Consider the following 278,666-nt stretch of genomic DNA (forward strand, 5'->3'; position numbering starts at 1 on the left):
AGTCTGTCACTTTAATATCAAAAGCAAGTAAATGGCAGGTCTGGAATCAGCAACATCAGATTTTTATTGCAGCAGCCTGTCCCTGATCTAATCCAGATGTTGTGCACAGACCCAATCAACAGGCAATTTACATTGCCACACCTTCTTCAGATACAGTTGGAAAACCATAGAGGGAATTTGGGGGCAGTGCTATTTATATACAGGATGGAACAAAAGGAGTAGTGCCCTTTTCCCCTCCTCCATTGCAGCTGATTTGGAGTACACTATTTGACCAATAGGATGCACTATTGGACCTGGTTCTTGGAAATGAGGTGGGCCAAATAGATCAAGTGTCAGTGGGGGAACATTTAGGAGACAGTGATCATTGTATCATAAGGTTTAGGATGATGGTAGAAAAGGATAATCTGCAATCCAGAGTAAGAATAATTAACTGGGGGGAGCCAAATTCACTAGGGCAAGAACAGAGCTGGGCCAGATAGACTGGAACCAAAGGATGGCAGGAAATACTGTAGCTAAACAATGGGCTACCTTTAAAGAAGAGATGGTTTGGGCACAGCCAAGTTATATTCCCTCAGAAGGGAAAGGTAGGGCAAACAAATTCAGAGCTCCCTGGATGAAAAAGGAGATAGAAATTAAGATAAAGAAGAAAAAGTGTGCTTATGACAGGTGCCAGGTAGAAAATGCAACTGAGAGCCAAGTGGAATACAGAAGGTTCAGAGGGGAGGTGAAGAAGCAAATAAGAGAAGCGAAGAGGGACTGTGAGAAAAGACTGGCAGCCAACATAAAGGGGAATCTCAAAGTCTTCTATTGGCACACAAATAGCAAGAGGGTGGTAAAAGTAGGAGTAGGGCTGATTAGGGACCAAAAAGGGGATTTACACATGGAGGCAGGGGGAATGGCTGAGGTGTTAAATGAATACTTTGCATCTGTCTTTACCAAGGGAGCAGATGCTACCGAGGCCAGGGTGATAGAGGAGGAAACTCTGTTACTGGAGGGGTTCAAAATTGATAAGGAGGAAGTGTTGGTTAAACTGTCGGTACTTAAAGTTGACAAGGCACCAGGACCGGGTGAGATGCATCCAAGAAAATTGAAGGAGATAATAGTGGAAATTGCAGGGGCACTGGCCATAATCTTTCAGCCTTCCCTAGACTCAGGGGAGGTGCCAGAGGACTGGAGAATTACAAACATTACATCCTTGTTCAAATAAGTTTGTAAGGATAAGCCCAGCAACTATATACCTGTCAGTTTAACTTCAGTGGTGGGGAATTGTTCAGGACAGAATTAGTAATCACATGGAAAAATGTGCTCTGATTAGTAAGAGCCAGCATAGATTTCTAAAGGGGTAATTGTATTTAACTAACTTGCTGGATTTTTTGAAGAGGTAACAGAGAGGGTAGATAAGGGTAATGCTGTTGATGTGACGTACATGGGCTTTCAAAAGGCGTTAGGTACAGTGCCACACTAACAGACTTGTGAGAAAAGTTATAGCTCATGGAATAAAAGGGACAGCAGCAACATGGATACAAAATTGGCTGAGTAATAGGAAACAGAGGGTAATGGTCAATGGATATTTTTTGGGCTGGAGGAAGGTTTGTAGTGGAGTTCCCCGGGGTCAATATTGGGACCCTTGCTTTTCTTGATATATATTAATGATCTATATCTTGGTGTGCAGGAGACAATTTCAAAGTTTTTGGATGATACGATACTTGGAAGCATTGTAGGCTGTGAGGAGGACAGTGTAGAACTTCAAAAAAACATAGATAAGTGGAGATAAAATGGAGTGGGCAGATAGATGGCAGATGAAGTTCAATGCGGAGAAGTGTGAGGTGATGCATTTTGGTAGGAAGAACATGGAGAGACCATAAGGGGTACAATTCTTAAGAGGGTGCAGGAGCAGAGGAACCTGGGTGTACATGTGCATAGATAATTGAAGGTGGCAGGGTAAGTGGGAAGGGCAGTTAATAAAGCATACAGTATCCTGGGCTTTTTTAATAGGGTCATAGAGTACAAGAGCAAGGAGGTTATGCTGAACTCGTTAGGCCTCAGCTGGAGTATTGTGTACAGTTCTGGACACCACACTATAGGAAGGATGTGAACATATTGGAGAGAATGCATAAAAGGTTAACAAGGATGGTCCCAGGGATGAGAATCTTGAGTTATGAAGATAGATTGGAGAGGTTGGGCTTGTTCTCTTTGGAGAGGAGAGGCTAAGAGGAGATTTGATAGAGCATTCAAAATCATGAGGGAGTTGGACAGAGTAGTAGATAGGGAGAAACCGTTCCTGCTCATAAAAGGATCGAGAACAAGAGGGCACTGATTTAAAGGCCAGAAACTTACCTGTGTTGGGCAGGCCGGGCAAGAGTGGGCGGGGCCGGGTGTGGAGCTGATCGCGGGCCGCCATTTAACTTGAGCTGCCTCAGGGACATTAAGTACATATTGAAATTTTTTAATAAAAGAAGGAGACAAATTATTTAGACATGTCCCCTCTTGTGACAGTGTCACATGAGCTGGGACATGTTTGTCAATTTAGCAAAATTTATTTATTGATTTTATTAAATCTTCAGGAAACCTCATCCTGCCCGTGGATGAGGTTTCCTGAAAAACGCGAAGGCCACTTGGGCTCTTCGCCTGCCCGCCAACCTTAAGTTTGGACGGGCAGCGCTTTTAATAGCTAAATCACTTTCCTAATGGCCATAATAGGCCTTTGACAATCCACCTAATGAAATATCTAAATGACGCGCGATGACGTCAGGATGCACGCCCGACAGCAATATTCTGGCCAAAGTGATTTGCAAAAGAAGCAAATGTGATGTGAGAAAGAACTTTTTCACTCAGCAAGTGGTTCGAGTCTGGAATGCATTGCCTGGAAGTGTGGTGGAGGCAGGTTCAATCGAGGTATTCAAGAGGGCATTGGATGATTATTTGATTAAACACAATGGGCAAGATTTTTACCTCCTCGGGCGGGTGTGGTGGACGGGCCCGGGAGCGGTCGCGAAACCAACCACCGCCCACAACCGGGCCCCAACTGCGATTCCCTGCTGGCTAGCCAATTAACGGGGGAGGATGGTGAGCGTGGAAGTTTGTGCATCTGCGCGGGTGTGCGCATTGAAACCTCCCTGAAGGCACAGAACTGCATCAGGGAGCTGAAGAATTTTAAGAACAGAAGTAAAAAATTTAAAAATGCTAAAAACATGTTCTCTCATGTGACTCTGTCACATGAGCAAGAACATGTTACAAATGAGATTTAAACATTTTTCTTTTATTTTTAATTCCTGCTGGAAAACTCATCCTGCCCGTGGATGAGATTTCGTAATAAGTCCAGAGGCCGACTGGCCGATTCGCCTGCCCGCCAACCGTAAGGTTGGATGGGCAGCAAAAAAAGTGCATTACTTTAAAGCTTTAATAGGCCTGTTAATTGTCGGCGGGTGCAATGCCGAGTCCCGCATGCGCCCGCCGACTTAAATATCACACGAGTGCGCGATGATGTCGGGATCCTCACCCAAAGTCATCGTGCGTCATTTTACGCTCGAGTGGGTCGGGCGCGTGCCTGCCCGCCCAGTGAAAAATTCTGGCCAATGTGTAATGGCACGGGGAATCGGCAGGAGAATTGCACTAAGTTATAATGCTCATTCAGAGAGTTGGTGCAGACACTCTGGGCCGTAACAACTCTGTGATTCTGCACTGTAACAACTCTGTGATTCTGCACTGTAACAACTCTGTGATTCTGCACTGTAACAACTCTGTGATTCTGCACTGTAACAACTCTGTGATTCTGCACTGGAACAACTCTGTGATTCTGCACTGTAATAACTCTGTGATTCTGCACTGTAACAACTCTGTGATTCTGCACTGTAACAACTCTGTGATTCTGCACTGTAACAACTCTGTGATTCTGCACTGTAACAACTCTGTGATTCTGTGCTTCTGTGAATAGGTTAGAGAAAAAAACTGCCCTTAGGTTTTCTTGAGGGTAGGTGTAATGTTGGAAGGCTTATGGCAACATAGATAGGTGGGATTTTATATTTTAGGTTAGCTCCAGTTAAGCAACGATGGCAAACGATTAGTTCTTTCATTGAAAGGATGGCAGGTATCTCAGTTAACTCGCACAGCTGTTTGTGGAGTCTGTCTGTTGAAGTTCCATCTGGACTCCTTAATGCATGCAAGTACATTTTATAGTGAGGGGTTGAACTTTCAATCAAACTACTTTGGATATTAGACTCTGGAAGATGGGAGAATTGATGGTAATTTTCTCTAAATACCATGGGAGAAACTTCTTCAAGTTGCCTCCTGACTCCCCAGTTCTTGAGTTTTGTGAAATATGTTCTCCAGTTCCCAGCTGGGACCATGATCCTGCTGTGGTTATTCCCTGAACAAGATATTGATCAGGGTAATAATACTTAAGCACTTGAAGCCTTTGCCTCAGAGATTCATTGTGCTCTCACTTTGCTCCCCCTCTGTTCAAACATGACAGAATAACCCAATTATTTGTTGGTAGTCAGTTGTTCCAAATATCTTGATTTATAATGAATTTAAGATTTAGTCTTTTTTTTTCCTTTTATTCAAATGTCAGAAAGGAAACAGTTTAAAAACTGAAACGAGAAATTAGACATTTGTAAGGAATGGTAGCAAATTGAAGATTAATAATATTACAATAAATAAAACAATATTATTCAGAGCACAAAGAGAAATCACAGGGATTATTTTAGTTAAGAACCATGAATCTCCTTTAAAGGACAAAATGAAAATTTTTTAAAATGTGAGATTAGGAAATGACAGATGTGCTCCATGAATTATTCACACCAATATTCACAATGAAGACTGTGGGTAAATTCCAGGCCCAGTAAAATTAGCTTGAGTTTCGGCCATCTGTAGAGACCCAGTAAATATATGATCTGAAAAACTGGAAGTTTTACGTCTTTATAGAGCAACTGTATGAGATGAGAAATATCTCAGAATCATCAAAGAAATGAGTGACAATATAAATCAGACAGTAGTGAATCTTTTTACTGGTCAGAAATACTGGTCAACACATCCAGGCTCAAAGCTAGTGAATGCAATCCCAATATTATGGAATTATAGACCAGCTGGTCGAACATAGGTGCTGAGGAAAGTACTTGAGAAAATGATGGCAGGATAGTGTGAACATTGATCTGCATTTCTATCTTTTGCAGGTCAAACTAATATACATTTCCAGCTCAGATAGTTTCAAATTGTGGAATGAATGTCTCAGAGTTTTTGTGAAGCTGACTAAATGAATTCTAGCTGACATTCTATCATTAATATCCCGCTGGGAAGTCGAATCATTCTCACCAGAAGGTCTTTTGAACGGGGATCATAATAACATCGAGGCCAGGTAATAGTTATCAAAAATTAGATGGATCTTATCTTGTCTTGCAATTACATTGGACTTTTTTGCATGAGTAGCTATGTTGCACCCAATTTACTTAAGGTGCAGTTTTCTTGAATTTTCAGAAGTTGTGTGCCAAAGTTCCACAGCTGAGGCTTTTAGACAATTTGAGGGTTTGTGGAACGGGCAGCATATTTTCTATTACTTCTGGTGATATAAGAATTGATGACTCCAAGTTATTAGTTTTAAATTGATTGTTTTCGCGGAACAAATAACAGATGCTCTAAGGAACAGCAAATAGGATTAAATGTGGATGAATTTAAGGTCATGCACTTGATACATTCTGATTTAAGATCCTGAGGGGTCTTGACAGGGTGGATGTGGAAAGGATGTTTCCCCTTGTGGGAGAATCTAGAACTAGGGGTCATTATTTAAAAATGAGGGGTCACCCATTTAAGACAGAGATGAGGAGAATTTTTTTCTCTCAGAGGGTCATGAGTCTTTGGAACTCTCTTCCTCAAAAGGCAGTGGAAGCAGAGTTTTTAAATATTTTTAAGGCAGAGATAGGTAGATTCCTGATAAGCAAGGGGTGAAAGGTTATCGGGGGTAGGCAGGACTGTGGAGTTGAGGTTACAATCAGACCAGCCATGATCTTATTGAATGGAGGAGCCGGCTCAAGGGTCAGGGTAGCTTAATCCTACTCCTAGTTCATATGTACATATGTATGTTTTGATAATACATTGGGCCTATTTTAAAGAAATTGGGTCCAACTATTGACCATTTAGTAAAAGCATCCAATCAATGGAGATGAAATTGTTAGCTTTAGTAAAATAGTTTGCTTTGTGTAGTTATGTTGGTGTTTTTCAGCAAATTATGAGTGAGAGACAATGAGATTGTTATCAACAAAACTAATCAATTCATCTCAAAAATCCTCCATGTGCTTGATATGCTGAGAAAAGAAATATTTTAGCCCTGCGTAACTCATTGATGAGGCTAATTCTGGCAGAGACTTGATGGGCTGAATGGCCACTTTCTGCAGTGTACTATCCTATGAGTCTATAACTTGGAATATTTGGCAACCTTGAATTTTCATTTGATTCCATTTTGGGATCAGAGATAAATTTCTTAAAGGTTTATCTGTGATTATTCAGCAACCAAAGAATATTAAAGCGATTAAGAGTCCTACCTATGCCATTGCAAATTTTTGGAAAGACTTGGCAAAAAAGTTGAATTGGCTTTTTAAAATTTCCTATGATCTTAGGCACTGTACAAGTTTTATTGTTTTGTGCCCATAGGCGATAGGTACACTGTACATCCTGGCACAAATTCACTTAGGGTGGAATTTTCCATTCTGGAGACTAAGTCCAGTGGCAGGTGGGAAAGTCGGCGTGATTCCCGCTGAGAGGTGGGGCAGGTGAACATGCTCAATCTTCCATTTTTCGGCTCATTAATTATGCACCTGCGAGGAGCTTAGCGAATCTCATGGCAGGGCAGGCAGGAAGTCACCCGCCCTGCTGTGACCTCATGGGGTCAAAGGTCCTGGTGCGATATTTAAAGAGCACCCAGACACGCATTCACTCAATGCAGGCCAGGAGCTCTGCGCTACTCCTCCAGCGCCCTTGCAGCCGCAGCTCATACTAATGAAGCTCGAAGATGTGAACAACCGCATCCCAGGACATACAAAGGCTTCTCCGGTGTTGCCTTTCACTCGTCTCTAGATGAGAGACCATAAGACCATAAGGCTTAGGAGCAGAAGTAGGCTATTTGGCCTATCGAGTCTGCTCTGCCATTCAATGTGATTATGGCTGATTTGATAACCCTCAACTCCACTTTCCTGCCTTTTCCCCATAACCCTTGATTCCCTTACTGATTAAAAATCTGTCTATCTCAGCCTTGAATATACTTAATGACCCAGCCTCTACAGCCCTCTGCAGTAAAGAATTCCACAGATTGACTAGCTTCTGAGAGAAGAAATTCCTCCTCATATCTGTTTTAAATGGGCGCCCCTTACTCTGAGATTATGCCCTCTGGTCCTAGACTCTCCCACAAGGGGACACAGCCTCTCAGCATCTACCCTGTCAAGCTCCTTAAGAACTTTATATGTTTCAATAAGGTCACCTCTCATTGTTCTAACTCCAATGAGTACAGGCACAACCTATTCAACCTCCCCTCATAAGAAAATCTCTCCATACCTGGGATCAACCTAGTGAACCTTCTCTGGACTGCCTCCAATGCCAGTATATCTTTCCTTAGATAAGGGGACCGAAATTGTTCACAGTATTCTAGGTGTGGTCTAACTAGTGCCTTGTATAGCTTTAGCAAGACTTCCCTATTTTTATACTCCATTCCCTTTGAAATAAAAGCCAACATTCCATATGTCTTCCCTATTACCTGTTGAACATGTATGTTAGCTTTTTGGGATTCAAGCACAAAGACTCCCAAATCCCTCTGTGCTGCAGCTTCTGCAGTCTTTCTCCACCTAAATAATATTCAGCTCCTCTATTCTTCCTGCCAAAATGCATACCCTAACATTTTCCCACATTATATTCCATCTGCCAAGTTTTTGCCCACTCACTTAACCTGTCTATATCCCCCTGTGACATCCTCACCACTTGCCTTCTCACCTATTTTTGTATCATCTGCAAACTTGGCGATAGTACATTCACTTCCCTCATCTAAGTCATTAATATATATTGTAAATAATTGAGGCCCCAACACTGATCCCTGTGGCACTCCACTAGCTACAGGTTGCCATCCCTAAAATGCCCCCCTTATCCCAACTCTCTGTCTTCTATTAATTAGCCAGTCCTCTATATATGGTAATATACTACCCCCAACACCAAGTAGCGTTATGTGCGGTACCTTATCTAATGCCTTTTGGCAATCCAAATATATTACGTCTGCTGGTTCCCCTTTATCTATCCTGCTTGTTACCTCCTCAAAGAATTCTAATCAATTTGTTAGGCATAATTCCTCCTTCATGAAACCATGCTGACTCTGCTTGATTAGATTATGTATTTCTAAATGCTCTGCTATTACATCCTTTATAATAGACTCCAACATTTTCCCAATGACAGATGTTAAGCTAACTGGCCTACAGTTACCCGTTTTTTGACTCCCTCCCTTTTTGAATAAGGGTGTTACACTGGCTGTTCTCCAATCCTCTGGGACTTTTCCAGAATTTAAGGATTCTTGGAAGATTACAACCAGTGCATCCACTATCTCTGTAGCTCTTCCTTTAATACCCTAGGATACAACCCATCAGGACCAGGGGATTTATTGGCCCTTAGCCACATTAGTTTCCTAGTAATTTTTCTCTAGTGGTATTTATTGTATTTATTTCCTCCTCCCGCTTTTGCCCCTTGATTATTTATTATTTTTGGAATGCTATTAGTATCTTCTACCATGAAGACTGAAGCAAAGTAGTTATTCAACTCCTCTGCCATTTCCTGGTTCCCCATTATTTTTTCCCATTATCCAGCGATAAACCCATGGACAGGCCAATGCTTACCGTTGCAGCGTTCCATGTTCACCAGCCTCTTGACCTTATAGAAGCCTCACTGCCTCTTGCTGCTCAGGCCCTTGCTCCTGCTGGCCCTGTGCCAGATGGTGATGGGCCCCCATTCTCCACATCTGGATGAGAGCCATTACCAAGGCAGGCTTGCCTGCTGCTTGCATCATCGATGCTTCAGTGGATATGTGAAGAATTGAAGTGATAATTAAGTAAGCGTGTCCTTTAAAGGTTTACCTCTGTCGCAATGCCATCAGGTAAGTGCTAAGCCCTTCACCTAGCCTCTGTCTAGATATGGCATACCTACCCCACCCCTGGTAAAGGACACCCTGGAGGACCAGAGGTGGGTGTCCCTCCTGTACATACATGACTGTTTATGGAGACATTGCTCTTTGACCAGGGTGATGAGAGCCATGCGTAAGAAGCCTCATGCGGACACTTTTCCACTTGTCTCCTCTATCCTCAAGACTCTATAAAGAGACCATTGCACTGGCAGCATAGAAAGACTAACCACATGATCCCTTGTCAGCCGTGACCATTCACCCAGGGAGGTGGAGGTTTGGAGTCACAGGTTAGCTACCCTCCACCTCCCTCCCTCCCTTCATCCCTGCCTCTGACTGCAGCCGATGGCAAAGTGCACAGAATGAACGGCAGTTCCACACCTTGCTGGGGTCTCGATGTTCTAAGACCCATGAGTTGGGAATAAACCTGCTGCAACGTGGGCTTCACCATAAAGGGGAGAACACAAGTGAGCATCTTTGACACCCAGTTGCCTCATGATTATTAAGGTGTCCCTTTAGTCGGCCACGTGTTGGCCTTGAAATCTGCCACCCGAAAAGACCCTCCTCCCACCTCGAGGGATCTCACTGACTAAGTAACAGTGTGGTTGAGGTGAGTTTGGAACAATGCTGCACGTCACCTTTCAAACTCACTCCACCAGCTCCTACCCTCCCCCTGTCACCCACCAACTTCCCCCAACACCGTAGATCCAACCAATAACACCATCCCTCTCCCCTCTGTCACCCTTGAACCTGTTACCCTGGACCCTATCACGATCTTCCTCCACATGCCTTTCCTCCCATCAGAACTGACACCTGTTACCATCCCCATGCCCAACCCTATTCCTGCCCTCTCCCATTATCCGAGTCTTGTCTCCCTTAGTGGCCCACCCGATGAGACCTTCACCTACCAAACACTCAACCTGGACCTGCTACCCTACTGCATCCACTCCCCACTCTGACTGTGACTGTTCCCTCCTATCTCCAGCACCGAGTTCTCCCTCCAGGACCCCACCATCGACACCACCGACCCCGCCCTCTAAGACACATCCCCCTCTCTCCTCCTTGGATATTCTCACTACACTCTCCCCTGGACATTCTCCCCCCACCACTGCTGGCTTCCCCTGACATTGCCCCCCTTCCCCGGACACTCTCCCCACCCTTCCCCCGTAAGCCTGCCTCCTCTGTCCAGCCTTCGCTCTGTCGGAGATTAATAACACCAAGGCATCATTTCATACGTAGAAACCCCATTTATTATTTCTGCAAAAGGGAGAACAATACAACGAGAGCTATTGTACCGTCTCAAAGCAGAATACACAAACACTTGCTTAAAAGCATTTTACAACCGATCAGTAAATTTTGCACATCTTAATCCGCTTATTTGCATACGTTAACTGACCAATCCACGTTTTAGTTAATTTCCGTTCCCACCACAACAGGTGTGGTGCCTACACACTTGCTTATCACAACTTTGATTACATTCAGTCTGAGAAAGAACAACATGGAATGTCTCAGGGCTCATCCTACAACAGTGGTCAGACAAGATGGTATTGTTCTTCAAGGTTGCAGTATTTTTCTCTTAGGTCTAAGCATTTAATTCAATTTTTCCATTAACTCCTTTAGTACTAAGTGGATTCCCTATTTGTCTAGGCCGCCACACTTCCCCCCTTTTGTCCTACACGGACAATCCACCACCCTTAGACAATCCACCACCTTTAGCCAAGTTCTATGTATCCTAGCCACCGGGCTTCATCCTCAGAGGGGTCTTGATCCCTGAGGAGAGGGAGGGAATAGATAGCTGGCTTGAATCAGCAAGGTAGGCACAGGGACCCAATGGCAGCTCAACCACCCAGGTGCTACCCTTGGTATAATTTCTCCTGACGCATAGCCAGGCCTCCCCCTTAACAACCACAAAGGTGGGTTCCCATCTCCAGATGGGTGCTTGATGGATGAGAGCCTCTGTATTACCTAGGGACTATGCGGAGTCTGAGGGGAAAGCCAGAAAATGCATCTCAGAGGAGGATGGGTTAACAGGAAAATGAGTACAAATCCAACATTTAGTCCGATTAACTTGCGAGGCTATGGCCTGCATTCATTGAACCGTAGAATTGGTAGGTCATGCCCCCACAAGGACCACGCAAGACAGGATCCAAATCAGAGTCAGCGTTCTGACAGCTCAGTTAAAGTTCTTGTACAAGCACTTCCGTCCGAGGTCAGCGATACGTGGATCGACAAGGGACGTCCTTCAATCTTCACGGCCGTATGGGTGGTGAGCAGGACTTGGAAAGGCCCCTCCATTCGAGGTTCCAAACAGTTCTTTCTCCTGAAGGTCTTTACCAGGACTAGGTGCCCGGGCTGGTATTGATGGCAATCTTCAATGGTGGGCTTTTTCTGAGCTTCTACTACCTGTATATGCAAGCTTTTGAGAGAATTAGTGAGTGCTATACAGTATGTAATCATTCCCTCATCCGTAGCATGGATGTCCATTTCCCTAGCAGACAAAGGTGGGGCCACTGGGAGGCGCATAGGACGTCCCATTACAACTTCATAAGGAGAGAGGGAGGTGGTACAGTTAGGGTGAGAGCGCATAGTCATGAGCGCCAAGGGTAGAGCTTCAGGCCATTTCAAACCGGTTTCTTCACATAATTTAGCTAGTTTGTTTTTCAGAATGCCATTTTGTCTTTCCACTGTCCCAGTAGGCTGGGGGTGGTATGAGCAGGAAAGGTGATGGTTGCATTGTAAGGCTTTTAACAGTTCCTTTATCACTTTAGGGGTAAAATGAGGCCCATTATCGCTCGATAAAATCTCTGGTCTCCCTAATCTGGATTTGTATTCACGCAACAACAATTTTACAACAATAATAGCATCAAACCGTCGGGTGGGATATGCCTCCAACCATCGCAAGAACAAACATACTATAACTAAAACATAATTATATCCCATACATTTAGGCATTTGCATAAAGTCCATTTGTAGGTGTACAAACGGGCCCCATGGCTGGGGTCCCATACCAGCAGTCACTGTGGGCATCTTGCCTGGGTTATGTCATTGACATAGGTATGACAGGTATTACTAATACAATGCCTATTGGCATATTACTATTCACTATACATTCAACATTCATTCTATATACACATGTTAAACCTCTGAGCTGGCAACCGGTCAAGTCACGATTCTTGTGTTGTGAGAGATTCAATAAATGCTCATTAGTTACCTATAAAGGGACTACCCCTTCTTTAATCTGTCTTAAATTTTCTCGGGCTTGTTCCAGTGCCCAAGATCCATAGGTTCTGCATACATCATTTCTGCTCACTTCGTCTGAAATATCTTTCCCTATTTCAATTAATTTATTGATAGTCCCCGCATGACTTTCGAGCACGGTAGCCAGGCTTTGGATTAACCAATGATATCCCTATATTGAATGTCGTAGCAGCATCATTTATCAGGCTGCGATTAACGCGATTCCCTCCCAAGCCTGATCACAGCTCGCCATTGAACTGAACTGCTTCAGTCATCAACTGGCACGTCACAGTTTGTACATTATGTCCTCTTTCCCTAACTCTTTCTCCTACTTGCCTCATACCATTTTACACATGCAACAGCTACCATCTTGTCTTGCTCAGGTTGCCGGGAGAGACTTTAAAATAAATAAAATATTCTCACAACAGTTTTAAAAACAGAAATCAGGTATTGACATGTTTTGCTTCCATATCTTCTTCTCAAACATTTTATTGTCTCAAAAGTAACCCACTAAATTGTGCCTGACCCATTTCTTTCAGAATTATCCCAGATTCATTAACTAGGCCAAAAATTGGATTTCTGCCAAACTTTGTCAAGGTCTTGAGCTTCATATTTTGGGAACAGATTTTACAAATACAAAAGCTTGCAGCATTTGAATTAGTGCCAATGTTGTCAAACCTTTTAAAATGAAAATTCCCTTTTGAGAACTTTATCAAGAACCAAACCTCAAATTTTTAAACCTTGTAAGAACTGTAATTTACACTATCAAAATTAAAACAACCTCTTTTTCATGTGTAATGATTTGTATCGAAGTTATAATTTCCGTATGTTTATCGACACATTCTTTATCTTAGATAGCATCCTCGTTATTCAAAGTAACCTGTTAATTTACATCTCAAGATTGTCACAAATTCAAATTCCAGTGCTTTTGGAAAGCAGATTTCCTTTAATATTTAATTCATCTCTTCATAAGATACCCCTTTTTATCCATTGGAACCACCTAGACCGTGTGTTTATGTCTTTTGGTTTTCCTAGAATCCTTCTGAATTTCAAGTAATTTTTTTTCCTCAGAATTTTAGAATATGAACTCGTATGTATTAATCCCAATCAGCTTGGAAGCTGATGATGAGGGTTATTCCCTACTAGTCTGCAAGGGGGTGGTACAAGGGTTGGTTCATCTCAAACAAAGGCAAGCTCTGTTTTATCTTTACACTACCTTCAAATTACGATTTTTGCCAGAAATCTCAACTCAAACCTTATACTCAAAACTTTGGAATGTTTGAATAAACTTTTCCTTTAATCTAATATGGGGTTTTTGACTCTAAAGTGCTCAACTACACTCACAAAAGACAATTCAGGGAAGAAAACACATGAAAGCTCACATACAAATGCTTCATTGCACACAGACAAACACATAGATAAAGGTATGTATCAATACTCCTATAATATTGAACTTAACTCTAAACGAAGCTTCAAGTAGCAGTGAAGGAAATAAAGGGATCTTGAAGGCTCCACCTACAGGGACCTTCAAACTGACGAAAGCTCACATTTTCTCTGCTGTTGCTTGTCAATTGCTCATTAACCCCCGAGGGTTACCCTCTCTCTCTTTCTCTCTCTCTCTTCAGCACAAACAGCTCTTGTAACTTAGATCAGTTCATTTTTTTTAAGTTACAGAAAATTCAGTAGTGGACTATCTACCTCCCTTAAAACATATTATAAGCACTCAATTCTGTCCCGATTAAAAGTTCCATCTGGTGGGAAGCTCTCTCCTTTACCTTGAGTCCATTTAACCCAATCAGAAACATATTGGACAATTTCAGGACCGTAATGGACATACATATAAGCATTTCGGGTTCCCTTCAAAGGGGGAACCTGGGGTTTCTTTGATGCCATATTTCCCATTTTTATTTAATAATATACACAAAAATACACACAGAAACTAAATCTTCAACTCCAGGGGACTCGAACCCCTGGGTATACTACTACTACTTTTCAACTCCAGGGGACTCGAACCCCTGGATATATTACTACTACTTTTCAACTCCAGGGGACTCGAACCCCTGGGTATACTACCACTACTTTTCAACTCCGGAGACTCGAACCCTTAGTACACTAAATTACTGGCCAGACTAATCTCCTAAATACTTAAATAGATGACTTACCCTAAGAGTCAGCCACAGGCAGGCGAAGGCAGATCGCAGGTCAACGAACCCCAGAAGCCCAAATGGGGCTGCCGCGGACTGAGGAGTCCTTGAACCATGAGGTCCTAATGCTGGCGCTCCGTGACTCAGCCCTAGGGGTTAGTTATCTCGGTGGAGTCTCCAGAAACTGTCGAAGATTAATAACACCAAGGCATCATTTCGTACGTAGAAACCCCATTTATTATTTCTGCACAAGGGAGAACAATGCAACGAGAGCTATTGTACCATCTCAAAGCAGAATACACAAACACTTGCTTAAAAGCATTTTACAACCAATCAGTAAATTTTGCACATCTGAATCCGCTTATTTGCATACGTTAACTGACCAATCCATGTTTTAGTTAATTTCCATTCCCACCACAACAGGTGCGGTGCCTACGCACTTGGTTATCACAACTTTGATTACATTCGGCCTGAGAAAGAATAACATGGAATGTCTCAGGGCTCATCCTACAACAGTGGTCAGACAAGATGGTATTGTTCTTCAAGGTTGCAGTATTTTTCTCTTAGGCCTAGGCATTTAATTCAATTTCTCCATTAATCCTTTTAGTACTAAGTGGGTTCCCTATTTGTCTAGACCATCACAGCTCCACCCTCCCACCCTACCCTTCCAGCCTTTGCCTGCTTCCCTTGTCCAGCCTTGGCGCAGTGTTTGCTAACGACACTTTGAGTGAGGTTATACGAGATCCCCAAGAAGGAGAAAGCAACATCTACAGACCGCAAAGTTGTGGTTGAGGTGAAGCTCACCAGGTCTGTGCTACTTATATACAGTCGTAAAACTGAACGTTCTAAATTCTCACTGGTGGAGAACTTAATTTGGAGGGCAAATTTAATTCTGGTAAGTTGGCCTTTTAATGAGTATGCATGAGATGCTAATGCATGCAATTGGGGTTCCTGACATTGTTCGTTGGGAAGCTCAACTCACCTTTAACCCACCTTGAAAGTTTGGAGAACAAAACTCAAACAGTTTATCCTGCATCAGGAAACAGATTTTTTACCTCCCACCAAATTAAGTGCTCCTGCCACCGTTCCCACAGCTGGTGGGACTAGAAAATTCGGCCCTTAGACTAGAACAACAGACACTTGGATAACAAATTAGAGAGGTTATATTTTAATTTACCTGATCTGCCAGTGAGAAGAGGCAGGATACTGGTGAGGTGCAGGCAATCTAGAAGCCCTCTGTCTCAAGAGGGAAGCAAACAAACCTTCCAGACTGATGTTGACTCAGTGACTTTTCCTGAAAATAGTTCAAAAGGGTATCAATTAAATGGATCATTCAGATACAAAGACATAGGTTGTCTCAAACTCTCAAGGTTTGAAAGCCAGAACACAGGATGAATAACCGACCTAACCACCCACCTTATTTAGAAAAGGACTTTTGGACTTGAAAAAGGTGACATGTTGCGGCAGCCATATTTCTTGTTTGCTTTTAAAAACTGTAAGAAGCTGTTCTACAGACAGAGTTCCTTCAGAAAGCCATAGAACCAGCTGCAAGTCATCCAAGCAGCCAAGGTAATAAACAGCAATACCTCAAAAGTGGGAGGACACCCCCACAATCTGTTCCAATCTTGCGTTCACCTGAGCAACAGCCTCCTGGAAATTGGACTACAAGAAGTCTTGCAGTTTATTGAGAATCCTCTGCTTAACAAGACCTTTACTTCAACTAAAGCATCAACTCATCTACGAAACTACAGGCCTGCCATGAAAGAGACTGAGACAATAATAAATTGTAATTGTATTGCTGTATTTTTGTGATTGTGATAGCTTGAGTCAATTGAGTGAGATGCCACATTTTAAACATCCAGGGCAAGTGTGTGATAATAAATAGCCTTCTTATTGCTGCTGAGATTATTTAAATTGGGGCAATCACTCTGAGGGTAAGAAAATACGCACTTTTTACATATAAACATATTGATCACAGGCAATAAAAAGGAACATATAAATTCTTTCCATAACACTATCTAGATGAATGCATTAAGATAGAATGATAACCTTCTTTGTCCGTAATAATTGCCTTGTGACCTGACATAGTCCAGACATACACAAATTTTAAATATTGCTGTGATTGTGGGCCTGATAAGAGCTCCCTTGCAGATCAGCATTCACATCGTGAGATCTTCAATCAGTGGGATAATATTGCATCAGCACAGATTGAGAGACAGATAGCAAAACAGCTATTAGGGACCCATATTGTTTATACAGAGCTGGCAACATCCACCAAAAAGACAGTTATGAGGAAAACTTGGCTCTCAAAAGAAGACAGAGAAAGTGATTTATTGACCACGGGGTCCAGACTATGGGCACATGAGGGAAAAGCACAGATAGTGATCATAAAAAGCGTGATGGGCCATGAGGCCAAAAAGCATGAGTTACACTTGATCACGTTCAGTATTATAACAAACAACATTAATCTAAATAAAAACAGAAAATGCTGGAAAAACTCAGCAGGTCTGGCAGCATCTGTGAAGAGAAAAACAGTTAATGTTTCCAGTCCAATACCACTCTCCTTTGGAACCCCAGAGTTAGCTCTGTTTCTCTCACCACAGATGCTGCCAGACAAAGAACAAAGAAAAGTACAGCACAGGAACAGGCCCTTCGGCCCTCCAAGCCTGCGCCGATCATATTGCCCGTCAACTAAAACATTTTGCACTTCCGGGGTCCGTATCCCTCTATTCCCATCCTATTCATGTATTTGTCAAGCTGCCTCTTAAACACCACTATCGTACCTGCTTCCACCACCTCCTCTGGCAGTGAATTACAGACACTCACTACCCTCTGCATAAAAAACCTGCCCCGCACATCTCCTCTATAGTTTTCTCCTCTCACCTTAAATCTATGTCCCCTAGTAATTGACTCTTCCACCCTGGGAAAAAGCTTCTGACTATCTACTCTGTCCATGCCACTCATAATTTTGTAAACTTCTATCAAGTCGCCCCTCAATCTCCGTCGCTCTAGTGAGAACAATCCAAGTTTCTCCAACCTCTCCTCATAGCTAATAACCTCCAGACCAGGCAGCATCCTGGTAAACCTCCTCTGCACCCTCTCCAACGCCTCCATATCCTTCCGGTAATGTGGCGACCAGAATTGCACGCAATATTCCAAGTGTGGCCTAACCAAGGTTCTATACAGCTGCAGCATTACTTCACAGCTTTTATACTCAATACCCCTGCCAATGAAGGCAAGCATGCCATATGCCTTCCTGACTACCTTATCCACCTGCATTGCCACTTTCAGTGACCTGTGGACCTGTACACCCAGATCCCTCTGCCCGTCAATGCACTTAAGTGTTCTGCCATTTACTGTATAATTTCTGCCTGTATTAGACCTTCCAAAATGCATTACCTCGCATTTGTCCGGATTAAACTCCATCTGCCATTTCTCCGCCCAAGTCTCCAACCGATCTATATCCCGTTGTATCCTTTGACAATCCTCTTCACTATCTGCAACTCCTCCAACCTTAGTGTCGTCTGCAAACTTACTAATTAGCCCAGTTACATTTTCCTCCAAATCATTTATGTATACCACAAACAGCAAAGGTCCCAGCACTGATCCCTGCGGAACTCCACTAGTCACCGCTCTCCATTCAGAAAAGCACCCTTCCACTGCTACCCTCTGTCTTCTATGACCAAGCCAATTCTGTACCCATCTTACCAGCTCACCTCTGATCCCATGCGACTTTACCTTCTGTACTAGTCTGCCATGAGGGACCTTGTCAAAGGCCTTACTGAAATCCATGTATATAACATCCACTGCCCTTCCATCGTCGATCATCTTTGTCACTTCCTCGAAAAACTCGATCAAGTTAGTGAGACATGACCTCCCCTTCACAAAACCATGCTGCCTCTCACTAATACGCCCATTTGCTTCCAAATGGTAGTAAATCCTGTCACGAAGAATCTTCTCCAATAATTTCCCTACCACTGACGTAAGGCTCACCAGCCTGTAATTTCCTGGATTATCCCTGCTACCCTTCTTAAACAATGGAACAACATTGGCCATTCTCCAGTCCTCTGGGACCTCACCCGTAGCCAGTGAGGATGCAAAGATTTCTGTCAAGGCCCCAGCAATCTCCTCCCTTGCCTCCCTCAGTACTCTGGGTAGATCCCATCTGGCCCAGGGGACTTATCCACCTTAATATTCTTCAAGACACATAAAACCTCCTCTTTTTTGATCTCAACATGATCCAGGCTATCTACACACTCTTCCCTAGACAAATCGACCGCTAAGTCCTTCTCTTTGGTGAATACTGATGAGAAGTATTCATTTAGTATCTCTCCCATTTCTCCCGGCTCCACACACAGATTCCCACCTCTGTCCCTGAGTGGGCCTACCCTTTCCCTGGCTATGCTCTTGCTTTTTACATATGTAAAAACGGCCTTGGGATTTTCCTTAATCCTGGTTGCCAGTGACTTTTCATGACCCCTTTTAGCCCTCCTGACTCCTTGCTTAAGTTTCTTCCTACTTTCTTCATATTCTCCATGGGCTTCATCTGTTCCCTTTTAGCCTTCTAGCCCTTATGAATTCTTCCCTTTTCTCTTTGACTAATCTCGCAATATCCTTCATTATCCAAGGTTCCTGAAACTTGCCATGCTTATCCTTCACCCTAGCAGGAACATGCCGGTCCTGAATTCTTATCAACTGACGTTTGAAAGCCCCCCACATGTCAGTTGTTGATTTGCCCTCAAACATCTGCCTCCAGTCTAGATTCCTCAGTTCCTGCCTAATATTGTTATAATTAGCCTTCCCCCAATTAAGCACCTTAACCTGAGGACTCCTGTTATCCTTATCCACCAGTACCTTAAAACTTACTGAATTATGGTCACTTTTCCCGAAATGCTCCCCTACTGAAACTTCGACCACCTAGCTGGGTTCATTCCCTAATACCAGGTCCAGTATTGCCTCTTCCCTAGTTGGACTATCTACATATTGTCTCAGGAAGCCCCCCTGGATGCACCTTACAAATTCTGCACCAACCAAACCCCTAGCACTAAGTGATCCACAGTCAATATAGGGAAAGTTAAAATCACCCACCACAACAACCCTATTGCTTTTACATCTTTCCAAAATCTGCCTACATAACTGTTCCTCAATCTCCCGCCGGCAATTGAGCGGCCTATAGTAAACCCCCAACATTGTGACTGCACCCTTCCTATTCCGGAGCTCTACCCATATTGCCTCACTGCATGAGCCCACCGAGGTGACCTCCTGTCATACAGCTGTGATATTCCCCTTAACCAGCAGTGCAACTCCCCCACCTCTTCTACATCCCTCTCTATCCTGCCTGAAACATCTAAATCCTGGAACGTTTATCTGCCAATCCTGTCCCTCCTTCAACCAAGTCTCTGTAATAGTAATAACATCATAGTCCCAAGTACTAATCCAAGCTCTAAGCTCATCTGCCTTGCCTGTTATACTTCTCGCATTGAAACAAATGCATTTCAGACCTCCAGTCCCACTGTGATCTGTAATTTCTCCCTGCCTGCCCTTCCTCTTAGTCCTACTGGCCATATTCACTGGATTCCCAGTCATTTATTTCACCTGCTGACCCATTGCTCTGGTTCCCCCTGCCATTCTAGTTTAAACCCTCCTGAGTGACACTAGCAAACCTTGCAGCCAGGATATTGGTGCCCCTCCAGTTTAGATGCAACCCGTCCTTCTTGTACAGGTCCCACCTGCCCCGGAAGAGATCCCACTGATCCAGATATCGGAAACCCTCCCTCCTACACCATCTCTTCAGCTGCACTATCTTCCTATTTCTAGCCTCCCTGGCATGTGGCACAGGGAGTAATCCTGAGATTACAACCCTAGAGGTCCTGTTTTTTAACTTTCTGCCTAATTCCCTGAACTCCCGCTGCAGGACCTCGTCACTCTTCCTGCCTATGTCGTTAGTACCAATGCGTACCACGACCTCTGACTGTTCTCCCTCCCCCTTCAGAATGTCCCGTACCCGATCAGAGACATCCTGGACCCTGGCACCAGGGAGGCAACATACCATCCTGGTGTCTCTTTCACGACCACAGAAGTGCCTATCTGAGCCCCTGACTATAGAGTCCCCTATGACAATTGCTCTTCTGTGCTTTGACACCCCCTGCTGAACAACAGAGACAGCCGTGGTGCCACTGTTCTGGCTACTGCTGTTGTTTTCCCCTGATAGGCCATCCCCCCCAACAGTATCCAAAATGGTATACCTGTTAGAGGGGGGGACAGCTACAGGGGGTTTCTGCACTGACTGCCTGCCCCTTCTAAGCAGTCACCCATCTATCTGTCTGTACCTTGGGTGTGACCATGTCTCCAAAACTCCTGTCTATGACGCTTTCTGCCACCTGAATGCTCCTAAGTGCATCCAACTGCTGCTCCAACCGATCCATGCGGTCTGTGAGGAGCTGCTGAGTTTTCCAGCATTTTCTGTTTTTATTTCAGATTTTCAGCATCCACAGTGTTTTGCTTTCATTATAACGTTAAAATAAATATTGCTGTGATTGTGGGCCTGATAAGAGCTCCCCTGCAGATCAGCATTCACATCGTGAGATCTTCAACCAGTGGGATAATATTGCATCACCACCGATTGAGAGACAGATAGCAAAACAGCTATTAGGGACACAAATTGTTCATACAGAGCTGGCAACATCCACTAAAAAGACGGTCACGGGGAAAACTTGGCTCTGGAAAGAAGACAGAGAAATCGATTTATTTATTAATTTTTTTTTATTGTCAAGGAACCAGGCTGCTGTCTGCGTCATTCCCCTTTAAATCGGCTTGTCTTTGCTTGAGGAGCCGGAACTCCGCCTGGCCTTGAGATCGCCCAGTGGCGAAAAAGGTAGAGCCGCAGGAGCAAGGAGCAGGAAGGGGCTGCAAGTTATCGGGGCTGAAACACTGGATCTCGCCTCAGAACACATTGGCGGCCGCAAGCTCGACTCTTCGCCATGGTCTCCTGGATGATCTCCCGCCTGGTGGTGTGAGTATCGGAGCATTTTGCTCATCATAATATTGTCAGAGTGAACAATCTGTCTGCATCAGTCCGGCTCATTCATCGCAGCATTTTACATTTTACCATTGCCCCTCCACCCTCCTCCCCAAGGAGATATTCTTGCTAAATGCCTTTGCAGGAATGAATCAAAATGGACATTTTTATTTTGCAAGGTGCAGCGTTGCCTGTCGAGGGCTTGGCACAGGAGCGAAAGAAGGATGCAAAATGAAAATATTTTCAGCCTTGATTCGCTTTTCCTTGACTCTTATTTAGAATTCTTAATGTGCAGCACCTTTGGGTTTTGAGATGATTTGGGAAGTATGCCAGGGGAATCGGGTTTATTTAATTGCTTCTTGCAGTCAGCTGGAAATGTGGATGTGGGGTTATTTCCCTGGTCCTCGGCTCCATGGTCGCCAGTGATGGGAGCTGGCTGCACTGCTGCTGTCGCTCGCCGTTTGTCGTACTGCGATGGACATTTCCATAAATTCCTGCAGGCTTTCGCAGCCGGGCGCTGCTGCTGCCCATCAGGGCGGGGACATGAGGGTACGGGCTGGATTCCGGGGCGGTGTGGGGGCAGGCAAGGGGAGTGGGCTGCGGTGTGGAGGGGGTGGGTGGAGCGGTGATGGGGCTGAGAAAGGACTGGACTTGGGGCAGTGATGGGGCTGAAAGGACTTTGTTTGGGTTGCAGTGTGCATTGGGAAGGGCGGTGAAGACTGTGAAAGGGGCAGAGGGAGTGAGGGGACAGGGCAGGGATAGAGTTGGGCTGGAGCGCTGAGTGTGCTGTACTAGGTGGTGATGAGAGGACAGCAAAATGATTGGGTTTTGTGAGATTGATGAGGAAGGGGGTGAGCAGTGGAAGAGTCGGTGAGATGGCTCAGGCTGTGGCAGTGAGGGAAGAGCTGGCTCTGCGATGGACAGGGCTGGGACGGACTCTACCTGGACCGTGGCCAGGGTGGAAAGACATTGAGCAGCCAGGGCAGTTCAGGGATGAGGCTGGGACACTGAGAGGGTGGAGCTCCAGGTAGGCAATGATAGGGGTGGGCAGTGAGAGAAGGACATAAGGACTGGGGAAGTAAGGACGTGCAGTGGTGAGGTTGGGGGAGGGGCATTCTGTCAATGACACTAACATGGTAATTGGAGAGCTGGGTTGGTGCTGAAATTGTGGGAAGGAATTGAGAGGGCTCAGTTCTGGCGTGTTTCTTTCTGGAATCATCTTGCTTGCTGTCCAGTATTCACAGCTAATATCTCTAAATTGTTTGGTCTGCTCTGTCTCAGTGCAGATGTGGGGCTGGATGAATGTTGGCCAGATATAGGTAAAGGGCAGTGATGTGGATATGGATTGGATTTGGGTTTCGAGCAATGTTGTCTGAAGATGGGTGATATCCAGTTGCTGAGCAGGATTGTGCACACCTGGATATAGGGTAATGCTGTGCAAATGTAGGTCAGATCTGTGCTTGAGGCAGATCTGTCAGTCCAAGAGGTATGAGGCAGGGATGTCAATGTCATTTAGTCCTGGAACAGTGCTGTGAATGCCAATGAGTTATGGATGTGAGAACGTGATTAGAGTGCTCTGTGATGCTTCTTCATGCAATAAATGTTACCTTGGTGTGTTCTACTTTCCTCTGTAAAGCAAGATACCAATTGAAAAGAGAATTATTCTAAAGTGAAGGTTATTGATTATCATAATATGAAGGCTGGAATAATAGAACAAATTATATGTGTCCTGACTTTAAATCTGATTGTATTCTGCCTTCTGGCAGCAGAAATGATAATTTAAAATGCACACAGTCTTTTTTCCCTTCTGTAGAACAACAAGGTTAAATGAAGGGGAACATCCAGAATTGAGGACATTGAAGTATTGTATTTTGGCAGTGGATCTGCCATTAAGAGAATCAATTGGAATATTATGGACAAAGTTGTTGGCAGAAAGAGTCACACACTGCATTTACGAAGGGCATTGATAATTTATGTAAGTGGGCAAAACTGGCACATAGAGTTCAATATGGGTAGGTGTGAGGTCGTCCACTTTGGTCCTAAGAAAAACATATTCTCAATGATGCAAAACAAGGAGCTGTGGAAGAGGAATGAAGAGATTTAGATGTCCACATACACAAATCATTAAAAGCTAGTTCCTAAATATAAAAAAATCATAAAGGCTATTGCCTTTTATCTCAGAGGGGCTGACAATAAATGGTCAGACTCAATCTGGAGTACTACATCCAGCTTTAGACACCAAACCTCAGGAAATGTCTATTGGCTTTGGAGAGGACACTGCAGATTCATGAGAAGCATATTGTGGCTTAAAAACCTGCCTTAAATTCTCTTGACTTTCTAAGGTTGAGAACTGATTTAATTATGGTGTTTAAAAGGATAAAGGGATTTGATTGGCCACAATCTAAAATTAGAGCTTGGCCACCCACAAATGAAACCAGGGAACATTTATTCACGCAAAGGATGGTGGAAATCCGGAGCTCCTCCAAAAGGCTGTGAAGACTAGGACAATCGGAATTTCAGGCCTGAGATTGATGGATTTTGTTGGTGGCTGTGTCTTTAGCTGCTTAGGCCCCAAGCTCTGGAATTTCACCCCTAGACCTCTGCACACTTCTTCCTTTCTTTAAGACACTCCTTAAAATTGACCTCTTTAACCAAGCTTTAGGTCATCTGCCCTAATATCTCCTTTTGGTGTCATATTTTGTTCTATAATGCACCTGTGAGAAGTCTTGGGATATTTTATTATGCTAAAGTGCTATATAAATACAAGTTGTTGTTGCTGTAAGAATATCAAGAGTTAGGGAGCAAAGGCCAAGAAATGGAATTGAAGTACCATGATCCCAATAGAACGCTGGAATAAGATTTGAGGGCTGAATAGCCTACTCCTGGTCCTTTGTTCTGATTTCTAAGTCTTTTGGAATGCAGCAAACTAGAGTAACTTACTGCTTTGCAACAAAACGCTACTTTGAAATGTTATCTTGGGATCAGACATATTTGTAGAAGCAAACTGGATAAAAAAGACATTGGGTGGAATTTTCCGCTCCCGTTGGCATTGGGCGTGTTTGATAGTGTGAGTGGACAATATGGCGAGAAGGCCAAAACTTGTTTTTACGCCGTTGTGAAACCAGTTTGCTATTGTCCACTCCACCCATCAATGGTGGGCCGCGTTTCCTGCCGCCACACGTCAGGTAAAACGTCCTTTTCCCGCCCGCTACTTCACTTGCTGCAAATGTGGGACGGTTCTGCCCTTTCTCTTGCCTGGTTATTAGATGGAATTTCAGTTTGGAGTATTAACATGTCCTGGGTAAGGAGGCAATTGATAAACACCTGCTGGTCAATTATTCAGTGCATGGTAAGCTCCATTCTTTCTTTGACCTAGATTGATTGTAGTTTTGTCCTCAGGACCTCTTGGTGTACTGTTATGTCTAGAAACTTAACTGGACCAGCTTTACAAAACTGTGATTACAAGAACAGGTCAGAGACTGGGAAATCTGTGGTGAGTCATTCACTTCCTGACTCCCCAAAGCCTTTTCAGCATATACAAGGCACATGTCAGGAATGTGATGAAATACTCTCCAATTGCTCGATGAGTGCAGCTCTAGCAACACTCAAGAAGCTCAGTACCATCCAGGACAAAGCACCCTGCTTGTTTGTCACCCGATCCATCACCTTAAAAATTGACTTCCTCCACCACTGGTACGCAATGGCAGCAGTGTGTACCATCTACAAGATGCACTGCAGCATCTCTCTAAGGCTCCTACAACAACACCTTCCAAACCCACAATCTCTACCACCTGAAAGGATCAGGGCAGCAGGCACATGTGAACACCACCACCTGGAAATTCCCCTCCAAGTTATGTATCATTCCTGATTGGAAATGTATCACCGTTCCCTCACGGTCGCTGGTCAAAATACTGGAACTCTCTTCCTAACAGCGCCACCTCACAGCAACACGATACGGACTGCAGCAGTCCAAGAAAGTGGCTTACCACCACCTTCTCAAGGGCAGTTAGGGATGGGCAATAAAGGCTGGCCTTGCCTTCAACACTCATATCCAAGAATGAATTTTAAAAAAGCACCGAGTCTCTTCAGTGACTTTGTTTTGAGTAAGTCCAATGTGTCAACATGCAAGTTATCACCTGCAAACTAAATTAAATGGGAAAGTCAATAAAAGTCTGTTTCAGAGCAGAGACTTGCAGTTCATAGGGCTACATAACAAATAAATTCTAGAAAGTCTAATCCTTTCTAATACTGATTATATATTTTAAACATAGTGGTGTTAGTTTTTTACTGCTCCTGAGTATTACCTTGTATATAATTCTTATGTCAACCTGTTCAGACTAAAGCTAGCTACAGTTTGTACTGCCATTCGGAGATATAGTAGAACATGATAGACAAGCCATTTGATCTCCTGGTAGCTGAATTCACAATAAAAGAGTAACTGTGATTCCTAGGCACAATATCTCAGAAACAACCTACATAAAAGGGTACACATTTCCCTTCATAAGAAACTGAGTCTCCTTTATGTAAACTGTTCTTGTTGTAAAAGCATTGAGAAAAAATGTTGGTGTTGGGGGAAAGCTGGAAACGTAACCACTGATGGCAGCTAAAGTGGGATAAATATCACTTGCGGATCCAAAATAGGATGTTTTAAGTAAATTACCAGAACAAACAGCAGCTACTATGAGCACAAGAAGCCAGAAAAACATGCACAGAGTTGGAATTGGCTTACCTACCACTGCAAAAAGCTAAAATACATGAATGAGCCATATAGGAGGAAGAGGAATGAAAAGGAAGGAAAGCAGTATCAGTGGCAGCACAGGAAGTCAGTGAAAGAACGAGATGGAGAAAGAGGAGAAACACATTGGGCCACTCTTGAATTGACAGAGAGGCCTAATATCTATAGTATAATGAGTGCAATTCCACTGGTGCAGCTTGTAATTTTGTTCAAATAACTTCATAAAATCTAACTTTATTAAAAATTCTGAGGGGCATGACTGACCTTGGAGAGCATTTGAATAGTTTTTAAATTCTTATTGAGGAGTGGGGAGGAAATAGAGATGTATGAGCATAGCAGGCAGGCATAGTCACTTTCTGATAAAGTTCTTGCAGTTTTTTCACAAGTAGAACCTGGACAATATTCAGGCTTCAGCTGACAAGTGATAAGTGACATTCGCACCACACAAATGCCAGACAATGACCATCTCCACCAAGAGAGAATCTAACCATCTCCCCTTGACGTTCAATAGCATTACCATTGCTGAATCCCCCACCATCAACATTCTGGGGGTCACCATTGACCAGAAACTTAACTGGATCAGCCATATAAATACTGTGGCTACAACAGTCAATCAGAGGCTGGGAATTCTGCGTAAGTAACTCACCTCCTGACTCCACAAAGCCTGTCCACCATCTACAAGACACAAGTCAGGAGTGTGATGGAATACTCCCCACTTGCCTAGATGAGTGTGACTCCATGACACAAAATTAGGTGGGAGTGTAATTTCTGAAGAGGATACAAGGAGGCTTCAAGCAGACTTGGACAGGCTAAGCGAATGGACAATAACATGGCAGATGGAATATAATGTGCATACTGTGAAGTTATCCATTTTGGTGGAAAAAACAGAATGGCAGAATATTTCGTAATGGTGAGAGGTGGGAGTGTTGGCATCCAAAGGGACATGGTTATCCTTGTTCATGAGTCATTAAAAGCTAGCATGCAGGTGCAACAAGAAATGAGGAAGGCAAATGGTATGTTGGCCTTCATTGCAAGAGAATTTGAGTACAGGAGTAAAGATGTCTTGCTGTAATTGTATAGAACCTTGGTGAGACTACGCCTCGAATATTGTGTACAATTTTGGTCTCCTTATCTAAGGAAGGATATACTTGCCATTGAGGGAGTACAAAGGACGTACACCAGCCTCATCCTGGGGGTGGCTGGATTGCCTTATGAAGAGAGATTGAGGAAATTGGGCCTGTATTCTCTAGGGTTTCAAAGAATGAGAGGTGATCTCATTAAAACTTAAAGACTTCTTACAGGGTGTGACAGGGTGGATGTAGATCAGGTGTTTCCCTCGTTTGGTGTGTCTACAATGAGGGGACACAGTCTCAGAATAAGGGGCAGGCCATTTAGGACTGAGATGAGGCAGAATTTCTTCACTCAGAGAGTGGTGAATCTTTGGAATTCTTTAACCCATAGGGCAGTGGAAGCTTGATCATTGAGCATGTTCAAGACAGAAATCAATAGATTTCTGGAGACTAATGACATCAAGGGATATGGAGATAGTGCGGGAAATTGGCGTTGAGGTAGATGATCAGCCATTATCTAACTGAATGGTGGAGCAGCTTTGACAGGCTGAATGACCTACTCTTGTTCCTATGTTCCAAAGAAGCTTGACACCTTCCAAGACAAAGCAGCCAGCTTGATAAGCAGCCTGCTTGATCACACCCCATTCACCACCATAAACATTCACTCCCTTCACCACAGGTGCACAGGTGGCAGCTGTGTGTACCATATCGAAGATACACTGCAGCAACTCATCAAGCCTCCTTCGACAGGACCTTAAAAACCCATGATCTGTACCACCTGGAAGGACAAGGGCAGCAGGTGCATGGGAAGGGCACCACCTGCAAGTTCCCCCCCCCCCCCAAGCCACAGACCATCCTGACTTAGAACGATATTGCTGTTCCTTCAGTGTCACAGGATCAAAAACCTGGAACTCCCTCCCAAACAGCACTTTGGGTGTATCTATGCCAGATGGACTGTAGTGATTCAAGAAAGTGGATCACTATCACCTTCTCAAGGACAATTAGCGATGAGCAACAAATGCTGGTCTTGCCAGTGACACTCACATCCCATCAGTTTTTTTTAAAAAATCAATGTATTGTGCAATGTACAGGTGTAAAGTTAACAGGAAGCACACATGTATGATTAGAGTATTGTGGACAGCAAAAAGGATGTAATTGCCATTGTGGTTTAGAGGGTAAGAATGTAAAAAATTATGAGCTGTGCGAGTTTGTAAGGGATAATTTTCTGGAGTTTATTCTTGAAGTTGGAGCAGCTCATGATTTTGTGGCCTGAAAAATGCTGGCAAAGCAAAGTCTCATGCAGATTTACTGGTGGGCAATTCACTGAACTAGATGAACAATTGATACCCGAAGACTGTGCAGGCCAAAAGATCAGGACGGAAATTCAAGTGACATCAAAAATGTTGTAAGTATTAAGTGCTCTGAAGAAGAGGGATATTCAACTCAAAATGTTAACCCTGTTTCCCTCTCCGCAGATGCCGCCAGACCTGCTGAGTATTTCCAGCCCTTTCTGTTTTTATTTCAGATCTCCAGCATCTGCAGTACTTTGCTTTTGTCAAAAGTGTTATACAGTGGACTGAGATACAAAGTGGATAAAATTTATGCTAACATCAGAGTGTCATGCTGATTGAATGCTCCATTGTCAAAGGTGTTAACCTGAGGTTTCACCTGCTTGCCCAGGTAAATATGTAAGATCCATTGTAGTTGGCTAGTCTAAAAGGGGGTCTGTGGTACAGTTGGCAAGACAGAGTGATTCATTTAAACATGGGATTCTGGTATCAATATGGGAGCATAAAATTAAACAGATACGGTATTGTGTTTGCTTTAAGTTAGCACAATGCAGCTACGACTTGGCATTTTCAGTGTACTTGCATGAAACAGTCAACAGAGAAATTCTGTGGTATGGGAAGGTTTCCTTGCTTCTGAGCAGAGTGTTATGACACAGCCGATGGTAAATGCTGAGTTGTTCAAATCCCAAAGTGAAACTTGAAACAACTGCCACAACTTGTTTTGCAGTTTGTATAAATTTTGAGATGCATGCCCTGAATTCAGTAATAATAAGACCACTAAGTCTTATAGGTTTTACAAGACTAGATTAAACATTTATTAATAAGATAAATCATTTTTAAATACATACATAGATCTACAAATTACTACTATGATACCTTCTAAATCCCCTAATCAATCTAACTCCCAGTTACAATTTTCTTAAGGAAACAGTAAGACACATAGATTTTAAAAGACCCAGGCAAAGAAACATGATACCCTGAACAAGTCAAATTCAAAGTGAATTTTCTTAACTTAGGTCCTTTGAAGACAGCAGCTTGAGGCATAGACGTTGAAGGCTTTTCATACTGGTAGGATCTTAAAATGCCTACCCTTACACATAGCCTTCGCCCCTTTACACATATTTTCCCCTTTGAATGCAAATTCCCATTGTTTCACTCTGTCCTTGGACTTCATCTTCCTGATAATAAAACCTCTCATAGCACTAACATTATACCAGTAATCTTTGGGAAAAATAAACACACTGCTTCTAAACTTCACCTGACTAGGTGACCCATATCACCCCTCCTTTGAAAAAACTAGTCTGGTTTGAAATCACACAAACACACACACACAACACACACACAATTACTCTATTTTACAATAAATTCCAATAAGATTATGAGAATTATTATATCTTCCTCACAAGAAATGTTAACCTGTGGCACACCAGGCCTAATGGGCAACCATGAATGAAATGTTGAGCTTAATTAAATCCCACAGTGAAACTAGCTTATCTGATTTTGGAGATGTTGACAAGAGGAGGAATGTTTGCCAGGACATTAGAACTCCCTGTTCTTTGATTAATTTGATAGGAGTTTCAACTTGGGTTTAATGTCTAATCTGAAGGACAAGATCAGAACTGTTCATGTTAAGCTTGCCCACTTAACTCCATCTATTTCAGCAGAACAAATATTTAGACATGGAACTCAGTGGAGTCCCCTTGCTGTCCTCTCAAGGAAATGGTGAAGTGTAGGTGTAAGGGCAGGCAGAGATGGGAAAATTAGAAAATAAATTTAAAGAAACCTTCAACTTCATGAATAATTTGGGAATTACATCTTATCCAGAAAACCAGTTTCATAAACCCAAGGATTAAAATATCTGGTCTTGAAAATAATGTCTGCTTGTTTCAGTTGGTCACATGCTCAGCTCCTGAATTAAAGGTTTTGTGGATTTAAGCCACACTCTGAATTTGTGCACAAAATCTATGCTGATATTTGAGTGTCGTGCTGATTGAATGCTCCATTGTAAAAGCTGTTAAATTGAGGTTTCACCTGCTTGTCCAGGTGGATATGAAAGATCCAACGGCATTTCATTTTAGAGAGAAAGGAATTCTTCTGCTCTCTGGCCAACATTATTCATTCAGCTGTAAGGGTATAGTAGATATGGTAGTATAATGGTTATATTACTAGACTAGTAATCCTGGGCTAATGCTTTGGAGATTTAAGTTCAAATCCTATTGTGGGATTTCAATCCAGTTAATTAAGTAAATCTAGAATAGGAAACTAGTATTGATAATGGTGACCATGAACTACCAAATTGTCATTAAAACCCATCTGGTTCACTAATGTCTTTTTAGGGAAGGAAATTAGAGATATCTAACTGATCTGGACAATATATGGCTCTAAACCCACAGTAATGTGGTTGACTCTTAACTGCTATCTGAAATGTTCCAGCAAGCAGCTTAGCACCACCTTCTCAAGGACAGTAATGAGTGAGCAGCAAATGCTAGCCATGCCAGCAACTTACATCCTGTGAGTGAATAAGAAATAAAACCCTTAAGCAATGCCAAAAAATAACTACAGCTCCTCACACCCCGCTTCCTGTAAGGACTCCATCCCATTCTCTCAGTTTCTTTGCCTCCGTCGCATCTGTTCTGATGATGCCATTTTCCAAAACAATTCCTCTGACATGTCTTCCTTCTTCCTTAACCGAGGTTTTCCACCCACGGTGGTTGACAGGGCCCTCAACCGTGTTCGGCCCATCTCCCGCGCATCCGCCCTTACACCTTCCTCTCCCTCCCAGAACCATGATAGGGTCCCCCTTGTCCTTATTTATCACCCCACCAGCCTCCGCATTCAAAGGATCATCCTCCGCCATTTCCGCCAACCCCAGCATGATGCCACCACCAAACACATCTTCCCTTCACCCCCCCTGGTGGCTTTCTGCAGGAATCGTTCCCTCCGGGACACCCTGGTCCACTCCACTATCACCCCCTACACTTCAACCCCCTCCCATGGCACCTTCCCATGCAAGGGCAGAAGGTGCAACACCTGCCCCTTTACTTCCCCCCTCCTCACATTCAAAGGCCCAAACACTCCTTTCAAGTGAAGCAGTGCTTTACTTGCACTTCCCTCAATTTAGTCTACTGCATTCACTGCTCCCAATGTGGTCTCCTCTACATTGGAGAGACCAAATGCAGACTGGGTGACTGCTTTGCAGAACACCTTCGGTCTGTCCGCAAGCATGACCCAGACCTCCCTGTCGCTTGCCATTTCAACACACCACCCTACTCTCAAGCCCACATGTCCGTCCTTGGCCTGCTGCAATGTTCCAGTGAAACTCAACGCAAGCTGGAGGAACAGCACCTCATCTTCCGACGAGGCACTTTACAGTCTTCCGGACTTAATATTGAGTTCAACAATTTCAGATCATGAACTCTCTCTTCCATCCCCACCCCCTTTCCGATCCCCCTTTTTCCAATAATTTATCATTTCTTTACAAAAATATTTTTCTTTTCCCACCTATTTTTAAATTTATTTCGATCTATTGTTTCATCTCCACCTTTTAGCCCATTTCAATCCCTTCCCCCCACCCCACCCCCACGAGGGCCATCTGCCACTAGCTTGTCCTGCTTGCTACGCTTAATGTACTCATTAGCACATCCTTTAGATAATATCACCACCGTCAACACCCCTTTGTCCTTTTGTCTATGACACCTTTGGCAGTCTCTTCTTGGCCTCCATCTATCACTGGCCCCCTATCGAGCTCCTTCTGTCCCACCCCCCTCTACCAGCTTATATTTCATCTCATTTCTATATTTTTTAGTTCTGATGAAGGGTCATATGGACTCAAAACGTCAACTGTATCCCTCTCCGCAGATGCTGTCAGACCTGCTGAGTTTTTCCAGGTATTTTTGTTTTTGTTATAGATTTCCAGCATCCGCAGTATTTTGCTTTTAACCAAAAAATAAATGATTGGATTGTTCGTTTGCTCTTTTTGAGAACCTTGCTGTGCACAGAGTGGTGTCTGCCTCCATGACAACAGTGACTACATTTCTGAGGTAGTCTTATAATTGACTGTTAAACACAATGGGATATCCTAAGTGTGTTACAATTTGCTGTACAAGTTCTTTACTAAGAAAAGGATTTTCACTGTCTGAGGTATCAGACATTTGGGAAATCGCTTCCTCCCTAATAGAACAGGATATCAAACACTTCTCCTAAAGTTTGTTTTCTTAGAGCTTTATTAAATGCAAATTGTGGTTATTTTACGAATGACATGACTACACAAACCCCTCCCCTGACTATGTGTTCATGTATTAAAAATATAAATCACATAAGTCTAATAGAGGTTATACAAAGGGTTATTATATTCTTAGTTTTTGCAAAAAGCGTTATTCTTTAATTAGGCCAGTTCCATGATGACATACCACCACCTTCAAACTTATCATTACTCATCTAACTGCAAAACAGTTACATCATCTGATATCTTATTCTGCAGAAAATGAACACATTATTGAAAATACCAAGATATTTTCCCAGAACTGTCAAACTGCCAATGTAACATCCTTAATCAATTTCAGATACATGATTATGCATCAAGGATCTTTGTACCAGGATTAGTTCCAGTTGTGTTTCATCAAGCAATCAGCAGCCACTAACAGGTACAGACATGTGTAGTGCAGTCAACCCTTCCATTGCATGTTTTGAGATAAAAAGTAATTGTAATCTGGTATCATTTAATGGTCAAACATTACTCCAACCGTAAGTTCACTTTTTGTACCAGTAAGCCTGACCATGAGAGCTGCTGGAAAAAGATTATAACCAAAAACCTGGGATCGGGACCCATTAAAAGAACCTAGCATCAGAACCTTAAAATCTACCTCTTTGATCAAACATTTGTTTCTGTCAGTTTTGGTCTGATCATGCTTTTGTGAAACACCTTGGACTATTTTATTATGTTAAAGGCACAGTGTTAATGCTACTTGTGGTAGTAGGATGTTGCTATGATTGTGGCGGTAGTGGTGGCAATAGTAGTAGGATGCTGTTGTTGCGGTAGTGGTAGTAGAATATCATACCTGCAGTAATTTGAAGAAATGGATGGAGAAGATCTGTGGAACACAATCAAAAATAGAACATTAAGAACTGCAATAAGAACAAGTGTTGGGGGTCTCAACACTAAGAAATATAATGTATAGCTGAACAAGTCCTGTTGTTGCAGGAAAAGCTAAGAAAGTTTAAGTTGAACATGAATGAAGATCCCAATACGAGGCCCAAATGCATCAAGCTTAACCAGAGAAAATAAAGGCCAGAATTTTACGTTCAATGTGCGGGCACGTGCCTGACATGCCCAAGTGTAATATGATGCGTGATGACTTTGGGCGTGCGCCCCGATGTCATTGCGCACTCGCACAATATTTTGTCCGGTGGGCACACGCCAGAGTTGGCTGCGCGCCCGCCGATAATTGAAATGCCTATTAAGGTCATTAACAAGGTAATTGAAATTTACACTGCCCATCCAACCTAATGGTTGACGGGCAGGCGGAAAGGCCAAGTGGCCTTTACATTTTTTAGGAAACCTCATCCAGTAGCGGGATGAGGTTTCCTAACGCTAATACACATTAAATAAAAACTTTATTTTGAAATTAAAAACATGTCCCATCCCATGTGACACAGTCACATGAGGGGACATGTTTTGTTAAATTTTTATTGTCTTTATTAACCTTTTTAAAAAGCGCTTCAATCTCCCCGAGGCAGCTCCGTGCCTCAGGGAGGTTGAAGCACTCTTTCGCGCGCATGCACAAACTGTGCGTTAGGCCTGCTCTCCCTCCTCCCCCAACCTGCAAAAAAAGCGCTGAGCGCTGATGCTAACGATTCATGCAGGGCGGGCCTTAATTGGCCCGCCCACGTGAAATCGCGGAGTGGAGCCGGTCGCGGGTGGCGGTTGGCGTCCCGACCGCCTCCGCCCGCTCCCGCTGAGCCCGTCCAACGAGGGAAAAATTCAGGCCAAACTAAAGTCCAAGAGAGGGAAGAAAAACTGAAAAATGACCATTGAATAAATTAGAAAATTATGCCAAAAGAAACAAAAGTCAGGGGTTGTATCAACTGGTAAGAGAATTGTACAGACATAATGGCTACGTACAAATTGAAAAACATCTAAAACATGGGGGCACAGTCTCAGGATGAGGGGCCGATCACTTAGGACAGAGATGAGGGAAATTACTTCACTCAAAAGGTTGTGAATCTTTGGAATTCTCTACCCCAGAAGGTTGGTGATGCTCCATCACTGAATACATTTAAGGCTGGGACAGACAGATTTTTGGTCTCTCAGGGAATCAAGGGATATATGGAATGGGTAGGAAAGTGGAGTTGAAACCCAAGATCAGCCATGATCATATTGAATGGCGGGTCAGACTTGATGGGCCATTTGGTCCACTCCTGCCCTTAATTCTTGTGTTCTTAAAAGACCAAAATTATCAGATGTTTGCGAATGAATTGGCGAGGAGCGAGTAGAGGGGAAAGAATATTTTGGAAATCTATACAATGCACAGAACAGATGTGTCAGTTCTGGAAAAACTACCCTTTACAAATAATGGTAAATTAATGCTGAATTTTATGGAAAAGTGTTTACCAAGACACAAGAGAGGAGAATGAAAAGATACATAGAAGTGGTACTGCCTGGCTTTAGACCAGGACAAAGTACGATTGATCAGCTGTCTGCGAAAAGGCAGATTTTGAAGAAATGTATAGAGCACAACATGTATTGATTGAACAATTTCCTCGATTTTGAGCAATCCTTTGACAGTGTATGGTGAGAATTGGTGTGGCATGTCTTAATGATGTATGGTATCCCTGAGAAACTTATTAAACTGATAAAAGCCATTTATAACAATTCCCTGTGATGGATAGAAAACTGTTAGAATGGAAAAGATCAATAATTGGGGTGAAACAAGGGTGCACATTGTCAACTTTTTATTTAATCTAATCCTGGAAGCAGTAATTAAATATGATATTGGGGAGTCTCCTTATGTGGTAAGGTTTTAAACTCATTTGCTGATGACAATGACTATAGAAATATATAAAACAGATTTGCAGAGACTAACTAATAAGGTGTATGTGGAGAGCAGAAAATTTGGATTACCTGTTAACAGAACGAAGACAATGTTTTAAAAATTCATTCATGGGATGTGGGCGTTGCTGGCTAGGCCAGCGTTTATTGCCCATCCCTAATTGCCCTTGAGAAGTTCACCTTCTTGAATTGCTGCAGTCCATGTGGTGTAGGTACACCCACAGTGCTGTTAGGGAGGGAGTTCCAGGATTTTGACCCAGCGACAGTGAAGGAACAGCGATATATTTCCAAGTCAGGATGGTGAGTGACTTGGAGGGGAACTTCCAGTTGGTGGTGTTCCCATCTATCTGCTACCCTTGTCCTTCTAGATGGTAGTGGTCATGGGCTTGGAAGGTGCTGTCTAAGGAGCCTTGGTGAATTCCTGCAGTGCATTTTGTAGATGTTATTCACTGCTGCTACTGTGCGTTGGTGGCAGAGGGAGTGAATGTTTGTGGACGGGGTGCCTATCAAGCAGGCTGCTTTGTCCTGGACAGTGTCAAATTATTTGAGTGTTGTTTGAGCTGCACTCATCCAGGCAAGTGGGGAGTATTCCATCACACACCTGACTTGTGCCTTGTAGATGGTGGACAGGCTTTGGGGAGTCAGGAGGTGAGTCACTTACCACAGAATTCCCAGCCTCTCACCTGCCCTTGTAGCCACAGTATTTATATATGTAAAGTCATGTCATTTGTGAATCATCAGGAGGATGAACACATTAGAGTTGAAGGGATGCAATTGAACAGGTTGGAAGATGTGGGAGGCTGAAGATATTTTGGTAAAAGCTAATGTAAGAATAAAGGGATGGTTAATCCCAAATTAAGTAGTTCCAAATAGCATAGGTTCATTATTATGAATTAAAAAATTACTACCAATTTGTTCATGTTGCGTACAATTAACCCAGTTACAAAGCAGTTGGCCAAATTTTTGATAATTGTGGAAACAGTTAAAACAGAGGCTGGACTTGATATCAAGTCCTTGAGCCTTTTTTATTTATTCTTTCGTGGCCAGAGAGGAATTAAAAATTTGGGTCAGAGCCCCTGCGATCTCCTCCCTTGCATCCCTCAGCAAGGGAGGAGATCGCAGGGGCTCTGACCCAAATTTTTAATTCCTCTCTGGCCACGGGGGAGGTGCCAGAGGACTGGAGAACAGCTAATGTGGTTCCGCTATTGAAGAAGGGTTGTAGAGATAAGCCAGGGAATGACAGGCCAGTGAGTCTCACATCAGTGGTAGGGAAACTATTGGAGAAAGTTCTGAAGGAGAGTATCTATCTCCACTTGGAGGGGCAAGGTTTGATCAGGGATAGTCAGCATGGCTTTGCCAGAGGGAGGTCATGCCTAACAAATTTGATTGAATTTTTTGAGGAGGTGACCAGGTGTGTAGATGAGGGTAGCGCAGTTGATGTAGTTTATATGGATTTCAGCAAAGCCTTTGACAAGGTCCCACATGGGAGATGTATAAAGAAGGCAAATGCACATGGGATACAGGGTCATTTGATAAGGTGGATTCAAAATTGGCTTAGTTGTAGGAGACAGAGGGTGATGACAGAAGGATGCTTTAGTGACTGGAAGCCAGTGTCCAGTGGCGTACCACAGGGATCTGTGCTCGATCCCCTATCATTTGTCATTTATATAAACGATATAGATGACTATGTGGGGGGTAGGATTAGTAAGTTTGCGGATGACACAAAGATTGGCCGGGTGGTTAACAGTAAGGTTGAGTGTCTTGGGCTACAGGAAGATATAGACGGGATGGTCAAATGGGCAGATAAGTGGCAGATGGAGTGACAGTAGGAAGTTCTGAGGAACAAAGGGACCTCGGCATGTGTGTCCAGAGATCTCTGAAGGCAGAGGGGCATATTAGTGGGACGGTGAAAAAGGCATATGGGACACTTGCTTTTATCAATTGAGGCATAGATTACAAAAGTAGGGAGGTCATATTTGAGTTGTATAGAACCTTAGTGAGGCCACAGCTGGAGTACTGTGTGCAGTTCTGGTCGCCACATTATAGGGAGGATGTGATTGCACTGGAGAGGGTGCATAGGAGATTCACCAGGATGTTGCCTGGGATGAAACATTTAACTTTTGAAGAGAAGTTGGATAGATTTGGGTTGTTTTCGTTGGAGCAGAGAAGACTGAGGGGCGACCTGATCGAGGTGTACAAGATTATGAGGGGCATGGACAGGGTGGATAGGGAGCAGCTGTTCCCCTTGGTTGAAGGGTCAGTCACAAGGGGGTATAAGTTCAAGGTGAGGGGCAGGAGGTTTAGGGGGGATGTGAGGAAAAACTTTTTTACCCAGAGGGTGGTGAAGGTCTGGAATGCGCTGCCTGGGAGGGTGGTGGAGGCGGGTTGCCTCACATCCTTTAAAAAGTACCTGGATGAGCACTTGGCACATTATAACATTCAAGGCTATGGGCCAAGTGCTGGTAAATGGGATTAGGTAGGTAGGTCAGGTGTTTCTCACATGTTGGTGCAGACTCAATGGGCCGAAGGGCCTCTTCTGCACTGTGATTCTGTGATGTGGGCATCACTGGCAGGGCCAGCATTTGATGCCCATCCCTAATTGCCCTTGAACTGAGTGGCTTGCTGGACCATTTCACTTAAGAGTCAGCCACATTACTGTGGATCTCGAGCCAAGTGTTGGCCAGACCAGGTAAGGATGGCAGATTTCCTTCCCTAAAGGATATTAGTGAACCAGATGGGTTTTTGTGGCAACCAATAATAGGTTCATGGTCACCATTACTGAAACTAGCTTTGATTGAACTTAAATTCCAGCAGCTGCCATAGTCCATTTGAACCCATGTCCCCACAGCATTAGCCTGGGTCTCTGGATAACTAGTTCAATGACATTACCACTGTGATCCCATCTCCACCTCTAATCCACAATTTAATGTGTGCAATATTCTGCACATGCCCAGTGCTTGAGAAGGTGCACAACTGAAGGAGCAACATTCTGTGCATGTCCATCTCCAGAAGGCTTAAAAGTAGCAAGTTTCTACACAGGTCCATGGAAAGTTCAAGAATACTCTTGATACACTATTCAATGTGCACAGCATTCTGCACATGTAAACCAAGAGGTCCAGAAGGCACGCTAGCAAGATTAATGTCCAATGTACGCTAGCTGGTGTTGTTTTACTTTGGTCCTTAATTTTACCCTGTAATATGAAAGTAAAGTCTGCAATATGGCTAACAAACTTGCGTTAAGTGACAAGGACTCCACTACTCCCAAAAGGATGGGAGATGGTGGCATGGTGGTATTGTCATTGGCTTAGTGTTCTAGAGACCCAGGCTAGTGCCCTGGGGACCTGCGTTTGTAATCCCACCACAGCAGATAGTGAAATTTAAATTCAATTAAAGAAAAATCTGGAATTAAAAGTCTGATGATGACCATGAAACCATTGCCGATTGTTATAAACCCATCTGGTTCAATAATGTCCTTTCTGGCCTATATGTGACTCCAGACCACCACAGCAATGTGATTGACTCTTAAGTGCCCTCTAAACAAGGGCACGGGTAATTAGGGATGGGCGATAAATGCTGGCCTAGGCAGTGATGCTCACATCCCATGAACGAATAAAAAAAAAGGGAGATGCAAATGTTGGAACAGAAATTACAAGTTCTAAGATGTGATGATGCTGGTGAGAAGGCAGCAGCCTTAACAAGTTCATTTGGATGGCTAATAATGACAGAATCAAGAAGAACAAAGATAAAATAAAGATTGGAAAAATTCAGCAGGTCTGGCAGCATCTGTGGAGAGAGAAACAGAGTTAAAGTTTCGAGTCCGTATGACTCTTCTTCAGACTCGAAGTATTGAGGCTTGACCTGCTGAGTTTTTCCAGCATTTTTTGCTTTTATTTCAGATTTCCAGCATCCGCAGTATTTTGCTTTCATCATAAGATAAAGGTTAGTGAGCAAAGTGCTTCTCCTCTAAGCGTCACGAAGATTATCCGTTCTAGGTGCAGTGTGTTATAAAGCATGGAACGATTATTGAGTGTGTGGACTTTCTGAGGTGGACCAAAATTATGTTGAAAAGGTGCTGTTGAACTGTTGAAGCGCTGATCAATGAGGAGCTGATGCAGTTTGAGCAGGGATGAGTTCTATCAGAGGAAAATGAAGAAGAGGAGGAAGCATCACAAAGCAAGCAACTAACATTGCCACACCTGTCAGAGGCTTTCAATCTCACTGAGGGAGCATTGAAAATTTTCAAAGACAACGATCCTTCCTTGGAAAGAAGTCTAACGGTCAGCAGAGATATTAAACTGGTCATCAACTGCTATAGGGAGCTGCACCAAGAAAAAAGCACAAAGTCCACGCAGCAACAGGTCCGTCAAATTCTGCCCTATATTGCGGAGATGGTGGTGTAGTGGTAATGACTGCTGAACTGGTAATCCAGAGGCTGGGGAAATGGGTCCAAATCCCACTATGGTAGTTGGTGGAATTTAAACAAATCAATTAATAAATCTGGAATATAAAGCTAGTCTCAGTAATGGTGACCATGAAACTATCATCGATTGCTGTAAAAACCCATCTGGTACACTAATGTTCTTTCGGGAAGGAAATCTGCTGTCCTTATCTGGTCTGGCCTACATGTGACTCCAGTCCCACAACAATGTGGTGGACTCTTAACTGAAGTGTCTCTGAAATGGCCTAGCAAGCCCCTCCTTTCAAGGGCAATTATGTATGGGCAACAAATGCTGGCCTTGCCAGCAATGTCCACATCCCATGAAAGAATAAAAAGAATATAGAGTGCTGGAACCTGAGAGGCTGATGAGCAAAAGATATTAACAGCAGAGATGAGTTGGTTGAGAGGATTACTGGGTGTATCCAGAGTGCAAAGAATCAAGGAGTGTTAGGACATACCTTGGACAAGAAACAACACATACAAAAGATCCAAGAAAAACAACTGCAATGGTTTGGGCATTTTCAAGAATGGAGTCGTATAGTATACCATTAACAGCCCTGAGCGCACAGTTACATGGAACAGTTACCGGGAATACCAAAGACCAAAGAAGTGCCAAATATACAATGTCAAGAGTGATTTGTCATAGTAAAGGATACAGAGTCCAGCTAGTTCAGAACCAGCAAAGTAGAATTAGATCCAAGGCTGATCTTGCTGAGCTGACAGATGAGAATTGAGAAGCATCTTTTCACAAACAGACTTGAAACCAAGTCAGGCGGTGCCTTTTTATAAAAACAAAAAACTGCGGATGCTGGAAATCCAAAACAAAAACAGAAATACCTGGAAAAACTCAGCAGGTCTGGCAGCATCGGCGGAGAAGAACAAAGTTGACATTTCGAGTCCTCATGACCCTTCAACAGAACTAAGTAAAAATAGGAGAGGGGTGAAATATAAGCTGGTTCAAGGTGGGGGGGTGGGGGGGAGAGAAGTTGGGGTGGGGGGGGCGGGGTGATGGTTGTAGGGACAAGCAAGCAGTGATAGGAGCAGATAATCAAAAGATGTCACAGACAAAAGAACAAAGAGGTGTTGAAGGTGGTGATATTATCTAAAAGGATGTGCTAATTAAGAATGGATAGCAGGGACATGCAAGGTACAGATAGCTCTAGTGGGGGTGGGGTGAAATAAGACTAAAAGGGCATAAAAGGTATAGATTTAAAAATAATGGAAATAGGTGGGAAAAGAAAAATCTATATAAATTATTGGAAAAAACAAAAGGGAGGGGGAAGAAACGGAAAGGGGGTGGGGATGGAGGAGGGAGTTCAAGATCTAAAGTTGTTGAACTCAATATTCAGTTCGGAAGGCTGTAAAGTGCCTAGTCGGAAGATGAGGTGCTGTTCCTCCAGTTTGCGTTGAGCTTCACTGGAACAATGCAGCAAGCCAAGGACAGACATGTGGGCAAGAGAGCAGGGTGGAGTGTTAAAATGGCAAGCGACAGGGAGGTCTGGGTCATTCTTGCGGACAGACCGAAGGTGTTCTGCAAAGCGGACAGTGCCTTTTTAACTGCGATAGGATTTTGAGCTCTAATAATTTACACTATAGTGCGGATAAATTGATTCTATCATGTATGCCTTGGTTGCTGACATGCAACCAGTGCAGTAACAAGCTTGTTAAAGCTGGATTTTTGCTTCACGTCTCTGCTGGAATGTGCAATTCCAGACCCTAAGAGTTTAGGATTCATTCTTGTGTATCCTAAAATCCAGGGATATGAATTAGGTTCACATTTTATCACACAATTTAACATAGACAGATAAAACTCTTAATATGGAAAAATGTACTTATTTTCAAATTAAATGTACATTTTATTTTACTTAAATATGTATATATTATCAGCACTACCATCATGATTGTTCTAGGCAATTCACATTGCTTACTCTGCTTCAGGAAGCATAAATCACATCCGCCACAGCTGATTGATGACTCAGTCTGAATGTTAACAGTTGTGCTTGCATAAGTGGCAGGGGAACATTAATACACAAAATATTTATTCCAATTTAATCAATTTACAGTTGAGGGAAAATTAATACATAATTTTGAGTAATTTATGTCCAGACTTTTCCTTCACAAAGGACTGTGGAGAACATTTTTAATTCCTTGTTTTGATGATGTTAGTCTGTCATTGCCCATAATACTTAAAGAAAAATCTAGTTTATCAAGCTGGATTCAATAACAACAATAATGACAGCAGTCTCTATTTATATAGCATTGTTAATGTATTAAAATGTCCCAAGGTGTTTAAACTTTGCGTGCTGAGCCATGTAAGGAGACATGTGGGCAGAGAGGTGTGTTTTAATGAGCGTCTTAAAGGACAAAATAGATTGGAGAGACTGGGACTGTTCTCCTTGGAGAGATGAAGGCTGAGAGGAGATTTGATAGAGATGTTCAAAAACATGAGGGGTCAGACAGAGTAGATCGGGAGAAGTTGTCCCCGCTCGTAAAAGGATCAAGAACAAGAGGGCACAGATATAAAATGATTTGCAAAAGAAGCAAATGTGACATGAGAAAAAAGTTTTTCAGACAACGAGTGGCTCGGGCCTGGAATGCACGGCCTGGAAGTGTGGTGGAGGCAGGTTCAATCGAGGCATTCAAGGGGTCATTGGATGATTATTTGAATAGAAACAATGTGCAGGAGTATGGGGAACGGCAGGGCAATGTCACTAGGTCATAATGCTCATTTGGAAAGCTGGTGCAGACAAGATGGGCTGAATGGCCTCCTCTGTGTCATTAAAATTTTGTGATTCTGAGATTCTGTGATCTGTTTTGTTATCCCATATTTACAACACATCTCAATACCCAATGAACAAGACACCATCTCTACTGCCTTTCAAAAGAAGAAAAATCCATTGCTGGTTATCAACAACAATAAATGTGATGCCACATCTAGCAAGTTAAACACGTACCATGCCACTACTCCTCCAACCTTCCCATTGAGCCTTAATCTCAACAGTCTATAAAGTTTCAACCAGTGTCAACAGTACAGCTAGCATGGAGTAAAGAGCGTGTGAGGAGACAGGCAACTATGCTGGAGTGAGGCAGAGACTGAGTGAGTAGCAAATTAGGTTCACGTGGGATTTTGGTGCATGGAGCAAAGAGGTGTGGCATACACAGGAAATATTCTAAGCTAATTAAATGAGTAACTAAATTAAGTTAACTAAATAACATAAGTAACAATGGCAGGACAGATGTTATGTTGCAGCTGTGGAGTGTGGAAGCTTTTGGATGCCAAGGAAATCCAGGACAAACACATCTGCAGAAAGTGTAAGTAGCTAGAGGAATTCTGGATCAGGATTATTGACCTGGAAGCTAAACTGCAGACACTGCGCAACATAAGGGAGGGGGAGAAATACCTGAACACTTTGTTCTAGAAGATGGTCATGCCTCTTAGAATAGGGTCATCTGTTTTGGTCAGCAGTGAGGGACAGGAGGATGGGACCATCAGTGAGACAGGTAATGGAACTGAGCAGACAGGAGTGGAGAATCCTCAGACTTTGCAATTTTCAAACAGGTTTGAGGTGTTCAAAACCTGTCTGGACAAAAGTGAGCTCTGCAAGGTGGTTGAGAAGGCTGGCCATGGCACCATGGTGCAGGAAGCTGTTCAAGTTGGGGGATCAAACAGGAATGTAGCAGTTGAAGGGGACAGTATTGTGAGGGTGATGAAACTGTTTTCTGAAGCAAAGGGCGAGAGTCCAGAAGGCTGCATTGCCTGCCGGGTGCCAGGGTTCAGGACATCTGCTCAGGGCTGGAGCGGAACTTGCAGTGGGTGGGGGAGGATCCAGTCATCGCAGTCCATGTAGGTACCAATGACATAGGTAGGACAAAGAAGGAGGTTCTGCATAGTCAGTAGGTAAGTACCTAAGCTAGGTACCAAATTAAGAAGCAGAACCTCAAAGGCTGGTGTGGGAGAAGTGTGTTCTGGTTTGTGGGGCTCTGGCACCAGAACTGGGGAAAGTGGGGGCTGTACCATTGGGACTGTCTGCAGCTGAACCGTGCTGGGACATGTATTCTTGTAAATCGCATAAGTAAGGAAGTAGAGAGGGCTTTAAACTAAACAAGGTGGGTGAGAGATCAAGCTTGAATAGATGTGGCAAATAAAGGGGTAGATTCTAAGCAGGAAACCATAATAGTGATATGGGAAATGAGGGTCATAGAATAGCAGGAAGGGACAGTGAGATAAAATGTAACAATACACCAATAGCCAAGACTAGATGTTACAAAGTTAACAAGAAGACAAAACTAAAGGCTCTGTATCTGAATGCACGTAGCATTCATAACAAAGTAAATGAATTGATTGCACATATTGAAGTAAATAAATATGAACTGATAGCCATTACGGAGACGAAGCTGCAGGATGACAAGGATTGGGTCCTGAATATTGAGGAGTATATGATATTCAAGAAGAATAGGAAGCCAGGTAAAGGTGGAAGGATAGCACTGTTAATCAAGGATGGCATTGGTGCAGTAGTTAGAGATGACCTTGGTTCAGAAGATCAGGATGTAGAATTGGTTTGAGTGGAGATGTAGAATAGTCAGACAAAGAAGTCACTAGTGGGAGTGACCTACAGGCCCCTTAACAGTAACCACAATGTAGGACAAAGTATACAAGAAGAAATATTGGGTGCTTGCGATAAAGGGACAGCAATAACCATGGGTGATTTTAATCTACATGTAAACTGGAAAAATCAGACTGGTATTAGTAGCCTGGATGAGGAGTTCATAGAATGCTTTCGAGATAGTTTTTTTAAGCAGCAAGTTCTGGAACCAAGCAGGTTATATTAGACTTGGTATTGTGTAATGTGACAGGATTAATTAATATCCTCAGAGTGAAGGCACCCCTAGGTAGCAGCAACCACAATATAGTTGAATTTTACATCTAGTTTGAAAGGAAGAAGAGTGGGTCTAAGGCTCATATTTTAAACTTAAATAAGGGAACTATATGGGCATAAAAGCTGAGCTAGCTGAAGTTGGCTGGGATACTTGACTAGGGGATTGACCAGTAGAGAAGAAGAGGCAGGCATTTAAGGGAGATAATTCAGAATACTCAGAATAAGTATATTCCTACTATAAAGAAAAATTCTAAAGGGAGCACCCACCATCCGTTAAGTAAAAGTTAACTATCCGTTAACTAAAAAGTTAAGGAAAGCATCAAACTTAATAAAAAAGCATATAACTGCACAAAGATGAGTTGCAGGTCAGATGACTGGTTAGAATATAAAGAACAGCAGAGAATGACTAAAAGAGAATTTTCTTCTTTCAGGAGAAAGAAGTTAGAGTATGAAAGGAAGCTAGCTAGAAATTTAAAAAGGAAAAGAGTAAGTAAATTGAGTGTTGGTCCTCTAGAGAATGAGAATCGGGAGTTAATAGTAGATAACATGGAAATGACGGGTGAAATGAACAAATATTTTGCCTCTGTCTTCACTGTAGAGGATACAAAAAACATTCCAGTAATAGCTGTAAATCAGGAGGTGGAAGGGAGAGTGGAACTTGGTGAAATTACCATCACTAGGGAAGCAGTACTGAGAAATTGATGGAGCTGCGGGCTGACAAGTCTCCGGTCCTGATAGACTTCATTATAGGGTCTTAAAAGAGTTGGCTAATGAGGTAGTAGATGCATTGGTGTTAATTTTCCAAAATTAGTTAGATTGGTTCCATCAGACTGGAAAGTAACAAATTTAACCCCACTATTCAAGAAAGGAGGGAGGCAGAAAACAGGAAACTATAGGCCAGTTGCCTTGATGTCTGTTGTGGGGAAGGTGTTAGAATCAATCATTAAAGAGGTTAAAGTTGGGCACTTAGAAAAACCCAAGGTAATTGGGAAGAGCTAGCATGGCCTTGTGAAATTTCACCAATTTATTGGAGTGCTTTGAAGGAGTAACATGCGCTGTGGATAAAGGAGAGCCTGTAGATGTGCTGTACTTGGATTTCCAGAAGGCATTTGATAAGTTGCCACATCAAAGGTTATTGTGGAAATTAAAAGCTCATGGTGTAGGGGGTAACATATTAGCATGGATAGAAGATTGACTGGCTGGGAGAAAACACAGTGTATGCGTAAATGAATGTTTTTCTGATTGGCAGGATGTGACAAGTGGAGTCCCACAGAGGTCTGTGCTGGGGCCTCAAGTTTTTAGAATTTATATCAATGACTTAGATAAGGGGAGTGAAGGAATGGTAACTAAATTAGCAGATGATACAAAAATAGGTAGGAAAGTACGTTGTGAAGAGGACTTAAGGAGGTTGCAAATGGATATAAATAGGTTGAGTGAGTGGGCAAAAATATGACAGATGGAGTATAATGTAGGAAAATGTGAAGTTGTTCACTTTGGCACGTAGAATAAAAAAGCAGAGTATTGTCTTATGAGGAAAGTTTGGACAGACTGGGCTTGTTTCCACTGGAATTTAGAAGAGTAGGGGGTGATTTGACTGAAGTATACAAGATCCTGAATGGCCTTGACAAGATGGACATGGAAAGGATGTTTCCTCTGGTGGGTGAGTCCAGAACACTGTTTTAAAATTAGGGGTTGCCCTTTTAGGACAGAGATTAGGAGAATTTTTTTCATTCAGAGGGTTCTGTGACTTTGGAACTCTGCCTCCGAAGATGGTGGAGGTGGGGCCATTGAATATTTTTAAGGCAGAGGTAGCTAGACTCTTGTTAGGCAAGGGAGTCAAAGGTTATCGGGGGTAGATGGAAATGTGGAATTCAAAACACAAACAGATAGGCCATGATCTTAATGAATAGCGGAGCAGTCTTAGGGGGCCACATGGCCTACTCCAGCTCCAATTTCATATGTTCGTATGAGTATTAATAACTGTTGATTTTGCAATAGAAAAACCATTAGTCTCATCCTGGGATGAGAACACAGTTTTATAAACATTCCAACCACTGAAGACTCAAGTCTCAACACAAGTTTATTTTTATGGATAGGTAACATATATAACCTTTGTATGTGAGTTAGGCCAACACTTGCTGAAACCAAATGCTCTTATCTCTCTTGGGTTTTTCTTTATCATTTTGTGTCAAGATGCTCAGTGTAAGACATGATATGGGCATGTGACTGAAAATAATGTCTGTCGAGCTCCAGTTGTTACATCCTGTTTCAATTAGACTTCTTGACATGTGCACCGGTTCCTCAATTCGTTGTTAACGTTTTCATATTTGATTTAACCATTTTCATCTGTGCATTTGAACTCATTGAGTAAGTTTGTAAACAAGCCATATTTTTCTCGTTTTTGCCAGAGCAGAATATTAGATTGTGTGAAGTTAGCAAAGTTGCTTTTCCAGTCATTATTTGAGCTTCACTTCCAGTTGCTGGACACATTTTCTGGTTGTCATAAAACCATGAATCTCACTTGGTGCAAGGCTCTGAAACTTGCACCCGCTCATGAAATTTTTATCATCAACAAATGCGTTTTTTGCCATGAAGTCCAATTTGAGCGCCAGGTGAAATCCCCACCATTCCTTCCATGGGAGCCAACATATCATTTGTTACAAAAGATCTGACTGTCTGGCTGTACTGTTATTTGTGCCGTGAAAAATGAACCCCTTTCCCTTTCAATGTATCTCAAAGGTCAGGTTAAAAAGTAGAGTGAAACAAAAACAAAAATTGCTGGAAAAACTCAGCAGGTCTGACAGCATCTGTGGAGAGAAAGAGTTAGCGTTTCGAATCCAGATGACTCTTCTTCAGAACTAAAGAGAAGTAGAAATGCGGTGAAATATATCCTGTATTAAGGGGGTGGGACAGATAAAACTGGATGGAAGGCCAGTGATAGGTGGAGGCAAAGGAGAGATTGCAGAAGATATCATAAACAAAAGTAGAGTGAAATTGAAATGGCAAGCCATTTCCTGCTGCCATTTGTTCCAGTGTTGCTTGAAGACACCTCATTAGTGCTTTTTTTTAATGAAAATGGAATCTGTTTTCTGCTGCACCTTTTAGTGGCCCAGCACAGCAGGTGTAACTTCTGCAATCTCACAGTGTTGGTTCTATGCAGGTGCCAGGTTAATGGTTCTTCTCCTTAGGTCAGTGCTGTTGTAATAATGACAATGGTTTCATGATCATGAATTTCAATGGTCATCCTTAGACTTTTAATTCCAGGTTCCATTGTCAATTGTCATAGAGACCCATCTGGTTCACTAATGCCTCATTCGGGAAGGTCTTACCTGGTCTGGTCTACATGTGACTCCAGACCCACAGCAATGTGTTGGACCCTAAAATGTCTTCTGAAGTGGCCTAGCAAGCCGCTCAGCTCTCAAGGGTAATTAGGGATGGGCAATAAATGCTGACCTAACCAGCAACGCTCCCATCCCGTGAATGAATAAAAAGAAACACAAGCGTGAATGCATATGAAGCTTAAGAGGCAAGGTCACAGAATCTGAGGAATGCAGCAAGGAGTTGAACATCAAAGAATAACAGTTAGAGTTTTTGAGCACAAGAGCCATGGTTATACAGAACATGTTTATTGAGTGATAATGTCTCTCCACTCCCTGCTCCATCCTGAATAAATTGTTTGACCCCCCCTCCCCTTAGCCAATACTCCCCACTCCCTGCACTAAGCAGTCTTAAGTATATCTTGGGAATTCCTTCACACACTGCTAAATAAATGAGAATACAACCTTATCGCTATAAGACAATAAGACCAAATAGCCAGCAAGCACCTGGTGTGTGGATTCCCTGAAGCAGAAGTATCTCCTGGAATGAAGCAGCAAACCAATGTGGGAAATTCAATCAAAAAACTATCCAACCCTCATGCCAAAGAGCAGGCGCCTTCCCATTGTCTGTGAGTGTGACTTTATAAATCTCTCTTGCTGCTGAAGAGGTTTCCTGCCCTCAACCACTGATCAGGAATCATTGAACCGCAGTCCCCATCCCCGCCCCGCCCCATTCCTCACCACCCTATCCTCTGAACAGAACTTGTGGATCTTCTCTTTCATTGCCCTCACCCAGGACTGAATCTGCCAGCCATCGGCACTGAGAGGGTTTCCCAGACAATAACAAGTCGACTGAATCACAAGCTTTAGCAATGTGGTGATATTGTTCCTGTAGGTGATCTTGTGGCAGTCATTGGCCAGAATTTTCCCGTTGGCGTGCGGGGGTGGACCCAACACGTCGATGGGTAAAGTGACGCGCAGTGATGTTGGGCGTGCATCCCGACATCACCGCACACCATTTAGATCTTTCGTTCGGCAGGCACACACCAGTCAAAGTCAAAGGCCTGATGAGGCCATTAAAAAACCAATTACAGTAATTATTAACGCTGCCCGTCCAACCTTAAGGTGAAGAGCCCAAGCGGCCATGGACGGGATGAGGGCTTCTGAAGGTTTCATAAAATAAATAAATAATTTTTGCACAATTCATAAACATGTCCCAGCTCATGTGACCCTGTCATATGTACTTAGTGTCCCTGAGGCAGCTCCATGCCTCAGGGAGATTTCTGCACTTTTTCGCGGGCATGTGTGAAAGAGTGCAGGCTCCGACTCTCCCTCTACCCTCCTTCACCGCCTGCACAGGTAGCGTGTACCACGCTGGGTGGGCCTGAATTGGCCTGGCCACGTAAAATAGCAGCACGGAGCCGATCGTGGACGGCAATCGGCTCCACGCCCGCTCTTAACTGGCCCGCCCAACTTGGGGAAAATTCTCCCCATTGTGTTTTATAGGTTTGACTAACATGACATGACGTTACCACAGTGTGTAAGACTTCTGTCTTATGTTCTTAATTATAAAGCAATTGCATTTATTTGGCACCTTCAGGATGTCCCAAAGGGTTTTACAGCCAATGAAGTATGGTCACTGTCATCATGTCATGAAGATGGCAGTTTGCGCATAACAGGTTTGAGGGATAAATACTGGCCAGGACACTTGGGGAGGACTTGCTGACTTATTGGTGAAACAGTGAGATCATTCACATCTGCCTGAGAGGGCAAATGGGACCTTCATTTAACATCTCATAAGTTCAAAAGTCTAGTTCCAGCAACTTTAAAGCTTCATTAAGAAGCTATTAAGATATGCTGACAAAGAGTTGGAAGGAGGGACATGTGGAGCATCAACATGCGCACTGACCTTCTGAGCCAAATGGCTTTTTCTGTGCTGTAAACTCTATATAACACAAGAGTTAGCCCCTGCCTTATCTTTTACTGACATATCAATCATAGTTAACAGGCATCTATGTATGTGCATGTATAGCCAGCCCACTGTGTTGGACTGCTGGACATTGGACCTGCTGATGTTGATTCCTAGTATTTGAGAGTAAAACTTCCCACAGGTGCTTAGAGTAGATGAACCTTACATTGTAGGGTACTGGATACATTGTAGGGTAATGGTTACAGTTCGGTAAGTCTGAAGAAGTCTTCGTAGTCATACATAGATTTACTGTAAGTTTCAATTGACTCTTTGAACTGTTAACAAATATACAGTAAGGAGTACAAGCTAGGAGCTGTCTCCATCCTTGCTGGTACAGAAGGTTCTGTCCAACACTAGACTGACCCTGGGTGGAGGTCATATGCTGTCTTACATCACTGTGTGGCGGCATTAAACTCAGACCCACATTAACCCTGTCTGTGCCAGACCCTTCTACTACACCTTATACCTCTTGCAGAAGGTAGTCCCGACGTCATCGCGCACTCGCGATATTTCACTTGGCGGGCACGTGCAGGTACCATTAATTAACAGGCGACTTAAGGCCCTTAAGAATCCAATTGATTGTGATTTTTCCTTGCCTGTGCAATTTTCTGCTCGTCGCATGGGCAAAACGGGCAGGTGGCCGTCTGACGTTTTCACAAACCTCATCCAAGGGTGGGATAGAAAGGGTCAGCAGCATTGCCAGTGTGAGTAGTGACCAGTTTAATAGATAGTTTGCAGCTGGTTGCTTATTTGTACTTGGCAGATTCATCTCTGTTCAGGGCTTCATTCTTAGCATTTCCAGGCCTTATTTCTGGACTCATTGCTGTCTGCCAGGTCCCCAGAAGATTCAGACCATGTGGACCCTTCCCTTACCCTGCTAATGGGGATTGTGGTCTCCGCTGGAGGCACCTCCTCTGAGGAGGAAGAGAGGGACAGAAGGAGGAGGAAGCCAGGAGTCCCAATGTAGCTTCCAGCGGAGTGACCTGTGGGAGGAGAGGTGCAGGCACAAGGGGCGCAGGGCCAGCAGTTAGTCCAAGGCAGAAGGGGCCACAGAAGAAGCCACTATCCTGCTGCCAGGGTTTACAGGTGGCGATGCAGCTACCTCAATATGGCCAAGGTGCAATGCCGAAGGAGGCTCCGTCTCTCAAGGGAGACTGTGACCTCCATTTGTCAGATGATCAGGCCTGAGATCAGCTCTGACTGTGTGGGTGGACACCCCATGCCAGTGGCTCTGCAGGTCACAGTGGTCCTCAACTGAAAGAACCTCCGGCTCTTTCCAGGGCTCTGTGGGTGATCTTTGTGGAATGTCCCAATCAACTGTCCACAGTTGTGTCAAGCTGGTGAGAGAAGCACTGTTCAGGTGGGTCCTGACCTTTATTCTTTACCGTGCAGATGAGGACAGTTAGGCTGAGTGAACCAGAGCCTTTGCAGCGATTACTGGATTCCCTCGCATCCAGGGTGCCATCGACTTCACACATGTGGCCATCAAGGCGCCAGCAGGTGAGCCCGGTGCCTTCGTCAACAGGAAGGGCTTCCACTCCATGAACGTGCAGATAGTGTGTGATCACAGGATGCAGATTCTACATCTGTGTAAGGTACCCTGGCAGTTCCCATGACGCTTACATCCTCAGACACTCCCAATGGCCTTCAGTGCTCCAGCCCGACTGGATGGATGGCACCTGTTGAAGAGGTGGCTCATGACACCTCTCTGCCACCCAAGAACAAAGGCAGGGAAGCGTTACAATACGAGCCATACCTCCACAAGAGCAGTGGTAGAGAGGACCATAGGTCTTCTCAAGATGCGCTTCTGATGACTGGACTGTTCAGGGGGTGCACTACAGTATCCCTCAGAGCGGGTGTCAGTGATAGTGGTTGCATTTGTGCTCTCCACAATCTGGCACTGGCAAAGGGGGACCCATTGGAGGAAGGGGATCTTGACACAGTTGCACAGGCCACAGATGGTGAGTTCAGTAGTGAGTCAGAAGAGGAACACGGTGAGGAGAACGCTGAGAGCATGCAGCCAGACCTCAGTAACCTCCAAGGAGGCAGGGACGCCAGGGACGCCTTGATCCAACGTTCCTTCAGCTAGGCTGCCAAAGATCAGCTTCAAATGTATGCCAGGGCTGCCGCCTCCATCCCGGATGTCTGAAAGGACCTTTTAATTTGAACATAAAGAACACTCAGTGCCTGTGCAATGAAGTTCAGAGCCACTTATGTCCAGCATTACATACTGGTGTACCCTGCACCAATAAAACAAAAAGGTGAAGCATACACAGGCCATGATGACAAAAGCAAAATTTATCTCCTTGTGACAGTTCAAAATTATTTACATAAATGTTTCTTGTTTTCAATCCCAGACCAGTATAGATAAAGTATACATAAATGACCATAAAATCTTTCGTGACCTGCCCCTCTTGTGCTCATGGCGCCTTAGCCTTACGTTTACGAGTGCTACGTCTAGGTGCTGCCCCCTCGCTGGCACCGGCATTGGAGACAGCCTGCTGACTGTTCTGTCCTGTTAGCCTTGATGACCTTTGTGGGTTGCCCTCTAGCCTTTGGAGCCTGTGTTGGCCACGCCTGGGAGGGAGCAGCCAGTGCCATGCCTGGCATCTTCCCAATCACTGCAACCTCATCAGGTACCACAGTTACTGGTAGAGGGGCAGAAGAGCTGCTGCCATTATCCAGAGCGCCCTGAGAGTAGGCCGCAGAGATGACAGGCACCTCATGCGCCAATGTGAGGTCACTGTAGACCTCCCTGCCTACCGTTGATGGACAGGCACCTAGCTGGAATACTGGGTGCCTCATTCATCTCCCACAATAACACTGACCACCTGAGGTCAGTGCCTGTGTGAGGGCTTGCAGGTCCGAGTGCAATCCCAGGAACCCTTCATTCTGTCCCTGGAGCTGTCTCCCCATGAGAGTTGCCACTCTCTCAATGGAGGAGGCAGTGCGCTCGGCCATAATGGTCAACCCAGTGCTCACGCTCCACATGGAATTGTCCATCACAGAGACCATGGCACGTAGACCCTCATGGATCTCCACCAGATCCTCCCACACATCCCACTGGACATCCAGCATCTGCCGCCTAATGGACGACTCCAGACGCTCATCATCTGCCTTTGACTGAGCGTCGTCCTGGTCTCCAGCAGTCCTCCGACTGCCGGTGCCCTGGGCACTCTCTGCCTCCACCTGCAACTCAAGCGACTGTGCGCCCTCACCATTGTGCACCGAGATATAGCCGCTGATATAATGCCCACCAAAGTGTTGGTATCTGCGCTGGTGTCTGCTTCAGAGAGTGGGAGTGATGCAGATGAAAATGACGCCCGGTGCTCCTCTGGTGTCAGGGGTAGCCATTTGGTGTCTGCAGATTGGATGCCACCTGACGAACCTAAAAGGGAGAAGAAGGGCATTAGTTTAAGTCATCACACTGTCACTGTGCATGCCAGGCACCCTGGTGGGACAATGGAGATCTGCATCATGGTGCTATCATCTTTCAATGATCAATGGGGACTCCAGGTTCGAGGCTCACGTCAATGAGGAGACTGCACTAGGATGGTTCCACAATCCGAACTCTCACCTCAGTGCTCTCTTACCTTCGTCTGGCACCCCTGCCTCTCTGCGCCCGGTTGCACTGGGAGCATGCCAGTTCTCGAGCGCAAGGGCGTCCTGCTCGAACCGGGAGAGCAGCAGCAGGTTGGGCGGGCCTCCGCCTGTACGTGCCCTCTTGGCTTGGTTATGGCTCGTCTTCTCCTGAAAGGACAGAGGAGCATAGATGAGTCCACTCTCTATCTGCAGCGCCATTGCAGCCTGGCCAACCCCAGCTGAGGAACACCTTGCAGGGCTCATCTCTGAGTCGTGGCCCTCGAGCCGCAAGGCACTCAGTCCAAGCAGCCAGGGCTCATCCCCTTGACCAGCTCCAGCGTGATTGACACTTGGCACTCAGACTCTAATCCCCTGAGCTCCACAGGGGGATGGCTAGACCTTAACACACCTCCACACTGACCCATGCCATCATGGTATTCACCCTTCCTGAGCACAGATGGTCACTGAAGCGCTTTCAGCACTGCACCCAGGAGCGCTGCACCATGTCATAGCTGCTCACCAGGGCTGTCACCTTTTCCCATGCCCTTTTTGTGAGGTGCGGTGGCCTCCTCCTCTCATCCCTGGGGACAAGGGTATCCCTCCTGGCAGCCTCCTCCTCAAGGGGGACAGCGAGGCACTCATCAGAAAAGCGTGGGACAAGTGCCCACCTGACCTGCCCTCTCACCTGGCATTTGCAGCCGCACTCGAGTCCATCATTAGAACGGCAGATGGAAGTTCTTCCCTGGCAGCCTTTCTGGGGCTGCCTGGGCCATTATTAAACCAGCCAGCGGGCTGCCATTGGACCCGACGGCTGACAAGTCCCTGCCCCTGCAGGACCTTTAATTGGCCCGCCAGCGTGAAATCGCGGTCAGGACCTGATCATGGGCGGAAGTTGGTTTCACGACCACTCCTGGGCCCGCCTGCCACGTCCTCCCGATGAGGGGAAAACCCTGGCCAACAGCACCAGGGCAATTCCTTTTGTCTGAAAATTGGTAGAAACCAGTTTGACAGTTACAACATTAGGCCTCATCTCTTATCTCTTCCATGTTGCTCTGTTCAATACTTTTCCCATTCAGACACAGCTGGAGCCTGTCATTCTGGGAGAGCACTTCATTTATCTGCATTCAACATCTTCACCATCAAAGTCTCCGTTCAACATTCAGCTTAACTATCACTAAATTTCCTTCTGTTCATTGTGTTGGTTCCTCTAATATATGCTACATAATTTGATACGTTCTGTTATTTATTCTTGCTTTAGCTTTTATCGTAGTTGATTGTTATACTCACCTGGGTCTCTAGTATGTTACCCAGCTGGAGCACTCATGGATGTCTCTTCCTGTGCCTGCAGGAATCTGTGCTGAGCGCAGAAAGCTGGGTATGCACTTAGGCTAACTTCATTTAGCCACAGTGCTTTCAGCACAGGTCAAGGAATCCTAACAATCGCTTTATTACCCCTAAAACCTACATTGTACTGGCACAAATCCCCTGCTGTGCATTATTGTTTCCCAAACGCTTTTTAAAATTTCAATTGAAATCACAATCTCTGTTGCCTACCCTGATGTTTTTGCGATGAAGCTCATGTCCACAAGTGGAAAAAAATTAATATTAACTGCCTGAGTTTGAATGTTGAAGTTACTTTAAAAGTCCCCCACATAGCACCAATGTTGGAGAAAACATCATTGAAGGCAGGAGATGGAGGGCCAACCTGAAGAAATCACTTTAGGGCAGAAGCTGGAACTGGGGGCACTCTGTCTGAAGCACTGTCTGTGAAATTGGGTGGAAGTTCACAAATTACCCTCCCTCCTACAAACTGACTTACGTTTGCACCACTGTCCATTCCAATGGCCTCCGTGAGCTTCACTTCCTGACCACCCCCCTCCAATTGAATCCAGGAGTGAAGGCAAATGTCTTTTTGAAATAAGGAGTATTAAGAATAAATTAGGTGAGCTGGTGAATAATTCTGTTGACAGGGGTTATGATGATATGGGTATTTGAGTAATGGCCTAAAAATGACATAGAGTGGGTGAACATCAGAAGATATCAATTGGCACATAGGAATAGAAAACAAGGCAGTAAGGGAAGGTGCTTTTAATATAAAAGAAGGTAAGGGAAATAATAACATTTTGATTTTAGCATGAACAAAATCTAGACACATGGATTGAGATAAGACATCAAGGGAAAAAGCTAATTATTGGAATCTGTTACAAGTCATTGAATAAGATTGAGACCATGGATGCTGGGTTATGCCAATACATCAGGGCCATATGGATAAGCATAAATACAATTGTACTGGGGAATTTTAAATGGCTGGTGATTAACCAAGAGATCTATAGTGGGACCAGGAATCAAGAGATTTACTTCCTATGCATGATTGAAACAACTGAGAAAGGAGGAAACCCTGGATCTGGTTTTGTGTTACTAGATGATTGAACAAGTTAGGGGACATCTTTGAAATGGTGACCATAATATAATTGAATTTGGCATCATATATTCCATGATTAAGGAGAGTACATAAAGGCCTTAATTTTAGTAAAGTGGACTTTTAGGTAATGTGAAAATAGCTAACCAGACTAGAGTGGCTTTTTAAGGGGATAAAGTTGGGACTAAAAAGGAAATACTTTTAAATGTGCAATGTCAGAACTACAAAGTCAATTGATACTATTGGATGAGAGGAAGTGTGAACAAGGGAAAAGATTTGGAAAAAGGGTATTTTACAAATTTATATCTTAAGGCGTATAGGGATGGGGTGAAATTTTTTCTTTGGTAAGAAAGCTGGTTGGACAGGTGAAAATAGATGAGATTAAGAACGCAGAAAAATAATCAACGTAAAAGATCTCTGTGAACACATCTGGTGTAACCAGTGTCAGGCAGGTAGTGGAGGCTTTGAATGAGGCTCATGGGGAAGGGGAAGATATCCAAATTAGTTTATTTTAGTGTTCATGACTCTTTCCTGAAAGTGAGGGTTGATTTTTGCAAGAAATAAGGAAGACATTTTAAGAATGTATTAACTGGGGATAAGGAAGTGAATGAGAACATTGGAGATGCTGAAAAAAAGAATAAGGCCCTTGGGTTGGTTGTATGGCAGAAAAGGGGGCTTCAGGAAATGATTTAGTCAGAGAATCATTGGAAATGGACATTGTCACAGAATCGCAGAATTGTTACAGCACAGAAGGAGTCCATTCAGTCCATTGTGTCTGCACCAGCTCTTGGAAGGAGCAATTTGCCTAGTGCTATTCCCCCGCATTCTCACTGTAGCCCTGCTCATACTTCCTTTTCAGATAAAAATCCAATTCCCTCTTGAATGCCTCAATTGAACCCACCTCCACATTCTCTCAGGCAGTGCATTCCAGATCCTCGCACTGAAAGAGGGCGGAATTTTCCGTGCCCGTTGGCGTTGGGCATGTTCGGCGGTGTGAGCGGACAATATGGCGAGAAGGCCATAAATCAGTTTCACAATGTCATGAAACCAGTTTACGATCGTCCACCCTGGCTGTCAGTGGCGGGCCGTGTTTCCTGCATTGGACGTCAGGAACTTCATTGTAATACATCTGCATATCATTGTAAGCCCAGCTCACTGGAATAATCCCCGCGCCCTGGATCATCTGAGGATCACGTTGACATGTTTCACAACTGTACAAAAGCAACATACACCTGGCGAGCTGCACTTCAAGGTTTGTTTGCCTACCTTGCATCGGGCAGCACTCGCAGTCATCAAAACCAGGCTTTGCCTGCAGCACCACATCACTTTTAGGGGGGCTCATGGGCAGGTCTGTACCAACCAGACCAGCTGCAGGTTTTGGGCTTGCTTGGGGAAGGGGGAGAAGTGGCCTCAGGCAAGGGAAGAGGCTGCAGGGTGAGGGTTGTAGTGGGGAAGTGGGGTATCCCACGGTGTGTGTGGGGGCACATGTTGTTCTGTGCAAGTGGCCTCAAGAGGGTGAGGGCTGGGGAGGCAGTCTGCATTTGGGGAAGTGAGGGTGTGTGTGAGAGAGTAAGTTGTGATTTCCCTTGAGCTGGCAGTGAGTGAGATGCCAGCAAATGTGAGTGTGTGAGTTCAGAGTGATGAGATGGTTGCCATACCCTGGTGGCGCGAATGAGATCATTCATCCTTTATCTGCATTGGATGGCCAACCTCTTCTGCGTAACATTGGCACTGACCACCGCTGCCATCACCTACCAAGCTGGAATGGTAATGTTGATGCCCTCTTGTGACCAGACTGGGTTAGAGGTTATCATGGTGGGCCTCCATGGCGTCCAAAAGGCGCTCGAGGGACTCGTCACTGAACCTGGGGGCTGCAGTCTTTTTGCCTTTCAGGGCCATGTCTTCTTTGCAGCAGCCCTGGGCTGGAAGCATTGAGCTGTGTGCACGCAGCAGCACTTTAAATCAGAGCCTGCCTGCCATCAAAATGGTGTGTTTCCCAGGAATGCATGATCAATGAGGTGGGATTGTGATGATAAGGCGTGAAAAGCCGCCATTGCGGCCATCGGGTAGAACATCCTTTTTCCCACACTTAGTGCAAATCTGGGATGATTCCTCCCAAAGTTTCTCCTTATGTCTCTATTTCTTCTTTTGCTAATTACCTTAAATCTGTGCCCTCTTTTTCTGAATACTTCCACCAATGGAACAATTTGTCCCTATCTGCTCTGTCCAGACCCCGCATGATTTTGAATACCTTTATCAAATCTCCTCTCAATTTGCTCTTCTCCAAGGGAAACAGCCCCAATTTCTCCAGTCCATCTACATAATTGAAGTTCCTCATCCTTGGAACCATTCTCATGAATCTTTTCTGCACTGTCTCTAATGTCTTCACACCTATCCTAAAGAGTGGTGCCCAGAACTGGGTACAATTCTCCAGTTGAAGCCAAACCAGTGCTCTATACAAGTTTAACATAACTTCCTTGCTTTTATACTCTATGCCCCTATTAATAAAGCCTAGGATACTCCATGCTTTATTAGCTGTGCTTTTAACCTGTCCTGTTTTGAGTGCATAACTCTCAGGCCCTCTGCTCCTGCACCCACTTCAGACCTGCACCATTTATTTTATATTATCTCTCTGTGTTCTTCCGACCAAAATGAATCACTTCACACTTCCCTGCATTGAAATTCTTATGCCACTTTCACCAGCCCATTTCTCCAACCTATCTGTGTCCTTTTGAAGTTCTATACTACCCCCCTCACAGTTCACAATGCTTCGAAGTTTCATATCATCCACAAATTTTAAAATTGTGCCTGTACACCAAGGCCTAGGTCATTAATATATTATCAAGAAGGCCAAGTGTCTTAACACCACCCCCTTGGGGAACTCCACTATAAACCTCCCCACAGTCTGAAAAACATCCGTTAACCACTACTCTCTGTTTCCTGTCAGTCAGTCAATTCCATACCAGTTTATATTTCTCCCTTCTCCTAACTATGCTTCAGTTCTGCCGAAGGGCCATGAAGGCTCTAAACGTTAACTGATTTCTTCTCCGCCGATGCTGCCAGACCTGCTGAGTTTTTCCAGGTAATTCTGTTTTTGTTTTGGAATTCCATATCCATGTTACTACTGTCCCTTTTGTCCCTTGAGCTATATCTTGTTCACAAGTCTGTTGTGCAGCATTTTATCAAATGCTTCTGGAAGTCCATGTACACCACATCAACAGCTTTACCCTCATCAACCCTCTATGTTACCTCATCAAAAAACTCCAGCAAGTGAGTGAAACTTGAACCAAAGGATTGGAGAGGAGAAGACAACACAGACCTTGAAAAAGAGTGACCCTAAAAAAATTACAGGCCCGTGATCCTGATATTGGCTGTGGATAAAATGTTAAGATGTTATCTTGAAGGGTATTGAAATAGCTGATTAAATATTTAGTCAGTGTAGTTTTCTAGGGAAAGATCATGCCTGACAAAGCTGTTAGAATTCTGTCGGCAAGATTTTTCTTCAAGATTTCCGCTGATGCAGGCTGCCCCACAGCCATTTAACGCTCTGAGGAGCATCAGTTGGCTGGAGGGGGAGCTCCCGCCCCCCCATTCAGGTGGAAGCCCTGCCTCAGAGAGCTGCCAGCCAATATTATTGGCCGCCAGCTCTGTAGTTCCAGCAGTGCCGCAGGGAGCCAGAAGCCCAGGCCAAAGGTAAGTATGGGGTGTGGGGCTCATGGTGGGGACAGGAGGGGAGGCTTCATTAGTGGGGGTGGGTTTGGGTGAGGGTTTGTGTTGGTAAGGCCACAGGGTGAAAGGACCACTGGGGGGTGGGTGCAGGGAGGGTGGAGCAGACCTTGGGAGGATTATCCCAATCAAGAAAGGGGCCAGAGCCAGTGCTTGAAGTGCTCTGCCCCCTCCCCCAGTTGTCACCCGAAGCCTGAACATGTTAACCTGCCAGGCTTCACCCCCCCACCCCCCCTCCCACACCCCCCACCCCCCTCCCCACCACTCCATCCCGATCTCCTCCCACTGGCCTCAAAATGTGGCCAGGTAGGAAGTTGCCCTTAAGTGGCCAATAACTGGCTAATTAAGGGCCTCAATTGAGGTGAGGGTGGGCAAGCTGCCCTAGGCCTAACCAACCTCTTGTAAAATTTCTTACAGGTTGGAGGCCACGTGGAGAGTTTTACAGGCCCCCATATCTGCAGACCCACTAGTAGGGGCCCATTAAATTTGGCCCATTGGGGAGTTATTGAAGGTTGTGACTAAAGGAACTCAAGGCTTTTGCCTTCATTGTCTCCACATCCAAAAAACTGGTCTGACTGGGTTTGTTTTTCTTGTATGATTTGCCATACTCAAATGGTATCTTCTGCTGATTTATGGTTCAGATTGCAATAATTTTAATATCAGTTTTCAAATTTGGTTTATTATTGAAAAAAGAGACATGCTGCTGAAGCTTTTCATCTAGTACTCATCAGAACAGAATATATGCAGGGCTTGGTCCCTGCAAGCAGAAAGAACATGTCTCGACATTGCGTCGGTTTCTGAATTAATTCCTGCACAATAATTTCCTGGTGCATTCTCCATGGCAACACCTAGACCACTCAGAGTCGACTTGCCAACCAATCAGCACCCTTTTTCTCTTGCAATATAAATTGTTGTTCCCTTTGAAATTTTGTATTCTTGCACCTGCCCTGATGAGTGCAAGACAAAAAGCTTCGACAGCATGTCTCTTTTTTTCAGCAATACTTAAGTTCTGTACTTCTAAGTAACTATTAATATTGATTTAATTGTATAGCGTGGTGCAATATTTGCATGTGTGCATGCAATATATTGGATTAAATATGTATAGTTTACCCTAATTTCCTAGTTGAATAATTATATTGGTCTAATATCTTTGTCTTGCATTTGTTTACTATCTACATATTTAAAGGTTTAGTATTTCTATCCGTGGTTAGCTTAGAGTTGTGTGTTATTTCTAGCGATTGAGTTTTGTCTCCGTTTCACAATATGGATCACCTGAACTCCCTCCTCCTCCACAAGTAATTTTTTAAAAAAAATCTGTGTGCTATTGCATTTGTCGTATCTTGGTTCGTTAATTAAAATTGGCACCAAAAAAATACTTCAGGGAACAATCTCCAGATTTCTTTCCCCTGATTTATATTCCCACAATGTAGCAACATAAAACAAGCATCAGTGAAACGCTGAGCAGTCACCATGGATCACATTTACTGTGCAATGACTCATGCTTCTCAGAAGCCCAGGTCTGATACGTTTCTCCTCCCACCTGATGGTTGACGAAATTGTCACATTTATAGGCTGAGCAGTTTCACGAACCCGTGTGAAAATGGATATCCTTTCTGAGTGTTAAACAAGGTAAAATGGAACCTAAGTGTATCCATACATTTTCTTTTTAAAAACATAATTTTTTTTCCCCCTCCTTCTACTGGTTTACACGCCGCCTGTGTGGGTGAAGGTTACGAGGTGTGATGTGGTGGAGGAACTAGCATGCTTTGATATCTGTTTGAATGAATCACTTATTGAAGCAGCTGCTGCCTGTGTTGTTAACCATTTGGAGGCACCAAAAAAAAAATCAGAATCCAAGAGAGTGAAGGTTACAACCGTGTTGAAAGATGAAGTCAAATTTAAATTCAAGGCAGAAGGGTCAGGTGAGAGTCAGTCTTGTGACAGGAATTAATGGATGGGTTTGAAGTGGTTGTATTTTTTTCTTCTCTTAATGCAAATTTCATTTTTGAGATAATCATATTTACTCTGGTGGTTTGAGATCACCCACATTAACTAGAGGGGATGTGCTGTGATGATGTAGGATGGAAATGGTCCCACAGATGTTTTCGTGGTCAATGACATTCAAGCCACATCGTGCAATGTCAGTGGAGCTACCATGTTTGCAGTTTTTGGAGAATGTATTGAGTATCTGTCAAAACATATTTCCTGTCATTAACTTACCCTATAGGTTCAAAAGAAGGAAGTGTTACATCCCAACACTTGATAAGGAGTTGGACCCTTTTCTTTAGTTTCTATATCAGCAAATTTTGGGACACATTTATGGGGAAGAAAATAGTGAAGCCTCCCAATTGCTGTGTTAACAGAAAGAAGCAGGCATGATGAACACTCCATAATGCCGTGATTAGAAGCCAATTGTAAGGCAGAATTCCATTCTACCCTGCTGCTTCCACTCGGCAATTTCCAAACAAAGTGTGCCATACATTCCTCTGTCTTGCCAATCAATCTGTTTCATTTGCATAACAAACAGTGTTTGCTGCTGAATTGCTGGAGCGTGAGAGTCTGAAGCCAGTACACCATCAGCATGTTGTCGCTGTGCATTGCAGAGAAATAAATACCCAATCCTAGTATCAGTTTGGCTTGAGTGTTAAATTCCAATGGGCCAAATCTTTCCCACGATACAGATTTCCTGATCTGAGGAGAATGTTTCAAAAATTGTCTTTTCAGTGCATTAAATGCAATAAGTTCAGTGGCAAACATTGTTGATGCTACATTAGAGATTCAGTCACACTGTTTCCCGTTCAGCATTTCCCCTGTTCAGATTAGCAGGATGAGATTTGAACATTTGCTGCTTTAGTTTAGTTTGTATAATTCTTTTGAGTTCAGGTGTGATCTAGATCCACCTAATACTTTGTCACTTTGCAGGATTTTTGAACTATTTTCCACAGGAAGGAAAATGATGTTACATTCCAAAGGTTGTGTTTTCAAGCAAAGTGTGTTCACACAAATAGTTAAAAAAAAACCTAATACTTTACAACTGAGTAGTTAAAGTGCTAATCAAATAAGATGTTACCCCAAAGAAGCTAAACAGTGAAACATTAGTCAGCCTGCCATGGCAATCAGCAGGCAACACACACACATTAGCCTGGATTTTTGCACCCAGGTCGGGCAGTGGGAGTGGTGAAATTTCCCGGCTTACTTTACCCTCCCCCGCAAAAGTGCTCTGGATGGATGGATCTTTGTTCTTGTGGGGTGGAGGGGGTGGGGGGGGTGGTGGTGTTGTGGTTGCAGGATGGAGTCAGGTCCACCATCCCAGATGCAAATCAGAGGCAGCCACAGGGGCTGCTGAGTGCCAAGGTGGGCTGTTTAAATGGCCCACTTTGGTTGTCTGGGTCTTTGGACCAGTTTTCTTAAACATAAATCGCCTTTATCCCTCACATCCCCTCAGCACCCACCCATCCCATAGTCCTATAGCCTCTATGCCAATTTAGTGCCAACTCATGATCCCCATGGCCCCTTATAACCCCTATAACTTAGTGCCAACTCATGACCCATCACTGTTTGGCCTTACACCTTCCATGCCAATTCACCCAGTATTAATCATAGGCAGACAACAGGGGCCATGCTGGGATGAAATAAAATAAAGTTCTAAATATCTATTTCAATATCGAGTTCACTATATAAATAAGTCCCATTCATGAAAGCCCATTCAAAACATTCAAATCCCCTGAAGTATTTAATTCCTTATCAAAACAGACTTGTATTCATACTTTGATAAAAGACAGCTAATTCTTCAGTAACCCTTTTGAGCTGTCAATCAAACTGTGAACTTACAAGCCACCCGCTGCCCAAGTGTGATAATGAAAATTTGTGGAAGGCAGCCAAGGAGTAATAGTGCTATAATGGTAGCACTTTGGGTTATGTCAACAAACAGTTATTGAAACTGCTAAAACATTTTTTCAATTCTCACCGACACAGACAGGCAGTTTCCTTTCTATTTTTAAGGGGCTAGCCATTTAAATAATTTAACAGCTTGGCAATTCTACAAACCTTATCCACCCTTCAAGAGCATTTATGACTTCTCTAAAGATTCATAACTGCCACTTAATCCCCTTGCGCTGGCGAAAATGGCATGTGTTTGAACACAGCACTGGTTTCAAATGGCCTTACTGAGTTCGGGAATCCCACATGCGGGAGTTACGTCCTGCCCCCAACCCCCCACCAACAAAAATAGAACCTGTCGGAAATAGGGACGGGGCTTCCGGATCTGGGTTCCACCCAATAGTCTGGAAGGTCCCCAGAGTCTCTATGACTCATCAAAAATTCTGTCCCTTGTTCTAGGATGTCTCCGGTCCCAGGTGCTCTGCTGGGGTTGTCTGGTGAAGGCCGTCTGGTCCTATTCAAGTTTTTTACAGTAAGCCACTGAAGTATTTAAACTGAAAGCTCTGCAGGCAAATCTTTGCCAGGCTCAGAAGGGTCAAGCGAGACAGCCCACTGAAGAGGGGAAGCACATTGTAAGAACGCTGAAATTGATATTCTGATAAATGTAAGCCAAAGAAGTAGACAAAGCTCCCCTCCGCTCCTGCACCCCCCCCACCCCACCCCCAATGCCCCCATGCACTCATCTCCTTACTTCACCACTCAAGAAGGAACAGTCTGGATTTTCCATCCAGTTTAGGTCTAGGAAAGAATGATGCCAAATGATCACCTCTTACAACCCTAATCATCAAGTCAATAACAAATTCATATACCAGCAATAATTTATTGACGACAAAATCCTGATTCTCACTTATTAAAATTAAACATGCAGCACAGAAATAACTAATAAATTAAAACAATTATAGTTAGAATTACCAGTTGGAAAAACATGGGTAATTCTTAGTGAAATATGAGGTTGCAATTCACTTACTGTTTTTCAGCATTATTTTGATCTGAATTATAATTTGATAAATCAGTGATCCATGTCTGATGCTGCTACAAATTGGCGAGCTTACTCTAGGACAAGTTGGCAGCATTGGACAATCAGTCACAGCCGACTTCTACCTCCTGTAACAATGGCCGTCTCCATCCCTACCTCAGACTATCTGCTGCTGAAGCTGAGTGCTGAGTTCAAACAGACCCCAGTTTTGCTGTAACAAGGGCTTTAACTTGCAGTGTGGGAGTTACAAATTTTTAGAATAGGCGTAAATGCTCCTGAAGAGCGGGGAAAGTCCGTACGACTGTCATGATGTGAAGTTATTTAATTCCCCAGTCCTTTCAAAATCCTCAGACTTGCGACTATTCTTTGCAATTTTAAATCTTCTTTTAATCTAATACCATCCTTAACTTCCTGAGTAAGCCACGGATGGATCATTCCTACTGAGCTTTTTCAAGGCAATGTATTTTTGATGAATATTTTGAATTGTTTCTTCAAATGTTTCGCACTGTTCATTGACCGGCATACCTCTTAGTCTATTTGTCCAATCAACCTTAGCCAGTTCTACCCTCATACCTATGTAATTGGCTTTGTTTAAGTTTAAGATTCTTGTTTGTGTTAGGAGTATGTCGCTTTCAAACTTTAATGGAATTTAATTGTATTATGATCACTAGGTCCCAGCGAGTCTTTTACTACCTGCCTCATTACATAATACAAGATCTAAAATAGATTTATCCCTAGTTGGTTCAACAACATATTGCTCCAAGAAACTGTCATGAAAACATTCTACAAATTCAGCTTCTGGACCACCCTTGTCAATTTGATTGGCCCAGTCGATATGAAGATTAAAGTACTGCACAATTACTACATTGGCTGGGATTTTCTGCACCTGTTCTTGGCAGGCATCATGGTGGGCAGGAGCCTAACATATCGCGAGAAAGCCAAAGGTTTGCAGTCGTCCGCTCCATCCGTCAATGGCGGGCTATGTTTCCCATCGCAGCACATCGGGAATGTCATTTGAATACATTTGCATGTCATTATAAGCCCGACTCACTGGAACCACTCCCCCCATGCTGGATCATTAGGCCACGTCAGCGTGCAATTAGAAAAACGTGTTTCACAACAGGATACAAGTGACGTGCACCTGGCAACCTGCACTTTGCTCGTGACTTTGAGGTTAGTTCACTTACCTTGCATCGCACAGCACTCGCAGTAATCAGCGCCAGGCTTTGCAGGTAGCACCAGATCGCTTTCAGGGGGTGTCACAGGCAAGTCTCTACCTACCAGACCAGAGGTAAGGCGGAGGTGACTTCTAATGGACTGCAGGGCTAGGCCTGTACTGGGGAAGGGGGGCAAGTGGTCTCAGTCAGGAAACGGGGCCCCAGAGTGATAACGAACTCCATACTAATTGGGCAATTGGACAAGCTCCAGAAAGCCTGTTAGAAAGTTGGCGCTGGACAGTTCACTGAAGAGAAGCCTCATACCCCCCTCAAGTAATCTCATTCTCTGAATGAACATGCACCTTCAGATTTATTCCCAAGAGTGCAGTGAATGAGGCTCCCAATGCCTGGGCTGAAAGCAGCCTATCCAAGCACCTGGCCAAAGCAATGGCATAGCAGGTGGCTATGTAGGGTGGGGGACACAGATACGTACCCCTCATTGGCCATCATTTTAGGGGCGAATACCCTCGACACAGGAACAAAGCCCTGGAATCCACATTCACTGACGAGTCATTGACAGAAAGAGGACCCTTGGAGACTAACGCTGGCACTCATCTTTTTCTCTTTGATGCTGCAGAGAGACCATCAGGAAGATGGAGCCTGCGTTTATTGCTGCTGCATTATCGCTTGCAAGCAGGAGAGAAAAAGGGGAAGATTACATCGGAGGTTCCTGGATCGTCAAAGGGAGGAGCAAGACCCTCATGACCAAAGGCCAGCAGAGCCAGCAGGGTTCTCTCCGGACTCAGAGGATGAGGCTTACAGAGACGTTGTGCGTAGGTAGCTCACAAGACCGAGGGTCTACAGAACTCACAGGTCTTATCTGCAGATGAATGAGACACACTGTTGCCGATGCCTCTGCATGTCCAGGGATCTGATAACTCAAATTTGCCACATTCTCCAGGAATTGGCGCCACGGATACTGGGAGGGCATCCATTGCCAGTGACTCTGAAAGTAATGGCTGCTCTGAACTTCTACGTGAGTGGCTCCTTCCAGGGCTCCACTGGAGCCCTCTGTGGGATCTCTCAAGCGTCCACGCACAAATAATAACATGAGGTCACGAACGCCATTTTTGCCAAGGCCGACAATTATGTCACCTTTGACAGAGATCAAGCAAGCCAGGATGCCAGAGCACTGGGCTTTGCTGAGATTGCCGGATTCCCACAGGTGCAGGGTGCCAGCGACTGCACTCATATCGCTACAAAATCTCCCAGACAGCAGGCGCTCCAACACATAAACAGGAAAGGCTCCCACTCACTCAATGTACAGCTGGTCTGCGACCACAAGAAACTTATCATGCAGGTTTGTGCCAGATTCCCAGGTAGCATCCATGACTCATACATCTTGAGTAGATTGCAGATCCCGGACATCTTTGAGGGACTAACCAGGATCCAGGGCTGGCTCCTCGGTGACAAAGGGTACCCGCAAATGACGTGGCTGATGATGCCCGTGCGGCAGCCTCAGACTCCTGCAGAGGGAAGGTACAATGAGGCTCATGGCGCTAGCTGAACATTGGTGGAGCACACATTAGGGATTCTAAAGTTTGAATTCTGATGCCTGGACAGATCTGGCGGAGCACTCCAGTACGCTCCCCAGGCAGTCTCATGGATCACCATGGCTTGCTGCATGCTGCACAATCTGACCCTGCAAAGGAGGGAGGACTTGCCAGATGATGAGATGGAGGAGTTGCATGTCTCCTCCAAAGAGGAGGACCTTGAAGGGAATGATGGTACTGAGTTTGAGGAAGACGAAGCTGCAGGGGAAGAGGCCATAGCATGGGCCAGATGAGGCAGGCCTGCACGTGAGGCCCTCATAGCCACCAGATTCCACGAAAAGGATGACAAGTTACAGTGAGTACCCTCTTGAACAAGTGCCCTCCACCATGGGCCAGCATTAACACTAGCGTTACTATTCCTCTCATTTCAATCATGCACTTCAATTTGAGAATAATTACACATCAGGCTCACATTGTCCTGATCCTTTGAAGGATGATGAAGCCTCAGGAGAAAGTGTCCTTGCTGAGATGAGGTGCTAACTGGAGGAGGGAGTCAGAAAATGCTGCCTCTTCAAGTGTCTCTCCAGCATCCCAATCACAACAGCAACCTACAAGAGCTAGGAGCTATTGCACTATCCTCAGTGGACTCGTACCTGTGTGCCTTCAACATGACAAAGCTCCTCAAAGAGATCCATCTCCAGCAATGGGACAACGCACTCTGTGTAACCTCAATACTGAATCAGACAATTCACACTTGGGACAAGGCAGCCGATGACGTTCCGCTGCTGTGAATCCATTTAGAGATGACTCTGTTGTCTTCCAAATCACACTGACACCCAGCACTCTCAGTTAGGGATCCTGGGCTACATTTATACTCAGCTTGATATGGATACGGGCCACCTGAGCATGATGACATCAAAGACTTGCCTGCCAGACATAAAAATGGCTCCTCTTTAATGCTGACATTGTGCCCTCCTGGCCAGCCCTGGCCCTTGCCAAGTCCACAATGTGCACACACCACGAAGCCCTCACAGGCAAGCGTCAATGCTAATAAAGAGCACGCTTCAACTTCAGAACACCCTTGCTCCTATCCCATCACTCCCCCCCCCACATTGTCTAAAGCAACCAGGTGCGCTTCCAGTGCCTGCTCAAAGCCTCTATTGTCTATCAAAAATGACTATTTGGAATTAGCAGCAGTGACCCTGGCGAGTGCTCAGGTGAGGGATGCACAGCGCTTCATCCCTAGTTTGTGATGGGAGCCTTGTCTCCACAAGACACACAACCGCAGGGTGGGAGACACTCAAGGTTGGATGTTCAAGTGCCCGGACAATAATATGGATGTGAGGAGCAGAGCTTTGGCACCTTGAGGTGGCAAGGTGCCCCCACTTATTGATGAGCTTAGTAGATTTACGCTCTTAAAGTTTCAAATGCGGTTGTCTAACAGTGAGCGATCTCTGAGTATGGGCTCATAGCATGAAAACCCTGCCGAGAGACAGAGAGTACATGGAGTTGCATGATATATGACCCCTCTCCATGTGTGAACACTTCTCTCCTTGTACACTACATCTCAACCTTTCAAGAATGCAAACGAGATAGGAGAACATCTCTGCCTCAATCTTACAAAGCCAAGAATAAACATGACATGACCCTGCAAAGCATATGAACAAGGTTCCTTCCACAAGCACACTTAACATTAGAGTCGAGGCATCATTGATGTTTAGAATGATCTGAAAAAGGGCCACACACTGTGGTGATATAGAAGCACACTACATAGACGAGAGGCCCATGATCGTGACATCTGCGATAAGTTGGGGGAGATACCATAGTATCGCACCTGAATGATTGCAACACAGCTCATCGTAAAAATGAGGCAGCCACAAGAGTAAATGTGAAATGAGTGTGATTCTATTTACATTTGTGTACATTATATGCATGTTGTGAACATCCACGCCACCATTGTACTCTGGAATCTTTGTAACTTTCCTAACCCTGCCATTATGTCTTGGCGCTTGCCTGACATCCACAGTGGAGGTGGGGGCAGCCTGCTGACTGCGATGCCTTGGTGTCTGTGATGACCTTGGTGGGCATCATCTGGAGGCTGCTGGCCTGCTTTGGGTGTCCTGCTGTGGGGCAGGTGCACCCTCCTTGGCCTGTGGAGCTGGAACTGCTGGGGTTACAAGAAGAGGGGATTTGAATGGGCCACAGGGTCCCGGAATCACCTGGGTGCATGGCCCCGGGGTGTCGAGCTGCTGGTCCTCCTCCCTATGGGTGCCTGAGAGCCCCTGGCTGACTCCTTGAGGGTAAGGGGCAACTAGAGTGAGATCAAGGTGCCCCGCAGTCCTCTCACATTGACACTGATGGATGCCACCAAAGGCTACAACAATGGGCTCCAGCTCCTGCAGCAGTTCAGGGCTGTTGTTCTGGACCAAGGTCTCCATGGCGGCTGTCAGTGTTGACATCAGTGTGCTGACATTCTGGCGCTATCACCTCAGACTGAATGTGGACGGACTCCTCTGAGGAGTGTAGCTGACATCTCTTCCTGATGTTACCGTGATTGTCGCTGTAGCTCCACCAACTGATTTAGGACAAAGTCCTGAGGCTCGTCATCAGACTCGGACTCAGTAGAATCGTGACCTCCAGTCCTCCAAGTGCCGGCAAGCTTGGATGTCGCTGCCTCTACCTGCTGAGGAGCAGATTGTGCGCTTTGCTCACCAGAGGCTGCTGTAGAACTAGGTCCCCCCGAGGTGTGTGTCTATGTGCTGGTGGAGGGTGTGGGTGAGCATTGTGATGGGTCTTCAAAGGTGCTGTCGTCAGGTTCCGCATCTGAAGTGTCCTTGGGCTGGAGCTCAGGGCCTGGCTGGTTGAGGGCCTCAGGTGCCTGGCAGAGGTGTCTAGGAAAGAAAAGAGATAATTGGTGCATGGCTGCCAAATAAAAAACAGGACTGCACCCACAGTAGCATTGAGTGAGGGGTGAGCTGGTGCAGGAGCCTCACACGGGTGTTTGCCGCCAACCTCACCTTGCTGCAGGCAAGGTCCACGTCCTCACCGGCCAGCTCAACAGCACGATTTTCAAAGGGAGTGAGAACCTTGAGTTCTGACACTCCACCCCTGGTCTGGGACCTCTCCCTGCAATTGTGTGCATGCTTGTCCTGCATAAAGACAGATGGAGAGATTGTGAGCAAGACACATGCCAGGGCTGATGCTAAGGATGTCTGGCACGTGTGGGTGGTGAGTGGAGCTATGGAGGGGATGAGGACGTGATCTCCAGAGGAGAAGAGGCCAGATGGAGATGTGAAGGTGTGTGTGAGAGTGGTTGGTGATGTCTCTTGAGATGGCAGTGAGTGAGAGCCCGGTGATTGTGTGATGGGCTTGTGAACATGTGATTTGATGGTGATGAAATGGTTGCCTTACCCAGGCAGTACGGATGAGATCACTCATCCTCTTTCTGCACTGGGTGGCTGATCTCTTGTGGCAGCGTCAGCACTGGCCACCGCTGCCATCGGCTCCCAAGCTGGAGTGGTGTGGTTGGTGGACATCCTATGGCCATCACAGAGTGGAGGACATGGCAGTGGGCCTCCACGGTGCCAGTAGGCATTCGAGGGAGGCCTCACTGAACTTGGAGGCTGCTGTCTTCTTCCCTTTTGGGACCATCTGTAGTATCTGTGGCTGTCTTGGGCTGGAGAGATTGAGAAAGCTGTGCATGCGTGCTGTTTAAATATGGTACCCAGAATGAGGAAGCGGTGAGCTGATGGCATGGTGGGCGAATCAGAGGCCGCCCGCCAGCGATCCGGCGTGTTTCCTGTGCATGCATAATTAATGAGGCAGGAAGCGGACAATAACAGCATGAAAATCCGCCATTGCGGCCGGCGGGAAATACGTCATTTTTCAAACCTCCTCCCACACTTAGTGCAATGGGGGGAATATTCCACCCATTGTCTTTTTTACAGGCTCCAATAATTTTTTGTTTAATGCTCTGTGCAAATGTATAACTACTGTTAGGGGGCCTATAAACTACTCCACTAGCGTTTTCTGACTCATGCCAACCCTAATCTCCACCCATAATGACTCAACTTCATGATATTTTGAGCCAAGATCCTACCTCATTAATGTCCTTGCATCATCCTTTACTATCAGGGCTACCACCCATACCACTTCACCTTTGCCATTCTGACTCTCTTTTTGAAATATTGTGTACCCAGCAATATTTTGGTCCAACTTTGGCCACCATGTAACCATTTTTCTGCAATGGTGATCAGATCTAAATCATTTATCTCTATTTGTGCCACCAATTCATCTACCTTAGCGTGGCTGCTTCACGCATTCAGGTAAAGAGCTTTTAATTTCATTTTTTAAAAACTATTATTCCCTGCCTGGACCTTACTCGCTGATGCACAATTACTGTTAAACTCTTCGTCCTTTCTTGTCTCACTCTGCTTTTTTTTTACCCACATTGCTTCACTTCTGTTTCTTCGAGTTTTCCCTTCACCCAGAACACCCACCCACCCCCCAGCTGATGTTTGTTTAAACTTTATCCACAGCCCTAGTTCTACGATTTGCCAGGACACTGTGCCCAGCCCATTTTAAGTGGAGTCTATCCCTACGGAACAGCTCTCTTTCCTGAGTACTGGTGCCAGTGCCCCATGAATTGAAACCCCCTCCTTCTTCCCACACTACTCTTTCAGCCACGTATTTAATCCTCTAATCTGTTTGACCCTATGCTAATTAGGTAACAATCCAGAGATGATTGCCTTTGATGTTCTGCATTTTAATTTGGATCCTAGCTCTTCAAACTCTCAGCAGAACATCATTCCTAGTTCTACCTGTTATTGGTTCCTACATGGACCACAACAACTGGATCCTTCCCCTCCCACTCCAAGTTCATCCAGCCATGAGGAGATGCCCTTAACCTTGGCGCCAAGCAGGCAATACAACCTTCGGAGCTCCCAGCTACAGTCACAGAGAACAGTGTCTATCCTTCTGACTTACTGTCCCCTATCACTACCATGTTCCTTTTCACTCCCTCCACTTGAATGGTATCCTGGTCCCAACCTAATTCAATTGGAGCCTGTCAAACAGACATGTTCTTCCAGACCCAGTGCTTCTGCTAATATCCCATGAATTGAAAGCCCTCTTTCTCACCAATCCTTCAGCCACATGTTTACCTCTCTCACCTTATGATTATGCCAATTTGTACTTGGCTCAGGTAATAATCCAGAGTTTATAACCCATGAACTTTTCTTTATACTTAGCTCCTGGTTCCTGCCAGTTTTCTAACAGAACCTCTTGTCTACTCTTCCCTATGTTTTTGGCCCCAGCATGGACCACAGTGACTGAATTTTCCCCCTCCCTCTACAATATCCTTTCCAAGCCGGTTCAAGATGTTCCTCAACTTGGCACATGCCATGGCGGATCTCCCAAATACACTCCCAAAGGAAAAGGCAAAATACTGCGGATGCTGGAAATCTGAAACAAAAACAAAAAATGGTGGGAAAACTCAGCAGGTCTGACAGTATCTGTGGAGAGAAAGACAGAGTTAACATTTCGAGTCCGTATGACTCTTCTTCAGAATCCTGCGGAAAATCCATATTTCCAGATCTCCCAACCTCAAAGCAGCTCCTCCCCCCTCCAGCCCCTCCCAGGTTCCAAGTTAATATTTAGCTCTTTGATTCAGCTTTGGGAATAGTTATCTGACACCACTTTCCTCTCTAATGGAATAAGGCTGTAATGTCACTATTTAAGAACCATGCTATAGAACCATAGAAAAGTTACGGTGCAGAAAGAGGCCGTTCAGTCCATCATGTCTGCGCCGGCCAAAAAGAGAAAAAAAAACTAGCCACTTCTTTTAATCCCACTCTCCAGCACCTGGTCCATAGCCTTGCAGGTTACAGCACTTCAGATGCAGATCCAGGTACCTTTTAAATGAATTGAGCGTTTCAATTTAGGCAGCGAATTCCAGACACCCACTACCCTCTGGATGAGAAAGCTTTTCCTCATGTCCCCCCTAATCCTTCTACCAATCATCTTAAATCTATGTCCCCTGGTAACTGACCCCTCAGCTAGGGGAAACAAGTCATTCCTGTCTACCCTTCATAATTTTGTGAATTGTTTTGACCTCAATTAGGTCACCCCTTAGCCCCCTCTGTTCTAAGGAAAACAACCCCAGCCTATCTAATCTTTCCTCATAGCTGCAATTTTCAAGCCCTGGCAACATTCTTGTAAATCTCCTCTGTACTCTCTCCAGGGCAATTATGTCCTTCCTGTAATGTGACCAGAACTGTACTCAAAACTCCAGCTGTGGCTTAACCAGTGTTTTATACAGTTCCAGCATTACATCCCTGCTTTTGTATTCAATACCTTGTCCAATAAAGGAAAGCATTCCATATGCTTTCTTGACCACTGTGTCCACCTGTCCTGCCACCTTCAAGGAACTGTGGACATGCACTCCAAGGTGTCAAATTTCCTCAACCCCTATCAATAACTTCCCGTTTATTGAGTATTGCCTTGCTTTGCTTGCCCTCCCCAAATGCATTACCTCACACTTTTCTGGATTGAATTCCATTTGCCACTTCTCTGCCCACTCAACCAAACCATTGATATAATTCTGAGGTTGACAGCTATCCTCTTCACTATCAACTACATGGCCAATTTTTGTGTCATCTGCAAACTTCCCAATCATGCTTCCCATATTTAAGTCTAAATCATTAATATATACAACAAACAGCAAGGACCCCAACACTGAGCCCTGTGGAACACCACTGGAAACCGTTTTCCATTCCCAAAAACATTCATTGACCATTACCCTTTGTTTCCTCTCACTGAGCCAATTTTGGATCCAACCTGCCATCTTTCCAAGAGATCTTACTTTTCTGACCAGTCTGCCATGTGGGACCTTGTCAGATGCCTTAATGAAATCCATGTAGACAACATCCAATGCAGCAACCTCATCAATCCTCCTAGCTACTTCCTCAAAAAATTCTATTAAGTTAGTAAGACACGGTCTTCCCCTAACAAAACTATGCTGACTATCCCTGATTAATCCGTTCCTTTCTAAGTGACAGTTTATCCTGTCTCTCAGAATTGTTTCCAATAATTTGCCTACCACCAAAGTCAGACTGACTGGCCTATAATTTTCTGGCCTATCCCTCGCACCTTTTTTAAATAATGGAACAATATTCGCAGACCTCCAATTCTCTGAGAACTCACCCATTACTAGTGAGGATTGGAAAATGATCCTCAGAGCATTCACTATTTCCTCCCTGGCTTCCTTCAACAGCCTGGGATACAATCCATCTGGCCCTGGTGACTTATCCACCTTCAGGGATGCCAGTCCCTCCAGTACTTCCTCTCTCACTATGCTTATTGTAGCTAATATTTCACACTCCTCTTCTTTAACTAGAAAGTCTGCATCATCCCTCTTCTAAGTGAAGACAGAGACAAAGTATTCATTGTGAACCCTGCCCACATCTTCAGCATCAATACACGAGTTAGCATGTACATCTCTGATAGGCCCTAACTTTTCCTTAGTTATTCTCTAGTTCTTAATGTACTGGTAAATCACCTTAGGATTTTGTTTGATTTTACTTGCCAATATTTTTTCATATCCTCTCTTTGCTTTCCTAATTTCTATTTTTACTTCACCTCTATACTTCCTGTACTCCTCTAGGCTTTCTACAGTATTAAGTCTTTTGTGACTGTCATAAGCTTTCTTTTTTCTGCTTTATCTTACCCTGTATGCTTCTGGATAACCAGGCGGCTTTATATTTGGCAGTACCACCCTTTTTCTTTGTGGGGACATGTCTACACTGTGCCCGTAGAATCTCGCTTTTGAATACCTCCCACTGATTTGACATTGTTTTTCCTTCTAATAGCTATATCCAGCCCACTCTCATCTACTCACCTCTCAGCTCTGTAAAACTTATCTTCCCCCAATTTTGAACTTTTGCTCCTGTTCTATCTTTGTCCTTTTCCATAATGATGCTAAATCTAACTATTTTATGGTCACTATCTCCAAAATGGTCTCCCACTGTGACTTCATCCGCTTGCCCAGCTTCATTTCCTAAGACTTAATCTAGAATCATGCCCCATCTTGTTGGGCTTGTTACGCGCTGGCTAAAAAAGTTCTCTTGATTGCAGTCCAAGAATTTTGTGCCCTCTGTGCCCTTCATGCTGTTCATATCCCAGTTGATATTAGGGTAGTTGAAGTTTCCAATGATTACTGATGTTTCTTTTGCACTCAGAAATCTGTCTACATATTTGCTCTTCTAACTCCCTTCCACTATTATAGTCTATAGTACACTCCTTGCAGTGTGGTTGCCCCTTTTTTATTTTTGAGCTCAACCCATATGGCCTCAATTGATGCTTCATTTAGTATATTACTCCTCCTCACAGTTGTAATTGATTCTTTAACCAATAATGCTACACCCCCACCTTTTTTATCCCGCTCCCTATCCTGCCTGAAAACTCTATATCCAGGGATGTTGAGCTGCCATTTTTGCCTGTTCTTAAGCCAAGTTTCCATTATATATCTGACAGCGCATTACTTTTTTCTTAAAAGAATGATTGATTCGACAGTCTTTTCTGAATATGACCTAATATAATTTCTAGCTGGTAATATGTGTAAATATTTTTCTCTCATTGGTGACCAGAAAAATATCAGTAGGCATGTATCAAGATGGTGTCATAAGCAAATTGAACTTCACTTTTGATGATGTCTACAAACTATATAGACCAGTGTGACCAAATACAATTCCCTTGAGGCCCTTTTGCTTTCTGTTGCGCACACTTCTTCTGACATGGCAGGTGACTTGTTCTCAGTCTTTGTATTTGCCAGTTCGAATGCATCTATTGTCATTTCTCTCTAACAGTTGAGGCTGACCAGGAGCTTTTGAACTCTATGTGGTCTGACGATGAACTTCCAGCTCTTTTTTTTGTTTAATTATTTCAGTGTTGGTGGTAGAAGGCATCTTTCTTTAGGGAACAGGTGATTATTCCCACCAATGCCTCTGTTTTAAAATTCTCACCCTTATGTTCAGTATAAATTCCCTCATGGAATCACCCCACTCTATCTCTGTAACCTCCTACACCCATCAAATTTGGCCTCTTGTGTAACACATACCTCCCTTACCCCACCATTGGTGGTTGTGCCTTCAGCTACCTAGGCCCTAAGCTCTCTCCCCAAATGTTTCTCCTTTTTAAGGTACTGCTTACAACCTGCCCCTTTGACCAAACATTTGGCTACCTGTCCTCATCTCTCTTTCTTTGGCTTGGTATCAGTTTTTGCCTGATCATATTCCTGAGAAACACCTTTGGACATTTTATCAGGTTAAAGGCATTACACAAATGTAAGTTGTTGCCTTTGACCAAAATATGCAAATCTTGCCAAGAATAAGGCCCTGCTGAATTATCTTTGAAATCTTTTGCTGCTGAATATAATAGTTAAGACAGCATTGTGGAGCTCATTACAGACAAGATTATGTTGTGGTATTTTGGACTATTTTATTTGGGTCAGCCTTGCTGGCCTTTGTCATCAGAAACTTCCTGCCCATGACAAATGCAGCAGTAAACCTATGTTGTATGCTTTAGTCCCGCACAGAAAGTCATACAGATGATAACATGCATGATAGCTGAGACTATGAAAATTCAAAATGGACACAGTGTTGTCTGTGTATTTTAGTAAAAGTGTAATGAATTCAAATGCTGAACAGTGAAAACACCCAGCACTGAGGGCAGGATTTTTTAGCTCATTTGATGGGCAGGCAAAAAGGCCAAGCGGCCTTTGCATTTTTTTTGAAAACCTCATCCACAGGCGGGATGAGGTTTCCAAAATCAAATACAAATGAAATAAAAACTTTAATTGTTAATTAAAAACATGTGACAGAGTCACATGAGGGGACATATTTCATTAATTTTTTGAGCTGTTTAATAATTTTTTCAATATATTCTTCATCTCCCTGAGGCAGCTCCGTGCCTCAGAGAGATTATTCAGCACTCTTTTGCACACATGTGCGAAGTTCGCGCTAGGCCAGCTAGCCCTCCTCCCCCTGCCTGCACAGGCAGCGCTCAGTGCTGCTGCTCATGTATCATGCTGGGCGGGCCTTAATTGGCCCACCCGCATAAAATCACGGAGCGCTGCCAATCGCAGGCACCCCTGCCAATCCCACACGCCAAGGGAAAAATTCTGCCCTAAGTTTTATCCAAACTTGGGTTTTATGTGGAGACAGCAATGTTGAGCTCTACAGTATTGGGATAAAGCAGACAAAGTACTTACAGATCTGTCACTGATGGTAATAATGAGAAAAATTTAAGGTGATGAATTCAGAGCATCACAGTTTACAGTATATTGGCTTAGATATGATTTTGTTTCTTCTCTGGCACACAGTACCCATGCTTGAAAGTATCCTATTTTATATCTATTGCCAAACTGAACATTGTCACAAGAGAGCCTTAAAACTGTATCTGACATAAATAGGTGAATAGCCTATGGCTCCTCCTGCATCTTGCCCGTCTATCCATTAGTAAGAAGAGATTTATCCTAAGAACTTTTCATATGTTACACTTCTGGGATTAAGAATATTTAAAACATTTATTCAGCAGGGTTAGGCTCATTTTCAATTTAACTTTATAGTTCTTATGAATTACGCAGGATAAAGGTTGGTCAAAGGTAGTCAAGGAGATACAGGCAGGCAGTGCAGGAGTCCCATCTTACTATAACTAGCATTCAGTCCTGAATGCTGATGGAAGTGATGGTTCATCTGGGGAGTGCAGTCAGAGCCAAATCCATGGCAGCATGGTTGGTTCAGCTGTATAGAGGGCATGACGAAGACTGGAAGAGAATAGTAATAGGAGATTTGATTGTTCGGGGAACAGACAGGTATTTCTGCAGTTGTAGACAAGGGTCAGGGATGTCACTGAATGGCTGAACCCTGAATGGGGAGGATGAACAACCAGCAGTCATAGCCCACATTGGTACCAACAAAATAGGTAGAAAGAAGGATGTGGTCCTGCAGTCAGAATTAAGAGAACTAGGTAGGAAATTAGCAAGCAGGACCTCATAAGTAGTAATCTCTGGATTAGTTTCAGTGCCACATGCAAGTGAATCTAGAAATAGGAGGATAAAGCAGATGAATGTATGACTGGGAAGATGGTGCAGGGGGGGTCCTTTGGATTCCTGGGACATTGGGACCAATTCAGGTGAAGATGGGACCTGAACAGGTTGGACAGGTTCCACCTAAACAGAGCAGGGACCAGTTTCTTCATGGGGCGATTTGTGAGTAGTATTAGGGAGGGTTTTTTATTAATTTATTCATGAGATGTGGCTCGGCCAGCATTTATTGTCCATCCTTAATTGCTCTTGAGACAGTGGTGGGGAGCTGCCTTCTTGAACCGCTGCAGTCCATCGAGTGTAGCTACACCGCAGTGCTGTTAGGGAGGGAGTTCCAGGAGTTTTACCCAATGATAGTGAAGGAACAGCAATATAGTTCCATATAGTTCAAACTAACTTGGCAGCGGTGTGAGAACCAGCAGGTAATACTAAAGAGAATACTGGGAGAGACAGATGGACTAGACTAGGAAATAGTAAGTTATTAGGTGGGTTCAGAGTAAGGGGGAAAGTAATAAAGTCTAAATTAGTGTTACTGTGCATGTATGTGAATGTGTGGTGTGGTAAATAAGATTCGTGAGATGCAGGTACAGGTAGCGAGGTGGAAATATGATCTTGCAGCTACAATGGAGATCTGGCCCAAAGAAGGGCAGGACTGGGTATTAATTATTTCTCGATATAAGGTGTTCAGGAAAGAAAGGATAGCAAGGAAAGGAGGAGGGGTGGCAGTATTGATTAAGGAGAGCATTGCAATGCTGGAGAAAGGACATCCCAGAGGGGTCAGGGACAGAATCTATTGGGCTAGAGCTAAGGAATAAAAAAGTGCAATTACATTACTCAGTGCAGTCTATAGGCTACCAGCTAGTGGGAAAAATGTAGGGGAACAAATTTGCAAGGAAATTACAGAGAATTGCAAGAATTATAGCATAGTTATAATAGAGGACTTTATCTAAATAAAGGCTGAAATAGTAACAGTGTAAAGGGCAGAGAGGGGCAAGAGTTCCTAGAGTGTGTTCAGGAGAATTTTCAACAGCAGTATGTTTCCAGTCCAACGAGAAATGAGTCACTGCTAGACCTGGCTCTTGGGAATGAGGTGCATTAAATGGATCAAGTATCAGTAGGAGAGCATTTAGGGGATTTTTTTTAATATAATATAAGCTTTAGGAAACTTCATTCACAAGCGGAATGAGGTTTCCTAAAGCTTTTATTATATAAATTTAAAAATTTTACTTTATAAATAAAAAACGCGAAGGCTGCTTGGGCTTTTCGTCGGTGTTAACAAGCACAAAAATGACTATGTTAATGGACTTAATAGGCCATTTACATTTCAAAATATCATGAGATTGTGTGATGTCCATCACCAAGAGTGGCTCAGTAGCACCACTACTGACCGAGCTGGACGAGTCCTAACTGACATAGTGCTAGACTGGGTCTGGTGCTGAGTGAATCAACGAGAGGGAAAAACATACTTGACATCATCCTCACCAACCTGTCTGCCGCAGATGCATCTATCCATGACAGTATCGGTAGGAGTGACCGCCGCACAGTCATTGTGGAGACGAAGTCCCACCTTCACATTGAGGATACCCTCCATTGTGTTGTGTGGCACTACCACTGTGCTAAATAGGATGGGTTTCGAACAGATCTAGCAACTCAAGACTGGGCATCCATGAGGTGCTGTGGGCTATCAGCAGCAGCAGAATTGTACTCGAACACAATCTGTAACCTCATGGCCCAGCATATCCCCCACTCTACCATTATCATCAAGCCAGGGGATCAACCCTGGTTCAATGAAGAGTGCAGGGGGGCATGCCAGGAGCAGCACCAGGCATACCTAAAAATGAGGTGTCAACCTGGTGAAGCTATAACACAGGACTATTTGCATGCCAAACAGCATAAGCAGCAAGTGATAGACAGAGCTAAGCGAAACCACAACCAACGGATCAGATCTAAGCTCTGCAGTCCTGCCACATCCAGTCATGAATGGTGGTGGACAATTACACAACTCACTGGAGCAGAAGGCTCCACAAATATCCCCATCCTCAATGATGGAGGAGCCCAACACAGCAGTGTAAAAGATAAGGCTGAAGCATTCGCAACAATCTTCAGCAAGAAGTGCCGAGTGGGTGATCCATTTCGGCCTCCTCCGGAGGTCCCCAGCATCACAGATGCCAGTCTTCAGCCAATTCGATTCACTCCAATATCAAGAAACGGCTGAAGGCACTGGATACTGCAAACGCTATGGGCCCTGACAATATTCTGGCAATAGTACCGAAGACTTGTGCTCCAGAATTTTCCGCGCCCCTAGCCAAGCTGTTCCAGTACAATTACAACACTGGCATCTACCCGGCTATGTGGAAAATTGCCCAGGTATGTCCTGTACACAAAAAGTAGGACAAATCCAACCCGACCAATTACTGCCCTATCAGCCTACTCTCGATCATTAGTAAAGTAATGGAACGGGCCATCAACAGTGCTATCAAGCAGCACTTGCTTAGTAAATAACCTGCTCACTGATGCCCAGTTTGGGTTCTGCCAGGGCCACTCAGCTCCTGACCACATTACAGCCTTGGTTCAAACATGGACAAAAGAGCTGAACTCCTGAGGTGAGGTGAGAGTGACTGCCCTTGACATCAAGACAGCATTTGACCGAGTGTGGCATCAAGGAGCCCATAGCAAAACTGAAGTCAATGGGAATCAGGGGGAAAACTCTCCACTGGTTGGAGTCATACCTAGCATAAAGGAAGATGGTTGTGGTTGTTGGAGGTCAGTTAGCTCAGCTCCAGGACATCACTGCATGAGTTCCACAGGGTGGTGTCCTCGGCCCAACCATCTTCAGCTGCTTCATCAATGACCTTCCTTTCACCATAAGGTCAGAAGTATGGATGTTTGCTGATGATTGCACAGTGTTCAGCACCATTCGCGACTCCTCAGATACTGAAGCAGTCCATGTCCAAATGCAGAAAGACCTGGACAATATCCAGGCTTGGGCTGACAAGTGGCAAGTAACATTCACTCCACGCAAGTGTCAGGCAATGACCATCTCCAACAAGAGAGTCCAACCATCGCCCCCTGATGTTCAATGGCATTACCATCACTGAATCCCCCACTATCAATATCCTGGGGGTTATCATTTACCAGAAATTGAACTGGATTAGCCATATAAGTACTGTGGCTTCAAGAGCAGGTCAGAGGCTAGGAAACTTGCGACTAGTAACTCACCTCCTGATTCCCCAAAGCCTGTCCACCATCTACAAGGCACAAGTCAGGAGTGTGATGGAATACTCCCCACTTGCCTAGATGATTGCAATTCCCACAACACTGAAGAAGCTGGACACCATCCAGGTCAAAGTAGCCTGCTTGATTGGCACCCCATCCACAAACATTCACTCCCTCCACCATCAAAGCACAGAAGCAGCAGTGTGTACCATCTACAAGATGCACTGCAGGAATTCACCAAGGCTCCTTAGGCAGCACCTTCCAAACCCATGATCACAACCACCTAGAAGGACAAGGGCAGCAGGTAGATGGGAACACCACCACCTGGAAGTTCCCCTCCAAGTCACTCAACATCCTGACTTGGAAATATATCGCTGTTCCTTCACTGTTGTTGGGTCAAAATCCTGAAACTCCCTTCCTAACAGCACTGTGGGTGTAACTACACCACATGGACTGCAGTGGTTCAAGAAGGCAGCTCACCACCACCTTCTCAAGGGCAACTAGGGATGGGCAATAAATGCTGGCCCAGCCGTGAATGAATGAAAGAAACAGTTTAGTGGAATGGCAGATGAAATTTAATGCAGAAAAGTATGAAGTGATTAACTTTGGTAGAAAGAACACGAAGTGACAATATAAAATAAAGGGTACAATTCTAAAAGTGGTGCAGGAGCAGAGAAACCTTTATGTACATTGTGGTCATTGAAGGTGGCAAGACAGGTTGAGAGAGCGGTTAATAAAGCATACAGTATCCTAGGCTTTAGGGGCATAGAGTGCGAAAACAAGAAAGTTGTGTTAAGATTGTATAAAACACTGGTTCGGCCTCAACTAGAATATTGTGTCCAGTTCTGGGCGCCACACTTTAAGAAAGATGTGAAGGTATTCGAGTGGGTGCAGAAAAGATTCCACAAGAATGGTTCCAGGGATGAGGAACTTCAGGTACATAGATAGGCCAGAATTTTCCAGCACCCCCACTCCCCCGCCACCCCAACAACAATTTCAGTTTCCCCTGCGGCGGCCGGCAAGCCATTGAAATCTCCATTCACATCAGCGGGACCAGAAAAGCCTGCTGGCTGGAAAATTACAACCATAGATTGGAGAAGTTCAGACTGTTTTCCTTGGACTAGAGAAGGTTGAGAGGAGATTTGATGGAGGTTTTCAAAATTATGAGGGGTCTGAAGAGTAGATAGGGAGAAACTGTCCCCATTGGTGGAAGGATTGAGAACCAGAAGGCACAGATCTAAGGAATTTGCAAAACAGGCAATGGCGACATGAGGAAAAATTTTTTCATGAAGCTAGTGATTGGGATCTTGAATTCACTGCCTGAGAGGCAGGTTCAATCAAGGCATTGAAGAGGGAATTGATTATTATCTGAAAAGGAAGAATATGCCATGGGGAGAAGGTGGGGGAATAGCACTAGGTGAATTGCTCCTTCAGAGAGCCAGCACAGACACAACAGGCCAAATGGCCCCCTTCTGTGCTGTAACCACTCTGTGATTACTGCCTAACTGAAGTTCTAATTAATTCAGGGAAGGATTAATCACCATGCAACTGTTCTTGTATCAAAGGTGTATGATCAAATTCACAGTAACCTGGTAGTCCCTTCTCATTAGCAATACAGCATCTTGACTTTGTCTGTTCATTCACAAACCAGTTGTTAAACTGTGCTCACTGACCTAATGATTTGAGTCCTGCTCACCCTTCGTGCTACTAACTATACTATTTGATGAATCTTCCCCTCTCCTTTTATTCACTAATCATACTGTTTGTGTTCCCACAGGCTAATATTTGGCACCCTCTACCCTGCATACTCCTCTTACAAGGCAGTGAAAACGAAGAATGTTAAGGAATATGTGAGTAATTTTGATTTTAAGAGTACCATGTTAGATCTGATCTTGGATAAGGAAGCAAGAAGAGCAGTCAGGTCTCTGTACTGAGAATCCTACTGTTTAGATATGGTTAGACATGAGAGAGTAAGAAGTAAGAAAAGCCAGGTAGACTGTAAAGTCGCATCCTTCAAATATATCATAATGTATTTTCACTGTCTTTGACTCACAACTACTTTTAAAGGAGTTAACCAACCATGGGTTCAAAAACTTCCAAGGCAACTTGAGATTTCTCTCCAACTCCTAAGGATGACTAAATAAAGTTTCAGAACACAAGCTTGATATTGTATTTTACAGAAGAAATTCCCATTGTTCGAACGAGACAGGAACCATGCTATTTAGAGTTGATTTATCCATTGCATCTTCGGTCAGTTCTGTGTCCATGTCATGATAATTATGCATGAAGGAGTTTTTTTCGGCCATCTCAGCTCATCAACTCAGAATGATGCTCCAGTCTCCTTGTTTCAGCATCCAATCAGTCCATAAATTATTCCAGAGATTTTGTTTTCATTACTCTGCCTGCAAGTGTACTTCACAAGTTATCAATCTGTTTGAAAAACTTCTTTAATATCAGTCTTAAAATTGCCTTTTACTATTTTAAACCTGTGACTCCTTGTTCTATTCTTGTAGTTTAGAATGATTTTCCAGGTTTATCTTTTCCATACTGTAGAGATGTACTACTGAGACACTCCTTTTGTTGGACAATGAACTTTATTTACAGAGCTGCTGGATTAGCTGCAGGCCTCTAGCAAGGCTACAATACTCCCTCTAGACTTGGAAAACTCCACGATAAAAGCAAAAAACTGCGGATGCTGGAAATCCAAAACAAAAACAAAAACAAAAATACCTGGAAAAACTCAGCAGGTCTGGCAGCATCCGCGGAGAGGAGCACAGTTAACGTTTTGAGTCCGAATGACCCATCAACAGAACAGGAAAACTCCACCTCTTATAAGCTCCCCTGCACTCGGTGTTGATTGGCTGTTCCGACCACATGACCTTTACACCGTAAGGCTGGCCTTAAAGCAACAATCACCACACATACTGTTTGTAATTTTTGTATCTTTATAAGATTATCTCTCAAACCTCACAATCAAGGCTGAAGAGCCAGAGTTTATTCAATCGTGCCTCAGAAATGAGACTCTTCAGGCTTCATTGCTCAGGAATCCATCAACACAGCAGTAACTGCATTTGTGAGCAAAATTCTAGCCAGTCCATCTCACCTGTCGCTTTTCTCTATAGACCTCAATCATTTATGACTCAAATAATTTACCATGGAAGAAATTTGATGTATGGATACACACACTGTGAGTACTGCTTAGCTGGTCCATGCTTGCGATGATTATAATTCTAATTTCCCTTAGAGGAGGTCTGGTCTCTGAGACCTTTTAGGTAAGGTTTTACCGACCACAAATCTTTTTACCATGAAAATATCAGCATCCTTCTAAAGAGGAATTCTCTCCCTTTCAGGAGCCCTTTTAAAATCCTCTGGGATTACAAGTATCAGAATGTCAGCTGTCACATTGCAATACACTGGTCAGATCTTTCCATTCAGAAAATGAGAGCTACCATTGGGAAATTGGTTCAGTTCAAGAAGATAAGTTGAGACTTTTTAGGAGCTTCCTGTTCAGCTGATCAAGTACACCATGACATTGGGACTCAACTTACTTCATCTCTGTACAATGCCCTTTTTTCCCAAATTCTTTTCTCCATCCAACTGTAACTATCCCAAACTGATTTCTAGTCTCCTCATTTATGTTCCTTTACTTTGCTCGATCTCTTCCAACCCTCTGGCCTGAATTTTCCAGCCCCGTTGGCGTCGGGCGTCATGGTGGGTGGGTGGGGAGCAATGTGGTGAGAAGGCCAGAAATCGGTTTCATGCTGCCATGAAACCAGTTTGCAATTGTCCGCTTCACCCGTCAGTGACGTGCCACGTTTCCCGTCACCACACATCCAGATTGTCATTTTAATACATTTGCGTCTCATTATGAGTCCTGCACGCCGGAATCATCCCCCCACATCAAATTTATCGCCCACATTGGCGTGACTACAGAATGGCGTGCTTCACGACTGCCTTTAAAAGGCGTGCACCTGGCAACCTGAACTTTGAGGGAAACTCGGAGGTGAGTGCACACAACCTTGCACAGCGCTCGTGCGCATAGCCCGTAGGACATCAAGGAAGAGGCGCCGCACATTCGCGTGGGGCACAGGCATGTCTCTTTTTCCCAGCTGGCTTTTATTGCAGTGCCAGAGCAGGGGCTCCAGTCCGGGTCAGACCAGGGTGGGGGAGGTGGGGTCCAAGGCAGCACAGCCTGAAGGACATATTCAAGCACATGCTAGTGGGGTGGCGGGAGGGGGCTGAGGGAAGCGACTATGCACTGGAAAAGCTTGTCAAAAATGAGCATTGTTCTGCAGCTGAGAGCATTCAGCAGCAGCTCCAATCACATGCTTGGAGTTGGGGCTCTGAAGCTTTTCTGCCCACTCTAGCAACGCAAAAGCATGAAAGTGCCATCAAATGCTCCAGAACTTTACACCCCTTGGGTGCAGATAGCAAATTAATGTGCATTTTAGGAGGCAGCAGAGCAAATGGCTGACTGGACAAGTTGTAGAATCCCCTTGCGGAAGGTGGTCATGGCGCAGTCACTGGTGGAGGTGCTCACAACCCTTTGCAATGTCTTTATTAAGGTTTGGGCCAGTATCCATTATGATTCAAGCTAACAGTGCAGCCTTGTAGTGCGGGTTAGGAGAATGCCTGCGCCTGAGCTAAGAGCACAGCATGCAGCCCAATAGCTGAAGCTGCAGCCAATCAGTCAAGTGGAGTGGAGCAGAGGCGGATGGGGTATCAAACAGTGTTATAACCACAGCAGATGTTAATTTCTGTACAAACCAAATCCCAGAGGGAAACTTGACTTATAGGCCAGACCTTTTTTCTATTCTGAAAACAAGAAGAAAACACTGATCTCAGCAGCAAGAAGTCCAGTGAAACTTTTGGAATTTTAAAAATTAAAGGTAAAAGTTTTAATAACAAGAATAAAAGAAACTCAAGCACACAAGATTACAGTTGCATAGTTAAAATTTTCTGCCAAAGGACTCTCTAATTGGTCAGACCCACAAGTAAACACCTTCCAGGCAACATTCCCTTATAGATGTTTAACTATAAAAATCCCGCACTATTACCCAAGGCAAACTGCTGTAGCTTTAACAAAGGCAAACCACACGACCTCTTAAACTCTCTCCCACTCTGCTGTGGAAATCCAAAACTTCAAAGCAAGACTACTTGTTGCAGCCCAAGACTTCTCTGGCTTGACTGGATGGCTGATTCAAACTGCATCTTCTCCCAGCCTAGAGCTGTTTCCAGGAGATCCTCCTGACACAGCCAGTAGCCGACAGCTACAGCTAACAGCTCAACAGCTCTACAGCCCACAGCTCCCTTAAGCTTGCCATAGTAACTCTAAAATATCTTTTTCCCCCTTTCATCTCATATTCCATTGTTCTCACCTCTTTGAAATTCAAATCCTTCCAAATATAAAAACTTGCATGTTTCTATTTTGTCTCTGCTTTCAGCTCACTATGGGGAGGCGATGATGTAGTGGTATTATCACTAGGCTGGTAGTTCAGAGACCTAGGATAATGCTTTGGGGTCTGGGTTCAAATCCCACCACAGCAGGTGGTAGAATTTAAATTCAATAAATATCTGGAATTAAAAATCTAATGATGACCATGAAACCATTGTTGATTGTCATAAAAACTCATCTGGTTCACTAATGTCCTTTAGGGAACGAAATCTGCTGTCCTTACCTGGTCTGGCCTATATGTAACTCCAGACCCACAGCAATGTGGTTGACTCTAAAAATGCCCTTTGAACAAGGGCAATTAGGGATGGGCAACAAATGCCGGCCTAGCCAGTGATGCCCACATCCCATGAACAAATTTTTTAAAAGTTTACCCATGGAACTCCAAACATGATTCTTGGCACCCCCGCCTTCCCTTTGATATTCAAACAAAATCTCAATTTACCTAAAAATGCGAATGTTAGATCCAACCTATTCACTTGTACCTCACACCTCTGGCCTCTGTCCATCCATGTTTTAAACCTCCCAGACAATCTGTCTTCTAGTAACCTTTCCCTAGCTTAATTGAACCATTTACACACACACAGCCTTCTTCACAGAATAACACAATATTCCCCAAAAATATTTTTAAAAACACATCCATCCTCATAAAAGCCAATGAGCGCACTACAGACTGGCCATCCAAGTGGTGGCCAGCACTCTCCTGCATGCATGAAGAGGCCTTCAGACTTAACCAAGAAAGGTTCTTAGTACACCCATGCTAACCCATGCGTCTCTCTCTTGAATCCTGCAGGAGCAGAACATCAGGATCAGGAGCCTGGTGATTTAGTGGTATGCCTCATGGCTTACAGAGACCAGAGAAGAAGAGAGTGGTGGAGGCACCTGGCTCGACAAAGGGAGGAACATCTCCCTAAAGATGAAGGGGCAGCAGGGCCTGCTGCACATGCAGCTGAAGATCCTCAGCAAGTCATCACTTGTAGGCGACTCGCTAGATCCAGGGTCAATAGATGGCGCTTGTCATTGCTGCAGATGACTGAGAACTAGTATCTCTGAAGACTGCGCATGACTAGGGAACTGGTCGGTTACATATGACGCTTGATGCAGGATTTGGCACCACGGGGACATGGAGGGCATCCACTGCCAGTGGCCATGAAAGTGATCATGGGACTCAATTTTTATACCAGTCGCTCCTCACAGGGCTCTACAGGTGACCTGTGCAGGATCTCGCAAGCCTCCACACACAAGTGCATCCAAGGGATCACGGATGGCACCTCTGCAAAAGCACAGAACTTTGTGCATTTAGTCTGGGATCAGGAAAACCAGGAAGCAAAAGGGCCGGGATTTGCGCAGATTTCTGGTTTTCCACAGGTGCAGGGTGCCATTGACTGCACTCATGTAGTGCTTAGATCTCCATGGCAACAAGCAGTCAACTACATCAACCGCAAGAGCTTCCACTCACTGAATGTTCACCTGGTGTGCGACCATCACAAACACATCCTACAGGTCTGCGCACGATTCTCAGAGAGCAACTACGACTCCGACGCCTCTAGCAGGTCTCAGAACAATGACATCTCCTAGGGTCCAGAGAGACTGCAGGGTTGGCTTCTTAGGGACAAGAGCTACCCGAAGAGGACATGGCTGATGACGCCTGTGTGGCAGCCTCAGACTGCAGCAGAGCAACGGTAGAACGAGGCTCATGCCGCAACCTGGACTTTGGTGGAGCAAACAATAGGCATTTTGAAAATGAAGTTCCGGTGCCTCAACAGGTTGAGCACTGCAATCCAGTCCCCAGAGGGTGTCATGCACCATCGTCGCTTGTTGTGTCCTTCACAACCTGGTGCTGCAATGAGGGGAGGACCTGGCTGAGGAGGAGACGGAGGAGCTGCATGTATCCACTGATGAGGAGGACGTCAACGGGAATGATGATGATGAGGTCCTCGAAGGTAAGGATGCAGGTGATGAAGCCATCGCACTGACTGGATTAGGCAGGCGCGCTCGGGCGGCCCTCATAGTCGCTGGACTCTTGGAGGATGATGACGAGATGCAGTGAGGACAGTCCTGACATCCTCACATTGCATCTGTGAACGTTTAACTCCAGTCTGGCTTATGGCAACGCACATACCCTCAGTGCTCAGGCTCATGTCATTGAGACATAGCGGAGGCCCTAATAGTCACTAAAATCCAGTAGGATGATGATGATGTGCAGTGAGTATCTCCGCATAGCCCCTGTGAATGTCTGTCTTCTGCCTGGCTGAGGGCAGCTCGCTTGCACTCTGTGATCAGAGTCATATCATGGAGACGCAGCTGTGAAACTTTAAATCTGATCCTTTGTCCGCCTTCAGCACCTGACCCCCTCAGGAGCACAGCATCACTGATCACAGATGCTGAAGAAGATGGGGGACCAGCCCCAACTTAAAGGTGCTGAGAGCACACAGAGAGAATGACGGAACTCTGTGACACCTGCCCACAACATTCTGGCAGCAATGACAAGCATCACTAATGTGTCCAGTGAGTGTGAGGCTGGATCATCACTTTGGTCTAAAGGCTGCGCAAAGCACAGGAAAGAGGCCCTGCACTGAGACACCTGCCTTTACCTTGTGCAGGATCCAAGGTTTTACATTTGAGTGACACAGACACTATTCATTAGAACAAGGAGCCATAGGCAAGGAGACATTCATGGGAGTTTATTTACACTAGTGAACATTATGTACAAGTGATTAACACCCATGCCCAGGCTGTGCAGCTATGTCTTCTTAAGCTTCCTAACCCTGCCGCAACATCTTGGTGCTCCCTGGACATTCACAGCAGAGGCAGAGGCAGCCTGCTGACTGTGATGCCCTGTCTGTGATGACCTTGATGGGCGTTCTCTGGAGGACTGAGACCTGGAGGGCCCCGGCCTGCTTTCTGGGTCCTGCTGTGTGGCCGTGACACCCTCCTTAGCCTGTGGAACTGGAGCTGCTGAGGTCACAGGAAGAGAGGATTCGGATGGGCCAGACACTCCCGGAGTCACCAGGGTGGATGGCCCTGGGCTGTGCACCTGCTGATTCTCCTCCCTATGGGTGCCTGAGGGCTCTTGGCTGACTCCTTGAGGAGAAGGGGAAGCAAGAGTGAGATCGAGCTGCCCTGCACCCCCCTTGTGTTGACACTGCTGGAGGCCAACTATAGCGTCAGTGATGGGGTTCAGCTCATGCAGCAATACAGGACTGATGTTCTGGACCAAGGTCTCCATGGCAGCCACCATCCTACCAGTGTTGACCTTGGTGCGTTGGCATGACGGCGTTATCACCTCAGCCTGAAGGCAGACGGACACCTCCATTGTGTCTTGCAATTTGGGGAGTACAGTGGACATTCCTTCCTGATGTTCCCAAGCTTGCCGTTGCAGCTCCAGCAACTGAGACATGACTGAGTCTATAGGCTCGTCATCTGACTTGGACTCAGCAGATTTCTGGCCTCCAGCAGTCCTCCGAGTGCCAGAAGCCTGGGAATTCCATGCTGTGGATCAGACAATGTGATGTGCTCACTGGATTGTGATCCCGAGGCTACTCTAGAACTAGGTCCCACCAAGGTGTGTGTCTGTGCTGGTGGAGGGTGTGGGTGAGCGCTGTGTTGGGTCTTCAATGAGGGTGTCACCTGATTCTTCTTTCGAGATGTCTTCAGTGCTTGAATCGAGGACCTGGCTTGTGGACCCCCCTCAGCTGCTTCCCAGATGTGCCTGCGAAAGCAAGGAGAAATAATTAGTGCATGGCAGGGGACTGTGGAACAGAGGAACTCACTCAAAGCATGGTTGTCTGATGGATGTTGCACTGCTGGACCCTCACTTTATTGAGCACCGCCGACCTCACTGTCAGCACAGGAATGGTCCAGATCGTCGCCAGCCAGCTGGATGACTCTATTTTCAAAGTCTGTGCGGACCTTGATTTCAGGCATTCCTCCACCAGTCTGTGACCTCTCCCTTTGTGTGTCAGCTTGTCCGGCATGAGTAGAGATAGAGAGAGTGTAAGCAGGATGCCTGCCAGGCCAGATTCGATTCCCATTTCAGCTGAGGTAGTTTTGGGACCTGTTTGCTCACATAGTCCCTGAGGCAACAACAAACCACCACTGACAAAAACTGCCAAGCAAACAGCTCAGGCTGAAGCAATATAACACAATGAATCAATGGCCTGACTGAGTAGTGCACACATGACCTGATAAATTCAATGAATACCTCACAGATCCTCAATCTCATTTCAGTATACCATTCAAGTCCCTTAATTAATATTATTGCTTTGTAATCTCAGTTATGTATTCCTTATTCTCTGCATGAAACATCCAAGCCCCAGAATTGAACTAATAGTTGGGGAACACAGGGTTTAGTAGGAGGGAGGAACTGAAAGAAATCAGTATTAGTAGGAAAATGGTGTTGGGGAAATTGAAGACCAATAAATCCCCAGGGCCTGATAATCTACATCCCAGAGTACTTAAGGAAGTGCCCTAGAAACAGTGGATGCATTGGTGGTCATCTTCCGAAATTCTATAGACTCTGGAACAGTTCCTACAGATTGGAGGGTAGCTAATGTAACCCCACTATTTAAAAAGGGAGGTAGAGAGAAAACAGGGAATTATAGACCAGTCAGCCTGACGTCGGTAGTGGGGACAATTCCAGAGTACATTATAAAAGATTTAATAGCTGAGCACTTGGAAAACAGTGGCAGAATCGGACAGAGTCAGCATGCATTTACAAAAGGGAAATCATGCTTGACAAATCTACTGGAATTTTTTGAGGATGTAACTAGTAGAGTTGATGAGGGGGAGCCAGTGGATGTGGTTTATTTCGACAAAGTCCCATATAAGAGATTAGCGTGTAAAATTAAAGCACATGGGATTGGGGGTAGTGTATTGAGATGGATAGAAAACTGGTTGGCAGACAGGAAACAAAGAGTAGGAATAAACGGGTCTTTTTCCGAATGGCAGGCAGCGACTAGTGGGGTACCACAGGGATCGGTGCTGGGACCCCAGCTATTCACAATATATATTAATGATTTAGATGAAGGAACTAAGCGTAATATCTTCAAATTTGCAGATGACACAAAGCTGGGTGGGAGGGTGAGCTGTGAGGAGGATGCAGAGATGCTTCAGTGTGATTTGGACAAGCTGAGTGAGTGAGCAAATGCATGGCAGATGCAGTATAATGTGGATAAATATGAGCTTAACCACTTTGGTAGCAAAAACAGGAAGGCAGATTATTATCTGAATGGCTATAAATTGAGAGAGGGGAATGTGCAATGAGACCTGAGTGTCCTCATACACCAGTCAATGAAGGTAAGCATGCAGGTGCAGCAGGCGGTAAAGAAGGCAAATGGTATGTTGGCCTTCATAGCCAGAGGATTCTAAAACAGGAGCAGGGATGTCTTGCTGTAATTGTACAGGGCCTTGGTGAGATGACACCTGGAATATTGTGTGCAGTTTTGGTCTCCTTATCTGAGGAAGGATGTTCTTGCTATAGAGGGAGTGCAGCGAAGGTTTACCAGACTGATTCCTGGGATGGCGGGACTGAGGAGAGATTGAGTCGGTTAAGATTATATTCACTGGAGTCGGTTAGGATTATATTCACTGGAGTTCAGAAGAATGACGGGGGTTCTCATAGAAATCTATAAAATTCTAACAGGACTAGACAGGGTAGATGCAGGAAGGATGTTCCCAATGGTGGGGCAGTCCAGAACCAGGGGCCACGGTCTGAGGACATGGAGCAGACCATTTAGGACTGAGATGAGGAGAAATTTCTTCACCCAGAGAGTGGTGAGTCTGTGGAATTCGCTACCACAGAAAGTAGTAGAGGCCAAAACATTGTATGTTATCAAGAAGGAGTTAGATATAGCTCTTGGGGTGAAAGGGATCAAAGGATATGGGGAGATTGCGGGAGCAGGCTATTGAGTTGGATGATCAGCCTTAATCATAATGAATGGCGGAGCAGACTCGAAGGGCCGAATGGCCTACACCTGCTCCTATTTTCTATGTTTCTATGTTAATACTTGCAAAGAAAGTGACAGGGCAAGTTTGAATTGGAGTTTCAGCTAGAAATAAACAAAGTATGCCTGGCATGTGTGGGTGGTGAGTGCTGTCATGGACGGGATGAGGATACAGTCTACAGGGCAGGTGAAGGTGTGTATGAGAGAGTGAATCGTGATGTCCCTTGAACTGGCAGTGAGTGAGATCCCTGTGGATGTGCGAAGGGTTTGTAAGTGTGTGAGTTGAGAATGATGAGAAGATGGTGGAACGGAGGATTCATCCTCTTTCGGCACTGGGTGGCTGTCTTCTTTTGCAGAGCATTGGCACTGACCACACTGCCACTGCCTCACATGCTGGATTGGTGACTTTGTTTGCTGGTCTTCACCCAGAGTGGGGGTAGAGGACTTCATGGCGGGCCTCCACAGCGTCCAGTAGGTGCCCGAGGGAGGCGTCGCTAAATTTGGAGGCAGCATGTTTCCTCCCTTTGGCAGCCATGACTTTGTAGCAGCTTCTGATGCCTTAGAGAGTGCTAGCTCTGTGCAGGGGCACCCCTTAAATATGACGCCCAGATTACTGAAGGCCTGAGGTGACGGCGGGGCCGGCGAATCAGAGGCCACCCCGCCAGTGACCTGGTGTGTTTCCTGAGAACATTATTAATGAGGCAGGACATGCCAGGAATGGCACAATATGGCGTGAAAAGCCGGCATTGCAGCCGGTGGGTAAAACATCCTTCTTCCCGCCTGCTGCAACACTTTGTGCAAATCTGGGACAATTCTGCCCCCTGTCTTTGCCCAACTCTGATTTGTTCTGAGCAAACTGGCAGTGCCTCGTCCCAACTCATCTCTCTACTCTGCCAATTCCATCTACGTCAAGTTAATATGTTTATTTCTAACTGAAACCCCAATTCACACTTGCCCTGTCACTTCCTTTGTTAGTATTAGTTCAATTCTGGGGCTCGCATGTTTCATGTAGAGAATAAGGAATACATGACTGAGATTACAAAGCAATAATATTAATTAAGGGACTTGAATGGTATACTGAACTGAGATTGAGGATCTGTGGGGTATTCATTGAATTTATCAGGTCATGTGTGCTCTGCTCAGTCAGGTCATTGGTTCATTGTCTTATATTGCTTCAGCCTGAGCTGTTTTCCTGGCATTTTTTGTCAGTGGTGGTTTGTTGTTACCTCAGGCAAACAGGTCCCAAAACTACCTTAGCCGGAATGGGAATTGAATCCAGGCTTTTGGTGTTATTTAGAACCACACACCAGCCAGCTAGCCAACCCACCTATTCCTTATGTTTACAAAGATTGTAATGTCAATTACTGACCAGACAGGCTTATGCATGAGTAAACAGTTATTTAAACAGACTGGCATTATACCTAATCAATGACCCACTTCATGCATAATGGCATCTATTGTGGCCCAACAAAAATGGAAAACCTTCAAATGAAGGATATTGAGATTCTATGGACAAAATATTTAGATTTTTCCCCTTTATCTTTCAATGAACAATTTATAACTTTCAGTGGCACTTTCCTCAAAATCAGATCTATCTTGCCAATTCCAGAGGGGTGGATGAATGCCTGGACAGTGGTTTCTGATGAATAGATGAGAAGAATTCTAATAAGCAAACATTGCTGGTGACAGCAGAATTGGGTGGCAAAGGAGAAAGTGGAACGCATTTCTAAAACGTCCAAAGAAAATGGAAGTGGCTTAGATGTGCTGTTGGTGAACACTGTGCCTATCATCTAACTTAAGTATCTTACTGATGGCATTGAACAAAACTTCTAGCACATATGTGGAAAGTCTACTTTTGTGCCGCGGATATAATTCTCTTACATGGTGCTGAATTTTGGGCACGTAAAATAGGGGGGTGCCATCCCACTGCCTTCCTGCCCACCCCCAAGCTCTCCCCCATATTACAAGAGGCAGGCAGGTGCCACAATTAGCTGCTTGCCCGCCATATTTAAATGAATAATCAAGGGTCAATTAGGCTTGTTATCAAGCAGTTTCACCCTGATAATACGCTGCCCACGCCATAAAACGTTTGGCATGGGCAGCTCGGCAGGAATGGGAAGTTTGATTTTTTTTTAAACTCAGTTGTTTAAGGAAGCAGGGGGCGGTTTTCGGGGGCTGTCCTTTGCCGATCACAGGTTAGCCCCGCTTAGGTCGATCCCCTTCCTTCCTTCCTACCCGCTCCCTCCCTTAAACCCACCCCCTCCCCTCCCACCCACCCCTCTCTCCAACCTACCCAAACTCTCCCTGCCCAAGACCCCAGATTTACTTGCTCCAGGGATCCATGGGCCTTGATCCTCCTCCTCCTGCAGCCCCAGCAGCTGCCACTGACGCCTTCCTGGCACTGCCAGGAGTGATGGAGCTGCCGGCCAATCCAATTGGCTGGCAGCTCAGGAGGGCAGGACTTAGTCTCACTCGGCCCTTTATGTCACTGCGGGGTGGGTTCGCATGGAGCATGTCGGCTCCACGTCAGCATTGTTTCCAGGGAGGTGGGGGGGCATGCAGTTTCCCCCCACCCACCCCCCCCATATAATTCAGCCCATGGTTAGCATCTCATTTCTCATTCTCTGTGCATGCACTTTCAAGTTGCAAATTCCATGCATCTCTGCTAAGGAGTCAGCCTTGTCCAGTTGCTTTTATCCATCCATGAGACCATAACCATTTCTGAGGACAGTAATGAGTCACAGGCATGGAAGAATTTTGATAATGAGGGAGGAATTTTCCTCAATCTTCAATAAATTGTCCCGTGAAGTGTCAGCAACAGAGTAAGATGAAGCAGAAAGAAGACTTGCTAGATTCTCTGCCTGGTAATAACATATAGGAGATACAGGAACAGGTGCCAGCTACATAAGGCAAATCATGTCCCTTCAACATTCTTCCCTATTAAAGTCCTGGATTCTTGCAGAAGAGCATCTGATACACATGGACTGTGTCCTGTATGAAGTTGTGAAATATTTCTATTTTAGCAGAGACCTGTAAAATATTTGTGGTGAAATTAGTATCTTTATTGCAAAAGGTCGTCATAAATCCCCATCCCATGCCATCCCATCCTTCACTTCCCATACCCATGTGAGCAGATGAATTAATTGCCACAGCAAACAGGCAACATTTCAGATTTCAATTCTAGTAGGTGTTGTTTCAGATCTTAAATAAACAACTCATTCAGAGACAGGGACACAGAGACAGAGAGAGACAGAGACACAGAGGCAGAGACACAGAGAGAGACAGAGACAAAGACAGACAGACAGAGAGCGACAGAGACAAACAGAGAGAGACAGACAGACAGACAGAGAGACAGTCAGACAGATAGACAGAGAGACAGAGACTTTTCCGTTTCCTAACCACATATGGTGGATAGCACTAATTCATCTTGAATTCTTGCACAGGATTTTTAATTTCCTCATGCATTTGAATTTTGCTAAAGGTCTTTTTTTTCATACTGAGCGGTAAGGAGCTGCCTGAACCAAGTATATTTACTCCCACCCTTGGCTGAATCAGTTTACTTGTCTCCATTTTTTAACTGCACATCTTGTGGGTGAGATGGAGCTCCATAGAACAGGTCCATTTATTTAAACATGAATTATAAGAATTGAAACCCTTTGACAATCACTGTGTTGAGTAAAGGCATATAGAACAAATAGGTTTGATACTCTATAGTGAAGAAAGGAAAGAACCTGCATTTATGTAGCACCGTACCAGGTCTTCAGGATATCCCAAAATGCTCCACTGCTGATGGATTACTTTCGAAGAGCTGTTAGTGTTGTATTTCTAACCAGCCAGTCCCATGTGCAGATTTTTTATTAATCTAATTTTACTCCTTTTGAAGCCCACCTCGTTGCTTCTTTAAACTTTTCCAAGAGTGTAGTGGGCATATAGGCCAGGGAATTCTTTGATGAATAACATCTCAAGTTCAACGAACACTCAAGTGAATTATTATTTATGTTTCAGAGAATCATCAGTGATTGCAATATCAGTGTCCTGGTCACCACTTGAGTGAGTTGCAATGTTAACATCAAGCCCAGGGAATCCTTGGTGAGTTCAAGTACTTGCAGTAGGGAATGTACAGCACTGGTACTTGAAGCAGGGAACCATAAGATTCATAAGCAGTGGGACTCCAATTTCAATTTGAATCCTAACTTTTGCGAAGTCACCATAAAGTCTTTCATTGACACACATTGAGCATTAGCAGCCTTCTGTCTCATGGGGTGATGGTTTGCGCCGTGGGTCAGCTCTATGTTCAGCATGGCTTGGTGTGGCTCAGAAGCCCCACTCTGGCATGGCAGTTTCTACTACACTTGCTGCAGATGAAGACAGTGCAATAAGGTTTCCTTGGGCCCTCTTCTCGGCTTCCAGTGTTCCTCCCAAATAGTCAGCTTCCAGAGGTCACTGCTATCAGCAATTGTCTCCCAGTTACCTGGGTCAATGTCTGCCATCTTTATTTCTCACTTGCAGGTGCCTTTGTTTGGGAGGTACAGACCTCCAACAGATCGTGCCAGTGACTAGTTCATCATATAGAAGGTCTTTGGGTATACGACTGTCATTCATCCGATGAATGTGGCTGAGCCACTGCAGATGTTGTTGGCTTAGTAATGCCAATGGAATTAGCACTCTTCAGGATCTCTGAGTTGATGAGTTGTTGTAATGCTCTGACACTCTTGAATGTGCTTCCGTACTTATTCAGCAAAATGTACTCTTGGGTGCAATTAATATCATTCAGACATTGCAACTACAAGAAGGGTCCTCTCAGCTATTCCACACAATTCTAGACTTCCTATAAATTCTCAAGAAATTAACTGTACAACGCAGAGCCTTGTTAAACTATTTGTAACTTTCTCTGTACCTGTGAATTAACAAATGCAGCGTGTATAATTTGCCCCTTCTAGAGATTGATTACTGTACGCATATATGGAGTTAGGTCACAGATCAACTGTGATCTCATTGAATGGCAGAACAGGCTCAAAGGGCTAGGCGGCCTAATCCTGTTCCTATGCATTTGGTGTCAAGGTCAATGTTTTTAATGCACTAAACATTTTGTCATTTCAGCTGCAGCTAATATGCAGGTGAGAGATAAATTAATCTATGATCTTTGTCACATGGAATGGCTGTTCCAATCATATTGATCCACTCATCATTTCTCCTGATTGGCAGAGAAACTGAAGCTGTAATGCATATAATAAAATATTTTCTCCTACAGTTGAAAATAGAATTAGTAGAGACTGCCATTGATCCTGTTCATCAATGGATATTGCTGTCTAATTGCAATCAGATAGGCCTGAATTTTTCAGTCGGCGGGCGGGGCAGGGGTGGTCATGGAGCCAACTGCCGCCTGCAATCAGCTCCGTGCCGCCAGTTTACACTGCAGGCCAATTAAGGCCCACCCAGCATAAGACGCGAGCAGCTACCTGTGTGGGCAGGGGGAGGAGGGAGAATTGGGGCCAGCGTTCGTTCGCGCATGCATGCAAAAGGGCACTTCAATCTCCCTGAGGCACGGAGCTGCCTCGCAGAGATCGAAGCGCTTTTGAAATAAATAAATAAATGTATCAAAAATTTGATTAAACATGTCCCCACACATGAGGTGTCACATGAGATGGGACATGTTTTTATATTTCAGAAAAAAATTTAATTTAATTCATAAAAGTTTCAGGAAACCTCATCCGGTTCAAGGGATATGGGTCATGTGTGAATTTTGAGCCTCGAAAGTGCGCAGGTCAGACTTTCCTGATCCCAGACAAAAATTCAGCCCTGGGTCATTGAATATATTGAAGGCTGAGCCAGACAGGTTTCTGATTTATAAAGGGAGGCAAGGGTTATGGGAGTCAAGAAGGAAAGTGAAGATGAGGCCGCAATCAGATGAGCCACTGAATGGCGGAGCAGGCTCGATGGGCAAAATGACCTACTCCTGTTCCTATTTTCTATGACCTTAGGTGATTCCAAACTTCCTGGTTCTCATAAATCTAGCTTTTACCATTTTAGGTTGCAGTACAAGACTTTGTAGAGACAACTAATTTATGGTCTCTCAGCATCTTTTATGAGTCTTCCTGCTTTCCATAAAAGTACTCAGTGAGTTTCTTTATTCATGAAGAAAGGGCAGTCTAACAGGCTCTCCTACTGTTTCCATCATGTTCTCTTATATATGCTTCATTGCACTGACTTGTCTAGAGGTGCTGGTAGTTAAAGCCGGAGATGCAACCATATGTTTCTCCAAGAAGAGATGAGAAGAAATCTGCTGTGAAATTACAGTTTGAGATTATCTGTTAGTGCTCTTGGAACTAATGTGATGAGTCCAAGCCATTTAATGGAATTCAAATTGTGACAAAGCCTTTCACGTTTTTAAGCATCGCAGCTGTAGGATTGATTGATCTGAGATTAGTGCTAGGCCTGGTCAGGTGAGTTTTTTCCCTGATCTTATGCAAAGTGATGATTTTCTGAGGGCTAAGCTCATTTCAGTAAGAGGTTCCTGTGTTGTATTCCTAAAAGCCAGTTGGTGAAGGATGGTGCTGGAGCCAATCCTTACCTCAGTCTTATATTTAGAGTGAATCATTGCAAGTATACACTTCCTAAGGCAACCAGACAATATTAACTGAAACATTAACAGAACATTAACTGAAAAGGGGGTACAGCCTAGAACAACCAACATACGCGTGGTCTACAGGCTCCACAAGGCCACATAACACGTAGGCAACTTGGGAGTTCATGAACCAGTACATATGGGACTGCTGCATGCAACACCCTCCACGGTGTCTCTTTATAAACTCTTTTTATAAACAAATTCAAAACCAATCAATTAAACTGATAATCAAGGGGTTGACAGCCCCTGGTGGGGCACTGTAACTAATGGCAGAAATTTCACCCCGTCCGGGGGGGGGGGGGGTTGTGCAGGGGCGGGGCCGGGCGTGAACCCGATCGCCGCCCCCGATCAGGGCCGCCCTGCCATTTTATGTGGGCGGGCCAGTTAGGGCCAGCCCAGCACGACACGCGCCCGGAAGCGCTGAGCGTCCCTGTGCAGGCAGGCGCGGGGGTGGAATTCCCTGAGTCGGGGCCTGTACTCCTTCGTGCATGCGCATGAAAGAGTGCACTCATCTCCCTGAGGCTAAGTGTTGCCTAAGGGAGATCAGCTCCTGTGTGAAAAAATTTTAAAAACAGAACAGATAAATTTCCCTGACACGTCCCCTCATGTGACACTGTCACAGAGTAAAAATTTTAAAACCTATGTGAAACCTCATCCTGCCCGTGGATGAGGTTTCATGCTTTTTCTTAAGCCAGCCAGGGCTCCTGGCCTGCCCGCCAACCTTAAGATTGGATGGGCAGGTCCTTTAAGTACTTTAACTACTTTGTCAATGGCCTCAATTGGCTATTGACAGGTCGGCGGGCGCACAGCTGATTCTGCTGAGCCCCCGCCTACCTGAAAATTTAAATGGGGCGGGGTGACGTCGGGAGTTCCGCCCCTCACTCGCCCACTGGGAAATCCTGGCCCTGGAAAAATATAATTTATTCATAAAATATCTGGAAGAACATTACGAAACCTTTCTAAATGGCCTTCACAAAATGTGCAACCATATTCAACTTTTACACATGGATCACCAGGTGCTTCAATACAATCAATGAATATTAAAGACATTTCAATATGATCATTACAGACAGTCAGACAGTGCAGTGGTATTCAAGTTATCGACATACATCCTGTTGCACTCTGAGGTGCTTCAATATAATTATGATACATTTAGAATTCAATGCATACATTTATTGTGAGTTGTACAGCTCGAGGGGTCTATACAATTTCCAGCCCCTCGGTGCACTATGGCAGGAAGGTCTTAGACAGCGACCTTTCCCCATTGCGCCTTTGCGGCAGCTGCCACAAGTTTTAGTGTATCCCTCAGCACGTAATCCTGGACCTTGGAATGTGCCAGTCTGCAACACTCGGTCGGGGACAACTCTTTGCGCTGGAAGACCAACAAGTTTCGGGCAGACCAAAGAGCGTCTTTCACCGAGTTGATGATCCTCCAGCTGCAGTTGATGTTTGTCTCAGTGTGTGTCCCTGGGAACAACCCGTAGAGCACAGAGTGCTGTGTCACAGCACTGCTCGGGGTGAACCTCGACAGAAACCACTGCATCTCTCTCTAGACCTTCTTTGCAAAGGCAGATTCCACAAGGAGGTGAAGAACAGTCTCTTCCCCACCACAGCCACCTCGAGATCAACCTGCAGAGGGGGTGAGACTCCTGACGTGTAGGAAGGATCTGAAGGGGAGGGCCTTTCTCACCACCAGCCAAGCTACATCTTTGTGCTTGTTGGAAAGTTCTGGCGATGAGGCATTCTGCCAAATGACTTTGACAGCCTGCTCGGGGAACCATCCGACAGGATCCAACCTCTCCTTTTCCCTCAGGGCCTCTAGGACGTTACGTGCCGACCACTGCCTGATGGACTTGTGGTCAAAGGTGTTTCTCTGCATAAATCTTTCCATGAGGGACAGGTAATCCAACTGCTTGGAGCGTTCCACGGCGCACACAAAGGTGGTCATCAGGATGAGGGCGATGTTGGGCATGTTTTTTCTCCCTTTATCTAGAGGCTTGTACATCGCATCCCTGCAGATACGATCCATTTTCGGCCTCCAGATAAAGCGAAAGATGGCTCAGGTGATCGCCACCATGCAGGAGTGAGGGATGGGCCAGACCTGTACCAAATACAGCAACACCGAGAGTGCCTCACACCTGATGACCAGGTTCTTACCCGCAATGGAGAGGGAGCGTTGCTCCCACATGCTTAAACTCCCCTTGGCCACAGGAAACACATGCAAAACACATGCAACATATGTGTTCAAGTGAAATCACAGTTAATACCCACCACCTGCATACAATTAAACAATTAACACATCATTAGCACCCAGTGGTCATGTGTTTGTACTCTCAAGCAAGCCTTGTACCTAATTCAGCCACTCGTCAGAAAAGAGGTCTTTAGGTCTGACATGTGAACAGAGGCTCCAAAAATTTAAGACTGCTTCTCTGGTTTTGTACTAGGCATAAAAATATACACTATTTCTGGACGATGAAATTGCAAACACACAAGCTGTTTCCTTGGATTTGGCTTCAAGCACCCAAACATCTAATCCATTGGGAGAGTGTGAAAGGCCAACTTCTCTGCCTGTTCATTGCTAAAAGCACAAACCTTGACAGCTTTTCTAGGATCTGGCTTTTAAGAAAGATTAATTTTCTATTTGGTCCCATCACGCAGCTAAACACTTTGTATGATATATCTTTCAAGAGGCCAATGAAAGGGCACTTGGTTGCATACTAATTAGTGACCAATGTTGAGTGCTTTCAAGTGATTAAGGAATGTGAGATTGAAGTAAGCATTAACTGTAATTGAATTGCAAACCAGAAATGAAATTTCAAAGGAGTTTATGGAAAAGGTTTTTCTTTTTAATTTCCCTTTTTAAACCAGATAAATAATCCTTTTGCTTTACAATGTGCATGTGTATCCTTATTTAAATCATTAATTTCAGTTGTGCACTCCACAAACTCACAACCCTCTTTCATAAAAAAAACTGATCTTTGTCTTACTTTTTTGTTTACTCTTCTACCTATGAGCCCTCGTTCTTGACAACCACTGCCAATGGAAAAGATCTGTTACTATATACATTGTTATGTGCATCTGTAATTTTTGTAACTTGTATCCAATCACCCCATAATCTCCTCTGATGTAATAGACACAGCTCCACGTTCTTTTAATTGATTCATAACATGTGGCGTCATAGGCAAGGTCAGCATTTATAGCTAATCCCTAATTGCCCTAGGGGTGGTGAGCCACCTTCTTGAACCACGGCAGTTCTTGTGGTGTCGGTGCACGCATGGTGCTGTTAGGGAGGGAGTTTTGAAGTCTTGCTTGAGTCATCATCATGCAATTCTTCAGGTGATTGGCCAAATGATCCCTTTGATTTCTGTCTCCCTTCTTATGTGGACTCATAAAGCAGCAGCCTTGTCTAACTTCTGAAAGTATTGTCAGTTCACTTGTGATTTTATGTGCATAATAAAATGACAAAATCTTTCAACACCTACTATTTAAAGAGATTGACAACAGTGACTTATTTTACCCTTGGTTCTTTACCTATTGCTCTGTATGAACACAAATCTTTTCAATGGCATTTCACTGGGAAATAGTTGCTCTTTCCACACTTGTTGCACATCTTTCCAAAGATGGTCTCTTTTTTCTTCCCACAGTTCCAGCATTGACATGTATTTTGTGATTCTTTGATGTGTTTCAGCTTGCCCGTGTTGCACCTTGGACTTTCCTTGGTTTTATATATTGCACCACATTTTCTCCCTTCAATTCCCCAATGACTTTGTGTTGCATCATCACACTTTCATTGGTCTTCAACAAGGTTAGATTAGCCTCTCTCTCTCTCACCCTTGAATCTGCAAGTCCAAACACAAGCTGGTCACAGGGCATTTCTTCTGGCATTATGAATTGTAACTCGCAGCCTTTGCAAGTTTTGACAGTTCTGTATGACATCGGTCACATGTTTCGCCAGTATCTTGATGTCTCTCTCAAAAAAGGAACATTATTTTGCGGTTGGCAATGCTGAGAAAACTTCATCAGCACTGGCTCTAACTTGTCATCAACTCCATCCATGACCCAATCTGACCACATGGAGCAGACCTCATGCACTGTTTCCCCGATTACTGTTTCAATCTTCACTACCTGCCCTTGTCCCACCTTCTGGTAAAGCTCGGTCACAAGGAAGTAGATCTTCCAGGAATCTCTTCTAATTTTCAGCCACATTTGTGTCGTGGATTGAGAACCTGAGGTGGGAGTAGGGCACCTTCTGATGTCATCATATAGCCCCTTTAGTTTGCACATAACTTTAAAACAGGGCCAGCCATTGAGCTGTGCACCCAAATAGTGAAAGTCAGAGTTAGTGACAATTTTTAAAAATTCATTCACGGGTGTTGGCAAGCCCGGCAACCATTGCCTATCCCTTCACAACTGAGTGACTTTCTAGGCCACTTCAGAGGGCAGTTAAGAATCCACCACATTGTTGTAGGTCACATGCAGGCCAGACAGGGCCGACTTCTTTTCCTAAAGAATCTTCGTGAAACCAGATGGATTTTTATGAAAATCCTGTCATTTCGTATCGCCATTATTGATACAACTTTTTATTCCAGATTTATTGTAGTAACTGGATTCAAATTCCCCTAGCTGCCACAGTGGGATTCGAACTCATGACTACGTGAGAAGAGGCATCTGGATCACTAGCCCCAAAACATAAAGATTTTGCTACCGTACTGTGAAGATGAAGCTACACGGTGCTAAAGTCTTAATAATTCTCAACATCCACAATGGGTTTTGTGCACGAGTCTCGATGAAAAGTGATCATATGTTGGAACATTTCACAAAGCTTTTGGATGTTACCGCTAGGTAATAGGTATCATTTAAGATCAGTTCAGCATCAGAAGTGTTCCAACAAAAGATGATTTTGGATAAAAGCTTGAATTAGCATTTTGAGACTACGTTAAACTGCCTAAGAGCTTTTCTGCATCAATGCAACAATTGTGGAGTGATGTTAAACATCAACAAAATGAAACTTCATCGAATTACTTTTTTCATTAGATGCGCGTCTATGAGGGGAAGGTTTTGTGCTGACCCAACCAAAGGTAAAGCCATTTTGCAGGTGTCATGGGCATGATGATGTGGGCTTCAAGGCACTGCTTGGACTTGCTCAATATCTGAGGAAGTTTCTCCTACATCTATCAGGCATCAGAGAGCCACTCAATGATTTAACATAGAAAGTGATTCTGGGGAGAATCCTGAGAATTAATGTTTCAATGACCTGAAGCAGCAGTCACCAGCATGCCGGTTTTTAGATATTACAATCTCAACACATCACCCTAGAGTGGAATACATCTCAATCTGGATTTGGAGCAGCATTGATAGAGAATGAACAATCAGTCAGGTGCCCGTCAAAGAAATTATAGCAGCAGAGACCAGATACGTACAGGTCGAGAAAGAATTACTATCAATTGCGTTTGCCTGTGATAAATTTGAAGCTACATCTACAACTGAAAAGCGAATATTGCAAGGGATCACTGTCCATTGTAATCAGTTGTGCTCCAGCCACTAAGCAATGGGCTGAAGAGAGTTCAAAGAATGCTGTTCAGACTCCAAAAATATTGATCGAGGGTTTCATATTAGAGAATATAGCTCGTGCAGATACACTGAATCTGCCAGAAATTAACAACTGTGATTTTACACGAGCCCAAAAGAAATTAATCATCATGAATGACTTCCGGTTGGGGACTTGTGCTGGAACCAACTCAGTCAGGCTGCAGTGAACGCAATTTAGAAGCAACTATGTATTGCTGAAAAAAGAGACATGTCTAAGCTGTTCGTCTTGCATTCATCAGGACACTCGCAAGAATACCAATGTAAGGGGAAGACAACAATTTATAATGTATGTGAAGAGAGTGCTGATTGGTTGGCAAGTGGTGTTGCCATGGACAAGGCACCACTGATGGTGACTGACAATTGCCAAACGTTGTTTGAAATTTAAACCAAGAGCTTGACCCTGATTGGTCAAGGCATTGCCCTGAGGAATGAGTCAGCAAATGGCTGTCACTTATTTTGTTTAGCTGAAACAGTCACAGTATGTGTACATGTTCCTTCTGCCTGCAAAGAACAGGGCCCTGTGTATTAATATATGTAGCTTTCAGTACAAGCAAATGCGCCACATTGTGAGCCCAACTGATGATCTTAAATTGGCTGTCAACATAGTACTTAACACATTAAGGATTGTTTAGCAAATGTTGTCCAATTGTGGATTCACATCGAATGTTGGACACTGTGTTTTGAGTTTTGCAAACACGGGCTGGTTGGGTACGGTCTGTACCCTGCCCGTTGTGAACAATGGCTGGGATATGCTGTTTGATATGATCCGCCAGTCTTTGGGATGAGGTTAATGAATTTCAGCGCCAGTGTGATGCTAGGTATGTAGGCCGTACGTCCCAAAGACTGGCGGATTGTATCAAACAGCATGTCCCAGCCGCTGTTCGCAACAGGCAGGGTACAGACCGTACCTAACCAGCCTGTGCTTGCAAAAAGCAAAACACAGTGTCCAACATTAGATGTGATTCCGTGATTGTCCAACATTTGCTAAATAATCCTCAGTGTGCTAAGAATTACACTGAAAACCAACTTAAGATTGTCAGTCGGGCATGCAATGTGGCACATGTGCTGGAAGCTACATATATTAATACACAGGGCCCTGTTCTTTGCAGACAGAAAAAACATGTGCACACATCATGCCTGTTTCAGCTAAACAAAATAAGTGACAGCCATTCACTGACTCATTCCTCAGGGCAATGCCTTGACCAATCAAGGTCAAGCTGCCTGGTTTAAATTTCAAGCAATGCTTAGCAGTTAGTTGTCAGTCACCATCAGTGTTGCATTCTCCATAGCAACGACGCTTGCCAACCAATAAGCACTCTCTTCACATACAGTATAAATTGTTGTCTTCCTCTTATATTGATGTTCTTGCATGTCTTGACGAGTGAAGAGCTTTGTCTCTTTTTTCAGCAATATTCAAGTTCTGTACGATCAAATGACTATAAGCAATTATGTGTTATTATTGAGGAGGGCTGGCCTGGGATCAAGTCAGAGGTTCGTGAATGCCTCTAACCCGACTTTGACTTTTGAGAAGAAGTGACTGGCCAAGGGGAATTGATATTTAAAGTTGAACCACCTGTGGTACCAGCTTACTGTGTAAGGAGTTGATGTCAGTTACCCATTCAACAGACACTGGCATGGAAGAGCATATCTGTAGTGTTTGCAACAGCCTCTACTGGCCCAGGGTATCAGCAGAGTTTAAACAATACATTGCAAAATGTGATATCCGTTTGGCTGCTCACAGTCCTCCAAATCCATCTGTAATTAGCCATAGTCCACTAGAGGCCTTTTGAGGTAGGAGCATATTTAAGTAGCCAACTTAGTGTGACTTAGCACTTGAGTGTGACATACAATAGAGTGCCAGAGTTGAGCACTTCAGGGAGTTAAGCAGAGGAAGGGAAAGAGGTGTTTGGTTGCTTTTGCCTAAACATTTTCAGCCTCCAGGAATTGATTCTTGCTCTGCTACAGGAGAAGAAGCTGGTTAATTGGTGAGTATCTGGCAAATGATTAAGGTTTATTCTATTCCTAAAGCTCGGCATAGTATATTTTGAATGAGAGGTGAGCAGGAGAGGATAAAAGGGAGGATAAAGAGGCCTACCTGCAGTGAGACCAGTGGCGGAGTGACGTCACGAACCACAATGTGACGTGAGTGCAGGGAAAGCAGCTGATTGGTGAGTAGGATGGATGGGATTTCTTATCTATAAAGTAAAAGTAAGGCCTTTACTTTGTGTTTAAGTCTGTAGTCTTTTTTTCTCTCTCTTTTTCTTAAAAATAGCATGTTAAGTATAAGATCGATACTGGTATAAAAAAAATTAATTACAATGAAGCGTAAAGAGCAGAGGATTTTTCAAGTGTAAAGAGCAGGGTACTAGAGTAATTAATTAATAAATTAAATAAAATACAATAGTGATTGCAGGACGGGTGATGTGTTGCTGCTGCAGCATGTGGGATCCACTGGACACCAAGGTGATCCAGAGTGAACACATCTGTAGTAAGCGTTTGCAGCTCGAGGAACTTCGGATCCGAGTTGAGGAGCTGGAGTCTGAACTCCAGACATTGTGCCACATCAGGGAGGGGGAAAGTTACCTGCACATTTTGCTCCAGGAGGTGGTCACACCCCTCAGATTAGGTAATTCAAATTTGGTTTGTGATCAGGGACAGGAGGGTGTGACTGCAGATGAAGCAGGTATGGGGGCCCAGGGGGTAGTGCTCGAGGAGCCTCAGTCCCTGCAATTGTCCAACAGTTACGAGATTCTTGCAAGCTGTGTGAACAACAGCGGGGACTGCAGGAAGGATAAGCGAACTGACCACAGCACCGTGGTACAGGGAGCCATTCAAGCAGGGGGAGGAACTAGGAGCGTAGTAGTGGTAGGGGACAGTATAATTAGGGGGATAGATACTGTTCTCTGCAGTCGTGAGCGTGAGTCCTAAAGGCTGTGATGTCTGCCCGGTGCCAGGGTTAAGGACATCTCCTCAGGGTTGGAGAGGAACTTGAAGTGGGAGAGGAGGGATCCAGTTGTCATCGTCCATGTCGGGATTACTACCTGAGCCACAGGTAAACTAGCATAGGGTAAATAAAGTCAAGGAGTTAAATGCGTGGCTCAAGGATTGGTGTGGGAGGAATAGGTTTCATTTCATGGGACACTGGCACCAGTACTGGGGTAGAAGGGAGCTGTTCCGGTGGGACGGGCTTCACTTGAGCCATGCTGGGACCAGTGTCCTGGCGAATCGAATAACGAGGGCTGCAGAGAGCGCTTTAAACTAAACAGAGGTGGGAAGTGTTCTGGAGAGGGGATACCTAGGCCTACAAAGCAAAAGGATATTGCAGCATTGCAGGGCAGCTATTTAAGTAATGATACCCGGATTGTGACAGGAAGTGTACAAACATAATAAAACAGTAGCAAATAGGGTCAAAGGGGGAAAAATGGTAAAAAGGCAAAATTAATGGCTCTTTACTTAAATGCACATAGTATTCAGCACAAAATAAATGAATTAATGCACAAATAGAGGTTAGTGGGTATGATCTTATAGCCATTACGGAGACATAGTTACAAGGAGATGAAAGCTAGGAACTAAACATTTAGGGGTGTATGACTTTTCGAAAGAACAGGCAGGAAGGAAAGGGTGGTGGGGTAGCTTTGTTAGTACGTGACGGAATAAGTACAATAGCAAGAAATGATCTTGAATTGGAAGATGTAGAATCCATTTGGGTGGAGGTAAGAAATAACAAGGGGAAGAAGACACCGGCAGCCTATAGGCCACCTATCAGTAGCGATACTGTAAGACAGAGAATAAATCAGAAGATAATGAAAGCATATAAAAAAGACAGTATATTAATCACTTTAATCTTCATGTAGATTGGGAAAATCAAATTGGCAGAGGTAGCCTCGAGCAAGAATTCATAGGGCAGAATTTCACCCATGTCAGGTGGGCTCGGCGGGGGCGGGCGGGAAGCCGACAATTGGGGCCGGAAGGTGATTTCACCCTAGCGGGCTAATTAAGGCGCGCCCAGCGTGAAATGCGAGCGGCAGCGCTCAGCACTGCCTGTGCGGGCGGGTCGAGCGCGAACTTCGTGCATGTGCACAAGTGCGCGCTTGAGAATCTCCCTGAGGCACAGAGATGCCTAAGGGAGATGAAGAGTTATAAAAAAAAAGAAAATAAAATGTAATAAAACATGTCCCCTGAGCAGGGACAATGTTATTAATTAAGTTTTAAAATTTTTATTTTATTTTTATTTGATTTAGGAAACCTCATCCCGCCCGTGGATGAGGTTTCCTAAAAAATGCAAAGGCCACTTGGCCATTTCATCTGCCTGCCACCCATAAGGCTGGTCAGGCAGTGAAAAATTAAACTTAATTGATAATTTAATGGCCTTAACAGGCTTTTAATTCTCGGCTGGCACGCTGCCATCTCCGGCGCGCGCCCACCGAACGAAATATCGCGCAACTGCATGTTGATGTCAGGATGTTCGCCCGATGTCAACGCACATCATTTTACACTCGAGCGGGTCAGGCGCACACACACGCCCTCCCCCCCCCCCCCCCTTGCTGAGCTAAAGGTTTTGTCCATAGAGTGTATTCAAGACAGTTTCCTAGAACAATATGCTGTGGATCCAACCAGGGATCAGCTATTTTGGATCTGGTAATGTGTAATAAGGCAAGTTTAATAAATGAATCTCAGAGTAAAAGATCCCTAGGAAACAGTGACTATAACATGGTGGAATTTAGCATTCAGTTTGAGAGTGAGAAACTTGGGTCGGAAACAACTGTGCTAAACTTAACTAAGGGTAATTACAAAGGAATGAGGGCAGAGTTGGCTGGAGTGGACCGGGAACGGAGTTTAGCAAAAAAGACGGTTGGTGAACAATGGCAGACGTTTAAGGAAATAGTTCAAGACTCGCAAAAAAGATATATCCCAATGAGGAAGAAGGATTCTAGTGGATAAACCAACCATGGTTAGCCAAGGAAGTTAAGGATAGTATCAAATTGAAAGAAAAAATATACAATGTGGCAAAGATTAGTGGTAAGCCAAAGGATTGGGAAAGTTATAAAAACCAACAAAAGATGACCAAAAATAAATAAAGAGGGAGAAAATAAATTTTGAGGGTAAACTAGCAAGTAATATAAAAATGTACAGTAAAAGCTTCTTTAAATAAATAAAAAGGAAGAGAGAGGCCAAAGTGAACATAGGCCCCTTAGAGAATGAGGCTGGGGAAATAATAATGGGGAACCAAGAAATGGCAGAAGAGTTGAATAAATATTTTGCATCAGTCTTAATGGTAGAAGACACTAATAGCATTCCAAAAATACTAAATAATCAAGGGGCAAAAGTGGGGGAGGAAATAAATGCAATAACTATCACTAGAGAAAAAGTACTACGGAAACTAATGGGACTAAAGGCTGATAAGTCCCCTGGACCTGATGGGTTGCATCCTAGGATATTAAAGGAAGTAACTACAGAGATAGTAGATGCACTGGTAGTAATCTTCCAAGAAACCTTAGATTCTGGAAAAGTCCCAGAAGATTGGACAACTGCCAATGTAACACCCTTATTCAAAAAGGGAGGGAGAAAAAGAACAGGTAACTTTAGGCCAGTTAGCTTAACATCCGTCATTGGGAAAATATTAGAGTCTATTATAAAATATGTAATAGCAGAGCATTTAGAAGTGCATAATATAATCAAGCAGAGTCAGCATGGCTTCATGAAGGGGCAATCATGCCTGACAAATTTATTAAAATTCTTTGAGGAGGTAACAAGCAGGATAGATAAAGGGGAACCAGTAGATGCAATATATTTGGATTTCAAAAGGCGTTCGATAAGGTACCGCGCATAAGGCTACTTAATAAGATAAGAGTCCATGGTGTTGGTGATAGTATATTAGCATGGACAGAGTATTGTCTAACTAATGGAAGACAGAGAGTTGGGATAAGGGGTCATTTTCAGGATGGCAATCTGTAACTAATGGAGTGCCACAGGGATCAGTGCTGGGGCCACAATTCTTTACAATATATATTAGTGGCTTAGATGAGGGAAGTGAATGTACTATTGCCAAGTTTGTGGATGACACAAAAATAGGTGGGAAAGCAAGTGGTGAGGATGACACAAAGAGTCTACAGAGAGATATAGACAGGTTAAGTGAGTGGGCAAAAACATGGCAGATGGAATATAATGTGGGAAAATGTGAGGTTATGCACTTTGGCAGGAAGAATAGAGGAGCTGAAAATTATTTAAATAGAGAAAGACTGCAGAAAGCTGCAGCATAGAGGGGTTTGGGGTCCTCGTGCATGAATCCTAAATCCTAAAAAGCTAGCATACAAATTCAGCAGGTATTAGGGAAGGCAATGAAATGTTGGCCTTTATTTAAAAGGGAATGGAGTATAAAAATGGGGAAGTCTTGCTAAAACTATACAAGGCACTAGTTAGACCATACCTAGAATACTGTGAACCATTTTGGTCCCCTTATCTAAAGAAGGATATACTAGCATTGGAGGCAGTCCAGAGAAGGCTCACTAGGTTGACCCTGGGTATGGAGGGATGAGAAGAGGTTGAGTAGTTTGGGCCTGTACTCATTGGAGTTTAGAAGAATGAGAGGTGACCTTTTGAAAACATATAAGACTCCAGGGGCTTGACAGGTTGTTTCCCCTTGTGGGAGAGTCTAGAACCAGAGGGCATAATCTCATAGTAAGGGGTCACCCATTTAAGACAGAGATGAGGAGGAATTTCTTCTCTCTGAGGGTAGTGAATCTGTGGAATTCTTTACCACAGAGGGCTGTAGAGGTTGTGTCGTTAGCATATTCAGGGCTGCAATAGACAGATTTTAATCAGTAAGGGAATCAAGGGTTATGGGGACAAAGTAGGAAAGTGGAATTGAGGATTATCAGATCAGCCATGATCTCATTGAATGGCAGAGCAGACTCAATGGGCCAAATGGCCTACTTGTGCTCCTACATCTTATGGTCTTACGAAGAACTGTAGGCACTCACATTGTTAGAGGGAGACAAGGGTTATCGCTTGAGGGGCACCACTCCACATCAAGTATGACTGACCAGGAATATCTCCCACTCTTACCAGCTGCTATGGATGTTGGAAGGATTAACAGATTGCTTATCAGCCTCTTTGGCTGTGTCATGAACACTGCTTCCATGGTCATCAAGCCCTAGAGCAGGACTTGAACCCAGACTTTCTGGCTCAGAGGCAGTGGATCTGCCAAACACAGCTACAATACCTCCTCAGTTCTCCAAGCAAAGAATCATTGCTACAGCAAGAGATTATGGTTGAGCTTTGGTCAAATGTTAGAACTGCCCTTCATGAGTTCCATGGCCATACCTACCTGTTGTGTGCGACTATCGCAGGAACCTCATCAAAGTAGCCAGTCTCACTTCATTGTTCTCAATTTACAGTGTTTACCAAGACATGGGGATTTAAACACATGGGTGTCATCATCTCACCACTAAGTCCAATGGCAAAGCCAAGAATGTCATGAAGACAGTCAAATGACTCTTCACAAAGAGCAGAGAGTCTGGCTAATCGGAATTTCTAGTTCTGCTAGATTGGTACAAACACTCTCAGTGCAAGTGTAGGTATAAGTCCTTTACAGAGACTTATGGGCCATATGTGCAAGATACTCCTTCCAATAACAGGAACGCTCCTAAAGCCTCGATTTGACTGGAATACATTTGTGAGCATGTCAGTATAAAGCAACATCAGCAGTATTATAAATCAGGGATGTGAAACCACTTCAAGCAACATACCCTGGAGATGGGTGAAGCTCCCTGGCCAGAGTACTTGGAGTGCTGGAACATGCACAAGTGTAGTGTGCCTCAATTAAGTTACAGTGTGCAAGTTTAGACTCAACATATTGCAGAATCACCATCAGTTGATTTATGCTGATGGGCCACTTGTAAGCAAAACTGATTTTCCTGAACCAACACAGATCACCAGTGGTCGCTTGAACTGTCCACAGCCTGAAGTAACAACACCTACAACATTCAAAATGTGGTGGCGGAACAACCAGTCACCATTTGCATACCTGGAAGACAGCGTCAGCTTCCATCTCCATTATCGGTTTTTATAGTGCCTACTTGAGATTGTGTATTTCATCAGTTAAATTTGAGTTCCTGTGTGTCTTGTTTTTTCAAATAGGGTAGTATGCCTTTTTCTTTTGAAAGCAAAGATGTAACGTGAGGCGCATGTTAGCTCATGGTGCACAGTGTCCACGTTGTTATCATTAGATTCGTCTAGTGATTTATTATCCCACCCCTCTCTCTCTCTCTCCCTCTCCCTCCCTGTGTGTAATAATTAATTATGTTTGCAGGAGGTTGTGAAATTTGTAGTTGCTTTTTCAGGGCAGCCAAGGGAGATCCAGATCGCAAATTCTCTTAGTTCATACTCTTTTCCTTTGCTTTATTGGCTTTTATATTATTTACGTGCCTCGCCTTTACACACTCTCTGGCTCTCTTTCAATGTGATAAGAGCATAACACATAAGAGTGCAGGAATATGAAAGGAAGCTCTGTGCTTCAGAATAATTTTGGGATACTTCCATTTCCTCCATAATGGGGGCATACAGCTAATCAGGTGACATTAAACTGAGCAACATAGTGTTCTTTTAAATGAATTCCCAAGTGTTGGTGTCTAGAGAAACCACAAATGCAGCTGTCAGCAAAACACTATTCCAGACATAATGGGGAGAGGAAGTCATCTGATGCCACTTAAACAGTTCAATATTTTTCAAGGCTCACGGTTGCATCTGTCTATAGCTTCTGATTGGGCTGTAAAACTCAATAAATTTAAGTCCTGACTTGAAAGCTGCGACAAAGGGTTGGGTGAAGTTCAAAGGACATTTGCAGAAATCCAGAGCCTTATCAAATGGCTGCTGTTTTCCAGGTAGCAAATGTTGGCAGGTTATTTGATCATGGGGGAATATCACATGGGGAGGCGGTGGCATAGTGGCATTGTCACTGGACTCGTATTCCAGAGACCAGGGTAATGCTCTGATGACCTGCGTTTGAATCCCACCATGGCAGATGGTCAAATTTCAATTCAATAAAAATCTGAAATTAAAAGTCTGGTGATGGCCACAAAACCATTGCTGCTTGTTGTAAAAACCCAACTGGTTCACTACTGGCCTTTAGCAAAGGAAATCTGCTGTCCTTATGTGGTCTGGCCTACATGTGACTCCAGACCCACAGCAATGTGGTTGACTCTTAAATGCCCTCTGAATGGGGCAATTAGGAATGGGCAATAAGTGCAGGCCTAGCCAGTGATGCCCAAGTCCCATGAACGAATAAAAAAATCACTGTCAAGCCAAATCAGTCATGGAGAGGGAAATGAGGTTTCACTTCAGGAGCTCATCAGGAGCAGGTACCTATAGCTTTCCTCTCCCGAGCCAAGGAATACTGATGTACAAATTTAGGACTGCCACAGTTAAAATCAGCAAATTAGACACAGTCCAATAGTAAAACTTGTATACTCCCTGATCAGTACAGTTCAGTACCTTTAACCTGTCATTGCATTTGTCCAGTGAGCTGAATAATAGGCTCTTGAAAACATGCACAGTGGAAAGCAATACAGCTGACTGCTCGTAATTCACAGTTGCTAAATCAACTCATAACTCAAATTGCTCTGAACATAATGTTTACATTTTGCACTGTTATTTTTATTGCATAATTCTGATGATTTGATAATTTGAAGTTGTTTTTGAAATATCCAGAGTTGAATGTAGTCACAATGTCCCAGAGTTGTACTTAACACAGCTAATCAGGGGGTAGTCAATCCTGCTACATTAATATCTAATTAGTATAACGAGTTCTCTAATTGCAAACCACAAATGTCCCAGGTGAACTACACCAGAAAGCATGGTAGAAGAGTATACAGAAATTCTACATTTTAAATCGTAGATATGTTCCGGGAAACCACCACTTCAGTTGAAGCTACCTATGTGGAAGCAAGGTTTTCCATTTAAATATCAGGAGATGCAGTTCCCATCCCAAGATTTTCAGCCCCAATATGTAACATAACAAAAAGAAATAAACAAAACACAATGTAAATACATTTTCTACATTCTCATTGAAGAACCAAAGAGAACAGGTTTTGTTTGTTCCTGATTGCTCTGAAATGAAGCTACGAAATACAACCCCATGATGTTCAGAGTATTTTTGTGAGATTGATTTCCCATATACTCACTCATGTTAACTTGTTTCATCCCTTAAAATGACCAAGTTGCCTGTGCTAATTTTCCTCCTGGTCGCAGACGCTTGTCCCATTACTGGGCAGCTTCTTGGCCTTGAAACCCTTCTTGTTGCAGAGCCAGTGAATACTGTCTGGGTGATTCAACCAGCCGGTACCTATGCCGATGGTTACAAAACACATTTGCACCCGGTTCCCAACAACTTTATAATGGGATAGCTCGTACTTCAAACAAATAAATGGATGGTAATTTTTTTAACTACTTAATAAGGAACTACTCTATTCAGGACTACTCAAAACAGGGGGCGGAATCGTCCGGTCTCATTGATGGTGGGCATCGTGGCGGACGTGGGTGGACAATATGGCAATATGCACACCAGGAACCTAATTTCAACACCTTAGCATCTTATTATAAGCCCTGCTCACCAGAACCACCCCCACGCTGGATCATCCGGGCACTCACGTGTTTCACAACTGTACCTAAGCGATGTGCACCTGCAGAGCTGCACTTCGCTCAGGACTTTGAGGCTTGTTTGCCTACCTTGCTTCCAGCAGCACTCGCAGTCATCAGCGCCAGGCTTCACAAACAGCACCACATCACTTTTAGGGGGATGCTCATGGACAGGTCTCTATCTACCAGACCAGCCGTAAGGCGGGGTTGGCTTTTCAACTGCTGCATGGCGTGGGCTGTACTGGGGAAAGGGGGCATTCAAGGGTGTGTGTGTGTGGGGGGTGGCACATGTTGACCTGTGCAAGTGGCCTCAAGATGTTGAGGGCTGAGGAGGCAGCCTCCAGAGGAGATGAGGCCAGATGGAAATGTGAGAGAGTGAGTGGTGATGTCCCTTGAGCTGAGGTGCCAGTGAATGTGATGGCCTTCTGAGTGTGTGAGTTTAGAGTGATGAGATGGTTGCCTTACCCTGGTGGCATGGATGAGATCATTCATCCTCTTTCTGCACTGGATGGCCAGCCTCTTCTCCTCTTCTCTGTAGCATTGGCACTGACCGTCACTGCCACCACCTCCCAAGCCAGAGTGGTAAGTTTGCTCGACCTCCTGCAGCCAGAACAGGATGGAGGAATCATGGCGAGCCTCCAAAAGGCATCCCCGTGACGGGTCACTGAGCTCTTCTTGGCTTTCAGGGCCAAGTCTTTACTGGAGCTGTCCTGGGCTTATAAGCATTGAGAACTGTGTGGGCGGCTGCAGTTTAGATATGGCACCCTGAGTGAGGAAATGGTGAGGTAATGGCATGGCGGGCGATTCAGAGACTGTCCACCAAGGGGACGCTGTGTTCCCTGTGGCTGCATAATTAATGAGGTGGGAAGCAGATGATATGGCGCAAAAACCCGCTATTGTCGCCAACGGGTAAAACGTCATTTTTCACCCCTGCTACTGCACTGAGTGCAAATCTGGGATGATTCTGTCCAGAGTACGGCTGTGTTGAGAGCACAGAAGATATGAAGCAATCAGCATGGGTTTCAGAGCAATAGCTCATGCCTCATGAAGCTATTGGAATTCCTTGAGGAGGTAACTGATCCTGGAATGAAAGCCACCAGTACAAAATTTCACTAAATGATCTGCAAAGTTTCATTTCAGATGCTTTTGGAGAAGCTACAATGAGGCTGGAGGCAGGAAGGGCATGTAATGAGGCGGGATGGTGGTGTACCGCAACTCTGCCGTCTTCCCTCCTCAGCCAGAATTAAGTTCTGGGTGGGAAGGCTCACGGTCGGCCTTCCTGCCCCGCTGCCAACTGAGACCCTGAGGTGGCTAATTAATGACCATCTAAGGGCCAAAACCTGCCGCCGCTGGTACTAACCCAGCTGCAGGCGGGCACCTTGCCGTGCAGCATGCACGACAGGTAAACCAGTGTGGTTTGCGTCATTCCTTGGGGTGGAGATGGGGGAGGTTGGAGGGAGGTGCAGGTGGTGGGCTCCCTCAATCAAAGGCACTCTATCCAATCAAGGGACTGGACGTCGGGAAGAGTGGGGCCCTGCTTGAAACCAGCCCCCTGCCGTTGCTGACAACACTCCCCTACACCCTTCTCTCTGCAACACCCACCCCTTGAAACCCACCCCCTGCCCCTATGGCCTGGGTCGCTCCACGATCCTGGGACTCCGGTGCCTGTCCTCCCGGCAGCAACAACTGCCTCCCCTGTGGCACTGCTGAGCACAAGAGCTACCGGCCTCTGATTGGCCCGCAGCTCTCGGTAGGTGAGACTTCCAATCCCGGGTCTTGATTCCAGGGGAAGGCCTGCCAGTGGTCTTGCCGCTACTTGATTGGCCTGTCGTTAGGTGGGCCTTCCCAAAAAGAGGCAGTGCCGGTCTCTCACCAGCAGGCAAGACACCCAGTGCCTCAACCAGATTCTGCCCTCGGGCTCTGTCCTTGCTCTCCTTATGTTTCCATTATTCATATTCATTTGAAAGTAGGTCTTGCTAGTAATACTTAATAAAAAATTGATGGCATTCAGCAAAAGTAATTGAAGAATAGATAGGTTTCAGGAGGATCTAGAGAAATGCATAGATGGCCTAGTGGACTGCAGCTATATTTTTGAATAGTGTGACAGTCACATCATGCCCATAAAGCTAATTTGAAAATGGACACTATATTTTTTCAAACAAAGAAGATAGCAGCATGAAATATTGACACTTAACCTTCACAAAATGGACTCCAGAAAGCCAGGTGACTTCTGTTGTGGTTTCTAGAGAGGCAGAGACAATATGGGAAGTTACTTAAAACACAAATGGCTTTCCTAGGCATTAATTGACTACCCTTCATCATTTTAAATGGAAGAGCATCAAAATGACAATGGCTGCTAGGCATGCTGGCTCCATGAAGATAGGATTTCAAATAAAGTAATTCAGTGAGCTGTTCATAACTGGAATGTAGATAGAGTATCAGTCATGTCTCTGTTGTGTGTCAGTTGTATTGGCTCCAACACATTCGGCAGGATTTTTCATTGGCGTGCAGGGGCGGGCCTGACACGCCAATGTGTAAAATGACGCGCAATGACGTCGGGTGTGTGTCCTGACGTCATCACGCTGAGTAGCGATGTTTCATTCGGCAGGGGCGCGCTGGAGTTGACTGCATGCCCGTTGAAATGTAAACGGCCTATTAAGGCCATTAAGGATCTCATTAAGGTTATTGTAAACGCTGTCAGTCCAACCTTAAGGTTGGCGGGCAGACAAAAAGGCTAAGCAGCCTTCGCGTTTTTTAGAAAATCTCATTCACGAGCGGGATGAGGTTTCCGAAAGCTTTTATTTAATAAAAACTTTTCCCTAAAAATAAAAACATGTCCCATCTCATGTGACATAGTCACATTAGAGAACATATTTAAATAAATTTTTGACCCATTTATTTAATTATTTCAATATCCATTCAATCTCCCTGAGGCACAGAACTGCCTCAGAAAGATTTAAGCGTTCTTTCACGCGCATGTGCGAAAGAGCGCTGGCCCTGACACTCCCTCCTCCCCCCGCCTGCACAGGTAGCGCTCAGCGCTACTGATCGCACATTACGCTGGACGGGCCTTAATCGGCCCGCCCATGTAAAATGGCGGAGCAGAGCCAATCGCAGGCAGTGATCAGCTATGTGACTGCTCCCGCCGAGCGGTGCCCACCACCTGAAAAATTCAGGCCATTGTGTGGATAATGGAATGGATCTATACTGTTATCACATTACTGAAACTGGCTGGAGAGGGAGCTGTTTCCTTATTAATCCACAGGGGAGCCCAGGAGGCAGTCTGGGACCAGCACCTACGGGGAAGAGATTGCCCATAAAAGGGAAAGAACCTGCCTCAAAAAGACAGTCATCTCAGGAAGTGAACAGGGGCGAATTCATTTTATCTGCAAGATTTTATTTCTTCACTTACAGGAGCTCTGTCACAATTTCAACTGAAACAGTCGAAACTTCCAACCTCCATCCTCCATTTGTCTTCAAGGAAGCCTTCAGGCCTGCAATGTTTTCAGCCACCATTTTAAGGACTGTAAACAAGTGACCTGTTTCATGTTACTCTGTCAGTAATCTAAGTACACGTTGCATCTCCAGAAGTTATACTTTCTTGTGTGTGTGTAACCGCATGTTTGGGGAGTAGGAATTTGTTGAGTTTATACTTCAGGTGCTGTGAAAATAAACACTTATCCTTTCCTTTGATTTAAACTAACGTCACGACCATGCAGTTATGATATTGTGGATTTTTAAGGAAAAATGTTAAAAGTATATTCCTGCTTTAAAAATCCTTTAAGTTTAAAAGTCCTTTCAAGTGGGAAGTCACAGCAGGCAGTTGTCTCCACAAATGATTGCTTAAACATTGTTGAACTGTGTTATCTCAGAATCAGTCACCAAGAGAGTCATTAATAATTCAAGGTTGCCTTGGGCAACACAATTGAATCTTCTAAAGCTGCGAAAACTCAGGATTGCTTCGATACCGACAGGATGGACTTCTTCAAAAGACTGCAATGTAATTAACTTCTTTGCTTTGTGGAACAATGACACATCTAAATTAACTTATCAGCCATTTTTGTGTTTTCTGAATTTCTTTTATCTTAAATTCATTCCCGGAAAGTGGCTGACCTTTATTGCCCATCGTAGTTGCTCTTGAGGAGGTGGTAATGGGTCTTCTTGAACTGCTCCATGTAGTGATGGTACTCCCACAATGCTCTTTGATACTTTAAGCATTTGACCTAGCGACAATGAAGGATATATGTCCATGTCAGGAAGATATAATATTTTTCATAGTGTTATTTGGAATTTATTGTTAAGTAGAGTAATAGTGAGGTGAAACAGTGAAGCTCAACGCAAACTGGAGGAACAGCACCTCATCTTCCAACTAGGCACTTTACAGCCTTCCGGACTGAATATTGAGTGCAACAATTTTAGATCATGAACTCTCTCCTCCATCCCCACCCCCTTTCTGATCCTTTTTTTTCCAATAATTTATATAGATTTTTCTTTTCCCACCTATTTCCATTATTTTTAAATATATTTCCATCCATTGTTTTATCTCTACCTTTTAGCCTATTTCAATTCATTCCCTTCACCCCACCCCATCCCCACAAGGGCTATCTGTACCTTGCTTGTCCTGCTTTCTACCCTTAATTAGCACATTCCTTAGATAATATCACCACCTTCAACACCTCTTTGTTCTTTTGTCTGTGACATCTTTTGGCTATCTCCACCTATCACTGGCCCTCTATCCAGCTCTACCTGTCCCACCATGACCCCCCCCCCCCCCCCCCTCCCTTAAATCAGCTTATATTTCACCTCTTTTCTATTTTTATTTAGTTCTGTTGAAGAGTCATACGGACTCGAAACGTTAACTGTGTTCCTTTCCGCAGATGCTGCCAGACCTGCTGAGCTTTTCCAGGTATTTTTATTTTTGTTTTGGATTTCCAGTACCGCAGTTTTTTGCTTTTATTTTTGTAATAGTGGGGTCTGTGTCTATGTATGTGTGCGTGTCTGTGTGTTAGAATTAGAGACAGCTGTTCTGAAGGCTTTGATGTAAGAAGAGAAGCTAGGTTTGAACTGTTAATTAGGTAAATATGGGTGAAGTTTTAGAATGTGAGATGTAAAGGGAACATTTACAATTTTAAATAAACCAAGTAGCTTGAATTCAAAAGAGGGGGTGAAATGTTTCCCCTAGCCAGGAAAAGTTAATAAACAGTGTGTTTATTTTTCCCAAAGATTACTGGTAAGATTGGTACTATGATAGATTTTTATTATGAGAGGTAAAGTCCAAAGACGTAGTGAAACAAGGGGTATTTGCATTCAAAGGGGAAATCTGTATAAAGGAGATGAGGTTGTGTGTAGGAAAGAAGGCATTCTAAGATCTGACAAGTGTGAAAAACCTCCTACCTCTAAGCCTCAACTTGTTGTCTACACAAACTGAAGTGAAGAAAATTCACTTTGAATTTGACTGTTCAGAGTATTGTGTTACTTTGCCTGGGTCTTTAAAATTTTACTGTTGCCTCAACAGAGGTGTAACTAGGAGTTAGGTTAACTAGGGGAGCTAGGAGTTATCATAGTAGTAATTTGTAAACCTGTGTATGGGCTTAAAATCATTTTTTTTATTTAATAAAGATTTAATTTAGTTTTGTAAGAAACCTACAAGACTCGGTGGACTTATTACTGCTGAATTCAAGGCACGCATCTCAAAATAAATACAAATTGTAAAATAGTTGTGGCAGTTGTTTCAAGTTTCCCTCTGGGATTTGAAAAGCTCAGCACTTACCAGTTGCTGTGCTATAACAGTCCAAGTAGGATGGTGTGTAACTTGGAGGGAAACTTGAAGGTGATGTTGTTCCCATGCATCTGTTCCTTCCATATGGTGAAAGCTATGAGTTTCAGAGGCGTTTGCTTCTGTCTCTGTGGATTAACAGAATACAAGCTCATCAAGGGCAAACATCGGCCCTTTGATAGTGAGATATTTTGCTGGAAGACATGCAACAGAGGACATTACTGGTATTTGGGAATGAGGGGAGTCTTGCTGTGAAAATTGGTGTGCAACAAACACGACAAATGGTGATGGATAGAACGAAGGTGACCCTCCATGTTGGAGCAAAAATTCCTAGGCCTGAGCAAGAGCACCAAGGAGAGTGCCTTGGCAACACATTAAGTCTGTATTCAGTCTGCAGATTATGGGCAATGGAGCCTGGGAAGCATTGGCATAACACCTCATATCTTGTACACTAACACAATAATGTCCATCATATTGCAAGTTTGAACTTTGTGACTAGTACAGTGAAATGCTTCTAAGCCAACGTATGACTGTCACAAGTTTTCCATGAAGCGAGAATGCTAACTGACACTACCAGAATCACCCATTCACTGCTGGGATGTGGACTGGCATGGTGCATGGTGCTCATACTTTAAGGATTTGGAAGCGTTCTGTTGGTTTTGAAGGGAGAAAGGTACTCACAACCTCAGAAAAAACAGTGGTCATAAGAAGACAGGCCTACAAATTGTGGGAGTAGAGACAGTTGCGTGTGTGGGCCAGTGTTTTCTTCAATTCCTTCTTAATTGCTTTCCCTTCAGGTTTACGCACCCAGTAACATTGGCACATCTACCAAGCAGTGGCATAGCACTCAATGCATTGAGCTTGCTACTGTACGCAGAAACCTTTCACGCACACATCCTATTAACATGCCTTCCTTTTGCCTTTGGGTGGAATCCCTCACTTCTGCTCTGCCCCCCACCTCCCTTCCTCCAGCTCGGGATAACTGTTACCAGAGATGAGCAGGAAACTGGGCGATCTTGTGGGTGTTTGTCACACGCTCCTGACCATAAAGGCACAAGCTCAGGTACATCCATCAGGAGGGGAATCAGACTGAGAAGATCAGGATGAAGCTCCTTGTGAAGCACACATCAGAAGTGAGTGAGTAGTAGTTTAGGTGGCAACAGAGGAGCTACTTTTCCTATTTCTGTTGTGCCAACAATTCTGGATGATCATATTTATCGTCTTGCTGCACAGACGTCAAAGTAAAGCAGATACAGATTATTTCATAACATTTAGTTAAAGTTATAGAGCAGTAGTTCCCCACTCAGTCCTGTATGTTACAGCAAAATTTGAATGGCTGTCTTAGCTTTATTGTAGTATTCTGGCTTTTGTTCGGGGATTTTCAATAATATCACTAGTCAGGGTTAAAATCCAAAAATTGTAAATAATGTTATTAAAAAGCATGCAAACATAATTCTGTCAGAAAGCCCAGGCCAATTCTGGTCTAATTTCTGGGAACCCTTGAGCCACTAAAAGCCAAATATCCAGTCTGTTTGCTTCTTAAAATAGTCGTGACACAATGGACTGTGAAAACATGAAGATAGTGTGGCTGCTGCTAGGATACGATGTATTAAGATGCACTGGTGTTGCTGTGGTCAGACTCCATTTGCACATTTACGGAACAAAAACCTTCATAGGAGGCCTGGTGACTGCACATGAGCCATTAGTGAAGCGCAGCTTTTTTGGAAAGCAGACCACCTGCTTCTCATGCTGCTGCCTTCTTTCCACGGGGAAAGTAACGGAGGTGGTTTTCCCTGGAAAGCAAGGTTTCTTTTACTTATGTATTCATCAACGGGCTGAAGAATGACAAATGCAGCAATTGTCACCTGAGATGCAGCACAGCCACTTGAGGTCACAAGAACCTGTTTAAACATGTCTGACAGCCATTCTGGAGTTTTTGCTGAATTCACTCTATATGGAAGTACAAAGTTTAGTGTTTTTCTTCGAAGGTTATTGTGATTATTTACCTCCCTCAACATTAAATTTGTGATACCTCTGTAATTGTGCTTCAATTATTTAATAACTGTGAAATTTGAAAACCAATAACAGCCTGGATGACCCTCAAGTTATTTAATAGATTGGGGAAAGTAAACTCATCACAGTAGTTTTAGATGTATCAGGATAGCGGGACAAGAAGGGAAATGGAAAAGGCTTGAAGGACCAGCTGGCCTTCTCCTGTCTATCAATTTTGTTTGTTCCTGAGTTCAAGCTTTTGAAGGGCAAATTTAGGACATCTAGTGGCAGCAAAAGGGTATTGCATGTTATAAGACAGTTAAAAGCTTGACAAGAACAATGCTCTGGTTTGTGGGAACCTTTGCCCATTGCAGCATTTTTGAAGAAAATTATTCTAAAATTAATTTGGTGGTGTCATTAAGTAATAACATTAGATAATATTTGCTAAGGTTAAAGTGTGTGTTTTAATTAGCAGGATAGGGATTACTTACCTTGTAGCTGTATGGAGTTCCCATTTATTGCATTTATTGCCTTACAGTATAACTGTCTAAGAGTCCCTGTTTGATAAGCAGATCAAGTACTACTCACTATATAACTGTACCAAATTGCTGTTTGTTTAACAGGGTGAGAATCACTCTCTCTAAATGAACTTTCTATTCATTCAGCAGGTTAGGATTAATATGGAATTAATCCCGAATGGGCTATTTGTTACTCATTGATACCTTTCTCTCTCTGTCAGGTGAAGTGGATGATGTACTGGATTGTATTTGCATTTTTTACTACAGCGGAGACCCTCACAGACATAATCCTGTCATGGTGAGTGAAGTTTGTTTCGCAGTACTACTGGTTTTGGAACTTGCATATAAAAGATATTATTCAAACAAATAATCAGATCTCACCAGCTCCATTAAGGGATATACTATGTGTACATTTTTCTTTCTTTCTAATCTTTGGTTAACCTGTCCGTCAATCACTGCCCCCCTCCCCCATCAGCGAAGAGGCTGCACTGGTGACGGATGAGAAATAGGTTGATATGGGGATGGATTTGTACCCCAACTTAGCTCATCTGCCCAGACAAAAGACCTATATTTCCCCACGAGATCCTACAACTGTCTCTTGAATGAATGTAAGATATTTTTGTCCTTCGCCCTACACAGAAGACCATTCTGAGTATTGACCATCCGTTTTTGTATTGAAAAATAATTCTTCCTGCCATCTGCTCGGGTCCTAAATCTAAACAAAGCAAACCACGAAGAAATAAGGCATGAGTTGGCTAAGATTGACTGGGGAACTTCATTAAAAGGCATGATGGTGGATAGGCAGTGGCTAATATTTAAGGAACAAATGTATACATTCTATACATTCCTTTCTGGTGCAAAAACACAACAGGAAAAGCAGACCATCTAAGGCTAACAAAAGAAATTAAGGATAGTATTAGATCCAAAGAAGAATTATATAAAGTTTCTAGTAAAAGAAGCAAGCCTGAGGATTGGGAGCAGTTTAGAGTTCAGCAAAGAAGGACCAAGAGATTGATTAAGAGACGGAAAATAGAGTATGAGTAAACTTGCAAGGAACATAAAAGTGGACTGTAGAAACTTCTATAAGCATGTAAAAAGAAAAAGATTAGTGAAGACAAATGTAGGTCCCTTACAGTCTGAAATGGGAGAATTTATAATAGAGAACAAGGAAATGGCAGAGCAATTAAACAACTACTTTAGTTCTTTCTTCATGGGGGAAGCCACAAGTAACTTCCCAGAAATACCAGGGAACCAAGGGTCTAGTGAGAAGGAGGAATTGAAGGAAATTAGTATTACTAAGACAATAATGCTGGAGAAATTAATGGGACTGAAAGCCAATAAATCCCCAGGGCCTGATAATCTACATCCCAGGGTACTAAAGGAGGTGGTCATGGAAATAATGGATGCGTTGGTTGTCATCTTCCAAAATTCTGTAGATTCTGGAACAGTCCTGGTAGATTGGAGGGTGGCAAATATAACCCCAGAAGGGATATACTTGTCATAGAGGGAGTGCAACTAAGGCTCACCAGACTGATTCCTGGGATGGCAGGATTGTCGTATGAGGAGAGATTGGGCCGACTAGGCCTGGATTCACTGGAGTTTAGAAAAATGAGAGGGGATCTCATTGAAATGTATAAAATTCTGACAGGGATGGACAGACTGGATAATGTTTCCTTTGGCTGGAGGGGGTCTAGAACAAGGGGGTCACAGTCTCAGGATATGGGGTAGACCATTTAAGACTGAGAGGAAGGGAAACTTCTTCACTCAGAGAGCAGTGAACCTGTGGAATTCTCTACCACGGAAGGTTGTGGAGGCCAAGTTACTGAATATATCTATGAAGGAAATAGATATATTTCTGGACTCTAAAGGCATCAAGGGGTATTGGGAGAAAGCGGGAGTATGGCGTTGACATAGAGGATCAGCCATGATCATATTGAATGGCAGAGCAGGTTTGAAGGGCCGAATGACCTACTCCTGCTCCTATTTCCTATGTTTCTATGCTCTAAGTTTTCTTTTCACCAGTGCCATCTTGTTCGAACACACTGGCTCATTCTGAAATAGTCTCCTGGATTAAGTTCATTAACCACAGAAAGCAAGTTGACATCGGTGTGATACAGATGCTGCTCGAATAAATATAAAACTCAGAAAGCACTGAATATTAAATTGTAATTGAAAAAAATCATTCCTAAAGTGTTGTATTTATTGACATGTGGTGACTATCCTCTACTTGCATTCTTTGTAAGCTTACTGAGTAGGAATTGAAGATGGAGTGAGAGGACTGAAGTGTTTTGGGGATACAAGCTAGTGAGTCTCTTTAATCACTAAATCTCTCTGCTTAATCATCTTCCTCTTCTGTTCCCATAGGTTTCCATTTTACTTTGAGTTGAAGATAGCTTTTGTTATCTGGCTGCTGTCCCCATACACAAAAGGCTCCAGTGTCCTGTACAGAAAGTTTGTCCACCCGACCTTGTCCAGCAAAGAGAAGGTACCACTAATACAGCTTGGCAATATCCTTTATTATTGCTTAACCTGAAGAGGAGAGCTAAGGATGCAGCTTTCCATGAACATTTTATGGAATAACTTATTAGGAACTGATATCATTCGTTTGTAATTTAAAATCTATTTTTTTATTTTCACCCAACATCTAATCATTTGGATTGTATTTATCATATGAGGACCTAATGCATGAGCTTCTTATTCATCTTCAACATTTACTGGGTAGTGAGCACCATCTGTCTTTCCTCAAAATGATTTGTTTGTACAGGGAGTTCCGTAGGCTGGAGAAGTAGTGTTCTGAAGGTTTACCATGAATGCTGTTGAACCTTTTGAGATTAATTAAACTCTTTGAGGTATAGTTCCAGCAGATCTTGTGTTTCTGGCATAAATATAAATGTCTGGCCTAAACTCTGCCACCTCTTGGTGTTGTTTGCAATTGATAAATAATCTATTCTCAACTCTTCAATGTCAAGGAGAGAGAATTTCAGCATGGAGTAGACTGTCTTCATCAAGGTCACTGATCCAATTCATTCTGCACTGTATTGAGCAAGAGGTGTTGCTTTTTTCCCTCTCTGTCAGCCAAGAGTCTAATATTCCATTGTTGAGTAGATTGTGATTTTATAACAGAGACATCGCTGTTAATGACAAGTGGGGCTGAGCTTTATTAATTCTTCTCACTGTAATTTCCCCCATATTTGACCCAGATTTACTTAACATGATCCCCAAGTCATTGAGCTGACCATGTATAAGCAAAGAAAATGTGCGACTCTTATAGAGTAAGAGTGGATGGAAAACGAAATGTTAATTTTTAATGCTCAGGTTTTCTCATGAATATGTTTGACTTGCCCCTTGGGTACAATTACCTGGGAGCCAGCTACCTTCTGAATCTGTAGCTTTCTTAGAAAAAGCTGTTGGAGATAGTTAACTTTCTTGATTCTGATGTCGATTTGCCTGATTGAATTTTCTGAACATAGATTTTCAGTAAGCACAATCTCTGTAACTCCACATCCTTCGAGGTGTGGCATATGATTACATCCTTCCAGCAAAGTGGACAAGAGCAGTTCGCCCACTTAGTAATAGTTGGTCTGAAAATCAGGCAGTTTGAGGGTAGTTTCGATATTACACCACTGCTAAGTTAACTACAGGATCTTTCTAAACTGGGAATTATCGGGAATAAAGGTTTCTCTTTCCCGTTGATTGGCTGAGATTTCTTAACTTAAAATGGATGTTCCTATGCTATATCTGGCTACACTAGGGATGCACTTGTTTCCACTCCTAGAGTATGAAGTATTATAGCTGCATTCCTTCAGATGATTGTGGAGAATTGCAAGCCAGCCACTCTGAGCCATACTTTCCTTGGAAACATATTAGGAATAATGACCCAGAGGTCAAAAAATGCACTAGAAGTTACACAGAATAGTGTTTCTGACATGAATGAATGAAGATATCTGCATTGGCGCTGAAACAGGACTCTGCTGTTCGTGCTGGTGCTCTTTAGGCCAATACATGAGTCATGATAACCATGAACAATTTAAAGCTGGTATTTCTGCAGCATGTTTAGTTACCTTTGTGTTGTAGATTTCAACAAGAATTTGGTCCTTTTCATTCTAATTCTTCTCTTTCCTGTCTGCCTCTGTAGGAAATTGATGAGTACATAAGCCAAGCCAAAGATCGCAGCTATGAGACCATGATGCGGTTTGGGAAACGTGGACTCAATCTCGCTGCCAATGCTGCAGTGACTGCTGCAGCTAAGGTAATTGTAAGCTTTCTTAGCCTGGGATTTTTACTACAGTGTCAGTTAATTGTCGAGCACCACTTCTGTCTCTGGACAACTTGCAGAGGTAAATCTCCCAACCTCTGCCAGCTAGAAATGAATTAATTCTGACCATTCCCAATGCATGTGTTTACCTTGCCTCCAGGAGAAGGATGTTACAGAAGGGGCAATATGTAAAGACACACTTAAGCCCCTCATGGTAGACATGATGAGCACTTTAACTACTAAGGGTCTACAGTGGTTTTAATGACAGTTTAAAATACTACTGCTTCACCTGCACGTAATGAGCATGAAGGACAGGGAACTGTCAATGTGGGTATCATGCTACTTCGGGAATGCTGGATTGGATGAAGAGACAAGTTAACTCTTCATATTGCTGCTTCTTAATTTCTTCCCCTGCCCCCAGAATAAAAACAGGAGGACTGGGAGGTACAGTGGAATGGCATAAGAGATAAAGGCAGACTATGCTAATGCAGATAACAACATATCCAACTCAGACAGATTCAAAATTTGTCTACCTGTGTGACCTTTTCATTCTTCACTGTGATCTTACATTCTGCTGTGATTTTCTTTTTGGACACTACAGGACATTTTGTTTATTTACAATTTAAGCTCAACCCTTTCTTCTCGCTTTCACTTACTACTCCATCCAAAATCCTTTGCAGTTCCTTTTCAGTCAGCAGTAAGAACGGCATTATTGGCGTGTTTATATTATTAAGATTGTAACCTCCAGCTAATAATCTAGGAAGGTCTTCAATCTCTCTAGGAATATTTTCTCTATACAAATTGAATAAATCTCGGGAGAAAACACTCCCCTGTCTGACCACTGTCTGAACAGCTTGGCTAGGGGCGTGGCTAGTTCTGGAGCACAAGTCTTCAGTACTATTGCTGGAATGTTGTCAGGGCCCATAGCCTTTGCACTATCTAGTGCCTTCAGCCGTTTCTTGATATCACGTGGAATAAATTGAATTGGCTGAAACTGGCAATTATGATGCTGGGGACCTCAGAAGGAGGCTGCATATACGCATAGTGCATGACCAAAATACACTCAGCAACATTAGCCTCTACACTAACTCAAGTCATTGTTGTCCTCGTCAGTCCCTCGAAATGAGGATGGTGTCTGCCAGGCTTCACGATTTGTGTGTTGTTAGGTAACTCAGAAAGCTATCCTAGAGCTACAGGCCTTTGGGCAGAGAGGACAAGAGTTTCCCCAAGGAAGGGGCGTCTCGAGCCAGGGTTCTGCTATCTTTCCTTCTGCTTTTGTCACTTCTCCACAGCGGAGTTTATGCGGTCAGTTTCCAACTACATTGCTGCTTGTTGGGTGAGGTGCTATCACATGGCTTAGTTTGTGGCAAGTCCCCACCATACACCAATATTAATTTGTCTCCTTTTCAGTGAGGCCTTCAGAGTGTCCCTAAAACATTTTCTTTGTCTTCCTTGAAATCGGTTCCAACCTTAAAAAAGATTTAAAAAGATTGAAAAGTAGATCTGATCCGGGAACCGATTATTTGGCACGTGAATGTGATCTCCTGACCAGTGGAGCTGACTTCACATGAGGAATTGGCTTTGGAGGGGATGCTGGAGTTTGTTCATTTGTTTTCCCATTTGACTTTGATTATCCTGCAGAGACACCGCTGGTGGAAATCCTCCAGTGCTTGGAGGTGACCCAAGTCCCAGTGCCATATAGAAGGATGGTGACAACACCTTTGTCCTGTTATTGCTATCTGTGTTGTCCAAGACCCAGTTGCACAATTTTTGGCAGACAGCGCTGGCTCAGCTGATTCTGTGTTGGTTTTCCTCTTTGATGGTGTCTTTTTGAGAAAGGTAGCTGCTGAGATATAGGAAGTTTTCAATGATTTCCAAAGTCTCCCCATCAGTAACAATGGAACATCATGCACTCCAGTCTGTTCTTTTGTTAACTCCTTATTCCACACCTTCATGAAATAACTCTGAAATAAGGCTTATTGCCCTGTTACTGATGGTGACTGCTATATTTGCTTTACATGCCATTCTTCAGCTCCTACTCTTCCCCAGAGGTAAGTGAGGTGTTCGGCAGCTAAGTGTCAGTGAGAGATTCTTGACACTGAGGTGTCCCCCTACTAGCTTGGGTTGGGTAGGAGATTCCCTACTACTGCTGTAGCCAAAGTCACTTGCTGATCCTACCTATTTTCTAGCACAGTTCTTGTCATTTCAGTGTGTCATCTGAATGGACTGATGCGACTTCACCCAGACGGACAATAAACTCATCTGTGTCTCCTCCATACACCCTCCAGAAGCTGACACATCCTGATCATGTGCACTGATCATTTCTGCTCTTCTTAATTATGCTCTGTCAATCACCTGTCTACACTCCTCACTTGACAATTTAAATCTCACTGGATAGATACACAAGTGTTGGCATTTGATGAAGAAGACAATACAGAGTGATGCTTTGGCGTGAGTTTCTTGGGAGCCCTTGTGAGTGATTGATAAGGTTCACTGAAACAGTAGGGCGGTGGTTATGGTACAGGGCTAGCAAGGCAGAAACGGTCAGTTCAAATCTCACCAGGGCAAGTTGTGAAATTGAATTCAATGATCTGATCATTTGTGAGCTGACACCAGATGAAATGACCATAAAAGCTGCCAGATTGTTAGAAAAACCCACTTAACTCTGTATGGAGACAATCTGACTTCGCTCAGGCCAACACATAACGTTAGTCCCACTCTCAATGCCCAGCAATTCACATAGTTGTACACGAATCACTATAGAATTGGATCATAAGAGAAATAGTAGATGGACCTACCAGCAACACCCAGAACAAGATTTGGACAATCCCAGCCCAGTTGACCCTACAGAGTCCTCCTCACCAACATATGGTGCCCAAATATGAAGAGCTATCCCACAGATCATTCATAAAACAGGCTGATCTAGTTGCACTCACAATCATATCCATCAGCCAACACCTTGTACTCCTTCATCACCATTCATAGGTATATCTTATTTCACTGAAGGCAATCCAAGTTGGGGATGGGACATGGGGACTTCAATCTCAGCCACCAAGTGACTCAGTAGTACCACCACTGACCAAGCTGAACAAATTCTCAAAGACATAGCTGTCAACCTATGCCTGTGTCAAGTGCTGAGGAAACCAATGCAAGTGAGCAATCTACTTGACCTGGCCTATTTGTCATAGAAACATCTGTCATACCATTGATAGGAGTTACCACCCACAGTATTTGTGGACACAATGTATTGCCCTCACAATGAGGCATCCTCAGTGACATTGTATGACATTAGAACAGTGCTCCTGGGACGGACTAAGGACAGATCTGGGAGTCTGTCACTGAGGGCACCTCTGAGGCACTGTGGGCCAACATTATAAGCAGCAGAATTGTATACCATCACAATCTGTGTTCTCCTGGCCTGACACATCTTTCACATCTCCCCAAAATCATCACGCCTGAAGACCAACCTAGGTTCACTGGGAAGTGTAGAAAGGTATTTCTAGGGCAGCATCAGGCATACCTTACATCGAGGAACCTACTTAGGCAAGCTATAATGCAGGGTTGCATAATCAACATCAAAAACACCTAGACAGAGCTAGGTCCCATAACTGACACATTAGAACAATGCCTGGTAGCTCTATCACATCTGGTCAAAAATAGTAGAAGACAATCAGGCAAATAACAGGAGAGAGGGCTCCATACTCAGCTTGTTTTCATCTAAGGCAGAGCTTCACATGTAAGTGCAGGAAACAAGACTAAGATGTTTATTGGTATCTTTAATCTGAGTTGCCAAGGGGATGTTCCAACTTGGTCTTCTCCTGAGGTCCCCACTAGCATAAAATGCCAACCAATTTGGTTCACTCCTGTGACATTAAGAAGTGGTTGAGTACACTGAATGTAGCAAAGGTTTGGGGATGCAAACAACATCTTAAATGTGGTACTGACGATTTAACCTTCAGAACTAGAATATTTCTGGTCAAGTTATTCCAATGCAGTTATGACATTGGTATCTACCAGCTGATTAAAAAAGTGCCCCCAAATATTTCCTATCCTCAAAGTACAAATTTAAACTGGCCAATTACCTTGCCAGCCCTTCCCAGTCAGGTTTCACCCAATCATGAGCATATGATGAGGGAGTCATCAATAAGTTTTATCAAGCAATATCTATTCACCATAACCGCTTTGCTGACTGAGTTCAGGCTCTGTCAGAACTGCTCAGCTGCAGGCCTTATCACAGCTTTCATCTTGACTTGGACACATAAACTGAATGTAAGGTGAGAGGTGACAGTAATGGTCCCGGACATCAAGACAGTGTTGGATGGAGTGTAGCAGCAAGGGGGCCTAACAAAATTGAGGTCAATGGGAATCAAAGGGAAAATTCTGCAATGACTAGAGTCATACCTATCACAAAGGAAGATAGCCATGGTTGTTGGATGCTAATTGTTGTAGTCCCAGGATATTGTTCAAAGAATTCATCAGGACAGCTATCACAGCCTATTTATCTTCAGCTGTCTCACGAATAGTTTCGATTACAAGGTCAGGAATGGGATTGTTTGCTGAAAGTTGTATAGTGCAGCGTTCAGCTCTATTCTCAACTCCTCCGATAATTTAGCAGCTCTTGCAAGCCTACAGCAGTACCTGAATTAAGGTTTGGGCTGACAGGTGACAGGTAGCATTTGTGCCACAAATGTGGAAGGCGAAAAAAACATAAGTATATCCCATCCTTGAGCTTCAACATCAATATCATGGAGAGGGGTGATCGGGGGGGTGTGTGTTGTGGGTGAAGGTGGAGGGGGCAGGGGCAGCATTTGCCAGGTAACTGAACCACCTCAATACCACAAAAACCTATACCACATGAAAGGCTCAAAATAAGACTAAAGTGGAATACTCACCAATTACCTGGATAGGTACAGATGCAATAATGCACAAGCTTGACACACAATTGAGGATAGATAGTCCACTTTTTCTGTCCTATACATTAACCCCATTTATCAGCAGCACGTTATGGCAAGATTTATTTTTGCCTACAGGGTGCACTGTAGGAGCTCACTGGACTAATTTTGTAAGGACCTTTAGGTCTAACATCCACCAAGAAGGACAAAAGCGGCAAGTTCCCCTGCCGGGCAATCACCATCATAACTCAGACATGCACCTTTGTTGCCTGTGTCAGAGTTCTGGAATTCCCAACACCATAATGGGAGCACCATCAGCACAAGGAGACATCCAACATCATTTTTTGAGGCAACTAGGGATGGTCAATAAATGCAGCTTTCCCAATGTCATGGGCGTCCCCAGAATAAATAATAAAACTGTCTGCGATATATCTGCCCTTCTAAAAGCGATTGCACCTCTAATAATATGTGTCATGGTGGTGCGCTGGAATCTATGTGTGTAGGTGAATGAATGATTCAGTGAATAAGGGAAAGATAAATAGGAACAGAATAGCACTAGCTTTGAGTCTCGCTTTACACAGACCCACTTATCTGTACTCTCAGGCCAAAGGACATCGAGGATGGCCTGTTCAAACTGACCCAGAGATCTAAAACGAAGGTTTGTCCCCTATTACCCAGTGTTCAGATGTTGGGAAGTTTCAGGAGAGTCACAAGAGTCTGCCCAGTATCCCATCTTGCATGTGAGTAACTCAATGTTCATCATGCAGATAGGTGAAATGTTGGTTTGTGTATTTCCATTTCCAAAAGGTAATGTGATTGCAGTTTCAAGCGGTAGTAATAAATTGCATTATGGACACATATATGAACACTGGAAAAAGCTGATTTGTAAGATCTTAACATGTAGTCTCACATGTAAAGTGACGCTCACATGTCTCATAACAAGTTATGGTGAGACAGGATAAGTGGAAACTCATGGTGCTATACACAATTTGCCTGTCTACTTAGTATGGTGAAATGGTGACCAGCTTCATCATTACAGACATCATTGGACTGTTAAACTTCTTTCTTACCCACTGTAACTCTGCCCACCAACCAGCGATTGGACTACACAGAGCTCCTGTTGATTGATTGCCCTGCAGTCCTCCTTTACTGCACTTACTTCATAAGCAGTAAAGAAGCTTCAGAAGATGGTGATGCTTTGCACCCTTGACGCACAGTGCAGTTGTTCAGCATTCCTGTCACAGCTGTTTGGAGGTTTGCGTAAGCAGCTGCACTTCAAGCTATTTCCTGTCTAATTATGCAGCTTGTACTAATGAATACTGTTTAGTAAGTTCCCTATGGCAGCTTAATTTGGGCCAGGAGTGTGCTTGGCACAATATAACCACTCTCATCAAATCCACTGAAGTCAGGTCAGCAAAGCCCACTGTCATTTCAGCATGTGGACAGAAAATCAACCCTGTATTCTCCTTGACATCTTTGCTTCCAACCTTCCAATGAAGGCGCAAGGTGCCCTTGTAGCTTCTAACTAGCAGAAGGGGCATGCTATTTGCATGTGGTTGCTATTTGAGGATCCTGAATATTCTCAAGAGAAGCAGATAGTGAAGTCCCACCCCACCCCCTGCCCCAAGATCGTGTATTTCTTTGATCTGTAGTGTGTAATTCAGAAATTAGCAATTATTTCTGATGCTCTACTTTTCCTGTGCTGTACTGTTCTTTGTTGTTTGTTCTTTGTTCTCTTTTGCATAGTTAAAGCCTTTTTGTTTATAACCGTAACAGGGTACCTTCACCTCTGCTCAGTAGTATAGATAAAACTGTCTTGAATTTTGATTTGCAAAAGAACAGTATTTAAATTAAGACATGTCTTTTGATTTCAAGGGAGCCAAGTATCTGGCCTTTCGGGCTGACAAGGAGACTAACTCCCAGTTGTGTCCTCACTCACCATCTTTAATAGTTAATTTTGATGCTGCTGTCAGATTTCACCCTGCTGATAAAATCATCCATCTGCGTTTTTTGCCCAGGGTCAAGGAGTGCTCTCAGACAAGCTGCGGAGTTTCAGCATGCAGGATCTGACATTGCTCAGAGATGAAGACACAATCCACTTGCGCAGTACTGACCCCCGTATGAGAACTTCCTTTGGCAACATCCCAGAAATGATAAACGATCCTGGTAAGTTTCGAACAATCACTTTTCAATACACATTATTACTGTCGTCATTAAATCAGCCACAAGGGCAAACAAATTCAACAAATAGAAACAGGTTCTAACCTCTTCACAACAAAAACAGAATTACCTGGAAAAACTCAGCAGGTCTGGCAGCATCGGCGGAGAAGAACAAAGTTGACGTTTCGAGTCCTCATGACCCTTGGACTCGAAACGTCAACTTTGTTCTTCTCCGCCGATGCTGCCAGACCTGCTGAGTTTTTCCAGGGAATTCTGATTTTGTTTTGAATTTCCAGCATCCGCAGTTTTTTGTTTTTATTTTTGTTTTAAGGTTCTAACCTCTTGTTCACTCACAAGGTATGCTGATAAACGATGGTGCAGTGATGAATTAATGAGTTCATTGTGGGCATTATATTCATTGTTATTATTTCAATCAGGTTTGGAGGTTCAGACACAGTGATTTGTCTGCACTGGCCACCTCATGCTTCTAAACCCTGCTTAGAGGAGCAATATGCCAACCTACAGTGCCCTGCCCTCAGACCCTGTACAGATCAGCAATTCATCCAGCCTGCTCTTAACATTAATTAAAATGTAACTGGGATGGAAATGGCTTCTGGTAAGAAGACACACGAACACAACACAGTCACCAGCCTTCAGAAAAGGCTAATTAACCATTTCCACTACTTTCCTCCCCATAACCACTTTGGCAGAGTGCTCTGCATCTGATAAGGTTGGTTGCAAGTAATCATTTATGATTGGCTGGTTTTGGTGTTAATGAGGTTCAGCAGCAATGATCTTGTTAACCGAAGCTGGTCGGTCTTGAGAATGTCTAATGATAGCTGATTATACACATGGAATGTGCTGGAAACACTCAACGGGTCAGGCAGCATCTGTGGAGAGAGAAACAGAGTTAACGTTTCAGGTTGATGACCTTTGATTGTCCTGAAACATTGGACAATATTTTCCCTCTGGGGTCTGGAAACGGGTGTCAAGATAGTTTCCAGGTTCCGATCCTGCCATGGTGTGGGGGGGGCGGTGGAGAGGGGCGGTGTAGTCGCGGCCCGCGATTTGTGCGGAGGTGGGCTTCTAATTGGCTGGAGGGCAGGTTGGGCAGCCATTTAGCAGCCATGGGTGCAGGATGGAGGCGGGACTGTGCAAGCGCGAGGTCTCATTTAAAGCCATTGCTGTGGCTGCCGTTTGAAAAAAAAAAAATGGTTGCACCAGGGAGTCAGAAGGAGAGGCAGGGGCCTGCCACCCATTCTCTAATGCCTACCTCAAGGTCATCCTGGAGGCTGTGAGGGAGAGGCCATCAGCAGATGAAGTATGGCCGAAGGAATTTAATCTGGTGCCATAAAATGTTCAATGACCTTCGCCTTGGCAGAGCGAGCGCCACACCAGACCCTGATTTCAGGTCTCTGGGTATTCAACCTCCAGCAGATGCTCCAGCCAAGGACCATGAGGGTACATGCTGCTCCTGAACATAGGAGAAATATGTGCCATAGAACCATAGAAAAGTTACTGCACAGAAAGAGACCATTCAGCCCATCATGTCTGTGCCAGCTGAAAAAACTAGCCACCCATTCTAATCCCACCTTCCAGCACCCGGTCTGTAGACCTGCAGGTTACAGCACTTCAGGTGCAGATACAGGTACCTTTTAAATGAGTTGAGTGTTTTTACCTCAACCCACCAATCCGGGCAGTGAATTCCAGACACCTACCACCCTCTGGGTGAAAAACCTTTTCCTAATATCCCCTCAGTCTTGTACACCTCAATCAGGTCACCCGTCAGCCTCTTCTGTTCTAACGAAAACGACCCTAGCCTACCTAACCTTTCCTCATAGCTGCAATTTTCAAGCCCTGGCAATATTCTTGTAAATATCCTCTGTACTCTCTCCAGAGCAATTATGTCCTTCCTGTAATGTGGCAACCAGAACTCTACACCAAACTCCAACTGTGGCTTAGCCAGTGGTTTACACAGTTCCAGCATTATATCCATGCTTTTGTATTCTGTACCTCATCCAATAAAGGAAAGCATTCACATACCTTCTTTACCACCTTATCTACCTGTCGTGCCACCTTCAGGGACCTGTTGACAGGCACTCCAAAACTCTCACTTCCTCTACCCCTCTCAATATCATCCTGTTTATTGTTTATTCCCTTGCTTTGTTTACCCTCCCAAAATGCCTTACCTCACACTTCTCTGGATTGAATTCCATTTTCCACTTTCCTGCCCACTCAACAAAACCATTGAAATCATTCTGGAGGCAACAGCAATCCTTTTCACTATCAACTACACTGTCAATTTTTGTGTCATCTACAAATTTCCCAATCATGCCTCTCACACTTAAGTCCAAATCATTAATATATACCACAGACAGCAAAGGACCCAACACTGAGCCTTGTGGAATGCCACTGGAATGTGCCCAGGGCACTTACTGACTCATCAGCAAGGTTCAGAGCCATAGTGCTGTACGGACCTGGCATTGATCAGAAAGGCCAACAATGCCACCTCTCTCTCTCTCTCTCTTTCTCTGTCCCTTTTGTCCTTGCAGGCAAAAAGGGTGCACAATTCATGAGAGGGGGTTTACACCATCAGAGGAGTGCCCCATCTCCACATCAAGAAGAGAGCCATGGAAATCGCCAGGGTGGTCCTGCAGGAGAAAGTTGGGGAAGGAGAGATGGAGAAGGTGAAAAGATGCACTCACAATGGTGGGTCCCCGTGCGTGATTACATAGGGTGGCACTAGTTGAAGAGCACAGCACTGGTATGCAAGAGGAGGTGAGAGAGGCAGAGGTAGCTGTGGGCAGTTCCTCTTGGAGGATGGAGGACAGACACAGCCATGCTCAGCATGGTGCAGATGAAGGGCTTCGGGAGTCACATGAAAGAAAGCTTTACTTAGACCAGCAGCAACAGGTGTGTGTCCACATGCCAGAGTTCCCTGAGGCAGTGGGGGGGCATGGGCTGAGAATAGAGTAGTCCATGGAGCTCAAGTGCACCATCATGGTTCAAGGCTTTGACCGTATGAGTTTCTCCATTGAGAGAGTGGTCAATCTCATAGAGAGTCACAGGTAGCTGCAGGAGCAGTGCACAGACGTGCATAGAACATATGCCACACTCGGTAGCATTGACTGGTCAGTGACACTGATGCCACAAAGGTGTTTGGAGTGGATGGCATTTGCACCCCAACTGGTGCTGCACTCCAGCCAGAGTGCCAACCAAAGGCTGAGACAGTCACCAAAGAGGATAAAGGTGCAAGACCTCGGGATGCCAACATTATCATCAGCCTCCTTGGCATTTCTGACTGAGGGGCCAACTATACGGCAGGGCCCAGTGATGACACTGATACAGCAGCCTCTGCAGGTGTCTCCAATGGTATCTCCACAACGAGGATAACCATCACGTGCACCTCATCCGTGAGCCGAGTCAAGCAAGCAGGATGCCTCCACCTCAACCGAGGACACAAAGAGAGTACCGCATAGAGGTGACCGAGAATGAAAAGTCGAGCAGAGTGCTGAGTATTTCACTGGAGTTTGCTTCATTTGTAAATGTACACTTTGTAACTTTGACACTTAAATATTGACACATAATGCCAGATGTGAGCTTGCATTCTTTAATGACAACCCTAGACAAAAAGGGAAGAGATGGCAAAGGAGCACAAATATCGTTAATGGAGAAATAGTGAGACCTTTGGACAGATCTGCATCATTCATTGGCAGTAAGAATGGATCCAGTCAAGGCTGCGTCTTCAATGCAAGTGTTCTCAGGTGGGTGAAATTGAGTTCCAGACCATGCCGTCCTCCCGGGTTAGAAGGGCTGAGTTGAAATGTGCCTGGATCAGATGATCCCTGATGTTGTCGGCAACTTGACAGGACTCTTGAGTCCTCTGTTGGCCTTGGCCACCTCCCTGCACAGCTGGGGCACCGCTCTGTTCTGCAATGTCCATCTCGTCCTCATTCTGTTCTGCCTCTTGCTTCTCTCTCCCTTCGATGAGCTGTGCCATTTCAAGGTCCACACCGCTCTGGAGGATCATGTTATGGAGGGAGCGGCAGACCACCACGTTGCAGAAGACACTTGCAGGAGTGTACTGCAGGGTGCCAACCAGCCAGACCAGGCACTGAACTACATCTTCAGAAGCCTGATGCTCTGCTCCTTGTGAGCAGGCGGTATAGGTTGGAGAGCATCTGTGCCTGCATCTCAGGGTCACTTAAGGAGCTGAGTCGCCATCTCTTCAAGGGGTTTCCCACGTCCCCTAGAATCCATCACAGAGTTTTGGTGATGTGAATAGCCCAGCACCATGGACTGCCAGAGGATAAAGGAGTCATGGCAGCTGCCAGGAAAGTGAACACAGACATGGGGGAAACTCGTGTGCTTACAAACCAGCTGAAGTTTGAGGAAAGAGAAGCCCTTCCTGTTGATGGTTCTCACTGGCCGCTTAGCCGGCACCTTGATGGTAAGATGGGTACAATCGATGATGTCCTGCACCTGGGGATATCCAATGATGGAGGCAAATCCTATTTCCCTTTGTGCCTGTGTGAGCCCATCTGTTTGAAATTGTATGAACTGTCCAGCTATTGCATAGAGGGCATCAGTGACCTGTGAGATGCAATGGTGTGGAGCAGTGTGTGAGATGCCACCAGGGTCTGCAGTTGCTTGGAGAATCTTTGGAAGGAACTAGAGGCAATGATGTTCAAGAGCACAGTGAGTTTAACAGCTACTGGCCGGGCATGGTGAGCAGTGCTGCAAGTTGTGAGGTCTTTCATGACAAGGGCACAGATCTCTAGTTACCATCTCGTTAGAGGGTCGCAGTTTCCTGCGACAGTGGTTCTCTGTCATGCCCGGGTAGGTCCTCCTGGAACCAACTCCTGAGTGTTCCTGTTACCAGCTGTCACCTTACTTTACTCACAATAGTCTCTGGAGCGTTAACCCTTCCACTTGTGTCCCTATGATGTTAGGTGGGTCATACAAACATACGAAATAGGGGCAGAAGAAGGCCATTTGGCCCCTCGAGTCTGCTCCACCATTCAATAAGATCATGGCCGATCTGTTTGTGTTTCAAATGCCACATTCCCATCTACCCCAGATAACCTTTGATTCCCTTGCCTATTAAGAATCTATCTTCCTCTGCCTTAAAAATATTTGGTGACCCCACTTCCACTGCCTTCTGAGGCAGAGGCCGAGATTTTCCGTGCCCGCTGGCGTCGGGCGTGTTCGGTGACATGAACGGACAATATGCCAAGAAGGCAAAAAATCGGTTTTATGATATCATGAAACCAGTTTGCGATCGTCTGCTCAGCCCGTCGATGGAGGGCCACGTATCCTGCCATCGGACATCGGGAACCTCATTGTAATACATCTGCATATCATTATAAGCCCTGCCCACTGGAATCATTCCCCGTCCCCCCACACCCGCTGGATTGTCCGCCCACGGCATGATTGCACACCGACGGGTTTCACAGCAGCAAATAAAAGGCATGCACTTGGTGGGCTGCACTTTGAGGGGAACTCGGAGGCGAGTGCACAGTAATGTTGCGCAGCGCTTGCCAGGGTCGCCTGTTGGACTTCAAGCTTGAGGCACATTGCTCGGGGGGGAATGCAAGGGCTGCCCTGCGGTTGAGGTGCATTTTGGGGGGAGCGGTGCAAGGGCAGCCCTGTTGTTAAGGCGGCTTGGGGAGGTGGGGGAGCAAGGGCTGCCCTCCAGTTGAGCTGACTTGAAGGGGTGGAGGGCAAGGGATGCACTGCGGTTGAGGGGTCTTTGGAGGATGGGGACAAGGGCTGCCCTACAGTTGAAGGTAGCACGCAAGTACGTGCGGAGTGGGAGAGGGGAAATGGCCATGCATTAGGGAAACCTGTATAAAGTGACCATTCCTCTGCAGCTGAGACAGTTCAGGCGCAGCCACATTGACATGCTTGGATTTGGGCCTCTAGCTTCTCTGCCCACTCAAGCAACGCAGAGGCATCACAGTGCCACTAAGTTCTCCAGAGCTTTTCACCCCTTGGGCACAGACTGCAAAATATTAAGCGTTTTAGTGGACTGCAGAACAGTTGTCGACTGGGCATGTTGTACAATCTCCTTGCTAAAGCTGGCCATGGATCAGTCACTGGTGGAGGCGCGCACAGCCCCTTGCAATGTCATCATCCCGGTTTGGACCAGTCTCCCCGATGATTCAAGCTAACAATGCAGCCTTGTAGTGTGGGTTAGGAGAATGCCTGTACCTGAGCTGAGAGCACAGCGTGCAATCTAGTGGGTGAAGCTACTGTCAATCGGTCGGATGGAGTGGGTGGTGGGTGGGGTTTCAGGCAGCCATGCAGCGCACTAGTCTCTGGCCATCCAAGTGGTGGCCAGCACTCTCCGGGACGTGTTAATAGGCCGTCACACTTAACCAGGACAGGTCCTTAGTACACCCATGCTAACCCACATGTCTCTCTTTCATCCTTCAGGAGGAGTACATCAGGATCATGGAGCCTGGTGAACTAGCTGTATGCCTCCTGGCATACAGAGAATGAAGACAATGCAGAAGAGAGCGACTGAGGCTCCTGGCTGCACATACGGAGGTGAAGAACCCTCAGGAAGAAGGGGCGGCTGGAGCTCCCACACATGGCGCTGAACAGCCACAGCGAGCCATCGCTGGTCGGCGCCTAGCTACACCCACGGTCTATAGACACCATCTTTCATTCCTGCAGATGACGGAGAATCTGTGTTGTTGAAGACTGCGCATGTCTAGGTTACTGGTCGATCACATCTGCCAGCTACTGCAGGATTTGGCGCCACGGGGACATGGAGGGCTTCCACTGCCTGTGGCTGTGAAAGTGACTGCAGCACTCAATTTCTACTCCAGTGGCTCCTTTCAGGGCTCCACAGGTGACCTCTGTGGGATATCACAAGCCTCCACCCACAAATGCATCCATGAGGTCATGGATGCCATCTTTGCGAAGGCACACAGCTTTGTGCATTTCGCCCGGGACCAGGAAAGCCAGGATGCAAGAGCGATTGGATTTGCCTAGATCTCGGGTTTCCCACAGATGCAAGGTGCCATCAACTGCACTCATATGGCGCTCAGATCGCCATGGCAACACGTGGTCAACTACATCAATCACAAGTGATTCCATTCGTTGAATGTGCAGCTGGTGTGCGACCACCACAAATGCATCCAGCAGGTCTGGGCACAGTTTCCAGGGAGTGTACATGACTCCTACATTCTCAGTCAGTGAAAAATCCCTGATGTCTTCCAGGATCTACAAAGGCTGCAGGGATGGCTCCTCAGGGACAAGGGTTACCCACAGAGGACGTGGCTGATGACACCTGTGCGGTGGCCTCAGACTGCAGCAGAGCGAAGATATAACAAAGTTCATGCTGCAACTCGCAACTTGATGGTGCAGACCTTCAGGATGCTGAAGGTGGGGTTCCGGTGCCTGGACCTGTCTGGTGGAGCCCTGCAATACAGTCCGCAGAGGATGTCATGCATCATCGTCATCTGCTACGCCATTTACAACCTGGCGCTGCAACGGGGAGAGGAGCTGGCTGAGGAGCAGCTGGAGGTCACCTCCAATGAGGAGGACGCTGACGGGGATGAGGGTGAGGAGGTCCTCGAAGGCGACGATGACGGGGATGAGGCCCTCAAACTAGCCAGATGAGGCAGATGCACTCGGAAGGCCCTCATGGCTGCTAGATTTGTGGAGGATGATGACGACATTCAGGGAGGAGACATCATAGATCCTCACATTGCATTTGTGAACATTTGACTCCAGTCTGGCTTATAGCAGTGCACATACCCTCTGTGATAATGCTCCTCTCCTGGAGACGCAGTGGAGACCCTAATAGTCGCTCGAATGCAAGGGGATGATGACGACATGCGGTGGGGACACTCCATAGATCTTCACAAAGCCTCTGAGAATGTCTGACTCCTGTCTAGCTATATCAGAGTCATCTCATAGAGACACAGCCTTGAAACTTTAAAAGCACCTGATCCTTTGTCCGCCTTTAGCATGTGACCCCTTCAGGAGCACAGCATCACTGAACACAGATGCTGACGAAGATGGGGCCTTAAAAGTGCTGAGAGCACACAGAGAGAATGACGGAACTCTGTGACGCCTGCCTACTACATTCTGGCAGCAATGACTGGCACCGCTGAGGTGCAGGCATCAGTAATGTTTCCAGAGTGTGTGAAACTGGACCGTCACTTTGGTCTGAAGGCTGCACAAAGCACAGGGAAGAGTCCCTGGACTGAGACACCTGCCTCTATCTTGTGCAGAAAGATTTCACACCTAAGTGACAAGAACACTGCTCATCAGAACAAGGAGCCATAGGCAGGGAGACATTGTTGGAAGTTGATTGACAATAGTAACAGTATGTACAAGTGATTAACACCCATATCCAGCTTTGCAACTACATCTTCTTAACCTTCCTAATCCTGCTGCTACGTCTTGGTGCTCCCCGGACATCCATAGCAGAGGTGGAGGCAGCCTGCTGACTGCTACGCCCTGTCTGTGATGACCTTGGCTGGCGTCCTCTGGAGGGCTGAGACCTGGAGGGCCCCTGCCCTCTTTCGGGGTCCTGTGTGGCAGTGGCACCTTCCTCGGCCTGTGGAGCTGGAGCTACTGAGGTCACAGGAAGAGGGGATTCGGGTGGGCTGGACACTCCTGGAATCACCTGGATGGATGCCCCAGAGTGTGCACCTGCTGATCCTCCTCCCTGTGGGTGCCCAAGGGGCCCAAGCTGACTCCTTGAGGAGAAGGGGTAGCTGGAGTGAGATCGAGCTGCCCTATACCCCTCTCACATACCCACTGTTGGAGGCCAACTATGACATCAGCAATAGAGTTGAACCCGCGCAGCAGTGCAGGAGTGACGTCCTGGACCAGGGTCTCCTTGGCAGCCACCATCCTATCAGCGTTGACCTCGATACGTTGGCATGCCGGCACTATCACCTCAGCCTGAAGGCAGAGGAGTGCAGCGGACATCCCTTCCTGATGTTCCCGAGCTTGCCTTTGCAGCTCCAGCAGCTGTGACATGACCGAGTCCAGAGGCTCGTCATCTGACTCAGACTCAGCAAATTTCTGACCTCCAGCAGTCCTCCAAATGCCAGACACCTGGGAAGTCCTTGCCTTGTGAGTATATGAGTTGAGAGTGATGAGAAGAGGGAGTTACCCTGGTGGAAGGGAGGAGATCATTCATCCTCTTGCAGCACTAGGTGGCTGTCCTCTTTTCCAGCACATTGGTGCTGACCACAGCTGCCACCGCCTCCCAAGCCGGGTCAGTGAGGTTGTTGCCCATCCTGCAGCCAGAGCAGGAGTAGAGGGCATCACGGCAAGCCTCCACTGTGTCCAAAAGGCGCTCGAGGGACACATCATTGAACCTGGCGGCTGTGGTCATTTTGCCTTTCAGACCCATGTCCTCTTTGAGGCAATTGTGGGCTGAAAGCAGTGAGATGTGTGCACGCAGCTGGACTTTAAATATGGTGGCTGGTGTGATGAAGCGACGAGGTGATGGCGAGGCGGGTGAATGAAAGCCCACCCACCATGGAATTGGCGTGTTTCCCAGGAATGCATAATTAATGTGGTGGGTTTGGGACGATACGGTGTGGAAAGCCGCCATTGCAGCCAGCAGGTAAAACTTTGTTTTACCCGCCCGCTACTGCAGTTTGGGCAAATATGGGATGATTTCACCAGAGAGTTCCAAAGTTGCACAACCCTCTGAGAGAAAAAATTTCTCCTCACCTCTGTTCTAAAAGGGCAATTCCTAAATTTAAAACAGTGCCCCTAATTCTGGACTCACCCACAAGAGGAAACATCCTTTCCATCTCCACCTTGTCAAGACCGTTCAGGATCTTATATACTTCAATCAAGTCACCCCTCATTCTTCTAAACTCCAGTGGAATCAAGTCAAGCCTGTCAACCCTATCATCATAAGACAACCCGTTCATTTCAGGTATCAATCTAGTAAACCTCCTCTGACCCACCTCTAACACATTTACATCCTTCCTTAAATAAGGAGACTAAAACTGCATGCAGTATTCAAGATGCAATCTCACCAATGCCCTGTATAACTGAAGCATAACATCTCCTACACTGCCCAAGCATGTACAGACCAGCCCCCCCAAATCTCTACATATCCAATGGCTCAGTGCCCCTCTCAGCCGTACCTCCTTTTATGGGCCTACTTGATATCGTGGTGCATCCAGGAATGGCTCTCAGCTGCGTTGTCGCCTCTATGCACCTAGACTGTCCCTGATCCAATGTACAACCCATATACCCTCTCCAAAATCCCAAAATGCCCCATAATGAGCTGGAAATGAGCTCAATAATGTTAATTGGCCTCATTCCCAAATCAGACAGGTTTCTGGGACCCACTTTCCCCCAAACTAAAGAAAATCACCAGCAGTAGGAATGGCGTGAAACGGGCATGTTGGCTGGGTGGGATACTTTTAGCACCTGCCTGCCTCCATTCCCGCTCCTATCGGGACTTTGACATTCAATGGCATTACCATTGCTGAATCCACCATGACCAACATCCTGGGGGTTACCACTGACCAGAAACTGAACTGGACTAGCCATATAAATACTGAGGCCACAAGTGCAGGTCAGAGGCTAGGAATCCTGTGACGAGTAACTCACCTCCTGACCCCCCAAAGCCTGTCCACCACCTACAAGGCACAAGTCAGGAGTGTGATGGAATACTCCCCACCTGCCTGGATGAGTGCAGCTCCAACAAAACTCAAAAGCTTGATACCATCCAGGACAAAGCAGCCCATTTGATTAAAAACAAAAAACTGCGGATGCTGGAAATCCAAAACAAAAATAGAAATACCTGGAAAAACTCAGCAGGTCTGGCAGCATCGGCAGAGAAGAGCAAAGTTGACGTTTCGAGTCCCCATGACCCTTCAACAGAACCCCCATTTGATTGGCACCCACTTCCACAAACATTCACTCGCTCCACCACTGACGCACATTGGCAGCAGTGTGTACCATCTACAAGATGCACTGCAGGAACTCACCAAGGCTCCTTAGGCAGCACCTTTCAAACCTATGACCATGACTATCTAGAAGGACAAGGGCAACAGATACATGGGAACACCACCACCTGGAAGTTCCCCATCAAACCATTCACCATCCTGACTTGGCAATATATCGCCATTCCTTCACTGTCAATGGGTCAAAATCCTGGAACTTCCTCCCTACCAGCACTGTGGGTGTACCTACACCACAGGGACTGCTGCGGTTCAAGAAGGAAGCTCACCACCACCTTCTTAAGGGCAACTAGGAATGGGTAAGAAATGTCAGCCTAATCAGCGACATCCACATCCCATAAAATGAATAAAAATAACCCAAATTTCTGCCCATTAACTCGGTTTCACAGATGCTCCCTGACCTGCTCATTATTTCCAGCATTTTGTGTTTTGATTTCAGATTTCCATCATCCGCAATATTTTGCTTTTGTCTGACTATGCACACATTTAAATGGTAATCCTGACAATTATTGATTTGATTAACAGACTATGGAAAATTCCATTTTGGAGAGAGCTTCTTGTACTTTCAGCTGACATTGTTGAAAATGTTGCTTATTCATTCTTGATAGTGTTATTTATTACATTTGAACTAAATGTGGAAAAATTGGGTCATTTTGACTGTCCAATAGTGTGAATTGGCTGAAAATAAATTGCCTATCTGTTTTATATCTCCCCATTTTTAGTTCCAATATAACGAAACGGGGAGAGATGTAAAACAGTCTGCTGATTTGCTACTACCCAACTCACACTATCACATACAGTCAAAATGACCCCCAGTATATTTTCATATGTGCAAAGAGTTTCTGTACAGAATTAAACTACATGACAATGGGAAGACGCATAGAGGTGACCCTGGAAATTCAGTGGGCTACATTTACTGTATCCTTACAGATTAAAATAGTTGAACCGAGTGCTGCAGGAGCTCTGTTATTGCAATACCTTAGCATCACCTGGGCTATTACATGGTCTGAATAAACATGAGGTCTGTTGGAACTAAGTAAAGAAAGATTAGTTACTTGGATTCAGTGTTTGGCTAAAGCTGCTCAGCAGCACTGTATGTGTGTTGACTATTGATGAGCTCTTTTGTAGCATGATAAGTAACCAGTCAGACATTAGTTCAGCTCTATATGGGCCAGAATGAATCCAAGTTCTGCCTTCTTCATCATTCAGTGGGTATCTCTCCATTGTGCCTGCTCAGTTAATGATCACTGATGCAGACATGCAATGAGCACTGTCCACCATCCTGTGCCAGTCGTCTTTGGATAAAGGAAATTTGTTGGCAGTTCATGGTAACAGTTGATTCATTGCAGGAAAACAGAGAATGCTCTGTTGTCTGTAAGAAGCAAGGTTAGCAGCTAGGCTGTGCCAAGGGCATAGGGGATGAAATTAATATGGTTATTGATGTACAAAATTAGATGGATTTGGATGTTTGAGAGGATGAAGGTCCAGATTTTCAGTTTGTTCTGGAATAAGCAGGGTGAGTGTGTATGTATATATCCATAAATGTGCATGCATACACGGAATTCAGTCAATGTGATTCTGTGATAATGCACAAGAATAGCATCTCATCAGCCCTCTAAAGAGACCATGTGATTGACTGACCAGGCTGACAATTGTGCAGACACTGGCTTAGATTTTCTGCCTCATTCCACCAGCTCCTGCGTATAATTGAAAGTACGTGACAGGATATTGCATAGGAGCTGCTTAACCATCTCCCTGCTCACCTCAGCGTCCCTTGGTACATTTAAACAGACCTTATTATAATTATGGGATAAGATGAGGTTATATAATAGGAACTATTTCCAGTCCTTTGTGTACTAGCAATGCCTCTACATCCCTGGTTTCCAGCATTGCTATGGGCTGCAGGAAGATTTAGAGTTATATTCCCCAGTGGAGTTGAATGAATCCCAAGGAGATTTGTTGAACTCCCCTCCCCACCCCAAGCATAAAATATTTTCCAGAAAATAAATTTCAGCTACCATAGAAGCCTCTCCAAAACTTCTAACAGCTTTTCTCCACTCAATTATATCCAACTTACCCCCATCACTGCAGAAAATTGCTCAAGTTCAGGGCCACATGCTTGTGGCATGTGGAGGTCCCAACCCATTACACCTCTGCCAGTGGAGCAACCAAGTGGAGGACTCAGTCTCCTATCTTTTTTTTCTTTCATTCATGGGATGTGGGCGTCACTGGCTAGACCAGCATTTATTGCCCATCCCTAATTGTCGTTGATAAGGTAGTGGTGAGCCTCCTTCTTGAACCGCTGCAGTCCATCTAGTGTAGGTACACCCACAGGTGTATCTATTAGAGAGGGAGTTCCAGGATTTTGACCCAGCAACAGTGAAGGAACGGCGATATATTTCCAAGTCAGGATGGTGAGTAGCTTAGAGGGGATCTTCATGATTGTGCAGCCTTGGTTTATGACAAATTTGTGCCATGAGGACACAAGTTATTACTCTGTGACTGATGGACTTTGAATAAGTTTGTCATTAAATGCATTCATGTATGCTGAGTATATAGGATTTTCCCTTGGGTGGTTAGCATTGGTATTTGGGTCCTTGTATCTCTCCTTGTGTGGATGGCATTAGGTTTGGGAAATAAGATTCATCCTTTTATGGTTGGCTTGAGGTGTGGTATAAAGGGTATGCTCTTGTATGATCCATTAAACTTTTATTGGTAAGTCTGGTGCAATAAACACAATCACACAATTGGGTGGAGGACCTCAGGAGCTAATTAATAAATGTTTATGAGATTCGCACAAACCTGAAACCTCAAAAAACCTCAAACTACCCTCCAAATTCAAAGCCTAATGCAACAAGCACTGATGATGATGCCATGCCTGATTTTCTGACCTTTGCTGGTACTGTACAGGTCCCCACCTGTGGCTTTACAATATTGTTAAAGCAACCAGAGCGCTTAATTCCCTTCTGTGTTAAAATGTTCAGGTCAGGTTCTGCTCCATCTCCAATGTTTTAACCCTTGTTTTTCTCCTCCTTTGTGCTTCAAACTGGGAAATGTATGTAAGTTCCAATTTCGCTATTAAGCCTACATTTATTGTACAAACTGCTCCACTGATCATTCAAATCACAACATGTACAGCCAAACCTCCTTATTAGTAATCGAAGGGAACCAGCAAAGCATACTTTTATATAGGGTCACTTGATAAAAGGACATACTTCCCCTACTGATTGCACTGAAGCTTCAGATGCATGTTAATCATTTCTAATAATGCACCAAGACCTGGACAGTGTTCAGGCTTGGGCTGATACGTCGCAAGTAACATCTGTGCCAAGCATGTACAAAGCAACGAACATCTCCAACAAGAGAGAGCCTAACCATCGCCCCATGACATTCAATGGCATTACCATCGCTGAAACCCCCACTATCAACATCCTGGGGTGGGGGGTTACCATTGACCAGAAACTGAACTGGATAGCCATATAAATACTGTAGCTACAAGAGCAGGTCAGAGGCTGGGAATTCTGCGGAGAGTAACTCATCCCCTGACTCCCCAAAGCCTGTCCACCATTAACAAGGCATAAGTCAGGAATGTGATGGAATATCTCCACTTGCCTGGATGAGTGCAACTCCAACAACACTCAAGAAGTTCACACCTTCCAGGACAAAGCAGCCTACTTGATTGGCACCACATCCACAAGCATTCACTCACTCCACCACCGACATACAGTGGCAGCGGTGTGTACCATCTACAAGATGCACTGCAGCAGCTCATTAAGGCTGCTTAGACAGCACCTTCCAAATCTGCGACCTCTACCACCAAGAAGGAGAAGGGCAGTAAATGCATGAGAACACTACCACCTGCAAGTTCCCCACCAAGTCACTCACCATCCTGACTTGGAAATGTATCGCCATTCCTTCACTGTCACTGGGTCAAAATCCTGGAACTCCTTCCCTAACAGCACGGTGGGTGTATCTACACCACATGGACTGCAGCGGTTCAAGAAAGCAGCTCACCACTGCCTTCTCGAGGGCAATTGGGGATGGGCAATAAATGCTGGCCTAGTCAGCGAAGCCTACAGTCATAAACAAATAAAAAAAAGTGTGGCAACAAGCACTTTGTCATAATGGAATGCAATAATTAATTATTTATTATTTGTCATGCCAACATGTAAATGCAATGTTCGTGATGACAATAATTTGTTGTAATGGAGGTGTTTAATGTTGAAGCTTATTGTAATGAATTGTCCATTTTAACAGTTCCAGTTATAGAAGTTGTTGTCAGAGAGCCTTAACTTATGCTGCACCCCATTATACCCAAGGAACATAGAGCAGTTAACAGACAGTGAATTACTTTGAAGCACAGTGACTGTTATGACTTCACTGCAGAGACTAAAGAGAGTGTTTTTTTTTATTTTACACCAGTGGGGCAGGAATACTTGGTTGTGATACCATCTATACTATTTTATCTTTTAGTTGTGACCGGATCAACTGGATCATGCTCAATGAAGGGGTGTGTCTGACATTGTCAAGGCATGAGTCAAAAAAGCTATATTTTTACATGCATACAACAACAATATATTTATATATCACCTGTAACATTTTAAAATGTCCCAAGGAACTTCACAAAATCAAAATATAAAAGATATTTGAGATCATTTTAGATATCATATTCTATGGAATGGTTAACTTGCCTGCATTTATTTGAGAATTACATTTTCAATATTTCAGCATTGTTTTGAGAAGAAATATCTTTATTGAGTGTGCTCTTATAAAATATTGCTTTTAATTTTAACCCCTTCCTCTTTTGCCTTGCTGTTTCTCAGACACACACTGGCTTCCTTCAGGAGAAGAGGTAGGGAGCACGCAGGCTCAGAAATCAGATGGGGAGCAGCCAGAAATGAAGCCTGAACCGTTGGATGAAGATGTGGAGAAAGTGCCAAAACGCACCCAGAGCCTTAAAGCCCCTAAACAAAAGCTGCAGCGTTCAGAGGTATCTTGTCATGACTGCTAGCCTCAATCAACTTTAGATATTTCATTGTTCTCTGTCTATACCCAATGCTGTTGATGCCATCCATCCCACATGTTCATTTATCACTGACCCCAATTCCATTGGTCCCATTCCATTGCTTTATAGATGATTGTTAACCGACAGTCAGTGTTCCTAGTCCCCATCAGTTAATACCCTTCTGCCCCATCAACCTTGATTCCTGTTGATCCCTATCCTCTATCTTCAGTGGTGCCATTCAGCCTTCTGTTAATGGGGATTTAAATAATGCACAGGCCATAGGAAAGCATCAGCATGGATTTAGAAGCAACAGTTGTTACAGACTAAACCCGTGAAATTATTTGACGAAACAACAAAATTATTGGCCAAGAAGATTCAAGGGTAGCAAATAGCTGCACCCATTAAACTTGGGGCAACAAGGAACCATTTCAAGGCCCAACATCCCATGCCCATACAGTACCTTGCGGAGGTCTGACTAGAACTAGATGCTGGCTCTCTGCAGCCGAGAACTCGGGAACCAAAGACTGTGTTGCCTACCCAGTGCCAGAGTGAAGGACATTTCCTCGGGGCTGGAGAGGAACTTGGAGTGGGAAGGGAAGGATCCAGTTGTCATAGTCTACCTGGGTACTAATGAGTTAAGTAGCAGCAAGAAACAGGTTCTGCTGAGGGAGTATGAGCAGCGAGGACCTAAATTAAAAGGCAGAAATACAAAGGTAATAAATTCTAGATTATTACCTGAGCCACAAGAAAATTGGCATAGGGTAAATAAGATCAGAAAGTTGAATGCATGGCTCAGAAATTGGTATGGGAGAAATGGGTTTCAATTCATGGGATGCTGGCACCAGTACTGGGGGGAAAAGAGAGCTGTACTGTTGGGATGGTCTTCACCAGAATTGCACTGGGACCAGTGTCCTGGCAAATCATAGGTTGGCTGTAGAAAGGGCTTTAAACTAGATAGTGGAGCGGAGGATTTATGTGAGGGAGGATTTGGAAAGTTAAAAAGAAAGGACAAGGCAATAGTATAGGCTAGCGATATGGATATTGATAACCAGAGTGTGAGGGAGGGACAGAGGATACCTATGTAAGAGAGCACCAGCAAATAAGGTCAGAGTAGGGAAAACAGTAGAAGGACAGAATTAAAAGCTCTTTATCTGAACGTGCACAGCATTCCTATCAAGATGGATGAGTTGATAGCATAAATAGAAATAAATGAGTATGATATGTTAGCCTTTACAGAGACATGGTTGCAAGGTAACCAAGCCTGGTACCTGAATATTTAAGGATATTTGACATTTCAGAAAGACAGGAAGAAAAGGAAAAGGAGGTGCGGTAGCTATATTGATAAAGGATCAGATTAGCATAGTAGTGAGAAATGATCCTGGTTCAGAAGATCAAGATGTACAATCAGTTTGGGTGGAGATAATAAATAGCAAAGGAAAGTCATTGGTGGGAGGAGTTTATCGGCCTTCTAACATTAGCTACACAGTAGGACAGAGTATAAATCAAGAAATAACAGGAGCTTGTAAAAAAGGCACTGCAATAATTGTGGGCAATTTTAATCTTTATATAGATTGGATGAATCAAAGTGGTAAAGGTAACCTTGTGGATGAGTTCATCGCGCGTATTCAGGACAGTTTCTTAGAACAATACACTCTTAAACCAACCAGGGAGCAGACTATATTTAACTGATAATGTGTAATGAGACAGGATTAATTAATGACCCCATAGTAAAGGGTCCTCTGGGTAGGAATGATAACAACATGATAGAATTTCACATCAGTTTAAGGGTGAGAAATTCAGGTCTAAAACTAGTGTCTTAAGCTTAAATAAAGATGATTACAAGGGTGTGAAGACAGAGTTGGCTAAAATTGGGTGGAAAAATAGGTTAAAAGGTAAGATGGTAGACAAGCAGTGACAGATGTTTTTTAATTCATTCATTCACGAGATGTAGGCGTCACTGGCTTGGCCAGCATTTATTACCCATCCCTAATTGCCCTTGGGAAGGTGGTGGTGAACTGCCTTCTTGAATTTCTGCAGTCCATGTGGTGTAGATAAACCCCCAACAGTGCTGTTAGGAAGGAAGTTCCAGGATTATGACCCAGCTTCAGTGAAGGAATGGTGCTGAAGTTTCAGGTCAGGATGGTGTATGGCTTGGAGGAGAACTTGCAGGTGGTGGTATTTCCATGCATCTTCTGCCTCTGTCCTTCTAGGTAAATATATTTAAGGATATATTTCATAACTCTCCACAAAGATATAGTCCGCTGAGAAAGAAGGATGCGCAATCTGTAGCTAACTAAGGAAGTTAAGGATGGTATCAAATTGAAACAAAAGGCTTACAATGCAGCAAATATTAGTGAAAATTGGGATTTATTTTAGACACCAGCAAAGGCTGACTAAAAAAAAGGTGAAATTAGAGTATGAGAGAAAACTAGCAAGAAATATATAAACAGCCAATAAAAGCTTCTACATAAAAAGGAAAAGAATAGCTAAAGTAAGCATTACTGCCTTAGAGGATGAGACTGAGGAATTAATAGTGGGAAACAAGGAAATGGCAGAGACTTTGAACAAGTATTTTGTTTTCACAGTAGAACACACAAAAAGCATCCCAGGAATAGCAGAAAGTCAAGAGGCAAAAAGGAGAGAGGAACTTACCACAATCACTATCGTTTGAGAAAAAGCGATGTGGAAAATAATAGGATCAAAGGCAGCAAGTCCCCTGGACCTGACGGCCTGCACCTTAGGGTTTTAAAATAAGCGGTTGCAGGCGTAGTGGAAGCATTGGTTGTAATCTTCTAAAATTCACTAGATTCTGGAAAGGTCCCGGCAGATTGGAAAACAGCAAATGTACACCGCTATTCAAGAAAGGAGGGAGACAGAAAGCAGGAAACTATAGGCCAGTTAGCCTAGCATCTGTCATTGGGACATTTAGAAAATCATAATACAATCAGGCAGAGTCAACATATTTTTGTGAAAGGGAAATTACGTTTGACAAATTTATTAGAATTCTTTGAGGATGTAACAAGCAGGGTGGATAATGGGGTTCCAGTAGATGTACTGTATTTGGATTTCCAAAAGGCATTCAATAAGGTGCCACATAAAAGGTTACTACACAAGATAAAAGCTCATGGTGTTGGGGTTGATATATTAGCATGGATAGAGGATTGGTCAGCTAACAGGAAACAGAGAGTCAGGCTAAATGGGTCATTTTCAACTTGGCAAACTGTAACTATCATCAACCCCCCACCCACTTCAAATGTCTTATGCCAACTCATCCTCCCCACCCATCCCCACTTAGCCCCTCACCCCCTCTATGCCAACTCATGTCCCCCACCCACCACATGGCCCTTATAGCCCCTTGCCAAATTAATGCCTACTCATTCCACATGCACTCCCATGGCATATTATAGACCCCTTGCCAACTTAATGCCAGTTCATGCCCCATCATCCACAATGTTTTGGTCTTATATTCTCCATGCTAGCTCACCCAGTATCCACCATGAGTAGACCTTTGGAGCCATTTTGAGATTAAATAAAATAAAAACCTAAATATCTATTACATGTTTCACTATATTAAACGAACAGTCCCATTCATGAAAGTCCATTCAGCACATTTAAATCCCTTCAAGTACGTAATCCCTTATAAAAAGAAAACATTTTTATTCATAAATCCACATCAAAGACCTTTAATAATGTCTTTGAGCTGTCAATCAAGCTGTGAACTTATAATTCCTACCCCACCCGGCCCCCACCACCCCATGTCCCCACATCACATTCTGATCGTGATAGATTATGGAAAGCAGTCAAACCATTAATAATGCTATAATGCTAGCACTTAGGGTTATGTAAACAAACAGTTATTGAAACTGCTGGAACAGATTTTTTTCAGCTCTCAGACACATGGGCAAGCAGTTTTTTTTTCAAGCTTTTAAAGGGCTGGCCATTTAAATAACATGACTGCTTGACAGTTCCACAGGCTCAGCACTGAGTTCAAATAGCCCTGCTGATTTCAGATTTCCCACATGTGGTCAGGGACAGGACGGTGTGATTGCAAGTGAGGCAGGTAAGGGGATTGAGAAGGTAGAAGTGGAGGAACCTCAGCCTTTGCAATTGTCCAATAGGTTTGAGGTGCTTGTGCCCTGTACTTCAACAGTAGGTACTGCAAGGGGATTGAGCAAACTCACCATGGCACCATGTTACAGGAAGCCATTCAAGCCGGGGAGCTAACAGGAATGTAGTGGTAGTAGTGGATAGTATAGTGAGGGGGATAGACACAGTTCTCTGCAGCCAAGTGTGAGAGTCCAGAAGGCTGTCTTGCCTGCCCAATGTCTAGTTTGGACATCTTCTCTGAGCTGGAGAGGAACTTGCAATGAGAGGGGGAGGATCTAGTGGTCATGGTCCATGTAGGTTCCAACAACATAGGTAAGACTAGGAAGGAAGTTCTACTTAGAGGCTATGAGCTGCTAGGGGCTAAATTAAAAAGCAGAACCTCAAAGGTAATTATCTCTGGATTACTACCTGAGCCATCAGCAAATTGGCATAGGGTAAATAGGATTAGAGAGTTAAATGTATGGCTCAAAGATTGTTGTGGGAGAAATGGGCTTTGATTCCTGGGGCACTGGTTTCAATATTGTGGAAAATGAAAGTTGTACCACTGGGAACAGTCTTCACTTCAGCCGTGCTGGGACCAGTGTTCTGGCAAGTCATATAACTAGGGAAGTAGGGAGGACTTTAAACTAAAGAGTGGGAGTAAGGGAAGATGTAGTAAACTAAAGAGAGAGGAGAAGGTAAGAGAGCAGGGTAGCAATAAGGGAAATGGTTATCAGAGTGTGGCAGGAAGGGACAGAGTGTACAAACTTAAAAGTGTTTCAGCAGTTAAGATTAGAGATTGCAAAAATAATAAGGCTGAATTAAAGGCACCCTATCTGAATGCACGCAGCATTTGCAACAAGGTGGATGAATTGACAGCACAAATTACCATTACAGATACGTGGCTGCAGGGTGATCAAGGTTGGGAACTGAAAGTTCAAGGATATTCGACATTTAAGAAGGATAGGCAAAAAGGAAAGGAGGTGGTTAATAAAGGATGGAATTAGTACAGTAGTATGAGAGGATCTTAGATCTGAAGATCAAGATGTAGAATCAGTTTGGGTGGAGCAAAGAAGCAGGAAGGGGCATTAAATTTGGTAGGAATTGTTTATAGGCCACCAAATAGTTGTGGTAATGTAGGCCAGGTTATAAATCAGGAAATTAGAGATGCATGTAGCAAGGGTAATACAGTAATCATGAGGGATTTCAATTTACATTTGGACTGGGTAAACCTAATTAGCACTGATGCTGAGGAGGACGAATTACTAGAATGTATATAAGATGGGTTTCTAGAACAGTATGTTGAGGAACCAACAAGAGGACAGGCTATTTTAGATCTAGTATTGTGCAATAAGAAAGGGCTAATTAGTAATCTTGTTGTAAAGGAGCCTTTAGGGATGAGTGCCCATAATATGATATTATTTTACATGAAGTTTGAAATTGGTGTAGTTTAATCCAAAACTAGGGTCTTTAATCTAAACAAAGGAAACTATGAAAGTATAAGGGGCAAGTTGGCTGAAGTAGATTGGGGAACGACATTAAAAAGTATGACAGTAGACAGGCAATGACTAGCATTTAAAGAATGAAAACATGGTTTGCAACAAATTTACATTCCTTTAAGCCCCAAAAAAGCAAGCAGGAAAAGTGATCCAACCATGGCTAACAAGAGACGTTAAGGATTCTATTAGATCAAAGGAAGAGGCATATCAACTTGCCAAAAAAAAGTATTAAGTCTGAGGATTGAGAGCATTTTAAAATTCAACAAAGGAGAAGCAAGAAATCGATAATGAAAGAGAAAATAGAATATGAAAGTAAAGTAGTGAGGAACATAAAAAAGGACTGTAAAAGCTTGTAAAGGTATGTAAAAAGGAAAAGGTTAGTAAAGACAAATGTGGGCCCATTACAGGCAGAGAATTGAGAATTTATCTCAGGTAGTAAGCAAATGGCAGAGAAGCTAAACAAATACTTTGTGTCTGTCTTCATGGAGGGAGATACAAAAAATCACCGTGAAATATTGGGGAGCCAAGGGACTAGTGAGATTGAGGACCTGAAAGAAATTAGTATTAATAAAAATGTAGTGCAGGAGAAATTAATGGGACCGAAAGTTGATAAATCCCCTGGACCTGATGATCTACATCCCAGAATATTGAAAGAGGTGGCTGTAGGGATAGTGGGTGCATTGGTGGTCATCTTTCAACATTCTACAGATTCAGAAAGGTGCCTGTGGATTGGAAGGTAGCAAATGTAACCCCACTATTTAAGAAAGGAGGGAGACAGCAAACAGGGAACTACAGACCTCTTAGCCAGACATCAGTAGTCAGGAAAATGCTAGAATCTATTATAAAGGATGTGATAACTGGCCACTTGGAAAATAATAGTGAGATTGGGCAGAGTCAACATGAATTTATGAAAGGGAAATCATGTTTGACAAATCTGTTGGAGTTTTTCGGAGGCTGTTACTAGCAGAATAGATAAGGACAACCAGTGGATGTGGTGTATTTGGATTTTCAGAAGGCTTTCGATAAGGTCCCACACAAGAGGTTAATAAACAAAATTAGAGTTTATGGGATTGGGGATAATATGTTGGCATGGATTAAGGATTGGTTAATGGACAGAAAACAAAGTAGTGGTAAACAAATCAATTCTCAGGTTGGCAGGCTGTGACTAGTGGGATATCGCAAGGATCAGTGTTTGAGCCCCAGCTATTCATGATCTATGTTAATGATTTGGATGTGGAAACCAAGTGCAATATGTCCAAGTTTTCTGGTGACACAAAACTTGGTGGGAATGTGAGTTGTGAGGAGAATGCAAAGAGGCTTCAAGGGGGTTTAGACAGGCTAAGTGAATGGGCAAGAATATGGCAGATGGAATATAATGTGGGAAAATGTGAAGTTATCCACTTTGGCAGGAAAAAACAAAAATGCAGAGTATTTCTTAAATGGGGAGAGGTTGGGAAATGTTGATGTCCAAAGGAACCTGGGTGTCCTTGTTCATGAGTCATTAAAAGCTAGCATGCAGGTGCAACAAGCAATTAAGAAGGCAAATGGTATATTAGCCTTTATTGCAAGGGTATTTGAGTACAGAAATTAGGAAGTCTGCTGCAGCTGTATATAGCCAATGCAGTTTTGGTCTCCTTACCTAAGGAAGGATATACTGGCCATAGAGGGAGTGCAATGATGGTTCACCAGACTAATCCCTGGAATAGGGAGATTTTCCTATGAGGAGAGATTGGGCCTGTACACTCTAGAGTTTAGAGGAATGAGAAGGTGATCTCATTGAAGTGTACAAAATTCTTACAGGGCTCAACAGAGTAAAATCAGGGAGAATGTTTCCCCTGGTTGGGGAGGTCTAGAACCAGGGGACACCATACTAGAACCAGAATAAGAGGTAGGTCATTTAGGACCAAGATGAGGAGGAATTTCTTCAGTCAGAGGGTGGTGAATCTTTGGAATTCTCTACCCCAGAGGGCTGTGGAATCTCAGTCATTGAATATGTTCAAAGAAGAGGTCGATAGATTTCTAGATACCAATGACATCAGGGGATAAGGAGATAGTGTGAGAAAATGGCATTGAGGTAGAAGATCAGCCATGATGTGGTTAAATGGCTGAGCAGGCTTGAGGGGCTGAATGACCTACTCCTGGCTCTTATGTTCCTGTGTGGGAGTCACATCCTGCCCCCATTTCCCCCACCCACGACCGAAAATAGGATCAGCCGCAAATGGGGATGGCCCACCATTTTTAAACGAGCCCGGAGTCTCCACGACTCTTTGAAAATCCAGCCCTAAATCACAATTTATACCAAAGTGTAAGGGGGTGCATCTCAAGAGTATTTGGTTATTGGTAGAAACAATTTATTCCAGCTTAGTGTGAATCCCTTGTGAGGTCACATTTGGAACATTGGAACTCATTTGTGGATCTTGAACCAGGAAATGGATGTATTAGACATGATTCAGAGAACAATGAAAAGGATGATCTAGGAATGGGACTTGATATAATGAAGAACCATAGAACCGAAGTAGACAGAAAAAGAAAATTAAGAGGTAATGTAATGGAGATTTATAACATACTCAGCCAAGTGGATAAAAGCCAGTTATTTAATGTGGTTTGTGTAGAACCAGGGGATATGAAAATGAAATTTCCAAATCTGAATCAATCTTGAGAATAGAATGAGATTTATTTTGTCCAATAATGGAGATACGTAGTATAGGTAAACTGTCAAATCAGTTAATGCTGCTGATTTGCACTTTTAAGAAAGACCTTTTGGATATCTGGTTAGACATGGTATTGGTGGACTATATATAAATGTGAGGGCAGATGTTTACTTACTTTGGATTTACTATGAGTGATAACCAGCTGTTAACCAGAAACTATTTAATTACTTAACAAAATTACAATGTTTTCAATTTTTTAGGCTGGATTTTTCTTTTCATAAAAAAGAAAACACACAGTTGCTTACAGTTAACTAGGAATAAGCAGGAGCATTTTTCAAAAATCAGGAGCTGGGAAACCTGGTATTGCTAAATAGCATCAGGAAGTGGATGCACTGGTTAATTTTACCCCTTCTGAACATAATAGTGCTGAGGCCAGTGGTGGACAGTACAGGCAATAGATCTCTCTCTGATGGGGACTAGATGATGCAGTGTGAATCACCTTTCTGCTGAGGTAATGTATTAGGTTCATGTGTGCGCGTGTGAGCAACTCCTGAAAAGCTCACCTAATTAGTTGCCTCTTAATATCTGTTTTTCAGCCACAATCAAAGAGTGTTAAGTTGCGCACCAAGAAGAAGGCCACAGGCACCACTAGCAGTACTGAGTCTGCATGAACTGGAAGATGTGGAGACAAAGCCGTGCAGAGTGCAACAAGTCTTTCCATCTGCCTTCAGTACATCACTGATTTGAGTCTTGCTTGAAGCAGGAAACTGCTAAAGCACAGAGAAGCCACGTCGTGTAAATAGGAGCTATGGGGCGTGTCTTTAGCAGGTCTAGGGGAATGCAGGCGTCAGCACAGCACAGCAGTACTTAGGGAAGCCAATGAGAGACCAGACTAAACAGTCTTGTTCAGTGTTATATCAGCATTTCACCAACAGAAACAAGTATTCAAGTTGAAGTTTCACCAAGATGTTCCCAGGAAAACATTAATCTGTGTTTAAGTTTGCACTAATCACTATCTTTTCTTTGGGTTGATCTTTTCTTTCTCCTTTTATGTGGAAAGAGAGCACAGGATCCACATCCATGTTAATTTTAACTTCAACGAACTGTTTTAAAAAACCTTTGATTGCGGGTAGCTATCTAGTGTTTCACCTGGAAGTGGTCGTGAAAACCTATGACCAGCAACCATTGCAAGCTGTGAACTTAAGGTCCATTTAAATGGCTTTGGTTTTCAGTCCAGTTGAATCCTGATACAGAAAAAGTGTTAAGGTATTTTATACCTGGACTATGATTATTCAGGAAATCTTATGAGCTGAAGACAAGAACACTAAGATTTCAAATCTTTGTACCGTAAACTAATGAATCAATCATTCACTCAATAATTAAACTGAACATTTAACACGGAACATCCAGGGAGAATATATTTTATAAAAACTTCTAAAGTGTGGTGCCATCTTTAGACTTTGTTTGATAGTTGATTCACTGTATTTGGAGACTGATAATTAAAAACTATGCAACTGGACAATATTTCATATTTTGATCAGAAATTTCACATTTGTAGGAATGAACAGGAAGACTGTGCTTAATTAGCATCCTACAGAAAGGGAGAAAAATGGGAAAAGATTTGATCCATTGGAATTCGGTACAGTGGGAATGAATGTGAGGGGGTTTGTTATATTGGAATTATATACATTGGTAGTAAACAGGAAGTGCTTTAGTGTTCTATTTAGTGGAAGTGAATAGAAAGTGACTTGGGTTTGTTGGAAATCAGTACAGTGGGAGTGATGAGAGGAGGATTGTTCCCTTGGAATTGTATTCAGTAGGAGAGGTGGGTAAAGGTTTCACTGACTATTTGTAGCAATGGTTTGTAAGATTGAAATTCCGTAAAGCGGAAGTTGCAAAGATTTGGTTGATCAAAATGGAAAAGGTTTGCTATATTGGGATCTTGAGCTAGAATTGAAGCTGTTTGTCCTTTTTTTCATTAAATGAAATGGGATCCATTGAGATTCTTTTGCCCCATTTCCAGATGACATCTACAGGGTTCAGGTTAAAGTTGGTGTAATGATGATCTTCTCTTGAATTTTTGCATGTCTCAGGTATACACTGTGAATATGATATAGTATTTCCTCATTTTTCTGCGGACAGTTAGAGCCAGTACATCAATACCACAACCCTTTCCAAAATCACCCGGTCGTTTCTAGGAGATGGCTTGCAGTGAGCTATAAACAGTGATTCAGTCAAACAGGATTTGATGATGCCATAAACATTGAGAGTAAAGGAAGACTGATTTATGGAATGTTGCCAGAACCTCGAGACAAAATGAATTAACTTTTATTTTTATTTATTTTTATCTTTCTACTGATTACCAGTGGGTTTACTGAGTGTGGCTGAGGTGATATGACATAAATGAAAGAGTAATAAACATGGTAGTGATATAGGAATTGATGTTGTGTGACATCATATGACATATAGTAATGGATTACCAGGAAAATTACTATACCTGATATAGCAGGCTAAATAGTATGCACTTTGTAAATGTAAATACACTGTATAATAAACTATAGGCTCAACTTATACTACAGGCCAGTGTAGTATGCATGTTATTTTAGTGAGTTATTAAAGTCCTCCTTCTAACAACACATCAGGATGGACCATATACTCTTAGTTAGGTCATGTAGCTAATATAATCAATGACACTATCATCAATTTCACAGGTGTCATTCGTAATTAGTTTGATTCAGTCCATTGCAGTTTCTGCAAGGGGAAGTCAGTGCAGCCAAATGGCTGGCTACAAGGAGGAGAAAAAAATATACTAGAGCTAAGTTCTGTCATGTAGAAGCCTGAAAGCCCTAGTTTGCTGCTTGAGCCCCAGAGATTGGCGCGTGAAGCTATTTTTATGTTATTTCAGCAGAGCAGGTCAACACAGCTTCTGCCTCTTTTCTGCTTGATTTACATATCCATTATGTACAGTTTGCAGTAGATGTCACCCAGATGCACTGCTTGAAAATCCAGTAGTAGTTCCAAAACCCACAATATACTAGTTTGCACCTTTGCTGGAACAGGATGAGTTGCCCCCTTTTATATTTCAATTGTAGATGTGATAGTGAGAACCATGAATGTACATGTATAACATAAAATCACTTTGAAACTTTTTCATGGGGCTGCATCTTCCAGTCGGCGAGCAGGGGGCGGGGCCCGCTCGCCGACGCGCAAAATGACGCGGGGTGACGCGGGCGGGCGTCCCGACATCACCCCGCATCTTTTACATTTTCAGGTGGGCGGGTGCGCAGGTTGCGTGCCCGCCAACCTGTCAACAGCCACTTAAGGCCATTAATAAAGCAATTGAATCAATCAATGGACCTGCCCGTCCAACCTTAGGGTTGGCGGGCAGGCCGGGAGCCCAGGCGGGCTTCCGATAAAGCATGAAACCTCATCCATGGGCAGGATGAGGTTTCATGAGGGTATTAAAATTTGTATTAAATGTCTAAATAAAAGAAATTGACATGTCCCAGCTCATGAGACAGTGGCACTTGAGGGGACATGTCATTAATTTTTTTTCTAATCTTTATTCTATGTATCAAAGCTGAGCCGATCTCCCTGGGGCAGCACTTAGCCTCAGGGAGATCTGTGCGCTCTTTTGTGCACATGTGCAAAAGAGCGCACTCCCAGCTCAGGGAATCCCCCCGCCCGCACAGGGAGGGCATAGCGCTTCCTGGTGGATGTCATGCTGGGCGGGCCTTAATTGACCCGCCCACATAAAATGGTGGCTCGCCTCCGACTGGGGACGCCGATCAGGAACCCGCCCACCTGCACCCGCTCCCGTTCCTGCACATCCCCCCCAACGGGGGGGAAATGTTGCCCATGATGTAATTTCCACTGACTGATGTGGACTGTGACTAATAGGTTTCCATCTCAGGAACATATGCCAATGGTTACTGTGGAAACTGTCTTAGTCTACAAAATATTGCAAGTATGTAAGGGTACTTGGCCAAAAATCACAAAGATTCATGTGCCTACCCACATCAGGCCCCCTTTAATCTAGGAGACCAGTTTATAGAGAATGTATTTGATGTCCTAAAACTCACTTGCACTCTATATAAAGAGAATGGTAGTCTCATTTTAAAATAAAGCTGTTTTTCTCCATGACTAATTTACACACGTCTTATACGTTTAAATGGTCAAAATTGCTTAAAGTTCCATGTCAAAATATTTGACAAATTTTTTTTCACATCCGGATTGATTGCATCTAATCTCTTTTTTTCCCCTCTGAATGAAAAAGATTTTGTCAGACACTCCTTTTTCATTAGGAGAATAGTTACTGCAGTGATATGCAGGTTCCTAGAGACACATATTGCCTGCACTTATTTACTAACTACCTGCAATACTTTGTATCGTTAGTTCATCTGTATAACAGGACTCCAGTGTTTCTCATGTCAGTTAATCCTAGTTATTCATAACAAGGCAGTTTTGAGTGTTTGAGCAAAGAGTAAGCATCAGTTTGATCCACTTCTAGAGTATTTATCTTTAGAGCCAATAAAAGGACATCAGTAGTCACAGTAAACAGTAATCGCATGGATTAATGATCTCAGCCAGGAAAAGAGTAAGGAATCACAAGTATCCATGATCTAAAACAACAAAGGAACAATAAAAGGAACAAAAACAGAAATACCTGGAAAAACTCAGCAGGTCTGGCAGCATCGGCGGAGAAGAGCAAAGTTGACGTTTCGAGTCCTCATGACCCTTCAACAGAACTAAGTAGAAATAGGAAAGGGGTGAAATATAAGCTGGTTTAAGGGGGGGGGGGGGCGGGGAAGTGTTGTTGGGACAAGCAAGCAGTGATAGGAGGAGATAACCAAAAGATGTCACAGACAAAAGAACAAAGAGGTGTTGAAGGTGGTGATATTATCTAAAAGAATGTGATAATTAAGATTGGAGAGCAGGACAAGCAAGGTAGCTCTAGTGGGGGTGGGGTGAAATAAACCATGGGTGGAATACATTTAAAAATAATGGAAATAGGTGGGAAAAGAAAAATCTATATAAATTATTGGAAAAAACAAAAAGGAGGGGGAAGAAATGGAAAGGGGGTGGGGATGGAGGAGGGAGTTCAAGATCTAAAGTTGTTGAACTCAATATTCAGTCCGGAAGGCTGTAAAGTGCCTAGTCGGAAGATGAGGTGCTGTTCCTCCAGTTTGCGATGAGCTTCCCGCCTATTTCCATTATTTTTAAATGTATTCCACCCATGATTTATTTCACCCCACCCCCACTAGAGCTACCTTGCTTGTCCTGCTCTCCAATCTTAATTAGCACATTCTTTTAGATAATATCACCACCTTCAAAACCTCTTTGTTCTTTTGTCTGTGATATCTTTTGGTTATCTCCTCCTATCACTGCTTGCTTGTCCCAACAACCCTTCCTCGCCCCCCCCCCCCCACCTCACCCCTTTAAACCAGCTTATATTTCACCCCTTTCCTATTTCTACTTAGTCCTGTTGAAGGGTCATGAGGACTCGAAACGTTAACTTTGCTCTTCTCCACCGATGCTGCCAGACCTGCTGAGTTTTTCCAGGTATTTCTGTTTTTGTTTTGGATTTCCAGCATCCGCAGTTTTTTGTTTTTAACAATAAAAGGAGGAGCCTGATCTAGCCAGTGTAGGAGAAGTTACAACAGACATTTACTGGGAAGCAGTGGTTTTGTGTTTATGTATGTCTAGTTTGGATGTCTGTGCCCTGTAGTGTGCAACACTGTCATCCATAAAGGATCCAATGTGTTGCAAACTTCAGTCTTGCCTTTCAGGCAATATTACCTTGAGTATTCTTTACATTACCCTGCTAATCTGTGCTGACCACTGCATTCCTCTCAAAGAAGATGGGCAAAAGGTTTCCATTTACTGTAATGTTGATTTTGTTTTATTTCTGAATGTTTTAAAGCATGTTCAATAGAGTGTGCTGAAAATACCAGGTGGTGTGCCTCACCATTTTTGAGCAGTACACATTCTATACATTATCAGACTTTGTTGCACTTGCTGTGTTTCATATCCATTGCATTACATCACATCAAACCTGGAGGTTTATCCTCCTTTTGAAAAATATTCAAAGTTACACTTTTTCTTTCCTATTCTCTCTTTCCCCATGTGAAGACCCCTACCTTCAAAATGAATTCCTTTGGCACAAAGCAAAGCAATGTGGGGCCAGGTCCATGGTGATATTTGTGTTCAGTCTTACCAGTGAAATATTTATCAAACCAGAGATATACAGGACAGGTGGGCAAACACACCAGAGGAGTACTTGGCCAGCAGCTTAATCATTAAAAACCTTTTATATAAGTGGTTTAGTAATTGTGGTGGCTTCTGTTGTGCTGATTCTGCTCCATTTCTACTGTTACACAGCTTTAGCAACAGCAGAAAATGGTGCATACGTGCAATTTGTGTGTGAGGAGTTCTCCAAAGTAATGTAACTTTAACAATACTGCACAAGCATAAACCTCTGGCACAAACAGTTAAAGCATAGTACTTTCCCCATTCCATGGAGAGGCCATAGAGGCCAGTTATACTGAAAGTGCAGTGATGGCTTGTGCAGTCGGGCTCACAGCTCAATCTGTTTCAGGCTACATCTAGAAATTGTCGATCCAACTTAGAAGGTACTGTGCTGGTTATAGTTAACTTTTAGTCGGCACATTATCTTCTAAGGAGAAAAGAGAAAATTGGGTTGGGATGGGGAATAGGGGAAGAGAAGCAGTAATGGCCACAAATATTGGTTAAGTGATTTTGCCTGTTGAGCAGCTGAGCCGTATAGACTAGAAAAGCCCCAGGTTTCATCCCCATTTTGTATTATTAAGTTATCTAGTCACAACTAGAGAAACAGTGAAGGCATTACAGTTGGTGTCAGTGCATGTGTAATAGGGAGAGGAAATTCAACTGGGTTTCCAGCCCCTAATCACTTGCCAGTGATCCCTACTGTGAAAATTTGTATATGTATATCAGTATAGGACAGTCTTGGGCTCTGCTGGCCAGCACTATCAAAATTTATGCATGAGGGGCCACCAAGGCATAGCACGGAGACTCGTATCATAGCGCATGAAAGAGCAGATCAACTTAATGTGAAATAAAAATTTTAAAATAATCTTTTGATGGTTTGGGATATTTACTACTATTGCCAACAGTCACGGCAGCAGGATAAATTGATCTGTGAGCCAAAGTGTCCTGAATGTTTCCTTAGTGCTTCCTCAAATAAGTGGAGTCCAAGGAGAAAGAAGGTTGATACCACAACCTTTCCTTAGCTTCTTCTCATTTTTGTAACCAATTCCTTCTCCTCAAGTGGTTAATATTTGGTATCAGTCATGAAATATCATAAACTTAGAGGTTAGATAATGAGGTGAAAGTGAATAAGGCATCCGCTGTGCTCAAAGAATTAACCCATTGCAGGTCAATGTTTTGGTTGTTGTGCCATTAATTTCTTCACCCTCACCCTTTGGAGAATAAGGCAATGGAGTAAAAGGATTCACACACAACATGAATGCTTCTTCCATGGCTGTAACCATCTGTATACCAGCCTATGGGGTATTTAGGCCTATATAGTGCATGGGTTTGATGGCCTCCCATATCTTCTCTCATGGGTTCTGCTAGAGTGGGCCTTATCTCCGTGCTGTGCCTATTGTTGCACAAGAGTGCACAGTAGAAGGATAGTTGTCGTCCCACCCAGAGATGAACATAACCACATTACCATGTGTCTCTCAGTTACACCATTGAATCAGATTTACCAACACATAATGTCTGCAGGTTGATTTAGAATGAAGAGATCACGAGATGAATTTTAACTTGGAGTGAGTTTCCAGTGGGAATCTGCTCTGACAGGATCATTTCCTGCCCGCCTGAAGTGGCAAGAGACATTGGCAATGTTAACCACAGGGCCTCATTGGGCCACCTGTCCACATCCTGTGCAGAATGGACAGACAGAATGCAGAGCAGATGGGATGGCTCCTGGCAGCTTGTCAGCACCGGGTAACTGGCAGGGGCTTCAGAAGGGACTTGCTGGACAAAACAGGGGGTTGCGAGGATGTCCTGCCCCACAAAGGAAATTTTGACTGACCTTGAGGGCCCATTTGTCCTTTCCACCAGTTGTCAACTTGCTTCAGCCTCGTGGGAAAGCATTGATTTCCTTATTCAGGCCCCAGTTAAAATGCCAGCGAGATCCCATTGACTTAATAGAAGGTCAGTCAACAGTTCATGTTTCAGATTAATTAATTTGTTCTGATGAAAGGACATCGACGTGTAACGTTAACTCTGTTTCTCTCTCCACAGATGCTACCTGACCAGCTGAGTATTTCCAGTATTTTCAGTTTTTATTTCAGATTTTCATAATCTGCGGTCTTTTGCTTCTGCATAAATTCATTAAGTACATCTCATTTTTCTCCAGACCCTGCAGGTTGAGATCAGAGACATAAGAACAGGGCTGAGTCCCAAACATTTCACTATTCAGTTTGTTCAATTACCCATCCACCCGGCTCGATAGGGTTAAATTTGACTCCCATGATTTTGAACAGAAGTAAATAAGATAAATCTGTCCCACATCCGTACTGGAGGAAGTTGTAACCCACGATGTGAAAGGTAGTACTCTACTTGTACCAGACTGAAAAGCCAGTAAAAATATAAACAGAGAGGTCCTCACTAAGTACAGTTCATACTGGTCAGTCTTTTCACAGAACAGGAAAATGTTTACAGAGACTGGCTTGTCAGCAGTTCCACCTCCACCCACAAACCAGCTCTCATTTGGCAAACAGTTCTGATGTATGTCCATTCAGAGAGATTCAGATTTGTTAAGAAATGGCAATCTCTGTAGATCGATGACTTCTTGAGAAAGCCAATGTGGATCTGGCCAGAAGCAGTTGCTTTTCCAACCAAGTGCATTGATTTTGAATGGATTGCGTTGTGAAGGAATTGGATGATAGGAAAAGATTGTGTTGATTTGAATACATTATCACTTTAGAAATTTTGTTTTTTTTTAATTCATTCATGGGATGTGGGCTTTGCTGGCTAGCCAGCTTGACCAATCCATAATTGCCCTTGAGATGGTGAGCTGCTTTTTCCTTAAGAGGCTGCGCTTTATCAGGCAAGCTGTTACAGCACTGTGCAGCCCTCTGCTGCATGAAATGCTGGACTGGGGAACCATGCTCCTTCCAATCTGCTATTGGAGGCATCACCCGCAACTCCCAGTTTGCAATGCAGAGCTGCATTAGCAGATCACCAATGCCATCTTAGGCATAGCCAATCAGTACATCACTTTCCCAATGGTCAGAATGCGCGTTCTGGGACTTGCAGTGGGTAGCTTCCCTTGTGAACAGGGTGCCATTGACTACAAACCTATACTTAACATGTCAACAGAAGATGACCAGGGTCTTCTTACAACCATCTCCAACTGGTGTATATGACCATCCACCATCTTTCTCCCTCTCTACAACCAATATCTCAGTCTTCCAGCAATATTAAAGGAGACTGTTAGGGTGTGATGACTGTCACTTTAAGATCAGTTCAACTGCATTGGGGTCACGTGATTTGTTCAACCAATGTGTGGTTAACGCGGGGGAATAAATTCTAGGGAGGGGCTTCCTATGAAAAGATGGCTGTACGAGGGGCTAGCTGGATGCAAGCAATCACGGAAGCTCTAATGTAAATAAAGCTTGTTTTGTTTGACTAAGAAGCCTCCCAGAGCGTGTTTCTACATAGAGGACAATGGATACATGTTGCATATTTGGCTGACGACCTCTTCGACAACCCCACCAAGGTTTGAGCAGCATGACTACAATAATAACCATAGAACAAACAGGAACATCATTGTTGTGAAGCTAAGGTTCAGACTTGTTGATTGGTCTGAGGGCACCCTGCAATATACTCCAAGACAAAGTAGGTCTTAATCTAGTAGTGTGCTAAATTCTAAACAACATGAATATGTAACAAGGGATTAGAAAGGGTGGAGGCACAGCATCAAAAAAGAAATATCCCAAGGATGAATTGGGTGAAGGTAAACCCGAAGAAGGAACAACACCTCAAAGCCATATAGGCAGGGAGCAGCTGATCTTGAACCATTCTTGTTAACCTGTTCAATCCACCTGAAAAGTAAAAGGCTCTTCAACGTTAACAGTCCTCGTTATCTCTTTCACCACTCCCTTTGTTTTGCTTAAGGGACAACAAAACCAGCCAACCTCTATCCCAGAAGGAAAAAACAGTTCAGACCAGTATTCTTATTTCCCAGTTTTTACTGTTTTTTCCCTTCTGGGATATCATTGGCATTCTTAAAATGCAGACAAATTAGCTGTATTGAAAATAGGCTACATGCTAAGCTTTCAAAATGTGAAGAAGGTGATTGAACTAAAATCATTTGACACCCAAGTGTCAACTCATGGTGCTTAACAGGAGGTTTACTCACTCTACTACCCCTATGAAATGCCCTTACCCAGTGCCTACAACAGAGCTGGCAAAAGGCTGCTGTTGCTCATTAGGGCCATTTTGACAGTTGAGGTGTTCATGGCTGATAATTCATGGGTGCTCAAGCTTCAGGTGGCAAAGCTGCAGAGAGCTGCACTTTGGACTTCTTCAGGGAGTTTAGTCCAGCTAGCTTTCTGTTCAAGGGCTAACAAACGTGTTGACATCCTTTGAGGAACAATTGCCGCTCTCAAGGGCAGGGTCTCATCATTTCCACTGTTCTGTGGGAAGGCAGAATGCAGAAAATCCCTCTCTTTTTGAAAATCCCTAGCCATGTCCACCATTTTCTCCAAGGTGGACATCTATCTATTCAAGTCAGAGCAAAGATTGGAGACCAAAGCCTACTTGACAGCCATTTTAGCTTCTACTAAGGCATGCAAACAAGAATTTCTGCAAATTGTAGGTGGCCACACTCTCCAAGGTAGAGAGCTGATGCTAAGTGGGATAACAGAACTCAGACTGCAAGTGGACTCATCTATATTTTGACCTATAGTGAAAGCCCTTGGCAGAACTTTCAATACCTTGTACAGCTTGGGTGAGGCAATGAGTTTACGAGTTCCTACTGGGTCTCTATAGTCAGCATCATTGTCTTCAGCAACCTTTTTTAATTCTTTCATGGGATATGGGTGTCGCTTGAAAGGCCAGCATTTATTTCTCATCCCTAATTGCTCTTGAACTGCGGCTATTTCAGAGGGCAGTTAAGAATCAACCACATTGCTGTGGGTCTGGAGTCACATGTAGGCCAGATTGCATAAGAATGGCAAATTTTTTTCCCTGAAGGTCATTAGTGAACCAGATGGGGTTTAACAACAATCAATGATCGTTATCATGGTCACCATTACTGAGACTAGCTTTCAATTCCAGATTTATTCATTAAATTTAAATTCCACCAGCTCCCGTGGTGGGATTTGAACCCATACCTCTGGAGCATAAGTCTGGGCCTGGGCCTTGCGATTATTAGTCCAGTGATATTACAACTATGTCACCATCTCCCCTCAGATAGGGATAGGATGGCATACGATCTAACAAGCTGAGCTCTGGCCTGTCCTTATTACCACTATCACCTCCTTCAAGTTAACACTAAGTGTATCGCACATAGAGATCTTGCTAACTGACTAACATACCAGCTATGGTGTTGGTGCTTGACAGTGATGGAGCATATGATGGTGCCTCCTCAGACAGGTTTTTATTCTCTGAGGTGTGTTCTTAAGAGGCTCTGGCTGTTGAGAAGCACTGAGAAGAAAGAGGAAAGGGAGAAGAATGAATTGCAAAAGACGTGCCACAATATTATTTGATGCAATCAAGCTGACTGAATGTGCTTTTTCCCAGTGGTTAAAGACTACAAGGAATTATCAGAGATCCTGTTTGGTGAAGCCCTCCGCTTCAAAATGCCCACAGATTTCCATAGCTGGCTGCTCCAGATCAGCCTGGGTTATGTGATTAGCTGGTCCTCCCAAAATCTTAGGGTTTTGTCCTGCAGAAAGAGAGGGCGAGAGGTAGTGAGTGGCCACTGAAAAGGAGTGCAGTTTTGTGGAGCTTATGCTGCCTGTGCACATGCTGAGGGGAAGCAAACGCAAGATGCCAACTTGATGAAATGTTAAATGTGAAGCAAGTGTCTGGTCTGTGAAGTAATTAAAGCATCTTGAGAGAGTTTGCTGATTCTGCAAAGGCTAGTTAGTGACAGGAGAATGCTGCTAGTGATAGCTGTGAAGGGAACAAAGAGGGGGTGAATGTGTTTGTAATCAAATGAGAGTATGCCCTTGTGCTTGGTGGTGAAGGGAGTGATTCAGAGAAAGGGATTATCATTAATTGTGGAGAAGGACTTTTAAAAAAAAAAATCATTCTCAGGGCATGGACATCACTAGCAATTCCAGCAATAATTGCCTATCCCTAATTGCCCTTGAGAAGGTAATGGTGAGCCACATTCTTAAACTATTGCAAGTGTTGTTGTTTGGTACAAATGAGTGGCTTGCTGGACCATTTCAGAGTCAGCCATGGCTGTAGTTGCTCTGAAGTCACATACAGGCCATACAAAGTAAGAATGGCAGATTTCTTTCCCTAAAGGACATTGGTGCACCAGATCGTTTTTTGCAATGTTCCACAGTCACCATTACAGATACTAATTTTTTATTCCAGATTCATTTAGTTAATCAAGTTCAGATTCCCAAGTTGCCTTGGTGGAATTTGAACTGATGTCTCCGAATCATTAGTCCTGGCTGACTTTGGTGAAGCAGCTGCAATATGTTCTGGAGGGGGAGAAATTAAGAAGTATTTTGACCATTGCTACTCCAGCAAGGTCACGGACGCACTTCCTGCACTGCACTCAGGACCTGGGATGACATTCCTAGAGTTAACGCTCTATCTTGATGCCAGGTGGAAAATATATTTGACAATCCTGCTGGTATTACTGGGGAATAGCAGTTCTCACGCTCACCTTTTCCACAGTCACTGTGATGGAGGCTTCAAAGAAGCTAGGCACCTTCCTCTGACTCATTTATCTGAAGATTTCTCTTTGTCTTGCTGTTGAAGCAAGCCAAAAGAGAAAGCACCACATATTAAGAGATGCCTCCATGCTATAAGTAGGCCTCCGTCTAACCCACTGGAAACAATATACCCTGGAAGAGGGTATATTTCCCATGGGGCTAGTCAATTTGAAACACACTATCGAGATTATAAATGAAACCTGAGAGTTAAAATACCCTGGGCCTGTTTTTATGACTGCAGTGGATGAATTTTAAACTGAAACCAAAATTTACCTGCCGAAAGCTGGCCCAGAGTTAAAATTGATGCTTATGACTTCACCCATGTCTCTGCTAATTCAATCTCAATCCAGTTGGTGATGTATAATAGACCATAAGACATAGGAGCAGAAATTAGGCCATTCGGCCCATCGAGTCTGCTCTGCCATTTAATCATGGCTGATAAGTTTCTCAACCCCATTCTCCTGCCTTCTCCCCGTAATCTTTGATCCCCTTACCAATCAAGAACCTATCTATCTCAGTCTTAAATACACTCAATGACCTGGCCTCCACAGCCTTCTGTGGCAATGAATTCCATAGATTCACCACTCTCTGGCTAAAGAAGTTTCTCCACATCTCTGTTCTAAAAGGTCTTCCCTTTACTCTGAGGCTGTGCCCTCGGGCCCTAGTCTCTCCTACTAATGGAAACATCTTCCCCACGTCCACTCTATCCAGGCCTTTCAGTATTCTGTAAGTTTCAATCAGATCCCTCCTCATCCTTCTAAACTCCATCGAGTATAGACCCAGAGTCCTCAAAAGTTCCTCATATGTTAAGCCTTTCATTCCTGAGATCGTTCTCGTGAACCTCCTATGGACCCTCTCCAGGGCCAGCACATCATTCCTGAGATACGAGGCCCAAAATTGCTCACAATATTCTAAATGTGGTCTGACCAGAGCCTTATAAAGCCACAGCAGCACATCCCTGCTTTTATATTCTAGTCCTCTCGAAATAAGTGCCAACATTGCATTTGCCTTCCTAACTACCGACTCAACCTGCGAGTTAACCTTAAGAGAATCCTGGACTAGGACTCCCAAGTCCCTTTGCACTCCAGATTTCTGAATTCTCTCCCCATTTAGAAAATAGTCTATGTCTCTATTCCTACCAAAGTGCATGACCTCACACTTCCCCATGTTGTATTCCATCTGCCACTTCTTTGCCCATTCCCCTAACCTATCCAAATCCTTCTGGAGCCTCCCCGCCTCCTCAATACTACCTGTCCCTTCACCTATCTTTGTATCATCTGCAAACTTAGCCAGAATGCCCTCAGTTCCTTCATCTAGATCATTAATGTATAAAGTGAAAAGTTGTGGTCCCAACACTGACCCCTGTGGAACTCCACTAGTCACCGGCCGCCATCCTGAGAAGGACCCCCCTTATCCCCACTCTCTGCCTCCTGCCAGACAGCCAATCTTCTATCCATGCTAGTACCTTGCCTCTAACAACATGGGCTCTTATCTTACTGAGCAGCCTCCTGTGCGGCACCTTGTCAAAGGCCTTGTGGAAGTCCAAGTAGATAATATCCATTGGTTCTCCTTTGTCTAACCAGCTCATTACCTCCTCAAAGAATTCTAACAGATTTGTCAGGCATGACCTCCCCTTGATGAAACCATGCTGACTTTGCCCGATTTTACCATGCACTTCCAAGTATTCTGAAATCTCATCCTTAATAATGGACTCTAAAATCTTACCAACGACTGAGGTCAGGCTAATCAGCCTGTAATTTCCCGTCTTTTGCCTCACTCCCTTCTTAAACAGGGGGGTTACATTAGTGATTTTCCAATCCTCTGGGACCCTCCCTGACTCCAGTGATTCCTGAAACATCACCACTAATGCCTCCACTATCTCTTCAGCTATCTCCTTCAGAACTCTGGGGTGTAATCCATCTGGTCCAGGTAATTTATCCACCTTCAGACCTTTCAGCTTTCCTAGCACCTTCTCCTTGGTAATGGCCACCATACTCACCTCTGCCCCCCGATTCTCTTGAACTTTGGGTATGTTACTCGTGTCTTCCACCGTGAAGACTGACGCAAAGTACCTATTCAGTTCCTCCGCCATTTCTTTGTTCCCCACTACTACTTCTCCAGCGTCATTTTCCAGCGGCCCAATGTCCACTTTTGCCTCTCTCTTACCCTTTATATATCTAAAAAAACTCTTGCAATCTTCTTTTATATTACTGGCTAGTTTACCCTCATATTTAATCTTCTCCCTCCTTATTTCTTTTTTAGTTGTCCTCTGTTGGTCTTTGTAGGCTTCCCAATCCCCTGGCTTCCCAATGCTCTTTGCCGCATTGTATGTTTTCTCTCTAGCTTTTATGCTGTCCCTGACTTCCCTTGTCAGCCATGGTTGCCTCATCCTCCCTTTAGTATGCTTCTTCTAGGGATGAATTTTTGCTGTGTCTCCCAAATTACTCCCAGAAACTCCTGCCATTGCTGTTCCACTGTCTTTCCTGCTAGGCTCATCTCCCAATTCTGGCCAGCTCCTTCCTCATGATTCAGTGGTTGCCTTTATTCAACTGTAATACCGTTACATCTGATTCCAGCTTTTTCCTCTCAAATTGCAGGGTAAATTCTATCATGTTATGGTCACTTCCTCCTAAGGGTTCCTTCACCTTAAGCTCCCTTATCAAATCTGCCTCATTACACATCACTAAATCTAGAATTGCCTGTTCCCTAGTGGGCTCCACCACAAGCTGCTCCAAAAAGCCATCTTGTAGACATTCCACAAATTCATTTTCTTGGGATCCACTACCAACCTGATTTTCCCAGTCTACCTGCATATTGAAATCCCCCATGATCACTGTAACCTTGCCTTTCTTACACACCTTTTCTATCTCCTGGTGTATCTTGTGCCACACATCCTGACTACTGTTCGGAGGCCTGTACATAACTCCCATTATGGCTTTTTCAACTTTGCGGTTCCTCAACTCTACCCACACAGATTCTACATCATCTGACCCTACGTCGTTTCTTGCTATTGATTTAATTTCATTTCTTACTAACAAGGCAACCCCACCCCCTCTGCCAACCTGCCTATCTTTTCAATAGGATGTATATCCTTGGATATTTAGCTCCCAGTCCTGATCCCCTTGCAGCCATGTCTCCGTGATGCCCACCACATCATAACTGCCAATTTCAATCTGCGCCACAAGCTCATTTACCTTATTTCACATACTGCGTGCATTCAGATACAACACCTTCAGTCCTGTATTTCCCATCCCCTTACTCATTGTCATCCCTTTATCTGATGTGCTTGAAGTTAGATTCCTAGCCCTTTCCAAACACTCTGTCCTATTTTGTGTTCTGGAGACTTTAATAGCCTCTCCTGGGCTCTCCTTTCTTTTCAGTTTTTTCATAATTTTCCATGAAGTTGAATCCACCCCTCCCACATGCTAACCTGCTGCTTTGTTTCCCATTAGTCATGCTTCTTGGAGTTTTACCCTTCCCTCCCCCCCTACTTCCTAGTTTAAAGTCCTGTTGACCACCCTATTTAACCTTTTCGCTGGAACATTGGTCCCAGATCGGTTCAGGTGGAGACCGTCCCAACAATACAGATCCCTCCTGTTCCAATACTGATGCCAGTGCCCCACGAAATGGAACCCCTCTTTCCCGCACCACTCCTTTAGCCACGTGTTTACTTCCCTTATTCACGCATTCCTATGCCAATTTGCACGTGGCTCAGGTAGTAATCCGGAGATTATAACCCTTGAGGACCTGTTCTTTAATTTAGTTCCTAGTTCCTGATAATCCCCAAACAGGTCCCCTTTCCTAGTCTTACCTATGTTATTTGTCCCGACGTGGACCACAACAACTGGATCCTCCCCCTCCCTCTCCAATATCCTTTGAAGCCGGTCAGAGATGTCCCTCACCCTGGCACCGGGCAGCCAACATACCATGCGGGACCCTCGATCCTGCTTACAAAGGATGCTATCAATTCCCCTAATTATAGAATCCCCTACAACTACCACTTGTCTTTTTGCTCCCCCCTCTTGAATGGCCTCCTGTGCCACGGTGCCGTGGTCAGCTGGCTCATCCTCCCTACAGCCCTGTTCCTCATCCACACAGGGAGCAAGTACCTCGTACCTGTTGGACAAGGTCAAGAGCTGAGGCTCCTCTGTTCCTAAACACAGGATCCCTCTACCTGCCTCACTTGCAGTCACACCCTGCTGACCCTGACCACTGACCGAATTTGAGGTACTTAATCTACCGGGTGTGACCGCCTCCTGAAACAAAGCGTCCAGGTAACTCTCCCCCTCCTGGATGTGCCTCAGCGTCTGGAGCTCGGACTCCAGCTCATCAGTTCTGAGCCGGAGTTCCTCCAGCAATCAACACTTGATGCAGATGTGGTCACTGCAATGGGATCTGCCAGATCCCACATCATACAGCTACAGCACATCACCTACCCAGCCATCTCGACTTAGTTAATTAATTTATTAATTAGCTTTGCAGTGTTTTTTTTTCAAATTTGGTGCAGATTTCCTACCAACCAATCAGTTCACAGCTTTCCTGTGATGTCACTTTTTCAGTTTTGGCTTTAGTTACTATGTACCCCGAGGTCACCGCTCCGGTGCTCCTTCCTCCGAGTCTGCTCCCTGGAGACAAGGCCACGAATCCCTGAGGTAAGCTAGATTTATGCTCACCGCTCCGGTGCTCCTCCCTCTGAGTCTGCTCCCTGGAGACAAGGCCGCGAATCCCTGAGGTAAGCTAGAAAGGTAAGTATGAAAGTAGACACTAATAGTTTTCTTGATAATAAGTTTATTTGCATAATTTAGCATTACATATGTCTGCTTCCTAACTACTACCTCCCCCTACTGTGTCCCAGCAGTCTCTCTTTATACTCTTTTGAGTATACTTGTCACTAATTTAACAAATTAACAAGTAAACAGATCAAATAAAATAAATATCCCCTTAAAGGGGCGCTGTAACAAAGGATACATTTTTTAAAGGAACCTCATTGAATCAATTAATTAATTAATTTTGGAGGCTGATGATGCACTCCAGACCCACGGTGCCACCAGTCGAGGAAGGCCTGAAGTGTTCCAGTGTACACCGCATGCTCCCTCTCCAAGGACACCAGGCCATGAACATAGCCATAGAAGAGGGACAGACAGTAAAGCCAGATGACCCCCTCGACCGCCCGCTGCCTGGGCCTGTTAATGACCAATTTGGCCAAGCCCAGGAGCAGGTTCACAAGGAGGTCGTCTTCCCTGCCCGTCCCTCTCAGCACCAGGTGGCCAAAGATCGGGAGTGTGGGGCTGAAGTGCAGCCAAAACTTGAGGAATAGGTAGTTTTTCTTTATACTCTTTTGAGTACTTATGAACTAAGAACAATTAATCAAATTAACCAAATTGACAGCCCCTCAGGTGGGCATTGTAATGTAGGATAACAATTTAAAACAACTTAACAAACTAAAACAAAATGTCATTTTGGGGGCTGATTAAGCACTCCAGCCCCTGCGGTGCCCACTGGCCTCAGAAGGCGCAAGTGTGCCAGTGAATATCATGTGTCCTCTCCAAGGACGCTTGGCCATGAATGTAGCCGCAGAAGAGGGACTGATATTTGGGCCAGACCACCCCTCAACTGCCCACGCCTGGACCTGTTAATGGCCAGTTTGACCAGTCCCAGGAGCAGGCTTACAAAGAAGTCCTCCTCCCTGCCCGCATCCCTCTGCACTGGGTGGCCAAAGTTCAGAAGCTTGAGGCTGTGGAACAAATTTGATACCTAAACTGAATAATCTTCAGTTACTCATGAATACTTTTCATCTGGACTTGACTAGTGTGGTTACCCTGCTAAACATTTTGATTACAAACCAGTAAAACTCAATTCAGACACATTGGCTGGGATTTTCCGTGCCGGCTGGTGTCGGGCATGTTCAGTGTTGTGAGTGGACAATACAGCAAGAAGGCCAAAAATCAGTTTCACAACATCGTGAAACCAGTTTGCAATCGTTCACTCCGCCTGCCGATGGTGGGCCACGTTCCCCGCCATCAGACGTCAGGAACCTCATTGTAATACATCAGCATAAGGCCAGCCCGCCGGAATCATCCCACCCCACTGGATCATCCACCCACGTTGGCAGCAGAACATACCAATGTGCTTCACAACAGCATATATAAGGCACTTGGTGGGCTGCACTTCACTCCAGACTTCAAGGTTTGTTTTCCTACCTTGCTTCGGTCAGCACTCGCAGTCATCAGCGCCAGGCTTCACAGACAGCACCACATCATTTTTAGGGGGACCTCATGGGCAGGTCTCTACCTACCAGATCAGCCATATGTGGGTGGATTTTCAATGGCTGCAAGGCAAAGTCTTGCTTGGGGAAGGGGGAGGAGTGGCCACAGGCAAGGGAAGAGGCTGCAGGTAGAGGGCTGTACTGGGGAAGGAGGGTATCCCAGGGTGGGTGTTGGGGGGCCACAAGTTGATCTGTGTAAGTGGCCTCAAGATGGTGAGGGCTGAGGAGGCAGTCTCCAGAGAAGATGAGGCCAAATGGAGATGTGAGGGTATGTGTGTGAGAATGGGTGGTGATGTCCCTTGAGCTGGCAGTGAGTGAGATGCCAGTGACTGTGTGATGGGCTTGAGTGTGTGCATTTAGAGTGATGAGATGGTTGCCATACCCTGGCTGCAGTGATAAGATCATTCATCCTCTTTCTGCATTGGATGGCCAACATCTTCTGTGCAACATTGGCACTGATCACCACTGCCATTGCCTACCAAGCCGCAGTGGTAATGTAACTGCCCCTCCTGCGGCGAGAGCAGGGTTAGAGGACATCACAGCGGGCCTCCACGGCATCCAAAAGGCGCTCGAGGGCTGCAGTCTTCTTGCCTTTTGGGGCCATGTATTCTTTGCTGCAGTCCTGGGCTGGAAGCACTGAGTGTGGCTGTACTTTAAATGTGGTGCCTGGTGTGATGAAGCGTTGAGGTGACGGCGTGGCAGGCAAATCGGAGCCATCAAAAAGGTGTGTATCCCGGGAATGCATAATTAATGCGGCGGGTTTGGGATGATACAGCATGAAAAGCCACCATTGCAGCTGGCTGTTTTACCCGCCCGCTACCACACTTAGTGCAAATGTGGGACAATTCCGCCCATTGATCCACAGAACTGGTTTGAAGTGTAACAATTAGAATTTGGAACTGAGTCCCTTGCTAACTTCTATGCAGCATGAACTATTTTGCAACCCTTTAAACTTAAATAGGGGTCACACGTGACCTAGGCATTGCCCATAGGTGGAGCTGTACCTGTACCTTACCTATTACCTGGGTTATAGCCGTAGCTGTGTCAAACATGAGTGTCTTCAGGCTTCTGTTTCCTTTCTCCAGTCTCCAGCAAAAATTTCTTCTCACATCTTTTGTAACCATGATTAGATTAATGGTTATACTTTCCTCACTGCACACCTCAAGAGACAACGTGGGTCCAAAGATTATATTTCTACAACAAATTGTTTAAAGTCAAAACAAATACAATTATTTAACATTAGCAATGACTGACTGTCAGTGAAGTTTTTTTGATAAACCGTTAACAAGAGTAGCATTTTCTGTGTGTTTTTTTAAACTCCACACGCCCAGACTTGGCTTGAACTAGTTTGAACCAGCATTTGGTGACTCAACTGGATATCTTTAACAATGTCATGTAGTTTGGAAACTGGGTATTAAAAAAACCTGACTCCATCTGTTGTAATTTGTTTGAATTGTGTATTTTTTTTAACCTGAACCCAGAAGCTTTGAGAATGATTTCAGCTTACATCTCAAGTGACATAGATGAAGAGGTAACCACTAAATCCAATGTGCTAGCTCAGCCTATAAATTATGTACTCGAATTTGGGGACTGTGACATCAGATCCGGCACTAAACTCAAAGTCTTTCAGGCACTGGTCTTGGTTCTCCCCGTGCTACTTTAAAGTGTTGTAGTTTGGGGCATATCAAGGCCCCAGAACAACATGACCAACACTGCCTTAGAAGGATCTTGCAAATCAAATGGGAGGACAAAAGAACAAACATCAGCATCCTCCAAGACACAGATATGCCATGTATACAGGCCATGATAATCTCACGACAGCTGAGATGGACAGGACATGTTGTCAGAATGCCCAACTCAAGACTGCCCAAACAGGTGCCCTACTCAGAAATACGTCAGGGAGCCTGTTCACATGCAAGTTTAAAGAAATGTTTCAAAAACCAATCTCAGAGTCTCCTTGAAGGTCTGCTCTATTAACAACAATAGATGTGAAGCAGGTGCCCAATTGTGCTTAAAATGATGATCCATCATTGAACATGATGTCAAAACCTTCCAACCAAGAGAGCAACCAAAGAGAGAATGGTGAAAGATATGGAGAAACAGGACAGCTGCTCAAGATAATAATCCACCACCACCTCTACCACCCTCACTGTAGAAGAGCCTGCAAGGCTAAGATAGGTCTCAAAAGCCATTTGCGAACTCACTGAACCCTGACATCTCACTTCAACCCAGCAATCCACAAGGAATCATCATCCTCAAAACGAGGGATTACTGATGATGACATCTCAAGTGATGACATTGGGTAGCATCAGCCTATCCCAGCCTACAAAGGTTGAGTTCACATGAGAGTTAAAGAACCTGAATAATGTGCATGTCTTGACCTTTAAGTGATGTGTTTTAGACTGTACAATTCAGGATGAATGGATACCACATCATATTGGTTGGATGGCCTCATCCCATTGGGTAGAGTCAATGGGAAGGAATGAGGCACCACAATTTAAACTGTTCGCTTTCTGGGCCACAGAGAGATTGATTGGCAGTCATTAAAACATACGTTATTAATTGCTGGATGTAACTTTATCTGACTGGTTTCATGAGCAATTAATTTGTAAATCCAGCGAGCTTTTAAAAATAACAGAGGCTATGGATGAGATGCTGTTTGTGCAAAGCAAATGATGGAGCAGCGTATGTCAACCAGCAAGTTCTGGACATTTTCAATTTTTGGTATATCACTTAACTCTCTGAATTTGCTGGCCAATACGCTCATTAAATATGCTGTGGATCGTTCATCACCATTAGTTTTTTCAGCAAGCTCTGGCTCTGTGTGTTTAAGAATGGATGCAGATAGGGATTTTGCAGCCACCAGCTGGAGCAACGCTTGCCTCTGATTTGGCATGCTGCACTCCAATAAAAAATTTCCCAGTTATCAGCATTTTAAGATCCTACTGAGACACTGTTTCTCACCAAGAACCCATGCCAGGAGCTCAGAGATATGTAGGCAGAACAAAAGGAGCCACAGATGAGCTGGCAGAGATTCTCTACAAAACATTGGCAATACGGAGAAAGATTCAGAGCTGTTTCTGCAGAGGATAGACTGGAAAGCTACAGCCACTGGGAGTACCTAATTTGGACAGAAGGTGACAAAGGACACAATGCTGAGGAGTTGCATCCAAAGATGAATGAAAAGGAAGAGGAAAGGAAACTACCAGATAAAGAGGAATGAAGTAGATAGAAAAGTGTGGTGAAGGGAGAAATACAACAGAAATGTCTGCACCTTCAAATTGTTTGTGTGTTTTATAAAACCTTAGAAATTCAAAGCACATTCAGTCATTTGTGTTTTTGTTGGAGCAAACCAACCTAATTCCATGGAGCTGCTTGCTTCTCATTTCCTTGTATACTTAAACACTTTTCTAGTAAAAATGCAGTGGTTTCTGCCTCAACTGCTAGCCCTGGTAAAGCAGCCCATTCTGCAACAACTCGATGCAGAAAGAAAATTCATTGAACATCTCTTTACTCTCAGTGGCCATATTAAATTAATAACCACCTCGCCCCTGACTCATGAATCAGAAGAAATAATCTTTCCTTATCAAAATACTTTTTTAAAAAAAGAACATCTCTCTTAAATCTGCTCATAGCTTTCTCTGCACCCTTGGAAATACTCCCAGAATCTCAAATAATAAAATGTTAACCTAGAGTTTCCACAGAATAAGTTATGCCACTGTTGCCTCTCTTGAAATAAATTGTGCCATCTGGTAGCCTGTGGATGGAGTCACGTGGGATTCCTGGGTCTGCTGATGTGCATTAGTTGGGTTATTGACATAAATTTTACAGAAAACTGGTGTAGCAGCTGACGGCAGCAGTCCAGAGCTGCATTCATCAGTGAATAAACCTTTAGTGATGCAAATCTCCTCAAAGACATTGAAGGCAGTAGGGACAGATTTCACCAATTCTGGGTGTCAAATATCTCACCCTGGGTAAGTACCAGAAAAAGTAAACAATCTCATCGGGCTTTTAAAGTAACACTTTGGGCCCTCACTTGCCCACCCTGGGCACCAGCACGCTCTTCGTCCTCTTAAACCAATAATTCTGCAACTTACCTTTCACAGAGCACTCTAGTACAGGGTGGTTTTTATTCCAAATCCTGCTCAGCTGCACGGCTCCAGAACACCAAATATTTGCACACGTAACCTGAAAACCCCTACCTCTACTTCAGTATCGTCATGCTTTCGGATGTGGGATACTTGCGTTTATTGGCTGAGGCATAAAATATAAGGGTAGGAAGGTTATGTTGGAGCTGTATAATACGCTAGTTAGGCCACAGCTGGAGTACTGTGTGCAGTTCTGGTCATCACACTATAGGAAGGATGTGATTGCACTGGAGAGGGTGCAGAGGATATTCACCAGGATGTTGCCTTGGCTTAAGCGTTTCAGCTATGAAGAGACTGGGTAGGCTAGTATTGTTTTCCTTAGAGCAGAGAAGGCTGAGGGGGAGCCTGTTAGAGGTATACAAAATTATGAGGAGCATAGATAGGGTAGATAGGAAGAAACCTTTCCCCTTAGCAGAGGTGTCAATAACCAGGGGTTACCTTTAAGGTAAGGGGCAGGAAGTTTAGAGGGGATTTGATGAATTTTTTTTCACCCAGAGTGTGTTTGGAATCTGAAACACACTGCCTGAGGGGGTGGTAGAGGCAGGAACCCTCACAACATTTAAGTATTTAGATGAGCACTTGAAACGCCATAGCATACAGGGCTACGGGCCATGTGCTGGAAAATGGGATTAGAATAGATAGGTGCTTGATGGCTGGCATGGACATGATGGCAGAAGGGCCTGTTTCTGTGCTGTATAACTCTATGACTATGACTCTAAAACCAGGGGACACAGTTTCAAAATAAGGGCGAAGCCACTTAGGACCAAGATGAGGAGAACTTCTTTCACTCAGGATCGGAATCTTTGGAATTCTCTACCCCAGAGCACTGTGGGATCTCAGTAATTGAGTATGTTTAAAGCAGAGATTGACAGATTTCTAAATACCAATGACATAAAAGGATACGGGGATAGTGTGGGGGGAGAAAAGGCATTGAAGTGGATGATCAGCCATGATCTTATTGAATGACGGGGCGGGCTCAATGGGCTGAATGGCATACTCCTGTTCTTATGTTTACAAGACTTTCACCCCTGCCAAAGTGTCAACTTAACTAAGAAACATCAGGCCTGCACTGAAATAGACAGTGTTAAATTCCATTTTTATAATTACTGTTTTATCTTCATCTATATCTAATTTTGTGTTCATGATTGTGGGTGAGTGAGCGAGTGAGGCACCAAGTTTTTGTTAACCTCCCCGCAAATGTGAGAAATAAAATAACCTTCATTTTAAATACACAAAAGTTTGCTGTTGGGAATTTAAAATTGAGTCAATCACTGAGGGTAAGGAAATACACAGATAGTAGCTTGTTCGTACAAAATTTGAGTGTTGCTGTGAAAAAAGACATTTTTGTCAAAGTTTCACATCTTGCGCTCATCAGGACAATTTGCATGAATACCAAAGTAAGTAAGGGAAACAACAACTTTATACTGTATGAGAAGAGAGTGCTGATTGGTTGGCAAATGGGCTATGTTTGGTAGAGGCGTTGCCATGGAGAATGCACCAGTGATGGTGACTGACAGTTAACTGCCAAGTGTTGTTTGAAATTTAAACAAGGCTGCTTGACTCTGACAGGTCAAGGCATTGCCCTGAGGAATGGACAACTGAATGGCTGCCACTGATTTTGTTTAGCTGAAATGGGCACAATCTGTGTACATATTCTTTCTGTTTGCAAAAAGCAGGGCCCTGTGTATTAATATATGTGGCTTCTAGTACATGCAAATGCACCACACTGCAAGCCTGACTGAATCTCAAATTGGTTGTCAGCATTATCTTAGCATACTGAGGATTATTTAGCAAATATTGTCCAATCGCAGAATCACAACTAATGTTGAACACTGTTTGGAGTTTTGCAAGCATGTGCTGGTGGGGTACAGTCTGTACCCTGCCCGTTGCAGGCAGTGGCTGGGACATGTTGTTTGATACGATCACCAGTCTTTGGGACATACAACCTACATACCTAGCATTACACTGGCACTGAAATTTCCATGCCATATTTCTCAATTGTGTGATAAGCATCTTTTTGGCTTAGTGGCAGCATCCTGTTAGTGGTGACCACAACTCATGTTGCTATACATAGTAGCAATGTAAAACAGTAGCTTCACCTGTTGCTCGAATTTTGAGATACTTTTCCCTTCCAGGGTAATCTGAGGTAGACTGGGCACATATCATGGCTGAAAGTGACAGCCTTAGGCCCGCCCATGAGTTTGCATGATGTACAGTGCCAAATGCTTTGATCAGGGTAGCTATTATCCTGCAGGATGCCTTTGCTGCACCCTGCTTGTATGGCGAGCAAATGACTTGGGGCCCTATTTACAAGGTTGCCAATAAGGCCAATCTTATAGCACATGGAACTGTAAGAATCCCAATGCCTATATTGACCTGTGAAGGTAGGCTTGCAGTAGAGAAACTCCTGGCAGATTTCTCAACTAGTACATCAAGGAAGGGAAGTTCATTTGATTGCTCCTTTTCAAAGGTGAATTTGAGCGCAGGATGGAGCCCATTAGGACATGTAAGAAAATTATTACATGCAGCTGCAGATTTAAATATATCAAACATAGCATCCACATATCGGAAATATGAAAGGGGTAGGAGGTTACATGTCATCCCATCAAAGACACATTTCCCATGGAACTGAACAAAGATGTTGGCTAGAGCTGGCCCTAGAGGGGCCATCTATTTGGCCATACATGGTGTGATTAGAATTGAACCGAGTTTCAGCAATACTCAAAAACACAGATCCACATCCAAATATTGATCATGGGCAATAAAAGGTAAAATTTGTCCATGACAAATTAGGGCTACATCTGCCATTAAATCCATTGCAAATGTGTTATGACCCAGCAGTTGGTAAAGACTGAGTTATTTAAAATCCCAGAGGGAAACTTTAAACAACTGTCATAATCTATATTTTCAATTGGTATGTTTGAGATGCAGCTCTGAATTTAGGAATAAAAACCACCATGCCTCAAGAGGTTTTTTTATATAAATTAAATTAAACATTTATTAATTTAACAAGATATTAAACACATACACATGTCTACAAATTACTACCATAAATACTATTAAACAAATCCTCCCAGTTAATCTTCCCAAGGCAACAATGACCCATAGACAGACACTAGGCAAAGCATATTTTATCTTACAAATTCAAAATGAAGTCCCTTTCAATTTGTTCCTTTGCGGACACAGTGGTAAGGTTTACAGGCTGCTTAGATATTACATGCCTCTGACCCACACAACTGTTTCTGTATATACGTAGCCTTCCCTTTGAATGCAAATTCTCATTGCATCACCAGGCCCTTTGAGCTCCACCTCTTCTAAGAATAAAATCCCTTCCATTGTACCAATTTTATTAGTAATATAAACAAAATGCTTGTTGTCTCCTACTAGGTGCAAGAATCCACCCTCCAGTCTTTGAATGGTTTATTCAACAAAATGCAAATGCCCCCTCTACCTTACTGTTTAACATCTCAAAACTACTATACATCAAAGCTGGCTTTAATCCAATTAAGACTCACTCACACAGCCACAGATACAGGCTCCACTACAAGCCCAATTTAAAGTAATTTCCAATCACATTATATACGTTAATAACTTCATGACATGAGCCATATCTGATCTTTAAAAGAAATTGCAGCAATCAGTTTTGTGAGTACTAACAGTAAAAAGTAATATGGCTACTTTCGATGCAAATGCATGTCTGCAAGAGGAGAATTTAACTTGGCAAAAATTACAGTCCCTAAACATAGAACAGCTAAAAGCTGTAGTTAAGCAGATAGTTTAAAATATGAAAGAAAGCATGATTATATACTGATTACTGATATTGATTATAAGGCTTTTAAAATTATTTTTCCCAGATATTGAAAGTCATCCAACTAAGGCAGTAGTTATGTTGAAAAGGAGCAACTCTATTTTTGCAAATCCTTTGCATGTTGTGTTACTTTGGAAAAGATAATGCTAAAGATTCTGCTCCATTTCTTTTCTACAGAAGTGAGAAGAATGAATGTAATATTAAAAAAGACAAATTTGTACTAAGGTTGTAATTGTGGAGTGGAACATTCACTATCCAGGCTAAAATTTCAAAAATAGGCTTTTGGTGAAGTACTTGAGTGCTCAGTATTATGCAAGGTGCACTCATAATGAAGCCAAATAATGCTGCCAAAAAAGTGAGTTGCTGTGGCAACTTACATATTCCTTGGCATTGGCGATTAGGAGGTGTGGGGAGCAGTTGGTGTGGTCGGTTGGCTCAGTTGGCTGGTGGATCAGATTGGTGCCAACAGCACGGTTTGATCCCCGTTCTGGCTGGGGTGGACTTTGGAATTGCCTCCTTGCCCTATGCGTGTGGGTCAGACCTGCCTTTGGGCAGAGAACTGAAGAAGTGTATGGAGTTTTCCTCCTCCATTAAGTGAGCAGAGGAAAAGCAATGATTTTATTCATGTCACTCTTATTCTGGCTGCCTTTTGTGGCTGTTAGCTGTGACATTCCCTTTCTTCAATAACTACTCTTATTCCATGTCGAAAGGCATTTGGAGGTTGCACTGCCTGAAGCATTCTTTTCCATTGCAGTCTGTGTGGGGCTTTATTGTTGAATTATTACTTCATCCTGCTATAAACTCTTGCTCCATTTACCACTCACTCAGATTACGCCCTCAAGGTGCTCTGGTCAACTGCACAGGAGTGCTTTATATTTTTATAAAAATGTACATCTGCACATTGCACTTTTGGACCTGTTGATCACTCCTAATGAATGCAGCTGAAAAAAACTTGGTTGGTTCTGATTCTGTGCTTGAAGCAGTAGCCTGACATGTTGTCTTGCAATGTAAGCATAGGAATAATTCTTTCCACTTAAATGCTGCATGTTTCATGGAGCTCAAACTTATAACTGGAACAATTTGTTTTGTGAAATTGGTTAAAACAAGACAGGACAGAATAAGAAGGAAGCTGCATTAGAAACATAAATGTACAGCACAGAGTAGGCCATTTGACTTATGACATCTGTGCCAGGCAAGAAAGAGCTGTCCAACCTAATTCCACTTCCCAGCTCTGAGCTTGTAGCCCTGTAGTTTCAGCAGCATGTCCTCGTCTCCACTCAGCCTCCTCTGCGCTAAAGAAAACAAGCTCAGCTTATCCAATCTTCCCTCATAGCTAAAATTCTCCATTCCTGGCAACATCCTTGTAAATCCCTTCTGTACTGTTTCTAGTGTAATCATGTTCTTCCTGTAATGCAGTGGCCAGAACTGTACACACTACTGTGGTTCTGCAATTCTAGCAGAATCTCCCTGCTCTTATATACAATGCCTCATCCAATAGAGCAAGTGACACATCTGCCTTCTTAGGCACCTTATCTACCTTCAGGAATCTGTGGACATGCATTCCAAGTCTCTCTGTTCCTCTATGCTTCCCAGTATCCTACCATTTATTGTTTCCCCCTTGTGCTTTCCATCCCCAAATGTGTGACTTCACACTCCTTCAGACTGCATTCCATTTGCCACTTTTTTGACCACTTGATCAATCCACTGATCTTCTTGCAGTTGACAGCTTTTTTCCTCACTATCAGCCACATGGTCAATTTTAGTGAAATCTGCAAACTTCTTAATCATGCTCCCTATGTTTAAGTCTAAATCATTGATATATACCATGAAAAGCAAGTGACCTAGTACTGAATCCTACAGAACCCCAATGGAACATAAGAACATAAGCAAAAGGAGCAGGAATAGACCATATTGTCCCTTGAGCCTGCTCTACTAATCTCCTGCTTCAATTCCACTTTCCTGCCCATTCTCCATATCATTTGATTCCCTTAGAAATCAAAAATCTGTCTCTTTCAGCCTTGAACATACTTGAGGATGGAGCATCAGCAACCTTCTGGGATAGACAATCCTAAAGATTCACAACCCTCTGAGTTGGGGGTTTTAGCTATCCTAAGAACTGTTGAAAGTCAAGAGGAAAAATGGAGGGAGGAACTTGGTACAATCACTCCCTCTAGAGAAAAAGTAATGGGAATACTAATGAGACTTAAGGCTAACAAGTCTCTGGACCTGATGGCTTGCATCCTCAGGTCTTGAAGGAAGTGGCTGCAGTTTTTGGATTCATTGGTTGTGATCTTCCCAAATTCCTTAGACTCTGGAAAGGTCCTAACAGATTGGAAACCAGCAAATGTAACACCTTTGTTCAAGAAAGGAGGGAGACAAAAAAGTAGGAAACTGTAGGCCAGTTAGCCTGATGTCTGTCATTGGGAAAATGCTAGAATCCATTTTGAAAATCATAAAACAATTGGGCAGAATCTACATGGCTTTGTGAAAGGGAAATTGTGCTTGACAACTTTAGAGGATGTAACAAGCAGAGTGCATAAGGAGAACCAGTAGATGTAGTATATTTGGATTTCTAAAAGGCATTCACTAAGGTGCCAGATAAAAGGTTATGACATCAGAGCATGTATTGTTGGGCTTGATATATCGGCATGGATAGAGGATTGACTAGTTGGGGTAAATGGGTCATTTTCAGTTTGGCAAACTGTAACTGGTGGAGTGCCGCAAGGATCAGTGCTGGGGCCTCAACTATTTACAATCTATATTAATGATTCTGATGAAGGGATCAACTGTCTTGTGGCCAAATTTGCTAATGATACAAAGATAGGTAGGAAAGCAAGTTGTGTGGAGCATACGAAGAGTCTGCAAAGGGATATAGGTAGGTTAAGTGAGTGGGAAACAATTTGGCAGAAGGAGTTTGATGTGGAAAAATGAGGTTGCCCACTTTGGCAGGAAGAATAGCAAAGCAAATATTATTTAAATGGAGAGACTGCAGCATGGTACAGTACAGAGAGATCTGAGTGTCCTTGTACATGAATTGTAAACAAGTTAGCATGCAGGTCCAGCAAGTAACTAGCAAGGCAAAAGGAATGTTTGCCTTTATTGAAAAGGAAATGGAGTATAAAAATAGAGAAGTCTTGATACAACTGTACAGGGCATTGGTGAGACCACACCCAGAGTACTGTGTGCAGTTTTGGTCACCATACTTAGAGGGACACACTTGCATTGGAGGCAGTTCGGAGAATGTTCACTAGACTGATTCCTGGGATGAAAGGGTTGTCTTATGAAGAAAGATTGACCAGAATCGGCCTATACTCATTGGGGTTCAGAAGAATGAAAGGTGATCTTATGGAAAGATATAAGATTCTGAGGAGGCTTGACAGGGTAGATGCTGAGAGGATGATTCCATTCGTGGAGGAGTCTAGAACGAGGGGGCATAGTTTCAAAGTAAGGGCTCTCCCATTTAAGATGGGGATGAGGAGGAATTTCTTCTGAGGGTCATTAGTGCTTGGAATTCTCTGCCCCAGGGAGCAGTGGAGACTGGGTCATTGAATATGTTCAAGGTTGAGTTAGAAAGATTTTTGATTGTCAAGGGAGTCATGGGTCATTGGGGCCAGACAGGAAAGTGAGTTAAGGCCACAATCAAATCACCATGGAGCAGGCTCAAGGGGCTAAATGGCCTACTCCTGTTCCTATTTCTTATGAAGAATTTTCTGCTCATCAACTCCTTATCCTGAGGCTGTGCCCCCATGTTCTAGTAGACCATGGGCCAAGTCTCAAAAATGCATTTCCCTAGTCCCCTCATTGAAAGTACTTCAAATTCACACCATTATTACTTTAGAGACTACTTATGACAAAAATCAATGTTCCCATTTTCAAAAAGTGAGCATTTTGTACAAAACATTGTTATAAAATATGCCAAAATTGCATGATAACCCTGTGATTGGCTCCTTCCCAGTCATTGATGCCAGCCTAACTGAGGTCAGTGTAGTGGATACAATCTTATAATGATGTGTTGATATTGCAGACAAACTTTGACTGGATAAGATTGCCATAGTAATGGGCCAGGCAACTTACATAAAGGCACAGGAGATTCATTGAACAAAGGCCCTCTTCATGCAGAGATTTATTCTTTGCATGGGCTAGTTTCACACTGCAAGGGCATTTGTAGACTTCACAGGAAGAGATTTGCCAGTCTTCAGGACATTGTCATTGAATCCGAACTGGATGCAGCAGGTTCCATGAATGGTGTTGTAAGCAACCATCTTTGCAACAGGAGTGATAGAACTCGAGTGTGTGAAGCCCAACAGAGATTAAGATGGCAGGCTTACATCAAAACTCTACCAGATGATGAGCAAGACCTGACTTACAATCTATAACATGGGTATGGGATGCTATTGTATTGATTCAAGTCATGAAGCCACAATCAATGTTTGGACAGTTTGCTGACCAAGTACTGAGTTCTTATGAGACATGCGGAGATGGATAAGTCAAGAGTGACCCACTTTGTTCTGGACAGATACAAGGCCAACAGTATCATGAGTGGTGAAGGGGGTCAGAGATCAGTTGGAGGAAAGCAAATCACCAAAATTTTCTTTACTGACCAGAAAATCCCAAAGCACTGGACAAAATTTCTGTTTTGCAGTGATAACAAGGAAAATCTGCTCCAGCTCCTTATGAAAAATGGTACAAGTCTGCAACAGAGATCATTGATAATATAACGCATAATGCTCTTGTCTTCTCAGCAAACTACCTTGCACCAACATCTACCTGTGTGTACATGTGACAATGCCACATCTTTGCATGAGACTTCTAGGGCTCAAGAAGTAGATGAAGACGATTCATCGACATGCAAATGTTAGACACAATAAGCAAATAAGTAATAATGAATGAGAAAACAAAAGTATGGGAAAGATTACACCCTCAACCCTGCACCATCCCACCACCTCAGCCACCAACCTCTACCACCCTCCCCTTTATAATATAAGGACTATTTACAGTGAAATAGGTAAATATGGGTATGTTGGATCACAATTGAGTGCAAATGGCCCTCTTAAGTTTAAATAATCTTACATGGAATAAATGGTTGGTATATTAGGTTCTTTTTCCTTTACAATGGATATGAACAATAACTTGATTTGTGTATAAGTGCACTGTAAGATAATTCCTCATCTCGGATATCCTCAAAGATACTACTTTTGATCATTTCTTATGCTAGTGAAAAAAGTCCACAGAAGTTTTGTTTTTCATTTTCTTTGGCAATTTCTCAATAACACAATTTGAGACTTGAACATGCAATTTTTGCTTCAGATACATCATTTAAATATTCACCCTGGTTCTAATGTAAGAAATCAGACCTTTTAATAAATGGTACTTTTCAGAATAGGTATAGAATTCTAATGGAGTTGATAGGCATAGCATAAAACCACCTTGGCAGAGAAACTGTTTTCTTTCCCTCTCTCTGGAAAAACACAGTCCCTAAAAATGTCGAGGTCTCCTGGTTGAGGTTTCCATGTTGAAATTCCTAAGTCGATAGAATGCGTCTTGTATCTTTTTGTCTATACAAGTGTCTAGTAAAGGCTAATAAATGGTTCCTAGCATGATATAAGCTAAGAGCTAATCTCGAGCTAAAGTGCCGGACAAGAGGGAGATAATTACCCTTACATCTTGGGTACCATATTGGCTAGAAAATGTCAAACAAGTGATTAACATGGATCAACCACTAGTCCCTGGAAATAAAATGTATTAATGGGTGTTCAAAAGCAGAGGGCAGTCTTCCTGAGGTAGCTGCCTTCTTTAAATGGAGGAAGATCAGGGAAGATGGAGAAGATTGAGGAAGAGCTTCCTAACGCTTTGGCTACTGAGCAGAATGCTGTGGCACAAGCCACAGAGATAAACATACTTTACGTCATCTGTCTGTTTGTCCTCCAGGATCAGTCAACTGCTCTCATGTCACAAGTCATATGCTTTTCTTATTTAGCTAATGCATCATATGTAAATTGGCACTGCTTAATTAACTTAATAAATGACCTTTAAGTCACTTATGTGTTCTCGACCGCATATTTTGGGTAATTGTGACACCCAAATGTTAAAACTTACACTAGATACTAGATGGGGACTATGAAACTCAAAAAAATCTAGACAAGAAATCAAGCTTTGACCCATGTACTATAGATCCCCCGGCCAGAGGAAACAACCTCTCAGTGTCAATCCTGTCAAGTTCCTTCAAAATCTTTTATGTTTCAATGAAATTGCCTCTCATTCTTCTAAAGTTCTGACAGTATAGGCCCAATTTACTCATCACTGGACAACCCTCTTATCCCGAGAAAGAATCTAGTGAACCATTGTTTAGCACCTCCAAGGCAAGTATATCTTTTCCTTCGATATGGAGATCGAAACGGCGCACAGTACTCCAGCTGCAGTCTCACCAAAGCTCCTTAGAAGTAGCAAGACTTCCTTGTTCTTGTACTCCAGTCCCCTTCCAGTCAGGGAACAGCCTTCCAGTCACGAATACTCTTCATCCAATACCCTACCACTAAGCAAATTTTGGATCCAACTTGCCACTTTCCATTGGATCTTAAGGGATTATACTTTTCTGATAAGTCTACCACATGGGACCCTGTCAAAAGCCTTGCGAAAATCCACGTAGACTGTACCAAACATGCTATTCTCATTGACTCTCTTTATTACCACCTCTTAAAATTCAGTCAAGTTAGGCAGGCAGAGCTTCACTTAACAAATCCATGATGACTGTCCTTGATTAATCCATACCTTTCTAAATGACAATTAACACTCACTCACTTTTCCAGAACCACTTTGTCCAATTCAGGGTCACAGGGAGTCAGATCCTATATAACAGAAAAAGGGCACTAGGCAGGGTACACCCAGGACAGGACGCCAGTCCATCGCAGGGCACTCATTCACACTAAGTGGCAATTTAACCATAGCCAATCCACCTAACCAGCATGTCTTTAGACCATGGGAGGAAGCTGGGGCACCTGCGGAAACTCAAGCAGACGCGGGGAGAATGAGCAAACTCCACACAGACAAACACCCAAGGTTAGAATCAAACCTGGGTGCATGGAGCTTTGAAGCAGCAGCACTAACCACTACACCACCCACAATTAATACTGTCCCTCAGAATTCTTTACAATAATGTTCCCACCATAAAGGTTAGGCTTACAGCCTGTAGTTACTCGGTCTATCCCTTCCTTCCTTTTCAAACAACAGTGCAATGTTAGCAGTCCTCTGGCACCATGCCTCTTGTCACAAGGGATTGGAAAATGATGGCCAGAGCCTTCCCTATTTCCTCTTTTGCTTCTCTTAGCAGGCTGGGATTTTGCGTGGGCCAGTGCCACTGTAGAACACTTCTTACACCTTCACTTCTTCAGGATGTAGCATGATAGTCACAGACATGGATTTCTTTTTTGAAGTTCCATTTGTTGTAAAGAGGCTAAGGGGCTCCACAACTTGGACCACGGGGCATATTTTCTGATTTGTTGCTAAAGGTGGCAGCTGATCTTCACACAACAAGAAGTGACAAACTGCAGATTCAATGAAATACCAGTTATCCTCTTTTTGGTGGTGTTGGTTGAGAAGTTCCAGAATAAATCCCTGCTCTTTCTCAGATTCTGTCATGAGATTTTTGTTTACATCCTCCTAACCTGCAGATAGGCTGAGTCCTATCCAAAAGGTAGCGCATGCAACACTGCAGCTCTCTTTCAATACTTCTCTGTCAGGTTTGGTTATAAGATACAAGTTCTGAAATGGGAATTGAACAATCTTCTAAGGTAGAAGTGCGATTTATACCAAGGGAACACTAGCAAGAACCATTTTGTTTAATCACTCGCACAGATTGCTGGAGTAAAACTCAGGCTTTGGAGAAACATCAAACAGAGCATATACACAAAAATGTCACCATGACACATATATGTAACCAGCACTTGGTGTCCTACCTTCACATTCCAAAAGGCCTCTGACCCGAGAATGTTACTTTATGTCCCAAGTTGAGTCATTGCCATTTAGTATAACCAGTGGAACTGACCAATGCAGTATATATTCCGCACCAAAAAGGGATTCCACAACATGGATTGTGGAGCATATTTTTTGATTGGGGTGAAGTTGGTTATGCAGCCTTGATTTGTCTGTCCTACATTCCATTATGGATCATCAGCACAAGGTATGTAACACTGGATGGGAGGCTAGCCTATGAGAGCTTTGGAATAACTGACTCTGGAGGTAACAAGGCATTGATGAGAGTCTCTCTAGTACTTGTGCTGAAGCTGGTGCTGAGACAGCTGATGTTACAGTGGTGGAATTAGGTGATCTTTGTCATGTAAGTGATGTAGGGTTAGAAACTCAACTCAGAATCAAGGAGGTCATCATGATAGTGAAAAGTCTGGTTCAACCTGAAACAATGGGCAGACAGGTGGATGGAATCAGTGGTGAGGGTATTGATTTTGTGATGGGGTCTGAAAACAATGACTTTGGTCTTTCCAGTGTTAAACTAAAGGATGCTGCAGCTCATTCTGGATGATTTCAGTCAGCATTATGTGATATCCTTGTGCTTTGGAGAAAAGCCTACATTTTCTTTTGAAAATGTGCCTCTAATTCCATAGTGAGACTGGGAAGTATTCTGAAAATGGTGTAATTGGACTTCCTAGCAAGCATTTTAGTTCCAAGAAATACCCGTGTGACCAGAGGTTATTATGGGGATGATAGTTTAAAAAAAAGGGCAAATAGACAGCCAATTGAGAGATCTTGGGCAGGATTTTCTGGCCCCGTCATGGCAGGACCCTCTGCAGGAGACTCGGCAGCCCAACCAAAAGTCCATTGACTTTTGGTAGGACTGGACAATCCTGGCGCAGGTGGGGCTGGAAAATCCTGCCCCAAATTATAGCTGGTCTCAAATGTGCAGTTCAGGACAGATCCCTGTTGAAAACGAAGGGAGAGGACTCTGAGAATAGAGCAAAACTGTGTTACCATGTGCATTGTACAGTTGGAAAGGACAAAGAGCTGAAGACAGGGAGAGTAGGGATTGTGGATTGGACAAAACCCTTATTGCTACGGTTTCAGTTTTGCCAGAGCTAAGCAGACCATTTAGTGAGTTTGGAGAAGGGAGTGTCTGGGCCATTAAGACTGTTGTGAGCCTAGCTGGGGAGGTTCTGCAGGGTGTGTAGTTTGAGTGTCAACTGTAACTGGGAACTCGGATAGAATATGGCTGCCAATGAAAGTGACTCAAGAGCCAAATTCATTGAGTGGGAATTAAGAGATCTGAAATACCGGAGGCCGAGTTGGAAAGACTTTGAGTTTGCATGAGGTGCCACATTTGTGCCAGAGGTGATGTAAATGTTTGTGCCTGCATGATGCATATCAACTACTAAAGTGAAATTTACCTTTCTTATTTGAAATATTATTGACCTGTTAATTAATGTCTGAGTTATGTTTATTTTAGTTGGTTTATTACGTTAAAAGTTTTAAAAAGTGAAACCTTGTCCATCCGTTTTCTTTCCATTGGCGTTGTGAGGATTCCTTTCATTTAAAAAGTTATCAGTCTCTATGGGGGTTGTATCAATTATTTAAAATGTAGCTAAAGATAATTGGGGTAGCAGAGATCTCTCCGCTGGTTCAAGTCATACCCAACACAAAGGAAGATGGTTGTGGTTGTTTTAGGTCAATTGTCTCAGCCCCAAGACATCGCTGCAGGAGTTCCTCAGTCCAACTGTCTTCAGCTGCTTCATCAATGACTTTCTATCCATCATGAGTAGTATGATACTAGCTGATGATTGTGCATTTTTCATTTCCACTCCCTATTTCTCATAGTGAAGCAACCGACACCTGTTTGCAGCAAGAAGTGGACAACTTCAGGCTTGGGCTGATAAGTGGCAAGTATCATTGGTGACATACAAGCACCCACGCAATGACTTGTCTCCAAAAAAGAGAGTTACCATCTCCTGTGGACATTCAATGGCATTACCAGTGCCAAAGCCCTCACTATCAATATCCTGGGCATCACCATTGACCAGAAACTCAACTGGACCAGCCACATAAATGCTGTGGCCATAAAAGCATAGGACTATATAGGATATATGACATGGAAACAGGCCATTTGGCCCAACCAGTCCATGTCATCATTTATACTTCGCTCGAGCGTCCTCCCATCTTTCCTCATCTAAATCTATCATTGTAACCATCTATTCGCTTCTCCCTCATAGGTTTGTCTATCCTCCCCTTAAATGCATCTACACTATTTTATTTAACCTCTCCCTGTAGTAGTGAGTTCCACATTCTCACCAAAAAGTTTTTTCTGAATTCCCTATTGGACTTTTTGGTGACTATCTTATATTGACAGCGTCTAGTTATGCTCTTCCCCACAAGTGGTAACATTCTCTCTGTATCCACTCTATCAAAACCCTTCATAATTTTAAACCTGTGTTAGGACACCCCTCTGCCTCCTTTTTCAAGAGAAAAGAGACCCAGTCTGTTAAACGTTTCCTGATATGTCCACCCATGTATTTCTGGTTTCATCCTTGTAAATCTTCTCTGCATCCTCTCCAGTGGCTCGAAATTTGTTTTATAATATGGTGACCAGAACTGTACGCAATACGCAAAGTGTTGTCTAACCAAAGTTCGATACAAGTTTAGCATAACTTCCCTACTTTTCAATTCTATCCCTATAGAAATAAACATAAGAACATAAGAAATAGGAACAGGAATAGACCATTTGGCCCCTCGAGCCTGCTCGCCATTCAATAAGATCATGGCTGATCTTTTTGTGTTTCGATTTCCACATTCCCATCTAACTCCGATAACCTTTGATTCCCTTGCCTAACAAGAATCTATCTACCACTGCCTTAAAAATATTCAATGACCCCGCCTCCACCACCTTCTGAGGCAGAGAATTCCAAAGTCGCACAACCCTCTGAGAGAAAAATTTCTCCTCATCTCTGTCCTAAATGGATGACCCCTAATTTTAAAACAGTGCCCCCTAGTTCTGGACTCACCCACAAGAAGAACATCCTTTTGACATCCACCTTGTCAAGGCCATTCAGGATCTTGTATATTTCAATCAAATCACCCCTCACTCTTCTAAACTCCAATGGAAACAAGCCCAGTCTGTCCAACCTTTCCTCATAAGACAATCCACTCATTCCAGGTATCAATCTAGTACACCTCCTTTGAACCGCCTCCAATGTATTTACATCCTTCCTTAAATAAGGAGACCCAAAACTGCACACAGTATTCGAGGTGCGGTCTCACCAATGCCCTGTATAACTGAAGAATAACATCCTTACTTTTATGTTCAATCCTTCTCATAATAAAGGATAGCATTCCATTAGCCTTCTTAATTACTTGCTGTACCTGTATACTAACTTTTTGTGACTCATGTAGTTGAACAACTAGATCCTTCTGCACCTCAGAATTATGCAGCCATTCTCCATTTAAGTAGTACTCTGCTTTTTATTTCTTCCTGCCAAAGTGACAACTTCACATTTTCCCACATTAAACTCCATTTGCCAGACCTTTTCCCACTCACTCAACCTATCCATTTCCATCTGCAACCTCGTCATGTTCTCTTCACAACATACTTTCCTACCTATCTTTGTATGATCTGCAAATTTAGCTACCATGTCTTCACTCCCCCCATCTAAGTCATTGATGTAAATTGTAAAAAGTTGAGGCCCCAGTACAGACCCCTGTGGGATGCCAGTCATCACATCCTGCCAATCAGAAAAAGACCCATTTATGCATATTCTCTGTTTTCTGCCAGCCAGCCAATCTTCTATCCATGCTAATATGTTACCCCCTACACCATGTGCTTTTATTTTCCATAATAATCTCTGATGTGGCACCTTATCAAAATGGAAATCCAAGTACAGTACAACCTACAGGCTCCCCTTTATCCACTGCACATGTTACTCCTTCAAAAAACTCCAATAAATTGGTTAAACATGGTTTTCCTTTCACACAACCATGTTGACTTTTCCCAATTGACTTGAGCTCTTCTAAGTGCCCAGCTATAACCTCCTTAATGATCGATTCCAATAACTTCCCCTAAAGCCTTGTGCTTGGTTTGTTTTATCGCCTTGCTAACCTGTGGCCCAACTTTTAGTAGTAGGTATTTAGTGGTAGGGGTATTTGTACTCTGAGATCCCTTTGTTCTTTTACCCCACTTAAACTTGCAATACAACAATTTGCATTTATATTATATATTTAGCAATGTAAAACATTCCAGGAGCTTCTTAGGAACATTATTAAGCAAAATTTGTCACTGAGAAACATAAGAAAGTATTAGTATGAGAGCATTTGGCCATATGCTTGATCAAAGAGGTAGGTTTTAAGGAATATCTTAAAAGAGGAAATAGAGGTGGAGAGGTTTAGGGAGAGAACTCCAGAGTTTAGCACTTCTTTCAATCTAGCCTACTATATTCGCTGCTCACAATCTGGTCCTCTCTACAGTGGGGAGACCAGATGCAGGGTGGGTGACTGCTTTGCAGAACATCTCCATTCAGTCTGTAAACATGACCCCAAGCTTCTGATGGCCTGTCATTTTAATTCTCCACTTCGTTCCTGTGCTGACATCTTTGTCCTTGGTCTGCTACGCTGTTCCAATGAAGCTCAGCATGAGCTTGAGGAACAGCACCTCATCTTTCAGTTAGGCACTTTACAGCCTTCCGAACTCAACATTGGGTGGGATTTTCCAGCCCTGTCAAAAGTCAATGGACTTTTGACTGGGCTGCTGAATCTCCCGTGGTGGGTCCCGTCATGACAGGGACGGAAAATCCCGGTCATTGAGTTCAACAATTTCAGACCATAAACTCTGTCTCCCTATTTTGTTTCCTTTTCTTTGCATGTTTCAGTTATTCTCTTCTATTTGCTTTCAGATAGTACGACGCCTGCTCTAGACACATCTTTTGTTTCTTTGTTTTTTTTTTCTTGCCCCATCACCATTCCCTTTGGCCTGTAGGACTAACTCTTCTGCCATTCAATCTCTCCTGTCTTCCGCCCTATCACAGACCTTCCTTTTGTCCTTGTCCTACCCACCCCTTGCTCAAAATGATTACATCCCTAGCTTTTCCCAGTTCTGGTGAAAGGTCAGCGACCTGAAATATAACTCTGTTTCTCTTTGCCTGACCTATTAAATATTTCCAACATTTTCTGTTTTAATTCTGTAGTTTAGAGCTTGGCAGCTGAAGGGACAGCTATCAATGGTGGAGTGAAAAACACTGGGGATGCCCGAGAGGCCAGGGTTAGAGGAGCTTGGATAACTCTTGAGGGTTCTGGGGCAGGAGGAGATTGTAGAGATAGGGAGGGGTGAGACCATGGAGGAATGTAAACATAAGGCTGAGAGTTTTAAAATCAAGGTGTAAGTTTTAGGGCTTTGAAGTATAAAACCCTTTTAATTAAAATATCTAAATACAGATAACTACAAAGAAAATACAGATGTTCTGCCCTACAGATTTGGTTAATCAATTAAACCTAATCATACATGGTTTTATTTAAAGATAAGGGGCAGAATCGTCCAATTGCACTAAGTGGGCATGTAAAATAATGTGGCCATTGGTTTCTGTGCTTTATCGTCCCCTTCCTGCCTCATTATTTGTGCGGTCATGGGAAACCATGCCGTCGCGCTGGCAGACTTCCTCCAATTCACCCACCATGCCATCTCACCACTTCCTCACATCGGATGCCATATTTGAACTGCAGCCATGCGTACAACTTTCAATGCTTGTAGCCCAGGACTGCTGCACAGAAGACATGGTCCTGAAAGGCAAGAAGACTACAGCCCACCGTTTTTCTGACGCATCCCTGGAATGCCTTTTGGACGCCACTGATGGCCGCTGTGATGTCCTCCACCCCAGCTCTGGGCACAGGAGACCCATCAGTGTTACCATTCCGGCTTGGGAGGTGGTGTCAGTGGTGGTCAGTGCTAACGCTGCACAGAAGAGGTTCATCATCCAGTGCAGAAATAGGATGAATCATCTCATCCATACCACCAGGATAAGTAACCATCTCATCACTCTAAACTCACACACTCACAAGGCCATCACACATTCATTGGTATCTCACTCACTGCCAGCTCTAGGGGCATCACCGCTCACTCTCTCACACCCACAACCTCACATCTCCATCTGGTCTCATCTCCTCTGGAGACTGCATCCTCAGCCGTCACCCTCTTGAGGCCACTTGCACAGATCAACATGTGTCCCCACACGTAGCCTGGGATACCCCTCTTCCCCCAGTACAGCCCTAGCCCTACAGCCTCTTCCCTTGTCTCAGGCAACTTCTCCCTATTCCCCAAGCAAGCCCTAGCCCTGAAAAGCCACCCCGGCCAGTAAGTAGAGACCTGCCCGTGACTCCCATCCCCCCACCCTAAAAGTGATGTGGTGCTGATTGTGAAGCCTGGCGCTGATGACCACGAGTGCTGCCCGAAGCAAGGTAGACAAACAAACCTCAAAGTTCCGAGTGAAGTGCAGCTCATCAGGTGGACGTTGCTTATGTTCAGTTGTGAAACACGTTAGTGTGCAATCATGCCGACATGCTCGGATGATCCAGCAAGGGGGGATGATTCCGGTAGTTAGGCACAATGATGAGATGCAAATGCATTAAAATTACATCCTGACGTTGATGGTAGGCAACACGGTCTGCCATTGACGGGCACAGTGGACAATTGCAAACTTGTTTCACAATGGCGCAAAACCAATTTTTGGCCTTCCCGCCATATTGTCCCCTCTGCCTGTTATGATGCCCACTGCCAACGGGGGCGGAAAATCCCAGCCAAGGTGTCATTTGTTTATTCCTTTAAAACTGACAAAGAAGCCTTCAATTACAGTGTAATTAAAACATGGACCCAGACTTTTCTGTACCTTTAAAGTAGTAAAGTCATCAAGACCAATTCCTCGCAAACAGCTACCTTGATTGTTAATTGTCCCATTAGCAGAAGTTCAACCTGAACTGTTTAAAAAGATGGCTAAGATAAAATCCATAAATGTTACCTCAGCCCAACATAAAATCTGAAAAATTATCAAAATCTTACAAAGGCATTATTTAACCAGGAGCCAATGTAGGTCAGTGAGCACAGGGTTGATGTGTGAATGTGACTAGGTGTGAGAAAGGACACAGGCAGCAGAGTTTTGAGTGAGTCCTAATTTATCGAATGTAGAAAGTGGGAGGCTGGCCAGGAGTGCATTGGAATAGTTAAGCCTGGAGGTGGCAGAGGCTTGAATGACAGCTTAGCAGAAACGAGCTGGAGCAGGAGAAGAATTGGGCAATATTGTCGAGGTGAAAATATGGGGGTCTTAGTCATGGGGTGGAAATGCATCTCAGGGTCAAATATGACACCAAAGTTGTAAACTGTTTAATTCAGCTTCAGACAGTTAGCAGGGAGAGGGCTGGAGTCAGTGGTGAGGGAATGAAGCTTTTGGCAGGGACTGAAGAAAATGGCTTCAATTTTCTTAATACTTAGTTGGAGGAAATTTCTGCTTGAGCACTGAATGTCAGACAAGCAGTCTGACAATTTAGAGAGATGGTGACAGGGTACAGATGGGTGGCATCAGCATCCATGTGAATAGTAATGCTGTGCTTTTGCACGATGTTGCTGAGGGGCAGCATGCAGATGAGATTTAGGAGGAGGCCAAGGATAGAACTCTGAGGGACACCAGAAGTAATAGTGTGGTCATGGGAAGTGATGCCATTGTGCGTCATTTCTCTGGTAGGTAAACTGGAACTAGGTGAGTGTGTTCACGCCCAGCTGGACGACGGTGGGGAGGTATTGGAGGGGGAGGGTGTGGTCAACAAATTCAAAGGCTGCAGAAAGGTCAAGAAGGATGAGAAAGAAAGAATAGTTTTTCTTTGACACAGTCACATAGAATGTTAGTTGTGACTTGGGTAAGAGCTGTTTTGGTACTGTGGCAGGGGTGGAAGGGATCCAAACCTGGAGTTCAGGGAAAGATGAGAAAGATTTGCCAGGAGAGAACACATTTGGGGACTTTGGGGAGGAAAGAGAGGTTGGTAGTTTGCAAGGATGGAGGGATCAAGGATTCTTCTTTTGGGTAGAGTGGGACAGTACCTGAGGGGAGAGAACCTTAATCAATATCAGCTAATGTCAGCAGTTCAGATCTGTGGTGAGTGACTCACCTCCTGGTTCCCCAAAGCTTTTCCACTACTTACACATCACAAGTCACGAGTGTGATGGAATACTCTGCAGTTGCCTAGATAAATGCAGCTCCAACAATACTCAAAGTTCGACACCATCCTGGGCAAAGCATTTTGTTTGATCAGCACTCCATCCATTACATTAAACATTCACTCTCACCACCACCAGTGCACATTGCAAACAGTGTGTACCATCAGCAAGATGCACTGCAGCAACTCACCAAGGCCCCTTGAACGGAATCACCCAAACCCACAAACCTTGCACCTAGAAACACAAGAGCAGCTTGGAAACACCACCACTTGCAAGTTCCCCTCAAGTCGGACACCGTCCTGACTTGGAAATACATTGCTGTTCCTTCATCATTGTTGGTTCAAAAGCCTGGAACTCAGAACCTAACAACTCTGTGGGAGCACCTTCACCACATGGACTGCAGCAGTTCAGGAAGGTGGCTCAATACCACCTCAAATCAATTAGGAATGGGCGATCAGTGTTGGCCTTGTCAGTGATGCCCACATTCCATGAATGAATAAATCAAAAGATTTGAAGAATACCAGGGACTTGTCCAGTCCAGCATTCCTCCTTCAACCAAAAGCAGATCAACTGATCAGTCATCTCACTACTGCTTATGGGATTTTGCTCACTGCAAAACAGCTGTCACATTTCTCATTTCAATTCATTTAAAATAAATTCATTGTATGCGAATTGATTTTAAGCTATTTCTCAGATAATGCACTACAAAGTTGCTGAACATATTCACTTTTAAAATCAATAGGTATTTGGTTACTAAGGGAATTAAGGGATGTGGGATAATGGAGGAAGGTAAAGTTGATGTAGATCAACCATGATTATATTGATTGGTGAAGCTGGCTTGAAGGTCAAATGGCCTATGCCAGTTAATGTTTTTTGTGAAAATCTTTATTTTTATAAGTATTCTTTCTTGATTGTTATGTTATATTCAGTTTTAACGTGACTGACTCGAGCAGAACATTTGTAATGTTACTTTAACAATTAAGTTTTTTTGTTAGAAAAATTGACCAGAATACTGGGAAAATTCTCTGCTCTTGTACACAGCATGAAGCTTTACAGTATTCCCTCGGGAATGGATGGTTATTGGGCTTTAGTGAAACTGAAATTAGGAGAAAGCATAATGCCAACAAAAAAAACCTTTAAAATATTAATCAAGGGGTTGTTGGGGTGATAAAAGCAATTATATTTTTAAATCCTATGCATACTAAATAAAGTGTAAAAAAAACACATAAAATTGTAACTCTAATGAATCGCAGCAACCTTTTTTTGATCAAATCTTGTAAGGTTAACAATAAAATCTGTTTTGGAGCCTGCAATTTGTGAAAGTATCTGAAATGCCCGGCAACAAAAATCAACCCAAATAGGCTCCAAATGAGAGCGCGGATGGGAAGCAGAAAAAAAAAATCTGCCCTGCCGGAGAAGCGCATGCTTAGTTCGTCCGATCAGGGCAGGCCATGTTAGGGAGTGGGCGCGAAACGCATGCGCAGCACCGTGCTGTGCCGGGAGCCGGGCTTGAGCGAGGGGCGCAGGCGCAGCGGCGGGTCGAAGCGGGCTGCGCGTGCGCACACCGTTTGGTCGTGAAGACGCGCTGCTCGAGGTAAGAAAGCGGGAGGAGAATGGCGAAATGAGATAGAGCAGAAAGTGAGGGTAAAAGGGCTGCTAAGCCGACTCTAGTGGGAATGGGGATGAATATAGGAGGGATAGAAATACTTTCGGCTGGGTTGATGCTCCTATAAGGGGACGGAGCCGCAATGTCCGGCTGTCTCTGGACTGGGGGTGGTTTGTTATTTTCGCCGTCGGAGTCGGCGCCATTTTGTGTTGAAGTGGAGAAAAAATTGCCCCAAATAAAACCCGTAGAGATAATAACATAACTGGCGGCAGGACGGGTGTTAGAGTGAAATAGAGGGACCCCGACAAAATAAAGGATATTAATACCCCAGAAAAAAAACATTGGAAGGGAGGAGGGGGAAGGCGAACGTGAAGGGAATAAAAGGCGTAGAAGGAAGGAGTAAGGGACTAATGGAGGGAGAATAAACGGATGGGACTGGAACAGCATCAGAGGAGTAAAAGCACGGGTGAGAGAAACAGCAGGGAAAAGAAGCTAAGGAGGGAATCTTATGAACGGCAATTAGTCCAAGAATAAGGGCGATATGGGGAGGTATGGAGACGGAGAAATAAAGGCAGAGAAAATGTGGTGGAGAAGGAGGGTGATTGGATCAGGAAGGAGTAGGCCATTCAGCTATTCGAGCATATTAATTAAGACCTTGGCTAACCTGCATTTTGACCCCCCCCGCCGTTTTCAGATCCATTTATGCTCTTGGCTAGCAAAATCCATTTATGCTCTTGGCTAGCAAAATATTAGCGGTCTCATATTTTAAATTATTAATTAGGCTAGAATCTACTATTTGTGGGAGAGAGTTCCATACACTTCTATCTCCTTTGTGTCAGGAAGTGCTTTCTAACTTATCCCCTGAATCGTTGGGCTCTGATTTAATACTTTACCCTGTTGTCTAAAAATCCCCCACTCTGTCAATTCCTTTCAAAAATCTTAACCTGAATCAAATGACCTTTTAATGTTCTATATTGCAGAAAAGACACAGCTAGTTTATATAAAAATATATATAACTATCTAATCTAATCCATGGATCCTTGGTAACATTCTGGTGAATCTGTATTCCTTTCAATGCCACTTCCCTCTGGTGGCCAGGACCGTATAAATTGGTTGCTTTCAGCGTTTCCCCATGTTATGTGGTTGGTCACCTTCATATCAACCCTCATTTTTTGATTTGGTGGGTGAATTTTTTTTTGTGGCCAGGTGCCCTTCCCGTGGTTAACCCCCCTCATTTACCATTGACACACATTTGTGGGCATGCATCAGTGACTGGGTTCTTTCGTAGTTCCTGGAGTGGGATTTGAACTCGGGTTCTTCTGGCTCAGGCAAGAGAGCTACGCACTGAGCCACTCCAGCTCCCTATAATTGTACACTAATCCAGATGAGGTCTAATTTGCGCTTTGTATAGTTGTAGCAAAATTTTCTCCCTTTTTTATATTCTAGCCTCCTAGTTATCGAAGCTTTTGTTCCGTTGGCACCTTAGTCTGATATTTTAGTGATCTATATACATGGACCCTTAAATCTCTTTGGAGCTCCACTATTCCTAACTTTTCACCATTTAAATAATACTTGAATCTATACATTTTTGGTTCAAAATGGAAAACATCATGCATGCATTGATATCAACCTTCCCAGTTTTGTCCACTCACTTAATGTCCCTTTGTAACCTGCTTGTGCTTACACTAACTGTACCACCAATCATTGTATCATGGGAAAACTTGGATATATGACTCTATTGTGTTATGAGTAATTTATAAATCTAGTGAATAATTTAGACTTCAGCACAAAATCCTTGTTGGACACCCCGAGTTACTTCCTTCCAATTTGAGTACACATGCATTATTGCTACACTTTGGTTAGGTAGCAGAAGACAATCTCCTAACCAGCTCACTGATTTACCTTTGTGAAGTGAGATAAAGGATGCGGGAAGGCAAATAGAGATGGGAGGTGGATAAGAAAGAAAGTAGGAAGGGGATAGAAAAGAGGCAATTAATCAAAAGACAATAAAAATGCCTTTTCTTAAAAAGAAAGGACCTGGCATATAACGCATGGAGGTGGGGCATGCATGGACTGAAAGATAACCTCAAAGGTTGGGAAGCTAGAGGAATAAGAACATGTAAGAAGCAAATGGGACAGAGATGAGTAAGAAATTATTGCAAGCTTTGGAATGAGAAGCAATTAAGAAATAGGGAGAGAGAAGAAACAGCAATATGAGTCGGCTCTTGAGCCTATTCAGCCCTCCATGAAGATCATGACTCATCTGTTATGTAACTCATATACCAAAATTTTCCCCATTTTTCTTGGCATCAACTGCCATTTGCAGAAGGGAATTGCAAATTTCTACTAGCCTTTGCATGTAAAAGCATTTCCTAAAAGATCTGGCTGTTATTTGTAGGCTAGAACCTCCAGGCCTAAATTTGTAAAGAGAGGTGGGAAAATGAGAGAGAAGTAGCAGCTAAACTGCACGACAGATAATAAATCAAGAAATAATGTTAGCTTGTAAGGAAGGTTCTGCAATAATTGTATAAATTGTAGTCTTTATATAGGTTTGAACAAATCAGATTGGCAAAGGTAGACTGGAGGATGAGTTCATAGTGTATTCGGGAGAGTTTCTTAGAGCAATACATTCTGGACCAACCAGGGAACAGGCTATTTTAGACCTAGTAATGAGACTGGATTCATTAATGACCTCATAATAAAGGATCCTATACGTCAGACAAGATAGAATTTCACATTCAGTTTGAGGGTGAGAAATTTGGATCTGAAACTAGTGTCTTAAACTTAAATAAAGGCAATTATGAGGGTATAAAGACAGTGTTGTCTAAAATGGATTGGGAAAATAGATGAAAAAGTAAGATGGTAGAGAAGCAGTGGCAGTCATTTAAGGAGATATTTCATGACTCTCAACAAAGATATATTCCATTGAGGAAAGAAAGACAATACAAGAAGGATGTGCAACTGTGGCTAACTTAAGGATTGAAGGATGGTATCAAACTAAAGGAAAAGATGTACAATGCTGCACAGATAAGTGGCTGCCCAGTAAATTGGGAAAATTTTAAAAACCAGCAAAGGATAACTGAAAAATTAAGAGTATAAGAGAAAACTGGCAAGAAATATAAAAGATAGTTAAAGTTTCTACTGGTATATAAAAAGGAAAAGTAGCTAAAGAAAGCATAAGTCCCTTAGAAGATGAGACTGGGGAATTAATAATAGGAAACAAGGAAATGGCAGAAATTTTGAACAAGTATTTTGTATCTGCCTTCACAGTAGACGACAAGCATCCCAAGAATAGTAGTAAAGAAGGGGCAAAAAGGAGTGGGGAACTTTAAATAATCACGATCACTAGAAAAAAAGTACAGAGGAACTAATGGGACTAAAGACTGATAAGCACTCTGGGCTTGATGGTCTGAATACTATGATCTTAAAGTAAGTGGCTGCAGAGAGAGTGGATGCATTTGTTCTAATCTTCCAAAATTCCCTAGATTCTGGAAAGGTCCCAGCAGATTGAAAAACTGCAAATGTAACACCACTATTCAAGAAAGAAGGGAGACAGAAGCAGGAAATTATAGGCCAGTTATTCTAACATCTGTCATTGGAAATCAATTATTAAGGAGGTAGCAACAGGACATTTAGAAAATGGTAATACCAATCAGGCAGTACCAACATGGTTTTAGCTCTTTGAAGATGTAACAAGCAGGGTGGATAATGGGGAACCACTGTATTTGGATTTCCAAAAGGCATTCAATAAGATGCCACGTAAAAGGCTACTACACAGTATAAGAACTCATAGTGTTGCGAGTAATGTATTAACTTGGATCGAGGATTGGCTTACTAATAGGAAACAGAGTTAGGATAAATGTATCATTTTCAGGATGGCAAACTGGCAAGGATCAGTGCTGGGGCCTCAACTATTTATAGCCTGTATTAATTGAATGAAGAGATTATAGCCAAACTTGCTGGCAATACAAAGGTAGGAAAGCAACTTGTGAGGAGGATACAAAGTGTCTGCAAAGGGATACAGATAGGTATAGTGAGTTGGCAAAAGAAGTTGGCAGATGGAGTATAATGTGAAATTGTCCACTTTAGTAGGAAGAATAGAAAAGCAGAATATTAAGTGGAGAGAGACTGCAGAATGCTGCAGTACAGACGGATCTGGGTATCTACACATGAATCACAAAGGTTAGCAAGAAGGTAAAACAAGTAGTTAGGAAGGCAAGTGGAATGTTGGCCTTTATTGCAAAGGGGGTGAAGTGTAAAAATATGGAAATCTTGGTGAGACTGCATCTAGAGTACTGTGTACAGTTTTGGTCTCCTTATTTAAGGAGGGGTATACTTGCTTTGGAAGAAGTTCAGAGAAGGTTCACTAGGCTGATTCCAGGGATGAAGGGGTCGTCTTATGAGGAAAGGTTGAGCAGATTTTGCCTGTACTCATTGGAGTTTAGAAGAATGAGAGAAGTGATCTTATTGAAATATATAAGATTCTTAGGGAGCTTGACAAGGTAGATGCTGGGAGGATGTTTCCCCTCGTGGAAGAGTCTAGATCTAGGGGGCACAGTTTCGGAATAAGGATTCTCTCATTCAAGACAGAGGCCAGGTGCAATTTCTTCTCTGAGGGTCATTAGTGTTTGGAATTCTCTTTCACAGTGAGCAGTGGAGGCTGGGTCATTAAATATGTTCAAAGCTGAGTTAGATTTTTGATCAACAAGGGAGAGTTATAGGGGCAGGCAGAGGGTGGATGAGACTGGGTAGAGTAAGTAGTCCATACTTGTAGTAAGGAGTAGGCCACACAGATCAGACGGTGCTAGGTTTGTATTCCTGGCCTGTGGTGAGATGATTCCTATCAGCTGGAACACCACAATCAGCCTCGTTGCTTCAGTCTAATGAGACAGCACTCTAGGAAAGGTTTCAACTTCAAGTAGATGGATACTTGGTAAGGAAAAGGCTTGTCTTTGCTGCTATCCAGTCAGATTACCTCTCGATGCTCTCCATGTCTCGCAAGAATAATTTGCCATTTGGGTGAGGTACTGAGGAGCAGCAAGTACTCATGGGAATATACCCCAGCAAGTCAGTATCGTCCAGAGATAAGGGAGAAGAAATCGGTAAAAGCAGAGGGATTAGAAAATGTAGGGGCTGGAAAAGTAAGTTCCATACACAAGTAGGCATTGAACTGGCCAGTACTAAAATCAAAAGGAGGCACGCAAATGAACAACTGAAATGGAAGAGTTAATCAACTGTGGAAAAAATTATTGGAAGAGTAAAAGAATTGAGGAACTGTGGAGAGATTGACAATTCAGAAAAATTGAAGCCATGGTTGATACAAGATGATGATTTTGAATGCAATCAAATTGAGGCTGCTGGAGAGGACCTTGGCAGTGAAGGATTGATTTTAACATTTGGATATGATAATGGAAGTACAAAATGCAAGGGAGACAAAAATTTACCATGAGAAGAGAGGATGAAAGATTAATGTATGTGAGGAAATTAAGATAGAGAGAAATTAAGATAGTGTAATGCCAAGCTGAGGGGGAAAGAAATTCAAGCTTTGGAGTTCTCCATATAAAGTTTCTTGCATGATTTGTAAATTTGCTCAATTCTACACATTCCGCCATTCTTGCTCATGCTTACACTACATTGTAATGGTGGGGATAGACTTTTGTTAATAGATTCATAAATTTTCTGTCCGATCATATATTTTGCTGTTCTTTGAGTTTGAATGCAGAGTTTTATGTACAGCAAAGACTCTGGTGTCCCTGGGACTGGTAAAAGAAAAAATCCAGCTAGGAATTCTGATAACTAAGAGAGAGTTTAATCACATTGACCAATAAAATTACACATTTTAGCACAGTTTAGCTTTTCTTTTAAAATAATGGCTAACCCAGCATTCATAAATTCACTTTAACGATCAGTAAATTTGATAAACTACACTTCTGGTATGCAGGTAGCTTACAATATTCTTGCCCTGTATGACAGTTGCTTTCTATAAAAACATTAGGTTTCTGAATTGGGTATTGTTCATGTATCATTGGGAATATTTCAAAGCAATGAAAGTTAGACCCCCAGGTAGGCGAAGGAGGCATGAAACCTCAAAGCAAAGAGGTTTAAAAGAGGTAAGAATCCTCATTTCACAGAATCATGCAGCATCAGAGGAGGCCATTTGGCCCAGCATGCCTGTGCTGCTAACCAATTTGTTTCACTTCCCTGGTCTTTCTCCATAGTTCTGCAATTATTTCCCCTCGTTTACCCAATTCCTTTTTGAAGGAATGCTTCCACCACCATTTCAGGTAATGCTTTCCATTTCATGACAACTTGCTGAGGGAAATAAAAATTCACCTCCCCTCTGGTCCTTTTACCAATTCCCTTAAATGCCTTTGGCTACTGATCCTCCTACCAGTGAAAAATGTTTTCCCCTGTCAATCTTGAACACCTTTGTCAAATCTCTCCTCAACCTTCTCTGCTGTAAGAGAACAATTCTTTTCTCTAATTTCCCTCGTCTCTCCGTAAAACTGAAGTCCCTCATCCAGCCTATCAATCTAGTAATTCTCTGTGCTGCTTTCTAGGAACAGGAGAAGGCCATTCAGTCCCTTGAACCTCTACTGCCATTCTGTTAGATCATGTTGATCTAACTCCATCCACCCGCCTTAGTTCTGTAATTCTTAAAATTTTTGTTAGACAAAGATATTACCAGTTTTAAAATTTTAGTTGGCCTAGCCTCAACAATCTTTTTGAGGAAAAAGTCCCAGCTTGTGCGAAGAAGTGCATTTTGTTATCATCCCTGAATGGCCTAGCTATAATTTTAAGGTGATGGCCTGTTGTTCTAGACTCCCCTACCAGATAAAATAGTTCCTCATCAACTCCTTTGCTCATCTTTAATACCTCAATTGGACTACCTTTTATTGTTCAAAGTAACACAAGCTGAGTTTATGCAATCTGTCCTTCTAATTTAACCCTTCAGCCCAGTATCATTTTGGTGAATTTGTGCTGCACCCCCTCCAAGATGTTCAAAAATGTTGTGTCTAGAACAAAATTCAGCTGAGACTGAATCAGGAATTTATAAATGCTTAGCATGACATTTTTTTTGTATTCTATGCTTCTATTTATAAAGAGACACTGACCCCTTGCGTGTTTTCAATAGCCTTTTTAACTTGTCCTGTCACCTTTGCATCTTTGTGTGAAAACCCCAGATTCTGAAACCCCATTTAAAATTGTACTATTTAGTTTCTGTTGAATTTCCTCATTCTTCCAACATTATTATGAAAATTGTATTTTTTTCTAAAGCATGTTAAAATGTTTAACACTAAATTGGATATTCAAAACAGTACAATTTTGATTAGATTAGTCTAATGGAAATTGGGTTACTCCACCTAAGCACAGATAAAAGAATTTGTAACCTTTGTGCCTTCTACTTTCAGTCATACTGCCAAGCAGAAACAATCTGCTTTGCTTTGGCTAGGAAGGAAAATCAGAGGGAATACCTTGTGCTTCATTACAAATTACAATTGACAGATATGAAAACAAGTCGATTTAAAGCCAGGATTGTACATTGCTTTGTAACTGGTACATAGACCCATTTACCCATAGTTTCCTTGACATGTCACAGACTGTATGTAGCTGAGCATGGGTTACGATAGCACAATATCCTAGGTTAAATTCATAACTAAAGAGAAATTTTATGCTCCAACTTTTGATACAAAATACGTTGTAGAATTTAGTTCTAGGCACTGACTACTTTTATAATTCCATCCACAATTTTTGCTTGCTCTTAGTATCCAGAGATCTTTGATATTCTTGCGAAGACAGGGCAAGAGTTGGGGTTTTAAAAATAACTAGCTCAAGGTCAGAATGAGAGTTAATTAACATTTTATTGTGTTTACTTAAATTCCAATTTTGGTACGGTAAGTAAATAATTTGAGGCATGGCAGGGCTGCTTATACCTGTCGAGTGTACATCCTGTACCATGTGGGGACTCCAGGATGCTACCCATGTCCTGGACAACTACATGTACAGAAAATGCCACCGAATGGAAAAAAACTCGAGCGCCGATTCTTGGAACTTGAGCAGCTGGAGTTATTGAGGAGCATTCACAAGGATGAGAGCTATGGCGGTGGCATGTTTCAGAAGGTAATCATCCCACAGCTTATGAAAGAGCAGGTAGAGAAGGATTGGACAGACAAGAAAGGCAAGCCAGGTAGTGCAGCAGACCCCTTTCTAACAGGTACTCAGCTCTGAGTACCAATGGGGGAGAGGGTTCCTCTGAAGAGAGCAGCAAGATTCATGACCAGAGCACCATGGGTGGCTCAGTTGTGCGGGAAGGGAGGAGAAAAGAGAGAAGAGCAATAGTGGTAGGGGATTCCGTAGTTAGGGGAATGGACAGGTGCTTCTGTGGTTGCAGACGTGATTCCAGGACAGGTGTGTTGCCTCTCTGGTGTAAGGGTAATGGATATCACTGAGTGGCTTCAGACAATTCGAGAGGGTGAGGGTGCACTGCCAGAGGTTGTGGTTCACATTGGTGCCAATGATATAGGTAGAAAAAAGATGGGGTCCTGCAGGCCGAATTCAGAGAGTTAGGAAAGTGATTAGCAAGCAGGACCTCAAAGGCAGTAATCTCCGGATTACTTCCAAGGCCTTGTGATAGTGAGCATGGAAATAGGGGAAAGCACCAGATGAATGCGTGGCTGGAGAGATGGTGCAGGAGGGAGGGCTTCAGATTTCTGGGGCATTGGGACTAGTTCTGGGGAAGGTGGGATCTGTATAAGCCGGACGGTCTACATCTGAATAGGACTGGGATGAATGTCCTTGTAGGGAGATTTGCTAGTGTTGTTGGGGAGGGTTTAAACTAGATTGGCAGGGGGATGGGAACCTGCGGGTATATTTGAATAGGACAAATTCAGAGCAGGGAGCAGGAGACAGAAATTTAGCGGGTGACTGAAAGACAGAAGAATAAAAGATTTACAGCACAGGAATTTGTCAATGTTAAAAGGTATTTATTTAAATGCAAGGAGTCTAGCAAACAAAGCCAATGAGCTGAGGGCACAGATAGACATGTTGCAGCATGATATCATTGCTATAACGGAAACTTGGCTTAAGGAGGGGCAAAAATGGCAGCTCACATCCCTGGATATATAATTTTTAGGGAGAGGGCCAAAAAAGGTGGGGGTGTAGCATTATTGGTTAAAAAATCAATTGCAGCTGTGAGGCGGGATGACATACTGAATGAATCATTAAATGAGGCCATATGGGTTGAGCTCAGGGATGAAAAGGGAGCAGCCACGCTACTAGGAGCATAATATAGACCTTGGAATAGTGAGGGGGAAATAAAAGAGCAAATCTGCAGGCATATTTCTGAGTGCAAAGATATAGGGCAATAATAGTTGGGGGCATCAACTAACCTAAAATCAACTGGGATAGGCACAGAGGACACAAAATTCTTGAACTGTATTCGAGCGAACTTTTTTAGCCAGCACATAACAAGCCCAATGAGAGGGAGTGCGATTCTAGATTTAGTATTAGGAAATGAAGCTAAGTAAGTGAATGAAGTAGCAGTGGGTGACCATTTTGGAGATGGTTTTTAAGCTTTAGTAGCTGTTTGGCAATAAAGATCGAGACCAAGACAGACTCCTTCAGATAGTGTTTTATTTCTGGTGCATAAAACTCTCTTCGGAGAGAACTTGTCTTACCTATTACCTCTTTTATACATCCAAGTGGGTACTTAGGTTGTTAACTGATAATTAGCAATTGAAATCTTTGAGTTAACTGTTTCCTTCCCCGACAATAGTGTTTATAATACACTTAGATTTAATATAACTATGGAAAAGGATAAAGATAGAACAGGACTAAAAGCTGTAAATTGGGGAAAGACAAATTTTACAAAGCTGGGGGATGATCAGGTGTAAGTGGACTGGCTACAGCTACTTGAAGGAAAATCAGTGAGAGACCATTGAGAGGCATTCAAAAGCGAGATTCTGCGGGCGCAGTGTATACATGTTGCCATAAACACAAGGTAAGATAAAGCAGAAAAAGAGAGCATATGATAGTCACACAAAACGTAACACTGTAGAAAGCAGAGAAGAGTATAGTAAGCACAGGAGTGATGTAAAAAAGGTAATTAGGAAAGCAAAGAGAGGATATGAAAAAGTATTGGCAGGTAAAATCAAAGAAAACCCAAAAAATGTTTTACCAGTACATTAAGAGCAAGAGAATAACTAAGGAAAGGGTAAGAACGATCAGAGATGTATATGATAACTTGTACTCTGATGCTGAAGAAGTGGACATGGTTCTCAATGAGTACTTTGTCTCTGTCTTCACTAAGGAGGGATGAAGCTGATATTCTAGTTAAAGAGGAGGAATGTGAAATATTAGATACAATAAGCATAGTGAGAGAGGATGTACTGGAGGGACTGACATCCTGGAAGGTGGATAAGTCACCAGGGCTGGATGCATTGTATCCGAGGCTGCTTAAGGAAGCCAGGGAGGAAATAGTGGATGCTCTGAGGACCCTTTTCCAATCCTCACTAGATACAGGTGAGGTACCAGAGGATTGGAGGACTGTGAACATTGTACCATTGTTTTAAAAAAGGGTGCAAAGGATAGATTAAACAATTATAGGCCAGTCAGTCTGACTTTGGTGGTGGGCAAATTATTAGAATCAAGTTCTGAGAGCCAGGATAAATTGTCACTTAGAAAGGAACAGGTCAGTCAGGGATAGTCAGCATGGTTTTGTTAGGGGAAGGTTGTGTCTTCCTTTTTTTTTTGTTTTACTAATTTAATCAATGTTTTTGAGGAAGTAATGAGGAGGATTGATGAGAGTAGTGCAGTGGATGTTGTCTACATAGATTTCAGTAAGGCATTTGACAAGGTCCTACATGGCAGACTGGTCAGAAAAGTAAAAGCCCATGGGATACAGGGGAATGTAGCGAGTTGGTTTCAAGATTGGCTGGCGACACGAAACAAAGGGTAATGGTTGATGGATGTTTTTGTGAATGGAAAACGGTTTCCAGTGGTGCTCCACAGGTCTTTGTTAGGTCCCTTGCTGTTTATTGTATATATTAATGATTTGGACTTAAATGTGGGGTGGCATGATTGGGAATTTTGGAGATGACACAAAAATTGGCCATGTAGTTGATAGTGAAAAGGATAGCTGTTGTCTCCAGAATTATACCAATGGTTTGGTCGAGTGGGTGAGAAAGTGGCGGATGGAATTCAATCCAGAGAAGTGTGAAGTAATGCATTTGGGGAAGGCAATCAAAGCTAGGGAATACATAATAAATGTGAGGATATTGGAAGGGGTAGAGGAAGTGAGGGACCTTGGTGTATATATCCACAGGTTCCTGAAGGTGGCAGGACAGTTGGATAAGATTGTGAAGAAAGCATATGGAATGCTTTCCTTTATTGGACAAGGTGTAGAATACAAAAGCATGGATGTAATGATGGAATTGTATAAAATGCTGATTAGACCACAACTGGAATTTTGTGTTACAGGAATGACATAATTGTTCTGGAGAGAGTACAGAGGAGATTTACAAGAATGTTTCCGGGGCTTGAAAATTGCAGCTATGAGGAAAGATTGGATAGGCTGGGGTTGTTTTCCTTGGAACTGAGGAGGCTGTGGGGTGACCTGATTGAGGTGTACAAAATTGAGGAACCTAGATCAAGTAGACAGGACTTTCCTGTTTCTCCAGTAGAGAGGTCAATTACCAGGGGGCACAGATTTAAGGTGATTGGTAGAAGGATTAGAGGGGACATGAGGAAAAGCCCCTTCACCCAGAGGGTGGTGGGTGTTTGGAATTCACTGCCTGGTTTGTTGGTAGAGGCAGAAACCCTCAACTCATTTAAAAGGCACCTGGATCTGCACCTTAAGTGCTGTAACCTGCAAGGCTTTGGACCAGGTGCTAGAAGGTGGGATTAAAATGGGCAGCTAGTTTTTTAAAAATTATTTTTCGGCTAGCGCAGACATGATGGGCTGAATGGCTTCTTTCTGTGCTATAACTTTTCTATGGTTCTGTGGTTTGCTAAAAACAGAGAAATATTGATATATATGTGTCATCTCAATTTTAAAAGTGGCCTGAAAGCTTTGAGTTTTTGTGCAATTTTAGCAAGCAGTTTAAGTTTGTTTTATGATCGTAGTTTTAGTGGATAAAAATGAAGTTGGATCCTAATTTTCCTTCAAGAAAGACAAAAAACTTACCCCCAGCTTTAGGAGGAAGCAACCAGAAGCACATTTTAAGCCCCAGTTTTGCTTAAGTTTTTCAGCTTGGCTCAGTGGTAGCACTCTTGCCTCTAATGAAGTTGTGGGTTCAAGCCCTCTTTTGCAGTGTATAAAATGTCTCTCATGATATACCCTGTCAAAATATAAGTTTTTTTTCTCTTTTTAAGCTGTTTGAGCCTATATTTATCTTGCTGCATTGATCTTCCTTGGTATTGCTCATGGACACTGTGCACTGGAACATGAAGACTGGTTAGTGGGAGACAGGATTGAAGAATTATTGTTCTGTATGTCTTGGTGCCACTGGGGGTTAGGGTAGAAATATTATCCAAATGTTGGAATATTTTTCTGCTGTTGTCAGTCCCAGTTTTATAGAGGAGGAACTGTCCTGGCTGGTTTTGCATTCTGATTGAACCAAACAGGAGCCCTACTGCAATGCAGATACAAAATATTTATCAGCTATGTAACTTATTATGTACCAAAATGTATATAAACCCAAAGAATTCTGATAAAATTGTCGAGCTAGAAAGATGTATCTGTTGGGAAAAAAAAAACCACACTGAACAAAATTGAAATTCTAAATCAACAATCAACTACTCCTAGGCAATTGAGAGCAGGCCTTTTTGTGTTGAACCATCCATGCATTTTAACCTGTCAAATCAAACCACTTTATCAATTATGGGAACTTGTTGGAGATTTGATTTTTCTATTCTTTCTGGAAGAGAGCAGTTCTGCTAACATGGACAATGGATATTTTACTGCGGAAAAGGGAGTAGGCATTCCACTTGGATACCAATACTTACTCCTAGATATCAGTACCTGCTGTCATAGTCAGACACTTGATAGATTTGCACCTACATCAATGGCTTTCTTGCAGATTTGAGGTCTGAAGTAATGTGATGACAGGTCTCCAGAAGGGCCTGAGCAATTGATAAACATAGTTGTAATTCCCCAGATGTAATTAATAAAATGAGAATTTTAAAAATGGTATTAAAATGCTTTCCTTTCCCTTCCAAAAATGTTCTTATGATAAGAGAAGTATCTCCCCTTATTTGAGACATTCATGCCCCCAAAAACTGGAATGTTCTCATTCATCAAGTATCAAGGAGAGTACTTATCAGACAAACAATTATGGAATAAATGTAAGAAAAATAATTGCACTTTTAAGGAAATCTCTTCCATAGAATGTATTTATTTTGATGATGCAGCTATTCCAAAAGAAAATTTAATTTATAGATGAGGATTTTGCAAATTTCTGTCAAAATAGAAATAATTGCCCTGAAAATTGTTCAATTGATAGTTTGTTTCTAACCCACCTGAATCTAATGTTGCATTGAAAAAATTATATGTCTAAACTGATTATTGAGGATCCCACTGCATATACTTGCCGAAACATGCTTGGTCAAGCTTCCACCAGCACTTGAAATGAGGCATTCCACCAATTGTGTTTTTTTTTGACAAAAGAAAATCTGATTCTGTACATGTCACATGGCTGATGCTTTCTGAGTGTTCTAAAGTTGTTTTCAGTCACATGCAATCTTGGCAGGAAAGTTATCACATCTCAGTTTTCTTTATTGATAATCTAGTGGTACAACTGGTCCTGTAGCAGGTAAGTCTTGTTGCAATGGTCAGAAAAGCTTTGTACATTGCATACAACAGGGATCCACCATGCTGTGACAACATGTTTGCAAGACAGAATGGAACCGATGCTCCTTATTGTTCCAAATTGTAGAAAAAGTCATCGAGCAGATTTGGAGTGTAGTGTTTGCAGTACAGACAATTTATTTTTGAGGAATTTCAGTATTGCATGACTTGAATGCCTGAAATGTTTTTTAAATTTTCACACCATAGAGTGTGTAATGAAATCCAAAAATGTACACTTACACAAATATTTCCCACATCACATCAAGGTGCCTTGCTCTGAAGAATACACTCTTCTGCTACTTAGTTTGTTTTGATGATGTTTGGATTCAGATCTTTTGATGTTTTGGCAATGATGCAGAAAAGTATACAATGCTGGTTATTTCTCATTGCCTTATCTACCATCTTTGTAGTGCATATGCACTTCGTGCTTAACAGCATGAATCAACAAGGTAGGATGTGTTGTTTAGTCTTGAAATTTTGGGTTGGCTTTCAAACCTGTGCAGAGGTAAGGTTTTCAGACAACTTCTGGGATGAGTAATGTTGATAATTACATTTCCATATATAACTTTCAACTAGTACAAGAAAATCATGGGGAAGACACTTATTTGTAAGCAATTGGTCAATCAAGCAAAGACAAAATATGCTGACCATCAGCAGTGTCCTAAATGTAATTATCCAACAAACAATTCTATTTTGGGTTGGATGCACAGTAGTTGCATTTCATCATTGCAGCTATTCCTTGCAAGCCAGTTGCTGTTTTAATACTCTTTGTTGGCTTTATTCCCTTATTGTATATATCTTGAATTCCGTGCTCACTTTTATTTGTTACCAGTTAATTTAGATTGCAGACTACTTACTGAACAATATCTTCAAGAGACATGTCCTTGCAAAATGAGCCATTTATAGGTCCTTTAATAAAAATATTCACTTTATTGAAGTCTGAAATGAGCGCTATAATGCGCACACAACCTCTTTCTTTTTCAGTGGCTTACAACACATCCAATCCATGTGTTACTTCCCTTTCTGGGAATGGTTGCAATATCTTAATTTTTACAAAAGTATTTTCTAAAATGTTACTATAAATTTATTAGTGATCTTCAAAATGGCTTAGATATCGTATAAACTTGGGTTGGAAATATCTTGTTTGCTTGAAATAGTTTGGTGGCCAGTTACCATTTTTGATGTTGACACTGGCCATGTTTTCCTACTGACATGCCTTTTGAGATTCTTATCGTTTCTCGTTAAGAGGTTGTTATAGAGTACAAAGAAATTATCCCCTGCATTGGATTTTGCATGCAACTGTGAAATGTTGCATTCAGTCTTGTTGTTTAAACTGTCTTTCAGCAGACCAGTTTTGGACTTCTGACTTTCAAGATGGATCGAGATGCATGGTCCTTTTGAGGCCTTGAGATCCCTGATCTAACATTTTTGTTTTAACTTTTCAGCCTGGCAAAGTTCTCTGAGGAATCTGTGCCATTACTCGCATCAGCCATCTGTTAGACGAACTTAGATAGCGAAACAGCTTTCTACAGAGCCAACAAAGGCTACCTACTAACTACTGAAGAATTATTTTTTCCTGCTCTTGCCAATTTTGAACTAGACTCTCTCTTGTGCCAGAATGTCATTGGGTAGAGCCCAGCAGGATCATGGTCGTGGCATGAAGAAAGACAGTCATAATATTGGATTCTTTCCTGCAGCGCAGTCTGCAAATGTCCCTGCGAATCTTGGGAGAATGAACCAGGGTGCACGAATGGGTGGCTATATGAATTTTGGACGGGGTCAGGCAATGGGCCTACAAGGTGTGGGACAAGGACATCAAAATATGTCTTCAGGTGGTGGGCCCTCTCGATCCAGCAGCGGTTTGCCTTCCTTGTTTGATGTAGGCAGTCGTAATCAAAACTCACTTGCCGTTCAGAAACGGATTGATGCGGACAGGGCCAGTAATATTTTAGCTACCTTTGGCCTTTCATCCAGGGACTTGGATGAACTGAGCCGCTATCCTGAAGACAAACTTACTCCTGAATCCTTGCCAGACATTCTTATGCAGCTTAAAAAGAAAAGAAATGATGAAGGAACATCTTTGAATTACGGCAGAGGTGACAGTTCTCCTCGGGATGATCGTTCCTTCAGACCCTCCCGTAATGAATGGGAGGAAGAAAGGCGCTTTCGGAGTAATTTTGAAGGTCGTGATCCTGACGCTGATCCTGTGGTCAATTATGACCATGGTTCTTCTCGAGAGTCGAGTTCTAGATATTATGACAGGAAGGACTATGAGACTGAACGATTAAGAGGTGATGACTTTCGTAGAGATGATATGCGTATGTCTGAGCCAATCTATGATTCTGATTATGGAAAAATGGGGCCCTCACCTTCCCGTGGGCAAGAAAGGTCTCTTTTTGAGAGAAAGCGAGGATCTCCTTCACTGAGCAACATAAACGATTACCATGGTTTCTTGCCAACAATGTTCCCTCATTTGTGTTCGCTGTGTGATGTAACTGTTCATTCTGTGAAGGTGAGTGACTTCTAATTTAAAAATTGCTTTATTAAGTATAATTCTGACAAACAACAGCTCTTGTTGGACTTGTGGAAACCTCATTTGGTCTTAATTTGTTCCAGATACTCTTTGGAACGTCTTAGCAACGTGAAATGCTGCACAGGATCTCTTCATTATTATCAGTTTAATGACAACTGAGAACCATTTAAAAGCAGTTGTCATTTATAGTATGCATCTCAAATTCATGCACAGATTGCTGATGGAAACTATAGTATTTTGGACTTGGTGAAATCAAAAGGGTGTGCAGTACTTGTAACCCATTGACATTGCTTATCAATTAAAAGAAGAGGGGAAGTGACTTTTCGCCATCAGAAATTATGTGCCCACCTTGGCGGTTAGAGCATATGTTATGAATATATCGGGCCTTGGGTCTCAAATTTTTTTCTATGTTAATGTTTTGACACATCAATATATGGTGCAACTTGGCACATGCAAAATACCTTTCTCCAAAGGACCATGTTCAGGAGAGGATGGTGTGTAATGCACATCTAAATACAAGACTGGTTTCCTTTCAACACTCAACTCTTCACCATGTTTTCCAGTTTGCCTTGTGACAATGTCCTCTCTTCTCCCTTATTAACTAAAGATGGAGCTTTCTGAAATGTCACCAGTGAAGATATTTATATAAAAGAAAGCTTAAGTTGGTACTGATGTCTGCAGTCCAGCACCCAGTTGCTTAGCTACAGTAAGAGAAGATTATTTCCAACATCTGTTTGGGATTCTTACTTAACCAGGTGACTGGAGTCTGCTTTGGCTCTGTGATACTTTTAGGTGTTTTTTTAAAAAAAATTCTACCATGAAGGTTAATGTACGTGAAAATGTTTATCGACATGAGTGGTACAGTACTGTGCACACATTTGATTTTTTATGTTGCAAAATGTGTTTTTGTTAGCTGGAAATTTTAATTGTGGTTTACATTCCTTTTGAAGGGACTGGAATCTCATTAATCAGGAAGTTTTACCATTTCTGTTGTAGATTATTGAGTCCGTAGATATTTGTTATAAGAAAAAGAATTCCAGAATTTAAGTTTTTTTATGGAAGAGTGCTGTATAAGTGTTTTTTTAAAAGTGCTGCTTCGAAATAACATTAGAAATAATCACTTGATCCAGGTAAATTCACGTGATCATATTACAGCTGATCAAACACAAAATTCTTTATAGTATAAATGCTTACCAAATTATAATTTGGGGTGTTCACCTCCAATTGACCATGACAGCATCTCATTAAGTTACTTTCCCTGTCTATGAAGGTTGTATTACCCATGCCAATGTTGCTTTTCAATTTGGTACCTGTTGGCTAGTCTTCAGTGAACCTTATCGCATTGTGACCATTTTCTGTCTGGGCAAAAGATTCGGTTGAAAAGTTCAGATATTTTAAATTTTTTGTAATTTGTCAAACTTATGGCAGTTCTTGGGTTCCAAATCTCCATGTGTTACAGGAAGGTAGGTTTTGGATTTAATAATTTATACCGACATCCAGAAATGCTCAGTTGTCTTTGCATAGCTTTGCTTTCCTTTCTGGGTTAGGAAGCAAACCTTCAAAAAACACAAGACAATAACCTAACTTATTCTGTGTACGTAAGGATTCATACTAAAGGATTAACCATAGTAGGCAACCTTTTTGAATCAAGCTCTACCCACTGACCAGATTGTCAGCACCAGGAAAGAGTTTAAAGTTGCCATAGGCAACATTGTCTGGCACTAGGCTCTAAATAATACCAGTACTGTATTCAGAAGGTTCTGGAAACAAACGATTAACTTGACAGAAGGCTGACAAGTTTTGTGGTCTGAATCGGGTGAAAGATTAATAAAAATTCATCAGACAGTGGTTTTGAATATAATTTTTTCCCATATTTTCCCCCCAAAAAGTCTGAGGCCCCATAAGTGACTTGATCGAGACCTATTCACCTGATTGAGAAATAATTAATTCAAACATACTTAGTACCACCACCTTGTTCGCACCACTGGTATACAGCATTGAAGATATTATCTGAGGATGCATGGATATGAGCTCATTGTGAGACTATTGTATTGCACCAACCCTGCTCTCTCTCCACCCCCCCCCCCCCCCCCCCCCCACCCCAAACACACACTTGCACACTCTCACTCCCCATCTCAACCCCTCCCTCCCTCTTTCTGATATCATGATTTTGAAGTCTAAACATAAAATCCTTGAACTGGCTAAGCATCCTGAATATCCTTGATAAGTTTGGCCTTGGCTGTTGTATTGTCTTCACTCTCGTCTTCTAAGTCCTTGATTCAAGCCCCTATTCATAACTGGGCTCTCGGCACTGCAGTACTGAGGCGTGCTACATTGTCGTGTGGTGCCATCTTTTGGATGAAATGTTAAACCAAAATCGCATCTCTGGTGGATGTAAAACTTTTCCAACGCCACTATTTCAGAAGTTCTTCTGTTCTGTCCGGCCATAATTTCTCATCCAAAGACATTAAAGCATTTGTCATGCTTGTTTATAAGGCCTTACTCTGTGAAAATGACCGTTGTATTTGCCTAGGTAATAGTGAAAGTAATTCATAGAAATGTAATTTTCTTTTATGTGTAGCGTAGTATTGTGGAATATATTGGCATAGATTGAGAATTGGTTAGCAGACGGGAAGCAGAGAGTAGGAATAAACGGGTCTTTTTCGGAATGGCAGGCAGTGACTAGTGGGGTACTACAGGGATCAGTACAGCCCCAGTTATTCACAATATGTATAAATGATTTGAATGAGGGAACCAAATGTAATATTTCCAAGTTTGCTGATGACATGAAACTCGGTGGGAATGTGAGTGATGGGGAGGATGTTACGAGGCTTCAAGGCGATTTAAACAGGTTGAGTGAGTGGCCAACTGCATGGCAGATGCATTATAACGTGGATGAGTGTGAAGTTATCCACTTTGGTAGGAAAATCAGAATGGCAGACTATAAATTGGGAAATGTTGATGTACAAAGGGACCTTTCTGTCCTTGTACACCAGTCACTGAAAGCAAGTATGCAGATACAACAAGCAGTTAAGAAGGCAAATGTTATGTTGGCCTTCATTGTGAGAGGACTTAAGTACAGGAGCAAGGATGTCTTATTGCAGCTGTACAGGGCCTTGGTGAGACCACACATACCATCATGTATTGTGTACAGTTTTGGTCTCCTTACCTAAGAAAGGATATACTTGCCATAGAAGGAGTGCAGCAAAAGTTCACCAGACTGATTTCTGGGGTGGCAGGATTGTTGTATGAGGAGAGATTGGGTCGACCAGGCCAGTATTCACTGGAGTTTAGAAGAATGAGAGGGGATCTCATTGAACTTATAAAATTCTGACAGGGCTGGACAGACTGGATGCAGGGATGATGTTTCTCTGGCTGAGGGGTCTAGAACAAAGGGTCACAGTCTAGGATATGGGTTAGGCCATTTAGGACTGAGATGAGGAGTAACTTCTTCACTCAGAGGGTGATGAACCTGTGAAATTCTCTGCGACACAGGGCTATGGCGACCAAGTCACTGAATATATTTAAGAAGGAAATGGATTTCTGGACTCTTAAAGGCATTAAGGGGTATGGGTAAAGAGTGGGAATATGGTGTTGAGATAGAGGATTAGCCGTGATCATATTGAATGGCGGAGCAGGCTGAAAGGGCCAAATGACCTACTCCTGCTCCTATTTTCTGTTTCTATATTTCTATAATTGGATTCTGAAAAAATTCTTTGATTTCTTTAATTCATTGCCCCAGATAACAAAGCACTCAATTCTGCCTGTATTCGGATTTCCGAAGAGTCTAAATGATACAAACTACCAAGTAGCAACAGCTGCCTGTTTTATGTTTATCTCCATGCCCAATTCTTCTAGAGATCTTTGGTACGTAGAAGCGAAGAAATTAAAGCCATCTGACCAGTTCAGGGTGTTAACTTAAAAAATTGTCTCAGTTGCTGATCTCTACTTTAACTAAACCTGTTGAGAGATGTGATTGAAATAATTTGCACCTCTTCCCTATTAATGTTTGTGGGGCTGATATACAGATTAGTAATACAGTAAAGATTTGGGTGTCCACGTTAATTCCAATTTAGTTTTGTGACGTAGACATAAATTTGGTGAAACATGACAGATTTCTGCATAAAATTGGTGAATTTAGAATTCAGCATAAAAACATCGGGCGGAATTTTACGGCCCTATTATGGCGGGGTAGTAAAATGTGGTGAGCCGGTCAAAAGTCCATTGACTTTGGTGGGACAGTAAAATCCCACCAGCGTAGAGCTCCACCCATGGAAAATATGAGAGGTGGGAAGGTGATGAAGCAAAAGCAACAGGGAGACAAATAAAATGAGCAACTAAAAATGAGAGGGCAAAGTTTATCAGAAAAAGAACAATTATAACTGACTAACACATGAGAGAAAAAAGGATCAGGAAAAAAAAAGCAAAAACCAAGAGATATTTTCTTTTTAAAATGTGACCACTATTTTGTTCCAGGAAAGAACTATGATACTTGATTAGTAAGCGTTGATTTGCAAAACTGGCTACAAAAACTTTGAATCTGGTGGCTAAAAGTGCAAAAGCAGTCTGTAACCATTTTCAAAACTGGCTTTTGGAACCAAATGCTTTCAACTTGAGGGTAAAACCTGCTGGTTGACTTGATCACAGTGATGTTCTTGAGAATCATTCTCTTTGTCTCTAGCTGGAGATAAATAGAGAAATGTTTTACTCCTGATACCATGTGGAAGGCCCAGGTTAACACATGGTTCAATCCTTGGAAGATGTAACTAGTAGGTACGCTGTAATTTTTTTTTCTCTGATGCCTTCTAGTTCTCTACCCTTCATCACATTCCTGCTTATCAATGTGGCATTCACAAAGCTAGTGGATTTTTTTTACGAAAGCACTATAATTTTAAAATAACTGACAAATTACTTGATAGTTAGGAGTAAAAATATGGCACTCCTTTAGAAATCTCAATGCAAAGTTGTGGATGTGTGCCATAATGCTTTAATGTAAGAAAACACACTGAAATTAAGTGATCAAATATCCCAGGTTTCCACCAATATTAATTCAAAGACTTTCAATCGAGCTGATCTTAATTTTGAGAAAATGTCTTTTCAGAATATTAGTGCAACAAGCACAGTCATCCACATACTATCTTCAGCTACTAAAGATACCTGATTTAATAGTGTATTTGAATTCCTGCTGTGGTTAAGCAGACAAGCCCTCTCATGGACTGTAGTGGTTCAAGAAGGCAGTTCACCACCACCTCAAGGGCAAGTAGGGATTGGCCAATAAATGCTGGCCTAGCCATTGACACTCACAACCCATGAATGAATGAAAAAAATGCTCTTCCCTTCCTTTTGAGATTCACTGTTTAGCCATCATAGGATATAGAACCATAGAAAAATTACAGCACAGAAGGAGGCCATTCGGCCCATCTTGTCCGTGCCAGCCAGAGGACACCCAGGTGCTCTTTCTAATCCCACCTTCCTGCACCCGGCCCATAGCCCTGCAGTTTATGGCACTTTAGGTGCAGATCCAGGTACTTCTTAAAAGAGTTTAAGGTTTCTGCCTTTTCCACCAACTTGGGCAGCAAATTCCAGATGCCCACTACCCTCTGTGTAAAAAAATTCTTCCTCATGTCCCCCCTATACGTTCTGCTACTTATCTTGAATCTATGTCCCCTGGTTCTAGAATTCTCCACCAAAGGAAACAATTTTATCCTGTCTGCTCTATCTATTCCCCTCATAATTTTGTACACCTCAATCAAGTCACCTCTCAGCCTTCTTTGTTCTAAGGAAAATAACCCCAACCTATCCAATCTCTCCTCGTAGCTACACTTTTCTAACCCTGGCAACATTCTTGTAAACCTCCTCTGCACTCTCTCCAGAGCTATTACGTCCTTCCTGTAATGTGACCAGAACTGCACACAATACTCCAGTTGTGGCCTCACCAGTGTTTTATACAATACCAACATTATATATAGAGAATAAAACTGGAAGGAAGTATATTTTTCACAACCTGTGCACAGTAGTTCTTCACATTGTAGCAGGCTTGTAAGTGCCTGCCCCGTTCACTTCCCCCAAAAAATTGGTTGTGTTTAAGAGCTTTGTTTTGTGTGCTTGAAGTATCTTCAGTCAACATATGGGAAAACAGTGGAAGAGTTTGCATTGGGGTGGTCCATAAACATGGAAGTCCCTTAATGAGATGATGTGATTGGCAAAATAAATTTACCATGTGGGCTATGACATGGATAAACAGTCGTATGGAGGAAAAACTTCATTTGAAGAATGAAGTTGACTGCATTTGGGGTGAGTAATAATATACTTTTTCATGAACTGACTTAATTATAAGTTTTCTAACCGCACAATTTACACTTGGTTCCTTTTGATATATATTTGTCCCACAAATAATTAAAAACCCACTTTTCTCAGAAAACACCACGTTCAGGATAGTGATTATTTCTTTTGTTACTATTTCACTATTTACAGGAAATCTGGCTATTTACATAATGTATACTGTGTATGTAATTTTCCTTTGGTCAAGTGAGTTAAAATGATAGAGATTTATTAGAGGGGAAATTAAACATTACATCAAAAGTCACTAGGATGTTAAAAGATGAATATTTGTTTAAAAATTAAAAGATGAACATTTCTTTGAAAAATGACAACTTAATTGATTAGGAATTGAACAGGGGAGGGTAATGTAAGCTGTAGCAGATTAGAAAGAATTCTGAATAGAAATGGTAAGGAAAAAAAGAAAAGAGAGTGAGTCACTGTCAGGTGCACATGATTGGTTTAGTTTTTTTTAAAAAGCATGGGAAAGCTGCTAGTTGCCTTGCCCCAATCAATTGCAGTTGCACAAAATGGTATAATTATTTGTCCAGCCTCCATATACAAATGAATAGGGAGTCGCCAAAAGCTGAATAATTTGCACATATGCTGACTGCTTTGAGTTTTTTGTCTCCTTTGCTTCACCCTCCGTTCTGTTTGTCTAGAAGTGTACTACTGTTTCTCCCCTCTATTTGGGGGGAGAAAAAAACATATCCAGCTTGTATGTTGGTCTTAGTCTTATGATTAGCAAGTTTCATTCAACATTTCAGTTCACTCAGGTCTTGTGCACGTTTAAATTGCTTGGTTGTTTTTGCATAAGATTATTCACTTTAATGCCAATGTCCAGTAACACCAGAACTGTTATACAGGTATAATCTTCCAATAGCCCCATGGTTACTATGCCATATAGTGTGGTACTGAGCCAAACAGATCAGAAAAGTGCCAGGTTGATTGGTCCACTTGGTTAATTACAACTGGGGCTGCAGTAAAACTGACTGGGCTAGAATGAAGGAAAGATCAAGTGGGCTTCTCATATCCAATTACCTGACTGGACAAAGGCAAATAGGAATGTTTTATTTACGAGACCAGGAATCCTGGAACAGCAAAAGGATTAGGGTGTCTTGGTACGTAAATGAGTAAAAGTCAATATACTGATACAGCAAGCAATTAAAAAGGTTACTAGAATGTTGGCCTTTTATCCCAAGGATTTAAACAACAAAAGTAAGGTAGTGCTGCTTCAGTTGTACACAACCATGCTTTGGAATACTGTTCAATTTTGAGCAACATACTTCAGGAAGAATAAATTGGTCTTTTAGAGAGTAGAGTGCAATTCAGCAGAAACATACAAGAGCTTAAAGATTTAAAGTATGAGGACACGTTGTGTAAACCTGGTTTATATTCTGGGTTTAAAAGGCTGAGGGTGATTTGATGGAGGTGTTTAAAATGAAGAACAGATCTGAGGGTATGTATAATTAAGCTATTTCCTCTGGTGGGGGAAATCCAGAACAAGACTTCCCAATCTTAAAATTGGAACAAAGGCAATCAGGAATGGGAAGAAAAACACATTTCCACACAGTGTACTGGAGATCGGGAGCACTCTTTCCCCCTAAAGACAGAATGCTAGGCCAGTTATTTTTTAAGACTGATAATGTTTTTTGGGTTCGGGGATCAAAGGTGGGTAAATGGAGCTAAAGTACACAAACATCAAATGAGCTAATAAAATGATAGAACAGACTTGAGGTGCTGAATAATCTGTTCCGAAATGAGTTTACAACTTTCTCCAATTTTGGAGGTGTGCTCCTTCATTTCCAATTATGAACATTTAAAAATAAAGGACAGAAAAGGCCAGCTGATACATAGAGCCTGCCCCCTATTGTTATGGTGCAACTTAAGTGCACTGTAGGTCCCATTTGCCCACCAGGCATACTTTGATACTTCAACTTTTTTTTCTTAATGCTGATGATAAATCGCTTGGCAGGCAATTTTCTTTTCAAATAGGAAACTAGTCATGTTTGACAAGGGCAGACGACTCACTTACTGTATTCAGTAGGATTGCTCCATGACACAAGAAAATGGCTTTCCTCGTGCTGTCAGCTTCAGAAGTTCAGCCTTGAAGTCTTTGGAAATTTTTCTTTTGAGCCAAGAAAATTCAAGGTTCTACTCTTGCAACTTTTCTTTTACAAACAGAATGTACTTGCCTACTAATGGATTTTATATCCTTCCATCCCAAAGGAAAAAATTTAGGGGGGGTGGGGGAGGAGAAAATTGAGGATTCAAATGGCACATAGAACCTCACAGCAATAGTTGTTAAGTGTGTGATGTTTCAGATCAGAATGGGCATTCCATAGAAAATTGCTGAAATTCATTGTAAAGGGAGTACAAACTGTTCTGTTTGGCTTAATGGTGCCCATTATGGCAGCCCCACTTGGTCCACATTTGTATCTATCCATATTTACATTTTTAGCTAATCCAACAACCACTCACCTTCCCTGTCCCCACCACCCCAGCAAGATGTTGCATTTGTGACAGTTTAGCTGTTACTAAGGTACGAGGGATAACATACTTGTAGATTCACACAAATCCAAATTAACATTAGTACAGCACTCTCCTTTCACTGCTATTATTCCAGCCATTATTGGACATTGTCTTGCTACTACTGAACTGCTTCTGGGTCAAACAATTGCAATGTTGATTTGAGGTCAATACTACATTATTGATCCTGGGCTGATGCCTACATTTGTTGGCAAAGCATTGAATGGAAGGCTCCTAAGATATTCCTTCTTTACCCTTGATTCTTTGCTGGTTTTACTTTGTCCCATCCTTCCTGAAGGCCTTCTAATTTGGGTACAGCTCCTCAGACTCTGGCCAGCTTATTTCCCTCTGTTCTTGGTATATGATGGAGTGTCATCTGGCTATTTGACTGTAAGGGCATTAAGATATAGACTAATAATAGGCTCACTCAACATTCACTTGTGCAATTCCAGCAGGGCTGATTGGATAGTATTTGGGAGTATAGTCATGGTTGATTGATTGTCCTACATCAGGAATGTGGAAACTTATTATAATACTCTTGCTGCCATCTTGATTAAGTTCAATAAACTCTGTTTGACCCTCGTACTTCCTGGCCACATACCTTACTAATTGGGCCTCTAGGTGCATTTTGTTGCTTTAGAATAGCCATCAGCCAAAAGTAGCAATGTTATTATGTGTGTTCCAGTTGTAAACTCCACCTACCATGCCATGTCCTGGTGACACATGTTTAGTGCAAGAGTATCTAATTCAGGGATGATAAAACAAGTATGTGGACCAGACATGTATCATGATAGATAAATTGAATCACTTTGAGTAATGTAGCTAGCTTTTGCTGATCAAGGAGCAATGCAAATGTCATCATTACTAGCTTTTTCCTTTCAAAGGTATAGGTGTATATATGGAGGATACAGTATCAGTCTATAAACAGATCAGGGAAGAACGTATGACCGGTGTAATACCAAACTGTTAAAATTCAGTGGCTCAGTGATTCCTTCTTTATTTTGATTATGGCATATCCACTTGTATATGGAGGTTGAACAATATGCTCAGAATGAGGAAACAGCCTAAATATTCAAATTACAGTCATACACAGTGTATATTATTAAATAACAGGTTATGACTTAATCCTGAGATTTAAATGGCATTTATAAACTAAGATTTCCTTCAGCATTGTTGCTGGGCAGCCACTCTGTTTTTATCTATGTCCCACTGTATTGAACCAACCTTTCTTACTGTACTGGTAAAGATTTGCACTTGTTAGTACCCCTATACCGTATGTAGTATCACAGTTTGATTTTAGCATAAATGTAAAATTTGTGATTTTTTTTTTCTTTCCTATTTAGGATTGGAACCAGCATAAGAACGAACCAGCACACAAACGGCGTTGCTTGCTGCTTTTGGAAATGTATGCATTTCTTCTTAATTTACTTTGAAAAGATTGACTTCAACTTTTTTTAAATTGCATCCCAAGTTTATGTGGGATACATGAGTTGTACGTGCAATATTGATCATGTAAGAATATTTGGCAATTTCCATTTTGATTTTGTTTGGAAGGTCTAATCTCAGTTCATTTTAATATTGGTCTGGCCTACATGTGACTCCAGACACACAGCAACGTGGTTGACTCTTAAATGCCCTCTGAAATGGCCTAGCAAGCCACTCAATTGTATCAAACCGCTACAAAATCACAAAAATGGAACGAAACCAGGCAGACCACCTGGCATCGACCTAGGCACCAGAAACGACAAAGGCAGTCTCGGCCCTGTCGACCCTACAAAGTCCTCCTTACTAACATCTGGGGACTAGTGCCAAAATTGGGAGAGCTGTCTCACAGACTAGTCAAGCAACAGCCTGACATAGTCATCCTCATGGAATCATATCTTACAGGTAATGTCCCAGACACCAGCATCACCATCCCTGGGTATGCCCTGTCCCACTGGCAGGACCGACCCAGCAGAGGTGGCGGCACAGTGGTAAACAGTCAGGATGGAGTTGCCCTGGGAGTCCTCAACATCGACTCTGGACCCCATGAAGCCTCATGGCATCAGGTCAAACATGGACAAGGAAACCTCCTGCTGATTACCACACACTGCCCTCCCTCAGCTGATGAATCAGTGCTCCTCCATGTTGAATACCACTTGGAGGAAGCACTGAGGGTGGCAAGGGCGCACAATGTACTCTAAATGGGGGACTTAAATATCCATCACCAAGAGTGGCTCGGTAGCACCACTACTGACCGAACCAGCCAAGTCCTAAAGGACACAGCTGCTAGATTGGGTCTGCGGCAGGTGCTGAGGGAACCAACAAGAAGGAAAAACATACTTGACCTCATCCTCACCAATCTACCTGCCACAGATGGTTTTAGGAGTGACCACCGCGCAGTCATAGTGGAGACGAAGTCCCACCTTCACATTAAGGATATCCTCCATTGTGTTGTGTGGCACTACCACTGTGCAAAATCTGATAGATTTTTAACAGATGTAGCAATTCAAGACTGGGCATGCATGAGGCACTGTGGGGGATCAGCAACAACAGAACTGTACTTGAACACAATCTGTAACTTCATAGCCTGGCATATCCTCCCACTCTACCATTACCATCAAGCCAGGGGATCAACCCTGGTTCAATGAAGAGTGCAGGGAGGCATGCCAAAAACAGCATCAGGCATACCTAAAAATGAGGTGTCAGCCTGGTGAAGCTATAGCACAGGACTGCTTGCATGACAAACAGCATAAGCAGCAAGTGATAGACAGAGCTAAGCAATCCTACAACCAGCGGATCAGATCTAAGCTCTGCAGTCCTGCCACACCCAATCGTGAATGGTGGCGGACAATTAAACAACTCACTGGAGTAGGAGGAGGCTTCACAAATATCCCACCATCAATGATGGAGGAGCCCAGCACAGCAGTGCAAAAGATAAGGCTGAAGCATTCGCAACAATCTTCAGCCAGAAGTGCCGAGTGGATGATCCATCTCGGCCTCCTCCAGAGGCCCCCAGCATCACAGATGCCAGTCTTCAGCCAACTCGATTCACTCCACGTGACATCAAGAAATGGCTGAAGACACTGGATACTGCAAAGGATATGGGCTCTGACAATATTCCGGCAATAGTACTGAAGATTTATGCTCCAGAACTTGCTGCGCCCCTAGCCAAGCTGTTCCAGTACAGCTACAACACTGTCCGCTGGTTAGTCATACCTAGCACAAAGGAATATGATTGTGGTTGTTGGAGGTCAGTCATCTCAGCTCCAGGAAATCACTGCAGGAGTTCCTCAGGGTAGTACCCTCGGCCCAACCATCTTCAGCTGCTTCATCAATGATCTACCTTCCATCATAACATCAGAAGTGGGGATGTTCACTGATGATTGCACAATGTTCAGCACCATTCATGACTCCTCAGATACTGAAGCAGTCCATGTTTGAATGCAGCAAAACCTGGACAATACCCAGGCTTGGGCTGACAAGTGGCAAATGACATTCGCGCCACAGAAGTGTCAGACAATGACCATCTCCAACAAGAGAGAATCCAACCATCGCCCCATGATGTTCAGTGGCATTACCATCACTGAATCCCCCACTATCAATATCCTGGGGGGGCTATCATTGACCAGAAACTGAACTGGACTAGCCATATAAATACTGTGACTACAAGAGCAGGTCAGAGGCTAGGAAACCTGCGACAAGTAACTCACCCCCTGACTCCCCAAAGCCTGCCCATCATCTACAAGGCACCAGTCAGGAGTATGATGGAATACTCCCCACTTACCTGGATGAGTGCAGCTCCCACAACACTCAAGAAGCTTGACATCGTTCAGGACAAAGAAGCCCGCTTGATTGTCACCATATCCACAAACATTCACTCCCTCCACCACTGACGCACAATAGCAGCAGTGTACACCATCTCCAGGATGTATTGCAGGAATTCACCAAGGCTCCTTAGAGAGCACCTTCCAAACCCATGACCACTACCATCTAGAAGGACAAGGACAGCAGATAGATGGCACACCACCAACTGAAAGTTCCCCTCCAAGTCACTCACCATCCTGACTTGGAAATATATCGCTGTTCCTTCACTGTTGCAGGGTCAAAATCCTGGAACTCCCTAACATCACTGTGGGTGTACCTACACCACATGGACTGCAGTGGTTCAAGAAGGCAGCTCACCAACTTCTCAAATAAAACAAGGGATGGGCAATAAGTGCTGGCCCAGCTAGTGAAGCCCACATCCCATAATTGAATAGAAAAAAATTGATTATATGAGCAGGTTGGAAATGCTGCTCCTAGATGTGTTGACTAGATTGAGAGAGAACTTGAGTTGTTGGTAATAGGAAGCTGAGGAGGACAGGAATATATTTGTCATACAATTTTCAGCTAAGAATCTAGATGTCAAGAGATGAAAGAATAATATCCCCTTTTTTGAAAGGGCGAGAGCCAATTCCTGGCCTTCAGCTCTGTCTTTCTTATTCGGCCGACCTGACAGCTTATAGAGTTTTTTTCTAGAGTTTTCCTTAGAAACAGTTAAATCCTGACTTGTGTGCATTTACCATTGATCACCCTCCTTTTGTTTTAAATCATTTTATTAGTAAACTAAATTTATTACATTCCTGTCCCAAAATGTTTTTCATTATCCTGGTGCTTTTTAAAAATCAAAATTAGCAAAACTGGCTGTTTATTAATTCTGTTCCATGCTCTTATCCCTAAGGGAAATATTATTTTTGGAGGGTAGTTCAGAAGTAAGTTATCTTCCCTTCTGTCTTTCCCCACCATCCCATCCCCTGCAACTCCCACCCTGCTGCCGTAGTTTATGCTGTAGACATGGTTTTTGAACTCTCAGGTCTGTGGGGTTCTGAAAGTAACCAAAGGTCAACCAGTGTTTATGATGGTGATCTATACTCTTTTTTTCTTAGAACCATTGAAATTTACAGCACAGAAAGAGGCCATTCGGTCCATCATGCATGTGCATTTTCATGCATAGCCACTCAGCTTAATCCCATTTTCCAGCTCTTGACCCATAACCTTAAAGATTAAGGCACTTCAGGTGCATATCCAAGTACTTTTAAATGTTGAGAGTTTCTACCCCTACTATCTTTTCAGGCAGTGACTTCCAGATCCACACTATCCTCTGGGTGAAAACAATTTCCTCTAAATCCTTTCTATACTTCCCATCTCTTACATTAAATCTGTGCCCCCTAGTTATGGGCCCCTTGACCGAGTGGAATAGGGCAACCTTATCCACTCTATCAAGACCTGTAATAATTTTATACACTTTAATTAGGTCCCCCCTCATCCTTTCCAAAGAAAACAATCCTAGACAAGAAAAAAAATCCTGCCATCATCAATTTAATTCCAACAGCTATTATACTTTTTTATACATGATGCTTAAAAATTACAAGATGTGAACTTCGCTTCCAAGGCCAGTATTTATTGTCGTTGAGAAGGTTGGTAACTGCCTTCTTGAACCACTGCAGTTTGTACGGTGGAGATACTCACATAAAGCTATTGCGTAGGGGAGTTTGACTTTGACCCAGTGACAATGATGCAATGGCAAAATACTTCCAAACCAGGATGGTAGGAGACTTGGAGATGGTGGTATTTCCATGTGCCTTCTAGATGGTTTGGGAGGAACTTTGAAGAAGTCTTGGCATGTTGCTGCAGGGGACTGTATACCCTACAGCCATGGTGAACTGATGGTGGAGGGAGTGAATGTTTAAGGTGTTGGCGGGTGTTAAGCTCCAATAGCTGTTTGGCAATAAAGACTGAAACCAAGACTGACTCCTTCAGATTATAGAGTTTTATTTCTGGTGCATAAAACTGAGAGAACTTGTCTCGCCTGTTACCCCTTTTATACAACCAAATGGGTACTTAGGTTGTTAACTAACAATTAGTATTTGAACTCCTTTAACTGTTTCCTTCCCCAACAGCTTCCCTTCTTCTTAAAAAGAAAGTCAAGTTTATATAATCATAAAAAATAAATTAATAACAAACATCAATGTATATTTTTCGTTCAATAAGTTCACCTTATTCCCCTCCTTAAAAAAACACATATAGAAATGTCCATACAAAAGGAATGTTCCTTTTTTTGTCCCCTCAAAGAAAAAGATGTCCCTCTTTGAGGATCTCCAGTAACTTTTTGAGCTCATTCCTCTTTTCATGAAGCAGTCAGATAATTGGTAGCTGCTATCAATCCATTTGATCTTGGCAATCTCTTTTTGTTAGCGCACTTCGTAGAGGAAACATTTTCCTAAAGTGACTTATTGTCAATAAGACATTCGATAGGTACCGTTCAAGAATACCCTTTTCCATTTAAAATTTCTGCCAGCATCTGATATAAAGAATGTCATATCTACCGCCTCAATAAGGGCGAAAGTCTCCATTGCCAACGTACTTTTTACGACTCTTTATATCTTTTTAGATTCCCATGCCAAAGAGCAACATTTACCTTTTCCCTGTGCTCAAAAATCCACCATATAGATTTGCATAAGATGTATCACTAAACAGTTTGATTTTCCTAAGACCACCCCAAGATGGGAATTCCCATTTTTAATTTTGTCAGTGTTTTGTTTGCTCGAATGACTTCTTCAACCTTGGGATCATTCATTTTAGTGCTCAATTCCAAAACATCAGAACTGATGTCTGGCCTTGTTTGTTTGCCTAACCAGTTGAGTTGCCCAATTAGTCTTCTGAGTTCCTCTTTCCATTTCAGAAGCCGCTGTATCTTTCTGGGAGGCCCTATCGTGACTAATTGCAATGGGATTGACATTCTCTAAGTAGGATTGTTGATGTAAAATGACGTGTGATCCGCTCTGCCTGATTTCCAATCCAATGCATTTAAACGCACCAGAAACCTGACTTCCAATTTTAAACTCTGTTCTGAGCCTATTAATGGCAACCGTTTCAAATTCGCTACTGCCACCCCACAAAAAATCAGCTACATGCATCTTAAAGATGACTGCAAGTTTCCCTCCATGGTGCCAATAAAACATTGCCAGGTCTGCTTCCAACTGAAGATAGCCCAACTTTAACAAAATTGATCTCACTGAGAAATGCCAAACTCTGGAGGTGTCATCTAAACCGTCAGTGCAGTTAGTTAGCTTCCGGAGTGTCCCTTCTGCGTCTGACGCCTCTTATGCTGGAAGGAGAAACACTTCCCTTTGAAATTGATGTCCCTGTAAAAAAGCAGCTTTAATATCAATGGGCTTACATTCCCAAGCATTTGTAGTTACCAGAGCTAAAGAGATCTTCAGAATAACTTTTCCTGCCATAGGTGAATCTACTATTATACCCTGGTCATCCAATTTTTGTTCAAACCCTCGTGCCACTAGCTTAGCTTTAACTTTATAAGCCCCATTAGGAAGCACCTTCTCCGTGCATACCCATCTATGAGATAGAGCTGATTGCCCCCTATGTGGCACTTCTGTGTACACCCCAAATTCTTTCCAACTATGTAGTTCTTGCTGTTTGGCATCCTTTATTAATTTATTATTTAATTTATTTGAACCTACTAAGACTTCTCAATCACATGGGCTTCTGCTCCTCATATCATTACCAGTCTGTGCCATATTCCTTGACCTTGTTAAACTATGCCTTCTATCCTGCCTTTTATCTCGCTCCAGACTGTTACTGCTTGATCTCCTCCTCCTATTTATAGATGTTCTTTTGACCGTTTGTGATCTCTTCCCAGAGGCATGTTCACTCCCAGACTGACTGTCTGAACTGATACTACGTTTTTGTGCCTTCCATTTTTGTACTTCATGTTCTCAATCCATAGGCCTAACCTCCTGTCCTTTATCTTATACATTTAACCAGTTTATATATTTTCCAGTGGCCTTCCCTGCTTTACTTAAAATGGTCACATCCTGCCATTGACTGGCCCCTTCTGGCAAGTATGTAACTTTAGTGCCAGTTTTTGGCAGTTGTCCTCTGGGACAAATCGCCTCATCTTATTCATCTAAATTACTGTGTTTATCTTCAGATACCCTGCCAATCTCAGCTACCTGGCCCCCTCAATCGTGCAACATATGGGGATGAGAAGCACATGGTTCCTCATCACTTCCTACAACCCTTTCCGCTCCCGCAAATTTGTAATCCACACCAACTAGCCTCGATGAGTTCACCTGAAAAGTCTGGCACCCATGTTGAATAATGACTGTTTTACCATCTTTACCTATAACCTTTCCCCCAAGCCTTTTCACTCATTAAACTACTCTTTTATCGTATACCATGTCTCCCTGATTGAAAATAGTTTCTGATGGCTGAACATTGAATCTTAAGGCTTGCCGAATTCTTTCTGAAACTTTGGCTTTTAGGAATGCTCTTCTGTGTGGTGCATTTAAATGCTCATTAAAAGTAGAGCTAATTGTAGTTCCCTCCCAAGCTGGGGGATGATTGCCCAGGACTGAAGGAATTTTTGGATTTCTGCCAAAAACCAACTGATATGGACTGTAGCCTCCAGCCAATCTGCAGTGAATTTTTGGCATGGACAGCCTATGCTAGAGATGCTAATTTACAGCTTGGTCTATCTGCTAAAATCATATGAAGCATCTCATCTATCACTACGTGATTTCTTTCACACACTCCGTTACTAAAAGGGCTTTCTGCTGCTGTACTCATAACTATTCTATTCATGTTTCTGCACACATCCCAAAACTCATCGTTATTAAATTCACTCCCATTATCAATGAGGAATTTTGCCGCTAGTCCCAATCCACTCCCTATCCACTTTTCCATTACCTGATCCACAATTATTTTCTTCTCTTCACTGTTTATGATTGTCGACTGGCTAAACCTTATTGCCAAATCTACGAAATGTAAAATAAAAATGTTCTTTTCTTTATCCCACACCTTTAAATCAATCGCCACAACTTCATTGAAATCCCTCCCTCAGGGTAGACTCACTATTGGCTGTGTCCATCTGTATTTCTTACATATATCACATCTATCACTTATCTCTTCTATGAGTTTAATGCACACTCCATCCCTATTCCCTTAGCTAAATTTTTAATCTTTGGGAAGGAAGGTGGGCAAACTGCCGATGCAATTTTAACACAATTAGCTTATTGTGCTGTAAATTCTGATGATCTGATGCTACTAGCACTACTTTAATTTCCTTAGTAGATAAGTTAGGTTTCATTAAAGGAATACAATAGTGTCCAAATTGCATAAAATTGCAATTCCACAGGTTTTCCAAATACAAATAGCCATGTTGTTCTCCATGCCCAGCTTCATTTGCGCTCTCTTCATCGATGGCCTGCTCAACAGTAACAGTATTTCACTAGACACTACTTCCATACTGAAGAAATGATTGTCTCCAGCTATCTTACAGGGAATCACTACCTGTTTTAAAGATTTTAGGGCATTATCATCTCCAAATCTAAAGCTGGTGGAACTCTCAAATTCCTTAACCTCATTCAACCTTGTCATTTAAGGAGTCCAGGTAGCATTTTAATCAGCCTATTCTACACACAGTAGATGTGTATCTGCTATCTAGCACTGCATATTTGAAGGGCTCTGCAACCAAGACGTTCACCACTGGGCTGAAACTTCTTGTAACTAATCCAGTGTCCTCTTTTTGGTAAATATCTTCATCTTTTTCTGAGTCTTCTGTCTCATGTTTAATTTCGAACACATTATATCGTTTAGGACAGTTCGTTGCATAATGGTATTTTGAATCGCACCTAAAACACTGATTGACCGCATCCTGCGCATTTCTGGAATTCATCCTTTTGTTGTAATTCCCCAATTCTATTCTCTTGCCACAATTGTCAATAGCGTTTCTGTCCTCGTGGTTTCCAGTTACAAATCTCCTTTTATACTGATGCTTGCGTCCTGTTTCTAGACTATCTCGCCATCCTTGTTAACATTTTATCCTCCATTTTCTGTCTTACTGCTAAATGACCCATTTGCGCCATGAACGCTGCTGGAAAGGAATGTTTTCCGAGGAATTTTTTTAGAGCTCCGGACATCTGTTCTAGCAACGTGTGTCTTTCTGCAAATTTAACTCCCGTCAAAACTAGAAACCTGTCCATATTCGAAACTCTAGCACAGTCTAGTAACTTAAATGCCAGCACTGGTTAGGGAATTCTTAGATGGAACTTTGCAATCTTGCATATAGTCTACTGAATTCCGCTGTGTAATCTTCTATGGAACTAACCTCCAACTTCCTAAATTTGTCAAAATCTGACCACGCTTCCTAAACACTTAATAAGTCATCCTTCTGATAGATCTTATCTATAAAATCTAATAATGTTTCCAAATCTTCATCCATGTTCAAATAGTCAGGTTCTAACTGCAAAAATACTTTGCATCTTTTTTTACTTCTGTGGTATCGAAAGTGCCAAGTCCATTCCCTGTTTTATCTTTGGCAAGGATGTAACCAGTGTCCACATAGTTACTTCATTCTTCCATTGCTCATAGGGTTCACTCTCAGAAAACATTGGTGGGTAAACATATCCCGAAACTCTACGATTTGATTTAGGCATTTTTTGAGTGACCCCAAATCACTCTGCTCTTAAAGTTAACTCTAAAAACAGTCTTTTGTCCGAAGAAAGCTTAGTTTCTAATTTTTTTTTTACTTACAAGGAGTAACCATCCTCTGCTACCACTGTTCAGCTCCACTAGCAGTTTGGCAATAAGGACTGAGACCAAGATTGACTCCTTCAGATAGTTTTACTTCTAGTGCGTAAAACTCTACAGAGGGAACTTGTCTCACCCGTTATCTCTTTTATACAACCAAGTGGGTACTTAGGTTGTTAACTAATAATTAGCAATTGAACTCCTTTAATTGTTTCCTTTCCCAACAGTGGGTGAGACAATGACCATAACGGTGGTGCTCCCAGTATGAGGCTAACCCATTGCACTCCGGGTGTTCTGACACCTGCGATGTCCCCAAATGCGGAATACTTGACTGCAATATTTGTGGTAGTGGGGGACTGCGTTCACGCTTGCCCCTGAAAAAAAAAGTGGGGTGCCAATCAAACGAGCTGCTTTGTCCTGTATGGTATCAAGCTTTTTGAGTGTTGTTAGAGCTGCAGCTACCCAGGTCAGTGGGGAAAGTATTCCATCACACTCCTGACTTGTGCCTTGTAGACAGTAGACAGGCTGTGGGAAGTCAGGAAGTGAATCATTTGCCACAAAACATCCAGCCTCTGACCTGCCCTTGTAGCCACAGTATTTATGTGACTAGTCCAGTTAAATTTTTGGTCAATGGCAACCTCCAGGATGTTGATTCAGGGCGATAATGTTATAAGGATTTGTTTCAAATGCAGCACAACTTAATGGTTAAATAATGTTCAACCTCAAATGCCAAGAAATGGATACAGTTCTTCAAACTTGTATGCATTTTAATCATTGACTATGGTTGATGGAATTGGAGGGGGGATGATTGGTAATGTGCACATAACAGATTCTTCTTTTTATTTTTATTTCTAGTTACCCACAATGGGTTCCAGAAGATGTACCCACTACAAGGTAAATTCAAACTGCTTCCTGTGATACCTGGGTAGTTATGTCATGTTTGTGAGGACCTCATTCCGTGTATTGTTACTAAAATGTTGTAGTTGCTGCATTTTCCTTTCCCCTGTACCACAAAAGTATGTTTCATTCCAAAGGCACTATAGTAGTAAAAGGCTCCACTTGCTGCCACTGCAATTGCAGGGGACATGCTCATCACACATGCAATCAGTGCCAGGATGCCTGCTGATCACTGTCTTACTTGCCACCATTTCACCACCTCTCCCGTTGCAGTTAATCTAGAAACTTTTGTACAACGACTACCTGGCAACATAAGTATGTAGGACATACAGCACAGATGAAGGCCATTCAGCCTAACCAGTCCATGCCAGCATTTGTGCTCCACACCAGCCGCCTCCTGTCTTTACTTTTCTAAACCTATCCGTGTAACCCTCTACTACCTTCTCCCTCATATGTTTGCCTAGCCTACCCTGAAATGCATTAATAGCATTAGTTTCAACCACTCTGTGGTAACAAGTTCCACTTTCTCACCACTCTTTGAGTGAAGAAGTTTCTTCTGAATTCCCTATTAGATTTCTTGGTGACTGTCTCACATTAATGACCTCTATGCTCTTCCCCACAAGTGGAAGCATTCTGTGTCCTATCTATCAATACTTCTCATAATTTTAAAGATCTATATTATTTGGTCACCCCTCAATATGGAGCTTCTATGACAGTTTAAAAACCATGTAAAAACTAAGCTTAAGAGTGAACTAAACTGGTAATGTGAAGAATGACCTGGTGCATGATGTAGCCTCTGCTTTTGCAATACAACTGAGTCCCTGCCTTATTACTTTAGAGATAGTTCTGCAGTCATTCTGCTGATTGCTTATAAACACCCTTAGTTTGATTGCATTGCTAATGCATAGGTTAGAAAGTTATATGTTGCAACTTGTAATTGGTAAATTGATCCTACTTGCATTTTAAGTTTGCTTTTCCTTTGGGTTCCATGTAGGACCAATCCATCTGCACGACAGACCAGCATTGCTCCAGATGCTGCATCAGCGCTCCTTGCAGCCATCAGACAGCTGGATGCACTGGACCCTCATGGAGGTTGGGATAAAATGATCTTGTCTAAAAATGATATTGGCAGATCAGAACTGAAATTTTTGTGTGTGCTCATCCTATTATTCACAGTTGTCTCTCTGCATTACACCTTAAACAACTTTTCAAGCATCTACCAGTAATACTGAACTAGCTGCTATCAGATGCATAACAGTTGGCCCGGCAGTGACTCTCTGCCAAAGATAGCTTTGCACGCCTACCTAGTAATTTCCTCGCTTTTAAAAAAAAATTTCCAAATGCCAGCAATGTAAAGCACATTTCATCCCTTGTACTCCTCAGAGTTTAATTCGTTGTGGGCAAGTTTTTTGGAACAATTTTGTAAAAAATGTGGAACAAAAAGATTGTTGGTTACTACTGTGGCATTGGTGAGATTGGCATGGTATTGACACGATTGAAAAATCTGCTCATTAATTCAGATGAAATTGCCAGGTTTATTATGTATAACATGATTTTTTTCCCCCTAGTCTCACTATTAAATGTGAATATGCAGTGAAGGTTTCATTATCCAGAAATGTATCAGTAGAGTTTAGCCACATCTTAACTACTGGGTTTCAGCTTTGAGCAGCCATGAGATCAGGAGTTGGGAGTTACCAATAAACTTGATTATCTGCCAACTGTTTGCAGTTTTTTTTGCAGTGAATAATTGAGTTACTTGCATTCTCACAAAAAATTGAAGCAACTTTTTCAATTTGTCATGTTCATTTAATGATACAGTCTGTAGTCCAATAATTTTATCAGGCCTTATTTTGCCTCATTTAGTATTAGAAGTTGGGACATTTTTGCAAAACATAATTAGAAAGATCTACAGCCAAGCATTGAGAGTCATGTGCTAATGTTATTATGGAAAAGTCCTGCTGAACCATTGAACCAGGCTGGGGTGGGTGGTATTTAATTTCCTGATTATATGTAGTCATGAGACATAAGGGTCTGCCTTAAAAAAAATTGAAGCAACTTTTTCAATTTGTCATGTTCATTTAATGACTGTGTAAGGTATATGTGTAAGTGAAATAGTTTCACTCCCAAACTACATTATGCAAGTTTGAGTCTTGCCAAAATTTGATCATTATCAATTTATGTCAATCCCTTGCATATATTATGTATCCCATGCAAACAGATAGGATATCTGTTTGATAAGATAGCTTCTTGAGGACATAAGTTAATAAGTTATTGACAAGGTAGCTACTTGAGGCAATCATTTCCACCAGATTATTGTAGCATTGTTATGTATAAATGCAGCCTTGTTTTACACTGCTGCAGCTGAATTATTACCTCTGCCACTGAAGGTAGGTTGTTGGGTATGAATTGGCTTGAAGCCTCCTCAGTGAGATGGAGCTCTTAACAAAATTATTTCCTTTTCAGCTTTGTAGTTAGAGATCATTAGCTAGGTAGGGAAAAGCCTCAAGAGCTGTGTAATTGTCATAAATGTTGAGTTAACACAGCGAAGCGGAGTTATGCACTCTACTTGGTGTCGTCTTCTTGTTGCGACTAGAATCCCTGGTTTTAATATCTAAACTTTTGAGCTGTATGAATTGTTTGAAATTGGGAGATGCTAGCTGTTATGTAACAGATTATATTTAAATTCATTGCCTATCAAAAAATAAAAATTGAATGCCTCAGCATGTAAAAGTAGTTGTATTTTATCAGACTTTGTGATGTGTTTTGTGTTTTTCAGGCAACAGAAAAGGTCAAATGCAGAACAAACGAAACATGGTCAGTTTTCACTTCATTACAGTATGAATAGTGTCAGGCAAAAAATTCCATTGGCTCTCGGTCTTCTAAGCTGTTTTAGTGGGGTTGGGGGAAACTATTCCTCTTGCTCAAAAGATCAAATGATGCAAATGTTTAAAAAAATGAAAAAAAAATTAAAATAAGGCACAGGGAGGGAGAAAATCCAGTTGAGCAAAGATCATGGCTTAAAAATATTTAGTGTATATTGATCCTAGACTAATAATACAAACAGTTTTCTCATCTTTGGTATATTCCCTTGAAGGGGAAAGGTAGGACAAATAAATCCAGAGCACCCTGGATGATGAGAGAGATAGAGGTGCAGATGAAAAGGAAGGAGTATGCATATGACAGATGTCAGGTTAAAAAAATACAATGGAGAATCAGGCTGAATATAGAGGGGAAGTGAAAAAACTAATCAGAAAAGCAAGGAGGGAGCATGAAAGGCACCTAGCAGTTAAGATAAAATGTAATCCCAAGACTTTTTATAAGCATGTAAATAATAAATGGGTGGTAAAGGAAAGGGTAAGGTCGATTAGGGATAAAAAAGACTCACATGTGGAGGCAGGAGAAGTAGTAGAGGTGTTAAATGAATACTTTGCATCTGTCTTTACAAAGGAAGAGGATGCGACCAAGGCTGAGGTGAGAGAGGAGGTAACTGGTACTCTGGAGCAATTTACAAATGAGGAAGAGGATGTGTTAGGAAGGCTGTCTTTACCTTAAAATAGGTAAGGTACCAGGACCGGGTGAGATACATCCAAGGACACTAAGGGAGGTGAGAGTGGCACTGGTGATAATCTTCCAGTCTTCCTTAGACACAGGGGTGGTGCCTGAGGACTAGAGAATTGCAATGTTACACCTTTGTTCAAAACGGGTGCAAGGATAATGCCGACAACTACAGACCAGTCAGTGGTAGGGAAACTTTTGGAAATTACAGTTTGGGACAGAATCAATAGTCACTTAGACATTGCGAGATAATTAAGGAAAACCAGCCTGGATTCATGAAGGGAAAATCCTATTCATCTAACTTGATGGGGCTTTTGAGGATGTAACTGAGAAGGTTGATAAGGGCAACACTGTTGATGTGGTGTATATGGATTTTCAAAAGGCTTTTGATACAGTGCCACACAAGAGACTTGTGAGCAAAATTCTAGCTCATGGAATAAAAGGGAAAATAGGCACTTGGATAAGAAATTGACTGAGTGACAGGAAACAGAGAGTAGTGATAAATGGTTGTTTTTCAGATCGGAGGAAGGTCTGTAATGGAGTTCCCCATGGGTCAGTGTTGGGAGCTTTGCTCTTCTTGATATATATTAATGACATCGACTGTGGTGTGCAGGGCATGATTTCAAAATTTGCGGATGATACAGAGATTGGAAGCGTTGTCAACTATGATGAGGATAGTCTTAAACTTCAAAAGGACAAAGACAATTGGTGGATTGGCAGACAAATGACAGATGAAGTTGACTGCAGAGAAATATGAGGTGATTCATTTTGGCAGGAAGAATGTGGAGAGATAGTGTAAAATAAAGGGAGAAACTCTAAAAGAGGTGCAGGAACAAAGGGACCAGTGTATATGTATGTAGGTCATAGAAGATGGCAGAGCATGTTGAGAGAGCACTTAATAAAACATATGATATCCTAGGTTTTATTAATAGGTGTATTGAGTACAAAAGAAAGGAGGCCATGTTAAACTTCTATGAGACACTAGTTAGGCCTCATCTGGAGTACTGCTTCCAGTTCTGGGCACCATACTTGAGGAAGGATGTGAAGGCATTAGAGAGAGTACAGAGGAGATTCACAAGAATGATTCCAGGGATGAAGAACTGTAGCTATGAGGATCGATTGGAGAGGTTGGGTCTGTTTAAATTGGAGGAAAAACTGCTGAGAGAAGACTTGAAAGAAGTATTCAAGACCCTAAGGGGCATGGACAGGGTAAATAGTGAGAAACTGTTCCCACTCAAGAGTACATCAAGAACTGGAGGGCACAGATTCAAAATAATGGGCAAAAGGAATAGAAGTGATATAAGGAAAATTTTTTTCACCTGGATGGCAGTTGGAGCCTGGAACAAGCTTCTGAAAGGGTGTTGGAGGCAGGTTCAATAGAGGTATTCAAAAGGAAATTGGATTGCTACCTGAAAAGAGAGAAGGTGCAAGGTTACGGGGATACAGCAGGGGAGTGGGATTAGGTAAATTGCACTTTCAGCAAGCCAGTGCAGACTTGATGGGGCAAATGGGCCTCATTCTACACTCTTAACGATTCTGTGATTCAAACTGGCATTCTGTCTTTATGCTATTTTCTGCCATATTTTAGCCAGAATTCAAGGAAACAATTGCTTATCATATGGTTACATACAAATTACTTCACAGGAACAGGCCATTTGGCTCAACAAACCCATGCCAGTGTTTATGCTCCTCCAAGCCTCCACCCACCCTTCATTAAACTCCATTAAAATTACCTTCTATTTCTTTCTGCCTTGTGTATTTATCAAACTTCCCCTTAAATTTATCTGTGCTACTCACCTCAGCTACTCCTTTTGGTAGTGAATTTGACTCTGAATTTTAAAAAAATCTTCTAAATTCCCTATTGGATTTATTAGTACATGTCTTACAAGAGTTCTGGACTCCCTGAAAGTGAAAACATCTCCATGTCTAATCTACCAATCCCAAATACCTATACCAAAAGAAATGTTAGAGTGAAAAAGCTTTTAAAATTCTTCTGTTTGTTGTAATCTTCAAATGAAATGCTGCTGCTGCCAAATGAAGTTAAAGCAGCCCTTTTTTCGTTCTTCGTGTCTGGTGAGCTTGAGAATTGAGGGGAAAAGTAGTTTTGAATTTTTCTTTACGATGAAATATTTTGTAAGTTCAAATAAGCTGTTATGTTGTTCTTCCTTTGAAAAGCCATTGGATGAACCTGGCCGAGTGCTTCATATGACAGAATTACCGAAAGGAAAATGCAAAGTGAAAGATATCCTCAAACTCGCACAACCTTTTGGAATCATTACAAAATATTTACTTTTAAATACCAAGAGCGAGGTGAGTAAAATAAATTTGTCTTTTCTATAAAGAGAAATTAGCAAACCAGATTCAGTCCAATGATGCTGTAACTGAGGGATGGTGACAACCTGACTCTTGCTTATCTGGTTTCAAACGTGTATTAAAGCTGAACCCCAAATGAATGTCAGTTTGATTTTCATTTTTGGACTTCACTGTTCTTTCTTTTGGATTCCATAATTTTTGGTTGCATTTCTAGCATATGACTGTTTTGATAGCGCAGAATTTGTATTAGTCATAACTATGAACTTTGTTTTTAAAACCCAAATTTAGGGATTTGTGGAAATGGCTACAAATGCGCAAGCACAAACAGCAGTCGCCTTTTACAGTATGAAACCAGCAACCCTTTATGGCAAGAGGGTTCGCGTGGACATGTCTCACAAATACAAGGAGATAGATTTGAAGGTAACAATATTGTTGCTGAATATTTTAGACATGTTTTTCCCCCAGTGTTTTTCCACCATTAAAAATCAGTACAGAAAAGGTGTTTATTCAGTTCTATCCTTAATGCCTTTTGTGTATTGATGCTGATTTCTTTCCCCAGTCTCTGGCTGGACAATGATTGAAGGCTAAATATTGAAAACATATACTCCAACATGACAGAAAATAAATTGAATGTGAAGTCTTCATTAATTCTTGCAATTGTATGATTAATTGGATTTCAGATTGGAGACCTCCCAACCACTTTGTTGCATTGTTGTGCATTTATCTGGGCTTGCCTAGAAAAAATAAAGTTCTTTCCAGCTATATACCACAAAGGCAAAATAATGCCAGCCCATGACCTTCTAGTGCAAACACACTGTTCCAGGAGGCAGTCATACCCTTTAGACTAGATACTTCAGAGTTGGTCATTTGGTCAGGGACAGGAGGGTGTGACTGTAAGTGAATCAGGTATGGGGGTCCAGAGGCAGCAATGAAGGATCCTCAACCCTTACAGTTGTCCAACAGGTTCATTGTCTTTGCAACATGTGTAGACGAAAGCAGGGACTGCAAGGAGGGTGAGCAAACTGACCATGGCACTGTGGTGCAGGGAACTATTCAGTTGGAGGGAGTGAAAAGGAATGTAGTTGTACTAGGCGACAGTATAGTTAGGGGGATAGATAATGTTCTCTGCAGCTGAGAGTGTGAATCCTGAAGGCTGTGTTGCCTGCCCAGTGCCAGGGTTAAGGGCATCTTGGGGCTGGAGAGGAACTTGGAGCGTGAGGGGAAGGATGCGGTTGTTGTGATCCATGTGGGTAGGTGGATTAGCGTGAGAGAAATGGATTTTGATTCATAGGGCACTGACACCAGTATTGGAGAAAGAGGGAGCTGTACTGTTGGGATGGCCTTCACCTGACCAGCAAATTGTATAATTAGGGCTGTAGAGAGGGCTTTAAAATAAACAGTGGTACGTAGTGGGGGGAGTTCATGTGAGAGGAGACTTGGAAAGTTAAAGAGAAAGGACAAGCCAATGATGTAGGGTAGCAATATGGGTATGAAATATTTAATATCTGTTGGGACGGACAGAGGGGGGCAAACATGCAATCAAAGCAGTTAAGATGATACGAAAACTGGTATATTAATATAAATGGTGCATTTCAAATTTTGGCACAAGCTCCCAGTTCCCCATCAAGCAAGGTTCTTGGTTTTTGTCAGTTTCAGGGACCTTGATCAACCTTAGAGGTATTTTGCGTTCAAGTGAGCAAAATACAACCAATGAAATTTTCCTCAATATTTTCCATTCTGTATTTTTTAAATCTAATGTTCAAATGAAGAGCCTCTCTATATTCTCCTTAAACTAACACAGGGGTTTCCCACACAAGTTAATTTCCCATGAGTCCACTTGCCAGGTATCTTCTGTAGCTGACCAGAGTTTGAATAACAGAGGATGGCACTTAGAAAGTCACCATAATCGCAGAAGACCATAAGCTGCCCTCTCATTAGAGAGAGACAGCCGTTGGTGGGTTTAGCCTCTGGTGGTGAGTTTAACCCGAGGGTTCACCACACCTCAGGTGAGGGGTGAGGTTGAGAAGGCCTCATGGATGACCTCAACCAGTATGGGAATTGAACCTGTGCTGTTGGCATCACCCTGCATCATAAACCTGCCATCTGAGCTAACTGAACTCCAAAGATAAAGTGTAGCTAAAGTGAGTGTTGGTACCTGAAAAGGTGAGTCTGACGAATTTATGGGAAACGAGGAAAATGCAGAGACTGTCTTTGCGTAGAAGACACAAAAAGCACCCCAAGAATAGTATAAAAGCAGGAGGCAAAAGGGAGGGAGGAAATTAAAACAATCACGATCACTAGAGAAAATGCGCTAGACAAACTAATGGAACTAAAGGCTAATGAGTCCCGAGACCTGATGGCCTGCATCCTCTGGTCTTAAGAGAAGTGGCTATAGAGATTGTGGATGTATTGATTCTAATCTTCCAAGCTTCCCTAGATCCTGGAAAGGTCCCAGCAGATTGGAAAATCATAAATGTAATGCCACTATTCAAGAAAGATGGAGGCAAAAAATAGGAAACTGTAGGCCAATTAGTCCAACATCTGTCCCTGGGAAAATGCTAGAACCCATTATTAAAGAGGAAGCAACATGACATTTAGAAAATCATAATACAATCAGGCAGATTCAACATGGTTTTGTGACAGGGAAATTGTGTTTGACTAATTTTTTTTTTGAGGATGCAACAAACAAGATGGATAATGGAAAAGCAGTAGATGTGGTGTAGTTGGATTTCCAGAAGGCATTCAGTAAGGTGCTACATAAAAGATTTCTACACAAGTTAAAAAGAGCTCAAGGTGTTAGGGGTAATATATTAGCATGGATAGAGGATTGACTGGAGGTGATCTTATTGGAGCATATAATTTTCTGAGGGGTCTTGACAGGGTAGATGCTGGGAGGATGTTTTCTCTCATGGGGAAATCTAGAACCAGGAGACACAGTTTCAGAATAAGAAGTCTCACATTCGAGACAGAAATGAGGAGGAATTTCTTTTCTTGGAGAGTTGTTAGTGTTTGGAATTCTCTTCCCCAAAGAGCAGTGGAGGCTTGGTCATTGAATATATTCAAGGCTGAGTTAGACAGACTTTTTGATCAATAGTAGGCTATGGGGGAGGCAGGAAAGTGGATTTAAGGCCACAATCTGATCAGCTGTGATCTTAGTGAATGGCAGAGCTGGTTCAATGGACCAAATAGCCTGCTCCTCCTCCTTTCCTCAGATTTTATGATCCTACGACCTGTCATGTTGATTGCATCAACTGAGTGATTATGTGGACTGCAACTGAGCCCAAATGTTTGGTCTTTGCGGATATCTTCTAATGGATAAGAACTATTGTAAAGAAAATTTCTGTGAGGAAGATACTTTGGAGAGTACTTTGCATTACCTTACAAGGAATCATTTTTTTAAATGAAAGTTCAGCAGTTAAAATTATAATCTTTGTCTGTAATACGGTTTTTATCTCTCCAGAAGCAAAAGCAAGAACGGAGCGGTGGCAGGGTGGCACTCCTCCAGAACCTCCCTCCCTCTGGTTACTCAGATGCTGATATTGTGAAAATTGGTACTAGCTTTGGGAAAGTGCTGAATTACATTGTGATGAGACTCAGGAACCAGGTACTGTCATAAGTATTTTTGTTTAAGGGAGATGAAGGGCTCAGTTGTATGCTGGGAATTCTTGGTTTGAAAATTTACTGTAACCTATCTCAATTATTTAAATTAAGCGCAGCGTGCAACATGCAAAAAATACACCAAAGAAGATTAAAAGTGCTTAAGAAACAAATGAAAATATGCCTGTGACCCATTAAGCCCACTCTATTCAGAGTCTTATGTAATTAATCCATCATGGAATTCCTCTTGCCCATCTTCTCTTATAGGAGCATTGAGTTCTTTTCTCATTCGTTTTTTTCTGCTATGTATCTCTGAACTGGCGTAGGTGCAAATTATTGATTTCACATTTAACCCCTGTTTAAATTTGCCCCGGTACCATAATGTCTATACAAATGGATCTATTCCCTATACAAAAAAAAGCAGCACTATAAATTGTGCAAGGTATTACCAATAAAGGAATAATTTATTAACTGAGATGAGTTCCTCAGTAACAGCTACTTTTGTAACCACGATTGCGGGAAGAGGGTGGGGGGGGAGGTGTAAGGAACAATGTTGTGAAGAAGGTAATCCTTCATCTGGAAGGAGAAACATGGCAGAGGCGAGACTTCTCAATTATTTCTTTCATTTACATACATTATATGTTAATAATGTGAATGGTTGTGGCTAATTTTACATGGATTTTGTCCTGATATATCAATATTGTAACCATCAGGCATTTCTGGAAATGGAGTCAAAGAAATGTATGGTAGACATGGTTAAACACTACAAGAAAACGCCTTTAATATTCCATGGTCGAAAAGTAACGGTTGATGCTTCTCAGAAATACAAGACACTTGTATTAAAGGTAAGCAATACCTTGCTTAAATTTTAAGCATTTTCTTAAGCATTAAAGTAGTTAAACTGACATAACTGTTTGATAGATTGGCAACTTTTTAGAATAAATATTAATATAATTCAGTGGTAGGTCTCCTTTTCAAAAGCACTCATGTGTGCTGTATAACATAGTCATGCAGCATAGATGGAGGCCATTCATGCCAGCTCTTTGAAAGAGCTGTTCAGTTACTCATGTTCCCCATCTCTTGCTCCGTAGCCCAAAAAATTTTTTTCTCCTTTTGAGTATATATTCAGTTTCCTTTTGATAGTTACCAATGTGCCTCCATTAACCTTTCAGACTGTGCGCACCAAAAAAGGCAGTGGTTCTCAAAAGTGCGGAGCATGGGATGGGCCAAAATGCAAGTCATTGCATACATCATCAGGGCTGAGGCCATACGAGAGTACTGCCTAAAACCGTCATCCTCACCACTCGTGAAACATCATGCAACAGGACTTGTTCTTGCTTACATGCACGGGTTGTCAAAAGCCTGAGCAGCAACAATGTAGTTTTATAAGCAAGATTTAAGTTACTGTTAGAACATTCAACTGCAAGATTGGATTTTCATCACTTATGGATTGAAAACAGAGGGGGAACTGGCTGAAGGGCTACGGGCCCTGACGTGAGACTAAAGATGTCCAACCTGAAACACCTCATTGGTGTCCCATCAAATGCAGCCCCATTCTCCCCATTAACTGATGAGTGTTTTTGCAGTGGCAGGCAAAAGCGAGCAGTGGTAGAAGCATTAGGTGGTCCGCAGGGTCTCTTGTCCTGACTAAATGCCCACAGCCAAAAAATTTGAGAACCGCGGCTCTTGAGAGCAAGGGAAGATTAAAATTGCTGAAAAAGAGAACATGCTGTCAAAGCTTTTTGTCTTGCACTTGCCTGTACTACCAAACAACTATTTGTCCATGTCGAAATGCAGCAAGACGTGGACAATATCCAGGCTTGAGCTGACAAGTGGCAAGTAACATTTGTGCCACACAAGTGCCAAGCAATGACCGTCTCCAACAAGAGAGAATCTAACCATCGCCTTGACATTCAAAGGTATTATCATCACTGAATCCCACCCCCCCCCCCCCCCCCCCCTCTTATCAACATCCTGGAGGTTACCATTGACCAGAAACTGACTGGACTAGCTATATAAATAGTGTGACTATGTGACTATAAGACCACATCAGAGGCTAGGAATCCTGCGGCAAGTAATTCATCTCCTGACTTCCCAAATCCTGTCCACCATCTACAAGGCACAAACCAGGAGTGTGATGGAATACCCTCCACTTGCCTGGATGAGTGCAGCTCCCACAACACTGAAAAGCTTGACACCATCCAGGACAAAGCAGCCCGCTTGATTGGCACCCTACCCACAAACATTCACTCTGTTCACCACAAATGCAGCAGCGTGTACCATCTACAAGATGCACTGCAGGAACTCACCAAGCCTCCTTAGACAGCACCTTCCAAACTCACATCCATACCATCTAGAAGGACAAGGGCAACAGACAGATAGGAACACCACCACCTGGAAGTTCTTCTCCAAGCCACTCACCATCCTGACTTGGAAATATATTGCTCTTCGTTCACTGTCGCTGGGTCAAAATCCTCGAACTCCCTCCTTAACAGCACTATGTGTGTATCTACACCATGTGGACTGCAGTGATTCAAGAAGTCAGCACACCACCATCTTCTCGAGGGCAATTAGGGGTGGGCAATAAATGCTGGCAACGATGCCCACATCCCATGAATGAATAAAAGAAAATTGAAAATTAAAATGTTAATTTTCCCCCAAAATGCTGAATAATCGCGTTTTGCCAAGTTACCTTGGTGATTGGTAAGGTTTGCAACCTTTGTTTTGGGAGTCTTTTGTCCTTTTCACTCGGCAGGAGTTGTTTGGCAGATCTTCCTTTTTAGCTGTGAACAAAAAAGTTGAACAGAGTGATTTAATAAGTTAGTCTCCAAATAGAAAGCTGAGAGAGCAAACTTTAACCTGACTCAGAAGGAAAGCGAACACAGAAATAAGGATTATTTTTCAAGTTCAGTAAAGTGAAGGTAAGGAGCAGGGATGCTGTAGCTGTTTTTCTCTATTTTCACTTGATGTGAAATAACGTAGCTCACAACTTTTCTGACCTTGTTTTACTAGGTTTTTCTCTCAGTTCATCTTTGACAAAAGTTGAGAGGTGCACATGAGAAACTTTGTTGCAACCTTGGCGTATGCATTCACATAACCAGATATTGGGCTGCGAAACTCAGGTGTATAAGGGGCATGGAATCCATTTATAGTTGTAACGCACATTGTTAAGCCAGAGAAATTTTCTATGGCAGACCAGAATGTGTAACATTTCCTGTTTAATCTATTATTTCAGAAACCAAGCATAAAAGTGCAAGAACTGTTGAAAGAGCAGGATGAAGCAGACAGGTAAATTACTTTGATAGTTGCCCAGTTTAGCAACTTGTGGTAGGTTTGATAAGTCAATAATCAGGATTGGAACACCTGACCTAAAAACTGCGATGTGGAACAATGTGGCACTGATCAGCCTGGATGATGTGCTAAATCCTTGAGTCTTCTGACTTGGAAACAAGAGTGCAACCAAGAGTACTACCAAAATAAATACGTGAACCATTCACTATTCATTGCCATATCTGGCCGAAAAACACGCATTACTGGGTCTTGTTTTCATTTGTCAAAACTGCGCACTATTCTAGGATCGTTCTGGAATGCAAAGATAGCCCCCAGCTTTTCTCTACTGTTAACTGGCTTAAATGCTTGTCTCCTGTCTCCTCCACCCTCATCGCCAGCAAGTGCAAGGAACTCAAAAGCTTCTTTGCCACTAAAATTGAAGTATCCTATCAGCTGTATCTGCTGGTTCACTCTCTTCTTCGTTTTGCATCCTTTTCTAGTTTCTCTCCTATTTTCAGCCCTCAAACTCCAGCCCTCTGAGTTCAACTTGCCCAAAAGACCCATCTCCTGCTTCCTCGGCCCTATTAAACTGCTGAACATGCAAATTCCTTTTCTTGCTCCCGTGTTAGCTGACATTGTTAACAGTCCTCTCTCTCCACACTTAACTGTCTTGGAACTCCATGCTTGAATCCTCCCCAGTCAGGTTTCTGCCTCTGGCACAGTACCGAAACAGCTCTTAGAATGCCTTTCGTGACTCTGAATGTGTGACTGTGACAAAAGGTAAACTTTCCCTTGTCCTTATTAACCTGTCTGCAACCTTTGATATTATTGATCACACCATCCTCTTCCAACACCCCTCCCCATTAAATGGATCCAAATCAGATGGTAAAGTACGAAACAAGACACAGATCTTTACCTTGAGTAGGTTTATTCACAGGATGTAGCATTACAGAGCTCTGTCTCCTAACTACACACCCAGTGTCCCAGCTGACTTTTTTTATATGTGTTCTCAGTCCTTAAACAATGCCCATTATCTGTGTATCTTTTAATAACATAATCAACCAACTATTAACATCCACTGCTGTCCAGCTAGGTGGGACTGCACTCACCCTGGTTCAATTCTTATTTATCCAGTCATATCCAACGAATCACCTGTAATGGTTTCTCCTCTCACTCCCACACCATTAGCTCTGGTGTATCCCAAGAATCTATCCTTGGCTCCCTCCTCCTTCTCATCTGTGTGCTGCCCTCGATGATATCTTCTGAAACGACAGTGTCAGTTTCCACATGTATGCTGACACTGCCTAGCCCCACCTCTCTCAACCTCTCCACTCTAAATTGTCAGACTGCTTATCCAACTTCTTGTTCTGGATGAGCGGGAATTTCCTCCAGCTGAGTTTTAAGACATTAGCCATTGTCTGCAGTTCTTTCCACAGTCTCATTTTCCCTATCCAACAACCCCATCTCTCTCTCTCTGGAAACTGCCTGAGGCTGAACTAGACTGTTCAAAACTTTGGTGTCATACTTGACCTTAAGATGAGCTTCAGATCACACATCTGCACTGCCTGTCTCCACCTCTGTAACATTGCCTAACTCCACCCCTGTCCCAGCTCATCTGCTTAAATGCTCATCCATGTCTTTGTAACTTTTAGACTCGTCTAATCCAATGCATTCCTCACCAAACTACCACATTCTACTTTCTGAAAACTTGAGATCATCCAAAAATCTTCTGCCCATGTCATAAGAAAATAAGAACATAAGAAATAGGAGTAGGCTATTCGGCCCCTCAAGCCCGCTCCACCAATTAATAAGATCATGGCTGATCTGCCCCAGGCTTCAACTCCTCTTTTGTGCCATCACCTCATAGCCCTCAATTCCCTGATATTTCAAAAATCTATCTACCTCCTTTAAATACGTTCAGTGATCTAGCTTCCACAACTCTCTGGGGTAGAGAATTCCAGACATTCACTACTCTCTGAGAGAAGAAATTCCTTCGCATCTCAGTTTTAAATGGGTGTCCCCTTAATTTGTAACTATGTCCCCTAGTTCGAGATTCCCCCACTGTGGAAACATCTTCTCAACATCTACCCTGTCAAGCCCCCTCAGAATCTTGTACTTTTCAATAAGATCGCCCCTCATTCTTTAAAACTCTAATGAATAAAGGCCTAACCTGTTTATCCGTTCTTGATAAGTCAACCCCATCATCCCAGGAATCAGCCTAGTGAATCTCTTTTGAACTGCCCTCCAATGCAGATATATCCTTTCTTAAATACAGGGACCAAAACTGTACACTTGACTCCAGGTGCGGCCTCACCAACATCCTGTGCAGTTGTAACAAGACTTCCTATTTTTAAACTCCAGCCCCCTAGCAATACAGGCCAAAATTCCATCTGCTTTCTTAATTACCTGCTGCACCTGCATGCTAACTTTTTGTGTTTCATGCACAAGAACACCCAGATTCCTCTGTGCCGCATTTTTTGGAGTCTCCATTTAAATAATAGTCTGCCTTTTGATTCTTCATACTTCATAAGTCATAACTTGCACCAAGCCCAATTCACCTATCACTCTAGTGGTTGCTGACCTATATTGGTTTAAAATTATCATCCTTGTTTTCAGATCCCTCCATGGCACCTCTCTATCTCCATAATTTCCGGCAGCCATACAATCCTCAGATATCTGCACTCCTCCAAATTCAGCCTTTGGTGTGTTCCCAATTTTAATAACTTCACCATTGATGCCCCCTGCCAAGGGCCCAAGCTCTGGAATTCCCTCCCTAATCCTTTCTGCCGCCTTTTGCACCTTTTAAGACGCTCCTTAAAACCTGCCTCATCATCTGCCCTAATATCTCTTTAGGTACCTTGATTTCATTTTGTTGACAATGCTCCTATGAAGTTTCTTGTCACCTTTTACTACGTTAAAAGTGCTATATAAATACAAGTTGTTGCTGTTTTCTATCTCTTTGTTTTCCACTGCTGCTCATTATTTTGAGCAATGAACTGCTTCTGTGCTCCTCCTAATACTAATCTGAAACGGCTGCTTGGAAGTGTGCAGGAGCAGCATGTCTGGCTGTTCAATGTCGTCTTGTCCTTTGCCCCCATTTCCTTGCACTGGGGAAGATATTTGGCTTTTGGATGAGACCAGAAGTTTGAGTGCATGAATTGAACATTAAAAACAGGAAGCACTGGACATACTCAGCAGGTTTAGCAGCACCTGCAGAAAGAAAAACATTTCTGTTAACGTTTCAGGTCAATAACATTTTGTCAGAGCTGTTTTAATTTCAAATTTCTAGCATCCATAGTATTTTGTTTTTGGATTGAATGTGCTGTTCATCCTGACTAGACATTGCTCAAGTATGTTTTTTTTAATCCAATTTGGCAGATAAGTTCAGCAATTTTTTTTTTGGTTGTTGAATCAATAGAAGTAGTTTTCCTCTCAAGTTTGAGAGCCCTGACTCCCCCAAATTGCCCATTGGTTTATTGTGGCAAATTGGATTGGAGGAGCATTCACATTATGAAGTCAGGATGTACATTAAGCATTTAAGCTTTGATAATGAATACTAAATATTAATAAAAATAGATGCACTGTATACAATAATCACTATGCTATTCAGAGCTCATAACTACAAACTGAAGCTTTAACATGAATAATTTCATATCTGTCAGACTTCAAAAATATTTGTGTTTCGCAATACTGTGGTCATGTGCTGCTTTAGTGATCAACATTTTACAGCACATTCATGATTTATTCTGCTGACAAGCAAATGCAATGCCGCAGGCCCATAGAAATGGTATTTGTGAGTTCTGTAAATATTGTGGGTTGACATTTAGCTTAATCTCATGTTAGCTCACTTGAGATTTAATGGCCAAATTAAAAATCATTTTAAAGACTTAACTTTTCCCAAGTTTGCCCTCTGCTTTGTGCTCTGATTTCTGATGCTAAAATGGAAAACTTTCTATATATAAAATATGGAGAATTTAAATCAGCAATAAAAAGTTACTTGAAAGGTCCTTAATTAATTTGCCATAATTATCAGGCCTATTTATAAAAATATCTGATTTCTGACCTGAGGACAGAGTTGGATAGAACCAGAGAAATGCTTAAAAAAAAAAGACTCTTAGTACTGAGTTGGTCTTTAGATTACTAGTTTATAGTTTCATGCAAATTGTGGATTAACGTTCGAGATTCTGTTAAAGTGAGGAGGGGAAAGAAACAATACAGAAGCTGAGGTTAGAGTTGTGCTCCCAAACTTATATGATGTGCCAGTCATGATATGTGGGTTTTTTTTAAACCAAATTTCTTGTTCACTTTTCTCCTAGAGTTGCTAAGTCTTGGAACAAATCTGGCTGCACCAGTACTGTGTGACCTTTGGCAGAGTATTTAATTGCAGGGAACGTAACCGCTTAGGCCAATTCTGTCGTCCTCCAGTATCTCTACATACATTGTCAGCAGTGCTAGGTGTCAAGCTGGAATGTGTGTGGACCAAAACTAGGTTTAATTCCATCACATAGATTTGTTTTTATTATTTTCTTTCTCTTTTCAAAGAAAACGGCGACGTTCCCGCAGTCCTTCCTTTAAGAAAAAGCTACCTAGCAAATCAAAGAACCCCCCAAAAGCTGATGGAGAAAAAGGAGAGCAGAGAACCTCTGAAAGTTCTCCTTCAAAAGAAGTTGGGAAAGAGAATTCTGAGGGAGAAAACAAACAAGAAATTAAGTCTGAAGGAAAAGAGGAAGTTTTAGAAGAAGAAGCTATCGCAGTTATTGAGAGCGATGCAGAACTTACTGAAGAAGGTATGGTTGAGGAACTGGAAAGTGGAGAGTCAGAGAATGAAGAAGCTGACCAAGAGGATTTACTGAAGGAAACAGAGCATGACATGAAAGAAACTGACTCCAAAAAAACAGACTCCAAAGCAGATAAGGAAACAAACGTGCAAAACACAGCAGAAACAACTGAGAAGGTAAAAGCACAGGTTTGGGTCTCATTTTTTTGTTTGCTGCCTATCATGCTTATAGTCAATTAAATAAGGATAATGTTTCCTAAATTAAAACGTTCTGCTTTTTTTAAGCAGGTACCAATTATTCGAAGGAGTAAACGACACCAACAAGCAGCATCCCGGGTAAATTTCCTCACTTGAGCTTTGTAGCTATATGTTTTAAGATTTTTTTAAAAGGTGGTGGCGTTTTTTCTATTTATCAGTAATGTGACAATATCTGACATTCTGATCTGTTGTTTTCTCCCCAACTGGAATGCTTGGGCCTTCCATTCAAAAAGATACAAGGTTTAAATTTTCAGAATCACCCCATATTGGAACCATGCTTAATATTCCTTGGCTTGATGACAGACCAGAAAAAAATCTAGGGCTCTGTTGCTTTCCACTGTGCATGTGCCTTGTTACAACCGGTGAAATCGGTCTTGATGGCTGTCATAAATAATCCCATAGAACCCTTTGGCATCTCAAGCAGCAATTTTAATTTAAAAAAAAATATTTTAATGAGGATAAAATGATCACTTGGCATGGGAAAAGTTATATTCAGTATTAAACATGGTGCTAAATTATTTACCAAACTAAATCACTAGCCACAAAACTACCAAAAGGCTAACTTCAAAATAAGAAAAACATAACTTTTTAACTAAACCAAACAAGACCCTTGAATATTGTCTACAGATTAGACCAAAATCCTCCAAAACAGTGAAACAGTACCTGGGGTACTTGCGGGCATTAGACCATAAGATGTAGGTGCAGAAATAGGTCATTCAGCCCATCGAGCCTTTTCCGCCATTCAATGAGATCATGGCTGATCTGATATTCCTCAACTCCACTTTCCTACCTTTTTCCCATAACCCATGATTAAAAATCTGTCTAACTCAGCCTTGAATATACTTAACGACCCAGCCTCTACAGCTCTCGAAGGTAAAGAATTCCACAAATTGACTACACCCTGAGAGAAGAAATTCCTCCTCATCCCTGTTTTAAATGGGTGCCCATTTACTCTGAGATTATGCCCTCTGGTCCTAGACTCTCCCACAAGGGGAAACAACCTCTCAGCATCTACCCTGTCAAGCCCCCTAAGAATTTTATGTTTCAATAAGGTCGCTTCTCGTTCTTCTAAACTCCAATGAGTACAGGCACAACCTACTCAACCTCTCCTCATAAGAAAATCTCTCTATACCTGGGATCAACCTAGTGAATCTTCCCTGGGCTGCCTCCAATGCCTGTATATCTTTCTTTAGATAAGGGGACCAAAGCTGTTCACAGTATTCTAAGTGTGGTCTAACTACGGCCTTGTATAGTTTATACTCCATTCCCTTTGAAATTAAGGCCAACATTCCATTTGCCTTCCCTATTACCTGTTGAACTTGCATGCTAGCTTGTGATTCATGCACGAGGACCCCCAAACCCCTCTGTGCTGCAGCCTTCTGCAGCCTTTCTCCATCTAAATAATATTCAGCTCCTCTATTCTTCCTGCCAAAGTGCATAACCTCATATTTTCTCACATTATATTCCATCTGCCAAGGTTTTGCCCACACTTAAACTGTCTATATTCCTTTGTAGATTCCTTGTGTCATCCTCACCATTTGCCTTCCCACCTATTTTTGTGTCATCCGCAAACTTGGCAATAGTACGTTCACTTCCCTCATCTAAGTCATTAACATATATTGTAAATAATTGAGGCCCCAGCACTGATCCCTGTGGCACTCCACGCGTTACAGGTTGCCATCCTGAAAATGCACCCCCCTTATTCCAACTCTGTCATCTATTAGTTAGCCAATCCTCTATCCATGCTGATATACTACCCCCAACACATGGGCCTTATTAAGTAGCCTTATGTGCAATACCTTATCGAATGCTTTTTGGAAATCCAAATATATCACGTCTACTGGTTCCCCTTTATCTATCCTGGTTGTTACCACCTCAAAAAATTCTACTCAATTTTTTAGGCATGATTTCCCCTTTATGAAGCCATGCTGACTCTGCTTAATTAGGTTATGTGTTTCTAAATGCTCTGCTATTACATCCTTTATAATAGACTCTGACATTTTCCCAATGACAGATGTTAAGCTAACTACCTATTTCTTGTCTCACTCCCTTTTTGAATAAGGGTGTTACATTGGCCATTCTCCAGTCCTCTGGGACTTTTCCCAAGGATTCTTGGAAGATTGCTATCTGTGTAGCTATTTCCTTTAATATCCTAGGATGCAACCCGTCAGGCCCAGGGGACCTATCGGTCTTTAGCCCCATTAGTTTCCCTAATAATTTTTCTCTAGTGATAGTTATTGTATTTATTTCCTCCCACCCTTTTTGCCCCTTGATTATTTAGTATTTTTGGAGTGCTATTAGTATCTTCTACCGTGAAGACTGAAGCAAAGTATGTATTCAACTCATCTGCCATTTCCTGGTTCCCCATTATCATTTCCCCAGCCTCATTCTCAAAGGGGCCTATGTCCACTTTGGCCTCTTTCTTCCTTTTTGTATATTTAAAGAAGCTCTTACTGTCTGTTTTTATATTACTTGCTAGTTTACCCTCAAAGTTTATTTTCTCCCTCTTTATTATTTTTTGGCCATCCTTTGTTGGTTTTTAACACTTCCCCAATCCTCTGGCTTACCACTAATCTTTATCACATTGTATGTTTTTTCTTTCAGTTTGATACTATCCTTAACTTCCTTGGTTAACCGTGGTTGGTTTATCCCCTTCCTTGAATCTATCTTCCTCACTGGGATACACCTTTGTTGAGAGTCATAAACTATTTTCTCAAAAGCCTACCATTGTTCATCAACTGTCTTTTCTGCTAAACTGCTTTCCCAGTCCACTCCAGTTGTTTCCAATCCAAGTTTCTCGCTCTCAAACTGAATGCCAAATTCTACCATATTATCGTCACTGTTTCCTCGGAGATCCTTTACTCTGAGATTATTTATTACACATTAACAGATCCAAAATAACCTGATCCCTGGTTGGATTCACAACATATTGTTCCAAGAAATTGTCTCGAATACGCTGTATGAATTCTTCCTCTGCCAATTTGCTTTTCCTAATCTACATGAAGATTAAAGACACTCATGATTAACGTACTGCCTTTTTCACATACCCCCTTTATCTCCTGACTTATTCTCTGTCCTACAGTATAGCTACTGTCAGGGGGCCTTTAGATTACTCCCACCAGTGTCGTCTTCCCCTTGTTATTTCTTAACCTCCACCCATATGGATTCTACATACATCTTCCGATCCAAGATCCTTTCTTGCCATCGTACTAAAAAGCTACCCCACCACCCTTTCCTTCCTTCCTGTCGATAAGTCACATACTGCTGGATATTTAGTTCCCGGCTTTGATCTCCTTGTAACCACTTCTCTGTAATGGCTCTAAGATCATACCCATTAACCTCTATTTGTGCTGTTAATTCATGTATTTTGTTCTGAATACTGCGTGCATTTAAGTAAAGGGCCATTAATTTTGCTTTTTTGCCATTTTCTTTTCCCTTTTTGACTCTATTTGCTTCTGTTTTTTTATGTTTGTACACTCTGTCCCTTCCTGTCACAATCTGGGTATCATTACCTAAATAGCTGCCCTGCAAAGCTGCCATGTCCTTTTGCTTTGTAGGCCTACGTATCCCCTTTCCAGAGCCCCCCCCAGCTATTTAGTTTAAACCCCTCTCTAGAGCCCTAGTCATTCGGTTCGCCAGGACACCGGTCCTAGCCTGGTTCAAGAAAAGTCCGTCCCACCGGAACAGCTTCCTTCTACCCCAATACTGGTGCCAGTGCCCCATGAACTGAAACCCACTCCTCCCACACCAATCTCTGAGCCACGCATTTAACTCCTTGACTTTATTTACCCTGTGCCACTTTGCCCATGGCTCAGGTAGCAATCCCGAGATTATTACCTCAGAGATTCTGCTTTTTAATTTAGCTCCTAATTGTTCAAATTATATTATATTTTGTTGTCTTCCCATTCCTGTCATTAAAATTTGCATCATGCTGCCTGCTTGTCTGATAGCCATCGTATGACCTTCACAGGAAGGTGTGATTTGCAGCGCAGTGCCATTTTTGACTTTACCCATAGTTAATTTCTAAGTGTAATGCAGTTGCAGAACAGTGGGGCCCTGATCCATGGAGGTGTCTGTACTAAAGGCCATCCTGTTCTTTTCAGAATGGAGCAGGCAACTGATTAAAGGCTGGAAGGCTGTAGGCAGAGATAAAGATTCGATTAAGCTAGACAAATGATACCTGTAATGTGGTCTATTTCTGGGATCCCTCTTGCACAAATAGTTCCATCACATCTCAATTCCTAGTTTGAGTCTTCAGTTCTACTCCATTTACTACCAAGTATCCATTTATCCTGATTATTAAGAATGTACATGTAGCAAATTCACTTTCCTATTGTGAGATCGTACTGGTCTTATAACTGCTATTTTTGTGGGATCTTGTAATATGGAAGAACAAAACACAAGAAATAGTAGTGCCTTGAATTGAAGTACCTTCATTTTAATGATGTTGCAAGTCCATTTTTTGTCTCACAATCTATTCAAGATATCGTGATAAAAGGACCAGTCTAAAATAAGCAGCAATTTTTAAAAAGTGTCTTATGAAGTATTACCTCATTAACTTGTCTCAAAATAATTTTAAAGAATTATTTGCAAAAGACCATTTTTAAAAGTAATTTCAAACAGTATCTCACCGCTATTACTTACATAAAAATAGCTGCTGTTTTGCCTTGTTTTCTATACTAATTTATAGAGTGCTCAAAATTTTACATTTCGATATACTGTTCACTTGTGTAGGTACTGCTTAAAATCGTTTGTTATAGAATCTATTAATAAAGACAAGTATCCTGTATTCTTTAACAGTCTTCTCAACTTGTGCTGTCACCTTCACAGATCTGTGTGCCAACAGCCAAAGTAATTTAATGTTAATTCGGGAAATCTGAGATAGTAATCCTCGTGGAGCATGAAACGTCAAATTACTTGCCAATGACCCACTCTGTAATCTTTGCCTTGTTCCAGGTGTGGCTAACTGTTGCTCAATATGGAGAGAGAGAGAGAGTTTGTTTTTAAGCATTTGAGTTGTTTCCTTTTTTTGGTTCAACTGTCATTTTTAAAATCATGAGTCAGCTTTGTATCTCTCATGCTGACTTGTTACTTCTCCATTGTCAACAAAAACTTGGGTTGTGTTTTCATTAGTCTTCAGCCATTTGACAGGATCATTTCAGTTTTTGGTTGTCAGTTAGAGGATGATGGAGGTATTATTGGTGTGGAACCTGAAGCTAGGTCAGTGTCTTCTGAATCTATTTCAAACAGTATCTCACCACTACCACTTACATAAAAATAGCTGCAGTTTTGCTTTGTTTTCTGTACTAATGTATAGAGTGCTTGAAATTTTACATTTTGGTATACTGTTCATTCGTGTAGGTATTGCTTAAAACGCTTTGTTATAGAATCTATTAATAAAGTCAAGAATCCCATATTCTTTAACACTCTTCTCAATTTGCGCTATCACCTTCACAGATCTGTGTGCCAACACCCAAATACCTCTGCTCCTACATCCCCTTTAAAGTTATACTATTTAGTTTATAGAGCTTCTCTTCATTATTCCTACCAAAATATATTACTTGACACTTGTGTTAAATTTCACCTGCCACGTGTCCTACTGAAATCCTTATTGTTATCTACAGTTTTTATGTTTTCTATCACCTGCAAACTTTGAAGTTATGCCCTGTATACCCAAGTGCAGGTCAGTAACATATAGCAGAAAGAGTAGTCAAAATATTAACTCCAGGGGGAACACCGCTGTATAATTCCCTCCAGTCTGAATGACAACCATTTATCACTACCTGCTTGCTGTTTCTTAGCCAATTTACTGTCCAAGCTGCCACTGTCCCTTTTAATCCCATAGACTCGTTAGCGATATTAAAGTCAATCATGTAGTACTATCAAATCTCATTTGGAAGCTCATAGACACGACATCAACTGCATTTCCCTCGTTGACCCTCTTTGTTACTTCTTTAAAGAATTCAATCAAGCTAGTTGTGCATGATTTAACCTTTAGCAAATCTATGCTGGCTTCCATTTAGTGATTTATACTTTTCCAAGTGCCAATTAATTTTGCCTGGTTTGTTGTCTCTAAATGTTTCTCTGCCATTGACATTAGGTTGACTGGCTTATAGTTGCTGGTTTGATCTTTTAAAATAAGTTTATAACATTTGCAGTCCTTCAGTGTTCTGGCACCAAAGCCATATCCAAGGAGGATTGGAAAATGGTGGCCAGACCCTCAGCGATTTCCAACATTCCTTCCCGACAGAGTGACTTTTCTACTTCTGAGGACTGCCAATCTTCTAAGCACCTCATTAATCTCTTTTTATCTTATCCAATATCTCTTCTGCCTCCTTTACTGCTACATTAGCAGTATCCTCTCTAGTGAAGGCAGATGCAAATTATTCATTTAATACCTCAACCATGCCCTCTTCCTTCTGGACAGAATGCCTCCTTTTTGGTCCCTTACCGGCATTACACTTTTGCAATTTCTGTTTATAAAAACTTCTAAGTTCCCTTTTATGTTCTCTGTTAATCTGTTTCTGTACTGACCTTTGCCCCTTATTCCTTTTTCAAGATCTGTTCTGCAATTTACTACATTCAGATTAGTACTGTATTGTGAACCTAACAATTGTCATAAGCCTCCTTTTCCGTCTCATTTTAACTGTAACTTTAGTCATCCAGGGAGCTCTAGTTTTGGATGCCTTTGCTTTTCCCCCTCATGGGAATGTGCCTACTCCACCTGAACCATCTCCTCTTTGAAGGCGTCCAATTGTTCAATTACTGTTTTGCTTACCAATGATTCCTGTTGACCTTTCCAGATTCTCCTTTTTTAACTTGCTGAAGTTAGTCCTCCTCCACTTAAGTATTTTTATCTTGATAGCTATTTCCATAGCTACTTAATAAATTAGTTCCTTGTTTGGAAAAAAAATGTACTGTCAAATAACTGAGAATTTTATGATGGAGAAAAGAGGCTATGCAAAAGGCAACTGCTAGCTAAAATCATGGGGTCCCTGTCTTCACTGTGTTAGAAGAGTCTTGACAGATTTTTGTCCCATATTGTAGTGAAATAAAAGAAGCTTTTAATTGTGAAAATCTTTGAATTCTTATAGGAGCTAAAAGAAGAGTGCTTTCCTGAAAACATTGATGAGTTTGTTACTGTTGATGAGGTTGGTGATGTAGAAGCTGGCAACTTAGATCTAGAAGACCTGATGTCTTGTGAAAATAACAGTAGTAAATTAGAAAATGATGATGCTGATACCAGCATTCAAACAGAGAAATCAGAGGACACCAGTGAACAAAAAGATGAGGATGTGAACAAAGCTAAAAGAAAACGAGGTCGGAAGAGGGAAAAGAACATCAGAACTAAAAAAGCAGAACAAGGTGATAAAAAAGATAGTGGTGAAGAAACTGAAGTAAAGCAAACTGGAGATCAAATGATTGAAAATAAGCTGGATGGTGATGAAAAGAGTGATAAGCAGGAAGAGACTACCTCATCCTGTATAGAACCAGAAAGCAAGCGTGCTCGTTCGCGATCTCCTACTCCAGATGAGTACCGACTTGGACCATATCAGCCCAACAATCCTGTAGGTAGGCATAGATTGCACTTTGTTTAATTTTTACAAATGTGGATTTCTTATTGCACAAAGATTTTCAAGACATTGATGCTCAAGTATAATATATATTTTCACATTCATTTGTTTAATAAACCTAATTAATTGCAAATAGAAATGGTGAAACATGAAAGACCCATTTGAATATGCAATTTTACTGCAGTTACTTCTTCACATTGCTTTTACAATATATTAACACATAGCCCAATGATGGTTCAATTGGGAATTAGTGATAGCTATTTTGAAGCAATTTGCAAGTTTTGATGCAACATTCTCAGTGTAGTATGTAACTACTGCTGCTGGGGACGGTGTTAATATTTAGCTGTTGACCAGAAATGCAGATGGACCAGCCACATAAATGTCATTGCTACTAAAGCAAGTCAGAGGCTGGGTATCCTGCAGTGAATAACTCATCTCCTGAATCAGCCAGTCATCTCGGACTTCACCTACAAGGCACAAGTCAGGAGTGTGATGGAATACTGACCGCTTGCCAGGGTATGTATAGCTATAAGAACACTTGGAGCTCAACTCCTTCCAAGGAAAAGCACCACCTAAAGCATCTAGTTCTTCCAATCTGTGCACCATGGATGCAATGTGTACAATTCACATGATGCACTGCAGAAACCTGTCAGAATGTTGCTGACAAAGAAGCACTATCAGTTTTAAGAACAAAGGTAGCATGGGAATACCATCACCAAGTTACAATCCAAGTCAGACAGCCTCCCAGCTTGTGCATATGTTACCATTCATTTGTGGTAGTTGCATCAACTCCCTACCAAATAGCAATGTGAGAATGTTTCACCACATGGACTGCAGCAATTCAAGAAGATGGCCTATCACAACTTTCTCATGGGCAACTAGGGTAGGCAATAAATGCTGCTAAAGATGCATTGTTGTTGGCAGTGAAAGGGATCCAAAGACTTGTTTTATATGAACCTAGTGCATCATGATATCTTTGTGCCCCAGTGGTCCTGGATTGTGAGAGTGTCAAGTCTGGTGCTTCATTCAAAGAATAGGTAAATGAGAGTTTTCAACAGTTTAAAATTGTGAATAAGGTTTTTTTAATAAACTTAATGCAGTTTGAAATTGGATATTATTTCAGAGCCTGTATGCAGGTATTAAAGGTTGATGTTTGATTATTCATTGTTGCTGGTAATGTAGTTGCAATAAGTGGTGTTGACATGCTACTATTAATTGTACTTTTTACTTATTGTAGGGCTAGATTATGTGGTTCCAAAGACTGGATATTACTGCACACTCTGCTGTCTCTTCTACACAAAAGAGGAAGTCGCAAAGAAAACCCATTGCAGCAGTCTGCCTCATTATCAGAAACTGAAGGTAAGCTTATGATGTTTCGATTCCTGAAATAATGCTTTGTGTGCTACTTTGTAACTTGCTTTGTAATGTTTTGATTTGTTTTCACTAAGAAATAGGAGCTGGAATAGGCCTTTTGACCCTTCAAGTCTCCATTGCCATTTAACAAGATCATGGTTGATCTACCTCAAATTCCCTTAGTACCCAAATATCTGTTGCTGGCTATCTTGAATACACTCAAAGACTGAGCAATGACATTAGGGGTAGAGATCTGGAGTCACAGCCCTTTGAATAATGTGAGTCCTAAATGGCTGGCCCCTTATTCTGAAACTGTGGCCTTATGTTCCCCATTCTCCATTGGAAATTGTATTTTTTCATCATCTGATACGGACGATATCCTTCAACCATCTGGTGTGAATTTTTTGCACGAACTGCTTTTGCCAGGGTGGTATCAACTTGCAGGCTAGTTGATCAGCTAAACTTTTTTATGCAGCATTTCATTGATCACAAAGTCCAATGTTAAAAGGACTTTTAGCTGCGGTATCCGTGACCATAATTTTCACACGTGTCTCTGTACTCACCATTGACAAATTCCCTTCCATTGGCAATCAGAATTTTTGCAGGAGTCTTGAGAACAATTCTGATCTATTTTTCCATGATTTTGTCCATAATAACCTTACCATTTATTATTGTAGGAAGATTAAATTGGGTCTGTAACATGTAGGATGAATGTACTTGTGATTTGCCCCATATCTTTAGACCCTTGTTAAAGTCACATGCCAATGGAAGGCGTACAGTGGGATGTGGTACAGTCCTTCAATACTTTTTACAGATTTTACACTTCTCATTATTCTCTTAGATTAGACTTGTATATTCCTCATCAACCACACCTGCATCTTTTACAGAATTTTCAACCCTTGACAGGCTGGGTAAACAAACTGTGTACCTTTAAGACAGTTTGCTTTCTCTCCCTCTCTGATTCTCATCACCTGATGCTATTAGTACTTGTTTAACACTGTTGCTTCGAAACATATTGTTTTGATAAGGGCACAAAATAATGCCCTGGCTGTGTACACTCCAGAGACACCTCTGCCAAGTTTCATTTGTGCCTTTTGGGATTACTTAACAGCATAGGTATCATGCTAGAGAAGACATGAGTACTTAAAAGATGGTTTTCTCCAGCTATTTCATATGGAACAAGTGAAGAAGGCACTCTGATTGTATACCTCCACTATGCTGGGTTAACTCAAAGTTATGACAATGACGCAACTGTGACTTGAGACTGTTCCCTGCCTGGTTAATGCTCTGTACCTACAAAGTTGAAAAAAAATCTTTGTATAAAGAGTTTCCATCTCACTGAGGAGGCTTCAGGCCAATCCACTATCAACAACCTGCTCTGAAAACTCTGCTCAGACTTTGACAGCTGTAACAAATTGCATCACTAAAGCTGAGATAATCCACAACATTCTGAAACAATCAAGAACATTAAAATTAAACAATCAACAATACTCTTAAAAAAATTAATTTGCCCTATATCCTAATGGTAAGAGATCCTTCAAAAAAAATTCCAGGATCTGGATCTGCATCTTTGCCAAAAACTAATTAATTCTTCCTTGGGCTATACACTATATGTTGCTGCACTAATATTCTTTTTATTTTAAAGAAAATGTTGGACAAGCAAGCTGAAGAATACCGTAAAATTAAAACTGAAGAAAATCCTGAAGTTCAGATTGAAGAACAGCATAATTAGTGAAGATTCCAGTGTTCATAACATCATCTAACCCACTAGCTGATCATCATTATAGTTTGCTAATATCTTAAGTTGTCATTTTTATTTTGTCCTCCTAACAATGTTTATGGATGTCTTAGTATTGCAGTGTATAAACATGCATGAATGGAAGGCCAACAGTAATCACTTTTTTTTTGCAGTAATTGTAATTGTTAAACAGAAAAATGTTTCTTGGAAGAGTTGGGGAAGTGGTTGCATTTCAAGGAGCATTGATGCAATGAGGATTAATGGCCTCTGTGGTAATGTCAGAAATATCAGTTATTGTTGGGGCTCTTGGAAAAAAAATTATTGGTCCAAAACATGCCTTTGTTTATTGCAAAAATATCTTGCAGTGGAGCTATTTTATCAAAAACTGTGAAAGTCAATTATTTTTGTAAAGTGATAGGCTGTAAAGGTTTGGTAAGTGTTCAATATTTGTGTTCCATTACAGATTCTATAAGGTTTTTTTAAGGACTGATTATATTACAACTCTGAAACTTCTAGAATATCAACAGTGTTCAGTTTTGCAGTATAATGAGCCTTATTGAACCTTGCACCACAACAGAATGGAAAGTGGAAGGGAGAGATGTAAAATGTTGATGTGAGGACACACAAGAGCCATAAAATTGGTAGATAAACTGTTTGATAAAAGTGTGGAGTAATGGACTCAGCTATGCTGAATTAACAGCAGGTTGTACAAGTAGTACTCTTTGAAGCATCAGCTGCCCAACTGGTAAAAATGAAGGCTAAAAATGCATTTTAGTTTTTTTTTTATTGAACTGATTGTCTTTCCTTTGTGGGAGGGGAATTGAGCAGCCACAGTTGGGTTTTCAGCACATATTGATTTTTTTTAATTGACTGTGTACCACAGCTCTGCATATAAATAGCACCACTGCCCCATAACAAAAAGTCAATTTTAAAAGTAAAAGTGGTAGAAATCTTACAAAGGATGTGTGAGCAATTTTGCTTGCGTCTTGTTCCTGCAGTGCCTCATTTTTGTTGCACTGATGAATTGTAGTACATATTGGCCAACAGACTAATTGGCTTTTCTCTTCAACTATTCCAGCAAAATACAAGTTAACCTAACAAAACTGATAAAAGTAATTAAAGCAATTCCTTGAATATTTCCATTGCGCGCACACATTCTGATTTTTTAAATTATAAGTAGCCATGCTAGATTGAACTTTTCATACTTATGGGGAAATCTGCTAGTGTTGTGATTAAAAGAAAAATGCTGGATAGATGAGAAAATATGAAAGTGATATAAGATTTTTATATTAATAAAAATATTAGTTAAAATTTCTGCAGCATAGCTACATTCTTCATTAAATACTATAGTTTGAAGTTTTTAGTTATATAGAATTTAGCTCTATCAACATTACACAAATAGGAATAATATTGCAGAAAAGAAATTGTGTATTTAAATAGTCTGTCAGCTTGTCTTGATTAACCTGAAGTTACCTTTGCCTTCCTGTACATTGTTGTTCTTTTATCCAGCTGTACAAACCAGCTTGCAGTAGTTACCAATCACTCACACGCACACACCTTCAGGAACTGCTTACAGATGAATGCATAATTAGTGTTTGTTAGCTGTCCATTTTGGTACTAGCCATCTAAACACAATGTTTTTGTGAAGTATGGAATGATCCACTTGTATGCAAGTTCTGACAAGTTTCCCAAAAATTCCCTATTGTGGCCCACTTGGTCCTCTACTTTGTTTTAGTCTTGTCGTGTACATGTGATTGTGAGCAACTCTGACCCAACTTACTGCATATAAACAGATTCTACTGTAAATAGTTTTAATAACCATATTTGTGACTGAAAATTACTGTTGGACCAGGATTCCATTGGCATAATGTGCTGATAATCCTGTCACTGAAGTGAGTGCACCTTGTTCATTGTCCGTTATTTCTTTTTAGTAGATATCACCAATTTTTAAGTTTTTTTGAGTGGTATGTTTTAATGTTGGAATCTATTTTAGATGTGGATGAACTGCAATGTGGGCAAATGTTTTGGTTAGTTACCTTACGCATATGTGACATACTGAGAGTTGTGCTTTCTTGGCAAGTATATCCTGCATGGGTGTGGAGTAATAAATGCTTCCAGGGGATTAAGTTTGCTAATGAAGGTGTCTTGTCTGAACAGAATACAGTATATGCAGCCAAGTGTGTTTGACAAAGAAATTGTGTGAAACACTGCAGCTTTAATCAAGAGGCAGCAATGTGCAAAAACTGCTGTTATGTCATGTTTTGTTTTGAGTAGATACAAGTAGTTTTGTAACTCTTTACGTTCAAATAAAGCTCCAGGTTTCTATGATCACTTGAATTTCGCTGCCTTTTGAGAGAATCTTTAAGCTAATATCATTTACTTTATCAAAGGAAATATAATTGTGTATATGATATAGGTTTTAGAGAAGCTCCAGATTGGGGCACGAGCAAGTTCATTTCTGACCCTGGCCTCCACAGTCATTGTCTTCGATATTTGATGACTTGGAAACTGTTTGCTATGGAAGAGGTTTGTAACAAAAAGGATCTTGTATATTCCATTTTGTATGTTTGTAGGAGGATGCTGAACAGCCTCTCATGGAACTACTTGAAATACTGGGGCAGACCTTATAAGCTCTGTTGCCATGCTTGGGCCTTTGTGTGCAAAATGTGGGGTTTATTGAGAGTGGCTCAGCCATCTGTACATCGCATGAATATAAAGCATGAAATAAGAAAAAGCCATTATTTTCACAATTGCCGATTGTGGACTTTTATCTTGAAAAGTTCTACAAAGTTTCTAATTCCAGAATACATTAAAACGTCTGTGGTCATTTCACATTTTCACAATGCTCAAAGTTTTGACTGCACAAGTATAGAATGTCTTTCCGAACAGCACTGTGGGTGTGTCTACACCACTTGGACTACAGTTTGAGAAGGTGGCTCAGCACCATTTTTTTAGGAATGGGCAGCAAATACTGGCCTTGCCAGCAGTGCTCAAATCCTGTGAAAGATTTTATTTAAAAAAACGATTGATCTGAAGATTTTACTTTTTATTCGTTGAGTTTAATTAAATGTGGCAGCACCCATTCTCAAATCAGCACATCCCCATAATGCACATTGCAGTAGAGTGAAGTCAATAGAGAAAGTGGACAGTGATTGGAAGCTACCAGTATCAATGCAATGTTTGAAGGTGATGAGTCATTATAAAGCGTAAGGGGAAGGACACAATTGGAAATTAGCAGCAGTGCATGGGGATTGTTCTAGAAACTCACCTCGAAACAGGCCTGGACTTCCAAACCTCTGGGGTGATGATTTTGATGGTTCACCAGACTTGCCATACCCCGGCCCCTTCCCACTCTACTCCCCACAGATCCACCCTCTGCCATGGTTTCAACCTTCCCCTGCCCAGTCTCCGTCCGTGCTGGGCTCGCTGTTCAATCACCTGCAGTGGCCAGTCCAATAACCTGAGGCCAGAAGATAGGTATGACCAATGTGCAGCACCTCCCTAAAGTTTGCAATTAATATGGTGCAATTTCACAATATGACTTATCAACGCATCCCTTTTATGGAGGTAAAAAGTGAATTATTGGAACAGTATACATACTGGAAAATAGCAGCTTGGTCCTAAGAGCAGGCAACATGTCTTCAGAAAAGAGTTATGGTACCTGATATGTTTGCCCATTTGCTGTTGCGGTATCATGCTTTTACTTAATGGCCGAGTGCTGGGATATTTTTCATACATACTTGGATTCTTGGCAAGGCTGTTAGAACTCATGACAGAATAACCTACACAGTTGTGGACTACTAAGATCCTTAGTAAGAATATAAAAAGGTAAACTGTCACACTCTGCCCCATCAAAGCCATTAGAAGAGCTATTGACATTTTATCAAGATGGGTCCCTCAGAATGAAGCTTAGTGAAATGCTGCTCAAGATGTTTTGGTGTGAATGCTTTGGTGGATATATGGCACTGCTTCAGCATTGAAAATGTTGGTCCCATTTAGTGCAAACTACTTATGCAAAGCTGGATTTTCAGCTAAGAAAACACAGCCAAGATTCCTCCATGCCTTGACAGAATGTTTATTCAGCACCAGAAACAAAGCTATCGTCAAATATGTAAAGCAAATAATAAATGTTGAATTGTATAATTAATTTTTATACAAAAAACTCAGTTTGTTACAGGGGCCTGTGGATTTGTTTAACACAGGAGTGGAGCCTCGGAAGCAAAAACGATAACCAGTGACTTAGATCCAGCACTCCAACTTACTGTGGTCAGAGAGCATCTACACTATCACCAGGCTATATTGCTTGAAGTGGTTTCATATTCTTGTCATCCTGGTGAAATTGCTTCATACTGACAAGCACACCATTGTCTTTTTCAGTTGGTAGTCCAAATTTTGCCAACATTGCCCTGAGTTCTCTCAACGCTGTGTGTATTAAGAGAAGGGAGGTTGGCTGCTTTGATAAAGTTACTGTAATGGTCATGCACAGAGACTGGGTATGGCCATGAGAAACTCACAAGGGGAGCTCCATACATTGGCTAAGGCTCAGCCACAATCTTGTGCTGTAGTAATGGTTCCTTACTTAGTGAACTATGATGAGCCAAACAGATATCACTTTACAATGTATTGTTTAAGCTCTGTTAACATCCTGGTCCAGTAAAGGACTCTACCATTCCTATGTTGATGTGCATTGGAATGGGCTACTGACATCACTTCTTTATGCAATGCAGCATACTATGGGTTGCTGCCCTTTGAGTATCACTTCCCTTTCGACAGTTACTTCATCTTGAAATTCAAAATAGGAATAGAGTCATTGGTGAATCTCCTACTTGATCCTAGACCAGCCCTGTCAAATAACAGCACACAGTTGCTTCTGAACTAGGTCATTTGCTGTAGCATGATAAAATTGTTTCTAAAACGAGACTACAACCAGGGTGAAGTGATTTGTGATGATCACTTTCTTCCAGCTCACAGCCATTAACTTTTGCCAGGTGTGATCTGTTCAGTGTATCTGCACGGACTATGTCTTTTATGAAACTCATCTCTCAATATTTTTTGGAATCTTAAATAGCATATTTTGAAATCTCTCAGTTGCATTGTTTAGTGGCTTGAGCACTGCTGATTCCATTGGGAATGATCCCTTTTGATATTACTGTACCTTCTGACCATGGATATAGGCATCAAGTTTATCGCAGGCAAACGTGATTTCTAGAAGTACTTTCTCTATCTGTGTATTTCTTCTCTCCTGATGCTTATGCTCTTTATTGCATTGGTGACTGGTGATCCGTCCTGCATCAATGTTGCTGCAGATTCAGGTGCACTGCATTGTGGAATGATTTCTTTGTTGAGCTTATAATACATAAGAAATGGAAGCAGGAGTAGGCTATATAGCCCATCGAAACTACTCTGCCATTCAATATGATCATGGCTGATCTCGTGCTTCAACTCCCATTCCCCATATCCCTTAATTCCCTGAGACATCAAAAATCTGTCTATCCCAGTCTTAGTTTTATGCAAAGATGGAGCATCCACAACCCTCTGGGGTACAGAATTCCAAAGATTCATAATCCGCTGAGTCAATTTTTTTCCTCATCTCAGTTCTAAATGGTCAGCCCCCTATCCTGATACTGCCGATTCCCCTGCCAGGGGAGAAAAAGCTCCAGTATCTACCATGTCAAGCCCTTTTAGAATCTTGTACATCTTAGTGGGGGTCACCTCTCAATCTGCTAAGCTCCAGAGAGCACAGGCCTAATTTACTCAGCCTTTCACTATAGGACAAACCTCATCCCAGGTACCAACCTTGGGAACCTTCACTCTACTGCCTCCAATGTAAGTAAATCCTTCCTTAAAATATGGAGATCAAAACTGGAAACAGTATTCCAGGTGTGGTCCCACCGAAGCCCTATACAATCATAGCAAGTCTTCCTTATTGTATCCCAATCACAATAAAGTCAAACATGTCATTTGCCTATTTACGGACAGGACGGGGGTTAATTTAAACACTAACTTCTCTTCTCACTACCTGTCTGTAAACAGATGTTTTGATTTGTTTCCCTCTTTATAAGCGGTGGTCTATTTTCCAACCCCTCAGTTTTTGTGTGATCCAATTGTCTATTAATAACCCCACAGCAAACTTGAGATAGGATGAACTAAAAAAGGGTTACGTCATTGAATATATTCAAACATGAAAGGAAGGTTGCAACATCACCTCTACACTCAGACAGTAAAGAGAGGGATAGAGAAAAGGTTTTACAGTACAGAAACCTTAGAGAAAATAAATAGTGGTTCAAATGAGTTTGAGAGTCCAAAATCAAAGTCCAATGAGGTATCCATTCACAGAAATCAGCGGGCTAAAAAACAAAACTGGATAATTCACTTTTCCAGTGGTGTTGACTTCACATAATAAGATAGGCATGCAGAGATGAATCAGCCTTAGAGGTAATTGTACAGAATTTCCAGCTGAAGCATTATAAATGTCGGCCAGATATTCCACATGGACAGAGCTCTTTGTGAGACTGCTGTTTAGATGGTAAACAGCAGGCTGAGCTTTTCAGTTCAGGGCAATATTGCTTGTGACATGGGCCTCTGGCTTGTGGAACATGACTCCCATCTCTCCGCCATTTTTGACAAAGGATGTGTATCCAATCATCTGGATTTCAAAGGCTGTTAAATGTTTCAGCCACCAGGAATTGAAAGGAAGTTTGGGGTCTATGTCTTAGACAATTCATCCGGCCAGTAGTATGATTTTCTAAGCGCACTGTAAAGACTTCCTTAATAGATTCCAGCGTTATCCCCACGATTGATGTCAGGGTAACTCACCTGAGTTTCAATTTTCTCTCTCCCTCCTTTCTTGAATAGTGTTGTCACATTTGCTAACTTCCAATCTGCTAGAACCATTCCAAAATCTAGGGAATTTTGGAAAATCATAACCAGTGTATCCCCTCTCTGCAGCTATCTCTTTCAGAATCCTAGGAAGCGGACCTTCAATTCATGGGGATTTGTTGCATTTTAGTCCCTATAGTTTCTCTGGTATTTTTTCTCTGATATTAATTGCCTTAATATCCTCACTCTTAGCCCCCCAGGGACCCTCTGAATCACATCTAACAGTAGACATTTGGTTTTTGTGTTTGCAAGTGCAGGCTGGTTGAGTACAAATAAACGAAGGAACATGCTAAGATAAAAGCAAAATACTGCAGATTCTGGTAATTGAAATAATAACAGGAGATGCTGGAAAAACAGGTCTGGCAGCATCAGCGGAGAGAGAAACCGAGTTAACGTTTCAAGTCTGTAAAATTCTTCTTCCGAAACACAAACTCTGTCTCTCTCCCCAAAGGAACACGCTGTTTTGTTCAATCAGCAAATCATTGGGACATACAGCCTGCATACCTGGCATTACGGTGGCACTGAAATTCATAAATGGCATTGCTCAATTGTGTGGTAGGCAGAACATCTTTTTGGACTGATGGCAACATTTTGTTACTGAAAAATAACACTCAGGTAATGGCAGCATGAAACACTTTGCTTAGCCTGTTGATCAAATTTTTTAGATACTTTGCCCTTCCTGGGGAATTTGAGGTAGACCGGGCATTTTTCAGGTCCAAAAGTGGAAGCCTTTGGTCCATTTGCGAGTTTGCGCAATACACAGTGAACAATTATATGATCAGGATAGCTATTGTCTGCAGGATAGCTTTGATGCACTTTATTTCTGTGTCAAGCTTGTTAGGTGAGCAAATGATGAGGGCCCTGTTTACAAGATAAAAGAGTCGACTTGTCAACCAATCAACACCCTTTTGTATAAATTGTGATTATTTGAAATTTGGCGTTCTTGTGTTTGTCCTGATGAGTGCAAGATGAAAAGCTTCAACATGTCTCTCTTTTCAGCAATATTCAAATTCTGTACTAACAACCAACTGTTCAGCTACTCCTTTTTATGTACTCGTAAAAGCTCTTACGATCTATTTTTATATTCCTGGCTAGTTTACTGTCATTCTGTACCTCCCTTTTGCTCAGCTTTTGATGGCTCTTTGCTGGTTTCTAAAATGCTCCTAACGCTCAGGCTTACTCTTATTCTTTACAACATTATAAGCCTCTTTTACTCTAAGTGCTGCACTTGAGTCTTCCACTATGAAGACAGATACAAAATATTTGTTCAATATCTCTGCCGTTTCCTCATTCCCCATGATAATTTATTTTGTGCCCTGGCTCAAAACCAATGTTTAGCTACTCTGAATATTGCTGGAAAGAGAGATATTGCCCAAACGTTGTCTTGCACTCATTGGGATGAATGCAAGGATGCCAAATTTCAAATGATCTCAATTTATGCTACAGGAGAAAAGAGTGCTGATTGGTTAGCAATGCTGAAATATATGATCTCCCAGAACAAAACGAGCAGCCTATTTTGCCTGGCAGAACAACCCAAAGTCACAAGTCAAGAAGATAGCAATTCAGTAGCTCAAAGCTGATGCCCAAAGAAATCCAGAAGGTAAAGGAGATTTGGGAAGAGAAAGACCAAGAAATCCAACAATATGCTGGCCTTCATGACGTGAAGCTTTTTTGAAGCCATCAGAGCCATCCATAGACTACGG

The 278,666-nt window shown here is 42.8% G+C and overlaps 2 protein-coding genes and 1 non-coding gene across 5 annotated transcripts; all 3 read left to right on the forward strand.

Moving 5' to 3' along the window:
- The first annotated feature begins 21,374 nt into the window (after nucleotides 1-21,374).
- Nucleotides 21,375-161,511, forward strand: reep2 (receptor accessory protein 2). The gene is made up of 8 exons (XM_078550670.1): nucleotides 21,375-21,532; nucleotides 83,728-83,800; nucleotides 124,704-124,780; nucleotides 126,847-126,967; nucleotides 128,618-128,731; nucleotides 135,648-135,795; nucleotides 151,574-151,740; nucleotides 160,588-161,511. The coding sequence occupies exons 1-8, from the start codon at nucleotides 21,501-21,503 to the stop codon at nucleotides 160,660-160,662; spliced, it is 807 nt and encodes a 268-aa protein (XP_078406796.1). The 5' UTR covers nucleotides 21,375-21,500; the 3' UTR covers nucleotides 160,663-161,511.
- A 43,356-nt stretch (nucleotides 161,512-204,867) lies between these two features.
- Nucleotides 204,868-272,421, forward strand: LOC144685790 (matrin-3-like). 3 transcript variants are annotated; one of them, XM_078550667.1, is made up of 16 exons: nucleotides 204,868-204,942; nucleotides 220,246-221,312; nucleotides 231,524-231,585; nucleotides 241,608-241,646; nucleotides 242,644-242,741; nucleotides 244,426-244,463; nucleotides 247,380-247,514; nucleotides 247,806-247,937; nucleotides 250,978-251,121; nucleotides 251,828-251,959; nucleotides 254,350-254,402; nucleotides 258,927-259,338; nucleotides 259,447-259,497; nucleotides 266,514-266,991; nucleotides 268,231-268,352; nucleotides 269,992-272,421. In XM_078550667.1, the coding sequence occupies exons 2-16, from the start codon at nucleotides 220,419-220,421 to the stop codon at nucleotides 270,076-270,078; spliced, it is 2,877 nt and encodes a 958-aa protein (XP_078406793.1). In that variant the 5' UTR covers nucleotides 204,868-204,942; nucleotides 220,246-220,418; the 3' UTR covers nucleotides 270,079-272,421. The 3 variants fall into 3 exon arrangements, with proteins under 3 accessions (XP_078406793.1, XP_078406794.1, XP_078406795.1); XM_078550668.1 differs by having other exon boundaries at nucleotides 259,450-259,497; XM_078550669.1 differs by lacking the exon at nucleotides 259,447-259,497.
- LOC144686149 (U1 spliceosomal RNA) lies at nucleotides 240,965-241,129 on the forward strand. The gene has a single exon (XR_013577853.1). It is a non-coding gene; the product is annotated as a U1 spliceosomal RNA (small nuclear RNA).
- Nucleotides 272,422-278,666: the final 6,245 nt, after the last annotated feature.

The sequence above is a fragment of the Cetorhinus maximus genome, chromosome 10 (assembly GCF_964194155.1).
Source record: "Cetorhinus maximus chromosome 10, sCetMax3.hap1.1, whole genome shotgun sequence".
NCBI lineage: Eukaryota > Metazoa > Chordata > Chondrichthyes > Lamniformes > Cetorhinidae > Cetorhinus > Cetorhinus maximus.

Excerpts from the sequence above, each read along its gene's own strand:
- reep2 (XM_078550670.1), top strand. The coding sequence starts at position 21,501 with ATGGTCTCCTGGATGATCTCCCGCCTGGTGGT. Across the intron at positions 21,533-83,727 it reads ATGATCTCCCGCCTGGTGGT|GCTAATATTTGGCACCCTCT; the intron begins GTGAGTATCGGA and ends GTGTTCCCACAG. Across the intron at positions 83,801-124,703 it reads CGAAGAATGTTAAGGAATAT|GTGAAGTGGATGATGTACTG; the intron begins GTGAGTAATTTT and ends TCTCTCTGTCAG.
- LOC144685790 (XM_078550667.1), top strand. The coding sequence starts at position 220,419 with ATGTCATTGGGTAGAGCCCAGCAGGATCATGGTCGTGGCATGAAGAAA. Across the intron at positions 231,586-241,607 it reads TGCTTGCTGCTTTTGGAAAT|TTACCCACAATGGGTTCCAG; the intron begins GTATGCATTTCT and ends TTTTATTTCTAG. Across the intron at positions 242,742-244,425 it reads TGCACTGGACCCTCATGGAG|GCAACAGAAAAGGTCAAATG; the intron begins GTTGGGATAAAA and ends TGTGTTTTTCAG.